The sequence below is a fragment of the Pelobates fuscus genome, chromosome 7 (genome assembly GCF_036172605.1).
Source record: "Pelobates fuscus isolate aPelFus1 chromosome 7, aPelFus1.pri, whole genome shotgun sequence".
NCBI classification, from domain to species: domain Eukaryota; kingdom Metazoa; phylum Chordata; class Amphibia; order Anura; family Pelobatidae; genus Pelobates; species Pelobates fuscus.
In genome coordinates this window covers 104,068,954-104,331,149 of record NC_086323.1, presented here as the reverse complement: position 1 = coordinate 104,331,149, position 262,196 = coordinate 104,068,954, and the positions used below count along the sequence as shown (strand labels likewise).

General features: G+C 42.8%; 4 protein-coding genes and 1 non-coding gene across 6 annotated transcripts; 3 read left to right on the top strand and 2 right to left on the bottom strand.

Moving 5' to 3' along the window:
- The first annotated feature begins 42,094 nt into the window (after positions 1-42,094).
- RRP7A (ribosomal RNA processing 7 homolog A) lies at positions 42,095-54,922 on the top strand. The gene is made up of 7 exons (XM_063426347.1): positions 42,095-42,166; positions 44,522-44,664; positions 48,294-48,416; positions 49,024-49,147; positions 51,034-51,131; positions 51,738-51,936; positions 54,636-54,922. The coding sequence occupies exons 1-7, from the start codon at positions 42,106-42,108 to the stop codon at positions 54,719-54,721; spliced, it is 834 nt and encodes a 277-aa protein (XP_063282417.1). The 5' UTR covers positions 42,095-42,105; the 3' UTR covers positions 54,722-54,922.
- Positions 54,923-55,976: 1,054 nt separating this feature from the next.
- SERHL2 (serine hydrolase like 2) lies at positions 55,977-109,765 on the bottom strand. The gene is made up of 13 exons (XM_063426340.1): positions 109,660-109,765; positions 93,561-93,611; positions 87,507-87,644; positions 87,094-87,207; positions 80,795-80,836; positions 70,181-70,200; positions 69,785-69,859; positions 66,814-66,914; positions 66,622-66,701; positions 64,754-64,788; positions 62,215-62,291; positions 59,085-59,178; positions 55,977-56,208 (listed from the first exon to the last, which is right to left on the bottom strand). Exons 2-13 carry the CDS (start codon positions 93,577-93,579, stop codon positions 56,089-56,091), a joined length of 915 nt encoding a protein of 304 aa, XP_063282410.1. The 5' UTR covers positions 93,580-93,611; positions 109,660-109,765; the 3' UTR covers positions 55,977-56,088.
- Positions 109,766-124,000: 14,235 nt separating this feature from the next.
- Positions 124,001-149,036, bottom strand: POLDIP3 (DNA polymerase delta interacting protein 3). Its single transcript, XM_063426339.1, has 9 exons — positions 148,867-149,036; positions 135,767-136,145; positions 133,907-133,996; positions 131,846-131,962; positions 131,260-131,460; positions 130,604-130,681; positions 128,172-128,301; positions 126,126-126,192; positions 124,001-124,511 (listed from the first exon to the last, which is right to left on the bottom strand). Exons 1-9 carry the CDS (start codon positions 148,935-148,937, stop codon positions 124,328-124,330), a joined length of 1,317 nt encoding a protein of 438 aa, XP_063282409.1. The 5' UTR covers positions 148,938-149,036; the 3' UTR covers positions 124,001-124,327.
- A 296-nt stretch (positions 149,037-149,332) lies between these two features.
- On the top strand, positions 149,333-149,481 carry LOC134570197 (U12 minor spliceosomal RNA). The gene has a single exon (XR_010084841.1). It is a non-coding gene; the product is annotated as a U12 minor spliceosomal RNA (small nuclear RNA).
- A 40,002-nt stretch (positions 149,482-189,483) lies between these two features.
- LUC7L2 (LUC7 like 2, pre-mRNA splicing factor) lies at positions 189,484-234,199 on the top strand. Of its 2 annotated transcripts, XM_063426346.1 has the most exons (10): positions 189,484-189,763; positions 199,197-199,267; positions 207,634-207,728; positions 212,464-212,562; positions 218,381-218,491; positions 220,327-220,470; positions 221,553-221,729; positions 222,514-222,608; positions 222,892-223,074; positions 233,919-234,199. In XM_063426346.1, the coding sequence occupies exons 2-10, from the start codon at positions 199,210-199,212 to the stop codon at positions 234,067-234,069; spliced, it is 1,113 nt and encodes a 370-aa protein (XP_063282416.1). In that variant the 5' UTR covers positions 189,484-189,763; positions 199,197-199,209; the 3' UTR covers positions 234,070-234,199. The 2 variants fall into 2 exon arrangements, with proteins under 2 accessions (XP_063282416.1, XP_063282415.1); XM_063426345.1 differs by lacking the exon at positions 199,197-199,267.
- The last annotated feature ends 27,997 nt before the right edge of the window (positions 234,200-262,196 follow it).

Here is a 262,196-nt window from a genome sequence, read left to right as displayed (position 1 = left end):
ATTGCAGAAGGAGATGCCAAGAGTCCCATGGCAATATCATACTATTTAAGCAGCTAAGTCACTTTTAAAATTGTATTTCTTTTTATTTACGATATTCAAGTCCCCCCTGTGCAGCCTGTTGTGTTATCAGTTGACTGTGTTGATTTTCGCAAGATCCCAAGAGTTGACACAGTTTCAAAGAAGCTGGAGGTCCTCACCAGGTACCAGTGGCCGTAATCTGAGAAACACTGGTGATAGAAAGATGGTGATACTGTGAATTAAGACCTTGCAGGACCCAGGTAAGTGTCAAACTACAAACACTGGAATGGTGCTACGGGATTCCTAGCATTATAATTAGCAGGCTATATATAGAGTCTCCCTTTAAGTAGCATCACTTTAAAAAATGACCCTTAACCTCTTATTTCAGAAAATGTAAAAATCTAAACTGAGCTTCTAATTTCACGAAAACAAGAGCTTATAATCTTATCCTGTGTTCCACACAACGTATGGGCAGTCTGCGTAAACCACCATGCCTTTTGTGTTGTGGAGTAACTCCTTAGTGTTTCAACATTTTGTAAATAATATCTTCCGGATATACTAGACAACTGTCAGCATTTGTCTTGACGACATTAATTTTCTCTAAAAATATTCAGCAACAACATCAACATGTCTCAACAGTGCTTAACAGATTACAACAGAATTCACTATATGCCAAAATATTTTTCAAGTCTTGGGTTTCTTAAATATATTCTTAATCCTGAGAAAATTGGCACTTTACCAAAAATGCTTCCAATTATTTTCCAGTGGGACTAACTGAAAGACCAAAAAAAAAATATCTCCAAATATTCATGGCTTTACACATTTGTACTGTAAAATATTATTGACCAGTAGCACAAGTTACAGAAGAATTAAAAGGAACACTCCAAATACCACAACTACTACAATGAGCTGTCCTGCTGCCAGGAATCCCCTACAGCCCCCTCCTCACATTAAAGGAACACTATAGTCACCTAAATTACTTTAGCTAAATAAAGCAGTTTTAGTGTATAGATCATCCCCCTTCAATTTCACTGCTCAATTCTCTGTCATTTAGGAGTTGAATCACTTTGTTTCTGTTTATGCAGCCCTAGCCACACCTCCCCTGGCTATGATTGACAGAGCCTGCATGAAAAAAAACTGGTTTCACTTTCAAACAGATATAATTGTATCTCAATCTCTAAATTGAACTTTAATCACATACAGGAGGCTCTTGCAGGGTCTAGCAAGCTATTAACATAGCAGGGGATAAGAAAATCTTAATTAAACAGAACTTGCAATAAAGAAAGCCTAAATAGGGCTCTCTTTGCAGGAAGTGTTTATGGAAGGCTGTGCAAGTCACATGCAGGGAGGTGTGACTAGGGTTCATAAACAAAGAGATTTAACTCCTAAATGGCAGAGGATTGAGCAGTGAGGCTGCAGGGGCATGTTCTAAACACCAAAACTGCTTCATTAAGCTAAAGTTGTTCAGGTGACTATAGTGTCTCTTTAAAGGGACACTCCGGGCACCCAGACCACTTCTGCCCATTGTAGTGGTCTGGGTGCCAATTCCCATCACCCTTAACCCTGCAAGTGTAATTATTGCAGTTTTGCAGTTTTAACAAACTGCAATAATTACCTTGCAGGGTTAAATCCTCCTCTAGTGGCTGTCTATCAGACAGCCACTAGAGGGAAATCCGGATTCTTAAAACACGAAAAGTGTTTTAAATGATGCTGGACGTCCTCACGCTATGCATGAGGACCTCCAGCGTCACCGGAATCCCCATAGGAAATCATTGTATAATGCTTTCCTATGGGGAGGTCTAACGTGCGCGCGGTCATTGCCGCACATGCGCATTAGGTCGCCCCCCGCCGGCTAACGTCAGCGGAGGAGGAGAGTGGGCGGAGCTTGATCCAGAGCCGAGGGAAATCGGAGCAGAATTCAGGTAAGTAATTGAAGGGGTTTTAACCCCTTCAGCTAACATGGGATGGGGTTTTAACCCCTTCAGCAACATGGGATGGGAGTCAAATGGAGCAGTTTAACTTCTTAACTGGTGTTTGTTGCGTGCTGCTCTCTGCCTCTACTATAGTTTAGTGAGAGCCTCCACTACATCTCAGCTGATGCTCTCAGCCAATGTGCTAGCCTTGCACTGCAGACCTTGCTCAGGAAAACTCATGGACAAGAGGTTCTGTCTCTCGCCGAGCTGTAGGGAGTGGTGCCAAATGAAACCATTCTAATAACAGATTGACTTTTCACAATGTGAGGTGGGGTGATGCTGAAGTGGTTATGGTGCTTGGTCTGATCCATTAAAGTGAACCTGTCAGGGTACAGCAACTTTAAGTTAAGAACATTACATGTCACACACATTACATTAGCAGTAATGCTAGCAAATATATTTTTATTAAATGCCATTTTAATGTTTTTGGTCCCTACCCACCTGTCAATAAAAATCGATAAAGGGTCCAATGCAAAGAAGTGAGTGATAGGGAAGCAATAGAATCCCACTAAGGAAATTATCTTGCTCCTGTCACTGTGCAATTCCTCCCAGCAGGCGAACTTCACACTTTCTAGAGGAGTATGGGATGCACTACAGACAGAAGCTACCATGTCAGTGTCGGCATGTAGGATTATCCGGCTTGGGGAATCATAGCCGGCTAGGGTGGGTGTTGCTCCACTGTAACAGCCATGGACCTCCCAGGATGTTGCAGTTGGAGCAAGAAGGTAACGATATAACATCCCCTCAAAACAACTAACTATATTATATATATTTATAATAAATGATATATTTAGTGCTTTGGTAGCAGTCCCAGGTTTAGTTTAAAGAGAAACATTTTCTTGCATTTGGTCTCCACAAGCTGGGGGAAAAAAAAGCATTTATTACATTTCATTTCTCACAAATCTATTCAAAATTAATCCTCCCTTATGTTCTGAAACCTGTATATTTAGTATGGCAATAAATGCAATTTTTTCACAAAAAACGTGATCTAAAATATTACTACCGGTTTTTGGAATATATATATATATATATATATATATATATATATATATATATATATATATATATATATATATATATATATATATACATATACACACAAACGTCAAAGATGTAGAGACTCAAAATAAAATTTACTAAAGATGAAATCACTCATAAGGTTGTATGCTGGCTAGGATGGCAAGAAGGTCATTTAAAAAAAATAAAAAAATTTAACCTAAAAAGTTTGTACAAACTGTCCACCAAACATCTAAAATCAGACTACCGCTTCAGGCAATCTTAAAATGACAAAAAAACGTATACATACCAACCACCACTGCAACATCAAAATTGAGGTTTTATCATTGTTTACAGTCACAAATACCTTAAAGTTTTCTAAAGCAGACAAACCCCCGTATTTTAATGACCATTTGCGTATTACTCCTCCCAATGTAGGCAATTTGATCAGATTTATCCATGACCCCCAACCCCTCCCAAATATCCTGCTGTTAAAAGGTTGTCTAACATGAATTAGTGGGGATATTGCCTGCTTGTGAAACCAAACTACAGTAATGGTTATTGTTGATTGATTATTCCATTCAGTTCCACAAAATACTAACTACTTGGAAAACCACAAATGTTTTGAAGAGAAATATGCAAAGTCCCCATAATAAAATGTCACCTATCTTAATTATTCATAATCGTACAGACAAATTGAAATAATAAACAGCACACTTGAGACTTCATTCCAACTATCAGGACAATTTTGTCCCAAAAGCTTTAATTAGCTGAATTCAGTTACAATAATGTAATTTGTTCATACTCCAACTATGGATATCATCAGGGCCGGCCTTAGGGGTGTGCGAGCTGTGCGGCCGCACAGGGCGCCATGTAGCAGGGGGCGCCGTGCGGCCGCACAGGGATTTAAAAAAAAAAAAAAAAAAAATTTTTTTTTTTTTTTTTTTAAATTTGCAGCGGGGGCGGAGCTAAAAGCGCCGGAAAACTGCTGCAGGGGAAGCAGGAAGGAGTCCCTGCTTCCCCACCAAACAGTCACCAGGAGCTGCACTGCCTCCACAATTAACTCCACAGGTAACTGTGTGATTGTCAGGTGAGTGTGCCTGTGTGTATTATTGTCTGTGTGTGTATAACTGTCTGCCTCTGTGTGTGTGTATGACTCTCTGCCTGTGTGTATTACTGTCTGTGTGTATGACTGTCTGCCTCTGTGTGTCTGTGTGTATGACTGTCTGCCTGTGTGTATGTATTACTGTCTGTGTGTGTGTGTATGACTGTCTGCCTCTGTGTGTCTGTGTGTATGACTGTCTGCCTGTGTGTGTGTATTACTGTCTGTGTGTATGACTGTCTGCCTCTGTGTGTCTGTGTGTATGACTGTCTGCCTGTGTGTGTGTATTACTGTCTGTGTGTGTGTGTATGACTGTCTGCCTCTGTGTGTCTGTGTGTATGACTGTCTGCCTGTGTGTGTGTATTACTGTCTGTGTGTATGACTGTCTGCCTCTGTGTGTCTGTGTGTATGACTGTCTGCCTGTGTGTGTGTATTACTGTCTGTGTGTGTGTGTATGACTGTCTGCCTGTGTGTGTGTATTACTGTCTGTGTGTGTGTGTATGACTGTCTGCCTCTGTGTGTCTGTGTGTATGACTGTCTGCCTGTGTGTGTGTATTACTGTCTGTGTGTATGACTGTCTGCCTCTGTGTGTCTGTGTGTATGACTGTCTGTGTGTGTGTGTATTACTGTCTGTGTGTATGACTGTCTGCCTCTGTGTGTCTGTGTGTGACTGTCTACCTCTGTGTGTCTGTGTGTATGACTGTCTGCCTCTGTGTGTGTATTACTGTCTGTGTGTGTGTGTATGACTGTCTGCCTGTGTGTGTGTATTACTGTCTGTGTGTGTGTGTATGACTGTCTGCCTCTGTGTGTCTGTGTGTATGACTGTCTGCCTGTGTGTATTACTGCCTCTGTGTGTCTGTGTGTATGACTGTCTGCCTCTGTGTGTGTATTACTGCCTCTGTGTGTGTGTGTGTATGACTGTCTGCCTCTGTGTGTGTCTGTGTGTATGACTGTGTGTGTCTGTGTATATTACTGTCTGCCTCTGTGTGTATTACTGTCTGTGTCTGTGTGTATGACTGACTGTCTGCCTGTGTGTGTCTGTGTGTGTGTGTATATGACTGTCTGCCACTGTGTGTATTACTGTCTGCCTCTGTGTGTGTGTCTGTGTGTATGACTGTCTGCCTCTGTGTGTATGACTATCTGCATGTGTGTGTCTGTGTGTGTGTATGACTGTCTGCCACTGTGTGTCTGTGTGTATTAGTGTCTGCCTCTGTGTGTGTGTCTGTGTGTATTACTGTCTGCCTCTGTGTGTGTGATTGTGTGTATGACTGCTTCTGTGTGTATGACTGCTTCTGTGTGTATGGCTGTCTGCCTCTGTGTGTATGGCTGTCTGCCTCTGTGTGTCTGTGTGTATTACTGTCTGTGTCTGTGTGTATGACTGTCTGCCTGTGTGTGTCTGTGTGTGTTTGTGAGACTGTCTGCCTTTGTGTGTCTGTGTGTGTGTGTGTGGATGTCTTCCTGTGTGTGTGTGTATGGCCGTCTGTGTGTGTGTGTGTGTGTGTGTCACATACAACCAATACACGCATATCACACACTGTTAATACACCCATTACAAATATCACACATAGCATACATATCACACACAGTCATCACACCTACTATCACATACACAGACAACACAAACATTAGAGCATACATGGATGACGGGGGGGGGGGGGGGGCGCTGTGAAGATTTTTCGCACAGGGCGTCTAAATGCCTAAGGCCGGCCCTGGATATCATCCAAAGTTAATCTCCTCTTCAACACACATTCCATATCTGGATAACCACCTAAAGTTACAAAGAAATAAAATAAAATAAATACTATTCTCAATGAAATTATAACTACAGCTCAAGAATGTTACAAGAGATACCATAATCCACATAGAAAAATTAGATCTCAATGTACATTTGGATGTACATTTTCTACAGGAAAGCATTGGATTGGGTAAGATTTCAGCCAAGGAGGCAGGAAGGGTGAAGAGCCAACGCAGGTGCAGGAATAAAGGTGAGTTTGTATCCTATGTAAGGGGGGCAAGAGTGGACGACCACCTAAAAAATTTTTTTTAACAATATAGGGTCAGGAATATACATTTGTATTCCGGACCCTATAGTTTTCCTTTAACTCCAAATGCCATGACCATTTCAGTGATTTAAAGTGGCCATTGTGCCAGAAATCTGTATGTGTGTTTCTGCTCAGTTCTCTTCCATTTAGGAGTTAAATTACTTTTGTTTACGTTTATGCAGCCCTAGTCACATCACCCCTGCATGAAAACAAAATGGTATCATTTATTTACTTGGTTTTAAAATGTTTATCTCCTGCTTTGTTAATTGAACTTTAACCCCTTAAGGACACACCTTCAGAAGCTGGACATACCCTTAAAGACACAAGCAATTTATGCATTTTTTTGCGGTTTGTGTTTAACTGCAATTTGCATCTCTCTCATTTATTGTACCTACACATATTATATACTGGTTTATAGACAATAAAAAGGGCTTTAATTTGATGTGACATATACATATATAAATTCTCATTTATTACAAAACAAATGCAAAATAATAATGGGGAGGGGGAGGAGGGAGGAGATTGTTTGGCAAGTTTTGTCAATAATAATGTGTGCATAATATGTCCAGCTTAAAAGTAATTTAAAATCAATTCATTTATGTGTCTTGATTTACAAAGTACATAATATGTGTAGGATTTCAGTTTATTTTGAAAGTTACAAGTCACAAACTACAAGGTCTAAAATGAAATTTCAATGTGAAACAATTTTAGAAGTAGGTATGTTTGTCTTGGAAGTTTAATACCCATCACAGAAAACAAAAGTACACACAAAAGTAAATATTTATATAACGTAGACATCACAGGCTATTTACCTAAGGTTATTTTGACACTTTTTTAAGTAGCCATTTCACTGCCAATCTCTGCTAAATATTGGGAGTAAAATTGTGGTTTTATTCTCTATTTTGGCATATACACATAAAACAAAGTTTTCGTAATGTGTATTTAGTAAAGCCCTGTACAGAAACCCATATTGTGTTTATCTACATCTGCTGAGTACAACGATACCCCCATTGTATACTTTTGACCCTATTCTGTGAAGCTAGAATGCCATATAGGAGACCATGCTATTTCAGTTTCTATAGTCGGAATTTTCATAGATGGTCATATGTCTGATTTTGTGGCATTATAGCCATTGGCTATTCAAATAACCCCACAAAGGCCTTCCATTTGAGAAAGCAGACACTCCAGGATATCTTATTAGGCATATATTATACCTTAACTTGCCACCATTTCTTCACAAATTTATTTCAAATGTTGTGGTCAGGAAACTAAATTATTTTTTTTTACATACATGTTGAATTTTGGCTGGGTATTTCATACATTTGCCACTGTCACTGCCACATACATTTATGCCACTGTCATAAATTCCCCCTAAGTATGCTCAGTTACCTCTTCTGAGTAAAACAATAAACCCAATAGACACTATTTTGTGAAGTTACAGTGCTGTAAAAGACGTGACAAGTTCAGGTTTTTAAGTGTGAATTTACATGGAGGGTTTCAATGGGTCCGTATTCTATTTTGAAATATGTTAGCAGGCTGGCTTTTCCAACTACCCCAAAAAAGGAAGCTATTTCTAAAAGAAGACACCGGAAGGTATTTCAAAAGGCAAATTTTGAACCTTAGTGTGGGATCATTTTTCCACTAGCTTGTATCAAGTGTAGTGGTAATAAGCATTCTTTATGCCTTTTTGACACACAATGAGTGTTTAATATATATTTTGCAAACCTTATGTGTGCTACAGCAGAATAATACATCTGGGTACAACAGTATGTACCTTTACCAGGTTTATGACAACGTTGAAGGGGCACATTTGAGACACAGCCATTTAAGTTAGAATGTTTACGCTGGGTCCATGCCCCACTTTGGTATTTTTTAATAGGTTTTGTTTTCCAATTACTTCACAAAGGCATACCATTTCCTAAAGAAGACACTCCAGGGTGTTTCAAAAGGCATATTTTAAACCTTAGCATGGTATAATTTTTTCGATAGCCTGTACCAGGTGTAGAGGTATTACGCATTAATTCCCTTTTTTAGACATTTTTAAAACTTTTTTTTAAAGTTTTTTTAACGTTTAAAAACTTTCTGTTTAGCTTTTAACAACTTTTTTACTTTTTAAAACTTTGTTTACACTTTTTTCAAAAGTTTCTTTTTTTGCTAGGTCTAGAGAAGGTTAATAACAGAGCAGAAGATAAGAAATTCTAAATTAAACAGACTGTGTCATAAATGAAGTTTAAACATTAGATGACTCATTACAGGAATTGTTTAGGAAGTCTGCACGTCACATACAGGGAGATGTTACTATATCTGTATAAACAAAGTGATTTAACTCCTAAATGGCAGAGAAGTGAGCAGTGATACTGCAGGGGCATGATCAATACAGCAAACTTAATAATTAATTAATTAATAAAGCTTCATTAAGTTCAAGTTGTCTTGGTGCTATAGTATCACTTTAAGGATTTTTTTTTTTTAGGGCTGATAATAAATCAAATTTGAGCCATGTTCACTAATCTCTACTCTCTACGAAGATGGCAACCATGACTTTTGCGACTTGCATTATTAGAACCGGGATGCTGGTGGGAGGGTAGGTAGAGGGGGCAGACCAATGTGAGACCTTGTCAGTGGCTCAGCCAAAAGGGGCAGACTTGTCCAGAAAGAGGGTGGGTTAACCTACTTTACTGGCAAGTCAGCCTGGCATGAATACAAGCTTGCCTATTATGCTACGTTAGCCCACTGAACCCTGCAGGCGCTCTATTTCCGTGCTCTCTGAAGTGTAGTGCAAGTGCGTCACTGTAGGGATTATGTTGCTTAGAATGCCCTTTTAAAGGGTGAGTCTAAATTTGGGATGTTACCACCAAACCTGAGACAGCTGGAAGTATGAACTAAATTAAGCCATACATTATATAGGAAGCTAACAATTGGTGCATGTTTAAATTTATGGTGGGCGATCCAATAAGGTTATTAACCCACGTGGGTTTCAAATTTAAGGCCAAAGTAGGAAAAATTCTCCCTGTCAGCTTTGTTTCCAGTTCAGCTACTTTAACCTTAAATTTGAAATTCACTTTGTATTCCAAACTATTCTAACTTTAGTAAAGAACCCTGTTAGTTGTTTTCTAGTTTCTACTCAAGTATAAATATTATAATAGTTTCCATAAGCTTACAGTATGTATTAATTATGACGTCCAATTATATACCAATTTTTAACTGATAAGAGAAAATACTTCATTTTGTTTCACATACCTCCACGGTAGAGTTGTTTCCTGTTCGGGGGATGTGCGATGCAATTGACCATTGTTCTTTGTCCATAGTTTTAACCTGTTGAATAGTCGAGCTGTGTTTGCAAACAAACTGCATTTACTGAAGTGCAAGTTCACTGCAATGAAACCTCAAGTCACTGCTCCCAAAAGACACTTTCCAGTCCAAGTACTCCATCATAAAGTGGGTGTCCCGATTCTCGAATGGACTACAATGGAGCTCTGTATAAAGAAGTAGAAAACTCTTTATGGCACAGTATATTGTATTAAGGCATCAAAAACACATTTTCCCAGAACAATGAGGCATGTCATTATGAAGATTGAAATAACAGTTGTAGCACAATGTCAGTGGGCGACCTCTTGGAAGAGCTATCAGGCATATTTCTGGTCGTTTTCTGCACTGCCAAATTCAACATGTTAACAACTGGAATGGTGCTTTACTATTATTCATTTGGTTTTTCCCCTTCCTTTTCATCCTACGCACTTGTGGCGATAATAAAGGCCAATATTATGAAAGAGATTTTACGTTTCGAGAAAGCTGACATCCTGTGGTAATATGACAAAACAACCTTACACCTGATGGCTGAGTTCAGGAACAGTCTCACAGCACCAATAATGTGACTTTGTTATTTACCCTCACACCTTCATCTCTGATGTGAGGGAATAGGATAGACCCAAATTACACACTCTTTCCTGGTTAATAAGGGGTCCACCAGCCCTTGTTTATTTTAATTTTAAAAAAGACACATTTAGGACAAACTGGACTGATTCAAATGGGTTACAAATTTGCAGGTACTTTAATAAATTGCGCAGTGGAGAAAATCTATCTTTAAATTCTACTTCAAAATGTTGGATATATGCTAAATGTCAGTTTCTCAATTTATCTTGGCAAATAATCCTGTGGGAGCTTGCTCAGCACTCATTAGCTATGGATTGCCATACAAATAGGACAGATAATCCAAATTGAAGCTTCTGCATTACGTATGTGGCGTAAGAGGGACGCGGCTTTAGTAAAAAAAAAATCACATTAAAAGGGCTTTACAAAACATAGGGGGAATGTACCTAAAGACTCTTTACCACATAACCACTAAAATGAGCTCTAGTACTTCTGGTACTTGAAGTGCCCAAAAAACAGTAAGTGTCCAATTAAAAGAAAGATCAAATTATTTTATTTACAAACTTTCTAAACACATTTACTATAATTTAAAGTGACTAGGCACCATAACCAGCACAGTGTACATAACATTACTACATTGTGGTATTAATAAAAAGGGCCTTTGGTGACCATCCACTTGGCTAGCGTCAAAACATTTTCAAGCAGGTATGACACACAAAATAAAGTTGCTTGACAGATAACTCTTTAACAATTTTAAGGGTGATCTATGCCATCCTACATAAAGTGGGCTAGAATACCTGTAGTGCGGCATAGAACACCATGCATATTTGGTGTGTGCAGGGTTAAATCCCATCTAACATCATGGAGCCCCAGAGTCACGTAGAATGAAATGATATGCATACAGTACAGTTGTATAACAACGAAAGCATTATGGATATATGTTTGTATTGCTAACACTATACTTTCAGGAATAGTTTGTGTTTTTGCTTGTATAACTGAATGTATGTGTATAAATGAAACAATATGACCGTGTTACAGATGTATGGACACTGTTGGAGATAGTCTCACTCTGCACCTGACTTCCTCCACTATAAATTTATGCTGCGCTCCTACACTCTGGCTCTTTCCACTGCAAAAGTAAACTACTTCAATACCCTCATAAGCACACTCTCCCGCGAACCCAAACGACTATTTCATACGTTTAATGCTCTCCTTTGCCCTGTTTTCCCCCCTCCTCCTATCCCCCTGTCTACCTCAAACTTTGCAACTCACTTCACTGAGAAGATTTCTACAATCAGGGAAGAGATCTCTAACCTCTCTCCCTCCCCTTCCAATACATCATCCAACACCATTTCCTCTGCTGTTCTATGCTCATTTTCACCTACTACAACGGAAGAGGTTTCTGCCCTGCTCCGCTCTTCCTGCCCCACCACCTGTTCCCTTGATCCTATTCCCTCATATCTCATTCGCACTCTGTCTCCCTCTCTTGCTCTTCTTCTCACAAAAATGTTAAATCTCTCCCTTTCCTCTGGCACATTTTCTTCACCATTCAAGCATGCAACCATAATGCCGATTCTGAAAAAGCCCAACCTTGACCCCAACTCCCCATCCAACTGCTGCCCTATATCGTTACTGCCATTTGCCTCCAAGATTCTTGAGAGAGTTTTGTATGGAAGATTGACAGACTTCTTCGAATCAAACTCTCCGCTTGACCCGCTTCAGTCTGGATTCCACGCTCTTACGTGTTCCCAAATTGCCCCGCTGCAACCTATAATGAATGCGGCGGCGATGCTCATTTTCATGTCCGCCCGCACCTCCTACGCCTCCCCACTCAATCCCTACATTGGCTTCCAGTTAGATATAAGGCTCAATTTAAGATTCTGGTGCTTGCTTACAAGTCCCTACATAATGCTGCTCCAACATACCTATTCTACCTAATACACAAATATGTCCCGTTGAGGCTCCTGCGCTCTGCCGAAGACCTACGCCTATCCTCTGTCCGTACTCCAACATCTGATACTTGCCTCCAAGACTTCTCCAGGGCTGCACCTTTTCTGTGGAACTCCCTTCCCTTTTCCGTTAGACTTTCACCCAGTCTCCACTCCTTCAAAAAAAATCTTTGAAAACACACTTCTTCAGGAAAGCATATAATTTCAACTGTTAGTGGGTTTTTATCCTCCCCATGACTCCTCTCCTGCAACTGTCAAAAATAACCTATTAAGTTCTCAGTGATTACTTTTCTAGCAACCTATTTCATTACCCCTACTTTTACCCTTTGTGTCACTATACCCCACTCCCTCTAGCAAGCAAGCTCATTGAGCAGGGCCCTCAACCCCTTTGTGCCTGTGCGTCCATTTGTCTGGTTACAATTATGTGTCTGTTAGTCCACCCATTGTACAGCGCTACGGAATTTCCTGGCGCTATATAAATAATAAAATAATAATGGGGACAAGGTAAGAAAAGCATGTGCATATTTTTGCTTAGAAATTCAAGAAAACATAGAGTAAATAATACATGTAGCACTTATTAGCAATGTGCAGTGGCACTAGACAGGGATGTCCGCTCTCCCTCCTACTTTTTGCTCTGACTTTGGAGACATATTTAGAAGCAATCAGTGAATGTGTCTTGGATCAGACAGGGTATTTTGGAACACAAGGTAGCTGCATCTGAGGAAGACATTCTGCAAATTTCACTTCTCTTGTCTGAATTCCATGGAAATGACAAACACTCTAATCTTAAGCTGAAGAAATCACATTTTACTTAATTCCATTGAATTGGACCTCAAACATTGGAACTACCATGGCTCGGGAGAATTTCAGTCCTTAAGATGAACATTTTACCTAGAGCTCTGTACCTATTCCAGACAATCCCAATTAACTTACCTTCTTTAAATATTTGACATCCCAGTGATTTCCTACATATGGAGGGAGGAGGAACCTTGCCTGAAGCATGACATTCTTTGTCTGCCGAAAGCTAAGGACAACTAAGCCCTGCCTGATTGATTTTTGTAAATATTTTTAAGTTGCTACTCTGCAGAGGATTTTGGAATGGCATGCTTTGATCTTGATAAAGCTTTAGCCTATATTAGATCAAGCATGTTCTTGAAATCCACTCCCCTCCTTGTTTTGGAATGTTTCCTCCGCTGTCCCTATGTATAGTCCTCACACTTTCCAAGTGGAGCAAACACTAAAAATGTGGTGTCATCTTAGCAGAACTACACACTTCATCTCTGGGCCTTTTGTTACCTTTGACGAACATTAGTCTTCTGTCTATGGGGTTATTATCAATAAGTTTGGCCTTTCTAGGACCTGACAACTGTATCCCCGTCCGACAGATTCTGAGCTCCAATGACTTTAAGTTAGTTGGGGTGCTAATCCCTATGTCATATCTGATGGCATTGCCCACTCCTTAGTCCATTCTAACAGATGAGCAGGGATACAATCCCTGAAATGTTTGAATCTCTATCCCTATGTGCATTTGAAAACATCCTGCTAAATGTTACTTCCATGCCCATGCCTAAGCATAAGAAATCAGTTTTGCATCATTTATTGAAAGCAGCAAAGTCAACAGGCTCTAAGAAATGTGAGTGTGATACTAACTATACATTTTATATTCTATTTTCCACATTATTGTATACTATTAGTTTGCCCTATGAGAGTTTGTATCTTTTTCATTTCCAGTGGCTCCTTTTAAACATATTTTATGGTACAGTATTTTATACCTCTTATCACTTGGTGCACACACACAAGTGGTGTATATTACACAGTGTGACACATTCTGGAGTGTATATATATTCACATGTTCCTTGTTTTTGCGCTGCTCACTACCTATTGTTTATAGCAAAGTCATTGGTGCCTGCACTCTGGAAATGCTATGAAGATCCCAGTAAGCAGCTGTGGATGTTAAACGGCACTGAACTTTTCTCCTAATGTTTACTCTTTTCTTACTCTCTCAGAATGTTATTTTCTTCATTTCTGATCTAGCTTTCTTTAAAACATAAGACAAAGTAGGGACTACTTTTTCCTATGTCTTTTTCCTATGCTTGACTTTCTTTGACCGAAAGTCAGGCGTAGGAAAAATACACTAGACAAAGTAATCCCTACTTTATCTTATGTTTTAAAGAGAACTAGATAGAAATACAGAAAAGAAGAACAGATTCTGAGAGAGGTAGATAAGAGGAAGCAATTAGGAAAAGATAACTTCGGGGAGATAGTGCCGCTTTAAGGGTGGAAAAAAATAAGCCTTAAAAGTTTTTGGATAGCATCCCTATTAAATAGTGGTATTTTCCGAACAGTATTTTCCAGGCATTTTCCGAACAGTGACACCCCTCAGAATACATATATGTCCAGGAGGGATGCTTAGCCATTTGGCTAAACTGCTTATCAGGGACATGCTGGTCTCATTGTGTGGGGGCACTTGTAGGGAAGTGTGTGTGAGCGGAGGCGCCGGCAAGTTTTGCCAACTCTTTTCTTATTCCTCACATTAAATAGTAAACATTATATTGCTATTATGTGATCTGCAACTAAGTTTTAAATCATTCTGACATTGTGATGAAGTACTTCTATATTTTTATGCTATGTGTCTATCTTTCTACTCTGTAAAGAACATTGGACAGTGAGTGTCAAAAGGTGTACAGGGGCAATAATAAAAGTAAGTGAATGTCTTGTACTTTTTTCCTTTAATTTTGTTTTCTGTTGAAAATGAAGCAAGCCTTTCTCTACAGTAGATGGCAAGAAATGGTTAGGTAAGAAGTTAAAGCATCACTAAAGTCACAAAAGCCACTTCACCTCAATGAAGGGGCCTGGGTGTTGTGGTCCTGTCATTTTAACCTTTCAAGGTAAAACATTGCCACTTTGCATAAACAGAAATATTTATTTTGAAGGGTATAAACACACCTCCAGAGCCAATGGACGCGCTTCCTAGACAATGACCAAGTAAAACGCAGTCACGTGACATTGCAGCCCCATAGGAAAGCATTCATTCAATTCTTTCATATAGTGAAACTTTCATGCAGCGCTCTTGCCACTGGAAAAAGGTGAGTAAAAAAAGCAGGTTTTTTTTATTATTTTTATTGCAAACACAGGGGGAGGGAACCTCTATAACTTGGGAGAGGGACACTAAAAACATGTATTCCTAACGCTTTAGTGTTCCCTTTAATAAAATAACTTCTCAAGTGGCTCACTGTAAACTATGAAAAATTAGCAAACGCCATTTGAGGGATCTAAGTATTGCAAAATACCATATAGGCTTATCCTTCTAGGGAGAGTCTTAATTAAGTGATTTTGAGACGTAAATGTTGCTCATGTAGCCTTGCAAGTGAAAACAGTATCATTTTTGAGAAATTCTTGTACAGTAGATGGCAATACAAACATAATGTTCCAGCTCTCACAAGACTTTGTCAAGCCTTAAAAAAAATGTCTGAAAAGTTCTTATGAGAGTCAAAACATTGTTGGGGTAATTCAATAAAGGAAGAATTGAAGGGGAATTTAAATGTTAAGGCCAAAGTAGGAAGCATAGGTGACTTGGAGAATGTTTCCAGTTCAGATAATTTTACCTTGAATTTGAAATTCATTTTGTGAATTACCCTGTGCATTCAATAAATACCCAGTTTATTTTACTGTGTGTGCTCAGTCCCTTTAGCAGTACGAGTGCTGCTGGAAGTGTGCCAACTCTGCGCCATACGGCACCTGCATTCTATTATTGGTTTGATGAGTGCGTTCTCTTATTTTGCTGTTTCCTGAGAAATGGCACTGTTTACATTTAGCAATGTCCACACATACTAGTGACTGCCAGACACAAGATGCTTCAGATTATTGAAGCAATTGTCATCCAACATCAGCATGCAAACTATGAGCACACAGGAAACTGGGTACATACAATGCTTGAGTGACTGATATAAATCTGATAAATCGCCACAATGCTTCTCTATAAAAGGTCATGGTAGGTGGATCGGGATGCAGTGAAGACCCTATCAGGGCACTAGATTACAGGTAAATGTAAATTGTTATATATATATATTATTTTTTTTTTGCAGTGCATATGGTGTAACAGTTTCGCACGGGGTACCCCAAAGGCAATCCTCGTGCTATTCAGACATTAGTTACAATGGGGTATTCATTGGTGCTTACACAATTTTTTGGTTAAGTGACATAACTGGACAAATGCACATTTTTATAGATATACAAGATAATACTGTGACAGAAGATAAATCAGTGTGATTAATGACTACAAGAGTGTGAACTGGCGTTTCTCTGAGACACACTGTAGAGATAAGAAGAAAAAAAAAAGGAAGAAAAAAAAACCAAACAAACAAAACAAAAAAACGCAATAAAAAAGAGCATATTCTTCGCTGGTACTATATGAGCTATGAACACATTAATGCGTAATGAAGTATACATGTAGCCCTTGTCTGGTTATGTATTCTTGTCTATATGTTGAACAGGACAGATGTAGCCTTTAGATAAAAGCTTTAAACATGTGCAGGTTTTTCCACCCCCGTTTAACCCCCCACCAGCCATATGGAAGTCAGTGGCTGTGTGCCATTAAGCTGGTCTGTGTAATATAGCGGAGTATAGAGGCAGCATAGGGATCAAAGCTTTGGTACTGTCCTGTTAGGTACTGTCCAGGCCAGTGGCGGATCAACAGACCCCTCGTGGTTTACTTGCGGTATAGTCCGGTGTCTGCCTCTGGTAGGGGCTGGATCCCCGCCGCTCGTGCTGTGTCCGAACATACTTCGCATCTGCAGGACGTCTGGTCTTGTGAGTCGGCGTCTTCGCGGTGCTTTGAGAATCATAGTGTGCAGGGTTTCGTCGCCGGGGCACTGTCTCTCCCCCCAGGGGTACATGCTGTAGGTGCACATTGCTGGTGTAGGCCTCCGCCGCTTGCTTGTGCTGCTGCTCGGCATGGTCCCGGCTTCTCCGCCGCCGCTTGACTTAAGCCGTAATGGGTCTCAGCAGATACTCGCCGGTTTCCTCTTGGCCCATGTCCGCTTGTCACCAGTGTGAGGTGTGTACCTCCAACTTCCCGCTTACTGTTTCCGCCATCTTGTTTTCTTCCTCAGAGTCTTGGTTCTCCATCCCAGCCTGGTGCAGGTGTTGCTGCTCGCTGGTGGGCCTAGGGTGGGGACCGGGATCACCCCCCCGGTCCAGAGGGGGGGGGGACCGGGACCGCAGATAGCAGCCTTGTGTCGGGCCCCTTCGGGCAGGAGAGTGTCGCGGCGGCCGTCCGCTCCACTCATCACCAGGCGAGGGCCCGCCTGGTACAGCGGCCCCTCTCCTCTGAGGGACTATAACTCCGGGAGCAAGTCTCTCCCCAGCTCAGGCAGCCGGTTACTTTGAGGGTCGCAGGTATTCTTCGGTTATTTCCATCATAATCACGATATACAAGCTTTATGTCTCTCTTTTTGCAGGAGCCGAGCTGTCCTGCGACCGCTCTGCTCGGCGGCCCGGCCCCGCCCCCCCTCCCCCAAATTTTTATATTTTAAGGGGTACAAAGACTAATATCACAGGTGCCTCAGGAAACGTCAGATTGTATCAAACACCTCGAAAATAGTTTTATACAGAAACAGGGGATAGTACCATAACTGTAACAGGTCCCAGCTCGCAGCCGCACCCGATTGGTGTGGTCACACAGGAGCTAATAGGCACTTACCAAAGTCTCGGAGGATCACCGCCAGATCTGTCGTTGAGTCCTTCACCAGCGAGCGCAGTGTTCCTATATGCTAATAGGCATATATGTAGCCCCGGGGTCACACAGACGTGCGTGTGCAGCCCCGTCGTGGTTATCCGAGAGCACGTTCCTGTATTTGGTATTCTGGTTTTTGATATTGGCTTGTCCTGACTATTCTTACTTCTGGCTTCCTGACCCTTTGGCTTTTGACTTTCCGTTTTGCTCCTGTCTGTACCCCTGACCTCGGCTAATCTCTGGTTATTCTATTTACATTAATTTCGGCTATTCTAAGGCCCGGAAATACATTTTTCCTAGTTTATTATTTTACTGTGTTTGACTTAATTCAGCGTTTTGGGCCACTGTACTGTCCTAACAATAACCACTAAATGGCTATATTAGTTATGGTGCAAAAAGTGGCCTTTTAAAAAGACACTATAGTCACCAGAACCACTACAGCTTATTGCTTATTCCCGCCCGTTTTTCGATGTAAATGCTGCCTTTTCAGAGAGCTGTGAGAATACACAGGCATGATAAATACACCGAAACCGCTTCATTAAGCTAAAGTTGTTTTGGTGCCTATAGTATCACTTTACAGAAAAATTACTGTGGGTCTCTTTTACATACTCTTACAAACCAACAATATGGAGCTCCTAGGAGAGGGACATTAGGGAGATATGAATAATTAGTAAGGATGTCCACATACTTCTGGCGATACAGTGTATATAGGATCCCAAGAACCTTCCTTTAACCCCTTAAGGACCAAACTTCTGGAATAAAAGGGAATCATGACGTGTCACACACGTCATGTGTCCTTAAGGGGTTAATACCTGTTCAGTATATTAGTGACATGGCTCCCTTGAACTTCATCTGCCAGGAGATGAAGTCAAGCATTGCAGTGTTGTGGATTTAGAGACACAGGTATCTGCATGCATGGTGGAAACAAGGAGTTCCACTAAATAGCCCTATTTAACCTTGCACAGCAGAGAGCCACAGGAGGAAGGATTTCCCAAGTAAGTGGGTTAATCTCATATGAACAGGCATTATGTTATTGTTATGATAGGAACAGCTAAACATTGGGTTCATTGGCATTGTGGCAGGCTTATGCAATGTATGATCATATACTGTAACTAAACCATCACCACACAACCAAAAAAAAAAAACAAAGCTCACAAATCATAAATTAATATAGTTTAAATGTATATGCTAGAGTGGGCCTAATATCTACTGTGAAATATAATACATATAGCTGGATAGTATATACCATTTTACATTCGTATTACAATGCACACCAAATTAAAACTAAAGCAAAAAAAAAAAAACATTCTGTGAAGAAACCAACCATCAAATATGAACATATTACATGGTCATAACTGGTATAATATACAGGGTGGGCCAAAATTCAGAGTAGGATTAGACAGGTAAATAACTTATTTGTCAGTAGTTACATTTTTTTGTTGCAGGTACATATTATAAGTAAGCCTTGAGAGATTCATCATGGGTAATTTCACAATGGAACAACAAGTAAAAATAGTGGAATTTTATTTTTAAAATGACAACTGTTCAGTGAGCAGATAGTTTCAAGGAAATTCACAGATTTGCCTGACCTTTCAGCTCCCAATTACATCCTGTGGGGATATCTGAAGGAGCGGGTATATGTAAACAAACGGCGTACACTTGAGAAGCTCCAGGAGAATATCCATGCACAAATTCGAGCGCTAGAACCTCAAACATTAACTATTGTTACGAAAAATGCAATTGAAAGAGACCAACTTTGTAAGGCGGCATATGGAACTCATTTACAAGATGTCACCTTCTGCACCTCATCAAACAAATCTCCATACATTACGCATTCATTGTATGTAATATCATTGAAATTGGTTCATTAATAAAAAAGTTATTGACTCCTCAAACCCTGAATTTTGGCCTACCCTGTGTATGCTTTGTCCATGTTAGATGAGTACTGTACGCATACACAAATATGTAAATTGAATGTGTACCAATAAGTATGGAACAAGTTTCATGAGTAGTTTATTCACTAAACACTGGGAAATTTAGTTTAAATAAATAAATAAAACCCGAGCTGGGGGATTATTCACTAAACTCTATATTCTAGCAAATGAAAATTAGAATGGTTAACTTTAAGACAACAACAGCTCTTTTGAAAGAAAAAAAAGACTGGTCCGGAATAGTCACTGCTTAGCTATTTTAAGTAAATATTGCCATTTACATTCCAGTTCTCTACACTAAGAGGTTTACCACATAAACCTCTGACGTGCCAACTGCCTACAATCAAATTCGTTATTCAAAATTTCAGGCCAAAATAACTAAACTGAAAAACAGTTAAGAACTTTGAATTCAAGACAATTCACACTTTAGTGAATTTCCCCTGTGGTACTTTCCAAATCAGCATTTAAAAAAAACAACAATCCGCAACTCAGTGTTTAGTGAATAAAACCTCAGCTATGCATATAAAGCACACACACACACAAAAAAAAAGTTCTGGAGACCTTAAAGATCCTACGTTACTCCACATTCCTATAGATTAATTTGAACCAGGCTCTCCTCCCCTTCCTACAGTAAAACCTTCCTAGAAGGGGGGCAGCATACTTGCTCTATGAAGTGTCCAGACCTAGAAAAAGAACCCATCATTCCAGCATGAAAACAAGTCACATACATGTAAAAAAAAATGAAAAAATCCGCAAACATATACTTCTATAGAAACGTATACATCATAAGTAGCTCAGCCTGGGCATAGAAGGTACAACTTATAGAGACATTAAAACTAGCTTATTCTTCCTCCCATTCCATTTCGAATCATGTAAAACCACCCTTCACCTTCTTTACCCAGTAAGAATCTTTGTGGAGGGTGTTGGATACTTGCCAAGTGCACGGTTTTTGTTCAGGCAGTCCTGCTCTTGGAGCTGTACTCGCGATGTGTCGGTGTTCCGGCGCTTGTCCCCTTGCAGCAGGGGGTAGCAGCAAGTCCCCATCCAGTGAAAGGATTTGTGAGTACATCACCAGGTCACGTGACTGCGGACCGGTCACGTGGTCACAGGGGAGCTGCAGGGAATGCAGGCAGGAAAGTCTATTGAATGGCATTAGCTGTAGGGTGTCTGGGCTTTTGAGCTGTCCCCTGTCTGGGTTCTGTTAGTGGGCAAAGGGAAGGGGGGTTGTGTGCATCTTATAATTTATTATTCAAAGTTACAGGGTAAGTTACAGATCTGCATCAACTCCCCTTCCCCCCACCCCCTTCCATAATGAGCAAGCCTACATTTGATAAACTACATTATGCATGGATGAATTAAATGATATCTACTTGGCATGAAATGGACTTTGTGTTGATGAATTGGTAATTAGTGGTTTGAACAAGTACTTCAACAAAGGTGTTTAAACAGGCAGTTTTGGCTACTTTGCTGTTTTTTTTAAATACAATTCTAACGATATTCAGTTAGCCATTTTCGATAAATGTACATGTGGAGAAATGTATCTCAGGAATAGTTGATTCCCAAGGATGGTAAGCACTGATGTATATATTTGTTACATATATGTTTTTCACAGTTTTCTGCCCTGGTTTCCAAGTATTACCTTGAGATTAATTCACTAAACTATGAATTATATGAAACTGAAATCTGCATGGCAAGTTGGCAACATTTCAGGTTTACTGGAAGCACCAGGACTACTTCAGTGATTTGAAGTGGTCATGGTACCTGGATTCTGTATGTGCAGTGTTATGATGGCTCTGTCTTTGGTCCCCCTTCTGTTTACTGTTTATACTGCCTCTCTTGCCAATCTTATTACCTCATTTGGATTTTACTACCACGTGTAAGCAGATGACACCCAGATTTATCTCTCCTCCATGGACCTCTCCACTGCCATCCTGCAATGTGTCACTGCTTGCCTTTCTTTCACCTCTGATTACATGTCCTACTGCTTTCTGAAACTCAATATCTCTAAAAAATGAGCTCCTTGTCTTTCATCCTACTAATACACTGATCCTCCTCCTCCGCTCTCCCTTTTAAGTTGGTGCTATAAACATCAGCAAGCTCGCTGTCTTGGTGTTATATTTTATACTTGGCCTCACCTTTGAGGCTCACGTCCAGTCTGTTACCAATTCCTGTTGATTCCACCTTAAAAACATTGCCTGAGACAGTCGCTTTCTTACGCAAGATACTGCTAAGGAGCTTGTCCATGCTCTAGTAATCTCTCACATTGATTATTGTAACTCTCTCCTAATTGGTCTTCCTAGAAGCTGTACTGCCCCGAACATCCTTCTCCTTCGGTGATGGGGAGTGACGTCAGCAGAGGAGGATCGAAAACTACAGGGAGAACTTGACTTTCGATGCTGGAATGCTGGAAAATGTTCTTTCTTTTATTGGGGGATAGTAGTATGGCAGGATAGTAAAGGTCATAGTTGTTTTGGTTGGAGTAGCCCTTTAAGGCTAAAATAGCTAAACTATGTTGGAGAATTATTCCAAATGATCACCATATACTTATTTTTGCTTGACTTTACAATTTGGATTATAATTCATTACATTTCAGAATTTAAATGGATCCTGTCACCCCTTATGTTCTTTTTAAAGAGCGTGAAATTCTATCTCTACATTGTGCTAGGAGTTTTGCTAGCAAATGTATAAATTGGGAAAACATCTATATGCTCTATTGGCATAAACTCTATTCCGATGAATTAATTGACAGGGAGAGCAGAAGGAACCTCTCAAACGCGCTGTGGTTGCTATGGTAATTTTCTAGTCGGAGCTGCTAACACTGGCTACGGACTATAGTGGCAGAGCGACTGACGTCACTCCGTATAGATGCTGGCTTATTGACGACGCCATTGTGTCTGCTTCACGGAGGAGATTTTCCCAACTTGGGGAAGCTTCCTCAAGCAGGGCAAATCAGTGATGAGTGAGGGTGGCCTGGAGCTGGGTGCTACTGAAGTGTTCCTTTAAACAAACTGATGGTTCGGTCAGTAGTACAGCCAAGGGAGGAAGCCAAGTAAAGACTTTTCAAGGCCTGTTGTGAAGGTCAGTGAAAGTTATCTGTTATGCTTGCTGAAATAATTTGAACAGGATTAAAACAAATACAGAACAATAAAGGGACACTACGTCACCAAAACAACTTTAGCTTAAAGGGACAATAAAGTTACCAGCACAACTACAGCTTAATGCAGTTGTGCTGGTGTCTTTATCATGTCCCTGCAGGCAATTTGCTGTAAACACTGCAGTAATGGTGTATGATCCCAAATGAGGAGTAGAACGTCTTTTGGGAATAAACAACTTATCCCTAAAACACATGCAACTGCAGGAAGACCATCTCACAAGTACAGTGAAAGAAAATGAAAAGTATCTTTTTTAAATTAATTTTTTACATTTTTGCAAATTTATATTTGCATTTTAATGCATTATCCACATTACTTTGATAGTAAAGGGTTGTTTTACCTCATAGTTTTCCTTTAAAGAAGCACTCTAAGCATTATAACCAGTACAGCTAATTGTGGTTTTGGTGCAAAGGATCTGTGGTCTACAGTTCCACCTACTGTGCAGTATAACAAACCCCCATTAAATGTGATGAATGGTGTTGCAACTCCAAAGCAGTCTGGGTCAGCAACACAATCACAATATATCTTTGAGGATAACACTTTTAAAGTTAAACACTGAAGAATATTTAGTTGGAGACTAAAGGGAAAACTAACATCATAGTTTGTTATTAATTAAAGGCTACCTGTCATGCCAGTTATAACTAATGCTCAGACTGCCACTAGAGGTGCTTCATTGTTTCCCAGGGAGTTTAACTCTGTGAAACAACACTGGATGTCCTCGCGCTTTGCATAAGGACGTCCAGCATATTGCAAATCCTCATAGGAGAGCAATGAGTCAATGCTTTCCTATGGGAGGCCTAATGTTCGCCACGCATGCGCATTAGGTACCCCCATCGCCATGACACTGGAGGAGGCAAGGAGTAATGCAGCGCCCCAAGGGACCTCAGCTCTGGAAACAGGTAAGTGAAAAAAAAGGTGTTTTTTTAGCCTTTTATCTACTGGGGGATGGGAGGGACACTATAGTATTAGGAATACAGTTTTGTATTCCTAACACTATAGTGTTTTTTAATGACAGCAGCATTGGTCGGTTGGTCGGTTGGTAGGTTGCAAAAATACCAGGGCTTCAGCCCATGACAATTATTATGGCTGCTATCTCACACATTGACTTAAACCCCTCTTAAATTCAGGCACTATATCCAAACCGAAACCCTTGTTTGTTCTTCAAATCACATTATGGAACACAATTATTTGAATACATTCAAAATCTTATGTAAACATTTACTTTAAAATGCTGCACCTACTATAATAGCCCTGTACCCGCAGTATTGAAGTAGTGTGGGTGCAGTGTCCCTGACCCTTTAGTAATGCAATGTAAAATACTGTAATGTTTATATTGCAGGGTTAAGACTGCCTCTAGTGGCTGTCTCTCTACATTTGCACAGAGTTTACACCCTGTTCCAAATTATTATGAAAATGTTATTTTTCTCATTTACCTAAAAAAATTATGTAAATAACAGTCAGCATAATTCTCATGTTATCAACTATTAAGAGTACAATTCAGATTTTATTGAACAAACCTCCTAATTATAACAGTATTTTTTTAACCCCTTAAGGACCAAACTTCTGGAATAAAAGGGGAATCATGACATGTCACACATGTCATGTGTCCTTAAGGGGTTAAACATAAAAAAAACTTACAATGCACTGTTCCAAATTATAACGCACAGTAAGTTTCAAAACACTTTATAGGTTGTAAAGAACTGAAAATTGTCATTTGTTGTGTTTGCAGCATATTTACTGAACTCAAAAGCTTTTTCAATCAAACTTTTAACAACTTTTTAAACATGTTAACAGGTCACGTTACATTTTAACATAGGACCCCTTATTTGATAGCAGCTTCACAAGTCTTGCATCCATTGAACTTGTGAGTTTTTGGACAGTTTCTGCTTGAATTTGTTTGCAAGATGTCAGAATAGCCTCCCAGAGCTGCGGTTTGGATGTAAACTGCCTCCCACCCTCTTAGATCTTTTGCTTGAGGATGCTCCAAAGGTTCTCAATAGGATTGAGGTCAGGGGAGGATGAGGCCACACCATGACTTTCTCTCCTTTTATCCCCATAGCAGCCATTGATGCAGAGGTATTCTTTGCAGCATGAGATGGTGCATTGTCATGCATGAAAATGATTTTATTACGGAAAGCATAGTTCTTCCTTCTGTACCAGAAAAGAAAGTGGTCAGTCAGAAACTCCACATACTTTGCGGAGGTCATCTTTACACCTTCGGGGACCCTAAAGGGGCCGACCAGCTCTCTTGCCATGATTCCGGCCCAAAACATGACTCCACCACCGCCTTGCTGACGTCGCAGCCTTGTTGGAACAGGCTGGACGTCCACCAACCATCCACTACTTCATCCCTCTGGACCATCCAGGGTTGCACGGCATTCATCAGTGAACAGGACTGTTTGAAAATTAGTCTTCACGTATTTTTCTGCCCAATGCAGCCGTTTCTGCTTGTGAGCATTGGTTAGTGGTGGCCGAATAGAAGGTTTATGCACAGTTGCAAGACTCTGGAGGACTCTACACCTTGATGTCCGTGGGACTCCAGAGGCACCAGCAGCTTCAAATATCTGTTTGCTGCTATGTAATGGTATTTTAGCAGCTGCTCTCTTGATCTGGCAGAAATCTTCCTCAAAGAGCCTTTATCTGCACGAACCCTTCTGTGCTCTGAATCAGGCACAAATCTCTTAATAGTGCGATGATCACGCTTAAGTTTTCGTGAAATATCTAATGTTTTCATACCTCGTCCATTGAACTATTTCACTCTTTTCGGCAGCAGAGAGATCCTTTTTCTTCCCCGTATTGCATGAAAATGGTGCTCTGCTTAATAATGTGGAACACCCTCCTTTAGTAGTTTTTCCTTAAATTGGGCTCACCTGGCAATCTTATTATCACAGGTGTCCAAGATTGTTTTCAGTGATCAAAAGAGCCCTGAGACACAATGCCATCCATGAGTTAAACTGAAAAACAAAATATTTAATCTTTGTGACACTTAAATAGAATTTGCAAAATAAATTGGAACAGGGTGTAAGTCCGTAAAGCGACGCTGGACGTCCTCATGCTTTGCATGAGAATGTTCAGCGTCTTCAAAATCTCCTTAGAAAGGATTTATTTAATGCTTTCCTATGAGAAGGCCTAATGCGTACGGGGCACTTGCTGCACATGTGCATTAGCTTCTTCCCCATTGCCTATGTCAGAGGTGACTGACAGGTAAGTATAAAAGCTTTTTTTTGAACCCTTTGCCTTGGGAGAGGGTGAGGGCAGACAATAGCCTTATGGCTGAGGGACTCTTTAGCGTCAGAAATACACTTTTGTGTTCCTTTAATACCAAATGTGCGTACGTAAGCTCCCAGCAATACCCACAAATTGCTTTTCTTATTACACAGAACAAATTAAACCACCCCAGCAGGAGAAGAGGACCTTACCATTTATTTTATCAATGCATCTCTATGAGGAAAATTCAGCGTCGCCATGCAGAGCGTGGGAACACTGAACGTCAATGCTGCTTTTTCAGCAGCACTGACCACTTGGAGGTGTCCCTAGAGGCAATGTAAACACTGCCTTTTCTCTTAAAAGGCAGTGTTTACATGAAAAAAGCCTGAAGGGAACTATTATACTCACCAGAACAACTACATTAAAGGACCACTATAGGCGCCCAGACCACTTCAGCTTAATGAAGTGGTCTGGGTGCCAGGTCCATCTAGGATGAACCCTTTTCTGCTGTAAACACAGCAGTTTCAGAGAAACGGAGAGTCCCCACCGCCGAGGGAGCCCGGCGCTGGAGAAAAGGTATGTGTTTAACCCCTTCCTCACCCTAGAGCCCGGCAGGAGGGGGACCTAGAGACCCTATAGTGCCAGGAAAACGATTATGTTTTCCTGGCACTATAGTGGTCCTTTAAGCTGTAGTTGTTCTGATGAATATAGTGTCCCTTTAACCATCCCAGGATTTGAAAGTAATTGGTCTGTGAAGAGATTAGCAATAAAACATAGGGTGCAGCGGTGGAGAGAACCACATATACTCCTGGTGAATATCATTCATTGCTATTTCTCCCAAAGAGACAGATTCAAAGCACTTTATCTTTCTCCCAAAAAATGTGGAGGTAAACTTGTGAAAACAAATATATAATCTTTTAAGGGGAGCTGTCACTTCTATGAAATTTATAACATTAAATAAACATTGCAAATCACAATAACTAGTGTTTGCCTGTTTTTTCCATGATATGTACCGTTTTCTTTCAAATCTATAGTAAAGATTTAGCACATTACACCATAATCCAGTTCAGACAAGTGGAATCCAGGACAAACATACTGAAGTATAGAAATTGAAACATTGTTTAATTTCTACTTTTCTCTGTAACCTTTGTCTATATGCTGACTGTCAGTTCAAAGGACAAAGCTTATGACAATAATTGACGGTAGCTAACGTGGAGGTTCTCAATTGCAGGATAAAGAGGTGTGGATTCTGCATTTAATTTTGAATTTTTACACCTTACAAATACATATTTGTTGAATTTAGGAATAAGTAAATATAATATTTAAAAATCCTGGTAAGAAATAGTTCCCCTTTAAAGCTTTATTCTACATTTAAGGATCCGTAAAGAACGTCTTCATATTACTGTCTGAGAGTTCTGTATTCCTACTCTCTGGAGTATTTTCTGCAGCAATGATAAAAGTTAATGTATATTATTATGCTAATCCACAGGAAAACAGTTCCAAGAAGAACTCTAAAGATTAATATCATTTGATGTACTTATCTTTTATTAAAATGCATTCAAAATTATGAATATATACATACATGGCACAGGATTTGCCGAGTATTTTCACGGTTTTATGAGATTGTGAGATATTGTAGAAGCTGTCCAGTCCAGAAATTTTGCAGCATATGGAGGTATTTAAATTGTGATTATCTGTTTGGAGCTTGCTTCCCATATGTCTCGCCACTCCTCCCCCTCTAGCTTCTCTCCCAGATCCGTTTCCCACCTGTCTGTGTAGGTTAATGTACCCCACTCTCCTGACTCCTCTCCTATATGGTTATACAGTGTTGTTATCATTTTCGTGGGCATGTGTTCCCTAAGGCACATGCCCTCGAAAAAGGTTTTGCGTTTGTGTATTGCTGTTCTGACCTCCGTTGTTTGTGCGAAATCTCGGATTTGAATGTATCTGAAGAAATCATGGTTTGTCAAGGGTGCTAGAGTCTTTAGTTGGTCAAAGGTGATCACCTGTTTGTCTTGGTACAGATGAGTATATCTGTGTGTCCCTGTGGCCTTTATTCTTTTAAAAGCCGTTGTGCATAGTCCTGGTGGGAACGCTCTATTGCGCAGTATCGGTGTCATGGGGGAGGGGTTGTTCATGAGCTGGTATTTTATGGCTGTTTTGTCCCATATGTCTATAGAGTTTAGGATTGCTGGGCAGGTGGTTTTGAGAAGCACCCTGTAGTTTTTGGGGGTCCATATGAATAGTTGTGGTGGGTCCTCGCCCATGAGGGTGTTTTCTATATCTACCCATTGATGTCGGCCCTCAGGGCTGTGCCAATGTGCTATTTGTGTTATCTGTGCTGCTAGATAGTAGTGGTATAAGTGTGGCAGTCCCAGGCCTCCCCTCCACTTTGGGTTGTATAATACCGCCCTGGCTATCCGGGGTCTTTTTCCCTTCCATATAAACTCTATTGCCTTTTGGATATCGGCTATATCCCTTTTTGTGACTTTAACGGGTAATGCTTGGAATAGGAAAAGGAGTCTGGGCAGGACATTCATCTTTATTGAGTGTAATCTTCCTATCCAAGTAATTGGTTTGTCCGACCAGTTCTCCAAATCTTTTTTCAATTTATGTATTAGTGTTGTGTAATTTAGCCTGTATAGCATGGAGTGGTTTTTTGTTAATTGTATCCCTAGGTACGTGAATTGTTCTTTGGCCATTTTAATTTTGTATGTGTTGGTTAGATGAGTGTTGTCCTCTTCTGTGTTGTGGAATGAGAGTGCCACCGATTTGGTGAGGTTCACTCTATATCCCGATACCTCGCCATACTCCTGTAGGAGCGTATGCAGGTGTGTCATTGATTGCTTTGGATCGGATAGCGTGAACAGAACATCATCTGCGTACGCCGCCACTTTGTATTGTTTTGTGCCTACCTGTATCCCTTTGATGTTAGGGTCTTTTCTGATGGCTTGCAGCATGGGTTCTAACACCATCGCGAAGAGGAGCGGGGATAAGGGGCAGCCCTGTCTCGTTCCATTACTTACACTGAAGGGCGTTTTTTGGGCACCGGTGATAAGTGTTTGGGCTTGTATGTCTGTGTAGAGTGCTTTGGTAGCTGTTATGTATCGTTCTGGGAATCCCTGCTTTTCCATGAGTCGGAACGTAAAGGGCCATTGTACCCTATCAAAGGCCTTCTCTGCGTCCAGCGACAGGGCCAGTGATGGGGAATAGGTCTGTTTCATGTGCCATAATAAGTCTACCCCTCTGCGGGTATTTTCGTATAACTGTCTGCCTGGTATAAAACCCACCTGGTCTGAGTGTATTAGTTTAGGCAGCAGTGAAGTGAGTCTCGTTGCCAGAATTTTAGCGAATATCTTTAGATCCGCGTTGATAAGGGAGATTGGTCTATAGTTGGCGGTCTGAGTGGCGTCTTTGTTGGGTTTTGGCAGCAGCACTATATTTGCTGTGGCCATGTCTCGGTCGGGGGTTCCCCCTGTCATAAAATGATTATAAAGTTTGGTCAGCTGTGGGATCAGTTCTGTTCTAAATGTTTTGTAGTATTGAATATCGTAGCCATCGGGGCCTGGGGCTTTATTGCCTTTGAGTATTGAGATCGCTGCTGCGATTTCCTCTGGCGTGATCGGTTCCTTTAAGAGGTCGGCTTCTCCCTCTGATACTGTGGGCAGATCAGAGTGGTTGAGGAAGTTCTCTATGTTTGTCAAGTGTTTGTTTAGTTCGCTGTCACTGCGGGGGGAGTGGTTATACAGTTTACTGAAGTAGCTAGTGAACTCCTCGTTGATGTCTTTAGGTGTGCTAGCTGTAGTGTTAATGTGTGTCTTTATGCTCTTGATTGGCCGGAATCCGGGCCTGGGTTTCAGGGTCCTAGCCAATAATGTGTCCATTTTGCCTGCTTTTTCATAGAAAAAGCGTTTGGACCATGTAAGGGCCTTGGTGATCTTGCCTATGGACATTTCCTTCAGGGCATGTCTAAGATCCTGGAGTGTTTGAAGGTTAACTGCGGTAGGGTCCTTTTTGTGTCTAGTTTCCGCTTTCCGTAGGTTAGTCTGTAATTCTAAGAGCTGTTTCGTTTTAGTTTTCTTTTTGTGGGTCGCTATTTTAATGAAGTGTCCTCGCAGTACTGCCTTATGTGCTGCCCATAGTGGTGTTGGGCCAATGTCTTCCCCCTCGTTAGTGGTGAAGTAGTCTGTTATAGCTTTTTTGGTGTCATTGAGTATGGTTTTGTCTTGCAGGAGGGACGTGTTTAATTTCCATGTCCAGCTACTTTGGTGCTGTATTTTGGTCAGGGTCGCTGTTACCGCTCCGTGGTCTGACCATGTGATGCTATGTATTTCTGTTTGGCTCAATTTGGACATTCCAGCCCCATTTAGGTATATGTTGTCTATCCTTGAGTATGTGTTGTGTGGTGCTGAGTAGTATGTGTAGTCTTTTGTGTGTGGATGTTGTATGCGCCAGGCGTCTAGTAGCCCTGTGTGTGTAAGAAAAGCGTTGAGCAGTTTGTCTTGTCTCCCCCCCCCTGTGAGCGAACCGTTCCTGGTTTGCCACTCCTGTCTATTGCCGGGCAGGGGACCGCATTGAAGTCCCCCCCCATCACCAAGATGCCACCTGTGAGGTTAAAACATTAACATCAATATCAAAAACATAACAATCAACATATTTGTATATATACAGTTGTACATTGTCCCTGGTCTTACAAGTCGCCAGAGTATATGGCGAGCGTACACCTGACTCACAGGTTTTTCGGTTAATACCCGGTTAGGTGCGGGTGCTCCTTGCATCCTTCGACCCTGGTGTCGTGAGCCCCGTGTCTGGTTGTTTGTCCCCCCCTCTGGTAGTTTTAACTTGTGGCCCTTCCCCCCCCCCTTTCACCCCTGATCATCATATGGGTGGGTACCCCTTCCCTCCTCCCCTCCCCCCTCCCCCCAATCCTTCTGTTGTATGGTCTGTGTGTTGTGCCTTCTATTGTCCGTTCCCGCTACCAACTGGTTATGAGCAGTAGTGGTTGTAGGATGATCCCCTCCCTCTACTTGTTCTTCTCTAGGGAGTGTTGTGTAACCTCCACTCGTAGTGAGTGATTTTTCGTCTCTTATACCAAATGGCCTATATTGCCTTTCACCTTGTAGGTCGGAGTAGGGAATGGCTCTCTGGTGTCTATATGTCCCTTACTCATTGCTCATCGTATTTACATAATTTGGTACATCCACATTACCTTTCCTTGTAGTTTTTTTTTTTGTTTTTTGTTTATGTTACATACCTTATTTTTTTTTTTTGGGTGTCAGGGTATAGGGTATCGGGTATCGGGTCTCGGGTATAGGGTCCCCCCCCGAGTCTCTAAGTCCTTCCCTTTAGGGAAATATGAGCGTTACTTAGCTGCTGTACGTAGCTGCGGTCTGTACCAAATCGGTCTCTGTGTCCCCAGCTGTAAGGTGATTGTGTCCGCCTTGCCGTCTTGTGACCTAGGCGTCGGTCCATTCTCTTTGAAGAGTTGTGAGTTCTGGCATCTGGTCCGTTTGCAGGTTGAGGGTTGGTGGGGGTTCAATGCGGAGGTTGCGGAGAAAGCGATGTGGGTCGTTCCCGGGTAAGAGGGTGTGTGTGGCTCCCTCCTTGAAGGCCACCAGCTTGAAGGGATGGCCCCACGTGTATTTTATTGTGTGTTGTTGTAGTATCGCCGTCAGTGGTTTCCATGCCTTTCTTCTCTGTAAAGTCGTCGGCGACAAGTCTTGGTACGCCGTGATGGTTGCGCCCTGGTATTGCAGAGTATTTTGGCGTGTGTATTGCATGACCGCCTCTTTTGAGGAGTAATAGTGGAACTTGATAATAATGTCCCTTGGCGGCATCCCCTCTGCTCTTCGGGCGCGCAGTGCCCTGTGCGCCCTGTCTATTGCCCATTTGTCTTTGAGGATATCGGGCATTAGTTGGCGAAAGAATTGCTCCATTTTCCCTACCAGGGGGCCTTCGTTTTGCTCCTCCGGTATGCCTCTCACTATGACGTTGTTCCGGCGGGAACGATTTGCCAAATCTTCTATTTCCAACTCTAGGTCGGTGATTCTTTTTTCTGTAGCTTGTGAGTGGGCCACTACTTGATTATGGGCCTGTGCTGCAGCGTCAGCTCTGGCTTCCAGGGTTGCCGTCCTGGTGCCCAGAGCGTGTATCTCCGCCGTCAGTGCTTGTGTGCTCTTGGAGATCTCCCCTGCCAGGTAGTGTCTGACCTCCGACAGCTTGCTTAGGACGCTAGCTATGTCCGACTGAGTGTGGCTGGGTGATTCCGGGTCTGTGGTAACTGCCGGTGAATGATGCGGGCTGCACCGGCGGCCATCTTGTGCGGCCTGTGAGCCTCGTGGAGAGGTAAGCATGTCGGCCACCGAAACAGCGGCTTCCCTCTGCTCACCTTTTTTTTTTCACTGTGCTTTGACTCCGGACTGTGCCCCTGACATTTTGGGGGTAATTTAGCTGAGTTTGGGGGCTCGATGCTGCTGATAGTGGGTAGATTGCTCTTGGATGCTGCAGAGCTCACAGACTACACGTCCATCTTAGTCTGCAGTCCGGCCACGCCCCCCCTTTGTTTTGTTTTTTAATTCATAGTTTGTATTTACATATTAATGCATTGAAATGTGTCATTTTCAACCAGGAATGTCCTTTCAACCATTTCACTTATAAACAGACAACAACGGATACCACCAAAACCACACTAAAGACTATAACACTACCCTGGTTCTCTGTCCCTCCTCTCCTCCACAGGGGAAACAGCAAGAGCCTCTTTCTGCCCGTACCCAACTCATCATTCCCGAGCCAGAGTATACTGAACGTGTCAGCGGGACTTATCTGTGATTGCCCTGGAACTCCGGCTCAACCACAAGTATCCCCTTGACCCAGTCAACATGCACCCTGGTTTTCAACACTTTCCCAATGCCTAATGGGAGCACGCTTTGGAGGGGAGCTACAATACCTCAGGAAGGACAATCAATATCTATAAGCCAGGGGGAGCCCCCCCTTCCTCAACTGGCCAGAGGCCCCGTTAAAGTACCGGCATATGACCGTAACCACCTGGAACTGATTTCGGCTAAGAGCATGATAGCGGTCAGTCAAAACTTTAACGGGGTGGCATTTCCGCAAACCTCCATGGATCAGGCTTTTTGGCCAGATTGAGTGCTCGATGTAGGGCTATCCGGGTACATATGACTTGTGGGGGTTCCTGACTGTTTTGTATGTGAATTTGGGGGTTTTCTGTATTTGGTTCTCTGTATCCAGGAGATAATTGATTTAGCGAGAGGTGATTCAATTATCTCCCAGACACAGAGGCGCCTGGGTGGGATCTGGATGTTCTGAATAGAGACCCCGTGCTAGAGGTCTAAACATAAAAGGGTGCATTCAGAACAATACAATCAGATATACTACCAGAACTAGGTGTCGTCTAGTTACTGGGGAACAGAGCTATATGCACTGAAGTTTCCATTTCTGTCTGAGAGGAGAGATTAGTGGAGATAACCAGTTGGGTTACTGGTAGTCCGCCACAATAATGAAACGTATAATTATTCTGATTCTCGCCTTGGCATTGTTCTCATACAGTCTTGTTAAGGCCCTGTATGCAGATCATTATTTCATGCATACAGCCATTTCCTCCTATCCTGACTAGACATTACTGTGTATGACTCTTGGCTACATTTCCTGGTTTTTGACCTCAGCTTTTGTTAATTTGAATTTGTTTCTATATTCCAGTTTTCCATTGTCTGTTTATGTTTTCAAAGTCGGTGGATCACAAGCCACAGTAGAAAAACTTGTAGTGTGTCTCTAGCATTGATCTCCTGGAAAAGCTGTATCTATACCTGTTTATGGCAATTAATGTCTTTGTTATCCCGTGGATGTGGCGTTCTGAATATTGGAAACACAATGGACTACTCTGTTTTGGGCAAGTTGGGTAACGGCAAAGGTCTGCCTCTGCCCAGCCTCTCGGTTATGCACCAGCACGTGGCATCTATGTTGTGAAGAGGGTGGGAGGGTAGGAAACAATTTAATGTCATATTCCCATTCTCTGTACACTCACACCACACCTCGCACTGAAAGCTCTTTACCTAAGTGTCAGGATCCCGCGGGCGGCTGCGAGGGGAGGCTGCAGTCCGCTCGCGGCACTCACCCTCCAGCCATCCGCGGGTCCTTTCCCGTCATACGCTCGCTGGGCGGCATCCTCCCAGCCTCGGATGCCGCCCGCGTCCTCCTCTCCGTCCCCCAGCGGCAGCATGCATGACGCTGAACGCTGGGGGATCGCCCACTCTTGTACACGCCGCGGTCAGCCACCTGACCCGGCGTTAAAGGCACAGTGCCTCAATCACAGTGGGAGGTATACATATCTCCCACGTGTGATTACTAATTCTGATTGGAAATTATCCAATCAGAATTAATCTAATGGTTTATATACTTACCTTTCCTGTTCCTCCCTGCCCTGTTGTGGTCTTTGCTTGCTAGTATTGTTACTGAACTTGTGTTTCTGGTTACGTACTCTCTGGCTTGTTAAACTGACTTTGTGACTTTCTCCTACCCTTTGACCTCGGCTTGTTTCTCGTTATTCTGTCTTCTGGTTCCCCTTACTCGGCTTGTCTCCTGACTATTCTTTGTGTGCTTAGCCCGGTACTGCACCTTTTCTGTGTGTGTGTTAGCGTGTTGGGTTCCCCGAATCGTGACACTAAGGAGACCAGGCAGTGAAGTGTGGATGGCTTCTGTCACAGCCATGTTTGGCACTGTTGCAAGACTCCAGGTATGAGGTGCGTGGGGAAATAGTGAAGACACACACAGTGGGATGAACTACCACTTATGGTCTGAACAGCTACCTGTATGCCTACCAGTTCCATTTTCATCTAAGTCTTGCTTTTCCACTATGTCTGTGTGTTACATTTCTCTTATAGTAAGCAGATTTTATACCTGGGCTCTCATATACTGTAATAATATTTATGTAAATATATTACTAACTATATATTGTTACAGTGTACCTTGCCCCATCATTCCTGGATATAAATACTCTCTGTCTTTACTGAATTCACATGTACTCTTTTCTGTAATAACAAACCCTCTCTGGATGACATTTCTACACATTTTTTTTATTTGCTTTTACTGACATCACTATTCCTCTGTCCGGTATTATAGATTTGTTTGTTTTTATTTAGTTTCCATAGTTTCCATGTATTTGCCTAACATCCTACAATGATTCAGTGCTAATTCTCAGTAAATTGAATTAGGATGGACTTTTTGTAGACAGATGAACCATGTCACACGTCATGTGTCCTTAAGGGGTTAAGTGCTTCTTTTTCAGCAGTGACTGTACAGTAAATTAAAGGGATACTATAGACATCAAAACAACTTAACTTAAAGGAACACTATAGACACCCAGATCACTGCATCTCATTGAAGTGGTCTGGGTGCCATGTGACTTCTGTTTTAACCCTGCAGCTGAAAACTTTGCTATTCTACAGAAACAGCACTGTTTTATTTATAGGATTGATCTGCTTCTGGTCCCTGTCACTAAATCAATAAGACAGGGTAAAACTCTGCAATTTTAATCAGATAGTCTCAGATAGACCATCTTGTTGGAGCAGTGTGGTATTGTGCTGTGCATGCGCTCTAGCCTTCCAATACTTTCCTATGGGAAAGCATGTGATTGACTGAGCCCATTAACACTGATCTCAGCCAAAGAAGTGGAGCTTCCCAGCGGAGACAAGCGCAACGAGGGCTGAAAGGTAAGTAGATAACTTTAGCAGCGCTGGCCCAGTCACCTAAATGTTGACATGGGCACCATAGCTTTAGGAACACATATTTGTATTCCTAACGCTATAGTATTCCTTTAATGAAGCAGTCTTGGTGTATAGATCATGCCACTGCAGTCTCATTGCTCGATTCTCTGCCATTTAGGAGTTAAATCACTTTTGTTTCTGTTTTAGCCACACCTCTCTTGGTTGTGACTCACACAGCCTGTATGAGAAAATGGTTTCCTTTTAAATTAGATGTCAACTTGTTTTAGAAGTTTTTATCTCCTGCTCTGTACATTAAAAATTAATAACACACAGGGGTCTCCTCCAGTGTATAGAAGGGTATTAACAAAGCAGGAGATAATACATTCTAAATTAAACAGAATGTGAAATAAAGGAAATGTAAACATTACATCTCTCTTTACAGGAATTATTTAGACAAGTGGTGCAACTTACTTGCAGTGAGGTGTGACTTGAGACTCCAGGGGCATAATCTATACACCAAAACTGCTTCATTAAGCTAAAGTTGTTTTGGTGCCTATAGTATCCCTTTAATATATTCATGTAATTAGACCCATCAAAACTTTCAACTCCAAGCCCATGAGACCCTTAATCCGGCACTAATTGGATAGGACACCAGAGCCAGCCTAGGCAGCAGGAAGGTAATAGCAAGTGTTGGCCCTGCTGCCCAGGATATAGTGATCTTGGGCACACAGATTTGTAGACCGTGCCCAACAAATTAGTTAACCTATGAGCACGTGTCATCTATCTCGTGTGTACGATCTACTAAATCATACAATTCAGATACTACAATGTGTCCCCCAGTGGCGGAACTAGAGCTGGTGCAGCTGCACCAAGGCCTGAACACCTTAGGGGCTTATTGCGTGGCCGATGCACCAAGGGCCACCCGATGGGTATTATGTTAAACAGGGGCCTAGTCAGGTGCCGTGGCCCTTTAAGAGCATGACCAGGCCCCTGCAGTATCGGTGATACCGGGAGGAATCTAGGCACGTTCCCTCCTCCCAGGCAAGTCTCGTCGGGGCCAGGTCGAATGCTGCGGCCGTTTGGCCCCTTTAATGTTTGCAGACAGTGCTAGGAGGAAGTGACTATGTGTCACTTCCTCACAGCTTAGACACCACATGGACTGGGCGGACATAGGAGGCACTGAGAAGGGAGGAGGGAGTTCTGCAGGCAGTCAGCTTTAGACTGCCATCAGTGGCCGTCAGCCCCAGAACGTCAACTCCCTGCAACCAAAAAGTATAGAAGCAGGAGGATGTTAAAAATATGTAAATTGCAATTTGTGTGTGCCAACATATCTATGTTTAGATATGTGTATCTATGTGTATGTTTGTATGTGCCAGTATGTGCGTTTGATACAGTTCCACACAATAGATTAGTGTTCAAACTCAAAGAAATCGCTCTAGATGAAAATCCTTGTACTTGGGTAGAACATTGGCTTAAAAAATAGAGTACAGAGAGTTGTCATTAATGGTCAATTTTCAAGCTGGACAGAGGTGGCAAGTGGTGTCCCTCAGGGTTCTGTTCTGGGATCCCTTCTATTTAACATTTTTATAAATAAACTTGAAAAATGCATTGAAAGTCATATTTCAGTGTTTGCAGATGACACAAAACTCTGTAAAGTAATACAATGTGAGCAAGATATTACTTTGTTACAGATGTATTTAGACTGGGGGACTGGGCACTCAAATGGCAGATTAAATTTAATGTAGAAAAATGCAAAGTTATGCACTTCGGCGTAAAAAATGCACAAGCAACTTTTACCCTTAATGGAAGCGAATTAGGAATAAGAATAACCGAGAAGGACTTGGGTATTGTTGTAGACCAGTGGTCTTCAACCGATGGTCGGCAGACCGGCGCCGGTCCGCAAGAATTTATTGCCGGTCCGTGAAAGTTTTCACCAGACTATACCGCTACAGTGCAGTGCACACCCTGCATCCCTCACACATACCATTAATTTTTATTTCTGGCTGACGCCGATCCGCAAAATATTTATCCTCTTTTCGATGGTGTTAAAAGGTTGCAGAACACTGTAGACAACATACTATGCAACAATGTGCAATGTCAATATAATTTTTCCTCTTTATAAATCACTGGTAAGACCACATCTTGAATATGCTGTGCAATTTTGGGCACCTGTTATAAAGAAGGATATTGTGGCACTAGAAAAAGTGCAGAGGAGGGTTACAAAATTAATGAAAGGAATGGAACATTTTAGCTATGAAAAAAGGTTAACGTCGCCTCAGAGGGGATGTGATAACATTATACAAATATATCCGGAGCCAGTACAAACCATTGTGTGGAAATCTATTCACAAACAGGATTATACATAGGACAAGAGGTCATGCGTTTAGACTGGAAAAAGAAGATTTAGTCTAAGGCAAAGGAAAAGTTTTTTTTAACCGTAAGAACAATAAGGATGTGGAATTGTCTGCCTGAAGAAGTGGTCTTATCAGAGTCTGTGCAGATGTTATAACAGCAACTAGAGGCATACTTGCAAAAGCATAATATTCAATTATATAATTTTTCAACTTTAGGGTAATAGCTTCTTGATCCAAGGATAAATTGGACTGTCATTCTGCGGTCAAGAGGGCCCACACACTAAGGAGGCCCACCGGGTGGCCCATGCACTTAGGGCCACCCGGTGGACTTGTGTCAGCAGGGGCCCAGTTGGGTACTGTGGGCCTTGTTTTTCGGCAGCCTGGGAGCAAGTGACGGCTGGTCACTCCCTCCCAGAGAACACTGAGCCACGTTAGAGGGAGGAGGACCACCTGTTCAGGAGGAGGCAGTGGGGAGGGGGCCAGGCCGGGAGTAAGCCAGAGTTAACTCCTAGCCACCCCACTGGACCACAGGGAAGCCACCCTCCAGGAAAAGGTAAGAAACTAGAGGGTGGCTATTAAATTGTTAATTTTGCATGTGTGTCTGAGTGTGTGTGTCAGTTTGTTTGTCAGTGTGTCTGTATGTATGTCTGTCAGCATGTCTGGCTGTGTGTGTGTCATTTAGTTTGTCAGTGTGTGTGTCTGTTTGCATGTGTGTCAGTATGGATGCATTTAATGTTTAATTCAGTATGTCTGGCTGTGTTTGTCAGTATGTCTGTCTGTTTGTATGTGTGTCAGTATGGATGCATGTCAGTATGTTTGTCTGTGTGTTTGTCAGTATGTCTGTCTGTGTATGTATGTCAGTGTCTGTGTGTTGTCACTTTGTGTATCTGTATGTTAGTGTGTGTATGTGTCAGTGTGTACATATGTGTGTGTATATGTATATAGTCAGTGTGTGTATCTGTGTATATCAGTGTGTCTTTGTATCTGCATGTGTGTCAGTGTGTGTATCTGTGTATCTGTGTGTGTCATAGTTTGTATCTGTCTGTGTATTTGTATGTGTGTCAGTTTGTGTATCAGTTCTCGTGTGTATCTGTGTATTTATGTGAAGTCATGTGTCAGTGTGTGTATTTGTGTGCCTGTGTATCTTCATGTGTGTCAGGTTGTGTATCTGTGTGTCTGTATGTGTGTCAGTGTGTGTATCTGTAAGTTCTCATTGTGTGTTTCTCTGTATCTATATGTAGTCAATGTGTGTATCTTTGTATCTGCATGTGTCAGTCTATGTGTGTCTGCATATGTTTCATTGCTTGCATATGTGTGTTTGTGTATCTGCATGTGTGTCAGTGTGTGTGTATGTCACAGTGTGTGTGGTAATGTATGTGTGTATTTTCATACATGTCAGCATTCAAACGCCAACACTATATACAAACACACTCCTACATTAAAACGTTAACACTATATACAAACACACTCCATACAAAAACATGCTTACATTCAAACACACAAACACTGCTCATTGCTAAATACAACCCTGCAAGCATGGAACAATGGTAAAGTCCCAGCTGTCAAAGCATCGTTGGCATTTTATGACAGATGGGATGTACTTTTTGGCAACCCTTGGGATAGCAGGTCCTAAAAGAAGCCTTGCAAAGGGTCCAATCAACATTAAAGACGGCCCTGGAAATACCTATAAATCAGTGAAGAAATGTAACAAATGTAACTAGAGTTGTTTAGAGCTTTCTAGGTAGGGTTAGTATTTTGAATTGACACCTACAGGATACAGGAAGCCAGTGTAAGGATCGACAAAGGTGCAAGGTATGGGAGGAGCAACAGGAGAGAAAGATCATCCTGGTAGCAGCATTCATCACAGATTAACACAAAAAGGGAAAGAATTCAGCGCTAATTAACACACAATTATTAGAGGTAGGCAGCAACCCAAATGAAGGAGAACCCCTCAGGCCCTTCAATAGATAAACACAGATAAAGAAAATGTGTATTTTAGAACAATAAACGTTTTTTGGCTACTTTACCGTACCAATCCTCTTTTTATTGCACTCTCTATGCACTTTAAACTTTTTTACTTCTTCCTGGCATTTTAACGTTCCTGGTTACTTTTACTTCCACTGGCAATTTTACTGTTCCAGTACTCCAAGAAATCCCAGGTGGGGATCATACCACCAGCGCCTATTTCATTGAGCAGTACCTCTGCTCTATCTTTGTGAGTATTATTTTATCTTCTATTTTACTCTCTTATTTCCATCACAATTGAGAGCACTATTGTTGCTTTTTGCCTTTCTCTCTTGGAGCTTTGGATTACCAGACGGTGTTGACAGACGTACTTCCGCTACATATCCCATAAGCGGGGATTATACTGCTGTACGCTATCCACACCAGAGCTGGCCATAGCTCTCCTGAATGTGAGTTCTCTACTTTTGTTATCTACTGCACCTTGAATTTTAGACATACTGCACCATTGGTCGCCTCTACCTCTCTTTTATTTTCATATACTGAACGGTCAACACCAGACGCACCTACCTCTACCAAGGAACCCTATCAAGCATTCCTGACTATCCATTGGTATCCTAGTGATAATTTTACTGGACTATCTTTCTCCACTTGGCGCAGCCCTATATATATCTTTTTATTCATCACAGATTGTAGTGGGGCAGTTTGGCTTCTGGGGAGACCAACTAGGAGAGAATTACAGTAATCCATGTGAGAGATTTCCAGAGCAGTATCTTGTGTAAGAAAGGGGCAGGTGTGGGCTTTTAAAGTGGGATCAACAGGTTTTAGCACCATACTGAATATGATAGTGCAAAGTGAGGCCAGGATCAATGATAACACCAAGACAGCGAGCTTGTAAGGACATACTGATGCAGGTACCATTACAATGCAGGGAAAGCAAAAGAGGAGGATCAGTATTATGAGGAAAAAGAAGAAGCTTAGTTTTAGAGAGATTGAGTTTCAGAAAGCGGAGAACATCAAGTCAGAGATTGAAGAAAGGCAAGTGGTGACATGCTGTAGGACAGCAGGGGAGAGATTAGTGGAGGAGAGATATATCTGGGTGTCATCAGCGTACAGGTGGTAGCAGAATCCAAAGGCATAAATGAGTTTGCCAGGCAGGGCAGTATAAAGAGGGAACAGAAGGGGACCAATAACCGATCTTTGAGGCATTCCAACCGAGACAGGACGAAAAGGAGACACTGAACAAACGTTGGGAGTGAGAGGAGGAGTACCACGAGAGGACAGTGTCACATAGACCGAGGGATTGAAGGGTTTGAAGATGGAGGACAAGATCAACAGTGTCAAAGGCAGCAAAGAGGTGAAGAAGAATTGGTATGGAGTAGGGGCCTTTTGATTTAGCTGTGATTAGGTAATTTGTAACTTTAGTCAAAGCAGTCTTATTAGAGTGGAGGGGGCGGAAGCCTGATTGAAGAGGGTCGAAGAGAGAGAGAATTAAATAAGCAATACAAAAGAGGTAAAGACAAGACACCTACTGTCCAGGTGCGGTTGAGAGGGAGACGAGCAAAAGGGGGAGAATTATTTCCTTTATTGTTTAATCTCACGTTGCATGCAAAGCTATCTGCTAAAAGGCATTAGTACAGCCAATATTGCCCACGATTTAAAAAAACAACTTTGACTATTTCACCTCTGGGGCATACTGACTGTGTACAATGTATACAACATAAACGGTATCAGCACCTATTGTAAGCTAGTAATATATATTTAGGGGTTAAATGGTTGTTATTTTTTTTTACATGGATTGCCCCTCTAAGCATTTCAATAAACCACTGTCAATGAAAAATAAAGCATTTTTTTTTTTTTTTATTATTGTCATTTAAAAGGGTTTGGAAGTGAGTGGTGCAGTTTATCTGTCTCTATAAATTACTGTGTATAAGATCTTACAGTATTATAATTATACAGTAATAGAATTGGTAAACGATAACACAACGGTGCACTTCCACCCCACGTTAATGTTTACACGTTTCAGTCGTGGGATGTCTAGTGTGTGACTTCCTGTGTGCCTCCTGCTGGTTACTGGTTTCCTCCAATCTGAAAACGTCATGAGCAAGATGGCGGCGTCCATAAAGGAGACCACGTTTGCTGCTCCAGCTGGCTACATAGGTAATAATCTCATTATTCTGAGGCTGTAATAATAATTATAATAATAGTATAATATATACCGGTAAGGAATTTAACGACGATATCACGTAGTAAAGAAATTCGTATGCATTCAGAAGCAGTGATGCAGTTTATGCTGTAAAAGCCCTGTTATTTATAAATAAGTGTTTATTTAGCACAAACAGGCAATCGATGGCATTACTCTGTAAACACAACGGTGGTAATCATATAGTGTTAACGATGAAATAAGTAATTATATTTTATTAGTGTACATGCCAACGGGACTTATAAAAATAATCGTCTGTTTGTGTATTTACTACAACAAACCCCACACTGCAACAGGTATTTGATTAAGTGGATTCTATCATTATTTATTTATGTTTTTGTTTGTTTTTTGAGAACCCAGTCATTGGTGTATGTCCCCAATGTTACATAAACATGCAAGGGGATTATTTACTAAACAGTGAATTTCAAAACCAATTTGCAAAATGTAGATCAAAAAACTAATATTTGTGTAGTGTGTATATAATGAATGCAGTGTGTTTGTGTAGTGTGTATAGTGAATGTGGTGTGTGTGTAGTGTACATAAAGTGAATGCAGTGTGTGTAGTGTACATAAAGTGAATGCAGTGTGTGTGTGTAGTGTACATAAAGTGAATGCAGTGTGTGTGTGTGTGTAGTGTACATAAAGTGAATGCAGTGTGTGTAGTGTACATAAAGTGAATGCAGTGTGTGTGTGTGTGTAGTGTACATAAAGTGAATGCAGTGTGTGTGTGTAGTGTACATAAAGTGAATGCAGTGTGTGTGTGTGTGTGTGTGTGTAGTGTACATAAAGTGAATGCAGTGTGTGTGTGTAGTGTACATAAAGTGAATGCAGTGTGTGTGTGTGTAGTGTACATAAAGTGAATGCAGTGTGTGTGTGTGTAGTGTACATAAAGTGAATGCAGTGTGTGTGTGTAGTGTACATAAAGTGAATGCAGTGTGTGTGTGTGTAGTGTACATAAAGTGAATGCAGTGTGTGTGTAGTGTACATAAAGTGAATGCAGTGTGTGTAGTGTACATAAAGTGAATGCAGTGTGTGTAGTGTACGTAAAGTGAATGCAGTGTGTGTGTAGTGTACGTAAAGTGAATGCAGTGTTTGTATAGTGTGTGTATGTAATGAATGCAGAGTGTGTGTGTATATAATGAATACAGTGTGTAGTGTGTGTGTATATAATGCTCACACTACACACTGCATTATATACACACACACTACATTATATACACACTACACACTCAGCATTATAAACAGTGTGTAGTGTGTGTATATAATGCAGAGTGTGTATGTGTTGCTGAAGGGATGTGTTTTGTGTAAAATGGGTGGGGAGAAAGGCATTTTTCTTTATTTAAATGTTTAATATTTATAGGTTTCATTTACATTTTTTATATTTATAGGTTTTATTTAAATTTTTAGTCCCCCCTCCCTGCTTGTTACCTGGCTAGAGAGGGGGCTATGGCATTCCCTGGTGGTCCAGTGGTATGGGGGGACCGGCAGCAAGCTGTTACTTACTTTTCCAGCAGCTCCTTCAGGTCCCCAGTGTAAATTTTGCGGTCTGCGTGCCGTGCGGAGCGTTGCCATGGTTTACACAGGGAGCTGCAGGAGCTGCTGGAAAGGTAAGTAACAACTTGCTGCCGGTCCCTTCAGGACCGCCAGGCTTGTAATGAGCCCGGCGGTTATGGTATGTATTATCGGCAATATCGGTATCTATATTGGCCGATACCGATATTGCCGAAAATACCTAATATCGGTATAATCGATAATCGGTCGATCCCTAATTAAGACCTTCCCTCCCTTCATGCAAAAAATATTTTTAAAAAAGCCCAAACTTACTTTTTTTCCACTGCCGAAGCCAAGTTCCCCCCTTAGCCTAATCTTCGTTGACTGATCTTATTCTCCCTCACGAGAGGTGTTGGAGGTTGGACTGCACATATAGACTCTAGGCACCATGACCACTTCAAATCACTGACGTGGTCATGGTGATTGCAGTAACTCTTTAAGTTCTCTCTCATTGGTGCTATTAATTTTTAAACCACCATGCTTTTTCAACTTCCGGTGGCTTCACCTGCCTGGAACTGTTGTCACAAATTTACTTTCATGCATATATAAATGGGTCTATCAAAGAGCCCATAAGACCAGAGTACATACAGCAGACAGTTATCTTTGATTTGTCTCACATATGTCTTGTGCTTTGGGTGAAATAAGTACAACCGAAGGCGTCACCACCTACCGTTTTATTATCCATAAGTAATTTTCCTATTTTTTTAAAGTAGTAAAGTAATATCTTAAAAATTTAAATACATTCTTTGTTTTTTTTGCTAGCCATTCCAGTAAAATTTTCAGAGGAGAGACGTGCATATCATTGCTTGTATGCTAAGGAGCATAAAGTGAGAGACCAATTGGACAAAACTCACCCTTTGAACCGGACCCTGTTTGTTATTAATGTCCCACCATATTGCACAGAGGTAAGAGCTAAAGGCTATATTTTCTTTGCTTGATCAGAAGCTGTTGTACTACATGCATCTTTTTAATGCTCTTAAAGCAGGACTTGACAAATGTTCTTGGTATCTGGGAGCTAAAAATGTTAGGAGCTATGTTTTTCAATGTCAAAAATATAATTCTTAAAGGGACACTATAGTCACGAGAATCACTACAGCTTAATTTGGTTGTTCTGAGGTCTAAAGCCTGTCTGTGCAGGCTTTTCAATGTAAACACTGTCTTTTTAGACAAAAGGCCATGATTACATTGCTGCCTAATAGCACCTCTCGTGGCAGTCACTCAGACAGCCTCTAGAGATGCTTCCTGGGTCAGTGCTGCATAATGTGCAGAATATACGTTCAATGTCTTTACACTCTGCATGGAGGCGCTTAATGCATCCTATAGGGATGCAATTGATTCAATGCATCACTATGAGGAGATGTTTATTTGCGCAGCGTGGCATTTTGCAACGCTTGCACAATAATCTCCCAGTGCTTTCCTATAAGGTGGAAGCATTGGAGTGGCTGAGATCATCAACATTGATGAACTCAGCCGTGGAGATGGTGCGAGACCAGCGCGGCGTGGGGGAAAAAAGCAGAGTGAAAACACCTTTCCCATGTGATTGGAGGGGGACAGGTTACCTAAACAGACACACACTCACTGATACACATTTTCACATACACTTACAAAGTATTTGTTTTATTTAAATGTGTCCACCCAGCCTCCCTAACTTTTGGGAAAGCTGGAGTGGATGCTGGGGGTCCAGTGGGGCTGCGCTGATCATCTTCCTGCTCAGCCCTTGCACGCTGTTTAGTATCTTGTAATACATTTTTTATTGGACTAACAGAATTTTTAATGACAAGCTTTCTGGAGAACCTCCCTTTCTCAAGTCTGGAGCATTTCTGAGCAAGAAGACACATAGAATTCAAAGTTGAGTTGTGATACTGGGGTTAAAGCGACATGCAGATAAGACACAGCACATGCAGATAAGATGAGTGCAGATAAGACACAGGTTTGATAAAAAAAAAGACAACATTCTTGCTGAGGGTCATAAATATCTTTCTGAAGATCAGAGTGAGGGGAGAGGGAGAAAAAACAAATAAACAAGCAGACAGTGCAGAGGATGGTACACTTTATACATAAACACACACAAATCTATGTATATGCAAACGCATAAACACATGAACATATACATACACGTAAACACCTATACATATATGCACATTAACTCATACTCAAATATAAATGCACAGTCACATATATAAGCATACATGCATACAAGTATGGCAAAGCATAGGTCTACGCATTGTACTTCTATATTGATAGAATAAACATATAGGAATGCGTTTTGAAGTGTTGATACATATGACAGAACAGTAAGATAATGTGTTCATGTAAAGGGAGTGTTCATGTAAAGTGTTGGTAGTGGGACAGGAAACCCAAATCAATATTTAGTCATCTATTCTTGCTGTTAAACAATTTGATCATTCTGGTTTCAAAAGTTTTTCTTTCTTGGGTATTTTTAAAACCCCACTTCAGTACTTTGATTTTTAGGTCCTACATTGAGTGGCCAGGCTGGGTAAAGTGGTGTCCCACTGGAGTAAAGAAGGATCCTTCTTTGCGGTGTTTAATGGAGTGTCTGCATATTCATTCTGCCATTTAATTGCTGGGAGGTTTCCCCAATGTAGCATCCTAGGTGGCATTTGGTGCATTGAATCATGTATACCACATTGCTGGATGTGCAGGAGTATGATCCTTTAATGCTGTAGGTTTTATTGTTATGTGTGGCTGTGTTGTCTGTGCATATGTGCCGACCCAGTTTGCAGCGAGGTTTTTTGCATTGACTGGTCCCGTTTTCTTTATTCTTACCATCAGTGGGCAGCTTCCTGTTGATTAATTTTTGTTGGAGGTTTGGTGGTTGTCTGAAGGCCAAAATGGGTGTTTCAGAGAAAATGTTTTTCAGAGTCTCGTCTTCTGTTAACATTGGTTGTAGGTCTTTGATGATTTTCCGTATTTCCTCGAGCTGGGTTGTAGGTGACCACAAGTGGCACTCGAGTAGATATATTTTTTTCTCTCTGTATGTGGAGTTTTTACAGAAGAGTTGATTTGTTTGGTAATAGTCTTTGGTTTGTAGCCTTTCTGTCTCATAGATTGGGAGAGTACATTTAGATGGGAATTATTGTCATTAGGATCAGAGCATATGTGATGGTACCTAGTGGCTTGGCTGTAGATGATGCCCTGTTTAGTATGGGAGGGGTGGAAGCTGGAGCTGTGAAGGTAACTGCACCTGTCTGTGGGTTTTCTGTAAACCGAGGTGTGGATTGTTACATGTCGCAGTGGTGTCCAGAAAATTCACATATCTAGTGGAATATTCCATTTTTAGTTTGATGGATGGAATGTGTTAAAAGAGTCATGGAACTGTATCAGTTTTTCTTTGCTTTCTGTCCAAATTATGAAGATATCATCGATATAGCGATAATATTTGTATGGTTTGGTGTGTTATATTTCTAGGAATCGCTGTTCATGATCTGCCATAAACAGATTAGCAAATTGGGGTGCCATCTTAGTGCCCATAGCAGTGCCCATGGTTTGTAGGTAAACCTCATTGTTAAAACTGAAATAGTTATGTGTGAGGTTGAATAGTGCCAGTTCTGTGATAATTCGGGGTCTTTTGGTTGTCGGCATAAGAGAAAAAATGGAAGCAAGCATTGATGCCATCTGTATGTGGAATTTTATAATTTTTTGTTTAGTTACTTTAGGATTTTTTGGCATCATAAGCTTTTTAGTGGTTATGGTGTTGGGAGTATTCCTTTAACCCCTTAAGGACCAAACTTCTGGAATAAAATGGAATCATGACATGTCACACATGTCATGTGTCCTTAAGGGGTTAAAGTAAATCTTTACTTGCAATTGCTCCTATATACAATGCATACACCATATATCACAAATATGCATGTTATATTCAGTGTAACAGATAAAAATGAGCTCACTTTTCCTCTGTTCCAGTGTAGCTTCATGGTTGTTACTCTCCAAGTAACACCCACCACCTAGCCATCCGCAGCTTTGCATGCGCTCCGCTCGTTGACTTCTTTGATCTGCCCTGCTTGGTGCGCAGCCCCAAGCAGGGCGAATCTTGTCTGTGATTCCAATAAGTGGGCTTTTTTTCCAGCATTGCAGCGTTGGAACTAACGAACATCATGTCACTCCATTCCTATATTCCATAGCCAGCACTAGAATCAGCTAAGGAGATTCCATCGCATCCACAGCACATGCAACCTCTGTGGGCGATTTTTCTGTTCTTCCTTGTCAATCAATGCCTTGGCACGCCAAGCAGCTGGGAGAAAAATCAATTTTTAAATAGGGTTTTCTCCTAATTTATACATTTGCTAGCACAATGTATAGATAAAATCTTCTGCTTAAGCTAGTGAGCATTAGTTGTTAGTTGAGGCTTGACGGTTTCCCATTAATTTTAAAAGTACTTGCAGCTCTTTTCAAGCAACTGATGCTTATTGACTATTATACGATATGTGTTTCTGCATTTTGGGGGATGGCATTATAGGTTAAACCTCTGCAGTGTGACATTATTCATACAATATTACAATCTGCATCCTTTTAGAAATGTTTAGCACAGATCTTCAGTTCCTGTGGTGCTGTGAATTCTGTAGAACTTCAGGAAAACCCAGGACCTTCCGAGAAGAAACATACGCAGTCTAGATATTTTGATCGTAAAATTCCAAAGGTAACAATGAAAGTTGGTTTTCTTTATCCCTCCTTTTTTTCTTATTTTTTTTTTTTGTGCTTTATAATTGATCTTTCAACTAATCCTGCTCTTCTGCCTGAAATAAACAATTTCCCTCTTCCTTTCCTCCCCAACTACACCTCAAACACATGTCCATATTTTCTCCTGTCTCAACTGCTAAAATGTCTTATTTGTGTTCCTCTCATCCAGCTGCCTCACTTGCATAATATCAGTTCCTTATGTGATGATCCATATTCTCCAAGCTTCGCATTTTCTTAAGAATATCAACCTTGGCGTGCAAATCCTTCCTTGTCAGGATTACTAAACTTTTGTTTTTGTCACTCACTACTTACTCATTTATCACACGCTTATTACTTTTTACTTCTTTCACTTGCATAATGTTTCCCCAGCTGCTCCTGAACCTTAGCACTCCCCTTTCCCCAATAATAATATAATATGAAAAAATTGTTAAGTGTATTCAGAAATGCTTCTGGAGTATTGTGGTATATTATTTATAACCCTTCTATGGCATTATTTTCACATAATACACAATTCACTGTGTGTGTGTATTTCTTGTATTAAAATCTTTTCCTTTTTTTAAATTTAGGGCTTTAAAGTTGCTTATGTTGTGTATAAAAATCAGATTGGACTTCGAGAGTTGAAATTGCTGAACTTTAAAAAGCCATACGTACTGTCAGGAAACCTTCGCACTGTAAAAACTGGAATACATAGTGAGTATAATCGTGCTTTTCTCCAAAGAATGACTTGGATACAACAAGATAAGCATTAGGAAGTAGAATACTGTTGTACTTGTGGATTATTGCCCAGTGCTTCTGAAAAATGTGGGAGTAGCAACAGCCTGTATAACTGCTGAATGCTATCACTGGAAGAGGAATGACCTTTTAAAAAATTATTTCAAAGTCATCTTTTAAGATAAATAATATGGGTTATTCACTTAGCAGTGACTTTGGATTTGCGGGCTGTCTTCAATTTATTTTTTTTCAATACAGCGTTAAACACCAAAAACGCTTCATGTTTTGTTTTTTGTCTCATTTTTGAAAAATAATTTTATATCAAAACAACTAGATGGCTTCACCATCCTGGGACCTTTTATTTAACTTCATGCCATACTGATAGGGATTTTTATTGCGGAGTAGGTAATTAACATCAATGCTAAAGTATATTAAAGGGTTTACTTCAACCTACCTTGACCAGCTATGCTTTTATAAGTGGTCGGAGTTTGTGTGTAAAGCGTTTCAAGCAGAAGATATACAGAGATGCTTGAACGTCTGTGCCGTGGTCCAGTTGCATCCCTGGTAGCCTGGGTGCCTAATATCAATTCTGTGCAAAAAAAATGTGTTTTTCGTTTGTGCACACAGCGTGCAGGCAACAGATGTAATAGGCAAGAGGTAGTGCATATCTCTCCCCCCTTCTTTTATTTAAATAAACTCTATGGCATTAGGAATAGATATCTGATTAAAATACACAAGTTTTACTCTGTGTTTTTGGAGGAAGCACGTCTAGTGGTTGTCAGAGGTCATTGAGGTGAAGTGGTTTTGTTGCTTATAGTCTGCTAAATTTACCCTCCCTCCCTTATCTTGGCTCGCTCTGAGCTCATGAATGGTTCAATCTAATACTTCTTTATGAGAAGCATTTGATTGGATCACGAGAGGGCACTGGTGACATTGGACAGAAGCGTAGAATCCAGCTAAGGCAGCATCGTCTACCACTAGATTCCAAACAAGTGTATTGCTCTTTTATAGGGTTTGTTAGGGGTGGATATACATAATAGGTCCCAAAACGGCCTTATGAAGAAAAAAAAAAAAAGTGGTTCACAGAAACCCTTTAATGTTTACTCTGACTTTGTGCCCTGGAGGATTTCCTTGTTGTGGTCACAGTCTAAAGTGAAGGGTGCTGAAGTCTTTCCTTTGGAATTTTCTCAAGTGAAGGGATTCTAATTGATGATTAGGAATAATGAGACATTAAAGTATGTATTTGTTTTACTCTGAACCAGAAAAAAATCAAAACCTGTGTCACTATATCAAACTGTAACATTCTCCCAAACATCACAATCAGAACAAGGTGACATATGTCCCCCATAAAGTGCAAGATACACTTGCTATAGGAATATATGTGATGGAGAACGAGAGAACCACAAGTAAAACCCCTTTACAACTGGCGCAAGTATACACAATTTCTTTTTACAAATTTGTCATTTTAAAAAACATTTTTTTTTATTCACAATAACATGTATGTTTTAAGCATTTTTAAAGCTGACACTTTTCCCCATATGATTTCTTTTCTCTTGTTCATTCAAATTTGACATCTGTATTGTATTTTGGGTTAATAACTTTTAAATGTTTAATAGTTTGATATACTTCTTTTTGGAGTACTTATACTGAGGTTTTACGGTCTCCTAATATTCACAAATAGTTTTTGGATTTTTATTTATTTTTTGTTTTTGTAGGGTGAGAGTAAATAGATTTCCTTTCATCTGCAATTGTACTTTTTGTTCAGTTAATATTGCACCAGGTTGTCATTGAAAGCATTTTCAATAACTTTAATGAACTCATCTTATTCACGTTTCACTACAATGTTTTTTTTTTTTTTTTCCCAGAGTGGATAGAGGATTATGAAGCATCACTTACTGATATTACTGATCTGCAAACTGAAATAGATGACTTTATGAAGGAATATGATAAGAGGATGGAAGAGGTAAGTCTCATATTTTTTATAGTTTTTATTGCAATGCATTTTCTTAGGCTCTCCCTATGCCAAAAGGGTAATCCAGGCATGGACCCTTTGCTTACTGTGCCTAGAGGGTATCAGCTACACCTTGCTGATGAGGCCCAGCGAAGGCAAAACAATTGTCCAGGGCAGCTGTTTCTCTCGTACAGAGACAACTTGCCAGCATTTCAGATGTGGACTGCCCTTATGGGTGGGACCAGTCTGAGATGCAAATGGTATAGGTTCTCTCTGTCATGGCACAAGTGAACAAAACACTTGTAAAACCTAAGCGGGGATTAACTGAAGGACAAGCTACTGCATTTTTCTAACCTCTTGCCTGTTCTCAGAATTTTTATATTTTCTTATTTTTGTTGCAAGTCAGAGTGGACAACCCAAAAACTGTTTTTTTCCTTTTTATTCCGACTGGTGGCTGAATTGAAAAACCTACCTTATTCATTCTTTTCATTCAGCAAATAAATATTACTGCATCAGGCTGAAGTTGTTTTGGTACTTATACTAACACTTTAGTTCATTGACATACCGGAATATGTGGCTAGACAAATAGCACAGGTTTGAATTGTATTTATTGCACAGGAAGAAAAAAAAGCAGAGGAAGAAGAGGGTGTTCCAGATGAGGATGGATGGGTGAAAGTGACAAGAAAAGGCCGTCGCCCTGGGTTGGCACGGACAGAGGCAGTAAATCTTCGGGTAATGGAGATGGAGAAGAAAAAACGGGCGCAGAAAGAGCTGTTGAACTTCTATTCTTGGCAACACCGTGACGGCAAAAGAGAGCGTGAGTGTCAATTAGTGAATGTAACATAATTTAGAACCATTCTGTAAAGTACATATCTTAATAGTTTAAATGTGAGGTGCCCTCTAAAAACATACTTCTGAAATGATAAAGTATTATTCAGAAAGGGGAGGAGGGGAAATAATTATTATTTTTTTTTTTTTAGAATTTCCATGGGTTTAGTTAAATTAAATTAAAGCTCCAAGTGAATATATCATTTTAGTGTAAAAATATTTTCTTGGTGTGGCTAGGACTCTCTTGTACTGTATTGAAGCTACTGAGTCCATGTGTAAAATTGATTTTTGTGTGTCCATTTATTTGACTTGAACTTTGATCAGGATTCTTCTGCTGTTCTCGCCAGTACTAGTGGACCATCCTCACCAGTGGATTCTATTAATCCTGCAATGCTTTGCAAAGATCCACTTAATCACTCCTACACAGATTTTCATGTTCGTTAGATATAAATGTATGTTTCCTTTTTTTGGCAGGACATTTTTTTCAGCCATTTTTCTCATACAGTCACTTGCACCTTTGTCACTCCTTTATTAGCCTGGGTAATCATATCCAAGGATCCCATTGTAGCCGGTCTCTACATAACTATGATAATCATTTTTACCCTTGCCAATTTTTTCCTGTAGTGACTGGCCATGGAACATCACCCTTTCTTTTCTATATATGCTAGTGTTTTTCCTCAACTGTTCTTTTTTCCTACTTTTTTGTGTGTGTCCTGTGCTGCTATGGAGTGGTTTTACCAGTGCAGTGCTAAAAGGTGGTTACTTTGGGCAAAAGCTTTTCTGTGATATTTGCCAGCAAACTAGGAGAGTGGTCTTGCATCCTTTGTATACTTAGCAGGGAGTTTGCAGACTATATGAATCCATAGATTGCTTAGGGGGTATAAAATCAAATAAGAAGCTAAGGTGTGGAAAGCAAGTTAAATAGTAGAGAGGGCAAATGTTTGGAGGAGATGAAGAAATATGCTGAAAGTGGATTCAAATAATGTTTTAGAGTGGTGGCAAGGACTGCTCCCTGCCCAGTCCTCAAGGAATACAAACAGTCCAGGATTTTACATATTTCCCAATTCTGTTTCTTGGGGATACTTCCAAAATCTGGACTGTTGGTGTAATTTAAACGATTACTCCACACATCAGAACCTGTTGTGGCTATAATGTTTGGTGCTCGGAGCACCCGGGGCAGTTCCTCTGTAATGGGGAAAACCATTTAGCAACATTTTGCCCTCTTACCTGGTTGTTACCTATTGTTATTTTGTTTGTTTTTATTGTGCATATAGAGGTATCAAAAACAGACATACATGATTGCATTATTGTCAATACCATGGTGAGACCATCGCATAGAATAATTACAAGTATACTTTTGCCAGACATGTATGTGTGAAAGATTAAAGGGACACTCTTGACTCCCTAAAACACCTTAGCTTAAAGGTACTCTCCCCAGTACCAGGAAAACATATTAGTTTTCCTGGCAGTGCAGGACCCTGCAGTGTCCCCCACCATCCCATGTTGCTGGGTCAGGTGCTGGGTCCTTCGGTGCTGGGTCAGGCTCTGCCTACTCTCCTCCCGGCAGGGGAGACCTAATGCGCATTATTCAGTGCTTTCCTATGGGGATTCCGGCAATGCTGGATGTCCTCATTCATAGTGTGAGGACGTCCAGCATCGTTTTAACCCTGCAAGGTAATTATTGCAGTTTATAAAAACTGCAATAATTACACTTGCAGAGTTAAGGGTGGTGGGAGTTGGCACCCAGATCTCTCCAATGGGCAAAAGTGGTCTGGGTGCCTGGAGTGTCTCTTTAAAGCTGAAAAGCTTTATGTTCGAAGAGTGTCCTTTTTTTCCATTTTGGAAATAGTGCCGATATCAATAGAAATGAACACTTTTATAAATTATACTGGTTACACCCACTGGGCTTTTCAAGCAGGCATGTCCTGTTATTTCCTGGTTTGAATAGCTTATTTGCACTGAACTCAAGAGGCAGCAATTGCCCCGAGCACCTGCCATGCAAAGACTTCTCATTGAGCTGCATTGGGAAGTCTGTGACTGTACAGTCAAAGTCTGGGCGGGGTTGGAAGGGGATGGTTTGCAAAGGTAGCAACCGATCTGTAGTTTTTGCAAGCTGTTTTAAGATATAACACCAATAAAAAAAATAATAATAATAATTTGAGGTATATGTACTAAACAATAATTGTGTATTTTGTATTTGGGCAGTGGAGTGTCTCTTTAGGATACAAAGCTATAGGTTGCTTGCATGCTGCAATGCCCAATTTAAAAACTCATTTTAAGAAATCAATAGATCTGTTATGTAGTGCTTAATCAGGGTCGTATAGTACATGTAAAATAAAATTGGGAAATAGCAATAGTGCTATAGATCTATATGCACTTATCCATCGGGAGTATAATTGCTATTTGAATTTTTTTCTGTGCATGTGGTATGGGGGTTTTCACCTAAACATCGCTCCACTGCTTGAAATTTGATCTGAGATGTGGTGAAGGGTGTCCATCCAATTGTGTAGCTGAATTATCATCAAAGCCTTTCAATTTTGATTATTATTCTTATGAGAGACACTAGGCTCTTTTTTCCTATTTAAAACCTAGTTGTCTCTTAGCGCTCTGATATCTCAAACTAGTAATGTATACTGCTTTAGAATTAACTAAATAATTAGATTTTATAATCTCACGTTTTGCTTTTAGACCTTGCTGAGCTCCGTAAGAAATTTGAGGAGGATAAACAGAAGATTGCACTGATGCGTGCACAGAGAAAATTTCGACCTTACTGACCTTACAACCAGTTGATGACATTCCTACAGTTTACGTTAAAGTAGCATGTTGCAGTCCTACTTCACCTGTACATAAAATATAGCCATTATCTCTATCTGGTGACTTGTATCCGTTTATACCCAACTGAAATGGTGAAGACTGTTTACCACTGGCATCTTTCAAATAATTGGTAATAAATGCATTATTTTTTTTATTTACAATATGTGTTTTAGTCCAGCAAGTATTTAAATGATCAGTAATGCCTAAATATCGGTTGCTTTTTACACCGAGGTACACTCAAATCATAGATATAGGCTCTAAGTTTAGCCTGTTAAACATTAACTGCTGAAGATTCACTTCATTTCAAACCAGGTTGCAGACCACCAATAGTCCATGATTTATTGACATCCCGACTGGAATACAAGTGAGTAATTTGCCAATCCTGGACCACTGCAGTTTGACTTGTTTGTGAACCACTATTTGTAAGAAAGTGGTTAATGAGGAGAAAAATCTTGGTTGGTTTCATAAATCTCTGTTCCAACTAGTTTTACAGGTTTATGTATATGTTTGGAATTCAAAGTGGATATCAAATTGTAGGTCAAATAACCCAACAGGAATCATTAGGCAGCCACTAAAGTGTGAAAGAAATATGAAGTAAATAGTAAACTTTATAACAATGGAAGTCAATTTAAAAGTTCATGTAGTTGTATCCCCATGTACAGTTTCATTATTATTTGGAATTTAAATGGTCTAATCTTAGCTTCGCCCAGTTTAAAGGGACACTGTAGGCACCCAGACCACTTCAGCTCCTTGAAGTGGTCTGTGTGCAGTGTCCCCTTTTCACTTATGTTTACATTGCAGCACTAAGTCAGCCTCTGGTGGCTGTCTACCAGACAGCCATTAGAGGACTTCCTGGATGGAAACGGACCTTATCTGAGGGTCCGGTATCAGACGCTGGCCAGCCTCAAGCTCTGCATGAGGACACCCAGCGTCCTATTTTATTTTTTTTGCCCCATAGGAAAGCACTGATTCAATGCTTTTCTCTGGGGAGGTCTAATGCGCTCACCGCAGGCGGCGGAGCGTTGTCCCAGCGCCGAGGTACATCGGCTCTGGGATAAGGTAAGTAAAGGATTTTTAACCCCTTATTTACTGGGGGAGCGATAGTGCCAGGAATACAGCTTTATATTCCTGGCACTTAAAAGTGTCCCTTTAATGTTTTATGTGCAATTTCTTTGATTGTGTGTTATGTACCCATACCGAACAAGAATGGTGTAGTAAGATTGCCATATTTAATTTATTTTACAAGTGCAAAAAAAAAAAAAAAACTAGGAAAGTTTGATACAATGCAATTAAAGATAAAAACATGTTTAAATATGTCTGATTCAGGTTAGAGGTTGGAGTAGAGATGTGATGTTTTTAGTAACTGGTGATTTATAATTTCGGCCACTTTCTCTGGTTCATTCATATGCACATGGTGGCTTCCATCCACGACAGATAGTTGAAAGCGCTAGGTAGAAATGTAAAACAAAATAGATTAACAATTTTTACAGAGCCTATAAAAATCAACCTATGCATTTTACATCCCAAAAAGTGTTTTTTGTGCATAGATGCGTTCTGCAGTGTGACGAGTGTATTCATTGCTATTTGTGAGAAACTACAATGTTTACATATTTTTCTGTGCCTCTGGTGGCTTTTTTTTTTTTTTTTAATTCTTTATTTTATTTGTGCAAAGGTGAAACACGTGGTTTAGCACTGCCACAACAGCAGGTGCAACTCGGTGATATACATAAGATAACATATGGCAGTAGAGATTAACATTGCACATTTTTTTTAAAAGGTAAATTAGCAAACAGGTTTATGTCTAAATCGTTAATAAATGAGAGATATGCATATATATTAATACAAGCTAGGCGCAAGCTGGGGGACTATAATTGTCAGTAGTTTAGTTAGGGCGCTTATACAGTCGCTTTTCTAAGCTTAGTAGTTTAGTTAGGGCGCTTATACAGTCGCTTTTCTGAGATTAGTAGTTTAGTTAGGGCGCTTAGACAGTTGTTTATCTGAGATTAGTAGTTTAGTTAGGGCGCTTATACAGTCGCTTATCTGAAATTAGTAATTTAGTTAGGGCGCTTATACAGTCGCTTGTCTGAGCTTAGTAGTTTAGGTAGGGCGCTTATACAGTCGCTTTTTTTGAGCTTAGTAGTTTAGTTAGATCGCTTATACAGTCGCATTGTTAGTAGCAAGTTACATTGCAGCATCATAAGTTAGCATAAAGGGGGTCAGCAAAAGTGTGAATCAAATTGCAGTTTTACAATGCTAGAGACATCTCTTACATGGCTGCGTCTAGCTAGTTGCATGGGAAGATACATGCTTTAACTGTTAACTTAAGTTGGACAAACAGGTATATACAGCGCTCAGCTATATCGATCAAGAGGGCAACTTAAAGAACAAGGGAAAGTTCTGTAGGTGAGTAAGTCCCAACTTGTAGGTGGTGGGCCTTCCCTGGTAGGTGAGTGTGTCATCAGCCCACTCCCAGTGCCGGAAAGCACAAGTCCAGTGCGTTTAAGGTCCTAATGTCCATGCCTGTCATAGTGTTATGCGGGGGTTCATTCCCAGCAGCATCGGCTCGATAAGCGCGATCATAGTCGGGCCTTCCCGGCTGGCCTTGTTGGATCTTTGTCGCTGCTTGTGTAAACCCGCGTAGGTAGGGACGGTGGTTCTTCAGGGTTCTCTCGTGGAGCTGTGGCTGTATACTGGACCGGGGTGTCGGTAGCTTCGGTCGGGTGACAGCCGCCTTTCTGTATGGACGCATGCGTTTTATGGGTGAGTGGTGGCGGCGTCTCCGGCGCCATTTATAGGGCTGCCTCGCCGGGTGTTGCGGCAATGTGGCGACTGGTACCTGGAGAGATCTTGGAGGGCGGGTGAGCCGTGAGATAAGTGGGGTTTCCTTTTGGTCCCGTGTCTTGTGTGGGGTCGGCCTCCTGATGCTAGGAACTCGGGTACCTGTTTTGCGAGTGTCCATTTTGTGAGTGGGGGTTTTCCCCTTCTTCTCCTTGCTCACATGTGTCGGTCTCCAAAGCGTTCCGCCAGGCGAGGTATCCTCTTGCGGAGACCACAGGAGAGCCTCCAGTTTTTCCCAGACTGCCCGGAACATGCGTTCATATCGGAGCTCAGTCTCCCTCCTGATCGAGTACATGGCAGTGGAGCGCGGGTCGACCGCCATTTTGCAGGCCTCCCTCACGATTGCTGGGCTTTCTGGCCCTGTCGCTTGAGCCTTGTGTGGCCGGTTGGTCTTGCTAGGCTGGACCGGGATATCCCCCGCCGGTCCTAGGGGGGGGGAACGGTGGCTCCGAGACTTGTTGTCCTCTGGTGTCGGCAGCAGGATAGCAGCCGCCTCTCCTGCGCCCATAAAGTCAGTAGGCCTCATCGGGGTGTGCGGTGTAGATCGGGTTGATTGTCGCTTGGGTTGCATCTTATTGTTTGTCCCGACTTCCCCCAGCACCCGGTGGCCCTTATCTGGCTTTTAGTCGCCGTTTCAGTAGGGTTTTGATGATTATTCAATCGCTGTGTGCAGGAGCTGCTAAGGGTTGCTGCCGCTCAGCTCAGCGGTTCGGCCCCGCCCCTCTGGTGGCTTTTAGATAGGCACTAGAGGCATTTCCTTGTGAAGAATGGAAAAAAAAAAAAAAAAGTCTCCCCTTAGAGAAGCATTGGAATGAGTCTCTATAGCAAAGCATTTGGTAAGGTTCATCCGTGCAGTTGATCTCATGTGAAGCATTGGCCACTGAAAGTGGGATGCCTTTGGATTGAAGGACCTTTATAGGCACCCAATCCACTTCAGCTCAGTGAAGTGGTCTGGGGGCCGTGACCCTGTTTTTTAAAGCCTGCAACTGAAAACACTATCATGCTGCAGGAACAGCAATGGTCAGGGCTAGCAGTAGGGGAGCAAACACAAAAAAATATATACACACACACAAAGTTATAGGTAACTGCCATATGTTATAATTTGCATAAAGGGTCCACAATCATTCAAAAGAAAAAAAAAAGTCAGTTACTTGTTTTCAACAAATATTTACAAATTTTACCTAAAGATGTATCTCTGAACATTTTTTTTTTTTTTTTTTTTTTTTGCACGATTTAATCTACAATAAGATCTAAATTAAATGAGGGCGGAAGGGACAGGTTGTGCTTCACCTTGAGTGTGCTTTTACAAAATGAACATGCTTCACACAATCAAGATTAAACCGCATACCTGTAAACTTAGAAGACTAGTTAATCAAAATTACTAATATCTGATCAATGGCAGTGCTATCGCAGTGCCTTATACCAAAATTATAACTGGCCCAACTTGAATACGAATGTAATTGTTAACACATTAGCCAATTCTACCTCCTTTAGACATTCTTGGTATCCATTCATTAGAATCCGCCCATATTCGGAGTAAACTCCTCGTGAAAGTTCTTCATCCAGTCCGTTCTTCGCCCTGTAAAATAACATTTTAGATAATTCAATTCTGAATGTGTGCCACTCCAATGAAATACTCCTAACCCCATGCTCACAATATTTATGCATTTAATTTTCGATTACGATATAAGATTGTCACCCGTGGTCTCTTTGGTTTTCTATCAAAGACTTCTCCATTTCAGTAAACTAATTGTATATTTCAAATGAAAGAGTACATGTATTATAACTTCTAGGAGTATCTAATGCATTCATATAAGTTTTTTTCCAGTGAATCTCCTGACATAGCCTTACTAGAATAGGTTAGTCATATTTGGTTGGAAGCATTGCCTAGACTACCAGGGAGCATGAAGTGTTGATTCAAAAAAATAAATACTAAAGCCAAATATAAGAAAAAACAAACATGCAAATGTGTATCCGGTGTTAAGTCTATTATATGCAAGTAACTTAGTGAAGTCTCTCCAAAAACACATAACGTAAATAGCAGTCAAGTTACATAGTTGGAAAGAGACATAGAGTTACATAGCTGGAAAGAGACGTGACCATCAAGTTCAGCCTCTCCTCACATGTATTTTTGCTGTTAATCCAAAAGGCGGCAAAAACAAAAAAAACCACACCCAGTTTGAAGCACTTTCCAGTTTTGCAACAAACTAGGAAATTATTTCTTCTTAACCCGAGGCAGTCAGATCTCTCCTTGGGTAAAGACACTATTAAACCCCACAAATTAAATTATCAAATATTATGTTTAAGTGAAGTCACACTGTAAAACTTATAATACTTGAGATAAATTCTGTATAAGTGATTTTACTTGGCACGTATTGGAAACAATTCAAATTTAATAGCACTACAATAAGCCTTACAGGACACCAAGCACGTCAAACTCAAAGGCTAACACAGGCCAAATAAACAAGGTTTAAGTTTATGTGGGCTGCAAAAAAAAAACAAACTTCAGTTTTGATAGAAACAGGTTTATTTTGAAAAGTGCAGAACTGACACTGGATGTCCTCACGCTTGTAGGGCTTCAACATGAACAAAAGAGCACATTTATTTTAAGGAGACGTGCATTTGCATGTAACCAACGTTTCAATCCAACTACCTTGACATATAGCAAAGTTTGGTAATGGGACTGAAATGGTGAATGTATGCTGTGGCACAGCTGTAAAAAATAAAATAAAAAATATCTTGTTGATTTTGAAGTCCTATGAGGGTGTTCTTCACCTTGGCTGAGATCATCAAACTTGATGATCTCAGCCAATCCAATGCTTTCCCATAGGAAAGCATTAGAAGGCTATTGTGCATGTGTGGCAAAAAGCTGCACGGCCAATCAGCATCTCAGGGAATCTTTATGGGGTTATATGAATCTCCCTTTTGAATGCAATACATAAACTGATCAGCCAGAACAATAAAATAGCTTGTCTAATATTGTGTGTCCCCCTCATGCTGCCAAAATAGCTCTGATGCGTTGAGGAATGGACACAGCAAGACCTCTGAACGTGTCCTGTGGTATTTAGCACCAATACATTAACAGCAGATCCTTCAAGTAGTAAGGTGGGCTCTCCATATATTGGATTTATTCTTCCAACACATCTCATAGATGCTCAGTTGGATTCAGATCTAGAGAACATGGAGGCCAAAGCAACACATTGTACTCTTTGTCAGGTTCTTCAAACCATTCCTAAACAATTTTTGCAGTGAGGCAGGATGCATTATCCTTTTAAGAGACCACTGCAATCCAGGAACAGCTTTTCCATTAAGGGGTGTACAGTATCTAGGTAGGTGGTACGTGTCAAAGTAACATCCACATGAATGCCAGGACACAAGGTTTCCCAGCAGAATATTGCCAAGAGCATAACACTGCCTCCACCGGCCTGCCTTCCCATAGCATTGCATCCTGCTGACATATCTTCCCCGGGTAAATGACACACGCATCAGGTCATTTTCCCGATCTAAAAGAAAATGTGATTCATCAAACCTGGCACCCTTCTTCCGTTGTCCATGGTCCAGATCTGGTGCTAATGTTCCCAATGAAGGACAGGGGTCATCGTGGACATGGACCGGTCTGTGTAGCTATGCAGCCCCATATGCAGCAAACTGTGATGCACTGTGTCTTCAGACACCTTTCTATCATGGCCAGTGTTAAGTTTTAGATCAATTTGACCTACAGTAGCTTTTCAGGCCAGACGAGCTAACCTTCGCTCCCCCTGTGCATCAATGAGCCTTAAACCCACATGACTGTGATGCTGCTTCACCTTCATTACACCAATTTTAGTAATTACTAACCAACACTTATCACTATTATTCACTTCACCTGTCAGTGGTTTAAATGTCGTGGCTGATCAGTGTAGGTTCAGACTGCTACATTTACAAATTTGGCCCAAAAAAAAAAAAAAGGCGAAGAGATAGCTCAATGATTAAGGTAAACGGCTATAACATCTCAGGTTCAAATCAGCAATTCATATTTTTGATGTATCAAATTGTGTACTATTCTATACCACAGAACATAGTAAGAACATAGCAACTATAATACACATAATAATATGAACGTATTTAACCATTAATAGCACTAGGAATCTAACCTTGGCTTGAACCACAACAGCAATATTAAAGGGGCACAATAGTCACCAAAAAATCTTTAGCTTAATGAAGCAGCTCTGGTGTATAGATCATGCCCATGCAGTCTCACGGCTCAATTCTCTGCCATTTAGGATTTACATTGGTTTGTTTATGCAGCCCTAGGCACAAAATTTCATATTGGAATTTTCACCATCTATTGGATCAACAGTAGAAAGACGCATGAAACTGATTGACAGATTTTTTTCTAAGATTTTTTAATCTAGTCTGTAGGAAAACAGTCACTACAGACAGTGTAAACATGACCGCTCCCAGTGTCATTCTATGTTCAACAGAATATGCCATGTTTTTCCTCAACATTTCACTTTGACTCCTATTTAAAAAGTTTAAAACAATTTGAATTAAAAAAAAAAAAACCTCTGCAATAAATACTTTCATGATTATATAGATAGGAAGATAGACAGGTTAGATTACTTCCAAAACTCACAAGATAACATGGACATTAGCCTGAATGCTCTTCATGATCATCAAGCAATTTGATATCGATAGAGGGAAAGCGTTATTCTGTTGAGATATAAAACAGCTCATCATATACAAATTAAGATTAATATAAACACACTTTTTCAAAAACAAATACATCAATAAAGGAATACCTAATTACTCTTAAATTAACCCACCACATACCAAAACCACTATAGCTAATTGTAGTAGTTATGGTGCATGGAGGCCATGGGTTCTGTCCTTCCAGTTTTTGTCAATTAATTTTGTGATCTTGTCAATAAAAATGCTTTCACTAGCACCCTAAGTCATCACTTAAGCATTACATACTCTAAAATGAGAAAGTTTCAACTTGCCAATATTTGTAGGTCTTAAATGGACACTATACCACCAGAATAACTAAAGCTTAAAAGGGCAATTCAGGCACCAAAACAACTTTATCTAAGTGAAGTTGTTATGGTGCCAGAAGGCCCCTGGAGAGAGTCTTACCATTCTCGAATGGTGCCTGGAGTGTTCCTTTCCTGTATTTGGTCTGGTGAGTATATAGTCAGTTCAAGTAGGCTTTCTGCCGTAAACACTGTCTTTTCAGAAAACAGGCAGTGTTTACATTACGGCTTAAGAACACTGCTTCCTATTTCAGGGCTGCAAAGTATGCAGCACTGATGTTCGTGTCCATGATGACGCTGAACACTACCTATAGAGATGCATTAATTGAATGCAACTCTATATGAGAAGCGGATTCAAGCACCGCAGTGTTCTATGGGAAAGCATAGATTGTCTGAGATTGTTAAATTTGATGAGCTCAGCTAAATAAGCGGAGGAGGCCGCTGCCAGCCCTGACAATACAGGCATGGCACTGCAAATAAGGTCAATAAATTACCCTTTTAAAGGCAGGCCAGCGGAGCTGGAACATAAACAGTACTTTTGCAACTATAGTGTCAGGAATACAAGTTTGTATTCCTGACACAATAGTGTTCTTTGCTTACACCATGCAATGTGAGGCAGTTTGTTCTGTGCGCTAAGAGTCCACTTTATCATGGCATGATTATTAGGCATGAAAAAGCAGAACTTTGCTATACAATGTAAGCATATATTTCAATGCATTTTGTATTTTTCCCATATGTGGATATTGATGTCTAGGTGTTGTCTGCATTACTTCTTTTTAAGGTTTGTTGAATAAAGAATTGTTTAAATGTATTCATACGCCCCCGCTAGAAGGGACTAAACGAGCAATCACCCGGAGGGTGATCCAAAGCTAATTCCTCCTCCCCCTTCCAACACCCTTACCAACCATCCACCCGCTATATTGGCCTCATCTTACAAAACACCTATAGACTACCACATTAGCTACGACTCCCACTATACACCTGACGACATACAATACATCAACTAACGCCTACTTTAACCGCCCGACACTAGAACGGGCACAAGACGACCGCTAACTAGACGAACACACCACCAAGTAAAAGGCTGATAACGCTTCTTTTCCATACTAGAAAAATCGCAGTTTAAAACGCATGTTTGATTTTTTTGATGTAACCAGTTACACGGGACCGGTGTGTCCTATTTTCAAAAATATGACATTATATGTTACGTATTACCATCTACTATGCTCAATAAAAGCTTTGTTGAAAAGTAAATGTATTCATACGCTTTCCTATGGGGATTTAACAGACACTGGATGTCCTCATGCAGAGCGTGAGGACTTCCAGTGTCAGTTAGGGAACCAAACCAGCGGCAACCAGCCACTAGAGGCAGTCTTAGTCCTGTAAAGTAAAGACACTGCACCTACACAACTTCAATAAGATGAAGTGGTATGGGTGGCTGTAGTGTCCCCTTAATTAGAGAGACACGTTCATGCAGCGGCCGAGCCCCTTCCCAACCCAGGATGAAGGTTTGCTTTGTTCTTTAGTAACAATTCCATTTCATGTCAAGTCTGCTTTAAACACTCAACATGTTCTTTACATGAGATCTTCAGAGTTATTTACTAAAGTTAGAATTCAAAGTGATTTTCATATTTAAGGCCAAAGTAGCTGAACAGAGAGCATTGCTGGCTTCAAGACATTTTTCAATTTGCCTATTTCAACGTTTTAAATTCACTTTGAATTCTCTGTTAGTAAATAACCCTGCTTGTGTTAGCCAGTCATTACATATGTGCTAAAGGTGTTCAATAAACTTCCCTTTTTACCCCACTTTGTCCGTGGGGAATAATCCCTAGTTATGATCTCCTAGGCCAATTCAATGCTTCTCATGGAGAAGCATGAAGATCATACAGCACATGGGTGTCAATCTCTGGACTCTGCCAACAGAATGCATCTCACACAGAAAACACAGATGCCATTTCTTCTATGCGAGAATCCATCACATTTGCTTTGAGTGAGCACTGAAAGAAAGGGAGAATGAAAACCCTCCTGGGTTTTGAAATTGACAAACTGGAATGTGTAATGTATTACAAATGTAAATGTATATTATGTTACAATTACACATTAAGTGTATACATTGTGTAGACTGTGCTTAGTGTTATATACCGCATTAACTCTGATGTCGCGATTGAAGATCACTCCTGCAACAGACAAGAGAAGACACATATGGTCAAGTAAATGTTTATTTAAATCCAATTAACAAAAAAATATCCATCTAATTACTATACATGTTTTCTAAAGATTAGATCTAGACAGCTCAATTGCTTTGAAATCTGCTGTGGTGGTGTTGATCTCAACATATAACTAAGTTTTTAAAATGGGAACAAAGTCCCAATACTACTACATCCTAATGTACTGATGATATTCAATGCCACTGATTCTTCTCATACAGAAGAAACTGATCCATTGGTGGAGCATGAAATGCCATACATGCACGGTATATCCCCAACACGTCCTTATGAGAGGCATTGGACTGGACAAAAATCACAAAAACTGACCGTATGCACCATAACCACTACATATTGTGTGTACTGGTTATGGAGGCAAGAGGCTATGATTGATGTCCTATATAAAACTGACTATTTTCAGCACTCACAGCCTGTCTGCTCTCCAGCTGCATTAAAATTAGGAATTTACTCTTCCTCATAGCCATCCAAATCTGCCCAGCTTGGATAGTGCTAATTGGCCATGAATACTGCGAGTGGGCTAGCCCAGCACTCTTAGCCTAAGACTCATCTATAAGAAATGGAATTGAGATTATATTCTGCATTACATCCATGAGCAACAGGCCTGGATTACCCTTTTGGCTCATATTCTACTTTCAAAATCTAACATCAATTTCTGTCTTTAGTTTTCGATGAACTTTTCCTTTTTTTTTTGTTAGTTCACTAGATGTACAAAATGGTTTCAGTGGGCAAAAGAGATAATCCTAATCTGTATAAACCAAAATCTTGGCCTTGAAAAACCACAAACAATAAGGTAAAACCTACAATTAAAACAATGTGTGCTTCAATTTAAAATTTAAAAGTTTCACACATCCACATCATTATCATAAGCCATACCTACATAGAAACATAGAATGTGACGGCAGATAAGAACCATTCGGCCCATCTGGTCTGCCCAATATTTCAAAATACTTTTAATTAGTTCCCGGCCTTATCTTAAATCTAGGATAGCCTTATGCCTATCCCACACATGCTTAAACTCCCTCACTATGTTAAAGGACCACTATAGTGCCAGGAAAGCAAACTCGTTTTAATGGCATTATAGTGTTAATAGGTCCCCCCCCCCCACCGTCTCCCTCCTGCCGAGCTCAAGGGGTTAATCACTTACCTTTCTCCAGCGCCGGGCTCCCACGGCTCTGTGGACTCTCCTCCCTCTTCCGCTGAATGCGCATGCTATGGACGGCAGCGTCTTCTCACTGTGAAAATCGGTGAGAAGCGCCTCTAGCGGCTGTCAGTGAGACAGCCACTAGAGGCTGGATTAACCCTAATGTAAAAATAGCAGTTTCTCTGAAACTGCTATGTTTACAGCTGCAGGGTTAACCCTAGATGGACCTGGCACCCAGACCACTTAATTGAGCTGAAGTGGTCTTGGTGCCTATAGTGGTCCTTTAACCTCTACCACTTCAGCTGGAAGGCTATTCCATGCATCCACTACCCTCTCAGTAAAAAAAATATACATGCCCTGTGTGAGGATCAAACTCACGACCTTCAGATTATGAGACTGACGCACTACCTACTGCGCTAACAAGGCAACGGACTTGCTTTTATCAAGTGCTGATGACTTGTGCTATTTTCAAAAGACCTATATTGTTTCTTAGTATGAAGAATACAAGATTGCTCATATCTGACACTTCTGAAGATGATAAATAATGGCTACTAGTGAGTGAGTGATTGCCAATAACTCTTTTCCTGATATGCCGTAGCAGGTGGGGTGAGCATGTAATCCCACACAAATTTGTGCATATATACCTCCTGGCACGGATGTGGTTCCCCTTTGCAAGAGCAATTTGGCACTAGCAGGTGTCAGTGAGAAACTGGCTTCTAATAACCTAGATTAAAATAAATAAATAAATAAATAAAGTTAATAGCCCTTAAAATCAGATTTAAAGGATTTTAATCATGCCTGTATATGCATACATACATACATACATTTGCTCTTACCTGTGCAGAGCACCCTCGTAGGTATAAACCTTTGGTTTTGATGTATCGTCTATATTAATAAAATTCTTGATGGTTTTTTTTAATTTACTCTGAATTAAGTCCTGTGGAAGAGGAAAGAAAAAATGTGAGAACCTGGAAGTACTAAGTAATAAAAAGTTAAGGTGGGGGAAATTTGTGATTGAGATCCCCTTCCACCTGACATCAGTGGATAGTCAATACAATGTTAAACAAAGATCTGCACACCAGTCAAGCCATAAGACTTGCTTTTCCCACAGAAATCACAAATCTGCAGTGATGTTACTACCGCAAAGGATTCTGGGTGGGCATATGCAAATTAGTTCAACAAGGAATCACATTTTTGCCTCATTCCATTTTAAACATGGATTTCTTGGAGCACGCCAGTAACCAACCTCATGCTGATGATTTGCATTAACAATGAAACAGCTGTCCATGAGTGGTTCACTGGCTTTGCATCTTTTCCTAAGTTATGTTTCAAAGCTGTTGTATACAGCAAACACAGACTCCAAGGAATCCATGTCTCAATTAAGATCCCACAGGCATAGCCCACAGCATTGGCGTCCCATGAAGTGGTACTGGTGAGCTGGGTAAAAGGCAACATGCCAGTGACCCAATTTGCAGAAAATGGCGGGTCCACAAAGAGACCTGGCCGGTCAGCCTGCTGTGAATGTACGCGAGGCTTCCTGCCAATCAATGCAGGAAGCACTGTTTCAGGGTCCTAGTGCCTTGAGCATAGTTCGGGAAAGCCAGACAGAACCCTGAAATCGGGACAGTCCTGCTGAAGTCATGAATGTCAGGAGTCATACACAGGGCCTTAGGCAGGATATCAGTTTGGGCAGATGCTTAGCCAAATATCTTCGTTATCCAAGGGCCACTGTGTAACCTCTGGGCCCTAGGCAACCGCACTGTGTCACCTTATGGTAAATCTGGCTATATTGGCTCAATTCACTTGTAGAATTAGTTATTACATAAATTTTAGTAGGAATTTGTAATAGAAATTGCACTAGAAAATGTAACTTGCAAACTGACTACTAAGATAAAAAGTAAATTAAAGATCTCATGTAATAAAACCCTATTGTTTATTATTTTGTAATGAATGCATGTAAGTGATTACCTCTTTGATCTGCTACCAGTACCTTCTTACCTTTCAAAACAACAACAATCTGAACAATCTGAGCACCACAACAGCACACTTTAGTGTTAATGGTGCCAGGAAAGCCCATCTCCACTACATCGGTCAGAGAGCCAGTAGTTCTATGCCTGAGCTAAGCCTGGCTAGAGAGCAGAACCCCAATCAAAAAGCCAATACCATACAAAAGCAGGAGTAGAGACAGGCAATGGAAGTACAGACTATAGACTGCTTCTAATACCATTACCAATACCATTAACAGCAGATTGCAGGTGGCCTTTGAACACATGACAGGTACAATAAATAAATAAATAAAGGTGTCTGGTGCCCTCTCTTGACCCACGCTCATCTTTGACCTGTAATCCTCCAACTATTGAACTTTAAAGATAAAAAAAAAACTCATCTCTCATCAGAAAACCAGATACATTTACATACCAAGACAAAAAACATGTTGATCTTTCAGGATCAATCAAATCTGGTAACATCAACATGCATTTAGTCAATGCCATTTTGCAAAGTTCTCAATGAAAACAAGATCTGCTTTAAACAGTGCTTTCCAGCCTGTTTGTAGTTAATTCACATTAATTGTCTCTATGTGTTAGAGAATCCACAAGGCTAAGTCAACCCTATCTAATCTTCTGCTAACATAAGCTTTTAGTAGATAATACTAAACCGCCTCTTGATGATGCTTGCCAAATTATTTTTTTCCCCTCCCTGGGAACCATGAACATTTATTTATTATTATTACTTTATTGTCAAGGACTTCCTTCTTTTCCATGAAACGTGTACATTATATTCTCTCCAAGACGGGTCGAACAACGTAAACACACACACAAAAAAAAAAAAAAACACAAAAAAGCTTATAATTTGGAATGTAGATGGCCATATTATTTCAGTTAAACAGAAAACTAGTGCTAAAAAAGTAATTAATTACTTTATCTCTACTTATTAGGGACACTGTACTAGAGATTATTTCTGCAAAGTTTGTCTAAATTACATTTACAGACTGGAGTATCTGAGCTGTGTCGGCAGAAATAAAGGTTCCTAACAAGAGCAAAGCCAATCTATAGGAAACCACAGAAATAGCAGCATAAATTTACTACCTGAAGAGGTTTTCATGGGTAAAAAACAAAAAAACAAACAAAAAAAAAATAGGAATTCGGGCAGAACTCCGACGCGGAGATTTGTCAAAATAATATGTTCCTTCTGGCCCTATGACATAACTCCCACCGTCCAACATTGGTGCTATGAAATCGGTATGTTTACAGGGCTGAGGGGAGCACAGCCAGTAACGCAACTAGCTTGACTGTCAAGGACCACAATGGGTGGGCTTGCCCTGAAAAAGGGCAGGTTTATCCACTGAAGGGGCTTTGACTGACTGACCCCCAACCCAAAAGGACTTTGCAGAGAGGGCCCACTTCACAGTTTGAGAGTCTAATGACATGCTGTGCCGTCTGAGAATAGTTCCCTGATGTCACTAGATATGGGAGGTACAGGCCACTGAAATTGGGATTGTTCGTGAATACTGTTGGGAGGCCTGTTGTGGATCTAAGGACCAGAGGACTGGGCATGCCCAATTAACACTCATACCCCAGTCATGATGCCATTAAATCATACCAGCAAGACAGGGAGAAGAAAAAGTAGAGTCATTCTCTGGGCACCTTAACAGTATATTATTATATACACATGGTATACAGAAGTAAATAAGAGATCGGTAGCAACTAGCTGCAGCAATTGTTAGAATTACTTTGATAAACTGTGAAAGTTTGAAAACAATGCTGTCTAACCAGAGGAAGAAATTCTAATTTTAAAGAGAGGCCTTACCGGGTGTATTGGAAAGAATCCATATGAATCCAGCAGGAAAAGGTGACTGACAGACTCCGGAAAACTTGAAGCAAACTAGGAAAGTAATCAACAAAAAAGCAATAATATTTATTTATAAAAAAAATAGATGGTTTTAATATACGGTTTGTGTGTGTGGGGGGGCAGTTTGTATTATGTGGGGTCCAATGGGGACCAGGCTGGCCAGGTGCAGCAGTTGCAATAGCTGTCACAGGCTGCTCTACTCCAGTGCAGATTCATTCAAGAAGCTCAAACATTGTTTTCCCATAATGCACCTTTTATAGTCATGTCACACTGGTCAATATAAGTAGTTAGCAAAGAAAATTGCCATTTTCTCAGGCACCTGAATCATATGTAACCAACTAAAATATTACTTACCAGACCACCAACAACACCACCTGAAAGCAGAGGAATAAAGAAAGGTATTAAATAAAACCAAACACATTTTTAATGAAAGACAGAGATACTAGTAAGTAAATTAGGATAAAAACTTGTTTTCCTGGCACTATACTGCTCTGAGGGTGCCCCCACCCTCAGGGTCCCCCTCCCGCCGGGCACTAGGGGGTGGAAGGGGTTAAATTTACCTCTTTCTCCAGCGCCGGGCAGGGGACTCTCCTCCTTCATGAGCCGCGCATTCAGCCAGTCTCATAGGAAAACATTCCCAATGAGAAGCACGAAAGTGCCTCTAGCGGCTGTCAATGAGACAGCCACTAGAGGCTGGATTAACCCATAGGTAAACATAGCAGTTTCTATGAAACTGCTATGTTTATAGAAAAAAGGGTTAAACCTAGCTGGGCCTGGCACCCAGACCACTTTTTTAAGCTGAAGTGGTCTGGGTGCCTTTAGTGGTCCTTTAACCATGATGGAAACTGATACTACGACAACAGCATGTATCAACATACAAATGTCTTTCATGTACTCTGTATTTCTGCTCTACTGCTAAAAGATAAAAATAAAAAATAAAGAGTGTCAAAAAAAGAAGTTTCTGTATATACACGAAGTAGCCACCCTGTAGCATTACGTACCCGATCCATGTGCTGGCCAGGGTCCTCCGCTCGTTCACTTCTCCTGAGTAGGCTGCGTGCCCCGACCGCAATGATCGGTTCCACGGCCTGCGTCGTATAGGGGCAATGGGAATCCCAAGAAAGTTTTGTCTCCCATTGGTCCATGTCCACATCCAACACCCCCATGCACGCACATTTTGGGGGCACAGGGATAACGTGGACCAATTAAATGTGTCCTAAAAAGGTATTTAAACCTCCCTAGCCCTGTACACTGTGCCCTATTGTGGTTTCTGTCAAAGTACCCTTTAGTGCGTTTCTTGTTCTCTTGTATATTTATTATGGTATTGACCTTGGTATTGTTACTCGCTCTGCATTTATCGTTAACCCTTTTCCTGTGTTTGCCTGTCTGACATAACCGTGTAGCTTACTCTGGCTTGTTCTCACGGTCTCTGTTACCCTGAGTACGGACTATGCTTTTTCTCTGCCCAACGTTAAGTCCGGCCATTCTAAGGCCCAGTTATACATGGTTTCCAAACGTTCTCAATAGTGTGCATAGTGAACAGACCCCACAGCCACAGTGGTATATGTGATAGGTAGCCCAACATTTGCCATGAATTTACTCGGCAAGGTGTCACAAGCCTGAACAGTTGTATCGAGTAGACAAGACAGACAGGGCAAGGAAGCTCCTCACCCTAAAAACTATGGACAATTGGTTTGCAGTTATAGTTACCTTTTAAAAGTGAAAATTAATGTGAGACTTAACACAAAATTCTATGTGAAATATGAGGTTTCCAACAATGGCTGACTTAACTATGCTTTTACATGTATATTTGTGTCTGAACAGTCAGGGATATTAACGGAAATACGAACATTGTGAACGCTATTTAAAAGGGACACTGTAGGCACCCAGACCACTTCAGCTAATTGAAGTAGTCTGGGTGCTGTGACCCTTTTGCTCTTAGTGCTGTTTACATTGCAGCTCTAAGTCTGTCCTCTGTGGCTGTCTGACAAACGTCGGCGGGGGAGAAGCGTGAGCAGAGCCTGACCCAGCGCCGAGGGATATCAGCACTGGGTTTCTGGTAAGTGGCCGAAGGGGTTTTAACCCCTTCAGCCGCGTGGGAATGGGGCCCCGAGGAAGGGGGTACTCCAGGAGCTTATAGTGCCAGGAAAATGGGTTTGTTTTCCTGACACTATAGGATCCTTTTAACAATGTCCAGATTTAGCTGTTGGGCTTCTGAAATCTGGACTTGAATGCTGCAATCCAACCCTGGATTTAAAAAAAAAAAAGAAAGAAAATCTGAACTAAATGTTAAAATCCCTTGGAGCTGCGAGGCTTAACCATGTAGTGGCTGGACAGTTTTTGCCAACCACCACATTGAAAGCTCTGATTTGAATCCAGACACCAAATGCATCCGGCAGTATGCTGCAAATCTGAATTCAGACAGTATTTTGCTTAAGTAAATATGAGAGCGTCATTCTGGTCAGAATTTGGCCATATTTACCAGATTTTGTCCATCCCAACAAAATCCTGTGTTTTGTGAATAACCAATTGTAAATCATTTAAATAAAAAATAATCAAGGCATGCTTATGCAGTCAATTGCATCGATCTAAACATTGTATTTGCATGTGGCAGTAATAAAATGGATTTCTGCTTTTTTTTTTTTTGTCAATCATTTTTTATTGATGTACAGAATCGCATGGGGTACAGAAAGAAGATTGGGATACAGTACAGATTATACATAGCAGGTGTAGTCTAGTACATTGCATATCAACCCCAGTCTCTCGTAGATCATATAATGCAATAAACATGTGGAGCTAAAACGCAGTAATATGTCTTAATATTGAGTTCGGCCGATCTCTCGGTTGAGGGATTATTTAGCTGTTCGTTATCCTAGGTTCTTTCTTTTTTCTTTTATGTTCTCCTATATTAGTGTCCTTCCTTCCCCTCTCCTCCCACTCTCACCCCTCCCCTCTCCCTCTCACTCCCCTCCCATATCCACTCCCCCCCTCAGCTCCCTCCTCCTCCATGCCCCCTCTCCCTTCCATAGAAAGTGCCATCCCTGTGGAGTAATGCGTTCATGTGTGGTAGTGACCGAGGCCGTGTGTGCAGGGGTAGATTTTTTTTCGTTCAGGTGATTAGTGAGCAGCTTGTGTGTAGGACTAGTGTTCCTCCCTGTGATCTAACCCCTCCCCTGCCCCCCCCCCTCTTGGGGGGGAGGGGGGGAGGGGATGCCGCTCCTCCGACCGTTCCGGCAAGAGTGCACCCATGATGAGAGATCTTGCCACGGCCCGAGCGTGCCACAGGTGAGGAGCGTCGTCAGGTGTATGTGGGTGACGACTGGGACGTGTCAAGGCCGTCCCCTGGTGCGTGTCACTACAGGGCTATGTGCGTGTTAGGTCCAGGGCGATTACCCGATAAGTTACTGTCGCTCGTCCCAGTCGTCCATCCCAGGTGTCCCCACCGGGTGCACCCTGTCCCCACCGCACGGATCACATTTTCACGTCTGCTCAGGTCATGAGCTCCCCTCTCGCTCCATATCTCCGTCTCGGCTCCACCGGGCCCCTATCCCTCCAATCGTGGGGGGGGGGGGGGGGCTGGGAAGCGGGGTGGGTGAGCGGGGCCACAGAGGAGGGAAAAAAAAAAAAGGGGGGGGGGGGGGAAAGGAGGAAAAAGAGGAAGGAAAATACGGTGTCTCCCTAGATCTTGACGTCTAGGCGGTAGCCGTCCCTGCGGCCATGTTCTGCCTCTGGGCCATGAAGGTACACCAGGGGAGCCACGTGATGGCGCATTTGTCTCCTGTTCCGTGTAGCAATGCCGTAAGGGATTCCATACTATATATATCTTCTACCCTGGTCATCCACTGTTCCACTGTCGGCGACTCCGTCGAGCGCCATTTAAGTGGGATGAGAGACTTGGCTGCATTAAGCAGATGTTTGGTGAGGGAGCGTTTATAGGTGGCAATGGGGCGTGTGGTGTGGTGGAGTAACATTGGCAGAGGCTGCAACGGGAGTTCCGGCTCTGCAATGTTCGTGATTTTGGAGTGGATTTGTTTCCAGTACTGCTGAATTTTGGGACACGACCACCAGATGTGGATGTCTGTCCCCCCTTCGGCTCCACATCGCCAGCAGGTGTCTGGGAGCTCGCTATTCATGCGGTGTAGTCTTGCAGGGGTCCTGTACCAGTTGACCATAATTTTATAATTAAGCTCCTGGAGTTTTGAGCATACTGTGCCTTGGTGTGCGAGGACATGAATCTTCTCCCACTGTTGCTCCGTTATCGACTGTTCCGTGACTCGCTCCCAGTGGGACATGTATTTCGGTGGCGCCCGTGGTGTGGTCGTGATCATCATGGTGTAGAGGAGGGTGATCCCCTTCAGCGGTCTCTCTCTGGCTGCGCACATATGTTCGAAAGTGGTGAGCTCTCTGTGAAACAGGTGTTTGCCTGCCGTGGTTCGGTAGTAATGTTGTATCTGGAGGTATCGGAATCTGTCCATTAATGAGGTGGTGCCTTCCGGTCCCAGCTCCCTGAGTGGCTTCAGCCCTGTCGCGGAGCATAGGTGCCTCATGTAAGTCCAGTCCATGCCCCTGAGACCCGTCACGTCTGCTGGTCGCAGGCCGTCAGCGATTTCCGGGTTATGGGTGATAGCCGTCAGGGGGCCCGGCGTCGTGGTAAGCCTGTCTGTCAGTCGGGTGGTGATCCATATCTGCATCGTGGCCCGGATAAACGGGTTTCGGGTCGTGGCGAGGCATTTTAGAGGGTATCTCGTCCACACCGCGGACGGTAGTTTATGGTTCGTTTGGTCGTCTTCTAGTTTCCGCCAAATTTTGTCAGATGTTGGGACGTGCCAGTCCACCAGACGTAGTAGATGGGTTGCTCTATAGTAGTGTATTATGGATGGGAGACCCAGTCCCCCCATTCGTTTGGGTAGGGACAGGAGCGTCCCGCTAACCCTGGGCCTACTCGTTTTCCATACAAATCGTATTATATCGGTGTTAAGCGTCCGAAAGAAGGCTCTGGGTATCATGATCGGGATCGCTTGAAATAGATAGAGGAGTCTCGGGAGCAGGTTTAACTTCAGTGCATTGATTCTCCCGAACCAGGAGATACATAGGCTACCCCAGGTCGCCATATCTTTTTGCAGTGTGCGGAGGATAGGTATGAAATTTTCTTGATAAAGGCGAGTCGTGTCTCTGGTGAGCCAGATCCCTAAATATTTGATCTTGTCCGCGCACCATCTAAAGGGGTACTGCGTTTGAATGTGGGCTGTGTCCGAGGTGGGTAGATGGAGTGGGCATGCTTCTGATTTATCAGTATTGAGCTTTAGATTGGACAGGGTTCCATACTCTCGGAACCTAGCGAGGAGGTTCGGGAGTGAGACGAGTGGGTTGGCCAGGAAAAAGAGGAGGTCGTCCGCGTAGGCCGCCACCCTCTGTTCCATGCCATGGCAGTTGAGGCCCGTCACTCCCCCATCCCGTCTGACCGCCCCCAGGAAGGGTTCCAGGGAGAGGGCAAACAGGAGGGGGGATAGAGGACACCCCTGCCTCGTGCCATTGCGGATGCTGAACGGTTGTGATAAGGCGCCGTTGATGCGCAAACGGGCCGTGGGAGTTGTATAGAGGGAGGCAATCCAAGTTAACATGTGCGGTCCGAATCCCACCGCACGGAGTGTCGCCAGCATGAATCGCCAGTCCACCCGATCAAACGCCTTTTCGGCGTCGGTCGAGAGGAGCAGGATCCCCCTCCGGTCGTCCCCTGCCATGTGGATCACATTGAGGGCTCGGATTGTATTATCACGCGCCTCTCTCCCAGGGACAAATCCCACCTGATCCGGGTGCACCAGATCCGGCAGCACCCGTCCAACCCTCAACGCCAATACCTTAGTGAACAGTTTCAGATCGGCATTGAGTAAGGAAATCGGCCTGTAGCTGGAACAATTCGTCAAGTCCTTTCCTTCCTTTGGGATTAGCGAGATGGTGGCTGCCAGTGTGTCCCGTGGGAGGGCGCCGCCCTCAAGCAGGTGATTGAGGCTACTTAGTAGATGTGGCAGCAGGATATCTTGAAATTTTTTATAGTAAGCTGCGGTGAGGCCATCCGGGCCTGGTGCTTTGTGGGCTTTGGTGATCTTGAGGGCGTGCTTGAGCTCTCCTAGGGAGATCGACTCCTCCAATGCCGACCTCTGATCTTCCGTTAAGGTCCGGGACACGTGTTGGTCCAAGTAGGATGCTATTTTGGTCTCGCGTCGTGCCTGCGCAGAGGCCCCCTGGGTCGTTGGTATATTATAGAGTTCCGTATAGTAGTGGTGGAAGGCCTTCGCAATCCCATCCGGCATTTGAACAAGTGTACCGGTTCGGTCCCGAATTTTAGTTATGTGTGAGAGTCTCCGCTCCCGTTGCAGTCTTCTGGCCAGGAGCCTCCCGCATTTGTCAGAGTATTCGTAGAAATGTCTACGCGATTTGAGGATGGTCCGGAGGAGGCCCTGTGAAAGCAGCTGCTTGAGGTTCCGTCGCGCCTCCAGGAGTTCTTTATAGGTGTCTTCCGACAGCGTGGTCTTATGGAGAGCTTCCAAGGATGCTACTTGCAGCGCCAGTTGCGTGGTCTCTTGTCGCATGGCCTTCTTACGGTGAGTGCCGTGACGCACCAGGAAGCCTCGGATCAGGCACTTGTGTGCCTCCCATACCGTCTGGGGTGCTACGTCTGGGGTGGTATTCTCCTCGAAGTACTTCTGCAGTGCGTCTCTCATCTCCATGGTCGTTGCTAGTTCTTCCAAGACTTGTTCATTGAGTCTCCACTGTCTCTCCCGGGGCTTATAGAGCGGAGAGGCGATGTTAGTCCGGACCGGCGCATGGTCGGACCAGGTGGCCGTCTGGATCTCGCTGGATAGCAGAAGCGAGAGGAACTCTACAGGAAGGAAAATGTAGTCCAATCTGCTATAACGGTTGTGGATAGTTGAGTAATACGAGTAGTCCCTTTCTGCTGGGTGGGCTACTCTCCACGAGTCCGCCAGTCCTGAGCTCCTGAGCGCCGCTAGGGCTTTACGTTGGTAAGATGCCGGGAGCGAGCTAGATCCTAGGGATGTGTCAAGTCGTGGATCTAGTGCTAGGTTAAGATCACCTGCTAGTATTAATATGCCCTCCCTAAAGCGTTCCAGGGTGCGCAGCGTGCGTACCAGGAATTTATGTTGCGCCGTGTTAGGTGCGTAAACGCATGCCAGGGTGTAAAGTTGTCCAGCGATCGTGCCCTTCACAAATATATATCGGCCTTCCGGGTCTGCCATCTCGGCCTGGCTCTGGAAGGGTATCGTGTGGGCAATGAGGACCGCCACCCCTGCCTTTTTCGCGTGTGGATGGTTAGCAAAGTACCCGGTAGGGAAGCGAGAGTCTCGCAATGCCGGAGCGTTATGTCCCTGGAAGTGTGTTTCCTGAATAAATGCTATTGACGTACGTGTGGACCAGAGCGTGCGTAAAAGATGAGAGCGCCTTTCCGGCATATTCAGACCTCTGGCATTGTGGGACCAGAGGCTGATCTCTGCCGGTGCGAAGTTGCCGGCCATGTTACCGGAAGTCCGAGGTGGGAAGGAGAAGAGACGGAGAGGAAGAGAAGAGAGAGGGAAGAGAGAGAGAGAGAGAGAGAGAAGGGGAAAAAAAAAAAATTTAAAAGGGGGGGGGGGGGGGGGGGGGAGCTTTAGGGGGAGGAAGGGAAGGGGAGCGAGAGGAGCCCGGCGAGGCGCCCGACCTGAGTAAAGTCTGGGTTACGCGGTCCGGCCTGTCCCGTAAGTCCTCCTACCTCTCACTACCCCTCCGGTCCGTGTGATTCTCCCGATTCGGGAGGTGTCGAGTGTAGAACTCAACGCACTGGGCAGACCTAGGGGCCGCGAATCCGGCGAGTGCCGGGCGCCCCTAGATCCTGCCGTGTGTACCTATGTAGGTGTGCGTCTGTTATTAGGGCGTGGTCACCGCCCAGAAACCGTCACACTGTGTACCTAGTGTGGTCTGGTGTGTTAGTGTATTCCAGTCGGTGTGTCGTCCGCATCCTTCAACCGTCACCATCTCTCGAGAGTGCTTACTACCCTCCTATGTAGCCTATTGTAGTGCGTTTAGCTTGTATGATCCAGAGAAAGATGCCAGTAGGTACTCTGTGTCCCGTGTGTACCTCCCGCCTCTATGCATTGCCATGGTGGTTGTTCTATGGGCCGGACTCATAGGGGGGGAAAAGGCCAGGCGGCCATGTATTCATGTGTCACGCCACCCAAGTGATATGCAGGTCCTCCATCTCCAGTACCCGGGGGGGGGGGGGGGGGTGTTGTTGTGCCTGCGGTAATAAGACATCGAGCCGTGCCACAGCGGCACATAAGAACTCAGGTCCCACACAACTTGAAATAGCTAAGACTTGTAGGTACCAGCACATTTTAAAGATATTGTGATCAAGATAGGCTAACCTGTCTATGTATGGTTCTCAGCCGGTTAAGTTGATTATGATGCTATTATTCCCGTATACAACATGACATGTAGGAGTTAAACACTTCAACATTGGCACAATCTCCGCTTTGCTGTCTAGGTATGACATTCTCCTGGTGGGTCAAGGGTTAGTGTGTGGGTGCGGACTAAGTGTAAGTATAAGGATAAGTTTGCGGTGTTTGCAGATATGCGTATATACCTAGATAAAGCCTGCAGGCTTGGGGTAAGTCATGCTACACATTTACTTAGATTCCAAACTGGCGATAGGTGCCTACATCCAATCCTGCCGGCTTGGCCGTATAGTAGCGACACAGCTCATCAACGTTTTAGGCTACATAAACCCGAGTGTAAACATGGAAACCTAACCCAAACTACCCCTCACAGTTCCAGAAGCAGACGGTGATAGTACCATGGAGGTTGACCAGACACAGGCGTTTAGCGGCGAGATAGGTTTGTGCCGCCATGGTGTCAGAACATCTAGCAAGTTATAGTTTTACCCATAGGCTATACATCGTGTCATATCAGTGCGTTTAAGCGGGTTCCTGACATTCAACCTAACGGTTATTCGTCGTAGTTAGCGTGTGTCTATAGTGCAGTTTGAAATAACTATGGCATGTAGGCAACACCCTGTTTTTAAAATATTATGATCTGGATAGGCAATCATGTCTATGAATGGTTCTCAGCTAGTTAATTTAGTGCGATTCCAGTTTTTGTTTTTTTGTTTTTTTTGTTTTTCTTTCGCCCCCATCTATAACATATTAAACATATAAACATATCAACATTGGTATAATCTACGTCTTGCTATCTAGGCATGCAATTCTCATGCTGAGGCAATGGTTAGTCCGTGGTTACTAGCTAAGTGTGAGTATATGGACTAGTTTGCAATGGTTGCAGAAACATGCAGATGGAGCCAGCAGGCTTGATATATATCGTGCTATACATTGGCTTAAAGTCCACATTAGCGATAGGTAGTTGCCTTCCTCCAATTAAACGATGTAGGCTATTGAAACATTAGTGTAAAAGTGTAAACAGGTGTCCTTTCACGGTCCCAAAATTAAACGATAACAGTACCTTGGAGGTGGACCAGATATAGGCGTTTAGGAGCTAGGCCTCAACATAGGCAGTCTTGTGTCTCCATGGTGTCAGAACTTGGGGGGGGGGGGTACCTTCAATCATGCGGTGAGGTCGTGGAGGCACCGGTCAGAGTCACTGTTTACTCCTCCGCCCCCGCTGGTCCTCCCCAGCGGCGCGGCGGCGACATGCGGCTCAGGCTGGTGGCGGAAGGCTGTAGGCCCACATCTTCGCCTCTTCTGTGGCCCACTGGTTCCTCCAGGAGCCAGTTGCGGATCCGTGTGTGCGGCAGGTGGAGTGCACGGAGAAATCGAGCGGTGTCATCCGGCATCTTAATCGTGTGCCACGTAGTTCCCTGACGGGCTTGGAGACTGAAGGGGAATCCCCATTTATATGGGATTCCCTTGTCGCGGAGGGCCGTGGTGATAGGCCGCAAAGCCCTTCTGGCATCAAGCGTGAGGCCGGATAGATCTTGAAAGAGCGCCAGCTCGGCCCCCCGGAACTTGATGGTTGTCAGCGTCCTAGCTGCCTGCATGATCTGCTCCTTCAGTGGGAAGGATTGAAGGCAACACACCACATCCCTGGGCCTGCCGTCCGGCCTGGCCTGCCCCAGTGCTCGATGGGCCCGGTCGAGGTTGATGTCGGATGGTGCATCTGGGCCCAGGATCTGGCGAAAGAGTATTACCAGGGAGTCCGCCAGGGGTTCGGTGTCCGGTTCTGGCAGGCCCCGGATCCTGATATTGTGTCTTCTGCTCCGGTTCTCCAAGTCCTCGACCTGGCGCCTTAGGGTGAGTAGCATGTTGCCTTGACGGGTGGCCGCTGTCTCTGCCGCTCGGTGCTGCTGGCAGCTGAGCCGCGCCTCTGCTTCAACCGCTTCTACTCTTGTTTCCAGCGCGGTGAGGTCTGAGCGGAGGCCCTGTAGGTCCTCCCGGACCGCCTCTCTTATTTCCTTCACGAGTGCCCCAGTGTCTGCCTTGGTCAGCATGTTGCTCCCGATTCGGGAGAGTTCCGCCCTGATAGAATGGAGGGCATCGTCTGGTCCACAGTCCGGAATGGAGTCTCCTCCGCTTGTTGCGCTGGGCGAGACTGCCGCCATGATGTCTGACGGCGGGCTGTTTCGGGATCCCGCTGGGGTGCTGATAAAGTCGTCCAGCGTGCCCGTGCATCTCCTTGGTGAGCCTGGTATTGTGCTCCCAGCTCCATTGTGCTTCTTTGTGAAATGAGGGTGTAGTGCTAATTATGGCGGTTCAGGCCTAGGAGCTCGCCTAGTGTGCGACCGTCTCCATGAACAGTTAGGCCACGCCCCCGATTTCTGCTTTTCACACACAAATTGCATCTTTAAGAAATGTATAATCGAAGTCTGATGTTTGCTACTGTAGTAAAAAAAAACTAGCATTTTTAGTCAGACGCATGAAAAGTACATCTGGATTCTCTCCCTACCCCCCAACAATGATCACTTACCCATGCTGTGTGACAAAATTGAGAATTTTTTCCATCCTAAAGCTGGAAAAGAAGAAAAGGACACATAGTGCATATCTGTGTAGTCAGTGCCCTGCCATACAAAACTTTAAATAGATTCTGTCACAAACTGTGTGCTCGTAAAGACTGCGTTGGAATTCCACTAAAATTCAAACAGTCAAAAGATAGCAGAAAACAAAGTAGGGACTACTTTGTCTTATGTATTTTTCCAAAGCTTGACAAAACGGCAGAACAACCGCTGTCAAGACCCCAGCCATCATAGTGACAGCAGAGAAAAAAATAAATAAGATTTGTCTCTTGGTTATTCCTACAATCCTGCAGGATCCTCCATAGACATCAGTACAGCACTGACTTCAGCTCTAAAAATAGATGAAGCACCAGGATATGAAGTAGATGCACAAGATCAAGATGGCCATGGGAGCAAGTAACAGGTTCAGGTAAATAATATCTACCTTATAGAACAATAAGGGCTCTGATTCAGAGGTCACAGCGTTGACCGGTGAATCAGTACCAGGGAGCCCTAAGATTACTCTCCCTAAATGAAACATAGAAACATAGAATGTGACGGCAGATAAGAACCATTCGGCCCATCTAGTCTGCCCAATATTTTGAAATACTTTTAATTAGTCCCTGGCCTTATCTTATATTTAGGATAGCTTAATGCCTATCCCACGCATGCTTAAACTCCCTCACTGTGTTAACCTCTACCACTTCAGCTGGAAGGCTATTCCATACATCCACTACCCTCTCAGTAAAGTAATACTTCCTGATATTATTTTTAAACCTTTGTCCCTCTAATTTAAGACTATGTCCTCTTGTTGTGGTAGTTTTTCTTCTTTTAAATATAGTCTCCTCCTTTACTGTGTTTATTCCCTTTATGTATTTAAATGTTTCTATCATATCCCCCCTGTCTCGTCTTTCCTCCAAGCTATACATGTTAAGATCCTTTAACCTTTCCTGGTAAGTTTTATCCTGCAATCCATGAACCAGTTTAGTAGCCCTTCTCTGCACTCTCTCTAAGGTATCAATATCCTTCTGAAGATACGGTCTCCAGTACTGTGTACAGTACTCCAAGTGAGGTCTCACCAGTGTTCTGTACAATGGCATGAGCACTTCCCTCTTTCTACTGCTAATACCTCTCCCTATACAACCAAGCATTCTGCTAGCATTTCCTGCTGCTCTATTACATTGTCTGCCTACCTTTAAATCATCAGAAATAATCACCCCTAAATCCCTTAAATCAGATGTTGAGGTTAGGACTCTATCAAATATTCTGTACTCTGCCCTTGGGTATTTACGTCCAAGATGCATTATCTTGCACTTATCCACATTAAATGTCAGTTGCCACAACTCTGACCATTTTTCTAGTTTACCTAAATCATTTGCCATTTGGCTTATCCCTCCTGGAACATCAACCCTGTTACATATCTTAGTATCATCCGCAAAAAGACACACCTTACCATCAAGACCTTCTGCAATATCACTAATAAAAATATTAAAGAGAATGGGTCCAAGTACAGATCCCTGAGGTACCCCACTGGTGACAAGCCCAAGCTTTGAATATACTCCATTGACTACAACCCTCTGTTGCCTGTCATTCAGCCACTGCCTTACCCATTCAACAATATTGGAATCCAAACTCAAAGATTGCAGTTTATTGATAAGCCTTCTTTGTGCAACAGTGTCAAAAGCCTTACTGAAATCTAGGTAAGCAATGTCTACTGCACCACCCTGATCTATTATTTTAGTTACCCAATCAAAAAAATCAATAAGATTAGTTTGATCTCCCTGAAGTAAACCCATGTTGTCTCTGATCTTGAAATCCATGTGTTTTTAGATGTTCAACAATCCTATCCTTTAACATGGTTTCCATCACTTTCCCCACTACTGAAGTAAGGCTTACTGGCCTATAGTGGGGAATAACCCACAAATATGATATAGGATAAGCAAGAAATAGGACTAAAAAAAAGTCCTCGGCAGGAGAGTAATCGGGGGGAGGGAGTCCCTACCTTTAATAATCCTAAGGGGAAACAAAATTAAAAAAGGACAGGAAAGGGTAAGGGAAAAGGTGAAAAGAGGAATGTGTAGTAGTAGTAGACCATCTAAAGGCAGACACAGAGACCAAATGCCAGCTTAAAAAAGAGACTGCCTGACAAGTACTATAACTGCAGGTTCAAACAACATACACTCTAAACCTCATAGATGAAACACCCAGGTAGATGGAGGTAGCTCAAAACTGGGCTACTGAGAAGAGGTTAAAAAATGCCTCTGTAGGGAGAAATGAACGCCCAGAATCTATGCCCAGACAGAAACCACTTTAAATAGTCAACTGTCCCTAATTACCTCGGCACTGTGAAAAGCCACTAGTGCCTACCCAAACCCTAGTCCCTACCTGTCCTAGTAGCTAAAAAAAGATTAAAAAAATCCATCAGTGCTACCAAAAGTGAATTAAATAAATAAGATAAGCTCAACGCGCGTTTCAGCACGCCGTCGTCAGGAGCAATAAACTTTTGAAGTTCCCTGTATCGATTTAAATACCTTTTGTAGCAATCAACTAAAGTGTTGGATGCTGTGTATATCACGTGTTGAATATTCTGCCGTGCTCGCTGGCTAAGCGTTCATTTCTCCCTACAGAGGCATTTTTTTTTTTTTTTTATATTCTTTATTTTTGTAGTGCAGATCAAGAGTAACATACCAGCCTGCGGTACCCCAAAGGCACTCCTCAGGCAAATTTATATCATGTATAACAATGGGGTAAACCAATATGCATGCACAATTTTTAAATGTTAGTGTTACAAGCTATCACATGAGGGTCATATATTGATGTAGATTAATTTAGAAATAAACAAATATGTTTAAATGTCTATCTGTTCCTGTCCAAATCTGAGATGATTAAATTGCGTATACGCAGAAGTAAATTCACACTGACACACGGAGTTCAGGTTAAAATAACTTCGAGAAAATTTAATGGCATCTGATTAAAAGCAGGCTCGCAGACCCTTATAACAGCAAAATTACATCATCATTGCATATCAAGATATCAGTAAATAAACATCATTAATTGGATTAAGTGTTAAGTGGCTATGTCAATGTCCACCCATCAATATTAGTTATTGGCTCAAGAACTAAGTGGTTAGCTAGGTGTCCTCCCACCGGGAGTTGGTATTGTTCTGGACACGGGTGTGGACAGATGGCTCAAGCGCCATCTTACCCAGCACGAGGCTTACTCGGTGGGAAGGGGGGCTTGAGCGTCATTTTGGGTAGTTAGTGATGTCAGACTCGTGGTCAGGTGCAGGGTTCTTTTTATGAATAGATCATTTCATTAGGCCAGCTTCTCATGGCCTTGGCTATGGCCTTGGCTATACTTTGTTGCATGTTACAGGAGATTCAATAATTCCGGGGTTAGTCATGTCTTTATAGAAAATACAGTCTCTATTCATTACACTAAATGCTGTTAGGAAATTCTGTCATGTAATGTAGTCTAAAATGGAGGATCTGTCAGGTAATGTGGTTTAAAATGGAGTTAGTGCAAAAATTCAACACAGGTTTTTAATAATTCTACATCAATATCATAACAAGGTGCCTGGTCCCGCAAATTTCATGATAAATATACCTGTTCTGGTAGGATTTATCAGTAATTAAAAATAAAAGAAAAAACCCTGAGTAGTTGTCAGAGCTGTAGATATGGACAGATAGTTTCGATGGGATAGGGTTATCATGTAAATTATGTTCAAGGCAGGCTTGTTATGCCCCGGCAGTAGCTCAATCCCAGACTACAAACTACATGTTAAAACAGTGTCATGGCTTAGCTTCCTTGCAATGTTTTTCAGTAAATACATTGGAATACATACTGGTCGGTTATGGCTATGGTAATTGGGCATAAAGAAGTGCTTAGTCTTGCGAGGTTGGCAATGCTAAAAGGTTAGTTGTTGGACTACGCTTTTCCATTCATGTAATAATTTAGTATATTTTTATTACTGCCGTTTTATATATTAATGATGGGGAGCATGCTATTAACATTTACTTGTGTTATGGCTGATGGAACATAGGAAACTAGAGTAAATAGAGGGAACAAATAAGGGAAAAAACCATATGGTCTGTGTGTTCCCGGCGTGTGCTGGGGTCATCCCGATCAGTGTTCTGTCGTGTGCGTCCATATTTAAAGTGGGGCGACAATTTCCCTGGTAGTAGCATTCCGCAGAGAGTCAATTAAACATTTAGAACCAAGAACTCAAGAGCAAAAAGGCAGGTAAAAGTTTGGGCAAAAGTACCTTTGGATTTGGGCAAGAACTCTGAGCTATGGGGTCTCCGGTCGTAGTTGGAGTTCAGGTAGTGGCTGCATCGGTCGGTACCTCAGCAGGCTGCCTGGGGACAAACTCCGGGGCGTTGGCAGTGGCCCAGTTTGGGGGGGGGGGCGCTCGCTGGAGTCTTAGACAAGTTAGGCATGTCCAGGGGGAGGCCAAGATGCCTCAGGGCCATCGTTGCCTCCTGTAGGGACCGAAGGGTGTTCGTGGTGTCGCCTTTGGTGACCTGCAAGGTGTGTGCAGGGCCCCAGCGGTACTTCAATTGGTGTATTCGCAGATGGGCGGTAAATGGCTGCAGAGCTCTCCTCCATGCCAGAGTGGCTCCAGAGAGATCCGAATAGAACTCAAGGGTCATTTCTTCAAAAAGGTAGGTTGGGTGTTCTCTGGCAGCAGTCTGGACTGCGGTCCTGTCCCTCTGGGTCTGAAATTGTAGGATCACGTCCCTTGTAGCCATGGCTGGGGCTGTTGCCGGCTTTGGAATGCGGAATATGCCCTCCAGCGTCACTGTCTTGGCAGACTTCGGGGTCAATAGTGCTGTGATGAGCCTACGTGCAAAGTGAGGCAATTCTGCATCAGGTATATCTTCCTTAATGCCCCTGATCTTTAGGTGTTTCCGGCGGCGTTTGTCTTCCATCGTGGCGAGTTTCAGCTCAGTCATTTCATTCTGTTGTTTGAGCTCTTTAATTGCATGCTGCAGCTCCTTTATTTGGCCGCCGTAGGTTTCTATGGTGGTCTCCACGACCCCGAGCCTGCCGCCTAGGCCCTGTAAGGCCTCCCGGATTGAGGCCACATCGGCCGAGATTGTTTTGTGGTGTTCTGCCATCAGGTCTCTTATTGCCTCCATGCTCACCGGCGTGGATTTTACCGCGGTTGGCTGGGGCTGTTTCCGATTCGGTGGCTGCTGTGGCTGGGCCGGAGGAGTCAGCTCCTCTGCTTCATCTGACTTATCCTCATGAAAGTCTGAGCATCCGCCATGTATGGACGCCATTTTGGAGCTAGTTGCGCTCTGGGCCTGACGCCAGAGTTCATCGATGTGTAAGTCCATTCTGGGTTTATCAGGTTTGAGTTTCTTAGTTTTTCGCCCCATGTTGGTGCTAGTGTGCTTTGGGGTCCCCACAGGGAGGGTTTAACCCGTTTGTACGGGCTGAGAATGTTGTTTTTGGGTAGTTGTGACCCGGAGCTCCTCTGGCATTTTTAACCTCTTCTCAGTAGCCCAGTTTTGAGCTACCTCCATCTACCTGGGTGTTTCATCTATGAGGTTTAGAGTGTATGTTGTTTGAACCTGCAGTTATAGTACTTGTCAGGCAGTCTCTTTTTTAAGCTGGCATTTGGTCTCTGTGTCTGCCTTTAGATGGTCTACTACTACACATTCCTCTTTTCACCTTTTCCCTTACCCTTTCCTGTCCTTTTTAGTTTTGTTTCCCCTTAGGATTATTAAAGGTAGGGACTCCCTCCCCCCGATTACTCTGCTGCCGAGGACTTTTTTAGTCCTATTTCTTGCTTTTCCTAAATAATATCTACCTTCCTATGCCCCTCTGGGCCAACACACTGCAAGCAGAGCAGTCAATATTGAGGGTCTTCGCAAAATATGTAAAGACCCCAGAAGGTAACAGAGGGACTTTAATGAAATCCACTTATTTAACAATTTAATTGCGTCAGTCTAATCACCATAACCCCTGCAAGCTGTGGACCCTGGTTCTGTGTCAAACTGTTTTTTAGCCTGCCCTGTCTTCAGTCAAAGTGATAATACAAAATTCCAGATTGTGGATCTGTCCCATCTAGATAACAATAATAGGATGATAGTGTGTTGGATGAGCAAGCGGCTAAAGAAATGGATCACTAGATTTTCACACAGATCTATGCATCATATTATTTGAATTACATTTTATATTTTGCCTTGCCTTCAATGTCACCACCACACTTGTTGATTGCTTCAAGTATGTTTTTCCCCCTGAGTCAAAGACATTTTTAGCTTACCGGTCACTACTCTGTATACATCTCGCACATAATCCAGATGTTGGTAGAGCATTCCCTTTGGTAGGTGGGAGGAGAACCCATGCCCAGAGAAATCCAGAGCCACATAGTAATTATCTATAGTAGAGGAAAATAAAAAGAACCATCAGTAAACAATGGCAGATGAGTTCATCCAAGGAATTATAGTATAAACCCCCCACCCCCCCACCCCCCACCCCCCAAAACAACCAGCCTAAAAAGGCTTTAACCGTTTTTTGGCACAAACAAATCAAAATTGGATTAGCAGGGGAATAGTATTTTCACTACAATACATGAAAAATTTATTAAGACATTATTTTTTATGCTTAAATTCATGATTAAATAAACCGCAAGTCTCAGTAACATTGCAAAGTATTAAAAAGGCATATATACCTCACCTTGTGGAAGTAAAGGGATGAGTCTATCAAAAGTGTTTGCATTGTCTAACCAGCCGTGCAGGCACAGAAAAGGACGTCCATCAGTTGAACCCCAAGCTTTTGCAGCCAAATGACCCCAGGGGACTGAAAATCGCAGTTCTGCCATGAAAAGGAACACATACAGAAAATGCAAGCAGAAGAAAGTTAATTTTATTGAAGCTAAAAATGGTTTCTGCAACTACATAATCTCATCAAAACTCAAGATTATACTCACCAGAAAATTGGAGCTAAACTGGTGGAAAAACAGATTTCTCAATTTTACTAGTATTAGTCAAATCTGCTGACGGCATTTGCTAATGGCACACAAGATAAAAATTGAAGACTTCCTGGTGTGCTAAAGGCATTTAACCAATTTTAATATTTTTTTTTTCCCCAATGTTTAGTTTTTATTGAGTTTTAGCGTGAAAAAATAAAACATAGGGGTTACAGAAAAGAAACAGGGGCGGGGGTGAATAGTTACATATATTCATAACACATTATCATATACATTCGGCTTTGGTCCGTTTATACAAGTTGTGAATTACATATAATATATTGTACATCACGATTCTGACCTTTTAACAGCGCTATATTTATTCTAGTGGTGCTGTCAACATTACCGCTCAGATAAACCTCTTGAGTAGTGAGTTGGTATTTGGTACGTTTGTCGAATGTGGTGGTTTTTATGTGAGCACCTTGCTTCTATTTGTAACATGGGGAGGGTAATAGGGGTTTAGTAGGCGAGGGGGGACATAGGGGTGTTATAACTTTTTGCTTAAGATGTACTCCTTTCAGGGTAACAAGAAAATTAGATACGTGAATGGTATAGATGTAGTTAGGTGGGCCTGTGTGTTCCTTGGTGAGTTTGTCTACTTAGGTGGTGCGTGTGTTGTGTGGAATTAAGCAACCTCGACTGGGTCGTGCCTATGAGGTGTTTCACCATTGTACGTGCTGTATGCCAGCTTGCCCAGTGTTAGGAATAGGTTTCTGTTTGGCCTTTTAGCTTGTATGCCATACGTTCATAATCAGCTATGGTTTCAATTCTATTCCAAACCTCAAGTGGTGTTGGAGTGTGTTTCTGTTTCCAATGGCTAGCTATACTAGTTTTAGCTGTGTAACGAGATTATACCTCAACACGCAGGATCCAGCTAAACAGAAGTCAACACAGAGGGAAGATACGTCTACCGGTCCTTAGAGTGGCCGGACTCGACGTATATAGGAGAAGTACAGAGTCAGGAACGATCCGAGGTCAAGGGCACAAAGAGACAGCGTAAACTAGGGACTAGCCGGGGTCTGGTACACAGTAAACAGCAAGCCGGCAAACAGAACAGATAAGGATAAAGAGAAAACAAAGTCAGAATACAAAGCCAAGGTCAAATACGAAGTAACACAACTGAACACCACAAGCGCTAAAGGGAACTGTAGCAGAAACCACGATAGGGCAAGGAACTAAGGGAAAGAGGTAAGTATAAATAGCTAAACATCCATTTTGATTGGTCCCTGTCATATCCACACCCCCAAAAGGTAATTGTATGGGGAGTGTGGCATGGACCTTTTCTAATTTAGGCTCCCACTGTCCCTTTAAGAGCGCGCCCGAGACTCGCGGCGCACTCTTAGAGTCAGACGGGACACGTGACCGCTTCTCGTGGTCACTGCCCGCCTTCCAGTTCCAGACGTCGGATGAGCCGCGCGCGGCTCGTGCAGCAGCTGAGCCGCACGCGGCTTGAATAGAGGACCCCGGCCGGCACCTGGAAGGGTAAGTACCGCTACAAGCTGCCGTTAATATGTGTATGAGGACATGGTTACTCTTATCCGACAACAATACCGGGGACAGATGTAGCAGGTAGCATTCTGGCGTGTGTGGGATTGTACGGTTCGCTATCAGCTCAATTGCTTTCCCTATGGTTAGCCAAAACCCTCTTAATAGGGGGCATTCCCAGAAGATATGCTTCATGTCACCCCTGTGGAGATCACATCTCCAACAGGTATGTGAGACTGACGTGTACATATTTGCCAGTCTGGTCGGCACCAAATACCACCGCATTAGCATCTTGCAATATGCCTCCCAATGTGATAGGTTATGGAATACTTTTTTGGTAATTAGCATCGCTTGTAACCATAATGGGATAGAGATGTTAATGTCATATATTTGTGTTTATGAAGCGGGTCTGTATCATTTATGGCTAAATAGCACAGGGATAGGGGTTTTGTTTGTGTTTTTTTCCCTACGCAGTGTAATCCAAAGCGTGTCAGTTGTGATTCTTCACATTGACGGGTTTATAGGGTATGGAGGATATGTTAAACTCTAATATAAGTGAACACGTCTTTGGAGGGGAGTGCAAACTCCTGCTGTAGGATTGGGAATGGCTTTAGTCCTCCCTCTGTATACAACTGTGAGATTGCTAGTATGCCTTTTTGTCGCCATGGTGTCATATTGATATTGTCAGAGAGATCCGAGATTGTTTGTATGGGGGCAAAGTTTGAAATGTTGTTTGTGCCTGTGAGTGAACCAGCCCATTTTCTCCAACTTTGTATTAAGAATCTTGTGCTCTGTAGTGGACAGGTTTTGTTTGTGTCCCATATCGTAAATGATTGTATGGTAGATTTTAAGGTGTGCGGGTGGATGCAAGCATTTTCTAGAGATGCCCATATTGGTTGTGTTGTGCGGGATAGAATCTCCAGCCCCTGAGCTTAGATTGCTGCCCTGTAATATGCCCTGATGTTTGGGATGCCCAGACCGCCCTTAAGTGGGGACAGCCACGTAAGACGTCTAGCAATTCTTGGTGGTTTCTTTTTCCAAATGTATGCATTGAATATGTTTTGGAATTTATGTAGTATTTTGTCGCTCAATGCTATAGGTATGGTACAGAATAAGTATAGAACATGGGGTAGTGCCATCATTTTAATGGTGTTCACTCTACCTAGCCATGATATTTCCAGATCTTGCCATTTGTGCTTGTAATTTGTGGGACATCGGGATGTGGTTTTCTCAAATCAATTGAGGGGTCGACTTGGTCAAATTTATTCCCAAGTACTTCAGGGAGATTTTCCTCCAATCAAAGGGGTGATGTAGTTTGAGTGTCTGCAATGAGTGAGTAGAAATGTTGCTAGGCAGTGCTTGCGTTTTTTTAAGGTTGTTCTTGTAATAAGAGACTCGCCCATATAGCAGGAGTAGATTCATCAGGTTCGGGATGGACTCTATTGGGTTTGAGACAAATACGAGCACATCATCTGCAAAGAGAGCTATTTTGTGGATCCCGTCTGGAGTGCTAAAGCCCTCTATCCCTGGATTTTGTTTGATGTGGTGTATAAGTGGCTCTAAGCAGAGGATGAATAGCAATGGGGACAGTGGGCATCCCTGGCGTGTACCATTACTAAATGTGGAATTTGTCCGATAGGAAGACAGAGTTGAAGACTCTTGCTGAGGGAGACTGGTATAGAGCCTTAATGCCCCTTAAAGTATGGTGTGTGAATCCCATTTTGAGCAGTGTAGCTTCCATATATGTCCAGCTTAAGCGATCAAACGCCTTCTCGGCGTCTAGCGCAAGAACTACACCTGTTTGATTGCTGGTTGTGGCCCAATTAATTAAATTAATAAAGTGTCTAGTGTTGTCCCCTGCTTGTCTGCCGGGAACAAATCCAGCTTGTTCACCAGACACCAATCCATTGAGGTGGATGTTCAGTCTCGATGCCCACAATTTTGCGTACAGTTTTTACAGGATATGGGTCGAAGATTTTCGCATTGTGTGGGTGACTTGACTGGCTTAGGTAAGGTGACAACGTGTGCTTCCAGCATCTCCGTTGGAAGTGTTCCTGATTGTTTTATTGCGTTGAATAGTTTGGTGAGGTGTGGTGTCAAGATTGGTTCTAATTTGTGGTAGTAATAATTAGATAGCTCGTCTGGGCCAGGCGCCTTATGTTTAGGCAGAGACAGAATGGCTTTATGAATTTCATCTGCTGTGAATGGGGCGTCTAATTTTTCGCATGTTTGTGGTGAGAGTTTAGGTAGGGATATGTCTTTCAGAAAGGCCTCTATGCCTTTAGTGTTGGGTTGTGGTATTATGGGGTCGTTTTTCAGATTATATAGCTTATTGTAATACTGCGCTAGTTCATTGACAATATGTAGGGGGTTGTACAATCTACCCTTCAATTTTAATATTAACGTGAACACATCTCATTTGCACATATGTTTCACTTAAACGACTCAAATTTAAATAATGTGTTAATGGGACAAAATGCATTTATATATTATGAATGATAGAAACCAAGAAATATATGTGTTTATTGGTTAGGATTTAGTAGTCATGTAAAGAAGCATTCAATAGTTTATTTTCTTAGCTTCTAGTAAAAATGAAAAAAATAGAACTAATTACACACATATTTACAGAAAATAGCTGGATGATTACTTTAAAACCTCTACTGGCAATTTTTCTTAATGCATGCACATAGGTAAACACTATTTTTAGAGCATCTTCTGGCTTACCAGTCATCTGAACAATTTTATCCTATTTGCTCGAAAGCATCACTTAACTGACCGACAACATGCAGGTAATTGACAGAGGACAATGTGTGAAAATGTGCTATGCTATGGTTCGCTAAGAGGTGACTGAAAAAGGGGACTTAAAAATGCAAAAGCAAGCCCGAACATGTGATGAAGAAAATACCAGGGTTAATCACTAAAGTGATTTTTTAACTAAAAAAGTGGTGGAAGCAACAGGTGAACTTGCCTACTGTGCTTGTTTATGCATTTCTTCCTCAGTGGGTTGAGGACCCTGTTGTCTATACACCAACCATACAAGATCTTCATTCAATCTAAAATCTTTTAAGAGATCTATGGCAATATACTTCAGCACAGAATGCACCTGTCATGGTTGAATATATTTATTACCGGTTGTATTAAATGTATATATGTGTGAGAGAGAAATATATATTTTTTTTTGTATATTGAATTTTTGTAATATTGTATCCTACTTTAACAATGCAATGTTTCGTGGACCCAGGACATACTTGAAAACGAGAGAAATCTCAATGTATCCATCCTGGTAAAATATTTTATAAATAAATATGATTCCTCACCATATTTTAGATGTGATTGGAATCAGCACCAATAGTGCACAGTTTCTTCAACATGGACTTGTGCTTTAAAGCTACGTGCCCCATGCTGTGGCCTGGATTATCCTTGCCCTGGTTTGGAGGGAGCCTGAATAAGCGCTCTTTCCAAGTGCCAATCCTGGGTGGTTAAGGTTGCCCGATGGGCCAGTGGTTGGTCATTTGGCACCTGTCTGGAATTGCTGAAAGGCCAGTGCAGAGGAGCTCCTGGCGAGGGCTCCAGAGGTGGATTGGATGCCCCTGTGGAGATGATGACTGTATAGTGGAGGGTACCCTGCTCCTGTTCCAGACCATCATGTTTCCAGCTATATACTCTGGAGGAATACCACTATTTACTCATATTTCCCTATTTCATTATTGTTATTTTTTAAGAAAATTAAATGTTGGGTGGGGGAGGGGGGAGGTGGAGGAACATGCATTTTTCTTTTATTTATGTTTAAAAGTCCTTTATTTGTAAAACATATAGGCAGTATTCACACAAAGATAGGTATTTTTATGAGATCTGCTTGAAAATAACAGATATTCATTTGGCTCAATTCAGTGAGCATTCAGTGGTTAGTGAACCAATTGGGTATTTTAAGAACCGAATGCAGGAAAATTGAACCAGATTACAATAAACTGAATTTTGCAAAAGCAAATTCAGCCTTTTAAAAGATAAGTCTATCAGTCTATTCAGCCTTTTAAAAGATAAGTCTATCAGTATAGGTCTATTGATTAAAATCATTTAGTTTCATATCCCCCTAATGTATAGCTGTCTGGAGAATATCTTCAGAGTATGTGAAGTATTTAGTGGTCAAATAAAAGCCTAGTCAGGGTAAAAATCTCAGATATGTTCACAGAATAGTCAAAAAAATTCTGGAATTCTCCAGAGATTAATCGGACAGTGACTAATTTATACAATATACATAAAAAGGAACAGAGACATACCTTTCAGCAGAGCGGTCATGGTTTGCCGTCCTAGTTCCTTCTTTTTAGAACCTAAAAATAGATATAACATGTTAAGTATTACTTTTATCATTGTGGTCCCTTAGTACTGCCTTCCTTTTTATGTAATGTAACAGAGATATATCAAGTAAAACAAATACAGTGGCAAAAGTGATATCGTGCGACAACGAAATTGTTGTAACCACCTGAGTGGGACCCCTCAAACAATAGCAAAATAAATACATACAAGTGGTGGATCACACTTCTTATAGCTTCCTAAAATAAAACAAACATATATAGTGTAATACAGTAGGTTATGTATAAAAAAGGAAGAAGGTAAAGCTCATGTACTCACAAGCCGGGAGCCAAATCAAATCATATGGCTCCCATGAGTGTAGCAGTGGGACACTTAGTAGGACGTCCCTGTCCTTTCTTGGGTCGTTCTGAAGATAACAGGAACAACGGATTATTTCTTGTAAATAAATTTATTGGTAAAAGAATATACACAGGACTGCTCTTAATGAAACATTTGAAAGAAGCAAAGTCCAATAGCCAGAAGGCTATCTGAGTCCATAAAAAGCACTACAATGTAGAGTGCAAGTAACGCAGGTATAAAAATCCTTACTGTTCTTGAGTAAAAAGGCACAAATGTCCTCCAAGGTCCTGATAGGCGTTTCGCCCCTAATGTGGGGCTTCCTCAGTCTGTAATAGCTTGTGTGTTGATTGCTGTTCTTTTATGCCGCTTTCTGCGGCCACTTCCGGGTTCCGGCAATTGGAACGCACGTTGCGTTCCATGCGTCCGCAACGTCACTTCCGGTTTCACATTTCGGCACTTTCGTGACGTCACTGGAGCGCGCAGTGGAACGCACGTGCGTTACACGTTCATATACATATGTAAAATAACAGAGATAATTATATAGATCATGTAAACATCTGAACAAGTGTTCTCAACATTTAAATCTATCTAAATGGATGGTTATCAGAACAGATAAGAGTCTTGTGCAAAAAAATTAGTACATTACCATAATGTCTTATTCTGAGGTGTAATATCTAGTCTCTAAGCATATGCCATGCTGCATATGAGACCAATATTTAGATCTTGTTTTAAAGTATATTACATAGGTTGTATCTACTTATGGAATCCTTATTTGAAAGCAGAATAATGTATCCTTAAATCTATGCAATAATATAGAATTTTTTGTTCACCAGACATCTGTGCAGTATTTAAAAGACTTAAAGTGCCATAATCTATTGCTTTAAAGAGCCATTACAGTGCTTTAACCCCTTAAGGACCAAATTTCTGGAATAAAAGGGAATCATGACATGTCACACATGTCATGTGTCCTTAAGGGGTTAAAGTGCAAAGAATGAAAAGATTATTAAAAAAGTTAATTTTAAAAAAAGTGATACAATTAAAAATCCGAATTTAGGCCGTATTAGAGTATTGAATTCAAATATAAATTTCATTTCTTCTGAAAACTAGATAGGTGGTGGCACTTATACAGAGGTCTAGATAAGGACCGGTGGATCAGTGTCACAATGCCCTGCAATAACTCTCCCGGAAGGGAATAACCCTTGTTGTAAGTAAATAGAAAGAAAAGGAAGGAACCAGAGAGAGTCCCTGAGGTGGAGAGTTATAATGAGAAAATGGGGAATCCCTACCTTTAATAATCCTAAGGGAAAAAACAAACAATGGGGAAGGTACAGGACAGGTTAACAGGAGTAAGAGGTAATGCCAACAGTCAAAGGACAATTAGTATGACAGGTCCCCCTTGGGGTCAGGAGGTGCCTAACTAAATCCTCAGTGGACTGGGCTCCCCTTAGCTCTTGTAGAGGGATCTAAGGTAGTAGGTGAAACTTGCTGCAAACGGAGGAGCAAAATAAGGGGAAAGTCCTCTATCAGGGGACACAAACAGGGTCCCAACGTGGACCTGAACAGGACTACTAAATACAGAGGACTAACCTTGAATACCTCGGCACCATATAAAGAGTACTAGTGCCTACTGTTACAAGAATACCCTAAGGCTCCCCCAGGCAGAACCCTTGTGATACAGAGCAACGAGAGACCCCTAAAAAGGGACACACAAGATCCCAAATTAATCTAAGCAGGAACGCTGAGAAAAGAGGTCTGACCTTAAGTACCTCGGCACTGTATGGGAGCAGCTAGTGCCTACTATAACCAAAAACCCCTGCCTGTCCTAATAAATGAAAACAAAATTAAATTAAATAATCGAATCCATAAGTGCTACCAAAACAGTGTGAACAAATTAAATAAAGTCTAGCTCGACGCGCGTTTCGGCGTGTCAGCACGCCGTCGTCAGGAGCAATGAACTGATTGGATTCCCCGTACTGGTTTAAATACCTCTTTGTGGAATCATTCTGTTAGTGTTACCAGCTGAGGGTACCACGTGGGCTACCGTACTTCCTCGGTACCCATTGGTCTGTCCGAGGTGCTGGTCCCTCCCCTCAGTAGTGATTGGTCTGTCCCGTTTGCCGTCCCTCCCCTTGCTAGCCGCGTCATCTGACGCGGTTCTAGTCACACGGGGGAAGGATGGGCTTCCAATCGTTGGTGCTCAGCCCGTCTGTCATCTTTTGGACCTGCCCCGTTACTGATCGCGTCATATGACGCGGTGCTCGGCTGAAGCCGTGGTTTAAAGGTAATGGAACAGTGGGTAGGACGAGCAGAACGAGCGAGTAATTTAACCCATGCAGCATCAATCAAAAAGCTGCTAAGGTGATCAGTAATATTGTGTATGGGAGGGATACAATGCATCCATAGCAGCACGGCCAGAGTGGGGATAAGTTCTATAAGCCCTCTCTGTGGGTGGGACAGAAGCAAGTCCCCTAATAGTGGTAACAGCGATATAACATCTTATGGAATGAACGTGGTCACAGGAATAAGTTTACCTAAAATGGTAACAAAGATGTAGACGAGGTATACCAGTAGGAGAAAGGAAACACACACACACACAAAGCATCCCTAAGTAAAAATATACACAAAATTTACGTGTAAAAAATATATACAGTGCCTGAATTAATATCCCACAATAGGACTGGTGGGAATCTCCATTATGAGGACATCCTGAAATGAGAGGAGGATTGAGAGAAATATTAGAGGAAAGCTGAGAAGGAAAACCCCTCATTCAGACCTGCCGGAGAGAGGGTTTTGAGTTTATAAATCCAATAGGATTCCCGTTGTCTTAATTTCGTGTCCCAATCCCCCTTCCGTTGAGTCTGTGGGATATGTTCAATCCCTATGAATTTTAGCTTGTTTGCTGAGTTTTGGTGGTGGATTTTCAGATGGCGTGAAATGGGAGTTTCAAGGTGTCTTCTGACTGAATTGACGTGTTCCCTAATTCTCAATTTAAAGGGTCTGAACGTTTTTCCCACGTATTTCATGCCACATGAGCAGGTTAGTAGGTAGATTACCCCTTCTGTCCTGCAGTTAAAAAATGAGCGTACAGGAAAGGTTTCCGTGTTGTTACTACCTGTAAAGTTCTTGGATTTTAAGTGAATGAATTGACATGCGCTGCAATGCCCACATCTGTACGTCCCCTTAGGTAGATAGTTGTTCCCTCCTTTCTTTAGGGGGGCAAGATGGCTCTGTACTAGGGTGTCCCGTAAATTTTTGCCCCTGCGTGCCGTCACAGAGGGAAAGGTGGTGACTACCTGTTTGATTTGGGGATCAGAGGTCAGAATGGGCCAGTACCGCTTAAGAGTGCTCATCATGAAATCCCATCCTGCATCGTAGGTGGCGATGCAGCGGATTAGTTTCTGATCTTGCCCTTGTATCTTGTTGTCAGTCAAGAGGGACTCACGTTCAGTGCTGATTGCTCGGCTATAGGCCTTGCGTAAGACCCTGTTGGGGTAACCCTTGTCCTTAAAGGCACGTCGGAGTTCCCATGCTTTCACCTTGAAGTCGTCCACAGAGGAACAGTTCCGCCTTAATCTTAGGTATTGCCCTATTGGTATGCCGGCTTTGAGGGGACGAGGGTGGTGACTGTGCCAATTCAGAAGGCTATTAGTAGCTGTTTGTTTTCTGAAGAGGGTTGTTGCAATGCCCCCTTCGCAGATGGATATGGTAATGTCCAAAAAGTTAAGCCGCTTGCCCCCCATCTCGCTGGTAAATTTGAGGTTAAGATCATTCCTATTTAAAAGGTTGACAAAGGTTAGAAAGTCTTGTGCAGTGCCAGTCCACACAATGAGCACGTCATCTATATAGCGTTTCCAACAGAAGACCATTGCCATAAAATGGCTCAAATGTGGGGCGGACCTGATGTAGTTTTCCCAGGTACCTAGATAGAGATTTGCATACGATGGAGCACAAGATGTGCCCATCGCAGTCCCCCTAATTTGTTGGTACATTGCACCATTGAACAAGAAGATGTTCCTAGTAAGGATTGTTCTGAGTATATTAGAGATAAATTCAATGTATGCAGGTGGGGATTGTAGCTCTTGTTCCAAGATGGTTCTTATGTTGCTAATTCCCTGTGTATGGGGTATAGAGCTATATAGTGACTCTACATCCAGACTGCATAGTAGTGCCTGGTCTGGGATGGAGATGTCCTTGAGGTAACTTAGCATTTGTTTTGTATCTCTTATATATGATGGCAGCTTGGAGACAATAGGTGACAAGATCTTATCCAGAAAGATACTAAGATTCTGGGTCAAATTGCCACAACCAGACACAATCGGTCTACCCGAAGGGTTGTCTAGGGACTTATGGACCTTAGGTAAACTGTAAAAAGTTGATAGTACTGGTTGTCTAACTAGCATGAACTCAAATTCATTTTTGGTGATCAGATTGTCAGTTAGGGCCTGATTCAACATAGTTTTAATTTCGGCAAGAAATTGAGTCGTAGGGTCGCATTTTAATACTTGATAGGTCTCCCTATCGTCTAATAATTTCTGTACCATCCGTTTGTAGTTAGAGTGATCCATCAGGACCACATTACCGCCCTTGTCTGACGGTTTGATCACCAGTTGATCATTGTCTTTGAGTTCTTTTAGTGCTGCTTGTTCTATCCTTGTGAGGTTGCTAAGAGATTCAATACGCATGGTCCCCAATTCAACTTCTTCAATTTCCCTGCACACCATTTCTAAGAAGACCGTAATGTTCTTATAGTCTTTTATGTGAGGTGTAAAACGACTCTTTGGTGTAAGGTGAGTGGTTGGGATGTCACTGGCATTGGGGTCATTGGAATCAAGAAGTTCGACCAAAGCATCCAGGCAGTCCATATCCTTTATTGTTAGGCCTAGGCTGGATGCTTTGAGTTCTTTTTTGTGCATATGATATTTATGTAGGGCCAATTTACGAGCGAATAAGTGCAAGTCTTTTGTCCAGATGAATTTGTTAAATGCAGGTGTAGGTACAAAAGACAGGCCTTTAGAGAGGGTTTTTCGTTGGGTGTCAGATAGTGTGAATGAGGACAAATTAATTATCCTTAGATCATTAGTTATTGGCGTCGTTGTCTCCACTGTCCCCTGCCTCTCGATGCCTGTCTTGTTCTGGGACGTTGGAGTTCGTCTGCCTGTCTTAGCCCTAAAAAATCAACCCCCTTTCTTAGTATGCTTTTTGGCTCAATTGGTGTTAGATTAGTGGTTATAGATTCCCCCTCAGTGTCAGTAGATTCATATTCAGAGGTACTGAAATGGTCTGAATCAATCCTTACTTTCCTTTTTGTCTGGCGATAGACTCTCCCTGTTTCAAAATCAGTGGTGTCTCTTACAAATTTGTGATGTTTCTTAATTTTGATTTGATATGAGAATCTATCTAGATTAGTTTTTAATTTTACCTCTAAACTTTGGAATTGGGGGTCTTCCTTAAATTTCTGAATATTCTCAATCTCAGTATCCAAAGTTTTTTGAATATTTGTCAGATTTATGGTCTCGTATTTACACACTATGGACATAAAGGTTGAGGAGCACGCTGCTGCTGCATCTTCCCATTCCCGTGTAAAGCCCTCTATCTCAATATGCCTTGATGGTGGCACCAGGACTCTAAGTCCTCTTGGGATAATCTTTTTGGAGATGTATGTCTCAAGGGTAGAGATCTCCCAACTTGTTTTAATTTGTTGTTTAAAGATTTTGGTTAATTTATTAAAACCACTTTGTATATCCGCAGGGGGTAGAGCTTGTAAGGAGGAATTAGTAGAGAAGATGCTATCAGCATCCGAGCACCATTGTTTATGGTCTATTTTGTTAGTGAGAAAACCAGCCATAGATATCAGTAGACTATCTCAAATCCTAAAAATAACGTCCTCTCGTGGATAGGATGAAGACAGGGCTAAATATGGTGCATAACACCTGTAAACAGAAAACTAGATAGGTGGTGGCACTTATACAGAGGTCTAGATAAGGACCGGTGGATCAGTGTCACAATGCCCTGCAATAACTCTCCCGGAAGGGAATAACCCTTGTTGTAAGTAAATAGAAAGAAAAGGAAGGAACCAGAGAGAGTCCCTGAGGTGGAGAGTTATAATGAGAAAATGGGGAATCCCTACCTTTAATAATCCTAAGGGAAAAAACAAACAATGGGGAAGGTACAGGACAGGTTAACAGGAGTAAGAGGTAATGCCAACAGTCAAAGGACAATTAGTATGACAGGTCCCCCTTGGGGTCAGGAGGTGCCTAACTAAATCCTCAGTGGACTGGGCTCCCCTTAGCTCTTGTAGAGGGATCTAAGGTAGTAGGTGAAACTTGCTGCAAACGGAGGAGCAAAATAAGGGGAAAGTCCTCTATCAGGGGACACAAACAGGGTCCCAACGTGGACCTGAACAGGACTACTAAATACAGAGGACTAACCTTGAATACCTCGGCACCATATAAAGAGTACTAGTGCCTACTGTTACAAGAATACCCTAAGGCTCCCCCAGGCAGAACCCTTGTGATACAGAGCAACGAGAGACCCCTAAAAAGGGACACACAAGATCCCAAATTAATCTAAGCAGGAACGCTGAGAAAAGAGGTCTGACCTTAAGTACCTCGGCACTGTATGGGAGCAGCTAGTGCCTACTATAACCAAAAACCCCTGCCTGTCCTAATAAATGAAAACAAAATTAAATTATCGAATCCATAAGTGCTACCAAAACAGTGTGAACAAATTAAATAAAGTCTAGCTCGACGCGCGTTTCGGCGTGTCAGCACGCCGTCGTCAGGAGCAATGAACTGATTGGATTCCCCGTACTGGTTTAAATACCTCTTTGTGGAATCATTCTGTTAGTGTTACCAGCTGAGGGTACCACGTGGGCTACCGTACTTCCTCGGTACCCATTGGTCTGTCCGAGGTGCTGGTCCCTCCCCTCAGTAGTGATTGGTCTGTCCCGTTTGCCGTCCCTCCCCTTGCTAGCCGCGTCATCTGACGCGGTTCTAGTCACACGGGGGAAGGATGGGCTTCCAATCGTTGGTGCTCAGCCCGTCTGTCATCTTTTGGACCTGCCCCGTTACTGATCGCGTCATATGACGCGGTGCTCGGCTGAAGCCGTGGTTTAAAGGTAATGGAACAGTGGGTAGGACGAGCAGAACGAGCGAGTAATTTAACCCATGCAGCATCAATCAAAAAGCTGCTAAGGTGATCAGTAATATTGTGTATGGGAGGGATACAATGCATCCATAGCAGCACGGCCAGAGTGGGGATAAGTTCTATAAGCCCTCTCTGTGGGTGGGACAGAAGCAAGTCCCCTAATAGTGGTAACAGCGATATAACATCTTATGGAATGAACGTGGTCACAGGAATAAGTTTACCTAAAATGGTAACAAAGATGTAGACGAGGTATACCAGTAGGAGAAAATTTAAATTGAGAATTAGGGAACACGTCAATTCAGTCAGAAGACACCTTGAAACTCCCATTTCACGCCATCTGAAAATCCACCACCAAAACTCAGCAAACAAGCTAAAATTCATAGGGATTGAACATATCCCACAGACTCAACGGAAGGGGGATTGGGACACGAAATTAAGACAACAGGAATCCTATTGGATTTATAAACTCAAAACCCTCTCTCCGGCAGGTCTGAATGAGGGGTTTTCCTTCTCAGCTTTCCTCTAATATTTCTCTCAATCCTCCTCTCATTTCAGGATGTCCTCATAATGGAGATTCCCACCAGTCCTATTGTGGGATATTAATTCAGGCACTGTATATATTTTTTACACGTAAATTTTGTGTATATTTTTACTTAGGGATGCTTTGTGTGTGTGTGTGTTTCCTTTCTCCTACTGGTATACCTCATCTACATCTTTGTTACCATTTTAGGTAAACTTATTCCTGTGACCACGTTCATTCCATAAGATGTTATATCGCTGTTACCACTATTAGGGGACTTGCTTCTGTCCCACCCACAGAGAGGGCTTATAGAACTTATCCCCACTCTGGCCGTGCTGCTATGGATGCATTGTATCCCTCCCATACACAATATTACTGATCACCTTAGCAGCTTTTTGATTGATGCTGCATGGGTTAAATTACTCGCTCGTTCTGCTCGTCCTACCCACTGTTCCATTACCTTTAAACCACGGCTTCAGCCGAGCACCGCGTCATATGACGCGATCAGTAACGGGGCAGGTCCAAAAGATGACAGACGGGCTGAGCACCAACGATTGGAAGCCCATCCTTCCCCCGTGTGACTAGAACCGCGTCAGATGACGCGGCTAGCAAGGGGAGGGACGGCAAACGGGACAGACCAATCACTACTGAGGGGAGGGACCAGCACCTCGGACAGACCAATGGGTACCGAGGAAGTACGGTAGCCCACGTGGTACCCTCAGCTGGTAACACTAACAGAATGATTCCACAAAGAGGTATTTAAACCAGTACGGGGAATCCAATCAGTTCATTGCTCCTGACGACGGCGTGCTGACACGCCGAAACGCGCGTCGAGCTAGACTTTATTTAATTTGTTCACACTGTTTTGGTAGCACTTATGGATTCGATTATTTAATTTAATTTTGTTTTCATTTATTAGGACAGGCAGGGGTTTTTGGTTATAGTAGGCACTAGCTGCTCCCATACAGTGCCGAGGTACTTAAGGTCAGACCTCTTTTCTCAGCGTTCCTGCTTAGATTAATTTGGGATCTTGTGTGTCCCTTTTTAGGGGTCTCTCGTTGCTCTGTATCACAAGGGTTCTGCCTGGGGGAGCCTTAGGGTATTCTTGTAACAGTAGGCACTAGTACTCTTTATATGGTGCCGAGGTATTCAAGGTTAGTCCTCTGTATTTAGTAGTCCTGTTCAGGTCCACGTTGGGACCCTGTTTGTGTCCCCTGATAGAGGACTTTCCCCTTATTTTGCTCCTCCGTTTGCAGCAAGTTTCACCTACTACCTTAGATCCCTCTACAAGAGCTAAGGGGAGCCCAGTCCACTGAGGATTTAGTTAGGCACCTCCTGACCCCAAGGGGGACCTGTCATACTAATTGTCCTTTGACTGTTGGCATTACCTCTTACTCCTGTTAACCTGTCCTGTACCTTCCCCATTGTTTGTTTTTTCCCTTAGGATTATTAAAGGTAGGGATTCCCCATTTTCTCATTATAACTCTCCACCTCAGGGACTCTCTCTGGTTCCTTCCTTTTCTTTCTATTCATTTCTTCTGACCCTATTTTTCTAGTATAGTTTCCTCCTCTCCAATCTTTTTTGACAAACGTAAGTGGGCAGAAAAAGAGGGTTTCTGAATTCTGGTCATGATATTTTTTGAAGTGGTTGGAAACACTGAGTTTCCAGCCCATTCCTTATATTTCGGATGTGTTCTGAAATCCGTACATTAATGCTTCTAATGGTACGGCCTATGTAAAGGAGGTTACATGGACATTTTAGAGGATGTATATCACGCCTTTTGAAAAACAACAGGTGAGTTGGTCTTTGATAGTGAATTCTTTATTGGTGTATTGTTGTATATTTGTAATGTGTCTTTTTTTTATTTTTTGTGGACCTGCACGCTAGGCAGGTGCCACAGCCATAGAAGCCTTTTCCTTGTGTGAAGATTTGTTTAGTGACTGTGGGGCCTTTACTGCTTGCTACTAGAGATCTTTTTAAATTTGGCTGCTCCTCTATATATGATTTGTGGTCGGGTTGGTAAAATTCCGTTTAAAATGGGGTCGTCCTGTAAAAGGTGCCAATACTTAATAATTTTTTTGATTTTTCCATTTTGGCCATTAAAATTACATACAAAAGGGATTTTGTTGATTTGTGTGTCCTGTGGGTTTTTTCTTTTATACGTCAGAAGTTCTGACCGTGATTTCTTTTGGACTTCTTCTAATTCTAGAATTAATTGTTCCTCCTTGTAACAGGTGTGAGGAAGGCTGAACTTGATGGACGCAAGTCTCTTTTCAGCTAACTATGTAACTATGTATCCTTTCTCGATGAATTGTTCTTTTATCTTAGTAGCCTGTTGTCTATAATCCTCATTATTTGTACAATTCCGTTTGATTCTTAAAAATTGACCCTTTGGTGCGTTTTGTAGCCATGGTTGGTGGTGGCAGCTGCTTTTTTCAATGTATCCATTGGCGTCCACTGTTTTAAAAAAAAAAAAATTGTATGGATCGAATTATTCTGTATAAAAATGTGAAGGTCTAAAAAGTGGATGTCTGGCTGGCTGTGTGTGGTGGTTAACACAATGCCCCAGTTATTATCGTTCAGGAAATATATAAACATGTCAAGAAGTGCGACCGAGCCATTCCAAACAAAGAGTATGTCGTCAATATAACGGCGATAGCACACCAAATTCGACACCCAGGGATGCTCTGAGAATATGAAATGTTCCTCCCAATATGCCATAAACAGATTCGCATAACTGGGTGCGAATTTGGTGCCCATCGCCGTGCCCTTGATTTTGAGGTAGAACGTGTCATTGTACCAAAAAAAGTTGTTGGTGAGGATAAGATAAATACCTTTCAGAATGAATTGAATTTGATCTTCGTGAAAGTTGGCTTTTTTAAAAAAAAATGTTCTACTGCTTTGATCCCCATTTCGTGGGGAATGATGGTATATAGGGATGTCACATCGCTGGTGACCATATGGGAGTTAATGTCCCATTGTGTGTTGTTAAGTACCTGTAGAGTGTGAATAGTATCTTTTAAATGTGATGGGTTTTGGATCACCAGGGGTTGCAATAAGGTGTCTATGTACTCTGAGACTCTTGAAGATATCGAGTCTATCCCTGATATGATGGGACGTCCTGGAGGGTGGGTAAGATTTTTATGGATTTTGGGGAGGTAGTAAAAAACCGGAATTTTCGGGTGTGAGATATATAGATATTTACTTTCTTTTTCAGTTAGAATTTCTTTATCTATCTAACAGAGATATGTTCTTAGATATGTTCTTATCCTCGTATTCATGGCTTGCCATTTATGAGAAATAAATGTTTTTCTATGTAATAGTAAACATGCACTTCCAAAGTGCCAAAACTTTACAGAAAGTGAAAATATAGAACAGGGGAGATTCAACATTAAAAATACAGACAGCCTAAAACAATAAAAGACAAACAACATCACAATCTGAGGCAAACAGTATGTATTTGGCAACCCTTCATTTCTCATATGTGAGCCATACAATTTATTGTGGAGTTTGCCCAGATCTTCCAATCTCTCATAAAAATGTCATATTATATTAATGATTATTATTATTATTTTTGCCGTTTATATAGCATCTAACTTATTCCGCAGCGCTTTACAAAATTATGGAAGGGGGTAATTTAACAATAAATTTGACAAATACTAAATATTACAGGAACGGTAGGTTTATGAGGACCCTGCTCAAACGAGCATACAGTCTAGAGGAGGTGGGGTATAAAACACAATAGGACAGGAGATAGCAATTAAACAAGATAAGAGTGAAGCAGAGCTAAAGCAGAGAGTAGAGTGCTGCCCTTAGGAGAGACAGGTATGCGAGATAGAGATTACTCTGGAAGGCCATAAGCTTTCCTGAAGAAATGGGTTTTGAGGCACTTCTTAAGCAGTTGAAGACTAGGGGAGAGTATGATGGTGGTATGCTGGCTATTCCATTGGAAGGGAGCCACCCGTGAGAAGTCTTGTCAGCATGAATTAGCAGTACAGGTAGTTCTCAGTTACTGACCAAGTTCCGTTTCTACGACCCGGTCGTAGAACCAATTGGTCGGTAAGTGAGGAATTACGGGATTCTCTGCTCTGGAGCACTTGTATATGTATGGGACCTAGAACAGAGCCTTGGGGACTCCAAACGAGACAGGATGAAGGGAGGAGGGATCATTAGAAAAGGAGATACTGAATGAACTGTGGGAGAGATAGGAGAACAACCAAAAGGACAGTGTAACGGAGGCAGAGGGATTTAAGAGTTTGCAGAAGAGGAATATAATCAATATCAATATGATGCCAATGGCAGCAGAGAGGTCAAAAAGAGGACCCTCCAAAGGTGATATGGGGGAGGGAGGGTGGTGGGTAAAGGTGAGATTTACTTACCTGAACCTGTCCCTCTTGATCATGTAGGTCGTCTTTGGAGCTAACGACTTTACTACAGCCATACCAGCTTTATATAGGGCCGGTGAAATAGCTCAGTGGGCTAATGCATCAGCAGAATCTGTTGGCTCAGCCCTTCATCCTTCCGAGGTAGATAAAATGAGTGATAGTAACAACCCCTGGATGTTGGGCTAAGGTAACATCCCCAGGACGTACTTAAATAACTATCCCTCAGCAACAAATTAAACTCCTAACAGTAACTAGCAAAGTACTATACATACCATTTCACAACAGTATATTATGTTATATTTTTGAGAGTTTCATGAGGTTAAATGTCAGCGGAAATGTTTCTTTTTTACTTTTTTACAGTCATGTTAGTAATACTGCGGCAAGCCGCAACAATACAGCACCATTCCTCACTGGAAATAGAGCAACCCAGATTAGACTCCCTCTTGGAAGTGGCAAGGGACGACTTAAGACATCCATTAGGACAGTAGAGTTCCTTCTACAGTTATGGCAGTAACTGATAAAAAAAATGCACAAAACAGGCATGTTTGCTACCCAGCCAGGGAGTCTATCATCCTTGCATGATGTGCCCTCTGTGGGTGGGACATTGTCCATGACGTTGATTCACACCCATACCCACTAGTTGACAAGTCACAGCCACCCAGTTTCAGGCATATTTAATTTGGCAGGTCTGGACTCACACGTCTTCCCTGTAGTGGTCACAGAGGTCAGATGAAACTAGGACAAGTCATTCCATGGACAACAGTGACACCTACAAGTAGTTGGTGCATTTGCTGGGTTTTGCATGCCTATGGGTGAATGGGCGCAATATCAATATTTGATTGGCTGGGACTATCGTCATTAAGGGGCAAAGTGGTTATATATGTATTGTTTAGGAAAAGACAATACAAAAGGTAGCAAGGTCCCTTACATATTTACCATTTACACATACAGTCACTAGAATAGTGTACATAGATTGAAATGGCTATGCACGTCAGATGCTTGTCTTATCACTCATGCACATGTGTTTTAATGTTTAATACATAGATTATATTCAAAACCACTGCTGTAATGGTTTATTGAATAGAAGAACTGGTATGATTCCTGAAAAATAATCTGATCTTGGCATTTGAAGTGTTATTATCTTTTTACAATGCCTTTGTCAGATTATGGATGCCTTTTTATTAACAGAATATTTAATGATGTTATAGTCAATTGGTGGGGCAACAGCTTGTTGATCCATGGAGAAATGTGACTGCCACATTGGAGTCAAGAAAAATATTTTCCTAATCTAGGCTGAAATTTGAAATCCCCTCAAATTGGGGGTTTTGCCTTCTTTTGGATCAACAGCAGTAACACAGATAAGGTTGAACTAGATGGACTTGAGACTTTTTTCAGCCTTTATTACTCAGCAACTAAAATAATTGAACGAAAATAGCATAACTCAAAGTCCATATTTAATCTATGTTCCAAGAATCCACCGCCCCCCTCTGTCCAAAAATAAATTAATTAATTTGTATTTCATAAAGATAGCTCTTTATTAAATGCTCATATTGACCGTTTTGGAATTTCACTAAAATCCAACTCAGTCAAGAGATATACGGACACAGTGAAATTCCAATATACTCATTATGACTATGATAAAGATACGGAATGCTGCAAAACATTTGCAAAAACGAAAAAAAAGTAAACAAACGAACAATTATTGGTGTTAAAAGCTATACAACGCATACATATACATGGTGCAAAATTGTAAGTCCTACCCTACCAGTAAGGCCTAGAAGATATTCTCCACTGGAAGCGTGCAGATCCATGGCACTCTGACCAGGCCTGAATTACTATTAATATGTATTAAAATATGTACATGAGTGTATATTAAATTGATTACATTGCATTGCAATTTAGACTAATGATTGTAATAAAAAAATACAAAATAAAAATAGTTTTTTTCAGATTTCCAGTTAGTTGATGTTTCAACTGAAGAATGAGTCACTAAAGGTAATTTTACATTACTCCCAATAGTCACAGATTCAGCAAGACAGTCCCAGTTCTGTTTGACTGTCCGCAGCTTGTTCTTCGTGTCCTGTATCTGGGCACAACAGGGAAATGTCCCCAGAAAGCTCAGCGAGAGTACATCTCTTGACATGCTCAGACTGCTTGTAGAAACCTCTGGGCTCGGAGTCCAAGGTGGAGTGCTCCAAGAGCCCTGTGCACATGCTCTGCCGGGAGTGGAGCTTTCTAAAGAGATTGTCATTCAACCTAGTGTTCCCTACATACCAGGCTGACAAAATACACCCATTTTCCACACCCACCATGTTCACGTTTACTTTTAGAAGTGGCCATGGTGGTAGGAATTTGTATGGGCTGTGTTCCTGCTTGAAACCCAGCACATACAGAGTAATTGCAGTTTTGTATCAGGGGCAAATTGCACCATCGCCACGCATGACTTAGGCAGCCCAGAATTCTGTTCCAGACTGCCTAAGGGGAGTTCTGTTTAAAAATTACACCTGTTGTCAGCGCGCACTGGCGACAATCGCAATTAGCTTCTACCCTTGGGGGCAGTGCTTGAGCGGGTCTGTAAGGGGAATCCTTAATGTCCCCTATTATATCCTTTTTGCACTCGATTTAGATAGATCAATAATATATAGATATAGTAAATACAATGTGAAACACAGACCTGCACACACCAAACAAACCAGACTCATTTGCACATGTCCACCCAGAATTCCTTGCAGTAGTAACAGCGCTGCAAATGTGAGATTTCTGTGGGAAAAGTAAATCTTATGGCTTGTTTTATGTGTTCAGATCTGTGTTTAACACTTTTTTACTATCCCCTATAATATATATATATATATATATATATATATATATATATATATTTTTTTTTTTTTTTTTTTTTTTTTTTTTATTTATTTTTTTTTTAAAGCAAGCCCTCACTTCTCCACTTTAGAGCACACACGCACTCTGAGTCAGGGGAAACAGAAGCATTTTACTGGACCTTGGATGATGTGACATGATGTTAGACAGGGCATGTAAACAAGCGTGAACACTGCCTGGTACTGGGTTCAAGATTATTTAAACTTTATTTTTTAGCTTACATAAATTGGGGAATGGAGGAAAGGGCTATAGTTTAGATCAAATAAAATGTGGGATGTGGGCACTGCGACTAATTTCACTAGAATACATACAGTAGCAGCAGATTACCAGAATGCATTTACACCTCTCAAATGAAAAATACAACATATGTTGAACATATGTTTCCCTGAATTGAAAACTAACACACAGTAGACTTTAACCCTGGAGATAAGTGTGCGTTACCAATTATGCTCAAATAACTTTAAGCTTATCAAACCGACAGCAGAAGGGTTTCCCTGATTACATTAATTAATTAATTGAGTGCAAAAGTAAATAATTCCCTCAGCAAGGCTTGCAGGGGTCATTATACTGACTTAAACTGCTATGTACACTTACACTATTTACAGAATCATTTACTAATGTGTGAAAGGCCGGTTCAATTTCAAATGCTAGACCAAACGAGCCGATTAGGAAACATTCTCTAAGCCAGTTATGTTTGCTTTTCAGCTATTTCGACCTGTAATTTCAAACTCACCTTGAATACCCTTGTCCTGTATAGTGACCCACCCTGACATATGTTGATGTCGAAGACCCTTACTCACCCTTGGAAGGATCTGAGTCTCTTCCCGGTTCTTGTCGGCAGATGAGCAGTTCCTTTAACCAACCTTCGAATCTTTCACTTGATACAGTTGCATGTGAAAGCTATTATCCAATCACAGGCAGCTTCACAGACCGTTCGTGTAGTATGTCTATGTGAAGCTACATGTGATAGGTCTTCGGGTGAATTCTATAAAGAGAACGTGGAAACACATCTATGGGTATACCTTCCCCCGGAGTATGCATCTAATGGCTCCAGGTGAATTGGGTTTTAACAGTTTTAAAGGGACACTGTAGGCACCCAGACCACTTCAGCTAATTAAAGTGGTCTGGGTGCAAACTCCCATCACCCTTAACCCTGCAGTGATAATTATTGCCGTTTTCAGAAACGGCAATAATTACCTCTGAGGGTTAACTCCTCCTCTAGTGGCTGTCTACCAGACAGGCACTCGAGGGACTTCCGGAATTGACACAGACTTTTGGTCTTTTATCTGACGCTGGACGTCCTTACCCACTGCATGAGGACTTCCAGTTCCAGATTCTCCCCATAGGAAAGCACTGAATAATGCTAATAATGCTTTCCTATGGGGAGATCCTAATGCGAGCGCAGCTGTTGCCGTGCATGCGCATTAGGTCTCTCTCGTCAGCAGTGGAGGAGCGTGGGTGGAGCTGAGCCAGCACTGAGGGACATCGGCGCTGGACCCAGGTAAGTGACTGAAGGGGTTATTAATTCCTTCAGTGCCACGGGACGGAAGCCTTGACAGAGGGCGAAGCTATAGTGTCAGGAAAACAGGTTTGTTTTCCTGGCACTTTAGTTTCCCTTTAAGAACTCATCTTGAATAGGGCAAGTCTCAGGTTTAAAGGTATGCAGTCTGGCTGTATAAATACATACCTCCCAACTCCAGCATCCAGAGATGCGAGACAATGGTAATGACAGTGGAACAGTGACACTAGGCCCCCTACTTTATTATTACTGCACCCACCCGTCACTCATGGGTGGACACTAGGTTGTCACCGATGACCCTCTGTTATTTCTTTCTCTAGTGACAGGGCAGCAATGGCTGACTAGTTGCTAGTTTTAAACATTTGGGAGACATGCTCCCACCTGCCTTTTTATTAACTTTTTTTTTTTTTATTATTATTATTATGTGGCTGTACTTGTGTTTAGTGTTCTGTTTGCTTATGTACTGTTGCCACTTGAAATCAGTAGTTTACTTGTATGTAGAATTCGCCTTTGAATGTACAGGTGTGTCTGTATGTAGTGCTGAATGTGAACACAGAGGTGTATTTGTGTGGTCTTGGATTTGAATGCTGAAATGTATGTACATATGCACAGACACACACCCAGGGACAGACCCAAGCAGATAGATATACACACACACACACACACACACACACATACTCAGATACTGTCAGGGTAGAGACTTAGCTGTTCCTCCATCCAGACGGTCTGATGGCTCCCTTCCCCGCGGTCTATCCGGTCATGCTAGGCCGGCCGCGAGGGAGTGACTGCCTTTTACAGCATCTAGGCAGGAAGTAGTCATCAGGACACTCCCCCGGAACGACCTGTCAGTCAATTGCTGCAGGACCAATCAGGACGCCTCGGAGGCGTGGTTACTGCTCTGAACAGGGTATTTAACAGAGCTTCTTTCATTAGCTCATTGCCCTGTCGTGGTTCTAGCTTGTTCTAGTCACTCAGTGCTTGTGTATTCTATTATCCCTTTTGGTTTTGACCCGGCTTGTTTACCTTACTCTGCTTATCTCTGTTACCCTTGATTCGGCTTGTCTCTCGCTTACCTGTCTTCTGTTACCCTCGACCTCGGCTTGTCTTTGACCATTCTATACTGTACTACTTACGTTAGTCTGGCCATTCTAAGGTCCGGTATACGTATCTGGCTACTGTTTGTACTCTGCGTGTTGGATCCCTGTCCTGATCCTGACATTACGACAGGGCCAATGGATCCTGCAAGTACAAACAGTCAGCTGGCTGCTCCTGATCCTAGGTTTGAAGCCATGGATCAAAGAATGGATCAGATGGCGCTTGCGCTACAGGCTCTATTAGCTTGTGCCAATAACCCACCAGAGGAGATACGTAATACCCCTGTTTCTCCTGTCGGTTCAGGTCTAGAGGTAGCCACAGTGGGTGCTTCTTCTCACATTACCCCCCCAGTACGCTATGGTGGGGCTCCTGAGAAGTGTCGTGTTTTTTTAAACCAAATTAGTATCCACTTTGAATTGCAACCTCGCTCTTATCCTACAGATAGGGCAAAAGTAGGATTTATTATCACCCTACTCATTGAGAAAGCTCTGAGATGGGCCAACCCACTATGGGAGAACGATAATCCATTAGTTTATATTTATAACTATAACGCATTTGTAGCTGCTTTTAGAAGAACATTTGACCCTCCAGGTAGAAAGGTTAATGCAGCCAGATTACTGTTGCGCCTGAGAAGGGAGAACCAAACACTGGTGGATTATGCACTAGAGTTCAGGTCTCTGGCGGCAGAAATCAAGTGGAATGAGCAGGCGTATATGGATGTATTTTTGAATGGTCTATCTGATGTAATCCTTGATGAGGTTGCTACCAGAGAACTCCCTGAGAATTTAGAGGATTTAATTTCGTTCATCTCTCGTATAGATGAACGTCTAAGAGAGAGACAGAACACTCGAGAGAGGAACCAGAGACCTTCTTTTAGGTTAGCTCCCGCTGTTTCAAGTCCTGACTCCACGATATCTTTGCTTACTGAACCTATGCAGATAGGGTATACCCGCCTCTCTGAGGAGGAAAGACAGCACAGGAGAAGAGAGGGTTTGTGTATGTATTGTGGAGCCAAGGGTCATTTACTCTCGAACTGTTCTAACCGCCCGGGAAACGCTCGCACCTAAGTCTTTCTAGAGGACAGGCCTTGGGTGTTTCTATTTTGTCCTCTACTCCTGATTATAAAGATCACAGGCTTCTGCTACCAGTTTCCTTAACTTGGGGGAAGGAAGTAGTAAGGGCTATGGCATTGATAGATTCCGGTGCTGCTGAGAATTTTATCGACCAAGCCTTTGCTAGTAAGAACAATTTCCCATCCCAGCTAAGGGAGACACCTTTGGCCGTTGAGGCCATAGATGGTAGACCACTACTAGACCCTGTTATCTTTCGTGAGACCATACCCATTAATTTAAATGTTGGTATCCTACACGTGGAGAATTTATCTCTTCTGCTCATTTCGTCTCCTTCCGTTCCCATAGTTCTGGGGTACCCATGGTTGAAAAAACATAACCCTATCGATTGGGAGTTAGGAGAGATACTCTCGTGGGGCCAGGGCTGCCAGGATCGGTGTTTGTGCAAGGTTTCTCCATTAACTAATATTAACATACCGGAGAATCCTACTCTGTCCACAGAAAGACAAATACCAGACCTTTACCTAGACTTAAGGGCAGTGTTTGACAAGAAGAATGCCGATTCTTTGCCTCCACACAGGTCATTTGACTGTAAGATTAAGCTTCTACCCGGCACTATGCCTCCGAGGGGCCATGTATATCCTTTGTCTGTTCGGGAAAACTCGGTTCTAGAGGAGTATATTCAGGAGAATTTAGAAAAGGGATTCATCAGGAGGTCTTCTTCTCCGGCCGGGGCTGGGTTCTTTTTCATTAAGAAGAAGGATGGCACGCTGAGACCTTGTATCGATTACCGAGGCTTGAATAAAATAACTGTCAGAAATGCCTATCCTATCCCACTGATTACCGAGTTATTTGATCGTCTTAAGGGCTCCAAAATCTTCACCAAGTTAGATCTCAGAGGGGCTTACAATTTGGTGAGAATCCAGCAAGGTCACGAGTGGATGACGGCATTCAATACCCGGTATGGCCATTACGAATACACTGTTATGCCATTTGGACTATGCAATGCTCCTGCAGTATTTCAAGATTTGATTAATGAAGTACTTAGGGAGTTTCAGCATGATTGTGTTATTGTTTACCTGGACGACATACTAATACACTCTAAGGAGATTGAGACTCACCATAGACAGGTCAGAAATGTATTACACAAGCTGCTGCAACATGGTCTATATTGCAAATTGGAGAAGTGCAGTTTTGATCAGTCTCAGGTAGACTTTCTTGGATACGTGATTTCTGGGGAAGGTTTTAAAATGGATCCTGTAAAACTTCAATCTATTTTAGACTGGCCCTTGCCCAAAGGACTCAAGGCTATCCAAAGGTTTATTGGTTTTTCCAACTACTATAGGCGCTTCATTAAAGGATACTCCTCTATCATTGCGCCTATTACCAATATGATCAAACAAGGGGCTGATACTAAGTTCTGGTCTAAGGAGGCTCTGGGTGCTTTCAAGACTCTCAAGGAACTTTTTGCCTTGGCTCCCATTCTAGTCCATCCTGATACGACTCTGCCTTTCTTGCTCGAGGTCGATGCCTCTGAGACAGCAGTTGGGGCTGTTCTGTCTCAAAGGTTAGGGGTGGATAAACCGTTACACCCTTGTGGTTTCTTCTCTAAGAAATTTTCTGGGCCTGAGAGCAGATATGACATCGGGGAAAGGGAACTGTTAGCAGTCATTAAAGCCTTAAAGGAGTGGAGACATTTGTTGGAGGGGACCCTACACCCTATTACGATTTTGACGGACCACAAAAACTTGTCCTATATTGGGGAGGCTAAGCGCTTATCCTCTAGACAAGCTCGTTGGTCCTTATTCCTGACTCACTTCAATTATGTACTGACTTACAGACCTGGTTCTAAAAACTCTAAAGCCGATGCATTATCTCGCCAATATGAACCTTCTACTGTACCTGAACCAGTTCTTTCTTCTATAGTTCCGAAATGCAATATCATTGCTAATACGAATCTCAGGATTCATTCTCCATTATTGGCCAAGATCATTAAGTTGCAACATCTAGCACCTAAACAGACTCCTGCGGGCCGTCATTTCGTTCCTCCTGCTCTTCAACTGGAACTTTTACAGTGTTTACATAATAGCAAGATGGCGGGACATCCTGGTATTCGCAAAACTTACGCGTTGATCTCTAAGGACTTCTGGTGGCCTGCTTTACGGAGGGATATTGAGGAGTTCATCGCTGCATGTGAAGTTTGTACTAAAACCAAACAACCCCATACGCTTCCATGTGGATTCCTGCAACCCTTGGAGGTTCCAGAAAAACCATGGTCCTGTTTGGCCATGGACTTTATTGTCGATCTACCTATCTCTAAAAGACAGACTGTTATCCTCACCGTGGTTGACAGGTTTACTAAGATGGCACACTTCATTCCCCTGCCTAAACTCCCGTCTTCTCCCGAATTGGCAGAGATATTCGCTAAGGAGATTTTTCGCCTACATGGGATACCCTCTCAAATTGTATCGGACAGAGGCTCCCAATTTGTTTCCCGCTTTTGGAGGTCCTTCTGCTCTCAACTTGGTATTAAATTAAACTTTTCTTCTGCCTATCATCCTCAGTCTAACGGAGCTGCTGAACGTACCAACCAGAAAATTGAACAATATTTACGATGCTTTGTTTCTGAACACCAGGATGATTGGGTCGGTTTGATTCCTTGGGCGGAGTTTGCACACAACAATCTCGTTTGCGATTCTACTCATTCAAGCCCCTTCTTCATGAATTATGGTTTTCATCCGTCTATTCTTCCTTCGGATTCTCCTTCCCAGGGGGTACCGTCGGTTGATGTTCATGTTGCCAATTTGAGGAAGTTGTGGGATCAAACTCGACAAATCCTTGTGCACAACTCTATGTTGGTCAAGAAACACGCTGATAAACGTAGAAGGGCGGCTCCGGTCTTTGTTCCTGGTGATAGGGTATGGCTGAGCACGAGGAACATCCGTTTAAAAGTGCCCTCCATGAAGTTCGCTCCTTGTTATATTGGACCCTACAGGGTGCTGACCCGTATCAATCCAGTTGCGTATCGTTTAGCTCTTCCTAATACCTTACGCATCCCGAACTCGTTTCACGTTTCATTGCTGAAACCACTCATATGTAACAGATTTTCCTCCACAATAGCCCCTCTTCGCTCCGTTCAGGTGGAGGGTCAGGAGGAGTATGAGGTCAACTCTATTATTGATTCTCGAATCTCCCGGGGGAGAGTACAATATCTGGTTGATTGGAAGGGATATGGTCCTGAGGAGAGGAGTTGGGTACCTCAGGAGGATGTTCATGCTCCCCGTCTCCGCAGGGCGTATCACTCTCGCTTCCCATCTCGTCCCGGTTCATTCCGCCCGGTGGGCGTATCTGAGAGGGGGGGTACTGTCAGGGTACCTGTGGTCTCTACCTCCGAAAGAGGTAGAGACTTAGCTGTTCCTCCATCCAGACGGTCTGATGGCTCCCTTCCTCGCGGTCTATCCGGTCATGCTAGGCCGGCCGCGAGGGAGTGACTGCCTTTTACAGCATCTAGGCAGGAAGTAGTCATCAGGACACTCCCCCGGAACGACCTGTCAGTCAATTGCTGCAGGACCAATCAGGACGCCTCGGAGGCGTGGTTACTGCTCTGAACAGGGTATTTAACAGAGCTTCTTTCATTAGCTCATTGCCCTGTCGTGGTTCTAGCTTGTTCTAGTCACTCAGTGCTTGTGTATTCTATTATCCCTTTTGGTTTTGACCCGGCTTGTTTACCTTACTCTGCTTATCTCTGTTACCCTTGATTCGGCTTGTCTCTCGCTTACCTGTCTTCTGTTACCCTCGACCTCGGCTTGTCTTTGACCATTCTATACTGTACTACTTACGTTAGTCCGGCCATTCTAAGGTCCGGTATACGTATCTGGCTACTGTTTGTACTCTGCGTGTTGGATCCCTGTCCCGATCCTGACAGATACACACATGCAGATACCAAGACAAACACTAACACACATATAGATAAACAGACTCACACTGACACTCATGCAGACAAACAGATACACAGGCACACATGCAGATAAACAGACGCACACAAACACAGATGCACAGCTATACACACCGACATCTATGCAAATAAACAGTCACACTAACACACATACCAATATACACATGCAGGCAATCAGATATACATAGAAACATGCCGATGGATATACAGATACATATACAGACAAAGAGATGGATGCACAGACACCCAGATACACACATACAGAATGTACATTTTATTTAATTTTTTTTACCCACACTCCTATGTTCCACCTTTTAGGTGCAGGAAGGTGGCCTCCCTGGGTCCTGTCTTCTGGTTGAAGCTGGTGGAAGAGCACTGTGCTCCCTCCACTCTGCCTCTCCCACGACTCTGTGTTAACTGGGAGGAAGTGACCAGCTGTCACTTCCTCCCAGCACTGCAATCATTAAAGGGCCCCAGCCGCGCTACTAAAGGCCCGCAGTCTTGACCGGGCCCCTGAAGACCTATTATTTTTGGGTGGCCATAAGTGCAGCTGCACCAGCAGTAGTTTCACTGCTACCTGACTGCATCTGGCTTTAGTAAATTTGTGAATTGCCAAGGCAAGGTCACATTTTCACAGGATTGTATAGTCCTGTTAGAAATTGATTCCTTAGGTTATGGCACCATCTAATGGTAATTATTAAGAATGTAATGTTTAAAACAATTCAACTTTTTTTTAAAGGAATTTTGTTTTGTTTTTTTAGAATAGATATGTGTTTTTTAAGTTTTGCTTACTGGACGGGGGCGCTAGCGCTTTCCCACACCATATATGCAAATGGCTACAACATAGCTGAGAACTCAATATTAGAAATAGGTCCTGCGTGTCTCACTGAACATTATCACCTGACAAACCCTTTCTTTTTTTCTGTAAACGCACACACGAAATAATAAATTCCTGGATTTTTTTTTTTTTAAAGTTTTGATTACTTCCTTTAAAAAAAAAAAGAACTAAATACACACACACAAAAAAAAGACAATTAAACACCTTTATTCCATGGCAAAGACAGAGACTCTTCACTGCAGTCCTATCCTCCTCCCATTCTTGATTACTTTTTGTACAGGCAGATACTTCTCATACAAAAGCAATGAAGAAACGGCACATGCAGAGTTATTGCTGCAGTTCCCAATAAAATGCTTCTCTATAAGAAGTTCTAAATTCAGTCACATGAACCATAGGTGTTAGCATACTTAGCATTCAGATTTTAGCGGTCAAAGATTCAATAACAATCTATTTGTGTCTCAAGCCCCTGTCTGTCTGGCAGCCACTAGTAGGTGTGGGCACTGCAAAATATAAACATTGCCATTTCTCAGAAACAACACAGTATTCAATCTCAAGACTGCAGGGGCAGCATGTATGGTTCCAAATCAATTCTATAAAGTGGTTTTAGTACTTATACTGTCCCTTTAACTAGTTGCCAAAATCAAATTTATGTGCAAACATTTTTGTTTTTTAAATTAACGTCAATGTACTTAAAAAAATTTGCGGTTCGTCTCATTTGCTAGTCATTTTTTATATTCTACTTTAATGCAAGCTACACAATTGAATTTTGGTATTTTACAAAATATAATGCTGGCTTTTCTGACCTATATTAAATGAAGTTTTCTCATTTGACTGTCCCTTCTGCTAAGCTGTCTTGTGTTTAATGTGTTTTGTAATTGAAAATATTTACAATTACTGCAATGGAACGCTCACTTAAAAGGTTGCATTTAATATGAGTTTTAAATTGTATATTATTTCATTTCTGTGTTTTTATAACATTATCAAAGTTACAACCCAACATTCTTTTCTTCTTTTTCCTGTTGTTACTTAAAAGTTTACTCTAACCCTTTTGGGAGGGGGAGCCAACCAAAATAACAAAAAACACACACACCGCAATGGAGGGAGGCAGGAAGGAGCACATAATAGGAGCAAGCAACTTCCCCTTGCAGGTGCTCTGTCTGCAAGGGAAAAGATGATCACATCTGTCATCAGCGCCCTGATGATTTACTCAAACTATGCGTTGCATTGATATTGGTAGCCCAGAACTGAGTTCAAGGCTGTCAATGTCCTAGGGGTGTAACTAGCTCCCAGCACACAATTACAAATATGTCCGTATGCGCAGTGTTCCAAGCCGAAACACTGCACATTCTTTCTTCTAACGCCATGATCGCTTCAATCACTGAAGTGGTTATGGTGTTTGGAGTAACCCTTTAATACTTAGAGCCTTAAAAAGAGTTTTCCTGCTGTATTGTTCATATACATTCTGTCTGTTGACTATCCTTACTTAAAGGGATACGATAGTCACAAAAACAACTTTAGCTTAATGTAGCAGTTTTGGTGTACAGATAATGTCTCTCAAGTCTTACTTCTCAATACTCTGCCATTTAGGAGTTAAATTATTATTGGTATTTATATAACTCCAACTGTTTCTGCAGCGCTTTACAATATTATGGAAGGGGGAATTTAACAATAAAAGGACCATTAGGTAAATGAGGATCCTGCTCAGATGAGCTTACAGTCTAGAGGAGTGGAGTATAAGGATACAATAGGAAGGGCATCAAGTGGGACAATAAGCAAACAAGGTGGGAATCACTTTTGTTTCTGTATGCAACCCTAGCCATAACTCCCTTGACTCTCACAACCTGCATGAAAAACAAAATGGTTTTATTTTCAGTCAGACATAATTTACTTTAAAAGTTTTTATCTCCTAGGGGGCAGGGCCTGACCGCTGAACTGAGCCTAATGGAGAGACACCTGCGGCCTGCAGCCCTCAACTGCTGAAAGCGGATACCTGAGCCTCCCCCCACCCCCATGGACTGGCGGGGGTTTTCCCGGTCCCAGGAGTGCCCACCCGGATCGCGGATCAGCTACCTCAGATGGAGCCCGCCGACCCCAAAATGGCGGTGAAAACCACTGACACACTTGACACAAAGGGAAATGACACTCTGGCAAGGCTAAACGCCATATTTGCAGCCTTCTGGAGCAAACTAGAAGAACGCCAAGCATTGACACAAGCCCCAGAAGTTTATACACCGCCAATGCCGCTCACACGCTCCTGCCGCCAAGGCACACCTTGTAGCAGGAAGAGACCAAGCAAAGGGCACCATCGCAAACGGCTACACCCGCCAACAGGCAAACTTAGACCAGCTATGCCCGCACCCAAGTACAAGCTGACCTCAACCAAGCCGCTAACCTCACAGCGGACAAGCATCCACCTACTCAAGCAGCTGCCTCCAATCCCGATGAACGCCATGCAGGCTCAGCTTACCAGTCAGGTCCCAACATGGCGACTCCGGCGAGAGGGGGTAATGGTCCAGGTGAGAAGCCACCGACGACACTCATGGCGGCAGAGAGCCGCGCTCCAGCGGAGACCTGCAGGCAACCTGCACCAGCAACAACCTCTGTGGACCTTACAAACCCGAACCTACAGTGCTCAGGCTCACATAGAGAGGACAGACCGCAGATACAGGGAGCCAGTCCCCACCGACGCAATGAGCCGAAGAGACATGCTGGACGACTCCCGCAACCCTGCAAAGAGGTCTGGACTGTGCCTGACAACTAAGTATAGTATAGCAATAGCCCGATGTTCCCTCACACACACGGCAGCGCAACACAGCTACCACATGTGATTTAATAACCTTGCTTGACACTTGTACTAATAGGTCTCCCAATCCACCCAAACCCACTAATACTCAGCACCCAGTAACTAAAACACATGGTGGCCTCCTTCCCCTAAGCACTGTCTAAGAGCCGTGACTAACCAGTCTGGGTGGCCTTAGTATACCATTTGCATGGTTATGCAGCTCCTACAGGGTCACTCAACGGTGAGATGACATGCCTAACCATGTTACCGATCATGGCTCCAGACATATAGACCTATCCCCTACTCCAGTCTTAAAAGCTTGTGTTTTACTATTACACTTTACAGGTCTTTCAAATGTTTAGGACAATTTTACTAACTTAACCAGTGAAAAGCTTCTACAAGCACACACGTTAGGACTTACACCACGATGTGTTAGTTTTTCTTAAATTAAAAAATGTGCGGTACACAAGTCACAGGCGCTCGTCCGGTCTGAGATAAAAGATACAATAGATACTGTTGGCAAGTTAGCATATTATAGTTCACTTTAGTTCAATTTCAGTTGACTCACAACCACAGAAGATAGTTCTAGAGCCCGAGAACATAACGTTGGATGCATAATGATGGTCCACAAAGCCAAGATATTCAGGAATAGAGAGCAATTTTGAATATCATACCACTGTATAACCTGTATATGTGATATCATATGTTTTCGGCATGCCATACTATGTACAAATCTTGTCATATGCATCAACCAAAAATAAAGTACAAAAAAAAAAATATGCACTGTTAATCCATGCCACACGATTGTTTTTCTATGTATACTTGTGGCATTGCCGGCGTAAATGTAATCTGTTTTATCTATGCACGACAAAATAAAGAATAAAAAAAAAAAGTTTTATCTCCTGTTCTGTAAATTGAACTTTAATTACATACAGGAGGCTCCTGCAGGATCAAACAAGCCCTTAACAGAGCAGTAAATAAAAAATTATAAATGAAACAATTTGCAAAAGAGGAAGTGTAAACATTAGATAACTCTACAGGAACTGCTTAGGAAAGCTGGGAGATGTGACTAAGGTTGTATAAACAAAATGATTTACCTCCTAAATAGCAGATAATTGAGCAATGAGACTGCAGAGGCACGATCTATACACTAAACTGCTTCATTAAGCTAAAGTTGTCTTGGGAACCATAGTTTCCCTTTAACCATGTAATTAAACCATTAATCGAACGTCTATAGCAAAGGTAATCTCTCTTTTCCTGTCAAACAAGTAAAGGTTGAAAATTTCCACAAGTTAGTTTACAATAGAAGAATGGAAGTTGAGCCAAGGTGAGCTGTGTGTGGAGGAAATAGCAGCTGCTTACTGTTTCCAACTATCAGTGTAGGGAAGCCAGAATAGGTCAGAACTTTTGCTAACTGCACATAGTTTGGTGCCATCATTTGAATTTGTTTTGACAAACTGTATTGATGTAACTACTGTGAGGCAACTGTGTTTACAACTACCCCAGGTGCCACTCCCCCACAGTTCCCTTGTGATAGTTGTCCCCAGGATTGAAGGTCTCTCTCCTCATAGGAAGCAAGCAGAAGGGGCCTCAACAAACTATTATCAGAGATAAATGTGGAGAGAAGGCATGGATTGGCAGAGGAAAGGTGGTATAGATGAGAAGAAAAAAAAAAAGTAGTATGGGGAGTAGAGATATAAATGGGAAGGGCATGGGGACATGTATAGGTACAGCAAGGGACACATGAAAAACGGGTAGTGTGTTGACGGGTAGGGGTAAAGGTGTGCTTTACACTTCTATATCCACACATGCTACATAAATACTATTAACAGTTACCAAATGCAGACAAATATTTATTCTAGTAGATGCCGCTACTAGTTTAAATGCCATTTAACAAGTTCAATAACTGATTTTTCACAACTGAACAATTTCAATCCATAACCGGATAATTAAAAGGTTCACTTTATACAAAGATTATGAGTTTGTGTCTTGTTTATGGAAGGGTGAGGAGGCTAGACATGTACGTGACGGTCAAGCACAGGTTGATGCAGCCCTCTGTTCCCTCCTTTGAGCTAGAGTTCAGGCGAGTGAGGCAAGAAAACGTCCACCAGACCACCAGGAAGGTGTGACAAGGGAGTCTTTATAAATGTTAATTTCAATGCTGCTATAGAAGCCTGCAGAGGCAGGAAGAAATCAGGCAATTTAGGGGGTACGATGTAGTACATAATCTGTCTTTGTTACATAAACACAGTAGTAGTGAAATTATGTTGGTACAAACATTTCCACATTATGATAGGCTATGACTATCATCACAACTATTTTGTAGCTTCAGATTTGCTGTTCCTGAACAGTGTCTCAGCCAAAGCATGAAGCAATATTTATCACGATACCCCAGCTTAAGACTATCACAATGATACATCCATAGGTCACCGGTCCAACAAAGATACACTGTAGGCATCAAAACAATCACAATTTGTATACATACCTAGCCACATCTCTCCTGGATGTTACTCAAACAGCCAGCATGATGGCAGATGGTTTCATTTTCAATCAGATGTTAACTTGGTTTAGATGCTTTTATCTCCTGCTCTGTAAAATGAATTTAATCACACACACTGGAGGCTCTAGAATGCAATGAACAGAACAGGAGATATGAAATGCTAGATTAAACAGGCTGTGCAAAATAGGAACCTAGACTATCTAGGAAGTGCTTAGGAAAGCTGTGCCAGTCACATGCAGGGGTGTGTGGCTTAGGCTGTATAAACAATGTGATTTTATGTCTAAATGACAGAGAATTGAACATTGATACTGCAGGGGCATGATCTATACACCCAAACTGCTTCATTAAGCTAAAAGTTGTTTTGCTGTCTAATGTATCCCTTTAAAAAATTGTGTGTGTGTTTCTTTCGTTCTTGTGATGCACCTTTACATTATAGCCTTAAGATAGTAAATAAGTATTTTCTTAATATAAAATGTTTTTCATATAAAATAGCACACATGAAAAATTCAATCATGTAAGTAGAGGTTTTCTATTATACAATTATTCTTAGAACAAGTACTACGGTTTAGAGGTATCAGGTAATAAGAAATGCAAATAAATAACTTTTTTTCTTTCTTTAAACTAGTTCTTGGTGGTTGTAGCTAGTGGAAATCCAGCTATCATTCAAATCCTGAATGTCCAGATGTAAAATAATGGCAGTCCCTTTTCTACGGAATGGAGTCCTTCCAGTGCAATAAAAAAAAAAAGATACGTTTTAACCTTACCAACATGTTTAAAGCTTTTAAATAACGTCAAGCTAAACTGGAGTATTACACTCTTTGAACATAGGATTATACAGTTCGAGTTTGCATGTGTCTAATTTCATTTTTCATTTAACAACACGCCTAGAGATTATCCAGATGGCAGTCTTCTCTCTCCACATCTTCTTAGCAGTGAAGATTACTTCTAATAAGTTATTACTGGAAAATGTAAAAAAAATGCATTTGCTCTTCACTTAGATAGCACTGAAAGTGTATCCCATCATAAATCAGGGTCAAATGAAACACTGATCACATGAGCCCAAAAACAAGGAATTCAGTCCACAGAATGCCAAAAAAAAAAAAAAAAATGTAAACTCACCAACAATATTAATAATAATAGCAAACACTAACTGGAATTTAGAAAAATGTACAAACATTTCTTGATACTGAGTTTAAGGTAACCGTCACAAATACATCATTTTTTTTATCATTACGGTCAACCAGGGAGTGTATGTCCATCTATTTGAAGCAGAAACCAATTAAACAAAAAAAAACACAAAAAAAACCTACAAAATAAAATACAAAAATGTTTTTTTTTTTTTGTATGAAACAATTACTAAATGAAAATGATTAAACATGGTGTAAGATTGAGCATACATTTACTTTTCCCTGGAAGGAAGCATAAAAATATTGTGCTGTGAAACAGTTCAACAAACAAAGCCTGAAAACATTATGCAGTTAACAAGGACAAATGGATGCTTATGTAGATAATGAACTTGTTTGTCCCATACAACATCTGCCATGTTTCGTCCAGTAAACTAATCTGCAGAAAAGCAGTTCTAAACAAAATTTCAGGAAGGAGAGGGAAAAATACGTCCTCATGTCTTAGTGTCTCTTGATTTATTGAGAATATGGTCAAAGTGGGAGATTGCTCAACATTTCCACTCATCCCAGGTCCTACTAGCCAAATCAGAGCTTGATCTTGAATGCAGTTGGTTGAACAATTGCTGAAGACCCTGAAGATTTAAATAGGGCTTTCAGAATGGTGTCTGGATCAACTTCTGCTGGCGGGTTGGGAACACTGGAGGATGAAGTGTTGGATCTTCGTGCATCCCCTTCTTTCCGTATTGTGGCCGGAGTGTCGCTCAACCTCCTATGGAAGCAAAGGAGAACAGAAAAGTTTATAATTGTGTTACAAAAGTGTTATGGAAGTATTCTGTTATATACAGCTTTCAAAGGATCTCAAGAGAAACGTCATACAATGTACTACCAATTGGAAAGAAAGAAAATATATCAATTAAAAAATATACATAATGTAAAAGACAGTCTTAAATTAGAGGGACAAAGGTTTAAAAATAATATCAGGAAGTATTACTTTACTGAGAGGGTAGTGGATGCATGGAATAGCCTTCCAGCTGAAGTGGTAGAGGTTAACACAGTAAAGGAGTTTAAGCATGCGTGGGATAGGCATAAGGCTATGCTAACTATAAGATAAGGCCAGGGACTAATAAAAGTATTTAGAAAACTGGGCAGACTAGATGGGCCGAATGGTTCTTATCTGCCGTCACATTCTATGTTTCTATATAAAAAAAACTAAAAGCATCAGACAAGAAAACACAAAGGGATTATTTGCTGAATATTTTATTGAAATCAAATCTGCAAAATTTAGGTTAAAAACGGATCTCTCACTTTTCAAAATTCTTTATTAAACATGGACGTTGACTGCGTTGGATATATACTGAAATTACTTTGTCTGCCAGTAAAGTCTGAGGTTGACAAAATATCCCTTTTGTCCAATCCGTGCAACTATAACAATAGACGCTGCACTAGAGCACGCACAAGAGTTCAGCACTGATGCAGCTTCTAGGAAATGAAGAGCCAGTAGCCAAAGAAGTCCTCCAGGAATAAGATGGCGGCAGACATGAGGGACCGCCTCATGTTTGTAAACCGGCCTTGCACACCATCGTCACTGGGCTCTAACCGGAAAGGTCACCTTCAGAGGTCTTTGCAAAATATGCAAAGACCCCTGAAAATAACAGATCCACTTTAAAATTGCTGAGCTGTGACTAAATCCAATTTGGAGATTTCAAAATCAACTATTAATGCTTACATGTTCCAATTTGGTTTTCAATTAACTCTCAACAGAGACCAGTCTAATCGTTAAAGAGAAACTCCAGTGCTTTTCCTGGCACTGGAGGTACCCTCTCCCACCCCCCAATCCCCGGTTACTGAAGGAGTGAAAACCCCTTCAGTCACTTACCTGAGGCAGCGACGATGTCCCTCATCACAGTCTCCTCCCCCACGCCACTCCTCCCTCTAATTCCGTCGGTCGGTGGGCGAGACTGATCCCGCCCACCGGGGAGACCTAATGCGCATGTGCGGCAATGCCGCGCATGCGCATTAGCGCTCCCCATAGGAAAGCATTGAAAAAGATTTTCAATGCTTTCCTATCGGGAAATGAGCGATGCTGGAGGTCCTCACACAGCGTGAGGACGTCCAGCGATGCTCTAGCAAAGAAAATCTTTGCTAGAAATCAGGAAGTGACCTTTAGTGGCTGTCTGGTAGACAGCCACTAAAGGAGGAGTTAACCCTGCAATGTAATTATTGCAGTTTATAAAAAAAAAAAACTGCAATAATTACACTTGCAGGGTTAGGAGTAGTGGGAGTTGGCACCCAGACTACTCCAATGGGCAGAAGTGGTCTGGGTGCCTGGAGTGTACCTTTAAGATTTATGTAAGTCAGGCTCCAGGAAGATAAATATACTTACAAAAGTATGGGTTGGTCTGATGTGATAACATTGCCATTCAAATGTAGGTTGCACTTCATGGGCTGCCCTGAAATAGAAGAAAACTGTATCAAATTACACTTATCTCATCAGTGGTCCAGTTGAGGTCTAAGTTTTGGGAGGCAGAAAAAAAAAAAGTCACAGTATTCCAGAGTCTTAAGGACGTAAGGGCTACATAGACTAGCAGTGTGTATTGCAGTCCCAATGCTGCTTTCTACTGTAGATGTAAAAAGTTATTGTAAGAGTGAGCAGAATGTGCATGCTCATGTAAGTCCACAAATAAATTGAGTTTGCTTTTAAGAATTTGGTTTAAATCCAAAATGTTATTAATCAAATACTTGCAGCAACTTATGGGTTACATGCACAAATAAACATATACGATTGTTGTTATCTAAATTGAGAATTCAAGGTGAATATCCAATATAAGTTCACAATAAACCTGATACAGTTATACACTAAAGAAAAATGTGTCTTCTATTAACTACTCCAGTTTTCTGATATATGTTTTGTGTAGGAACTTTGCTCAGGTGAGTTTCTGGTCTATGGAACCAGGAAAGTTGTACATGTTGTAAAATCTGCCTGCCATGTTTTCAGACCCCAAATAAAATAGAGCACAGTTTCCCAAACTGTGGGTCGTGCTGACCCATGCCAGGGACTTGAGAGACAGCCAGGCCCGACACACATAGCGTGGCCCCTCTGAAACAGGGAAAAAGACCTGCACATCCTCCAGTCTGCAGCTCCGCCTCCACCGCGGGTAGAACTGCATACCATGCAGAAATCGTCAGCGAACTCTGCCAATCACAGAGCATCTGAGACTTCACGTGGCAGAGCTCATGAGTATATGTCTGTATCCGGCGGAGGTGGAGCTGCAGACAGGACAGCAAGAGCGACCGGACCACCAGGGAGGAAGGAAGGAGAAGATCACCATTGACTTCTCAAAAAAGTATTTTAATGGATTTCACTTCCCACGTACTGTCCCCCCCTCACCTCCCTCCCACATACTGTAACTCACACCGTCACCCCCACTCTACCCCCTCTCCCCACAGGGTCACCCCCACTCTACCCCCTCTCCCCACAGGGTCACCCCCACTCTACCCCCTCTCCCCACAGGGTCACCCTCACTCTCCCCCTCTCCCCACAGGGTCACCCTCACTCTCCCCCTCTCCCCACAGGGTCACCCTCACCCCACAGGGTCACCCTCACTCTCCCCCTCTCCCCACAGGGTCACCCTCACTCTCCCCCTCTCCCCACAGGGTCACCCTCACTCCCCCTCTCCCCACAGGGTCACCCTCACTCTCCCCCTCTCCCCACAGGGTCACCCTCACTCTCCCCCTCTCCCCACAGGGTCACCCTCACTCTCCCCCTCTCCCCACAGGGTCACCCTCACTCTCCCCCTCTCCCCACAGGGTCACCCTCACTCTCCCCCTCTCCCCACAGGGTCACCCTCACTCTCCCCCTCTCCCCACAGGGTCACCCTCACTCTCCCCCTCTCCCCACAGGGTCACCCTCACTCTCCCCCCTACCCACAGTGTCATCCTCACTCTGCCCCCTACCCACAGTGTCATCCTCACTCTTCCCCCTACCCACAGTGTCACCCTCACAAAAGAACACCTGTATTTAAAATCGAACACTACATATAAACACCACTGCATTCAGACACAAACACTACAGACAAGCACACCACTACATTTCAATGGCAACAGTACACAAAAACATGCTTACATTAATACGCTCAAACACAGCTCACAAATACAACCCTGCAACGGTGGGCAAATGGTAGATCCCCAGCTGGCATAACATTGTTGGAGTTCTCCGACATATGAGGATCTACCACTGGGATACGCAATGTGAGAAAGAGAGGGACACAGCACTTTTGAGTCGGTGAGTAACTAGCCAATTTTTTGCCTCTAAAGCTGCCATGGTATGCCAAGTTTATTCATTTTGAAAATATGCATTAAAAGCGAGTGGATCTTGGCCTGTAAAAGTTTGGGAGGCTCTGGGATAGTTTTTCTCCGGCACACTACTTACCATCCAAGTATCTGTTGTTGTATTTTTTGTAGGCCCCAACTGCATCATCCTTTCTTACAAACACTACTTCTGCTATACCAGGACTAAGTAAACGGGCACGTTTCAGGGCACCGCAGACACAGAAAAGCTCCTGTAGCACAAGGAAACAAGCAAAGGTTAGCAGAAAGAGTGATGCTAAACCACAGCCTTACAAATAAATCAGCTTATTTAAATTTATTTATCTTATCCGATAAATTCACTGCTGAATGCTGAGACACGTCACATAAAAACACCTGCTAATCAAGTGTTGATGCTTTTAGAAAATGTTTTAGAAAATAAGAGGAGTGCTAGGAAATTCCAGATATAGGTAGCGTCAAACAAAGGAAAGAAGTCAAAGCATTTTTTTAACTACTGACACTGGACAGCAGAAAGTTCCTAGGCAGAGGGCTGGCTGGGAGCGACCAGCAGATGTTCTCAATCAATCAGCCGTGAACTATAGTATACATAAAAAAATTAGGAATCAACAGCCTGGCGTGTCCCTTTGAAACCAAATTTTTTTTTTATATCTTTGTTTATCATAAAGTACATAACCATTTACATAATACATTTAATGGGGAAAAATATTCTTCATGCATGCGAATACAATTCATGACAAACCATAAAAGGGTATATAGGTTTCGTGTGATCTTCAGCTATTTATACCTGTAAATACTGTGTTAACATGGGTGAGAAAGACAAAAATAAAATAAAATTCTAATTATATATAAATATATATACACCCTGATGTCCTTATCATTTACAGACATACAAATTGCTCTGCTGCAAAAAGCACAGTTCTTATGAACGCGTGTGCTTACAATCCTTAACATTAACTACCTAAAATGTCCACACCATTGTTAACGGTTTGTAAAATTAGTTACTTCAGTTTATATAATATTCCAACCAGAAAACACACTACTCACAATTTAACAGATAAATGGAAACCAAATAAAATCACTGAAGTGAACTTCTCATAAAGAGTGGACAGCAGGACTAGCAGTTGCACTTGAGGTCGCGGAGATGGCCGATCCTCAGCCTTGAAATTAAACTTGCTTGTTCAGCTCCCTGTCCCCCCTCCCCCTTTGGACCAATGGAGGGAGGGATATCCTGGTCGCCACTGGAAATCTTGGAACAATAATCACAGTCCACAACTTACTGGAGAGTTGTATCCTAGCACTCAAAATGGCCACCCCATTAGGGCCTACAGTAGTGGTCACCTCACCTACACTCGAGGAATCGCTACTCATGGAGTTTGACCGTATCTGTGCCCAGTTTTGGGCAAAGCTCGATGCAAAGGGGCTTACCTCCACTCCTGCTGAATGAATCAAGGCACCCCATAGCCGTCCTGCCAGTCGTAGACGCATATCCGAACATCCACCATGTGTACCCAGAGGGAAGCGGCGCAAGAGAAGTCGCAGAATACTGCCACGATGGCTATACCGCATCAAGTGCAATATAAGCACTTCTACTCAACCTGCCGGCGGAGGAACAAGCTCCATCTCCCCCAGTCTGTGCCGTAGGCTTTGCTCTCCTACTGCCGGAGTTGGAGAACTCCGGGTCCGTGCATGTGAGCTCTGGCCTACGTCCGTAATGACCTCCTCAGGATAATCAACTTAAACCCTCTGGGGGCCTGGGCTTCATGGGTTGGCCTCATTGAAGTAACCAACAGTGGGAGATGCTGGGACTCTCCATCCCTAGGTATCGGCTAGGTGGACTTGGAGCATTATTTGCAGCTAGACTGTTGTATTGAAATGATCACAGTTCACACTGCTTGCTCATCTTAAGTGGTTTAACCCTTTTGTTCGCTCCATTATAATAGTTCAGAATACCTAACATTTCAGTGGAAATCTAATAGGCAAATTCAGTTTCTGTAATGTCAGTATCATTGGTTCTGCATTGCCTATTTTACCTGTCGTTAACCATGTTTCTCATATTTTACTTGCTAGACAGACCTAAATCTTTCTTGTTGTTATAAAAAAAAAAAAAAAAACATTGCACCTGATCTCTAATGCCTTCTACTGTAAAGCTATGTATATTTGTTTACCTTGTCCTTGCTGTTGGGGCATTGCAAGGCTGTATGTTATTCTGTGCACAGCAAAAAAATAAAATAAAAAAAAGTGGACAATAGAGTCATACTGAGGTATGCATATGTTTTATACACACTTAGCAGCCCAAACAGCCAATAACTATATAAAATAACATTTACTGGAGGGAATTTAATAAAATAGTGTTTTCTCTGCCACAAAGATGGTCATAACAATGGATACATGTACAATCACCCTTGAACAAATATCAGATTCTCACACACCATTTTTTTACAAGGCCAGTGAAGATATTACATTTTGGGGTTGGGTTAATACACAGATTCATGAAGCAGTTAATTAGTACATAAAGTATAGTGTTGCTCTACTTACAACAATATCTTCTTCTGTGACCCTGGGGTGCAAATTATTGACCGTCATTTTAGTTCCTTCTAGAGGACTGAAGACCGGCTTAAAAAGAAAAAAGACACCTTACATTACATTTTCAAAACACATACATTCCAATAATAGAACACAATAGAAACTCAAGAAACAAGAATATTGCCAACGTACTCACTCCCAACACAAGTATCTACTCATTACAAGCAATGCACTGTTGGCCTGTTTGTTTTGAATCTCCACTCACATCCTTTTGTAGTATTTTAGTAAGTACTAAACTTGTATTACACAAGTACATTTCCACTGCTGTATAGTAACATTACATCTCTTGGTGATCCGCTGAAGGACAGCACATCTACTTAACAAATATGCAGGTGTATTTTAAACAGTAACACTTTAGTCTACACAATATCTATGTATTAAATCAGTCTTCAAAACTGGTTTATCAACTAAAAGACCTTGATCCATTACATCCAGTTAAATATGGTTTTTGAACGGACTACATTTCAGATGTAATAATCATACATGCCATCACTATACAGCAACAAAACTTAAATCTGTGACTTGATTTGAAAGAAGAATGTTTATTTTGTTATGCCATATGAAACCCATAGCTTATTATGTTCACTAAGCACACACAATTAACTAACCTCTGTTGACACTGCTGGCACAGCTGAGGTGTCCTCCTTCGTTACCAACGTCCGTGACATATTAGTCAAGGTTTTTGTGCGTATTGCGGGTGCTTTTGGGACCGGCTGTGGGTTAACAGGTAATGTGTATGTATCGTTTTGAACCACCTTTGTGAGAGGGACTGTCTGAGCAATGGAGAATTGACTTCTGGACATTCCAGGCTGCAATTTAAAGATATGGATGCGTCACTTATTTTTTTAGACATGTGTTTTTATTTTTATGTTTTTTAATGTCCAGGGTACCTTAAAAGTAAGAGTGGGTTAAGTAATTATCACAAGTAAATGCAATAAAGTTCAACAAGTTGTTTTTGGCTTTTCTCCTTTTAAAGTAATGGAGAAAAGCATCATTTTTTTAAAACAATATTTTCATTTGTAGATTTCTGGCAAATTATCAACGCGCACCAGCAACTTAGTTTTGTTTGTATTGCATGCTGCTCAGTTACACAGTGAAAAGATTATTACGTATATTTTATTTCTGAGGAGACAGGCTGATAATGTTTTTACACAAGATCATATTATTAGAAAACCAGTGGGATAGTTCCCTTACCTTTTTCAGGTTGGGATTTGGGGCTGTAATTTTCATCTGTTTGGTAGGAACATGAGAAAGCTCCATCTCTTCATCATCATCATCTTCTTCTTCTTCCTGGTCAAGCTGAGATATTGCCTGTGAGATGGGACATAGGTTAGAGGGATTTGCACATGAATGAAAAGTTAACATGCATTAAACTGTATGAAATGCTGTATACTGAATTAATTAATAGACAATATATAAAAAGTTATGAAAGTGAAAAGTTACTTGTGATCAACGAGCCTATAATATAGAAGTACGATAAAATTAGTTAAGTACAGTTGATCACAACTACACATTACAGAGTGACTAACCAGTGTTATTCAATGTTTACACTGCAGATATGGATTTTGAATATAGGCATGCAAATGAGGGTCAGCTCTGTAGATAATACATCATATGTACTTAACCTATAAATGATCAATGACTGAATTATTCCGTCAGGCATGCCCTTCCCTTAAGGAACCATAACAAAATAATTATGTTACATGGATGTCTACCAGAAAAGACTACTTCCCAGCTGGGAAAACCTGGGGCCAAAATTAGAGGACTCACACTGAACAATGAGCTGTAAAGAACGATATTAAAAGTGAGCAAGGCACACAGGAAATTAAAATAATGCCATTAACGTTGAAATAAATTGGTGAAAAATGGCTGTACAATAAACTGACATAACCCGTGGTGTCTAATTTTGCAAATTGTATGTGTTTATGGGGTAATTTGAACAGTCAGACAGCTACAATGCCCCCAAAATAATGCAACTACACCAAACTTTCAAATAAATTGGTGAAAAAAATGATGTCACTATAAAGCACAAGATACACCATGTGATATATCATGGAGTGTCCACAAATGGTAGGCCTTTGAAATATCAAATTGCTGTAAGGTCCCAGAAATAGACACCGATATACTTGGGAGACTTCACTGAACACAAACATTAGTTTTTCAAAATATACACGTAGAATTTTAATATATATGTTTTTAAATTCTATGTGTGTGTGTATATATATATATATATATATATATACACATACACATATATACACACACACAGAATTTAAAAACATTATATATATATATATATATATCAGAAAAATCGAGAGAGAGAGAGAGAGAGAGAGAGAGAGAGAGAGAGAGAATTTTTTTGGCGGTCATTTGTATTTTATTATTTTATATATAGATATATATAGTATGTCATTCAAAGTGTATTTTGTTACATACACATATATATATATATTATATATTAATAACAAAATACAGTTAGAATAAAAATTAAATTACATATGTATATATAATTTATTTTCTTTTTAGAAAAATATTTGATTTATTATTGTAATTATACATATATAATATATATCATATATATGTAATTTCATTCTAAGTGTATTTTAATACTAATATATGTACTTACTTATATTTTATACACACACACACACACACACACACACACCTCATTTATTTTAACATGTTTAATAATATTTGTTTTTACACTACCGACCAGCAGGGGGGACTGTCTGACACACCAGGCAGTTCCCCTGCTGGCACATCCACAGCCAACTATTACGGCCATGTGATCGCACCTTGAGGCCCTCCGGGGCCTGATTTGCTGGGGGAAGGCTGTCAGGCAGTCCTTCTGAAGCGGATCGCGGCGGAGATAAGTACTGCGGAGCTCCTGGGGTAGAAAGCCGTAACGGCGTTCTATGCTGCCGCAACGGCTTTAAAACCCATTATAATGGGGACGGCATAGAATGCCGTAACGGCGTTAAGATGTATACACAATTCAAAGAATCCACAGGTGTTTTTAATAATGTCAGTACTGGATGACCAGCATGTAAATAAGTTATTAAGGACCCTGAAGTTACAACATGAATTAAGGAATTAACTGTATATTTCCAGCCACCACGGAATCACACAATACATTGCACGTTCATCAGATGTTCATCAGATGCTCGTATTATAGTAGTCCCATAGCTTGTGCCAAACAATGTTTGAATGCATGTATCTGCTACTCAATGCAAATATAGAAATCCAGGTCATTACCTGTTTCAGAGGTTGGTGATTGACTACATTTATTCGCATCCCTTTAACAGAGTGAGTTACACCAGAAGGAAGGGTCTTGTTCTGGGGAATCTGCCAGAGAAATAGAGAAAAAAAGAAATCATTGTCACAATACACCTGGCTGACATTATGTTGAACAAGATGCATTGATAAAGGGCTGTGCCCAAAATGCTTGCCTGTAAACATGTTCATTCAATAAACCAGTGGTAAAATTTGTTATACATATAGGTCGTTGTGCTGCCCCTCCTTCTGTTTTGCTGCATTTATTGGTATATTCATGTCATACCTTCTTGCGGCCCATTCTGCTCCTGCCGTCCTTCCTGCACCGAGGGCGTGCACGTGTGGTTTCCGACAGGAGTGTGCGCGTCTTGTCCCGAAATACTTAAAGAATAAGTAACCAGGTATTGCACTCTATTTATATTCTACCATATTCTATCCCTAACCTATCAGATCTCACCTAGCCCTATTTATACCTCCTTCTTACATCACTTCCTTGCCCTATCGTGGTTTCTTGTAGCCCGAGAGTGCGCTCTGTTAACTTGTGTTTCTTTGGTATCGGACTTCGGCTTGTCTTCTGGTAATTCTTATCTCTGGCTTCCTTGACCTTTGGCTTTGTTTTTCCGCTTACGCTTCCTGCTCTAACCCTGACTTTGGCTCGTCTGACGTTCCTACATTGTAATTCATCTTCACGTTAAGTCCGGCCATTTAAAGGACCGGTAATGCGTTTATCTGGGGTTGCCTCTTGGGGTTGCGTGTTTGGGAGTTCAACCTTGACAATTCACTGTTGGAGCCACAGTGAGAAGGGTTGCAGCACCACTATACGATTTGATTATTTTACAGTGTTTATCTTCTGAATGGGACCGTGGTAACCCAGGCCTCTGCTCATTTTTTCGTGACTTTGTTGGTTTGGTGGAAACCAGCTTGAAAAAGACCTTTCCGGTCGAAACGTTGCGTTGCATTCTGTCATAATAAATCTGCCTGCGGCTTAAAGTTGGAGTGCCTGTGAGTTTTTTCTTCTTGGGTTTGGTGGAAACCAGCACAAAACATGAGGTTTTCTAAATAGAATCACATTCCAGCTTCAAAATTTGTATTGCTAAATTTGGCGAAGATCCTTGAATCTGATCCAAAATTGGAGGCCAAATTGTGTTAAGGAACTATATGTGCTCATCTGATTCAATGCAATTTGGACTTAATAAAGAATATTACCTGACCTCTGTGACTGGTGGGGGTAGCAAATGTATTTAGTTTGGTCTTGAAGGGACACTTCCGGCACCACAACCACTACAGCTCATTGGTGTTATTATGGTGTAAGGAGACTACGGGTGAAGCCACACTGTTTTATTATCCAACCTAATCTGCCTTTGCTGTCATAATGGGAGATATCCCTGCCACATAAGAAACTCACAATATATGGGACAGTGATATTACCGCTAATTCACCCATTTCCATATTTTTGTCAGTTGGCAAGAACTCTCTGTAGTCTAAAATAAACAAAGCTACCTGGGGTGTGTTGATCCAATGCAGATCACAGTTCCTGGTGACTCATGCTATAGTGAAGCTTGACATTAGATCCTCTTGTCATGCTTCACTAAAGAAAGAGCAGCTGCATTGTGAATGCTGGTAGAAGCACCATCCCAGCAGCCTTAGATTTATACTGTCAGTAGAAGACTATTGTTCAGAGTCAAGAAAGCATCTGTCAGTTCTTTTCTCTCATAATCTAAACTCCCTCAACTGACACTTTTAAGCTCCACTACCACAATTTTAAGCCCTACTTTTACATCTTTTATTTAACATGTTGTTTGAATTAGAAATGATAGAAGACAAAGAAAAATAAAAACTTGCCTGAATAGTCTTGGTCAACTTTATGGTTGAAGACCCTGATGAAATAGCAGAGCTTAAACGCATTGCTGGTGCGCTCCTTTTCAGGCGAAGCTTCTCGCGTGCATCCATCACCTTAGGCACACTGTCCACAGAGGATACATGTTTTCTTGAATTCAGCATCTCACGGGCATCTTGAACTTTACCCTTGATCCGGAAACGAGCATCTTTAGCTGCTAGTTTCTCTCGGGCATCCTTCACTCCTAACTTAAGCCGTGCATCTGTTACACCAATTTTTTGTCTGGCATCAAATGTCCTTTGAAAACCAGTAACAACTGGGCGACTTTGGGTTTGTGTCTGAAGTCTGGAACGAATACCTCCTGTGGATCCACGATTGTTGAGCCTGCATAATACAAATAAATTACATAAAAGGTGCATGTCAAACAAAAACAGGTTATAAAAATATTACACATTACAAATACACAGGAAAAAAAATAGTATATGAAAAAAATAGTCTGCAGCTGCACATTATTGAATGTAAAAACTGAATATATCTACCTACAGATAAAGGTTCCAGTTATTTAGGGGAAAAAAGTGATTAGCAATCGTTATAAGTTCATAATAGTATCTAGTGTGCATATAAGATAGTATGTATTGCTAGAAAGATCATACCTGAAACAGAAACGTTACACATGAGAAAAGTTCATAAATTTACATTTTACCACATGACAGGAGGCTTCGTATTTTGCATTAAACTCTCTTTACTAACTCACACAGCAGTAAAGAAAAGTGAAAACATTAACCAATCAAAATGCAATAGGAAGCATAGTATTCACAGAGATAAGGCTCCTCCCCCTCTTTCTTTACTGCTCCATCAGCAGACAGGTCAGAGTTTTTGGCTCTTCCCTTACTTATCTTATTTTATATTGAATTTCTCATTAAACTTTGATATTTGATATAATAGGAATTTTCCTATTTGTCTCCTAGGACTTTCTGTCCTTCTGCTTTGTTCTATCCCCTCTCAGGATTTTCCCCCTGCCCTCAGGGACTTATATTAGTATCCTATACTTTATATCCTTTTCTATGTATCTGGTTTCTATTTATTCATTTGTCTTTTCTATATTTATTAATTTATCAGTTTTTTTTTTTTTTTGTTATCTCTAATTGTGGATGTTTATTGCCTATTGTGGTTATTTATTTATATGTACTCTTTTCTGTGTGTATTGTCTTCCGTTTTCGGCGTTTCCGATCTCCCTTTATGGGAGATCGGATCATTGGTTTCGTCCTCGAGGGTAACGCTCATCCTCCTCCCTACCTGCCATCCTCGCGGCTTCTCAGCCGCACTCACTAGCCGACACGGCGGGAAACACCTTTCCCATTCTCTCCGGCGGCCATATTGGATCTCGTGTCTCGCAAGATTTACGGCCGCCATCTTGGGAGACCCGCGGTCTCCGTCTTTTCGGCTCCCGACCACGATATTTTGTACACCATTCAGGCAGGGGTCAGCAGATTAGTGTACTACATACCTAACCTCCCATAAGGACTGTCAGTCCCATACAGCGGTGGACCACTATAACTTCACTTATATTAGGTGGATTTTGTGCCACCTTCCTATACATATATAACTGGGTGAGGCCCTTTCAGTACTGCTGCTTTCAGGTGGATTTTGTGCCACCTATATATATGTGTATTATCAGTTTTAGCCCTGTAATAGGTGGATTTTGTGCCATCCTCATACATACACATACCTGGGTGTAGCCCAGTGCAAAAATCCCAATCTACCCTGCTGGGGAAGCTGGTATTCTCATACCACATACTTGATTTGTACACGTCCACCCTGCTGGGGTGCCTACAGCGTTAATTTATATACTCATACCCTGCTGGGGTGCCATTAGTATCACTGATACCATCATTTACGGTGTACAACACCGCAGACTGACCCCTAGCCAACGTATACCCTGTGCCACAAGATTCTACCAATACGGTCCTACTCCGAAAACACTATGGAATCTTCCCAAAACCCTGCAGATTTTCAGGCTATGATTTCTGAGACCATCTCCGCATCTATGGAGAAAGCACTTTCCAGGGTCATAACGGCATCAGCCGATCTAACCATGTCTTCCACTAGAGCCACACTCCATGACTATGATTCTGAGGCTTCAGAATCGCAGACCCAAGCCGACCCACGGCCTATTAAACGCCACTGGAAGGGCGAAAAGGGGACTGTTGTCCCGGGCAAAGGCAAGGCTCCAACCAAACGCCATAAGCCAACCCGACCTACCCCCGTCCCTCAACACGGTTACCCCTCGGATGAGGGGGAAGACCACTCGCACTCCTTGGCTATACTGGACGAGTGGAGGGCTGCGGATTCCGACTCACACGACGACGAGTGGGGCTCGGACACCGGGTCCCATGCCGGTTTCTTACGAGGCACGTTCCTGGATGACATCCAACTACCAGATGACCTCGCATCTGCCCAGGAAGAAGGGGAGGCCATCCTGGACCCCACTGGGCAACGACACACACGCTCGGCGGACTGGACTCCCTCCGATCACCTCTCCGAATTTATGCACCTGTGGCTCCGCAAACCACTGGACAAGACGGTATACAACCGCCTTCGCTCCACCGATCATGTGGCTCAGACACCCGAATTCGACCAGGTCATGACCACCTTCTTCATGTCTCGGGGTGGCCGTGACCCCCGAAGAGGCGTGGAAAAAGGATTCCACGGAGTCCAGGACAAGTTGCTGGACTCCATCGGCCCACTTGCCCGCATCATGTATTTGGCAGACAACGCTTTTCAACGAGCTGACCAGTTTGATACCAGCATGGTAAAAGAATGGGCTCATGATATAAGGGAATGGGCACTAAGGTGCTTCTGTTTTGTTGGTAACACCAACGTTGCCCTCTCCTCTGAGAGGCGTAAAGTAGCATTGCTCCGCATTGACGGTAAGCTGGTGGAATTGGGCACCAAGGAGTTAGGACCGCTGGCACAGGGCAAGTTGTTTGGTGAAGCTTTCTTGAAAGAACTAAACAAACACGTTAACATATTCACATCCCTGAATAAAGCTCAGTCTTCAATGAAGCGTGTCTTCAGGGGCTACCCCAGTCGGGGTGTTTTGGACGGGCTGACCGCCACAGGGGCCGTGCAGCCAGCCGCTTCTGGCCTACAGGCCCCCATTCCCACAGACCTCAGCCCTTCTACCCAGAGGTGGGCTTCAGACAACCCTTCTCCTATACCAGAGGCACCGACCGAGGCAGGGGACCACGTGGGCGTGGCCGAGCACGCTTCCCCACAAGTAAGCAGCCCTTTGACTCCCGTACTTCTTTCCCCACGTACTGCAGGTCGTATCAGACCTGGACCACCATCTCCGCGGATGCTTGGATCCATCAGACGGTGCAAGGCTACATCATCGATTTCGTGGACATCCCGCGCCAGACTATTCCCCCACACGCTACTCGATGCTCAGCGGAGGACCGCCGACTCATCGACGGCGAACTGCAGGACCTCCAGACGAAAGGGGCGATCGAATCCGCTCCTAACAAAGGGGGTTTCTTCAGCAATATCTTCCTGGTCAAAAAGAAAACGGGAGATTTCAGACCAGTCATAAATCTAAGGAGGCTAAACGCGTACGTGATGTACCGACATTTCAAAATGGAAGGCATCCACCTTCTAAGAGACCTCCTTCAAGACGGGGACTGGTTCACGAGATTGGACCTCAAGGACGCGTACTTGTCAGTTCCCGTCCACGTCTCATGCCGACAATTCCTCAGGTTCCACTGGAACGGCCTACCATGGCAGTTCACATGCCTTCCATTCGGCCTCAGCTCAGCCCCATGGTGTTTCACCAAGCTGCTGAAGCCAGTAGTTGCACATCTACGAACACAAGGCATTCGTTGCATTATCTACCTGGACGACCTACTACTGTTTTGCTCAAACAAGTCCAGACTGACTCAACACACGCAATATACCATCCGATTCCTGACGTCCCTAGGATTTGTAGTGAATCACCAGAAGTCGGCAATATCTCCAGCCCAGATCATATAATTCTTGGGCTTCGAGATAGACTCCACGTCCAGCACTCTGCGACTGCCAATTTCAAAAATCACGGCCATCAAGAAGGAACTACGTCGGGTCCTCCGTTGCCACTCCATTCCACTCCGCAACTTGGCGCGAATTGTAGGTCTACTTTCCGCCTCCATCCAGGCAATCTTCCCAGGACCGCTCCACTACAGAGCGATGCAGCGCCTGAAGACATCCTTCCTTCGCCGGAATCCTTCCTACGATCAGACCATCCCAATAACGGAGGAAGTCAAACGAGAACTCAGCTGGTGGTTGGACAGCATGGAAGCATGGAACGGCCGTGCCATTTTCGGGAGTTCACCCGACACAGTCCTGGAATCGGACGCAAGCCTCTGGGGCTGGGGCGCGACTTGCGAAGGCAGGTCGACAGGCGGTGCCTGGAGTTCCCAAGACCTCAACCTCCACATAAATTGTCTGGAACTCCTGGCCGGGTCGTTCGCGATCCGCAGCTTAGTAGGAAACAAGTCTGTTGCATCCTCCTCCGGATGGACAACATCTCTGCGGTCCGCTACATCAACCGCTTGGGAGGTGCACGATCCCGACTCCTCTCGGAAATAACGAAGCGGATCTTCGACTTCTGCCTACCACGCAAAATCTCCCTCATAGCAGAGTATCTCCCAGGAGAGACGAACCTGACTGCGGATTGGTTCTCACGCCACTGGCGAGACAGCAGCGACTGGAGACTGGACCCACAGATCTTCCAGCGTCTTTCGTGCAGGAGGGGTCCATTTCACCTGGACCTGTTTGCGTCACGCACCAACAAACAGACGACCAACTATTTCAGCTGGCTCCCGGACCCGGAGAGCATGGCAGTGGACGCATTCCTCCAACCTTGGCCAACCAGAGGAGCTTACGCCTTTCCCCCATTCGCCATGATAGCGAGGACGATTCAGTACCTGAAGACCCAACAAGTATCTCTTCTCCTCATCACTCCCCTATGGCAGAGCCAACCCTGGTTCCCGGACCTCCCGGCATCGTCCTTCATGGATCCGCTCCTCATACCAACCTATCCAACACTCCTCACGGATCCGAAAGGCAACCCTCATCCTCTCATTCTGGAAGACCGTCTCGCCTTAGTGGCTTGGACTCTTTCAGGGGTGCCTGGCAAACCAGCGAGTTATCGCAGGCAGCTAGAGATCTCTTATGGGACTCATGGGCTCCAGGTACCAGGCGTTGTTACCTATCAGCTTGGACTTCCTGGTCCTCTTGGTGCGGTGAACGGAACATCGACCCCTCTACTGCCCCTGTGACGGCAGTTTTGAATCTTCTTTCCTTTCTTTTTTCCGCGGGCCGTTCTTATCGCTCTCTAAACGTAGTCCACTCCGCGATTTCGGCGGCTCACGTCCCAGTCATGGGAATCCCCATAGGCATAGAACCCCTGGTCTGCAGACTCGGAGTCTCTTCCTCGGGGCAACTGTTAATATCTCACGTTAGGCCTCACGTGCCAGTCTCGGTTACTACCCTCGCCAGGTGGATAAGATGGATTCTATCATCGACGGGAGTGGACGAGACTTTCGGAGCCCACTCCGTTCGCGGAGCGGCGGCTTCTTCAGCCTTCTCGGCGGGTACTTCTCTGACAGATATCCTACGCTCCGCAGACTGGTCGCGAGAATCTACCTTTCGGACATTTTCTTCCGCCCGAACTCGGGAACAGCCTCATCTCTCCTACATCAGCGTTAAAAATGCAAACTACGAAGCCTCCTGTCATGTGGTAAAATTGAAGATTATGCTAGCTTTAGTGTACCTATAATCTTAATTTTAGTAATGACAGGAGGCGAGTATTTTCCCGCCCATCCCTCCCTTGGGAGATAAGGCTTACGTAAGTATATTTGACTCTGTATGCTTCAGTCTCCGTTTGTGTTTGCTCACTCGGGACATTTATTGGCAGTAGCCTTGATCGTTTACATATACTTGTTATTCTGTTATCGTTATATTCAGTTATATGTTATTCCTGTAACTAATCATGGGCTGTTACCTTTAATTCAACCAGTTTCCAGACCGGTTCCTAACCTATTTCACATTCTCTTTCAGTGTAATTCCGTGGCTTTACAGCTCATTAGCAGGACGGACTCCATTACAACTTCGCCTGCTCAACCTTCATTTTGGATTATCGCCCGTTGGCGCCTGTTATGGAACTTTGGACTCTTTGGACCTGTATTCATGATGTCGCTTTCGAAAGAGGGGAGGAGCCTTATCTCTGTGAATACTATGCTTCCTATTGCATTTTGATTGGTTAATGTTTTCACTTTTCTTTACTGCTGTGTGAGTTAGTAAAGAGAGTTTAATGCAAAATACTCGCCTCCTGTCATTACTAAAATTAAGATTATAGGTACACTAAAGCTAGCATAATCTTCAATTCTTCCAGATTAGTTCAGAGGTTTATGGACAGTAATCCCTTAGTGACCAGACCGCTTTTCAATTTTCTTACCGTTAAGGATCTGGGCTCTTTTAACATTTCTGCGGTGTTTATGTTTAGCTGTAATTTTCCTCTTACTCATTTACTGAACCCACACATTATATACCGTTTTTCTCGACATTAAATGTTCTTTCTAAAGATACCATAATTTACTATAAATTTTATTTTTATAAAATAGGATGAAAAAAAAATAAAATAAAACATACTTGTTCGAACTTTGACCACCAAAATCTGTTACACATCTACAACCGCCAAAAAACACCCGTGCTAAATAGTTTCTAGAATTTTGTCCTGAGTTTAGCAATACCTAATCTTAACATGTTCTTGGCTTTATTTGGAAAGTTATAGGGCAATAAGTACAAGTAGCACTTTGCTATTTCCAAACTATTTTTTTTCGAAAGTGTTCCTGATGAAAGTCCTAGAAGTGGACTGAAACGTCGAGCTGCCATTTTTAACCATGTTTAAATAAAGTCTATACTTTTTAACTACTCTACACAAACTGTGAGTGCTGGTCATACTGTACATCTTTGATATTTAAACCTGCCCTGGATTTCAAGCACCCGGATTTTAAATGACCGCTCTTACAGAGCAATGTTTTGCAGAGGGGGGACTGTCTGGGCTGTCAGGCCCTGACTGTGAGGGCGGCTAGACACATTTTTGGCTGAGCAGCTACACGAACGTTCTTCTAATATATCCATCATACTCAGCCGGACGGGATCATGGTACTCTTCCATTAGCTTCATACAACTGATTTTGGACGTTAACCTCTAGGGCCTTCTTGGGTGGTAGATCCCTCATGCATATTAGCCTTGTGCACTTTACTCTAACTTGTATCTAGCTGTGTTCCCTTAGCCAGTTTTAACTTTTACTATAAAATGATGCAGAATTTCCATATACCATGTACTTGTTGATTTTCTCATGTTGAAGCGCTTGTTGAAGCTGCTGTGGCACTGCAAGCATTCATTTGTCTAAACCATGCACAACAAAAAAAATACATTTTTTTTTTTATTTAAAAAATGTGTGTGGCACAATTATTGCCACAACTATTAATGCATATGAAAAAAAATATATACTTGAGGTAGTAGGAGGGCCTTTAGTTGCATCTAGCTGGAATTACCTGCTTAAAGTGCAGCCCTATTGGAGTCGGGTCTCATGCCTTATAGTGGCAGTGGTTTTCGATTAGTGGGCATAAGCAGAGTGCTTTTTATTCTTCCTTAACCTGGAGGGGTCAGAAAAGCTTACTTCTACCGTGCTCTAGTCTCTCAGTGTATGAGGTGTAATGTGTGTGTGTAGCTGCTTTGTTTTCCTAATTCAGTGGCATTTTCTCCTGTTTATTTTATAACATATGATCATTTACGTCCAGCTAGGGTATACCGCATTTCCCAGAAAATTAGACCAGGTCTTATATTTTTCCCCCGAAAAATGCACCAGGACCAATTTTCGGAAAAATAAAAAGTCTTATTTTGTAGGGAAACAGTAGCAAGCATATGCTAGAAAGCAGGTCTACATTCGGGGGAATAGACCAGTTCACTAGGGCATGGAATCCATGACAACTATAGTGCTGTTGCTCAGCTTACCACTTTCCTGTTACACTATAATCTGCTTGATGCATATCACACAGCGCTGGGTATACAGTAACTAGACAGCGCATCAACACTACCCAACAGTTAATTAAAAGGTTTCCCTGAAATGTGAAGATATTCTAAACCCAGTCAAATCCTCCAATCAAAGGCTTCTCTATGAGAAGTCTTTGATTGTACCTTTGCGCAGTTCCCGTGACATCAACAAGGGTGTGTTGAGCACCCGGTGCTGGATTAAGATAAGTAAAACTTTACTTTAAAAACAAACAAAAAAACAGTGTAGGGGTGACTGATATAAAAATGACAATAGGGCATTATTCTATAATCAGTAAAAAACAAAAAGGTTGGAGAAACCCTTTAACGGTGTTATTTATTATTGGGAAATGGAAAACACTTGCACTACAGCCACTATTGACTATAACTTCCCATTTTTCTCAGTTTTGATCTGGCTTGGATTGGTGTAACATGTGCCCCATGACTGTAAATCATGTTGCTCCCAGAAATCCAATCACATGCCTTGCATAATACTATTACCAAAGTTATAGTTATAGTCATATTACCATAACCACTGGTATCTATTTGTGCAGCAATAGCTGGCTGAGAGCATTGAGCTAACATGCTCAAATGATGAATGTTATTCAAAGTTGGCCAAAATGGTTACATCTACTTTGGAATTTTAGCAATAGAAATATGCATTAAAGGAACACTAGTCACCTAAATTACTTTAGCTAAATAGAGCAGTTTTAGTGTATAGATCATTCCCCTGCAATTTCACTGCTCAATTCACTGTCATTTAGGAGTTAAATCACTTTGTTTCTGTTTATGCAGCCCTAGCCACACCTCCCCTGGCTATGATTGACAGAGCCTGCATGAAAAAAAACTGGTTTCACTTTAAACAGATGTAATTTACATTAAATAATTGCAGAGGATTGAGCAGTGAGGCTGCAGGGGCATGTTCTATACACCAAAACTGCTTCATTAAGCTAAAGTTGTTCAGGTGACTATAGTGTCCCTTTAATTCTGCAATTGCACAATGCCGAGCAAAGTGTCAAACACAGGAGCCCAGGGACCACTCTGCTTGTGCTAAACCATTTTAAATTGGTTTGACACAAAACTGATGGACAGCACCAGCAGTATGTAGGCCCTGTAAACACTCTAGCAGGCTGTAATTGTTATGGTGCTTAAAGAAAGAAAAGAAAATGAATTGGATTCTATAACAGAGAAAAAAAATATTAATGAAATTGTTAAATGTATATTGGGACGGTGGCAGCAAGTAATATATGGCGAAGCAAAGGAAACGGATAATCTCTCATGGTTGATGCACGCCTATACCCAAACCCTACAAGCATATATTAACATTCCATTTCCTCTATCTGCCACCATCTGCTGATTGTCATACCCCGTACCCAAATTTCACCAACCTCAAAACTCTCCAATCTCGCAGAAATCTCCACTGCCTTGATCTCCAGCATTTCTCCACCAAACTTCAAACTCCTTTTACCCATCTTAAATCTCACCTGCCCTAACTCTGCAACCTCACTCTACTACTCCACTCTCCTCTCAACTTGACATCATGGCACCTCCTAAATTTAAATGCGACAAGCTCTCCCAATTACAACCCTGGCACACCAAGCTGACACGCTATCTCAAAAAAATGTTCCAGAACTGCTGAACGCTGTTGGAGAAAGTCTCACTCTGCACATGACTTCATCCACTATAAATTTATGCTGCACTCCTACACTCTGGCTCTTTCCTCTGCAAAATTAAATTACTTCAACACCCTCATAAGCACAGTCTCCCACGAACCCAAAAGACTATTTCACACTTTCAATGCTCTCCTTTGCCCTGTTGCTACCCCTCCTCCTAGCAAACTTTGCAACTCACGTCACTGAGAAAATTTCTACAATCAGGGAAGAGATTTCTAACCTCTCTCCCTCCTCTTCTATTACATCTTCCAATACATCACCCATCCCCACTCACTCCACTGTTCTATGCTCATTCTCACCTACAACAGAAGAGGTGTCTGCTCTGCTCCGGTCCTCCCGCCTCACCACCTGTTCCCATGATCCTATTCCCTCATATCTCATCCACACCCTGTCTCCCTCTCACTAAAATTTTCTATCTCTTCCAATCCTCCAGCACAATTCCTTAACCCTTCAAGCATGCAACCATAATGCCAATTCTGAAAAAGGCTAACCTTGACCCCAACTCCCCATCCAACTACCGCCCTATATTGCTACTGCCATTTGCCTCCAATATCCTTGAGAGAGTTGTATATGCGAGATTTACAGACTTCCTCGAATCCAACTCTCTGCTTGACCCGCTTCAGTCTGGATTCCACGCTTGTCACTCTGTTGAAACAGCTGTGACCAAAGTATCCAACGATTTAACTGCTGCTAAATCTCGCGACCATTACTCTATCCTAACTCTCCTTGATATTTTTGCTGCCTTTGACACTGTTGATCATCAACAGCTTTCTCTCAATCTCCGTAATCTCTGTCTACGGGATACTGCTCTCTCCAGGTGCCCCTCCTACCTCTCCCAGTGCTTTTTCAGTGTTTCTTTCTCTGGCTCTGCCTCTTCTCCCTAACCCCTCTGTCCTTGGTCCCCTACTGTATTCCATCTATACTGCCTCCCTTAGTAAACTCATTAGCTCCTTTGGCTTCCATTATCACTTATATGCAGATTACACGCAAATCTCCCTGTCCTCTCCTGATCTCTCTCCGTCCATCCTGACTTGTGTCTCTGACTGCCTCTCCGCAATTTCCAACTGGATGGCTGCTCACTTCCTTAAACTGAACCTGTCCAAAACAGAACTTCTGGTCTTTCCTCCCTCCAAGTCAACGGCGCCACCATCGCCTCTACCTTGCAGGCTCACTGCCTAGGTGTTCTCTTTGACTCCGACCTCTCCTTCACCCCTCATGTCCAGTCAATCGCCAAATCCTGCTGCTTCCATCTCAAAAACATTGCTCTCATCAGTCCCTATTTAACACCAGACACGACTAAGGTGCTGGTCCATGCCGTTGTTCTTTCTCACCTTGACTACGGCAATCTCCTTCTCAGTGGTCTTACGTGTTCCCAGATTGAACCGCTGCAAACTATAATGAATGCGGCAGCAAGGCTCATTTTCCTGTCCGCCTGCACCTCTCACACCTCCCCCCTCTGTCGGTCTCTACATTGGCTTCCAGTTAGATATAGAGCTTAATTTAAGATTCTGGTGTTTGCTTACAAGTTCCTATATAATGCTGCTCCCTTCCCCCATTACTCATCTCCTGCAACTGTCAAAAATAACCAAAGTTCTCAGTGAATACTTTTCTAGCATACCCATTTCATTACCCCTACGTATAAATTTTTTGTGTCACTATACCCCACTTCCTCTAGCATGTAAGCTCATTGAGCAGGGCCCTCGACCCCTCTGTTCCTGTGCATCCATTTATCTGGCTACAAATACGTGTGTTATTCCCCCCATTGTACAGCGCTACGGAATTTGCTGGCGCTATATAAACAAACACACCAATCCTGCAAGCAAATATACATACAGATCAAACACGCTAGTACGTACATTTAGCAAACTTTCAAGTAAATACACCCAAACATAGACTCAATAGGGTGCTTGAACTGCTCAACTAAGTTTGTTCACACCAACTAGATACAGTGCCGGCTGGTGAAGTTTTAAGATGGTGGGCTGCCAGACTCCTCTATCACAATTGTACTCCTCCCTATAAAGTACAGAGATACTCATACAATACAGAGCGCTGGGCATAATGCAGCTACCATATTGTGTTGGCTTACCACCCTCCCCTCCAGAAAAAGAATCTCAGTGTGTCTAAACTACTGAAAATATTTTTTCCCCTCATAAGTTCCCCTATAGAAGAGCCACCACTGACTAGCTTCTGCAAGTTAGGTGCAAGCCGTATCCAAAAGGCGATTTACAGGATAAATATGTTTATTCGTTAAACACTAACATGTGGTGAAATGAGATCCGAAGTAGCAAAATCAAGCCTAAAAGAGGATTGATGGCCCCTATGGAAGACATGCAACAGCTGCACTGGTAGTCCTTCAATGGTCAGCTTGAGACCAACATTTTGTTTTTCCATAGTATCCATGGTTCAAACTCAGCTCCTACAAAGACTGACACACACAACACCAGCAGATTCATAATGTCCACCTGAGACATACTTGTGCTGTACAAACATACATAATTAAGCCCTGCAATCAAACTCCAACCACAACGACCACAGTACACATCAGCGGCAATACATACAATAAAAAACAAAGGAAAAAAAGTTGCTTGCACACTATCCCAAATCGCCATACGTATTTAAATCAACTGGAGTTTTTTTTTTAGTATCACTCACAGTTTAAATTAAATGGCCAATGGAGTAATACTAAAAAACCTTCGGCTATTTAAAATGTGCATGGGTTTGGTATAGCGTGCAAGTAACTTACTCGTCCTTGGTTTTTATACTTGTGCTGTGTACCCATATCCACCTCAACCATGTTACCTTGCTGCACTCACATACCCCCTACTAGCCCACCGAGCGACCACCTGTCCACGACCATTTTAAGATTCACTACAAAGCAGTCTTTAGCAAACACTCCAGCACTGATTCCTCACATTTGGGCAATTGTGAAATACTGCCAGACAACAAATGGGATATCTTCCATCATAGAAACATATAGACATAGAAACTGATGGCAAGTTTAATTTATAATAAAATTGTAGCATTAACACGTGCAGGATTATTCAACAAACTCCAAAAATCCGAATAAGAAGATGAGGTATTCGCTGAACGTTCCCCCTGTAACCTATTGTAACCTGAATTTTGTTGCCTTTTGGATTTGAAGTCAACCCAATTGGGAGTTTAGTGCATAAAGCCAGATTCCTAGAATAATATAAATACAGATATCCACCTAGGCCCCATGCCATGCTATAGTACCCACACAGAGCCCAATACCAGCTCAGGAGAAGGCCCAGTGCAAAGCCTAATGTGTGAATACGGTATAAAATGAAATAATAATACAACGTGGATGTTAAACTGACCTGCTGTACATTCCTGTTCCCGTTGTTAGCGCCCGTTTCCTGATTAACTCATCCAGCGACACATCGGCCATGTTACAAAAGATTCCAAAGGAATACCTGCGAAGCAAATCTACCACAGTGGGCGTGGCAGCGCCATCTGTTGACGTCAAACGTTATAGCGTCTCGCAGAATGACACACTCAAACAGGCGGGGCCCAAGACGCACGTATTTTATTTTTTTTTATTTTTTTTTCTCGCGACCGTCATGCTTTGCGACACAATCATTAATTTGCATACGTCACAGACGCAAACATTTCCAAATGTATATTTTAAAAATAAAATCTTACGGTTTTATTTCTCCAAAAATTACATCGACAATCCAAGTTTGAAAATAAATGCACTAAGAATATACCATTTTTTAATTTTGTCACCACGAGCTGAGAAGGAGTCCGTGCAATCCTGGTCGCCGCTTCTGGTACGAGTAGGGTATGCCTTAAACTAATGAGTAAGGAAAATAACGAGCCGGGGTAACGCCTGGTTCCTCACTACTCATGTGAGAAGAATTTTTGAACGGGTACAGGTCGGCTGTTGGAGGATCCACCTACTTAGTGGGACCTTTATGTGGTTGATCTGCCCGATCCCTAAAATGGTTAAAAAAATAGAATAATCGTTGTCACCTTAATTCTCCATCTAGAAGGAATCAGATTCTAGATGATTATTTTTTTATGAACTAGAATGTTGAAGGAATGTTAACTTGTAAGATGCAAAGTTACTTTTGCGTTGAGGATAGCTGCGGCTTAGACGGTGTGTATTCATTCAGTTTGCTCTGTGTGTGGCCGCGCTATCTAGATCAAGCTAACGATACTATCTACAATGCCGGTAATGAATCCATTGTTGTCTAGTTTTGGTAATGTCTATGAACATATATCTCTTGCGCCCCCTATCAGCGAGATGCGTACAGTACTGACATGGTTTTTATAGCATCCAGGATCGCATCAAACATTCCTCTATATAACTAATTAGTGAAATAATCTGAGTGCTTTAAATACATGCTAGTCACAGGTATGGTGGGGACAATTAAAGGATCCATTTTTACTCAGTTCTACAGTCACGGATCCAATGTAAAGATAGCACCGAAATGCATCCTCCCGTGGTGTAATCGTAAGGATTACTGCCCCAAATGACTCATTTCATTGTGCTAGATTAGCAAATCCTCTCATTCATCGTTTGGGTTGTGTACTGAACATTATATTATTGATCAGTCTCTTGGTGTTTTTTTTTTGGTGGGGAGGAGGGTGTATTATGTCATTATATATATATATAAAGGAAGGAGGATCTTATTTATTAACTTTAGATAACCTGTCCAATAAAAGTTGGGGTAGGAAATAGTAGTGCTGCTGCCATCGATATGGCCTGGAAATAAATAAATATACACATATATATCGTCAATATCTCAAGCAGAACTTTTCATCCTTGGGCACAGAAATTCCAAGAAATCATGTTTGCACAATTATCCCAGAATTCCCGGCTCAGTATGCAAATGAGCAAAGGCAGGTATTACGATCCAGACTTCCAACTGCATATCTGCTAATGATATCTGCAGTAATGCAGGGCGGTCTAATGCCTGTTTGTGCTCATTTGCATGGTGAGTTGGGAATTCTGGGATTGATTATCTATCTACTGCACAGTATTTCCAAGAAATCATGCCTTCACAAATATCCCAGAATTCCTAGCACATGCAAATAAGCACATACAGACATTGAGATCTAGACTTCAAACTAGATCTGCTAATAATCTCTGCAGTAATGCAGGGCGGTCTAATGCCTGTTTGTGCTCATTTGCATGTTGAGTTGGGAATTCTGGGATTGATTATCTATCTCTGGCACAGTAATTCCAAGAAAGCATGTTTCCACAATTATCCCAGAATTCCCAGCTCAATATGCAAATGAGCAAAGGCAGGCATTGCGATCCAGACTTCCAACTGCATATCTGCTAATGATATCTGCAGTAATGCAGGGCGGTCTAATGCCTGCTTGTGCTCATTTGCATGTTGAGTTGGGAATTCTGGGATTGATTATCTATCTCTGGCACAGTAATTCCAAGAAATCATGTCTCCACATTTATCCCAGAATTCCTAGCTTGACATGCATATGAGCACAGACAGGCATTAGACTCAAGTCTGAATCACAATGCCTGTCTGTGCTCATTTGCATGTGGATCTGGGAATTATGAGATTATCTATTTATTCATCGATCCTTCCATCCATCCAGGGCCGTCTTTCCGCATGGGCTTGCTGGGCAGTTGCTGAGGGGCACTAAGAGCAAAGCGGCCCCACCCCAATGCACATGGGCCTGTGCAGACTGTGTCTCACTGTCTGCCTTCTTGGGCTGGGGGGGAGATCACAGATCTTCCTTACTGGCCCAAAGACACTTCCAAAAGAGGGACGGAGGCTGCAGGAGAGGAGACAGTAGAAAGGCTCGGAAGGCTGTGTGTTACTTCCGTGAGCAGGCAGGTGAGAGCGTTGCCGTATGTTAACATGGCAACGCTCCCACACAGTGCTCGGTTTGTGGGAGGAGTAAAGGGGGGGGTGTGTGTGTTTTTGTTTTTGTGTGTAATTTTTCCTCAGGGACCCCCTCCCGCCGGGCTCTGGGGAGAGGAAAGGGTTAAAACTTACCTTTATTCCAGCTCTCCGCCTCCGATCCTCCCTTTCGGCTGAATGCGCATGCGCGGCAAGAGCTGCGCGCGCATACAGCCGGTCTCATAGGAAAGCATTTACAATGCTTTCCTATGGACGCTTGCGTGCTCTCACTGTGATTTTCACAATGAGAATCACTCAAGCGCCTCTAGCGGCTGTCAGTGAAACAGCCACTAGAGGATTTGGAGGCTGGATTAATCCTATTATAAACATAGCAATTTCTCTGAAACTGCTATGTTTATAAAAAAAAAAGGGTTAATCCTAGAGGGACCTGGCACCCAAACCACTTCATTAAGCTGAAGTGGTCTGGCTGCCTAGAGTGGTCCTTTAACCCCTTAAGTCCGGAGGACGTAATATTACGTCCTGCAGGAATCGGCTCTAAACGCCGGCGGGCGTAATATTACGTCCTCGCTTTTATTGCCGCCCACGTGGCCGGCGGTATTCTCCCGCTGCAGATCGCGGTCGGGGGGGATGCCTGGCCCCCTGTGGCCGGTGACCGCGATCTGCAGTCTCTGATCGCAGTGACAGGCTGTCACTGCGACCAGTATTAAGCATGTGTCAGCCAATTTCAAATTGGCTGACACATGCGGCCGGCGGCTTTCCCCTTCTGCAGATCGCGGTCGGGGGACTTACCTGGCCCCCCAGGCAGTCCCCCTGGGGTCAGTGACCGCGATCTGCTAAGTCTGAGATCGCAGTGACAGGCTGTCACTGCGATCTCAGAGCTCTCTGATCGCAGTGACAGCCTGTCACTGCGATCAGTGTTACATGTGTCAGCCTATTGGCTGACACATGTAACTGGCACAGTGATCCCCCTGCAGATTGGAAGGGGGGAGTGCTTGTACCACCCAGGCACTCCCCCCTGTGGTCAATTACCCAATCTGCAGGAGGTGATCACAGTGACAGGCAGTCACTGTGATCACTGATCCTGTGTGTCAGCCAGTGATGTGAAATCACTGGCTGACACAGTCTCTGCCCCCTGTCCTGTAAAAAAAATAAAATATTAGTTCAAAAAATAAATTAAAAAAATTACAGTTACAAATAAAATATACTTAGATCATATGTATTATATATATATATGATCTAAGTATATATATATATATATACACACACACACACACACACACATTTACACATACACGACGTGTATTTAAATATTAATAAATATATATATATATATATATTAATATCAAATTACACGTAGACTGATACTGATTAAATATATATATAATTATTGTTATATATATATTTATATATAATATAAAAAAATATATATGTAAATACGTAAAAAAATAAAATTACAAAAATATTTAAAAATAAATAATTAAAAAATATATAGATGTGTTATTTCGTTCTAACTGTATTGTGATATTAATATATATATATTTATATCAAAATACACGTAGAACAAAATAATATATATATCATAATATATATATCTATATACATAAATATATACGTATATATCACTATATATATACCTATATATAAATAAAAATATTAAAAAAAAATTAGATATATATATACGTATATATACACATATGTATATATATACATATATTAATTCTACACATATATTTATGTAATAATTTTACATAATTAGGTATCCTAATTAATTACAATTAGCGGGACCTGCCTGACAACCCATGCCGAAAGTATAGGGAATTTAATTTGCTAGCACTATATTTAACCCTATAACTTTCCAAGACACCATAAAACCTGTACATGGGGGGTACTGTTTTACTCGGGAGACTTTGCTGAACACAAATATTAGTGTTTCAAAACAGTAAAATGTATTACAACGATGATATCGCCAGTAAAAGTGACGTTTTCTGCATTTTTCACGCACAAACAGCACTTACACGGACGATATTATTGCTGCAATACTTTTTACTGTTTTGAAATACAAATATTTGTGTTGAGCGAAGTCTCCCGAGTACAACAGTACCCCACATGTACAGGTTTTATGGTGTTTTCAAAAGTTACAGCGTCAAATATAAGGCTTGTGTTTCATTTTTTTCACATTAAAATTCGCCAGATTGCTTACGTTGCCTTTGTGACCCTATGGTAGCCCAAGAATGAAAATTACCCCTATGATGGCATACCATTTGCAATAGTAGACAACCCAAGGTATTGCAAATGGGGTTTGTCCAGACTTTTTTAGTAGCCACTTAGTCACAAACACTGGCCAAAATTGGCGTTTTTTGCATTTTTCACACACAAACAAATACTAACGCTAACTTTGGCCAGTGTTTGTGACCAAATGGCTACTAAAAAAGACTGGACATACCCCATTTGCAATACCTTGGGTTGTCTACTATTGCAAATGGTATGCCATTATGGGTGTAAATTTAATTCCTGGGCTACTATACAGTCTCAAAGGCAACGTAACCAATCTGGCGAATTTCAATTTCAAATGTAACGTGCTATATTTGACCCTGTAACTTCCCAAAACACCATAAAACCTGTACATAGGGGGTACTGTTTTACACATGAGACATCGCTGAATACAAATATGTGTATTGTATTGCAGTAAAAGCAAACAGTATTTTGACATCCACAGTTAAAATGTCACATAGAACAAAAAAAAATTAAAAAATTCATTTTTTCTCCCATTTTTTTATAAATTTTTTATATTAAATTATGTTCAATACCTAAATATTTGATGTTAAATGAAAGCCCTGTTTCCCCTGAATAAAATGATATATAATAAGGGGGGGTGCATTTAATATGAAAGAGGTGAATTACGGTTGGACAGACATATAGCGTAAATGCCAGGTTTTGTTTACGTTTTGTTCTGTTCACAACTTGTACATTTGGCTGCGGTGTTAAGGGGTTAACCCCTTAAGGACACATGACATGTGTGACACGTCATGATTCCCTTTTATTCCAGAAGTTTGGTCCTTAAGGGGTTAAAGGAACACTCCATAGCCCATATTGGAAACAAATATAAATCACTGTTTAATAGATGAAAATGCATGTATTGATTGGGGGTATATCCTAAAACAGTTTGGAAAATTTGCAAGCAATCCTCTGAAGGGCTCCGTCAATGCACGCACGCGTTTAATAATTTACTTATAAAAGTACTGATTTGTAATAGAAATTTACACTTTTATAAATGGTCATTGTTATGGGATACTCCCCACCCATAAATGCTGATAGCCACAAACCTGAAGTCCTTTTTGGATTTAAAGAAAATTTCCATATCCACAATTCTATCCCAGATTTTTTTTTTATACAGAGGGTTATTCACTAAAGTGAGAATTGTCTGGTATTCCAAGTAGCTGAAATGGAAACATAGCTGACTGAGATTTTTTTTTAGTTCCTCTGCTTTGGTCTTACAAGAACACTCCATGCTCCATAACAACTTAATTTTAAGTTGTAATGGTGCCAGGAGGTCTGCAGGCACACCCTTACCTTCAGGGCTTAAACCGACTGGAGAGTCACTGGTGGGCTGGGAGCGTCAACTGACCGTTCTCAGCCAATCAGCGGCGTCCCTGACTGGTGGCAGTCCGTGCTTCCTGAAACCAACATTTCATAAGTCAGATCCGGTCTGGGGGACAGCTGAGATCAGCATTCGAAGCAACTTGGGGGTTAAACCGTATGAGAACAGTTTAACCTCTTGAGGTAAGAGTGTTCCAAGGGTGCTCCTGGCACCATAACGTCATTTACATGAAGTTGTTATGGTGCCTAAACTGTCCCTTAGCATTTGAAATTCACTGTAGACTTCCCGCCAATTTTTGCTGGTGAGTTGCCTAGGGTTGCCACCTGGCCAGTATTTTACCGGCACAACCAGTATTTCAGGCCACCTGGCCGGTGCCGGTATTGCAAACATACCGGCAATTCAAATGCCGGTATTTTTCTCTGTGATTTTAGAATACACTGTAATACCGGCACTGGCCAGTAGGTGACGCTGTGTGGAGAGAGGCCAGGATAGTAAGTTACATATCCCTGCCTCAACTCACTGAATCCGCAAGGGAAGCAGATCAGAGAGTGCAGGTAGCAGCATGCAGCGATAACATACAGATCACGTAAGTGTGGGTGGATTTGGGGGGGGGGGGGGGTTCACAAGTGGGACGACATGCTCCTCTCAGAAAAAAAAGACTAAGGAACACTGAGCGACAGGGAGACACTGGGAGACTAAGGGACACTGAGACACAAGGAGACACTGGGAGACTAAGGGACACTGCGACATGGAGACACTGCGAAACAGGGAGACACTGGGACATTGAGAGACAGGGAGACTAAGGTACACTGCGAAAGAGGGAGACTAAGGGACACTGAGAGACAGTGAGACACTGGGAGACTAAGGGACACTGAGACATGGAGACACTGGGAGACTAAGGGACACTAGGAGACTAATGGACACAGAAACATAAAGACACTGCGAGACTAAGGGACACTAAAAGACAGGGAGACACTGGGAGACTAAGGGACACTGAGAGACATGGAGGCACAGAGACTAAGGGAGAGGGAGACACTGGGAGACTAAGGGACACTTAGACATAAAGACACTGCGAGACTAAGGGACACTAAAAGACAGGGAGACACTGGGAGACTGAGGGACACTGAGAGACATGGAGGCACAGAGACTAAGGGAGAGGGAGACACTGGGAGACTAAGGGACACAGACACTTGGAGACCAAGGGACACTGTGAAACAGGGAGACACTGAGAGACTGGAAGACTAAGGGACACTGAGAGACAGGGAGACTAAGTGACACTGAGAGACAGGGAGACTAAGTGACACTGAGAGACAGGGAGACTAAGGGACACTGCGAAACAGGGAGACACTGGGAGACTACAACTACAATAATTATCATACCAGATCATTCACCATTCCTATATCCATCCAATAAGAAAAATTCTAATCAGGTTTTAACTTTCCTAATCAATATTCATTATCCTTAATATCAGAACAAGTCAATACCTCTGGATAAAAATTTGGTATGCTAACATTTGGCAAATAATATAACGTTATCTTTATTCCACCTGCAGGAATGGAATTTTATTAAAGACACGGAGGCTCATATTATGCATAACTCTTTCTTTATTTCCTCAGCAGCAAAGATAGAGGAATAGAAATATTATCAAAATGAAAAGAAAAACTGTATAGGCACATAGGCAATCACTCACAAAATAGAGGAAGTAACTATATAAGTCCTGTGTCTCCCACAATCCCCCTCTTTCTTTGCTGCTTCCTCAGACAGCTAAGTATCTTGTTTGAGCTCTCTTACTCATTGCAATTTAATTGTGATATTTTCTTCTAGTTATTGTTATTTTGCTTATTTTACTTATTACTGCTCTTGTTGTATTGCTTTTATTATTGCATTTATTATTCAATTTATTTATTTCATCGATATTGCATCGTTTTGTGCTTGTTTCTTACACCTTGTGTGCCTTGGGGATCCCTGGGGGTTTTTCCCCATTACCGGGAGATTATCTCCCTGCCCTACCCTGCTCCCCGCGTCTCTCACAGGTGCCAGCGGTGTTTTTCTGCCGCGGCCGTTCCTTATTTCACGACCGCGGCTGCATGCACTCCCCTGCCCGCTCACGGGCTTCCCGCGCGGGCAGAGTGCACGCGCCCCTTCCCCCGACGGGTGCACGGCCGCAAGCACTTCCCTCGCGTGCGGCGGCCATTTTGGACAGACCTCCACGCGGTCTGCATTCTGGTTTGCCGTGCGGTCTGTCACCTCGCTCTCTCCTGGGCACACTAACGGTCAGATTCCTTTGTTTACTACTGTGCTGTGGGTTAATCAACCCTTCAGCTCTTTCCTGCTCTCCTTAATTGTTTTACATTTCTAGCCTTTATTGCTTTTGTGCCATTATGCAGGATAGGGATGATGGGCCTACAGGTCCCTCTGGGGACTTTAACATGGAGAATGCTGAGAGTGCTATGGCCTCTCAAGAATTTCAGGCCCTGCTAGAGGCCACTATTGCTTCTTCACTGCAGAAGGCTATTGCCTCAGCGATGGGGGCTGTCTCCTCCTCCTTTACCCACTCCCTACATTCTATGGTATTGCCTGCACTGGCCACCCCGGCTCCCCAGGGTGGGGGGTCCCCTTCCCCTGCTCAGACGGTGCCTGGAGCCCGTAAGGCAAAGGCCAAGTCTAAAAATGTTGTCTCCCACTCATCGATGCAGGTACTACCTGCCATGACTGACACGCTGGAGACGCACCCCACGCGCAAAAGAGCCCCTGGCCGGGCTATGGAAAAGGGCTAGAGCCCTGGATGATGGGTCGGATACCGACCGGAGTGTGGAGGATGAATCCGACTTTATGGGATATGATTCCTTTGATGAGGGTGACTCTGGCGAGGATTTGCCCCTTACGGGCGTGACCCCCTCAGGGTCCTCTGCCAAGGCCAGTGGCCAATTATTGGACACCTCTGGGGATACCAAAGCGATTCTTGACCCACAGGGTAACCCCCTGTTCGACCCAGACGACCTGCGGCACCCCCGGTCCGCTGAGTGGGTTCCCCCAGATCATATTGCCCAATATGTGGCTAAGCGTATTCGCACCCCGCTCTCTAAAGAAGGCCGCAATAAACTGCGCGCCGAATGCCTAAGGCCTTCCCTCCCGGGCGCTGCCGGTAGAACCCTGGATATTGACCCCCAGATCGCCCAGTTCCTCAATAAGTCGGGCTGGAAGCCCAAGAAGGGTCTTGACCACTCCCTGAAGGGATGCCAGGACAAGATCCTGGATACTCTGGGACCCCTATCGAAGCTATACGAGCTTCTCGATGCCGCCAGAACTGGGGGACACAGTTTTAGACGTGGACGTGGCCATTGGATGGGTCCAACGGGCTATATGCCTACTGGGAAATGCTAATACAGCTATGTCCTCCGAGAGGCATAAGGCGATCCTCCTAAAGATCGACCCTAAGTTGGCCGCTATGACAGTGGCAGAACCTGACCCGACTGAGGAGGGCTTACTGTTCGGCTCCTCCTTTGTAAAGGACATGGGCTCTTATGTAAAGACCTTTACGGCAATTGATAAGGCGCAGGCGAACATGAAACGCATGTTCACGCCCAAGGTTTTTGGAGGGGCCGGGCGTAGCAGGAACCGTCCACCTGGCCGCGGTTTCAGAGGCTTGTTCCCTGCGACCAGAGGTTCCTTTTTTCCCTCACGAGGATTTCAAGACCCGAGAGCCCCCACCTTCTTCCCAGCCAGGGGCAGAACTTGGGGTTCCAGATACTCCCGCAGTGGCGCTTCAAACAGACGTCCTTACGGTGAGTATCCTTTCTTCCCCTCTCGCTCAGGTTCGGGTAGCGGGGAGGCTGGCCTTGTTTTACCACAGGTGGGCAGCTCTAGCCTCAGATGCTTGGGTACTGCAATGTGTAAGGGGATATCGCCTAGAGTTCGTTTCTGTGCCTGTCCAGTTTTGTCCCCCCAGAGAGAACTGTCTCTTTCACCAGATCAGGACGAAATGATTTCCGCAGAAGTCGTGGAAATGTTGTCCAAGGGCGCAATAGAGGAATTGCCGTTCGCCGCAAGAGGCTTTACGAGCAATTTGTTCCTGGTACCGAAGAAAGGGGGCGGAGTTCGCCCTGTGATAAATCTTCGCCTCCTCAATGCTTTGCTTCGTTACCAACACTTCCAGATGGAGGGTATACACTGCCTCAGAGACCTTCTACGCCAGTCGGATTGGCTGGCCAAACTGGACCTGAAGGACGCTTACTTCACAGTCCCCATTGCTTCTGACTGCAGGGACTATCTCCATTTCACATGGCACGAACGGCGCTGGCGCTTCACCTGCCTGCCTTTCGGTCTCTCTTCGGCCCCTTGGTGCTTCACCAAGCTCTTGAAGCCGGTGGTGGCATTCCTCCGAACCCGAGGGGTCCGCCTCATTATTTACCTAGACGACATTCTGATTTTATCCCAGTCCTGCACCTGGAATGGACGACCAACCTTTTGCAAGGTTTGGGATTTCTGATCAACTGGGACAAATCGGTCCTGACCCCCGCCCAGTCCATAGAATTCCTGGGCTTCAAAGTGGATTACGTCCAACAGTTTCTGTTCCTGCCGGATTCCAAGATGAAAGCCATCCAAAAGGAAATCCGGAGGGCTCTTCGTGTCCCGGACTTGTCTGTCAGACAATTGGCGAGAATTATTGGCCTCCTCGCGGCCTCTATTCAGGTGATCTTCCCGGGTCCACTACATTACAGAGCGTGTGTGTGGTTGGCACACATGGAAGCGTGGAACGGGAGAGCCATTTTCGGTTCCGTCCCAGACGTGGTGATAGAGTCCGATGCCAGCTTGCACGGCTGGGGTGCTCGTTGTGGCGACGTTTCCACAGGCGGCAGATGGTCCGACACGGAGAAGTTGCTACACATCAACTGCTTAGAACTCCTGGCAGGGGCCTTCGCGATCCGCAGCCTTACCCCAGAACGGGCGAATTGCTGCGTTCTTCTCGTGTCGGCGGTCCGTTACATAAATCACCTGGGGGGTACCAAATCCAGGATGTTGGCGATTCTAGCAAAAGATTTCTGGCAGTTCTGCCTCTACAACAACGTTTCGGTGACACCGGAACACATCCCGGGTCTGGACAATTCGGGAGTGGATTGGAATTCCAGACAATTAAGAGACTCTGGGGATTGGCGTTTACACGCTTCTGTGTTCCAGAGCCTAGTCAGGTTATGGGGGAAATTCAGGATAGATCTGTTCGCTTCGCGACTGAACACTCAGCTATCGAAGTTCTACAGTTGGAGGCCGGATCCGGCTGCGGTAGCGACGGACGCCTTTCTCCAGGAATGGCCTCGGTGTCGCCTATACGCATTTCCCCCGTTCAACATGATCGCTCGCACGATCTCGAAGTTGGTTCGCCACGACTGCTGTCTGGCACTTGTCACCCCTCTATGGAGGTCTCGACCATGGTTCCCTCGATTGATGGAGTTGTCGATAGACTACCCTTGATTGATAGGTCTTCCTAGACCTACTTCTGGATCCGGATGGGAACTCACACGAGCTAGTGTTACAACACCAGTTACCCCTGATCGCGTGGTTCCTTTCAGGGGACCTTGGGTTGTCCCAGACGTTCCGCGAACTACTCTCATTCTCCTCGATAACGCCTGGGCTCCGGGTACACGAGCAGCTTACCGAGCTTCATGGAGATCGTGGTCTGGTTGGTGCCTGAAACGGGCAATGGATCCCGTATCTGCCCCTCTACATTTGATCCTGGAATTCCTCACCTTCCTATTCGACTCGGGCAAGGCTTATCGCACGATCAACCTTTTCCGATCAGCTATTTCGTCCGGTCATAAGGGTTTAGACGGTTCCCCTGTTGGCAGACATCCTTTTATGTGTCGCCTCCTCAAGGGTATTCGCCTTGCTCGTCCCCCTCGGCCTCGTTTTTCTGCCTTTTGGGATGTCAACGTTGTGTTGCAGTTCCTATCATCGTGGCATCCTAACCAGGATCTGACTCTCAAGCAGTTGTCATCTAAACTAGTGATGTTACTCTGTTTGATTTCTTGCAAGAGGGTCTCCAACGTCAGGGCCCTGGATTGGGACGCCATTGCCTTTACTCCGGAAGGCGTTACTTTTGACATATCCAGAAGGACTAAGTCGGCATCAAAGTCGTTTACATACCCTAGTTTTCAGATTGTCTGGCACTCTGTCCGGTAGATTGCCTTAAGGTTTACTTAGACGTTACACGACCCCTGCGTTCATCCGAACTACATGTCTTGTTCATATCCTTTAAATCGCCTCACCGACCGGTTTCAACACCTACCCTGGGACGCTGGTTGCGATGGCTATTATCTTCTGCGGGTATAGACACCTCAGTGTTTACGCCTCATTCTGTGAGAGGCGCGATGGCTTCGAAAGCATCTACGGTCGGTTGTCGTATGGAAGACATTATGCGAGCGCGGATTGGTCTCGACAATCGACCTTTCGAGAATTCTATTTCAGACCAATTGAACACATCGCATCTTGGTTGATAGCACAGCTTTGAACTTGCATAATATATGAGTCTTTAATAAAATTCCCAGATTTTACTAGTAACATGACATAAAGTCATGATTTTATTAAAGACACAGAGGCGAGTATTATTCCCTCCCACCCTCCCGGTTTGGATATGGGATATGAGATGCTTACCCTTCAGGTATGTTACAATTGGTCTATATTTCGATCAGCTTTTGTACGGTTTATACGTTTTATTCTAATTACTAATTATGTTGTATTTTCTATTTCAGAATTCAGTATAGGCTGTGACTCCCGACGGTTGTATTTGGTAAGTCTACAGTTTTGAGTTTGGAAATTACCATATTTCTCTGTCTTTTTTAGCTTGAAGTTATCGCATTGTTCACGTTTTCCTGTTCTGGTCAAGTGGGACATCGTTCATCTTACCTGGTCTTCGGTTTCGCAAGAAAGAGGGGGATTGTGGGAGACACAGGACTTATATAGTTACTTCCTCTATTTTGTGATTGGTTGCCTATGTGCCTATACAGTTTTTCTTTTCATTTTGATAATATTTATATTCCTCTATCTTTGCTGCTGAGGAAATAAAGAAAGAGTTATGCATAATACTTGCCTCCGTGTCTTTAATAAAATCATGACTTTACGTCATGTTACTAGTAAAATCTGGGAATTTTTATAACCATATATTCCTTAGCTAGTTATGATTTCTAATAATTGAAATCTGGACAATATTTATCCAGATATATATTCCTGCGATCAGGGCCGTCTTTAAGGAGGGGCAAACGGGGCAGCTGCCCTGGGCCCAGTTACTCGTGGGGGGCCCAAAGCAGCTGCCCCGTGGGCCCCACCACCTGCAATAAAAAAATGTTTTTAAAATATTTCCCTACCAAATGGGCCCGCGGTGCTAGTATTGCGGCTGCACCGGGGCCCGCACACTAAGGGATCCCACCGGGTGGCCCATACCCTTAGGGCCACCCAGTGAGCATGTTCCAGCAGGGGTCCGGTCGGCATTGTGGCGCTTTAACAGCGCGATCGGGCCCTTGCTTAATGGCTGCATGGGAGGAAGTGACGTCTGCAAATCACTTCCTCCCACACCACAGACATCGGGCCGCGTGGGAGGCTGCTGAGCCAGCATCCAGTGAGGAGGGGGAGCAAGGAGAGCCAGACCCCCAACTCCCAACTACCCCAGCCAGCACACTGGACCCCAGGGAAGGAAGCCTCTTTCAAAGGAAGGAAACTGAAGAGTGTCTGTCTGTGTGTGTCAGTATGTTTGTCTGTGTGTCAGTATGTCTGTGTGTGTCAGTATGTATGTCTGTGTGTGTGTCAGTATGTCTGTGTGTGTGTCAGTATGTATGTCTGTGTGTCAGTATGTCTGTGTGTGTGTCAGTATGTATGTCTGTGTGTGTATCAGTATGTCTGTGTGTGTGTCAGTATGTATGTCTGTGTGTGTATCAGTATGTATGTCTGTGTGTGTCAGTATGTATGTCTGTGTATGTGTCAGTATGTCTGTCTGTTTGTCAGTATGTCTGTCTGTGTCAGTATGTCTGTCTGTGTGTCAGTATGTACGTCTGTGTGTCAGTTTGTATGTCTGTGTGTGTGTGTGTCAGTATGTATGTCAGTATGTCTGTGTGTGTCAGTTTGTGTGCCTGTATGTATGTTGGTGTGCCAGTCAGTATGTCTGTGTATGTGTCAGTATGTCTGTGTATGTGTCAGTATGTATGTCTGTGTGTCAGTATGTCTGTCTGTGTCAGTATGTCTGTGTGTCAGTATGTCTGTCTATGTGTTAGTATTTATGTCTGTGTGTCAGTATGTATGTCTGTGTGTCAGTTTGTATGTCTGTGTGTGTGTGTGTGTCAGTATGTATGTCTGTGTGTATGTCAGTTACCTGGTTGTAAGTAGGCAATCTAGTATATTATTCATGGCACTAATCTCTAATTTACCTCACATTAAAGAAACACTATAGTCCCCAGAACCTCTGCAGCTTAATGTAGTGGTTCTGGTGTCTATTGCCTGTCCCTGCAGGCCTTTCAATGTAAACAAGACGGCACTGCAGCACTAGCGTTAGTTAACATGGCAGGTCATATGGGTGGGACATTGTGAAGTCACGGGGGGGTGGGGAGGGCGGCAAACTTTACTTTTGCCTAGGGCGGCAAAAATCCTTGCACCGGCCCTGCATCAGTATGCATACAATGGCAATACATTCCAATGGCTGACACAGTATAGAATCTACAACATTAGCTGTCAAGACAAGATTTATGATGGGCTTCACAGAGAACGAAAGTGAAACTTACACACACAGAAAAGCTTTCTTTCACACAGCTTGCAGCGTAAGGCCATAAAACTTTAGCTAACAGTTAGAATAACCCTTTTTTTTTTTTTTTGTCATTCTTTCTTTTATTGAGGCACATGTGTCAGGGTACCTGTAGTCTCTACCCCTGAGACGGGTAGAGACTTAGACGTTTTTCCATCCAGACGGCATGATTCTCCCGTTCCTCGCGGTCCCCTCGCGCATGTAAACGCCGGCCGCGAGAGAACTATGCCTTTTTGTAACGTGACGCTCAATAGTCGACGTCATGACGCTATTCTAGCCCGACCTGTCAGTCAAATCCCGGACACGAATCAGGTCTCGGCGGAGGCGTGATTAGTCTCTAGAACCAGGGTATTTAAGGGAGCTCTCAGCATTTGCTCATTGCCCTGTCGTGGTTCTAGGCAGCCTAGTCACACAGTGCTCTTGTATTCTCCTGTCTTTTGGTTCTGACCCGGCTTTGTTATTACTTACCTGTCTTCTCTGTTATCCTTGACCCGGCTTGTCTCTCGCTTACCTGTCTTCTCGTTCCCTCGACCTCGGCTTGTCCCTGACCATTCTATACGTAGTATTACGTTAAGTCCGGCCATTCTAAGGTCCGGTATACGTATCTGCTACTCTTTGTACTCTGCGTGTTGGATCCCTGTCCCGATCCTGACATTACGACAGGGCCAATGGATCCTGCAGGTACAAACTGTCAGCTTGGTTCTCCTGATCCTAGGTTTGACGCCATGGATCATAGAATGGATCAGATGGCACTAGCACTACAGGCGTTACTATCACGTCCTAATAATTCACCTGAGGAGATGCGTAACACTTCTATTCCTCCTGTGAGTTCAGGGCTAGAGGTAGCCACTGTAGGTGCTTCTTCCCGAGTTACCCCACCTGTACGTTATGCTGGTTCTCCTGAAAGGTGTCGTGGCTTTTTGAACCAGATCAGTATCCATTTCGAGCTACAACCCCGTTCCTACCCTACTGATAGGTGGGATTTATTATCACCTTACTCATTGAGAAGGCTCTGAGATGGGCTAATCCGTTGTGGGAGAATGATAATCCGTTAGTCTATAACTATAATGCCTTTGTAGCTGCTTTTAGAAGAACTTTTGACCCTCCTGGCAGAAAGGTCAATGCAGCTAGATTACTGTTGCGCCTTAGACAAGAGAACCAAACACTTGTGGATTACGCACTAGAGTTCAGGTCTTTGGCGGCAGAGGTTAAGTGGAATGAACAGGCTTATATAGACGTATTTTTAAACGGATTATCCGATGTAATACTTGACGAGGTAGCGACGAGAGAGCTTCCCGAGAATTTGGAGGACTTAATTTCCTTTATCTCTCGCATTGACGAACGTCTAAGAGAGAGGCAGAACACTCGAGATAGAACCGGTAGACCTTCCTTTAGACTAGCTCCATCATTTCAAAGTCCTGAAACCAAAACTCCACAGTTTCCAGAACCTATGCAGATAGGCCTTACTCGCCTCTCAACTGGAGCTCTTACAGTGTCTTCACAAGAGTAAGGTGGCTGGTCATCCGGGCGTTCGCAAAACATATTCCTTGATCTCTAAGGATTTCTGGTGGCCTTCTTTACGGAGGGATATTAAGGATTTTATCGGAGCCTGTGAGGTCTGTACTAAGACTAAACTACCTCATTCGCTTCCTTGTGGTCTCTTACATCCCCTGGAAGTTCCAGAAAAACCAGAAGAGGAGAGACAGTACAGGAGAAGGGAGGGACTGTGTATGTATTGTGGAGTCAGAGGTCACTTACGTTTGAATTGTCCCAATCGCCCGGGAAACGCTCGCACCTAAGTTTCTTTACGGAGGGATATTAAGGATTTTATTGGAGCCTGTGAGGTCTGTACTAAGACTAAACTACCTCATTCGCTTCCTTGTGGTCTCTTACTGTCAGGATCGGGACAGGGATCCAACACGCAGAGTACAAACAGTAGCCAGATACGTATACCGGACCTTAGAATGGCCGGACTAACGTAAGTAGTACAGTATAGAATGGTCAAAGACAAGCCGAGGTCGAGGGTAACAGAAGACAGGTAAGCGAGAGACAAGCCGAATCAAGGGTAACAGAGATAAGCAGAGTAAGGTAAACAAGCCGGGTCAAAACCAAAAGGGATAATAGAATACACAAGCACTGAGTGACTAGAACAAGCTAGAACCACGACAGGGCAATGAGCTAATGAAAGAAGCTCTGTTAAATACCCTGTTCAGAGCAGTAACCACGCCCCCAAGGCGTCCTGATTGGTCCTGCAGCCATTGACTGACAGGTTGTTCTGGGGGAGTGTCCTGATGACTACTTCCTGCCTAGATGCTGTAAAAGGCAGTCACTCCCTCGCGGCCGGCCTAGCATGACCGGATAGACCGCGGGGAAGGGAGCCATCAGACCGTCTGGATGGAGGAACAGCTAAGTCTCTACCTCTTTCGGAGGTAGAGACCACAGGTACCCTGACAGTACCCCCCCTCTCAGATACGCCCACCGGGCGGAATGAACCGGGACGAGATGGGAAGCGAGAGTGATACGCCCTGCGGAGACGGGGAGCATGAACATCCTCCTGAGGTACCCAACTCCTCTCCTCAGGACCATATCCCTCCCAATCAACCAGATATTGTACTCTCCCCCGGGAGATTCGAGAATCAATAATAGAGTTAACCTCATACTCCTCCTGACCCTCCACCTGAACGGGGCGAGGAGGGGCTATTGTGGAGGAAAATCTGTTACATATGAGTGGTTTCAGCAATGAAACGTGAAACGAGTTCGGGATGCGTAAGGTATTAGGAAGAGCTAAACGATATGCAACTGGATTGATACGGGTCAGCACCCTGTAGGGTCCAATATAACGAGGAGCGAACTTCATGGAGGGCACTTTTAAACGGATGTTCCTCGTGCTCAGCCATACCCTATCACCTGGAACAAAGACCGGAGCCGCCCTTCTACGTTTATCAGCGTGTTTCTTGACCAACATAGAGTTGTGCACAAGGATTTGTCGAGTTTGATCCCACAACTTCCTCAAATTGGCAACATGAACATCAACCGACGGCACCCCCTGGGAAGGGGAATCCGAAGGAAGAATAGACGGATGAAAACCATAATTCATGAAGAAGGGGCTTGAATGAGTAGAATCGCAAACGAGATTGTTGTGTGCAAACTCCGCCCAAGGAATCAAACCGACCCAATCATCCTGGTGTTCAGAAACAAAGCATCGTAAATATTGTTCAATTTTCTGGTTGGTACGTTCAGCAGCTCCGTTAGACTGAGGATGATAGGCAGAAGAAAAGTTTAATTTAATACCAAGTTGAGAGCAGAAGGACCTCCAAAAGCGGGAAACAAATTGGGAGCCTCTGTCCGATACAATTTGAGAGGGTATCCCATGTAGGCGAAAAATCTCCTTAGCGAATATCTCTGCCAATTCGGGAGAAGACGGGAGTTTAGGCAGGGGAATGAAGTGTGCCATCTTAGTAAACCTGTCAACCACGGTGAGGATAACAGTCTGTCTTTTAGAGATAGGTAGATCGACAATAAAGTCCATGGCCAAACAGGACCATGGTTTTTCTGGAACCTCCAAGGGTTGCAGGAATCCACATGGAAGCGTATGGGGTTGTTTGGTTTTAGTACAAACTTCACATGCAGCGATGAACTCCTCAATATCCCTCCGTAAAGCAGGCCACCAGAAGTCCTTAGAGATCAACGCGTAAGTTTTGCGAATACCAGGATGTCCCGCCATCTTGCTATTATGTAAACACTGTAAAAGTTCCAGTTGAAGAGCAGGAGGAACGAAATGACGGCCCGCAGGAGTCTGTTTAGGTGCTAGATGTTGCAACTTAATGATCTCGGCCAGTAATGGAGAATGAATCCTGAGATTCGTATTAGCAATGATATTGCATTTCGGAACTATAGAAGAAAGAACTGGTTCAGGTACAGTAGAAGGTTCATATTGGCGAGATAATGCATCGGCTTTAGAGTTTTTAGAACCAGGTCTGTAAGTCAGTACATAATTGAAGTGAGTCAGGAATAAGGACCAACGAGCTTGTCTAGAGGATAAGCGCTTAGCCTCCCCAATATAGGACAAGTTTTTGTGGTCCGTCAAAATCGTAATAGGGTGTAGGGTCCCCTCCAACAAATGTCTCCACTCCTTTAAGGCTTTAATGACTGCTAACAGTTCCCTTTCCCCGATGTCATATCTGCTCTCAGGCCCAGAAAATTTCTTAGAGAAGAAACCACAAGGGTGTAACGGTTTATCCACCCCTAACCTTTGAGACAGAACAGCCCCAACTGCTGTCTCAGAGGCATCGACCTCGAGCAAGAAAGGCAGAGTCGTATCAGGATGGACTAGAATGGGAGCCAAGGCAAAAAGTTCCTTGAGAGTCTTGAAAGCACCCAGAGCTTCCTTAGACCAGAACTTAGTATCAGCCCCTTGTTTGGTCATATTGGTAATAGGCGCAATGATAGAGGAGTATCCTTTAATGAAGCGCCTATAGTAGTTGGAAAAACCAATAAACCTTTGGATAGCCTTGAGTCCTTTGGGCAAGGGCCAGTCTAAAATAGATTGAAGTTTTACAGGATCCATTTTAAAACCCTCCCCAGAAATCACGTATCCAAGAAAGTCTACCTGAGACTGATCAAAACTGCACTTCTCCAATTTGCAATATAGACCATGTTGCAGCAGCTTGTGTAATACCTTTCTGACCTGTCTATGGTGAGTCTCAATCTCCTTAGAGTGTATTAGTATGTCGTCCAGGTAAACAATAACACAATCATGCTGAAACTCCCTAAGTACCTCATTAATCAAATCTTGAAATACTGCAGGAGCATTGCATAGTCCAAATGGCATAACAGTGTATTCGTAATGGCCATACCGGGTATTGAATGCCGTCATCCACTCGTGACCTTGCTGGATTCTCACCAAATTGTAAGCCCCTCTGAGATCTAACTTGGTGAAGATTTTGGAGCCCTTAAGACGATCAAATAACTCGGTAATCAGTGGGATAGGATAGGCATTTCTGACAGTTATTTTATTCAAGCCTCGGTAATCGATACAAGGTCTCAGCGTGCCATCCTTCTTCTTAATGAAAAAGAACCCAGCCCCGGCCGGAGAAGAAGACCTCCTGATGAATCCCTTTTCTAAATTCTCCCGAATATACTCCTCTAGAACCGAGTTTTCCTGAACAGACAAAGGATATACATGGCCCCTCGGAGGCATAGTGCCGGGTAGAAGCTTAATCTTACAGTCAAATGACCTGTGTGGAGGCAAAGAATCGGCATTCTTCTTGTCAAACACTGCCCTTAAGTCTAGGTAAAGGTCTGGTATTTGTCTTTCTGTGGACTGAGTAGGATTCTCCGGTATGTTAATATTAGCTAATGGAGAAACCTTGCACAAACACCGATCCTGGCAGCCCTGGCCCCACGAGAGTATCTCTCCTAACTCCCAATCGATAATAGGGTTATGTTTTTTCAACCATGGGTACCCCAGAACTATGGGAACGGAAGGAGACGAAATGAGCAGAAGAGATAAATTCTCCACGTGTAGGATACCCACATTTAAATTAATGGGTATGGTCTCACGAAAGATAACAGGGTCTAGTAGTGGTCTACCATCTATGGCCTCAACGGCCAAAGGTGTCTCCCTTAGCTGGGATGGGAAATTGTTCTTACTAGCAAAGGCTTGGTCGATAAAATTCTCAGCAGCACCGGAATCTATCAATGCCATAGCCCTTACTACTTCCTTCCCCCAAGTTAAGGAAACTGGTAGCAGAAGCCTGTGATCTTTATAATCAGGAGTAGAGGACAAAATAGAAACACCCAAGGCCTGTCCTCTAGAGAGACTTAGGTGCGAGCGTTTCCTGGGCGGTTAGAACAGTTCGAGAGTAAATGACCCTTGGCTCCACAATACATACACAAACCCTCTCTTCTCCTGTGCTGTCTTTCCTCCTCAGAGAGGCGGGTATACCCTTTCTGCATAGGTTCAGTAAGCAAAGATATCGTGGAGTCAGGACTTGGAACAGCGGGAGCTAACCTAAAAGAAGGTCTCTGGTTCCCCTCTCGAGTGTTCTGTCTCTCTCTTAGACGTTCATCTATACGAGAGATGAACGAAATTAAATCCTCTAAATTCTCAGGGAGTTCTCTGGTAGCAACCTCATCAAGGATTACATCAGATAGGCCATTCAAAAATACATCCATATACGCCTGCTCATTCCACTTGATTTCTGCCGCCAGAGACCTGAACTCTAGTGCATAATCCACCAGTGTTCGGTTCTCCTGTCTCAGGCGCAACAGTAATCTGGCTGCATTAACCTTTCTACCTGGAGGGTCAAATGTTCTTCTAAAAGCAGCTACAAATGCGTTATAGTTATAAACTAATGGATTATCGTTCTCCCATAGTGGGTTGGCCCATCTCAGAGCTTTCTCAATGAGTAGGGTGATAATAAATCCTACTTTTGCCCTATCTGTAGGATAAGAGCGAGGTTGCAATTCAAAGTGGATACTAATTTGGTTTAAAAAACCACGACACTTCTCAGGAGCCCCACCATAGCGTACTGGGGGGGTAATGTGAGAAGAAGCACCCACTGTGGCTACCTCTAGACCTGAACCGACAGGAGAAACAGGGGTATTACGTATCTCCTCTGGTGGTTTATTGGCACAAGCTAATAGAGCCTGTAGCGCAAGCGCCATCTGATCCATTCTGTGATCCATGGCTTCAAACCTAGGATCAGGAGCAGCCAGCTGACTGTTTGTACTTGCAGGATCCATTGGCCCTGTCGTAATGTCAGGATCGGGACAGGGATCCAACACGCAGAGTACAAACAGTAGCCAGATACGTATACCGGACCTTAGAATGGCCGGACTAACGTAAGTAGTACAGTATAGAATGGTCAAAGACAAGCCGAGGTCGAGGGTAACAGAAGACAGGTAAGCGAGAGACAAGCCGAATCAAGGGTAACAGAGATAAGCAGAGTAAGGTAAACAAGCCGGGTCAAAACCAAAAGGGATAATAGAATACACAAGCACTGAGTGACTAGAACAAGCTAGAACCACGACAGGGCAATGAGCTAATGAAAGAAGCTCTGTTAAATACCCTGTTCAGAGCAGTAACCACGCCCCCAAGGCGTCCTGATTGGTCCTGCAGCCATTGACTGACAGGTTGTTCTGGGGGAGTGTCCTGATGACTACTTCCTGCCTAGATGCTGTAAAAGGCAGTCACTCCCTCGCGGCCGGCCTAGCATGACCGGATAGACCGCGGGGAAGGGAGCCATCAGACCGTCTGGATGGAGGAACAGCTAAGTCTCTACCTCTTTCGGAGGTAGAGACCACAGGTACCCTGACACTTACATCCCCTGGAAGTTCCAGAAAAACCAGAAGAGGAGAGACAGTACAGGAGAAGGGAGGGACTGTGTATGTATTGTGGAGTCAGAGGTCACTTACGTTTGAATTGTCCCAATCGCCCGGGAAACGCTCGCACCTAAGTTTCTTTACGGAGGGATATTAAGGATTTTATCGGAGCCTGTGAGGTCTGTACTAAGACTAAACTACCTCATTCGCTTCCTTGTGGTCTCTTACATCCCCTGGAAGTTCCAGAAAAACCAGAAGAGGAGAGACAGTACAGGAGAAGGGAGGGACTGTGTATGTATTGTGGAGTCAGAGGTCACTTACGTTTGAATTGTCCCAATCGCCCGGGAAACGCTCGCACCTAAGTTTCTTTACGGAGGGATATTAAGGATTTTATTGGAGCCTGTGAGGTCTGTACTAAGACTAAACTACCTCATTCGCTTCCTTGTGGTCTCTTACATCCCCTGGAAGTTACAGAAAAACCAGAAGAGGAGAGACAGTACAGGAGAAGGGAGGGACTGTGTATGTATTGTGGAGTCAGAGGTCACTTACGTTTGAATTGTCCCAATCGCCCGGGAAACGCTCGCACCTAAGTTTCTCTAGAGGACAGGCCTTGGGTGTTTCTATCTTGTCCTCTACTCATAACTACAAAGAACACAGGCTTCTATTACCCGTCTCTTTAACTTGGGAGAGGGGAACTTTAGAGACTGTGGCATTGATAGACTCCGGAGCTGCTGAGAGCTTTATCGACCAAGTTTTTCTCACCAAACACGCTATCCCATCCCAGTTAAGGAAGACACCTTTGGCTGTTGAGGCCATAGATGGTAGACCTTTAGTTGAGCCTGTGATTTTCCGGGAGACTACACCTCTTAACTTAACTACTGGTATTCTACACAAGGAGGAGATATCTCTACTACTCATTTCATCTCCTTCTGTTCCCATAGTCCTGGGATACTCCTGGCTGAAGAGACATAACCCCATTATAGATTGGAAATCAGGGGAAATAGTCTCGTGGGGTCAGGGTTGTCAAGAGAGATGTTTAAAGAGAGTGTCACCCCTTTGTATTGTTAACACACTTAATAACTCTACCGACTCTACCAAAGTACAGATACCGTCCTTGTATCTAGATTTAAAGGCGGTATTTGACAAAGGTCTGATACCTTACCACCACACAGGCCTTTTGATTGCAAAATTAATTTACTTCCTGATACTATGTCTCCCAGGGGCCATGTATACCCTTTGTCTACGAATGAGAACTTAGTCTTAGAGGAGTATATTCGTGAAAACCTAGACAAAGGGTTCATTAGGAGATCCTCTTCCCCTGCTGGGGCTGGATTTTTTTTTGTTAAAAAGAAGGATGGTTCTTTAAGACCTTGCATTGACTACCGAGGTTTGAACAAGATAACCATTAGAAATGCCTATCCGATCCCCTTGATCACCGAGCTTTTTGATCGATTAAAGGGTTCCAAGATTTTCACTAAGTTAGACCTCAGAGGTGCTTATAACTTGGTGAGAATTCAGCAGGGACACGAGTGGAAGACTGCGTTCAATACTCGTTATGGGCACTATGAGTATACTGTAATGCCTTTTGGTCTCTGTAATGCCCCGGCGGTATTTCAGGATCTAATTAATGAAGTTCTTAGGGAGTTTCAACATGACTGTGTTATTGTATACCTCGATGATATACTTATACATTCCAGGGAGATTGAGACTCACCACGGACAGGTCAGAAGGGTTTTGCACAAACTTCTTCAACATGGCTTGTACTGCAAATTAGAGAAATGTAGCTTTGACCAATCCCAGACTACCTTTCTTGGTTACGTGATTTCTGGAGAGGGGTTTGAAATGGATCCGGAGAAACTCCAATCCATTTTAGATTGGCCTTTACCTAAGGGTCTCAAGGCCATTCAGAGATTTATTGGTTTCTCTAATTATTACAGACGTTTCATTAAGGGTTACTCCTCTATTATTGCTCCTATCACCAATATGACCAGACAAGGGGCTGACACTAAGAATTGGTCTACTGAAGCACTTCTGGCTTTTAAGACTCTCAAGGAGCTGTTTGCTTCCGCACCAATTTTAGTTCACCCTGATACTACTCTGCCTTTCCTACTCGAAGTTGACGCTTCTGAGACGGGTATAGGTGCCATCCTGTCCCAAAGGTTGGGTGTGGATAAACCATTACATCCATGTGGGTATTTTTCCAAAAGATTATCGGGTACTGAGAGCAGATATGACATTGGTGACAGGGAACTTCTAGCGGTTATCATGGCTTTAAAGGAGTGGAGACATCTATTGGAGGGGACTTTGCATCCTGTTACCATTTTGACGGATCATAAAAACTTATCCTTTATTGGGGAGGCTAAACGATTATCATCGAGACAGGCCCGTTGGTCTATATTCCTCACTCACTTCAATTACATACTCACATATGGGCCTGGTTCTAAGAATTCTAAAGCTGATGCCTTGTCTCGCAAACATGAACCTTCTGCCATATCTGAGCCGGTTTTATCCTCTATAGTACCTAAGTGTAACATCATCGCTAACACAACTCTCAAAATCCATTCTCCGCTTCTGGATCAGATCAGGAGCTTGCAGCATCTGGCACCTAGACTGACTCCTGCGTCTAGACACTTCGTTCCTCCTGAACTCCAACTGGAGCTCTTACAGTGTCTTCACAAGAGTAAGGTGGCTGGTCATCCGGGCGTTCGCAAAACATATTCCTTGATCTCTAAGGATTTCTGGTGGCCTTCTTTACGGAGGGATATTAAGGATTTTATCGGAGCCTGTGAGGTCTGTACTAAGACTAAACTACCTCATTCGCTTCCTTGTGGTCTCTTACATCCCCTGGAAGTTCCAGAAAAACCTTGGTCCTGTTTGGCGATGGATTTTATTGTGGATTTGCCTGTTTCGAAAAAGCACACTGTTATTCTCACAGTGGTGGATAGGTTTACCAAGATGGCTCATTTCGTGCCTTTACCTAAACTTCCGACTTCACCTGAATTAGCGGAGATTTTTGCTAAAGAGATCTTTCGCTTACATGGGATACCTTCCGAGATTACTTCTGATAGAGGTTCCCAGTTTGTTTCACGTTTCTGGAGATCATTCTGTTCTCAACTAGGCATTAAATTGAATTTTTCTTCTGCTTATCACCCTCAGTCTAACGGAGCCGCTGAACGTACCAATCAAAAGATTGAACAATATCTGCGTTGTTTTGTTTCTGAACACCAGGACGATTGGGTCGGTCTGATTCCTTGGGCAGAGTTCGCACACAATAATCTTGTTTGCGATTCAACTCGCTCTAGCCCCTTTTTCATGAATTATGGTTTTCATCCTTCCATTCTTCCGTCGGTTCCTTCTTCCCAGGGGGTACCGTCGGTTGATACTCACGTTGCCAATCTGAAGAAGTTGTGGGATCAGACTCGACAAATTCTCCTACATAATTCTATACTGTATAAAAAACACGCTGACAAACGCAGAAGGCCGGCTCCTAGTTTTGTCCCTGGTGATAGGGTATGGTTGAGTACTAGAAACATTCGTTTGAAAGTACCGTCTATGAAATTCGCTCCTCGCTACATTGGACCCTATAGGATCCTGAATCGAATTAATCCTGTTACGTATGGCCTAGCGCTTCCCTCTGCCTTACGTATTCCTAATTCCTTTCATGTTTCCTTGCTAAAACCCCTGATCTGTAACAGATTCTCCTCCAAGGTCTCCTCTCCTCACTCTGTTCAGGTTGAGGGTCAGGAGGAGTACGAAATCAACTCCATCATCGATTCTCGAATCTCCCGGGGGAAAATTCAATACCTGGTTGACTGGAAGGGATATGGTCCAGAAGAGAGGACCTGGGTACCACAGGAGGATGTCCATGCTCCTCGTCTTCGCAGGGCTTTTCATTCCCGCTTTCCATCTCGTTCCGGTTCCTTCCGCCCGGTGGGCGTTTCTGAGAGGGGGGGTACTGTCAGGGTACCTGTAGTCTCTACCCCTGAGACGGGTAGAGACTTAGACGTTTTTCCATCCAGACGGCATGATTCTCCCGTTCCTCGCGGTCCCCTCGCGCATGTAAACGCCGGCCGCGAGAGAACTATGCCTTTTTGTAACGTGACGCTCAATAGTCGACGTCATGACGCTATTCTAGCCCGACCTGTCAGTCAAATCCCGGACACGAATCAGGTCTCGGCGGAGGCGTGATTAGTCTCTAGAACCAGGGTATTTAAGGGAGCTCTCAGCATTTGCTCATTGCCCTGTCGTGGTTCTAGCCAGCCTAGTCACACAGTGCTCTTGTATTCTCCTGTCTTTTGGTTCTGACCCGGCTTTGTTATTACTTACCTGTCTTCTCTGTTATCCTTGACCCGGCTTGTCTCTCGCTTACCTGTCTTCTCGTTCCCTCGACCTCGGCTTGTCCCTGACCATTCTATACGTAGTATTACGTTAAGTCCGGCCATTCTAAGGTCCGGTATACGTATCTGCTACTCTTTGTACTCTGCGTGTTGGATCCCTGTCCCGATCCTGACAACATGTTAAATGGGATACAGAATAGAATGAAGGGAATGCACATTCTTCATACAGTTAGGGATCATGCTAACATAATGCAACCTCTCCTATGAGTGTCTGCCTCCTTTTATATTATTGTAACGTTCTAGAATATTACCAACAAGTTTAGCGTACTAACAGTAAAGTAGTTAAAAGTAAAGTAGTTAAACACAAACGATTCATCAGGTGGGTATAGCATTTAAGTAACATGAGAAGCAATGCACGTTTTTTATATAAGTGTGGCCGGACCGTCGCTATCAGTCAAGTGGGCGTTATTTGTATGGCCTAGCTTGTTGGGCGAGCTTTGCATATGGTAGAGCTAGTCGCTCTTAAGGTTACAGGAGTGTGGTTTGTATGTAGTATGCCATACTTAAGAGTATTCTAGTAGCGTAGAGTATGATACGGTAGAGTAGGGTACAGCACTGCCTATGGGCTTGGTACAGTATAGAAAACAAAAGTAAAAATGTACCGGCATTGTATTACCGTGGTGGCTGGAAATCAGGTGTATGGCTCGTTGGGGGCCTATGTGTCTGAGTGCGAGTAGTTAGGCTCGTGTTGTTCCCCTAACCATGGGGTAGGCGGGGGGGGGGAGGGAGGTAAAACCCCACTCTTGCGGTTCCTGGTTCATGACCACCCTGGTTTTAGGCTGGCCTAGGTAAGCAGAACAGATTGAAGTAATAACTCTTAACAGTAGTATTGGGGCTAAAGTAGTGTGGATGCGGCCCTTGGTTGTGTGTGTGGGCCTTGACTGGCAGTCTTTCAAGTCCCATTTCGTGGTTCCTGTTGGCGTCTCGGGGTGAAGGGGACTACAGTCGCCGGGTCCCAAGTGTGGCTGCTTGCTAGGTCGTCAGGCGGTGCGGATAGTCCCAGTTTCCTGAATAGAGCTGGAGCTTCTTCTGTTGAAGATAAGGTGTGTGCGTTCCCATTGTGGAGCACTCTGAGTAGTCTTGGTGACGTCCATTGGTACGCTATTCCGGCGTTTCTGAGTCGGCTTGTCACTGGAGTCATTGTGCGCCTCCACTGTAGGGTGTGCCATGATAAATCTTGGAAAAATGACAGGTCCGAGCCCTCAAACCGGTAGGGTGTGCGGTCTCGTAGTGCCGCTAGGAGTGTCCGCTTGTCTTGAGCGGATGTGCAGTGGATAAGGATGTCGCTGACAGCCTGAGATGGGGCCCTGGATGATTTCGGTAGGCGGAATATATTGTCGATTGTTACTTTTTTGGCTTGTGTCGATGATACTAGTGAAGTCACCAGGCGCCTCAGATAGTGGGGCAATTCCTCCTTTGAGATGGTCTCGGGCACCCCCCTGATCTTCAGTTTGTTTTGTCTGGAGCGATCATCCAGCATAGTAAGCTGTAAGGAAAGTGTTTGTTGGGCTTTCTGCACTTCTTGGAGCGTTTCACCCATAGTGGACACTGTTTGTTTTACATCTATGATGTCGACTTCTGTGGCGCGGACCCTGTCTGTCACCATCTGCAGATCTGTTTGTATCACAGCTATATCTGCTGCCTAGGTCTGTCTGAAGTCCGCTAGTAATGCCTTAATGTCTTGCTTGGTGGCTAAATTGGAGAAGTCAGGGTAAAGTGGGGCTGCTTGTTCACAGCTCTGTCGTTCAGATTGGGGCTGTGTTTCCTCCTGTGTGGGTGATTGTGGTGTGTTGGTGGCTGTACCTGCTTCTGGCGTCGCCATCTTACTTTGTGCCTGCTTCTGAAGCATGGAGCCGATGTCTCTGGAGTCTCCTGGCATCCCCTGTGGGGGTCTTTGCGACCTCCTCCCCATTTCAGGTAGGTGCCCCGGCGTGGTGGTTGTGGCTGTCTTTGTCCGTGCGTCCGGGATCTGGAACGGATACTGCCACTCCTCGAGGCCGAGGCCTGGGGGTAGGTGGTAGGCCGCAAGCCTCTTTTTCACCCGTTTCAGCCCGGATTTCTGGAAAAACGGCATGTACCGGCTCCTTGTGTCGTGCTGGTGTCGATCCACAGGTCGGATGGTCGGGTCTGCCCCTGATTTAAGGTGGATTGTGCCGTTTGTCTCGGGAGCTGCGAGTAATGGCGTCCGCTCCGACCCGCGGTTAAGCCCCGCCCCCTAGAATAACCCTTTTAATGCTGGCTAAACCTCCTAGGTAATTAAGACCTATTTCATGTAATTTTAATTAACACAACATCTAAACCAGCTCATTAGTCATTTCCTGGAACCATCCAATAAAAATAATCTACCAGATTCTACAAGCTGAAATTTTAACTTGCCTAAACAGATATTTTATCTGATTTTAGAGCAAATCAATACACCTGGATAAATACCACGATATGCTAACATGTGATATGTCACATTAATACATAATTATTCTAATTCCATCTGCAGAATGGAATGGTTATAACTATATATTTCTTAGTTAACTAAGATTTCTAAATATCGAAATCTGACCGTGATTTATCCAGTCATATATCATGCTATTAGAAAATGTTTAATTAATTTAGATTAATTAAATGAAACCAGTATAATTACCAGTTGAGTAGACATTCTCATCAGATGAGTAGGTAATCTCAGGAACTGAATGGATGTGTGGATGTGTGAAGAAATTCTGAGTGCCCTGGAGTGGATATCTGTCATGGATTTCTCTGCATGGCCGAATCTGAAACCCAAACTCCAACTCACTTCAACTCCGACTGCTCTCACTGCTTAGCCTGCTTCCGACTCTTTGACTTAGCCCTCTCTTCCCTTTGTCTTAACTTTTTAAAGGGAAAAATTATCTGTTCGTCACTAGGTGATAGACCAATAGGGAAACTGGAGGTGTGGTTACCTTCCAGATAGCAATTTAGGTATTTGGTCCATAGAGGGCAGTCTCGTCCAACTAAACATTCCTATCCAGGAAAGAGTTAACTTTTCCTGGTGGCTATTCTGACGTTATTTAGCTTATCTTTATGGCTGCCATAATTTTAAGGTTACTTGTCAGTTCAAAAAGTTTCTTTGGATTTTGCCCAGACAGTGTGTCTCCAATTCCTGCTGTAATTTCTAAAATGACAGTTAGAAACTTAGTCTCACCTTTCACTTACAATGGGAATCTTGTAAAATTTAGAAAGTAAAATTAATTACTAATCTTCTCTGTCACTAATGTCTGGGTTTAGAATTATTTATATTCCATTAACATCTAGGCAGAGCATCCATCCCCCTCTTTTACTGCATATCACTTGGTTTGTTTATACAATGCATTCTTTAGCTCCGGCTAGGTTAGTCACAGAAAGGATAGAAATTTGTGTCTTTGTTAGCTTGAAATCCAAATTGGAGTCTGCTCTGTTCTGAGTGATTCAGGTAGTATACACTTTTAATTTCTATCATAGCACAAAATATCTGCCGATATAAATATCCTGACAGAATGCAAGTATGATGTATAGAGAATTGTATGAAAATAGAAAAAATTCTTCAGAATTCTGAATTTTAGAGTTAAGTGTTAGTTGAAAAATTAGGTGTGTCCAGCTTTGGCTCCAGATGTCAGATCTTAGCTGTTACATGTGAGTCCATTCTCAGAGTGAGAGTGTCTAGAGAGTATGAGTCTGAGTGTTTGAGAGTGGGAGTCTTGAGACCAGTCCAAGAGTCAGAGTGTGTCCCTCTCTTCCCTTTGTCCTTACTTTTTAGAGGATAAATTCCCTGTATGTCACTAGTTAATAGTAACCAATAGCGAACTGTAGGCGTGTTTTCCCTACAGACTATCATCTCGATTTTTGTCAGTAGATGGCGCATTTACATCACTGAAAATTCTTGTCAGGGGGTCCATTTACCTTTTTGTATAATGGGTTAACTGTATTTCGTGATGCGTTTGTCGTCATCTGGTTATCTTTTTATGGCTACTATTTGTCAAAGAAGCTGTCATCTTCAAATGTTTACTTTGGTTTTAACCCAGACTTGGGGTCTATCGTATACCTTTAAATTTAGGTTTCTGACACGTCTTAAACTCTTCTACACCTCTCCTTACAATGCAACTTGTTTTTTTTAGAAAGTAAAATTAATTACTTAGTGTTATCTGTCATTTGATGTCTGGTTTTCTTACAGTGAAACTGTAGTTAAGTTTACATATATTCCACATACATTAGTAAATAATATGATATTTCTTCCTTGATATTATATCCATGAATATTCTATATTATTAACTTAGTACTATTTATATATGATGAATATAATATAGTAAGTTATATGAGGATAAAGTGTGTGTGTATATATATATATATATATATATACATATATATATATTTGTCTCTGGGTTGTAACATTCAACGTCCCTTTTGCTGCAAACATCATGCCTTATCTCTTGTTTTGTTTACATAAGTCGCATTCTTTAGCTCGGACGTTAAAGGGAAACTCCAGTGCCAGGAAAACAATCGCTCCCCATAGGAAAGCCTGAACAGCAAGGAACATCAGCCCCCACTCCGCACCACGCCACCCTCTAGACACACCAGGGTCCAGGTCCAGCGAGCCGGATGCCGCACATCACTCCGTGCTGCACCTGTCAACCAGCCCCGCAGCAGCCGCAACACAGGCAGACCACCGGACAACAGCGCGAACAAGCTGAATCCACAGAGGGCATGAATTAACCAGTCACAAGGGGACTTTCTAAATATGACCTAACTAGTCTTTACCTGCCCCAGTATAACTATGGAAATGTTGAAATATTACCTGTCTTAATGTTCTAGCCTTACTACTTGCATTCATATGTAGCTATAGGGGTCTAAGGGGTGATGCTATATCTCTCATATCTAAGCATGTACCTAGCTAAACTGAATATATTGCCTGCATGTAACCTTATCTTGCGCCTAATTTACCAAAAAATGTGCAATGCCTAGCAACTATTTGTTATACAAGCCAAGCAGCTCAAGGACTGCCGTTGGGGTACCTGGAACCAGTTTGTACTTTTTTTTTACCTGCACAGCAAAAATAAAGATTTAAAATAAAGGAAAAAAAAAGAAAATGCATTTCAATGCTTTCCTATGTGGAAATGAGCGACGCTGGTGGTCCTCACACAGGGAGACACTGGGTGACTAATGGACACTGAGAGGCAGGGAGACACTGGGAGACTAAGGGACACAGAGACAGGGAGACTAAGGGACACTGAGAGACACTGGGAGACTAAGGGACACTGAGAGACAGGGAGACACTGGGAGACTAAGGGACACAGAGACAGGGAGACTAAGGGACGCAGAGAAAGGCAGACACTGGGAGACTAAGGGACACTGAGAGACACTGGGAGACAAAGGGATACAAAGACAGGGAGACTAAGGGACACAGAGAAAGGGAGACACTGGGAGACTAAGGGACACAGAGACAGGGAGACTAAGGGACACATAGAAAGGGAGTGTCAGGATTACTGTATGCTCCAGCACGTAGAATTGTGTAACACAGGTGACTGATAGGTAACGTATACCGGACTTTAGAATGGCCGGACTAACGTACTAAAGAATAGTCAGGAATAGCCAAAGTCAGGGGACACAGAAAGGAACACAACGATAAAGGAATGCCAGAGGTCAGGGATGCCAGAAAACAGGGAAGTCAAAATCAATGCCAAAGTCAAATAACTAGAATAACCAGAATCAATAACACGCTCTCAGACAACCACTAAGGAAACCACGACAGGGCACGGAGTGTCAGGTATAATGAGGTTTAAATACCTGTTCAAATCCTCTGATTTGCCAAAATCGGTCTTTGACACCAAAACATGCGCGCAAGCCAACGTCGTCAATCACGTGAGCAAACGCGGGGATATATTTTGCCTTGGATCCGCATCGGCCGACGTCCATTAGCACGGCCGCTGCGTGCAGAGACCGCAAGGTGAGTTAGAATATGTTACACATACAGAGGCCCATATAAATCCGATTTTGACTCCACTGGGGGGAGTATGTGCTGATGCACTATACATCATAAGAAGACCAAGCCTCTGTGGCACTTCATACAATCAGACATAGCATCATAGGAAGGAGACGGGCAATCGAGAAGTAGGACTTCTAGGGGTTGACCTTTACTTCCCCCTCACCACTGTAGCCCTCAGCCAACTGGAGGGATGTTGACCTTATGATATTGGTTGGGGTGAGAATCAATAGCTCAAGATCCTACCAGTTCATAAAAAAGGAGTTTACACACTGTTCCATGTCCACTATACCCCGTTTGACTAGTTAGTACTTGAGGGGATCGCGGTATTCTAGGCATGGTCTTCACAAGGCATGTTTAGACACAGGGGCTCAGAATGTATACGTTTTGGTTAGAATCCTTGTTATTACCTATGTTGGGACAGCCGCGACTCAGATAAATACGGCTTCAAGGTCCAGGGCGGTGCACTGAAAATCTGATTTTTGACTTACGCAATATGGGGTATTCCCTAAGTCTCCCTGTTGTAGGGGGATCTAATGGAGTATAGTCTTGCTCGATAACTTCTCAAATCTTGTTGTACAATATATAGTCCTTATAGCAATCACATGGGCGCATAGGAGACGGGGTTCCACTGTTCCTTCCGACGTTGATCGTGGCTGGGAAGTGGGCTCATGCTCCACACAATATTCTGGCGGGCGGTAAGTCCAGAATATTTTGGCAATGGACTCTGTCCAGCTGCCACTACTCTTCTACTTTTATTTCTCCTCTTTCCACTTTCTCTCTTGTCCCTACTTTCTCCCATTCTCTACCTTCTCCTTTACTTTACTCGGAGGGGATGGGGGGGACGGGTTGAGGGTCTCGCCGAGACTACGGATATGCAGAGGCTAGGACACCTGACGCAACCACTATTGACATGAGCAGCGGATACCTTCCGCGATGGAGATTAAGATAGTGACACTGAATGTTAAGGGGCTCAACGCTCCCAAGAAGCGCCGCCTCATGTTTAAAGAACTGAAAAGAATGCAATCGGACATAGCGTTCATACAGGAGACACATATACCCAAACGGGCACGGTTTAAATTGAGAGACCAGACATATATTGGAACATACGAAGCTAGGGCACAACGCAAATGTAATGGGGTGGCAGTTCTCATCAGACGCAGTTGCCCCTTCCAAGTGACGTTCCATTAAGCCGATCCAGAGGGCCGCTACATTGTGGTCTCGGGCTCCCTGCATTCCCATACAGTTCACCTCTTGAACATCTAAGCTCCGAACAGACCAGATGCCGATTTCTGGAAAGTACTTCGGGAAAAGATATCGGGACTACCACATGGCCTGGTGTACCTGGGGGGCGACTTCAACGCAGCTCCAAGCCCAGCTGCAGACAAGAGCTCACGAGACGGAGGGCCACGGTCACAGGGCTGGGGCAGACAAGACCGGCTTCTCAAAGACTTCATAGATGACACTGGATTGATAGACATATGGCGAGCTCACCACCCGGCCGATAAAGACTACTCTTTCTATTCCGCTCCACACGGAACTTACTCCCGGATAGATTTTTTTCTGAGCAATGGGACGGGACTGACTCGCGTCGTAAAGTCGAGGGTGGGCAATATTTCCTGGTCTGACCACGCCGACGTATCCATCGTCCTAGGGAACTTCTGCGTAGCTTCGCCGTGGACGTGGAGACTGAACGTGTCCCTGTTACGGGACCCTCTAATCACAGAGCAGATAAGAAGGGAGATTACGGAATACTTTGTTACGAATGACACCCCAGATGTGGGTCCAGGCACGGTGTGGGCGGCGCATAAGGCGGTGATAAGAGGGACCCTAATTAAACTGGCCACAAGGAAGAAAAAGCTGAAACATCAACAACTAGAAAACTTATTGGGCCAGTTACGAGCCCTGGAACAGAAACACCAAGCTACACCTGGGGGAGACACATACGAACAGCTAAAGTCCATGACCTGGACCAGACGTACGTACTTTGAAACTGCAAACAAAATGGACACTTTACTGGCCAGAATGTTATGACCCAGGCAAAACAGGCCGCATATCACAGCAATTAAACACCCAGATGGCACGACCACATCCAAACCGGGCAAGATCGCCAGGGTCTTCGAGGATTTCTATAAAGACTCACCATCACACACCGGACGACAATGCAAACGAGTTAACTGAGGAACGGAACACCCTCACTTACCTCGATGGTCTGGAGATGAACAAGCTAAACGGTGAGGCAAGGTCTAGCCTGGCCGCGGACATCACTGAAGAAGAAGTGGACAAGGCCATCTCAAGCTTGAAAGGCAACAAGGCACCGGGGCCGGATGGCTTCGATGGTTCCTACTACAAATGCTTTAGAGAGGAGCTAACTCCACAATTGGTACGACTCTTCGCGGATCTGAGGAAGGGAGGACGCCTAGATCCTGACATGACCTTAGCAACCATAATATTATTGCCCAAGCCGAACAAGGACCCTCTATATCCAGAAAACTTCAGGCTCATCTCGCTGATCAATCACGATCTGAAGATCTTGGCGAGGATACAAGCAGATAGGTTAAATCATGAAATCATAAATCATGAACTCACTTATACATGCAGATCAGGTCGGCTTCATTCAGGGAAGGCAACTGTTCGAGAATTGTATTGTTCTGTATTGTAGATTGCCAATTGTTGGTGTTTTGTTGTTATTGCCTTGAGGATATAAGAGGAATCCTTTATCTACAATACAGCTAATTAAGGGTAATTTGTGTGTTTGTCTCACCTAATACCCACTAAGTGTGTTTGCTGTCTGCACACAGGAGAATTTATACCGTTTGCTGTTTATTGAACTGTTCGAGAACACCAGGAGGAATATCGACTTGATCTGGAAGCAAGTTACCATCGATATCCCAACATTAGTGGTCTCCATAGACGCGGAAAAGGCCTTCGATAGGGTCCGGTGGCAATTCCTGTTTACAGTCCTGAAACACATGGGGTTCCCAGACGAATACATTACAGTAACGAGAGCGATGTACCACAACGTGAGAGCCCAAATACAGATAACGGGAGCCCCACCGTCTCCTTTCAGACTCTTTGATGGGAGTAGACAGGGGTGCCCCCTCTCCCCCCTACTTTTTGTACTAGCACTGGAACCTCTACTGCAAGCTATACGCCGCCACCCCAGGATCTGCGGTGTTAGAGTTGGCGATGAGGAATTTACCGTATCGGCTTACGCGGATGATGTACTCCTGACGCTCATGAACCCGGAAGAATCAATGAAAGGCTTACAGTACGTGATAGCAGACTACGGGAAATCTTCAGGTTATAAAGCCAACATGCAGAAATCTAGCGCCCTACCGATAGGTCTTACGGAAGACGAGACGGGTAGGATAAGGGAGTCCCACAAGATCCGGATTGAGACAGACACCTTGACCTACTTAGGGATCCATCTGACGGCTGACCCGAGGCGCCTTTATAATGCCAATTACACCCCCATGATTCGATCTTTGATCAGTGACTTGGAAAAATGGAACGATAAACCTATATGTTGGATAGGTCGGATTACACCTTTAATTCTCTTCTTCGCCCTGCTGTGGCCACCCCCAAAACTAACCTAACTGCTGATAACTTTGCATGTTACTTCACTGACAAGATTGAACAGCTAAGGAAAGAATTCTCCCCTCCTTGCCTTTCTGTTTCTCAATCACACATAGATCATGCCTTTCCTACCCTTCAGACATTCTCCCCAGCTACTGACCAAGAGGTGGCTGCTCTTCTTTGCTCCTCTCGCCCCACCACTTGCCCGCTTGATCCTGTCCCATCTCACCTTATTAGATCTCTCTCCACTTGTCTCGTGCCTTCTCTAACACACATCTTCAACTGCTCGCTCTCTTCTGGCATCGTCCCTGCTGACCTTAAACATGCCACTGTAGTACCTATACTAAAAAAAACATCCCTCGACCCATCCACCCCCTCTAACTACCGTCCCATATCCCTGCTCCCTTTTTCCTCAAAGCTTCTGGAAAGACTTGTCTTTACCCGTGTGTCTCATTTCCTCAATTCCAACTCTCTCCTTGACCCCCTTCAATCTGGCTTCCGCCCTCTCCACTCTACAGAGACTGCCCTTATTAAAGTTACTAACGACCTAATCACAGCTAAATCCAAAGGCCACTACTCCATACTAATTCTTCTTGACCTCTCAGCGGCCTTTGACACCGTTGATCATGCTCTCCTTCTTCAAACTCTTCAATCGCTTGGTCTCTGTGACTCTGTCCTCTCATGGTTTTCCTCTTATCTCTCCCAACGCTCATTCAGTGTCTCCTTTTCTAATGATACCTCCTCCCCTTGCCCTGTCTCGGTTGGAGTTCCCCAAGGCTCCGTCCTTGGTCCCCTTCTATTTTCTCTTTATACTGCCTCTCTTGGCAAACTTATTACCTCTTTTGGATTTCACTACCACCTGTACGCTGATGACACCCAGCTATATCTCTCCTCCCCGGACCTCTCCCCTGCCGTCCTGCAACGTGTCACTGCCTGCCTTTCTTCCATCTCTGACTGGATGTCATCCCGCTTTCTGAAACTCAATCTCTCAAAAACTGAGCTCCTTGTCTTTCCTCCTCCTAATACTGATCCTCCTCTTTCGCTCTCCCTCCAAGTTTGTGGTACCAACATCAGTCCATCCTTGCAAGCGCGCTGTCTTGGCGTCATACTTGACTCTGGTCTCACCTTTGAGCCTCACATCCAGCATGTTGCCAAATCCTGTAGATTCCATCTTAAAAACATAGCCCGCATCCGCCCCTTTCTTGCACCAGATACTACCAAGGAGCTTGTCCATGCTCTAGTAATTTCCCGCATGGATTATTGTAACCCTCTCCTGATTGGTCTTCCCAAAAGCCGTACTGCACCCCTACAGTCCGTAATGAACGCTGCTGCTAGACTGATTTTCCTCTCTAGTCGTTTCTCTCACACCTCACCCCTCTGCCAGTCCTTACATTGGCTTCCTGTATGCTATAGGAGTCAATTCAAGGTACTAACTCACACCTATAAAGCACTGAACAACTCTAGCCCCTCTTATATCTCCTCACAGATCCATAGGTATGTCCCTTCTCGGTCTCTCCGTTCTGCCCATGACCACCTCCTGTCCGTTGTCCGCACTCGTACGGCCAACTCGCGCTTGCAGGACTTCTCACGGGCGGCTCCCTTCCTATGGAATAGCCTGCCTACCGCCATCAGACTCTCCCCTAGTCTTGCATCTTTTAAGAAGTGCCTTAAAACCCATCTCTTTAGGAAAGCTTATGGCCTCCAAGACTAACCCTTACCTCACATACCTGTCTCTTGCCCTCTCCTAAAGGGCAGCCCACCTTATTTGATTGTAAATTCCTGTCCTAATGTGTTTTACACCCCACCTCCTATAGAATGTAAGCTCGTTTGAGCAGGGTCCTCTTCAACCTATTGTTCCTGTAAGTTTATTTGTAATTGTCCTATTTATAGTTAAATCCCCCTCTCATAATATTGTAAAGCGCTACGGAATCTGTTGGCGCTATATAAATGGCAATAATAAATAAATAAATAATAAATAATTCGGTAAAAATGAATATCCTCCCACGTATACTGTTCTTGTTTCAGGCACTACCAATTCACATCGCTAAATCTCAACTGGTTCCGTTGCAAAAATCAATAGGAGACTTTATCTGGCAAAATAAGAGACATAGAATATCCAGGCAGGTGCTATATCGCCACAAGGACAGAGGCGGATTGGGATTACCGAGCTTGTACTTTTATTACCTGGCGGCCCAACTGATGCAGGTAGCGATGTGGCACTCCCCGCCCAATGAAAGAAGGTGGGTAGACATCGAGTCCATGATGGTCTGATCAGACGTTCCTCAATTCACCATGTGGGCCTCAAAGGATAGCAGTCCGATAATACGAGCGACCTGTCCAGCCATACTCAATTCCATACACATTTGGGATAGATGTAGGACCAGATACGGACTCGCTTCATCGCCCTCCCCCCTCACTCCAATATTACGAAACCGTGACTTCCCCCAAGGAATGACGCCTAGAGACTTTTGGCAAATCGAAAGGACCGGACTACAACGGATCCACCAGCTCTATCCAAACAGTAGAATAATCCAATTTGCAGATCTCCAACAAGGCAATCACTTGACCCCGGCGGATTTCTTTCGATACCTCCAAATCAGGGATTTTGCCGGACAACGGCACATCAAAGAAGCAGCTCTGAAACACATGACTTTTTACGAGTCTATGTGCGTACATGGAGTAACCCCCAAGGGATTGATAACGCTTTTATATTCCCACCTCAGCAAGGAGAACAAAGAATGGGGACGCCTGTCATACACAGAAAAATGGGAATCTGACTTGGGAGAGGTGCTAGAAGGGGTTGAATGGCAAGAGATATGGGAAGCAAACACCAAAGCTTCCATTTGTGTCACGTTTCAAGAACAGTCGTGGAAAACCATGCTACGCTGGTATACCACACCCATACAACTTTACCATATGCACAAAACAGACACTGACGTTTGCTGGAGAGGTTGCGGAACGCGCGGCACTTATCTACACATGTGGTGGGAATGCCCGAAAACCCAGGATTTTTGGAAATCGGTTAAAGACATTCTGACACAGATCTTCGGCAGTCCCCTGCCTCTGGACCCTTGGATATATCTACTTAATAGGTCTGTAGATGGATGGACCCGAAGAGAACAGACACTGATACATAAGGTGACCCAATGTGCACGCAGAGAAATTGCTACCGCATGGCTATAAACAAGGGGTTATACCCAGAATAAGGGACTGCAGAATAATGGACGATTTGACGGCAAGGATGAAAGGTTCGGTAGAGAAGTTCCAGAAAATGTGGGAACCTTGAGACAACTGTGTCCTGGGCTCGAATAGAGACAGAGGAGGCTAGGCTAGTGGCCGAGGAACCGACGCGACAGTGATGGAAACAGTAGCCCTGAGCAGTGACCCGAGGCCCCTCCCTCCCTCACTATATCTTCTTTCTCGCTTGCTACTCCTCTCTTCTTTTTTACTCATTTTCTCATCTGCGGGGGGCCACCCCCCTTTTCATAGAGTGGAGCTGTCTTTTATTTTTCTTTGTTTCCTTTTCTTCTCTCCTCTATCTGGCATGATTAAAGGGTTTGAAGGAACAGCGAAGCCCTTTGGCTGATCTATAAGGCTATCATGGATCATTGACAAACCTGATTCTTGTCTCATAAAGATAAAATTTCCTCGATAGGGGGCAAGACATAAGAAGCCCGGGACCGGGCGAGAGTCGTCACTCCTGTTCTGTATTGTTCAAAATACTTAATGTTATCTCATGACTCTGTACAATGAGTTGGCTTCTGCGTAAGCCCAACAGTTACAGTATACTTGCTCTGCCTAACGAGTACAAATAAAGAATTAAAAAAAATAATAATATGTTCCAAGGAGACACTGGGAGACAGTGGATGCAATCCCTCTATACAGCAGAATCAAACTATGAGTTTATTGGTGATTTCACAGAGTTTTCTCTTGTCATTTACAACCTGTGATGTCACACATACATAATTGTTTATGCAAATTAGTATGGGCAGTATTTTTTCCCCCAAGAAAGGTGGCAACCCTGGAGTAGCCCTGTCGGATTTGAGTGAATAATAAGCCTAATGTTATTTATGGCTGGTGAATTCCTGCAGTGCTGTCAAAAAGCCGGACTCAATCTCTGCTCACATTGCTTGATTCCACTTTATCATCTAGCGCTCAATGCATGGCAGCTAACATCCAGTCTGTGCTACCACGCAACTCCCACCGTTGTGACACGTCTAACTGGCGAACAATCATTTGACTGCCTTCCCGACCAACCAGCGCCTGGCCTCAGCCGAGATCGTTTTGTTTTGGGGTGTTTTTTTTTCTCGATCCAACCAATCACCGGCCGAGGAAAAGATGCGTGGACGGGCGCGAGGCCAATCCGCTGCCGCGTGGAGGCGACGGTTTGGACGCGAGCGACGCCGCCGCTGAGCGCAACTGCGCATGCGCCACTACCGCTCGCTCGCTTGCGCGCGTCTCCTCCAGCTGTGGGATCTCCATTCACCACCGGCCGCTGTGTGAGGAGCGGACCGGACATTTTTATTTTATATCTTCTTCTTCCTCTCTGTGTGTGAGGAGCAGACCGCCCGCCGTTCTTCGCCGAGATAGCGGCGGCCATTACCGAACAGCAAAACAACCTTGTGTCTACGTCCTCCCCCCTTTCCGCGTCAAAATGTCGGCGCAGGCCCAAATGCGAGCCATGCTCGACCAGCTCATGGGGACCTCTAGGGACGGTAAGCTGGCCGTGTGTTACCTCAGAGTGTGACCGTGTGGCTTCGTGTTAGTGTGTGTGTGTTTAGTCCTTTCCTCAGAGCTGTGTGTGGAGAAGTAGTTATGGTGTCTGGGACAGGTGTTACCAGTGGGAGGCTATTGACAGTGTTTTTTTCCGGTTGTTACTATACACCCCTGCAGGTCCTGTGCTCTGGGCATTGGGTGAATGCTTTTTTTTTAATTGAATTATAAATGATGTTTTTATATGCTGAAATTGGGAAAATATCACTGTTTTTTTTTTTTTTTTTTTTTTAATCAGACCAAACCATTGCAGAGAGAGTATTTTACTAAAGAGTGACTTGAATGGCACATTTTATAAACCAGTAGCTTTATCGGGCATCCGTCACCAACGCAACTATATACTTCAATTTATTTGCAAATCTTTTAGTTCTTTTGATGAGCAATAAAGGTAGTACATGCATCAAATGTAATCTGTGAGGAATACAAGACAAGATATGTGCAAAAGGTATCCACATAGGAATACAAAATAAGCATCAATTTTAACAATATCGTATGCTGCCTTTGATAACATGTGATGTCTCACAGTATCATATTGACAATACCAATTGCTCGTACTATTTATTTTATAGATTCTTTATTGCTACTTAAAACCTACAGAATTACAGTTGATATAGCAGCATAGTGTTTTTTTTGTTTGTTTAAGACAACAAACCAGGACTGAGCCCAAAACAAGAGTAACATAAATAAAAAAAAATAAAAAAAACTTTTAACTGTGTGTTTAGAGAGATATATTAAGGTGCCTCTCTCCAAAACACCGAGCATCTCGAAGAATACCAGCGAGGCACCCGTGACATTTGAGGTATAAACACGCATGTGCTCTGGGGGATGGAAGGGGTTAAACTTACCTCTTTCTCCAGCGCCGGGCGGGGGGGCGGGAACTCTCCTCAGTGACGTCATCGGCTGAATGCGCATGTGCGGCAGGAGCCGCGCGTGCATTCAGCCAGTTCATAGGAAAGCATTATCAATGCTTTCCCATGGACGCTGGCGTCTTCTCACTGTGAAAATCACAGTGAGAAGCGCCTCTAGGGGCTGTCAATGAGACAGCCACTAGAGGCTGGATTAACCCATAGATAAACATAGCAGTTTCTCTGAAACTGCTATGTTTATAGAAGAAAGGGTTAATCCTAGGTGGACCTGGCACCCAGACCACTTCATTAAGCTAAAGTGGTCTGGGTGCCTATAGTGGTCCTTTTATTCAGTCAGTCACTTCAGAGAAGCCCTGACCCATCATATTTGACTTTCACTTGGCAGCGTGGTTATTTAACCTTCAATTTTGCATTCCGTTTTTAACGCCTCATAATTCACTACTTAGTGAATGAAAATCTTAAGTGAGAATTCAAGGTAAATTTGAAGTGAATTTCAAATGAAAGGCCAGAATAGCGAATTGGAAAGCATAGTAGACTGAACACATTTTTCCAGTTTGATTATTTTGGCCTTATAAGCACTCAGACTACTTGAGCTCATTGAAGTGGTCTGCAATAATTATCTTTTGAGGGCTAATTACACCTTAATTGGCTGATGTTGGTGAGGGAGGAGCGGAGCCTGAACCAGCACCAAGGGACATTGGGTCTGGAAACGAATAAGGGACAGGAGTAGTTTTTGCAGGGCACAACTTTGTTTTTATGGCACTATAGCTTCTCTTTTAAGTCTTCATTTCACTTTAATGTCACCCTAAATTCTTACTTTAGTGAATGACACTGTATGTTTTAGTTGAAAACCAGTGAGTTGAAGATATTTGGTTGTTTAATTTATTCTCTTCAGATTAAACCAATGCGAATGTTTCCCAAAACCTGTTCATTGGACAAGAGTAGACCATGTCGTGTAAATTCAATTAATACCAACAGTGCCGTGCAGAGGCACTTTAAAAGGAATATTTTGTTGCGCTTATGGCATTTCTCTTTAGATCTGCAAGTGTGCGCATGACTGTCTGAGTTATCAGGGGGCAGCAGAGTTACCCTAAACATAGAAGGGAAGCAGAGGTAGATATGCATTGGCTAATATGATGGAACAATGAATTTTCACATCTTGGCAAGTAAAAGATCTGCTTTAAAGAGACTCCATGCACCATAACCATAGAAACACAGTGTAGTGGTTATTGTGACTGGCACCCTTCCAGTTTCTTGACTCTCCTGGAGGCTGACCACTAACACGGGGTCACCTTTCTCAAACTGTTCTTAAAGGTTTGAATAAATATAGTGGGGAGGTGCCAGGGCTCTCCTGATACCATAACCACTATTGTGTGCTGTAGTGGTTTTGGTGCTTGGGAGTGTTCTTTTAATGTTAAAAAAAAAAAAAAAATTCAGCTGCAAGTTTAGTTTTTTATTTTTGCACTTGTTTGCTGACTTGCAGCTTTGTGTTCATAAGCGACACCAGTAATACTACTAAGGGCAAGTAGTGAGGTATGGTCCTTGAAAATAATTTGTTCAACTTCATGTTATCGACTGCTTTAACCCCTTAAGGACCAAACTTCTGGAATAAAAGGGAGTCATGACATGTCACACATGTCATGTGTCCTTAAGGGGTTAAAGAGAAGGAACCCATAACCAGCGTGACTTTTTGTAGTGGTTATAGGGCTTGTATCAGTTTCTCAAAACTTCTCAAAGGGACACTATAGTCACCAGAACAACTCCAGCTTATTGTATTTGTTCTGGTAAGTAGAATCATTCCTTTCAGGCATTTTGCAATAAACAATGTATTTTCTGAGAAAATGAAATATTTACATTACAGCCTAGTGATAACTCAACTGGCCACTTCTCAGATGGCTACTAGAGGTACTTCTTGGTGCAGTGCAGCACTGACATTCAGTGTCTCCTCCCTCTGCATGGAGACACTGAACTTTCATAGAGATGCATTGCTTCAATGAATCTCTGAGGAGATGTTGATTGGCCAGGGCTGTGTTTGACTTCTGCTGGCTCTGCCCCTGATCTGCCTCCTTAACAGTATCAGCCAATCCTATGGGGAAGCATTGTGATTGGCTCGGAAAAACACTTATTCTCAGAAATGCATGTTTGTGTTCCTTTAAATTCACAGTTTTCTATATATAGAAAGTCCCTGCTCCTTGACAGCTTGGCATGTTTACGCTTGCAGCATGGCTCCTGCAATTAAAGGAGTATGCCTTAAAAAGTCTTTAAATCTGCACATTAGGCTAGTGTCCACCCATTCTTTAACTTAATGCATTGTACAGATGTCTTAAAATACAACCAGTCCAAAATATTAGTACTTTAATTGGCTTTTTTAAGACTAGAAATGTACTACACATGAGAGAAACTGAACTTAAATTCCCAGAAATGTTTGCTGTGTTTCCTGATTACCTATAGAACGGTGTTATTGGACAAATGCAAGTGACTACTGCCTATCCTATGACTTTGGTCTGTGCTTTGGCATTCATGTTTTTTATGTAAAAGTTTAGGTTCTTTCATGTTGCAAACAGCTTATACCTATGTAGTAGATAAGTAGTTGACATATGAGAAAATCAGTTGCCGTTCATAATGAAACTTTTAAAGGATCACTATAGGGTCAGGAACACAAACATGTATTCCTAACCCTATAGTGTTAAACCCACCATCTAGCTCCCCTGGGCCCCTCATGCCTCCATAAATATAGTAAAAATCTTACTGTATTCAAGCCTGAAGATGTAACTCTGCATGCTGTTAGACTCAGAAAATACAGTTTGCTGGCATCAGAAGTGGAAGCCTGATCCAATCACAATGCTTCCCCATAGGATTGGCTGAGACTGACAAGGAGGCAGATCAGGGGCAGAGCCAGCATGATTCAAACACATCCCTGGTCAAACACCATCTCCTCATAAAGATGAATTGAATCAATGAATCTCTATGAGGAAGGTTCAGTGTCTGCATGCAGAGGGAGGAGATACTGAATGTTTGGATGCATTTTAGGCAGCCATGACCCAGGAAGGGTCTCTAACAGCCATCTGAGGAGTGGCCAGTGAAGTTATCACTAGGCTGCAATGTAAACACTGCATTTTCTCTGAAAATACAGTTTTTACAGCAAAAAGCCTGAAGGGAATGATTCTACTCACCAGAACAAATCCAATAAGCTGTAGTTGTTCTGGTGACTATAGTGTCCCTTTAAAGGTACACTCCAGGCACCCAGACCACTTCTGCCCATTGGAGTGGTCTGGGTGCCAACTCCCACTACCCTTAACCCTGCAACTGTAAATATTGCAGTTTTCATAAACTGCAATAATTACATTGCAGGGTTAACTCCGCCTCTGGGAGGGATAGGGGACCTGCAGTGCCAGGAAAACTATTTGTTTTCCTGGCACCGGAGTGTCCCTTTAATCTGTTTTTTAAATATGAGGACGTACCTGAGAGGAAAAAAATATTAACTATGACTCAGTCATGCTGTTTTGCTATATTAGAGGTTTGTGTACTTTGGCTTGCAACTGACAAAAAAGTTTAAATATTTGATAACGTTTGCTAGAAAAAAGTGGTTATTAGAGAGTGCAGAGAAATTGCTTTTCAGTGGTAATATATCTTTCATGAGCTCTATGCAAGACACCTTTTATTTGTACTGATAAAATGCTGTTTTCAAATGCACATACATGAACTGATCGCCTATCATCTCTGGTTTAACAAACAAAAAAAAAAAACGAAGACCGATAAAGGATCTCTCAAAAAAGCCCAAAGACCCAAGATAGCAGCTACGAGCAACAACAATGCTTGTCTGCAGATACCTGGTCTCCCCTCTGTCAGCTGGAACCATTTTTAGTGCCGATAAACTTTTGATGAATGTCAGCACTGCATGTATCCCTTTAAATCCATAAAGAAAATTGCATTTGAGCCATCAAATTGAGCCACAGCGATTCTCTCACTGGATCATCGTGATTGGAAGACCCCCAGGGTCTCCCCCCATGCTCCAATGGCAGATCAGTGCTGGCTTTTTTTCAGTTGCCCTGCACCAATTTCAAGCATCTAAGCATTATTTGGGGAATCTGACCACAGTGGCACATATATTTGAAAAATGCCCTGTTAAAATGTAATGTGTATGTGGAAATGCAACAAAAAATATATATTTACCACACACTATGACATAAACTGACTGGTATAAAAAGAATGGCAACATATTAATGCACAGTATACACCAAATGAGAGATACACTGAAGTGTCCACTTTTGCAGTTGGTAGGACTTTGAGCGGTTTAAACAATCAAACCACTATTATGACACAATTAGCCATTTGCCCATCAAATCGGTCCTAAAAATTTGAACTGTAAAAACTGAAATGGTCAGGTCTCTTTAACATGTTAGTGGCAAAGGCATATTAGTGGTATAGTTGTTACCAGAAGATGTAGCTGAACAAATTATGGGGTTTTGTACAGTGGTAGCACACATCAGGTTTGCAACATACATATTCAAAAAATCATTTTATATGTGTGCTAAAAATCTGAAGGAAAAAAACCCTAACTTGTACTTGTACAATATTTAGCAGAGATTGACAGTTAAATGGCTACATAATAAGAGTTAAATTACCCTTGGGTAAATAGCCAACGGTGTCTACTTTGATAACTTATTTTTATTTTTTTTAACGTTAATCTTGCAAGACAAACCTCAAATTCTAAAATCACTCCTCATTAAAATTTTATTTTACTCTGTGTATTTTGTGATCTGTAATTACCAAAAATAAACTGAAATCCTAGACTTATTATGTACTCTGTAAATCAGGACAATGAATTAAGTTTGAATTACTTTTAATAAGCTGTACTTACAGACATTATTAATGGCAAAACTATGAAAAAAAAATTTTTGTGTAAATTTCTTTATTTTAAATGAGAAGTTATAAATGTTGATCTTTCTTTTGAGGCATCAAAAAGAACATTACAGAATAAAGAAAAGCGAGTCAGACTAGATACACGTCATATATGCAATAACAATGCAATATACAATAAACTTTAGCGTACTTCAGCCTCAATTTTAAAAAATAAAATGGAGAAACCAATCTGTCTAGACAGGACTGAGAGTAGTTTCTGAGCAGTAGAGAGGGCTAACTAAACAAGATTACTACTGCGGAAAAGTACAGCACATGTTAAAGGGACACTGTGGGCACCCAGACCACTTCAGCTCATTGAAGTTTTCTGGGTGCAAACTCCCATCACCCTTAACCCTGAGCATGTAATTATTGGAGCAGTGGGGCGGAGCTGAGCCAGTGTTGGAATCAGATAAGTGAAGAAGGGGGGTCTTGACAGAGGGGCAAGTTTAGTGCCAGACTATAGTTTCCCTTTAAATTATGTCACAATAGGGATCAGCTGTGTCCAAAATTGATACACTGCTTCCATCATAATTGAAACTAAAACGATAAATCTTGGTAAAAGGCGTAAGGCATCAGAAAATACAACTTAAGCACTGTTATGTGCAAATGAGTAATGTGGGTATCCTTAAGACATATAAAACGAAAAATTAGGCAGTATGTGTGAGAGGGTCCGAATTGCTGACACCCTTGTTGGGAGATGCAGGATAGAAGCTACTGGTTCGCTAGTGTCAACAACATGGTTGGGAGGCCAGGCAGCCTCAGGCCTGCCCGGAGGCCCACATCATTAAGTCACAGACCTGGATACATAGAAGGTCCAAGTCCTTCCCAGAAGGGATACAGCTGAGGATCGATGTGTTTGGATGTCACTGTCGGCGCCTCCTGTGCCAGCATGTCTATGCGATGGGGAGAAGCCCCTAGTGGCCTTCAGCCCAGACAAATACATGTGGAGGGTAGCAACTGCTTGTTGTCAAGTTGCTTCTTTGGGAGGTTCACTGCTGCTCGTTTCTTGGATTCCCCTCTCTGAGTTTTAGCTGGGAACACGCTGTTCGTGCCTCTAGTTTAGACCAGAAGATTTGGAAGATTGCTTTGTTTCTGTAGAGATCGTTCAAAGGGGTCCATATGAACCTGAGGGATTGGTGTCAGTGCATCGTCAAATTCAGGAGATCGCCTGCCATGTTGGGATCAAGATTTTAAGCCGACATGTAATGTAAGCGGTCAATGGAGATTGGGTACACAAGACCCGATTGCATAGGCCCCAAATCAGAAATTAAGAGCTCAGCCTTATTGAGGTGAGCTTACGCTATATCTTGACAGGCACAGCTGCAGAAACAACGGTGGGACAGACTGCATGCACGTGGGGTGTGTGTATAACCCCAGTTTGTGAGGTAAGTCTCTAGAGGGAAAGTGTCTCACTGGTTAGGTCGGCCAGTTCTCTCGCTAAACGTCGCCATCCAGTCTCGACGAAACCTGCACTTTCACAAAAAGTAGTCTGACTGATCAACTCAAGGCACCTCTACCGGCCATTGGAACCAGGGAGTCTTGGAAAGGATGTTGGGCAGAAAATCCACATAGAATAGAGATCGTGCTCTGAGCACTTACACAGCACATCCAGCTGCCTTGAGGCAGAGCACCCAGAAGTTATATATGTATATGTCAAATCAAATTAAAGTGCTTTCTTTTCTTTAACAAACGATATATAATACGTATGGGGCACTTGAAGAGAAACTCTTAAATTATGGTGGAACAAACCTATAGCTCAATTTCAAGGTTTGTTTTGGTTCAGAATGGTTAGTTACCTCTGTTCTTAAGGTTTGAGTTTGGAGGTAATTTGAACACAATAGATTCTTGTGTTCCTCAGATCACACATTGTCTCACTGAGTGTTTATTTTTTTTACTGGGGGGTGTAAAAATTGTCACCATTATAATAGTGTGAAGTATTTTATTTAACATCTGTTAAAGTTCTGCAGACCTTTTGTTTCTTTACAACTGCATTGTCATATTTATTTGTAGAAATGTCTTGATATAGAACACAAAGCCTACCAGAGTTGGTGAAGCTAATCCACACTATTTAAAAGAAGGTACCCTGTACATCGGGGGATCTTCACATTTTTATGACTGCAGTCCCCTAATGGTTTATCCAATCTGTCGCTATATAACCTCGACCAGATTGTTTAATGTACATGTACATGTACATTATCCCTACTATTGGCATTTTTAATACCAGAAAATAGCAAGATGTAGTCATTTGAACTTGTGTACAGTATTAACACACAAAGTGACTTGTGGCCAGCAATCACGATTTCTCAGAAATCTTAGAGTTCTCTAATTTGGTCCTGTAACTTTTTATAATCCTGCAAAAAGAAATGTACCGGTACTTGAATTACATTTGGTGTGCAAAACTTTAGTAGTATTCATCAGGCTTATAGAATACCTGTAAAAAGTATGTAAGGCAAGGAGAGACAAATATATAGACGCAAACAAGTTTACGATAATTAAATGCTATTGTTCTGCAATGGCTGGCACAAAGACCATTCAGGCTTATTTTAGTTTTGGTTTGTATTGGATTTTATTTCTCCCTATCTGCTATTGTTAGGTGTGAACTCTTGTGTTTTTTTTTTCTTTTCTTTTTCATATAATGGTTTGGCTTTGATTTAAAGACCTTTTTAAACTGTGAATTTTCCCAATTTCATTTATATCAAGGTGTTTATTAGTTATATTGGATCCAGACACTGTCAATCTCTGCATGAATCATTGTAATCCACACGATTTTGGAGGAGTGCTGTTTCACAGAGTGTGTGGATGTCTGCTTTTTTCCAGTGTTTTGATAAACTGGCAAATTCTTTACTTTTTTTTTGTCCATTACTGTATTGCTGCAGGTACTTTTTTTATAATTTAACCATACTCCTGATTCTGAGCGTATATAAAGGCACGTTAATCAAATACCCCCTGCATATTATTGTAGTGTTTTATTGCAAAGAGGCTGTTGGTGCAGTCCCTTCAGTTTTGTCAATCGTGCTTGAAAATAAAGCACTTTCATATCTTCGTTATCTAAACAAAATGTTTATTCAGGTAGTAGGATTTAGCTGTGTTAACACATACAGATATTTTGGCTGGATAATGAGATTACATGACACAGGAATCTGCTACAATTCGATATCACCAAAGCGATTAATAGTTGTTTGATGCAGTCAAGCCTTTTTTTTTACCATTTCATACTGGTGGTAGAGAAGGTTGGCTTTGGTTGCTGCAACCATTTCTCTCCTTCCACAATCTCTTGAAAATGGCTTGGTTGAAGCATGTGGTTGCACCTATAGTCTCCTTGCAAAATAACCATCACAATAAGGTCTGAGGGATACGGTGATTGGAGTGTCCCTTTTAATTGTTACAGCCAACCAACTCTTTTCAGCGTAACAGTGCATTCTGCAAGTCTCTGTGAAACTGTATTCCTAAATATCTAAAATATAAGGGGTGGGAATACTGTTGCTCATTTATGTTTTATGCATAAAGTCTGAATAAAAATGTTCTTATTGATGCTGTTGAAAAATGCTGGCAGAAGCTGTTTTTTATACAAACTGAACAATCTGGCCCCCTTGTTTTATTTATAAAGGTTCAATGTATCTATGCCTGCCTACTGCAATCCGCAAGGGAGTAACAGAAAGGCCCCGCATTCGCCGAGCCGTGAGTTATAACAAACTTTTCAGATGTGTTAATGAATGTGGACATACGCAGTTGTTTAACAAAAAAATTAAATAAATTGCAGCTGCTGGCCTAAGCAGAGCCAAATCAGTTGGGTACTGAATGGCTCTAAACAGTGTAACTAGGGACAGGCGTACTTGCTAAACACATCCACCAAATAAAGAAATCCTCTGGTATTCCAAAGAACATAGAAAGTTCAACCCTGGATGCTTAGTCTTCAGATTGGGTTTGTATGCCTAATCATGGACTAGATATTATCTGTATTCCTTAATAACCATATGCCTGTGTTTGTGTGTGTGTGTAGTATAACGTTCCTAATTTTTTATTTTTTTTGCCCCAATCTTATTTGCATGCCACTTCAGAGCAAATGGATTAGATCCTCCCTCCCCCCCTTAATAAAGTTGCATGACCTTTTTATGCTGTTTGAGATATATATATTTGTATTTCTAAAACTATATTCACCATCTAATGTAGGAAGTGCTTTTAATCCTCGGACATTAAAAATCTTTAAATATTTTATCTGCTTTTTCTTTATCTTGTTGTGCTATATTGTGGCATTACCACACCTAATCTCTTCTTCCTGTATCACTTTGTAATACAGGACAATATAGCCTTATACAATATAGCCTTATTTTTCTGACATGTGGTGGCAGTACGTATGGGTTGTGCTTCCTAATTGGGACAAGCATCTGCATTAAGAAATGTCCCTCCCCTTTAACCTATAAAGGGCTTCCCTCGGCAAACTCACCTCAGTTCTTCCTTGTCCCAGCATGGGACGGATCAAGCGGCTGTTGAAGTTGAGGCACACAGGTTGCTGTCTGGGGGAGGAAGCCTGATAGCCGCCCTGGTGGTAGGCTGAGCGGCATGGCTCCGTCCGTGGAGGTTCCAGAGCCCTTTCTGTTTAATTTTGCGCCAAGTATGTTCCGGCTTTGTGAGTATGGGCACGCCAGGGGACAGCTTCATTATGTTGCAGGCTGTGCGTGTGCGCACAGCAGTGGAACTCACGCCCGGGTGGTGTTGCATTCCACCGAAGTTCCGGGTGTGCTATTGTGCATGTGCGAACCGGAACTTCAGGGAAACCGCCGGGTGCGGATCGCTGTGCTATTCCCTCTGGCAGCAGGAAGCTTGTCAGAAGGGTTCCCCGTGTCACCAACCCCCCACACGGCTCAGAGGTTTTCAAGGTAAGATTAGCTGATCTCTGCGTTGAAAATCTGTTCTGATTTAAAATTGCAAGTTATGGATGGAAATGTTTTCAGAAAGTGGACTGTATGTGCAAAATGGACTGTTTGTACAACGTGGAATGCCTCAGCTATACAAGGCTTTTGCTTATTGTATCTGTGCTGCTCCCCTTAATATGGTTCTGGGGTTTATAAATATGACCAAGGTGCTGCAATTTCTTGGGTAAAATTAGGCAGAGAATATGCAATCATTCCTATGTTTGTTTGAATTCTTATAGAGAATTAAATAGTGTTTTAGCTGCTCTGCCTGAGATGTTCTGCAGAGACAGAAGAGAAGCGTTCTTCAATTGCTTCTAATGTCTGGCGAATGATTACTTCTTCTTAAGACATGTCTGGTTCATCATACTGTGTGGAGTTGGTTCCCACCTTATGTACTTAGAAGGTTAATTAATAATGAATCTGTCATGGGGCAGGATAAATCTGCTAAACTTTAATGAGGGTTATCTGTTCCTCAAACCCCATGTCCTCCTTATATGCAGAAATGGGAGCACTCTGTCTAACAAGCCTTTCTTGCCCGACGTTTAATATGTTTACCATCAAATGGGTAAATATTGCACACCCAGGTACACTGGGAATCCATAAAATTCTGCAGAAGTATCTGCTTTAATAACCCTGTCGTCAAGAAGGCTGAGACCTCTTGCAGACTCTTTTCAGACTGCTGGTTTTCGGTATGGGTCTTTGCTGGCAGGTGCTGCGGTGTCCAAAACTTATAACTTGGTTTACAATCATTAATGGAAGTTATTTAAGTCTCCTGATGAGCAGCTTGTCAGTTTCCGGTTTTATTTGTGATTGTCTCATACTTTATATGGATTTGACTAATAAAATTTGACAATGTCGGCCAAGATCATGGGTTGTTCTGCTGTTTGCCTTATATCCTGGTGGCTTAAGCTTGAACGGCAGATCAGCATCCTTTTCAGTCCACTCTTTACTCCCATTATAACCGAAAAAGTAAAAATGCTCCACCTCAAGACCAAGAACCAAGTCTGACTTGGGTAGGCATTTTGGACGCCAAGAAGCTTGGAGGCTTAATCCTGTTATTCTATACCAAGTGTGGATAGCTCAGTGGGTTTAGACCTTGTTCAACCCTTGGGGGTTCACAGGTTCATTTCCCCTGCAGGGCTGACTTAGCCTTTCATCCCTTTGAGGTAGATGACTGGAGTGCCATTCAGTGGAGTCACTTAACATTCCCAGGATGCATTTGGGAACCAGTATATATCTGAATGTCTCTTGCCTGACTTAAGTAGAACCTACTTGCAATCACTGGTTTCTTGATCTAGTTAAAGAGGGCACTGCTTGCTCTTTTCAGATCTGCTCAATCCATAATCTTCAGAACATCTGATACTCTATTTACAGAAACAGTGTTCCTGTTTGATTCAAGGAGTTTGAGATATGGTTTTGTGAACCACCAAGTTCATTGGGTTGTCAAACTCTGATCATTCCTTTAAACTATTGGTTTCTCTCCTGAGGTTCAGAATCGAAGCTTCTGTAACTCTGATTCTGCAGAAAGAAAGTTCATGGTGTATATAGATCAGAGATATAGTATCACATATCCCTATTGCGGCCCCTCTAGATGTTTTTTGAAAATACACCATAAGTGGATTGAAGAGATTTCATTGCTCTTCAAAACACTCTCATAAAAGCATATTTTAGGGAACAAGGCATTCCCTACTTGGGAGTTTGACTACTTATTGCTAATCGGGACAGTTGTCTTTTAAGTATGTTCCGGTAGCTAGCAGAGTGCTACAGCAACGCGGTTGGATACAGAGACTATAATGTATTTCCTTCTTCTCCAGAAACCGTTTTTTTCCTTTTGCAGGTTCGTGTTAACCTTAAAACGTTACCTTTGCATCTACTGCACTCATGGAGGAAAGGTCCAATTCCCAATAAAGCGAAAATTCCTCCGTAAGAACCAGAAATGAGATTGCTGGGATGTCTGACTTCTTCAATTCCTGCAGTCAACTGAGCAAAATCTGGATTTGGCCACTACAGTGGAAAATTCTCTCTTCTTGGTCAAAGTGTGGACATCTTGGATTTCTGTCTCCTAGGCTCTCTTAGAAAAAAGCTGAAGATCGGCTAAACTGGTGGGCAACATCAAGTTTTTCCTGACAATTCTGTCCTTTCAGCCTATAGAAGGAGTGATTTACTCCTCAGAATGCATCTCTCACAGGCTGGGTCACTTGTACAAATTCTTTGTGTCAGCGTTTTTTGTCCTAAAAAAATAGTCCACTAATTTCAGAGCTCTTAAGGTAGTTCTCCACTGCCCTCACCGATTCAGATCTTGGTTGACGTCAGCAGACATGGTGGTGCCAGAGGCAAGGTCTGTTTCAGCTATGTACTAAAACGGTTTACTGGGTTCAGGATTTCTGGGAGGTTCTCTCTCCTTTCCACTCATGATGTGTCGACAATGTCATCATCTACAACCTCAGCACAAGAAATTGGGATCAAGAGTAATGGTCTATATCCGATCCGATCATGTTCACAGTCTACAGTGAGATTTGGAGTGCCTGGATAGACCTTATGGCAAAGAGGGAGAACATGAAGATTCTCAGGTTTGCCTCTGTATACAGGACAGATGGTTCACGTCGAATAGTTGTGCTATCTATCTAAGGTTATTTCTTCAGGCTTGCATTTTTTTCTCCTATAGACTGTTCCCAAGACTTCTTCAAAGAAACGGACAGAGCAGTGGTTCTGCCAATCTTTCCGTACTGGCTAAACACGAGCTAGTTTTCGGCCTTGGTGGAGATGGCTTTGAAGTTTGGGGATATTTCGATCTCGAAAACACTTTTAGAAGACTGGATATCCTGCTGAAAGTGTTGAATAGGTTCTTATTGATGGTAGGACAATTGCATGGTGGATCTCTTGAGTCTTCATGAGTCAGAGCCCACTTGTTGAGTATAATCTTTTAGTCGTTCCGCCTCTAACTTTTACATGAGGATTTGGGTAGAGTTTTTTCATTGTTGTAAGGAACGTCTGTCTTCTAGTTAATTTGTCCGGTTGGTTCAAATTTACACATTTGCAGGAGATTTCCACAGGTTGGGCATTTCCACGTTAAGACCAAATTGTATTCCCAGAGTTCTTTCTGAGAAGGGATTGGTCTTCGTATATGCTGGTTAGAAGTTTCTTTAACCCCTTAAGGACACATGACATGTGTGACATGTCATGATTCCCTTTTATTCCAGACGTTTGGTCCTTAAGGGGTTAAAGCAATGGGCTTCTTAGGCCACCCAGAAAGCTCCTGTTTCCCCCCTGGGATCTTTCTTCAATCTGTCAGGCCCCCTTTTACTTTGGAGGTGGTACCTTTTTAATATGCTAAAGCTTAATTAGCATTCTTAGTGGCCATTACCTCTACCAAGAGAGTAGTGAGCTTCAGGATATATCTTCTTCAGTGGAATTTCTTATATTCAATCAGGGTGAAAGTTGTTTCATCCTAAAACTTCAATTTTTCCAGAGTTGAATTTTAGAGCCGTTAATCAGGTCATCCTTCTGTAATTTTGCCACCTCTCCGCTGGAACTAGATGGCATATTCTAGAGTTCAAATAAAGGGCATTTCAGATGTACCTATCAATATCAGCCGAATTCAGAAGATCAGATCACCTGTTGTCAGCTTCTAGGAGAGTTTAAGGGGAATCCAGCCTCTCGTAATTCTATTTCTTGTTTTTTCGTCAATCATAATGGCCTATGTTTCAGTAGTTTTGATTCGCCAGCATCTTTCTCAGCGCGTTCCACAAAGGCAATGGCTACTTCGTGGGCAGAGAAAGCTCTTGCTTCACCCGAAGTAACCAGCATGGCTGGTTCTTGGTCTGCTTTTAGCACCTTAAAAAATGTCAGGCATTTTCAGGCTAGATGTACTCTCTGAGTCTAAAATTGCGCTTGGGCATAGGTACTTCAAGCTGTTTAGGCATAAGGCCCACCCGCTTGGGCATCTTGCTATATCCGATACGTACTGCCACCATATGTCAGAAAAAAAAACAAAGTTTTACTCCCCGTAAATTCTTTTTTTCTTAATATGGTGGCAGTACAAATCTCCCCCCCTCCTCTAAATTACAATTTTGCTTTGTGTGTGGCTTAGATGTGTATTCTTGCTACGACTGAAGTGGGTTTGCCGGGGAGAGCCCTTTATAGGGTAAAGGGGAGGGACATTTCTTAATTACCTATCTTGCAGATGCTTGTCCCAATTAGGGGAAACAACCCATACGTACTGCCACCATATTAGGAAAAAAAGAATTTACGGTGAGTAATTTATTTTTTTTTTTTTTTTAATTTGTAAAAAAGTTAACACCTATTCTAATGACTTACGGATATTGTTCAGGTAGCAGTGCGTGATTACTAAAGAAAGATATAGCATGCTTCATTTTATTTAGTACTATTTCTGGCTCCCCCCCCCCCCTCAATCTGCTAGTACTGCACAAAATTACCCATCTTTAAAGGATTAGTGATAGTAGACATGCATTTGAATAATTTGTGAAATGCAGCACTTGGAAATAAGAGAAGAGTGCTCTTTTGTTAATAAACCACTGGCATCCAGTAAGAAGGTAAACACGGCTATACTGTGCAGGTTTCACTTCTACATGTTCATCATTGTTGTATCATGTGGTATATTTTAATGTACCTGTAGTGATATTTTTAAGAGGAAATGGAAATTGCATACACAGTGAAACCAAATCTCAGGTTGTGTGCTCGACCTTGGTTTATTTTTTTTTTTTTTTTTTAAACCTTTATTTTTAAGCCCCACACACAATCTGCCTCCCACGCTGAATAGTAAAAATGTATAAATACTGCTGATCAGAATAACCTTGTTGTAAAGCGGTTAGTGCCTTTCAGGTATTGGTGTTTATTAACTATTTGGCAGCTTAACCGCACAATGCGCATTGCCTACTTTTTATCAATAAGCATGACCCTCCCAAATTGTTAATTTTAAAGGCAATTTTTTTATGTTTTACGTGGAGTAAGACCAGTGTATCTTATAATAAAGTGGAAACTGAATTTGATTACATGGAAGCAAATATTGGTCAAATTTGATGGGTCTAAAGTACATTTGCCACATTATTTTTTTCGCCATGCATGGTGTTTCTTCAGAGTGCTCCCCCAATCATAAAAATGAAATTTCAGTCAGGATGTAATTGAGATCATCTTAATAGGCTTAGCATAGAGTGGTGCAAATAACTGCCATTATCCATATGGATAATTAGCCTCTTGGATCTTGTCCTTCTGCTTTTCAATTACCTGCATCAAAGGACGTAGAAAAACTAAAATATAGAAAACACTGTCTGGGCTCCGGCTGATCGCATCATGAAAAGTTTTGGCAATCTGCAGATTCATTGTTGGTAATTTGTTGCATACTAAGCAAAGTCTTGACTAGTGTAAGTACATTTCAGGTTTGTATATAAAATTATTCTTCAATGATTTTTCAATGTTCTCCTTTAGCATTCAGTGTTGAGGAAACCCATTTTGGCACATTACAAAGCAGATGTGTCTTAAATCATCATTGTGTTTGATTGTTTGAACATTTTCGAATTGTCCCATAGTTTGTAGAATGAATATGCAATGTTATAGTTTGAAAACTTGCTTATTTATATAATAGTGATTTTGTGAATTTCAGAAAAGATGGTCTTAAGCTATTGGTATTGAGGGCAATTTTAGTGTTTTTTCACAGCATTCCCAATTTACATTGGACATCAATGTAAATTGTGATGACCCTTATAATAAATTAAAGATAAAGTTTCAACTTAATGTGCTGAAAAGTAACTCTAATGTACCTGTTATGAGTAAACTAAATTGGGCTCTAGTGGAAGATCACACTCATCAAATATGCCTGCAAAAGTGCTACTAAACATATAGTTTAAAAAATATATATATATTTAAAGGGTCAGTCTAAGAACTACAGCAACTATAGACTGCACTGCAGGCTCATGAGAGTTGGAGAGAAGAGCTGCTGGAAACAGAGATAGCAAGTGCTGTGTCCCAGCCGCCCCCTCTACACTGTAAAACCTCCTGGCAGCCTGCACAAAGTCACTGGACCACCACAGAGGGAGTGTAATGTAAAAGGCGGGGGGGGGGGGGAGAGAATATCGGCACTTACAAATGAATATCAGTCATTGCCTACCTGGAACCATAACCACTATAAGTGTACTATATTGGTTACGGTGCTCAGTGCCCCTTTAAACATTGTTATCCCTTACTTATTTCATTCTCTCTATCCAGAGCTGAATGCATAAATTTCTATGACGAGTTGAGGTATAGGTTAAAGGAGAGCCTTTCCATGACAGGTTTTCCTATTTTGTCTACAGTTACAGTTAACGGTATGCTTTGTAGTTGCTCGAATTATTCCTTTAGCGAGTGAGTCACACTTTGCCAGACTATAAAAATGCCATAACAGACGGAAATGCACTGGCACTTAAGTGGTGGGAAAGGTTCATCCTGCTCGGTAAAATGTTCCCAAGCTCAAACAATTGCATAGCTTAGCAGAGTTGGGGTGTTTATGAGTGTAACACTCTGCACCCTTCATGATTAAGGTAGTTTCTGCGTGGGACAACAGGTGAATAGTTGCCTAATGACTGACAAAGCAAGAAATATGTTATAATTTAGGTCTATGGTCTATTCATTGCTTAAGGGGACATTAGCAGTTCAACCGAGCCTGTCATTACAGGTTAATTTTAATATAATGCTATTCAGAGTCTAACTTACTAAACAAATCCTTTATGGCATGGATATCATTAAGTGCAGACTTTTTTTTTTTTTGCCTTCCTAAAATCGCATTTTTGGTTGGTCTGCATATCTTGACAGATCTTTCAAATTAGATTAGTGTTTTTCTTTTCTTTTATAAATGTTGGTTAATTTTTCCTTTTGCTTATTGCTACACATCTGCCGTCCCAGTAAGTGCAGAAGCAAAACTTAAGATATTGTGTTTAAAATGGTAATGTAAGTTCTCAAGTTGTACATCCATTCAATGTATTTTGTTGTTTTTTTTGTTTTTTTTTAATAGGAGCAACTTATACTTTCTGCAGTTTCCACAAAACTAGGCATATTACGAAGTTAGAATGTTAGTGAACCTCAAGGACATTAGCCAGCATGATCTGATTTAATAACATCTTCCGCAATCTTCTCTTACAGGTGACACAACTCGCCAACGGATCAAGTTTAGTGATGATAGAGTGTGCAAAAGTCATCTGCTCAACTGCTGTCCTCATGATATTCTCTCTGGAACGGTATGTGCTATTTGCTATAGTTGTTCATGGTGGGTTCGACTGATTATCATTTTTACAGAGCTGATACAGTTACCAATCATTGGTCGCGTTTACAGATTGACAATAACTGGTACCAATATTTTGTACATTTAAAGGAACACTATAGTCACCTAAATTACTTTAGCTAAATAAAGCAGTTTTAGTGTATAGATCAGGGGTAGGCAACCTACGGCACTAGTGCCATGCACGGCACTCGAGGTGCCTTTGCACGGCACTCAAGGCTGCTAGAGCCAAACAGGCTCTGGCCTATCAGGAGTCCCAGTAAAACAGGCTCTGGCCTATCAGGAGTCCCAGTAAAACTTCAGATATCTGCTAATCCGAAAAGGTGGTGAAGGACAATCCTCAATTTATGCATTGCAGCACGCAACCCCACATGCAGCCTCTCACATGCAATACCCCAAACAGCCCCCACACACTACCAAACACACAATGTGACATATCCATCCACACACACAATTCCACAAGCAGCCCCCACACACAGCTTACATTCATATGTATTATACACAATACCATAAACTACTCATGAACATATACAATATAATAGCTCATATACGTAGGGCTGTCTTTAACACAGGGCAAACGGGGCAGCTGCACCGTGAGCCCCGCTGGCCTGAACTATTTCTCACCCCCCCGGCCGGTAATCCGCACACTAAGGAGGCCCACCGGCTGGCCCATGCACAAAGGGCCACCCGGTGGGCTTCTGTCAGCAGGGGTCTGGTCGCGCGCTGAGGCGCTTTAACAGCGCGAGTGGGCCCCTTGCTTTTCGGCAGCAGGCTGGGAGGAAGGGACGGCCGTGCATCACTTCCTCCCACAAAGAGAGGAGCGTGCGAGAAATAAGAGTAGGCAGAGTGGAGGGGTGCTTGACGAGAGAGCCAGACCCCAACTCCCAACACCTTCAGCCACCCGCAGGAAAGGTAGGAAACTGGAGGGTGGGTTTTTAAAGTGTAAATTTTGTGTGTGTTAGTATGCTTGTGTGTGTGTGTGTCAGTATTTGTGTGTCAGTATGTCTGTGTGTCTGTCTGTCAGTGTGTGTGTCAGTATATCTGTGTGTGTGTGTGTGTCAGCATGTCTGTGTGTGTCAGCGTTGGGGTGGAGGAGGTGATTGCACGCCTGGGGAGGGGGGACAAGGTCCAGGGGGCCCCAAGCAAATGCTATGCCCAGGTCCAGTCAATATTAAAGACGGCCCTGCATATACGCACATATACAAAGATACAAAGCAATTACAGTAAAAATAACACAAGCAGAATACGGCAGCACACGCACCTCAATTAAAAAAAAAATAGGACCGCACGCTTCGGGACATCACAATCCTATATCGGCACAGTGCTGCTAAAAGGTTGCCTACCCCTGGTATAGATCATTCCCCTGCAATTTCACTGCTCAATTCACTGTCATTTAGGAGTTAAATCACTTTGTTTTTGTTTATGCAGCCCTAGCCACACCTCCCCTGGCTATGATTGACAGAGCCTGCATGGAAAAAAAATGGTTTCACTTTCAAACAGATGTAATTTACCTTAAATAATTGTATCTCAATCTCTAAATTGAACTTTAATCACATACAGGAGGCTCTTGCAGGGTCTAGCAAGCTATTAACATAGCAGGGGATAAGAAAATCTTAATTAAACAGAACTTGCAATAAAGAAAGCCTAAATAGGGCTCTCTTTACAGGAAGTGTTTCTGGAAGGCTGTGCAAGTCACATGCAGGGAGGTGTAACTAGGGTTCATAAACAAAGGTATTTAACTCCTAAATGGCAGAGGATTGAGCAGTGAAGCTGCAGGGGCATGTTCTATACATCAAAACGGCTTCATTAAGCCAAAGTTGTTCAGGTGACTATAGTGTCCCTTTAAGGCTTTGAAAAAGTAACACGATTTCTAGACCATTCTGGCATTAACTGAACATGCTGACAGCAATCTCACTCATACATCCGTGCAGAGTGTGTAGATGCTGAACGTCGGTGCTACATGTTGTTCAGCACTGACCCAGTAAGCACCCCTGTGGCCGTCTGAGTGACTGCCACTGTAGGTTTACCTAGGCAGCAATGTAAACACTGCCTTTCTCTGGAGAGAAAAAAAAAGTGTTTACATTAAAAAGACTACAGGAACATACTATACACACCAAAACGACATTAAGCAGTAGGTGTTCTGGTGACTATAGTGTCCTTTTAGATCTCCGGTCATCTAGCCTAGGAGTCACCTCTGCTATTTACAGGTCCAAGATTATGCTAGACAGGCTCAATTTAAGCAAGCAGCTCTTCGAAATTCCACTTTTTAATTTTTTTTTATTTAAAGCTTTGCGCAAGCAGGTGCTGGTATTGTTGATATACAGACACTCCTCCCTTACCGAACGGGTTCCGTTCCTACGAAATTTCCCCGAACATAGATTAGAGGGATTCCCTGCTCTTGTGCGTTCATCTATGTTCGGGGAAGTTTCCCCGAACATAGACGTGTGCACCAGAGCAGGGGAATCCCCATGACGGCTCGCACTTGGTCATGAGTGCGACCCGTCGTAAAACTGGTAGGTCGCTAAATGAGGACCACCTGTGTACTGCTATTTTCTCTAATTCCTTATTTTAGAGAGAGTAAATTTGTTTCAAACAGTGGGAACAGGATTTGAAAGAGGTGTCTGATGGAGAAGGCTTGGGAAGATATGTGGCTAGTAAGGTCTCTAGCTGTGTGGGATTGAAAGAGCAAATCTTTGAGATCATCATGAGATCGCATATGACCACTAAAACTATGTAAAATGGAAAAAACATTCCAGAATTCTGCTGAAGACACTATAGCAGAGGTCCTCAAATCCGGCCCCCCAGATGTTGCTGAACTACAACTCCCATGATTCTTTCAATTACATTAACATTATTATTAACATAGCAGGGGATAAGAAAATCTTAATTAAACAGAACTTGCAATAAAGAAAGCCTAAATAGGGCTCTCTTTACAGGAAGTGTTTATGGAAGGCTGTGCAAGTCACATGCAGGGAGGTGTGACTAGGGTTCATTAACAAAGGGATTTAACTCCTAAATGGCAGAGGATTGATCAGTGAGGCTGCAGGGGCATGTTCTATACACCAAAACTGCTTCATTAAGCTAAAGTTGTTCAGGTGACTATAGTGTCCCTTTAATTTTTTTAATAGACTATTAAATATTAGACCCATGGGTTTCTCTCCTTTCCAAACCCATAGAAAATTTACCTGAACAATTAAAAAAATGACTTCGTAAAATTATGTTAACAACTTGGAGAGGCTTGCAGGCCGGGTTGCATAATACGCGATTTCCTTCAATAACTGATGTAAAACGCAGAATAGCGGATATCCACTGGATAACTTCAATGTTATGGTCGTATCTTTATGAAGTTGTTCTCCAAATTTTTTGGTTTTCGGCCAAGGGCATCCTGAATTTTCGGTTTCGGCCCAGAATTTTCATTTCTGTGCATCCCTAATTATTATTATTTTTTTTTTTTTAATTGGGATCTACTGATTGGCTTAGCAACCTGGTCAGCAACCTATGGCACTCGAGGTGTCTTTGCATGGCCGTGAAGGCTGCCAGAGTCAACAGAGCTCTGGCCTATCAGGAGTCCAAGTGGGATTTCAGATATTTGCTGGTGCAAACAGAATGGCATTGCAGCACTGGAAGAAGTAATCTGAGATCACTTCCTCCCAGCATCTGTGAGCGGGAATCCGCACTGGAGTAGAGCTTCTACCCTTAACTTGTACCTGGCCAGCCCGATCCCCTCTGGATACCAGGGAAACCACCCACACTGTTAGATATACATAGAGCTACAGAATAAGCCTCCCCCTCAGACAAATAATATAAACCGCTCACACACAATCATAAACACATCACCATTGACAACCAGCACACACACACACACACACCACCAAACACACATTGTGACAGATCACCTACACACACAATTCCACAAGCAGTCCACATTCATAGGTATATACAATACCGCAAACTACTCATGAATATATACAATATAACAGCCCAGATACACACAAATACAACACCACAAAGCGACAGACAAGAGCAACCAAAAAAATAACAAAAGCACAATACAGCAGCATACACACCTCAATTTAAAAAAAACAAATGGGACTGGCATGCCAAGGGACATCAAGATCTTGTTTTGGAACAGTACGACTAAAAGGTTGCCTTCCCCGACTTGGTGTCAGCTGACCGCTCTAGTCAATAAGCGGCGTCACTGCAAACTTTGGTTTTAAAGCTTTTGAGAATGGTTTATCCCCTTCAGGTAGTAAAGATCCAGGGACCTCTAGGCATCATAACAATTTAATTTCAATGAAGTTGTTACGATGCACATACAGGCCCTGCTTTCACTAGACATCAAGGATGAGACTCTACGGTTTGGCATCTGTAAGAGAATAGCAAGAGGAGTCTTAAATGTGGTAAAGGAGACCTGTAAAATGGAAATGGAATCACTGAGGAGGGAACAAGGGGAGACAGAGCCATGTCACTTGCTATGTGGAAAAAGGTGGCTGAAAGACATAGGAAAATGATCTGGATGGGACGCAAAACCTGAATAGATCTGTGGGGTTGTGGCATTAAAATGTAGAAATAACATTTGCTTCTAAAAGGCAAACCACTATATTATTTTAAAGCATTGTTTTGTATTTTATAATATATGATATTTGTCAACTTGTCTGTTAAATTTTTTTTAATTTTTTTTTTTTCCCTCTTAGAGAATGGATCTGGGGGAATGTCTGAAAGTTCATGACTTGGCTTTGAGAGCAGATTATGAGATTGCCTCCAAAAAACAAGATTTCTTCTATGAGCTTGATGTAAGTTACATTTTGTGTTAAATTCTTTGAATGTGTACAAGAAAAAAACAGCATTAACACCCAGCACTCCCAAGCAACCAAGTCCTGCTGAATCTTCAGAGCAGAGGTATCATCTCTGGAAGATTGCCCACCCACCCCTCCCCACACCATCCCACCCCATGGTCGACAACTTACTTATAGATAGTGCACATCAGCTGGTTTCCTTAATACACCAATCAAATCACTAAACCTCTCCTCACCTGAATTTATTTAACACACTGCATCCTTACATTGGTTTAATCACTCATTGATATTTGTGTGTTTGTATATATGATCTACATATCTATATAATACACTTTTTCTAATGTTCTCCCTTCTATTTTTCACTTTAACACTAACTTCTCTCATCACTAAAATATCCCTATCCTTTCACTCACCTGTCCCTAGCAACACCATAATTATTACTTCCACCTTACTCCCCTCCCCTCTCTATTCATCCCATGCACTCTACACATACCTTTCCAGCCTATCTCCACCAACTCCTCCCAAATCCTCTACATACATACCCTCCTACAAAACTTTCAAATCCTACTCCCACCTTCACTTCCTTTCTATCCTTCTGCTCCTAGCTGCTGGTGATGTCTCTCCTAACCCCGGCCCCCTCGCAACAAACTCGGCACATACTAACCCAAGGATCCACACTAATCTCATACCCATCTCATGTTCCTCTAAATCCTCCTTCAATACTGCCCTCTGGAACGCACGCTCTGTTTGCAATATAACTAAATCCACTGCTGTCCATGACTTCTTCATCTCTCGTTCTATAGATTTACTAGCCATAACAGAAACCTGGCTCTCCCCCTCTGACACTGCCACCCCTGCATCTTTGTCCTTCGGTGGTCTCCAACTTACCCACAACCCAAGAAACTCTGAATGTAAAGGTGGTGGTGTTGGGTTTCTCCTCTCCCCTCACTGCTCTTTTAAACCTCTTCCCACCCCCCCTTCTCTCTCTTTCCCATCATTTGAAATACACTCAATTCGCCTTTTCAAACCCTTCTCTGCTAACATTGCTGTTATTTACCGCCCCCCTGGTTCCCCTCTTCTCTTCCTTGACCACTTTGCTGCCTGGCTACCCTATTTCCTCTCTTCTAACATTCCATCCCTAATTCTCGGGGACTTCAATATTCCTATAAACCCACATTTGACCTCTGCAGCCACCAAACTACTTTCCATGACTTCCTCCCTCAGGCTATCGCAGTGGGCAGATTCTCCCACCCATGTAGCTGGCAATACCCTTGACCTAATCTTCACTTATGCATGTACAGTATCTAATATCTGCAACACTCCATATCCACTCTCTGATCACCACCTCTTATCATTTGCTCTCACATACCCCCTCACCCAAAAACCTCAGCCTAACCCCCCTCAACTCAGGAGGGACCTTAATTCTCTTGATCTCCAACAGTTGTCAGCTGACATTGATTCACAACTGCTGTCCATCCCTTCCCTCTCCTGTCCTTCACAGGCCATCTCCATATATAACTCTACTCTTACATCTGCCTTGAACACTGCAGCGCCACTCCAAACAAGCACCTCGAGGAGGACCCGCCCCCAACCATGGCATACTAAATCAACGCGCTACTTGCAAAGATGCTCCCGTTGTGCTGAACGCTCCTGGAGGAAGTCTCGTACACAATCAGACTTTCTCCATTATAGATTCATATTGTGTTCATACAGTGCAGCCCTTGCCCTTGCCAAACAGTCCTATTTTTCCACTCTCATTAGTTCATGTTCCCGCAACCCCAGGCGTCTCTTTCACACCTTTAATTCTCTTCTTCGCCCTGCTGTGGCCACCCCCAAAACTAACCTTACTGCTGATAACTTCGCATGTTACTTCACTGACAAGATTGAACAGCTAAGGAAAGAATTCTCCCCTCCTTGCCTTTCTGTTTCTCAATCACACATAGATCATGCCTTTCCTACCCTTCAGACATTCTCCCCAGCTACTGACCAAGAGGTGGCTGCTCTTCTTTGCTCCTCTCGCCCCACCACTTGCCCGCTCGATCCTGTCCCATCTCACCTTATTAGATCTCTCTCCACTTGTCTCGTGCCTTCTCTAACACACATCTTCAACTGCTCGCTCTCCTCTGGCATCGTCCCTGCTGACCTTAAACATGCCACTGTAGTACCTATACTAAAAAAAACATCCCTCGACCCATCCACCCCCTCTAACTACCGTCCCATATCCCTGCTCCCTTTTTCCTCAAAGCTTCTGGAAAGATACCTCCTCCCCTTGCCCTGTCTCGGTTGGAGTTCCCCAAGGCTCCGTCCTTGGTCCCCTTCTATTTTCTCTTTATACTGCCTCTCTTGGCAAACTTATTACCTCTTTTGGATTTCACTACCACCTGTACGCTGATGACACCCAGCTATATCTCTCCTCCCCGGACCTCTCCCCTGCCATCCTGCAACGTGTCACTGCTTGCCTTTCTTCCATCTCTGACTGGATGTCCTCCCGCTTTCTGAAACTCAATCTCTCAAAAACTGAGCTCCTTGTCTTTCCTCCTCCTAATACTGATCCTCCTCTTTCGCTCTCCCTCCAAGTTTGTGGTACCAACATCAGTCCATCCTTGCAAGCGCGCTGTCTTGGCGTCATACTTGACTCTGGTCTCACCTTTGAGCCTCACATCCAGCATGTTGCCAAATCCTGTAGATTCCATCTTAAAAACATAGCCTGCATCCGCCCCTTTCTTGCACCAGATACTACCAAGGAGCTTGTCCATGCTCTAGTAATTTCCCGCATGGATTATTGTAACCCTCTCCTGATTGGTCTCCCCAATAGCCGTACTGCACCCTTACAGTCCGTAATGAATGCTGCTGCTAGATTGATTTTCCTCTCTAGTCGTTTCTCTCACACCTCACCCCTCTGCCAGTCCTTACATTGGCTTCCTGTATGCTATAGGAGTCAATTCAAGGTACTAACTCACACCTATAAAGCACTGAACAACTCTAGCCCCTCTTATATCTCCTCACAGATCCATAGGTATGTCCCTTCTCGGTCTCTCCGTTCTGCCCGTGACCACCTCCTGTCCGTTGTCCGCACTCGTACGGCCAACTCGCGCTTGCAGGACTTCTCGCGGGCGGCTCCCTTCCTATGGAATAGCCTGCCTACCGCCATCAGACTCTCCCCTAGTCTTCAATCGTTTAAGAAGTGCCTTAAAACCCATCTCTTTAGGAAAGCTTATGGCCTCCAAGACTAACCCTTACCTCACATACCTGTCTCTTGCCCTCTCCTAAAGGGCAGCCCACCTTATTTGATTGTAAATTCCTGTCCTAATGTGTTTTACACCCCACCTCCTATAGAATGTAAGCTCGTTTGAGCAGGGTCCTCTTCAACCTATTGTTCCTGTAAGTTTATTTGTAATTGTCCTATTTATAGTTAAATCCCCCTCTCATAATATTGTAAAGCGCTACGGAATCTGTTGGCGCTATATAAATGGCAATAATAAATAAATAAATAAATAAGAACCTTTTTTGTTTTGTTATTGAGGCAATTGAGAGACACAATGCATACAAAAAGGAGTCAAAACAAGTGTACATATGTATAGCTGAGCTTGACATGAGCGAGAACTTGAAGGCTTCATTATTAAGCACCTCCTTTCTTAATTTTTTTTTTTATTTTTTATTTTTTTTATATCCTGAAAAAAAATACTGATTTTCTGTAGGAACTGAATATTCTGACTTGAAGACTCTTTGATTTCCTACTGTTTATAAACTAAATTAATACTATGCACTAACTACTACTATTATAATCTGCTTGGAGAGGGGCGAGTTCAGTGTCTGTGTACTTCTGGTTATTAAGCAATACTGGGGACTTTTTTGTATGGTTGTCTGAAAATGTCTGAATTGAATATAAAGAATATGAATTCCTATGTTTTGTCAAATTTCTTTCTTATTATATTTTACTTAAAAGCGGCACTGTCTTGGGACTTGCAGATTTTGTAAAGACTCTCAAAGATGATGTCGCCACTGGGGGTTTAATAGCCTTGCGCATGTGAGTTCAGTATTGACATCTTTTGAGTATCTCAAAGGACCAGTATCCTCTATAAACAGAGCCAATTCCCTGCAGCACACACACTGCTAGATATACACAGAGCTGCAGAATAAGCCTCCCACTTCTACAATTAATACAAACCGCTCACACATTCATAAACACATCACCACTGACAACCAACACACACCTTACAAGCTGCCTATCACATGCAATACTGCAAGCAGTCCCACACATACCCTACCAAACACAAAATGGGACATGTCTGCCACACACAATTCCACAAGCAGCTCACATTTATATGTATAATACACAATACCGCAAACTACTCATGAACATATACAATATAACAGCCCACATACAAATACAACACTGCAAAGCCACTGCAGCACCCATAAATAACACAAGCACAATACGGCAACATACACACCTTTTAATTAAAAAAAAAATAGGATCGGCATGCCAAGTGATGTCAAGATTATGTTTTGGCAAATTACTACTAAAGGATTGCCTACCCCTAGTGTTAGCTGAGTGCTCTAGCCTGGCTTAGGAGAAATATGTAAGACAAAGGAGTCTATTTGCTTTATGTTTTTATTTAGAAATAGATAAAAGAAAGATACAGTAGGAAAGAGGGCAAGAAGAGTAAGTGATTTTGAAAATGTAAGCACAGCGTTAGTGACACCTAAAAGATTCTGTTGCAAACCTGTGGTCATGTTCATGAATCTTTGCGTAATGTTTGATGGGCACAGTGCCTTTAACCCCTTAAGGACACGTGACATGTCATGATTCCCTTTTATTCCAGAAGTTTGGTCCTTAAGGGGTTAAAGTCCTTTTATTTATTTTACATGCTGTTTCAAAGGTAATGCACTTTTTGTCTGTGGAATCAAAGCTTTGATAAAAGTTAGATTTTTGTTTCACATACAAAAATATCAGACCTGTACTTCACATGATCTGTGGTGATAACTAAAATTTGTAAACATACCGTGTGCGTGTTTTATGAAATTGTAGTCAAGGCAAATCCAATGTGAGCAGATTTATTGACGCAGATGAAAGCAAAATTTCAGCCGCAACAGGGTCTTTGTCAAGCTTGAAAAAAAAGGCCCTGTTGCGGAAATAAACTTTGCTTTCATCTGCTCCAATAAACCTGCTCAATATGGATTTACCTTGAGTGCCTGGACCATCATTTATTTTCTGCAAATTACATTGAGGATTGGTCAACCTCAGACCCGGTTGCACCCTGGGATCCAGAAGAGTGCGGTACCCTTTACGGTAATTCTATCTATGAAATTGAAGTGGCATAAATGTTTCAACCTTATGTTTTTAGTTGTACTTAGGTAGTATTCATACTGTACGTTTCTTAGATCGTTTTTCATAATGTATAGTAATGTGTTTAGTGCTTAATATAAGAAAACAAATTGGATGCAAGCTATATTAATACAGGCCCTGTGTAGTCCTGTTTTTTTGGGGGGGGTTTATTTATGAAAATCTTTTGTTGTAGCATGATTCAAATGAGCCTTGTATTCCAAAAACCTTTTTCCTTTTGCCTCTCCTATCCTGCTAATTTATTGTATAATCTCGATTGCAGTAGTTAAAAATTTTTTATTCAAAATGTCCTTTCAAATTACTTACCAGTGATTTTTCACCTTGCTTATTGACCTTTTCTTCCTGTGTCTTTAGTCACTAAATTAAATTATCTGTTTTTAATACCGTTTAAATTGCGGAATGATGTGTTCCTTATAATTTTTTCTTAAAGACTGACAACATGAAGTACATAATTACATATGATTACAGGCAATGGACCACCTGCAATCTTTTATTTCGGATTGCGACAGGCGAACAGATATTGCTAAGAAGAGACTTGCTGATACTCAAGAAGAGATCAGTGCAGAAGTTGCTGCCAAAGTAAGCAACATAAAAGTTATTTTTATTTATATATATATATATATATATATATATACACTTTTTTTTTTATTGACTGGGGTGGGAAGTGCAGCAGCTACTGGTAAATTTCTAAATAAAATTAGATCCCAATAAAATAATGAATGCAGTGTGTGTTTGTGTAGTGTGTGTAGTTAATGAATTAGTAAGCTGTTACTTACCTTCCCAGCAGCTCCCTTCATCTCCCAGTGTAAATCTCGTGGTCTGCGTGCTGCGTGGAGCGTTGCCACGGTAACCCGTGGCAATGCTCTGACGGCCGCGGGACTCGCGAGATTTACACAGAGAGATGAAGGGAGCTGCTGGAAAGGTAAGTATCAGCTTGCTGCCCCCTCCCCCCACATGACCGCCCGGCTTGTAATGAGCCCGGCGGTCCTGGTTTGTATTATGGCAATGTAAGTTGCCATAATACAGTCCCTGACTCGAGTATAAGCCGAGGGTTTTTTTTTTTCCAGCATTAAAAAAAATGTGCTGAAAAACCTCTGCTTATACTAGAGTATATATGGTATATGTAATCTATCACCACCGATCCACTACCAGCACTTTATTTAGCATACTGCAATACAAAAATAAAGTGGCTCGATCCTTATTTTCCTACAGAGCACCGCAATTATGGAATAACCTCAGGGACACAGTCAAATCTTCATTCAATCTAAAATCTTTAAGAGATCTATGGCAATATACCTCAATACAGAATGCACCTGTCATGGTTGAATGTTTTATTACCGATTATGTGTTTAAATATATATATGTGTGTATGTGTATGTGTGTATAAATAGCAGAGGATATGAAATAGTTATTTTAATTATAATCAATTTACTACTCCGACCTAGATGGTACAGAGACTGCCTCATTAACCCTTCATTGCAAAGGATGTTCTCTACACTGATCTTAACATTACCTCAGTTTTTGGTGATTCAGGGGGACTAGGAGAGACATCTGGTCTCTTTTATGTTTCACTTATTATATGTATAACTATATGTATAGACAGCATATTCTGTGACCTAATAATCTGTCAGATATCTGAACTACTTGTGGAATTCCTAGTTGCTAAATTGGCAGGGGTTTTAGGACTTTTTTTGTATTGTGTAAGTTTGTATTCTAGCATTCTAGCATGCTAGCTGAAATAATGTTGCAGCTTTTCTGTAGAATTAACGGCTGTTTTGAGAAGAAAAAGAAAAAACTTTTACACATGAACTTATCCTCTCTGGCTGTTAGCCATAAGGAATCCTTCCCACTGGTATCAGTTTTGTATATATGTGACATTCACCGCCAACACGCAAAGTGTACTACTGACTGCTCTGTGCGAAGCATCATATTTGTCAATCTTATTGGATGCTGCACATGCTCAGTTTGTCTTAAATGCTGCTCTGAGAAGGATTTGATGATGCTCAGCACTAGCAGGGAAGTAGCACAAAAGGGATGGATTGTTATTCGGAGCACATTTTTATAGGATAGGAAGGCATTAAAAAAATAAAATAAAATAAATACTAGCATTGACTGTACCTGTAAGATTGCATAGAACCTATAAAAGCTCTAAATTAGATATTTAATCTGTTAGAAAGGAAAACTACATTAATACCAGTTAATATATGGGGAGTGTGGGATGGCAATTTGCTATTCCCTTTTCAGCATTGACTGATTTCCACAGCAGTTTCTTCAAAAGATGAGCCTGAGTCAGAGGTGTTCGTAAGATAGTAGTCCTTTTGATTAAGGGCAAATTAGATAAAAATCCATTGCAGGTCGATTTGCAACCAAAATTATATTTTTTGATTTATTTTAATAAATGTTTCTTTGCTTAGGCAGAAAGAGTGCATGAATTAAACGAAGAGATTGGAAAATTATTGGCTAAAGCAGAACAATTGGGAGCAGAGGGAAACGTTGAAGAATCTCAAATTGTTATGGATGAAGTTGAAAAGACTAGAATTCAAAAAAGAGAAGCTGAGGTTTGTAATCCTATACTAAATTAATTTTCTGCATTATATTATATTCATTGATATATGTAACAACAACATTTGCATAATTCTTTTAGTGAAACTTGCTAATTTGGTATGAGAATATCTATAGATTTTACTTAAAAGGGACACTATAAGCAGCAAAACAACAATAGCTTAATTGTTGTATAGACCATGTCCCTGCATTATAACTGCTCAATTCTCTGCCGTTTAGGAGTTAAATATTTTTGCTATGCAGTCCTTGAAACCCCTCCCCTGCATGTGACCTGCACATTTCCTTTATTGCACAGTCTGTTTAATTTAGAATGTATCTCCTGCTCGGTTAATAGCTTGTGAGAACCTTCAGGAACTTCCTGTGTCTGATTTTATATTTCAATTATCAGAACAGTAGATAATACCTTAACGGAAACTATAGTGCCAGGAAAACACTTGTTTACATGGCACTATAGCTCCCCCCTGTGGTGCAGAAGGGGTTACCTGTGCTCCGCTCCACCCATGCACGTCAATGGCTGCGCTTGCGTTAGGCTTTCCCCATAAGAAAGCGTTATTAAATGCTTTCCTAGAAGTCGCCTTTGAGCCTGAATGTTCCTCTAGTGGCTGTCTGGTAGACCGCCACTAGAGGAGTTGTTAACCCTAGCAGGTAATTATTGCTGTTTATAAAAGCTACAATAAATACATGCTCAGGGTTAAGGGTAATGGGAGTTTGCACCCAGACCACTTCAATGAGCTGAAGTGGTCTGGGTGCCTACAGTGTTCCTTTAAAATAAGCACACTGTACAGTCCATGTAATTGAAAATGAAACAATGTATTTTCTTGTAAGCTGTGTGAGTCACATGCAGGGTTGGTATGGCTATGGCTGCAGAAACAAGTGATTTAACTCCCTAATAGAGAATTGAACAGGACTGCAGATATGAGTTCTATACACTAAAACTGCTTTATTAAGTTGTTTTGTTGCTTAGAGAATCCCTTTTAAACGTGATTTAATTTAAGATGATTGTTTTGCAATAAAATGGCTTTTAAGCAACTAGATGTCATATTCTGTGCCCTTATTTATGCAATTTCCCTCCTTACAGGAAATCTACCGCAATTCTATGCCGGCTTCAAGCTTTCAGCAGCAAAAGCTGCGAGTATGTGAAGTTTGTTCGGCTTACCTGGGACTACATGATAATGACAGAAGGTTGGCTGACCACTTTGGGGGCAAGTTGCATTTGGGCTTCATTGAAATACGTGAGAAATTAGATGTATTAAAGGTAAGGATCTTCAATTTGATACTGAAAAGCTGTGCAGTTGTTTCCATTGCATGTGATAAATGAAATCATTCAGCAATGGATTTTATTGTATTGATGATAATCAAGGGAAATTTTAATACTTACAAAGTATTTGCATTATTAAAGAGCTAAATACTTTGCATTTGTTTGTATGTACTGAATTTGCCTTTCTTCATAGAGACAATCCCGTCAACATACCCACTTCATGTCATTGAAGTTGTTGTGGTGATTGGAATTCCTGGTCAGCTGCAACCTGGCTCCTCTGCTGCAATGGCTAAAGCTTCTGCATTGACTCAAACTGTGATGGCAGCATTGATAGATTGTGAAAAACTAAGCACAGTCAGCTGATGCACTCATATAACTCATCTTTGGTATGAATTGGTATGGCTAAGGCAGAGTGCAACTCTAATCTAGCCATACCCTCCTGTGGGATCAAGGCTGGAAGTGCCTGGGGACATTCAAAAAATGGTTTACCGCTTAACCAAGAGTCATTGCCAGGGGACTTCAGGCACCATAAGTACTTTAATAACATGATGTGGTTATGGTGACTAGAGTGTGTCTCATAGTGTGTACCATACAAAATAACTGATGAAGGGAAGAGAGCAAATCAAAACACAAATTTCATTACATGAAAAACCTTTATTTGAAATGAAATTTGCACATGAAACTAAAATTTGTGTTAATAAACCAGTTCTAATTTAATTGATTAAACAAGTGACTGTCCTTCCGCAAAATAACAAAACATTATATTCTCTTTTATTGTTAGAGGCTTGTGGCAGAAAAAAAGGAGAGGAGGAATCAAGACAGACTGAAACGTAGGGAGGAAAGGGACAGAGAGGAGCGAGACAAACTGAAAAAGAGGTAAGGTACTGTCCTCTAGTGTGATAATGTAGTGTACAATACTACAAAATCATTTAAAATTATCAAGGTCATGTGTGAGAACAGCTGGTTTCTCAGCTGATCTCTCTGGATTATTTTTTTAATTACCTAAAATTCAAGGTAACTTAAAATAGTAACTTACTACGCTAATCTACATTGTGTTGTTTTTTTGGATGTGCACATTAATTTCATGCTTCCAAGTGCCATTTTGTACATAACAGCAGTATTTGAATAAATTAATCACGATTGCCTTTTTGTCACTTAGGTCAAGATCCAGAGAACGTCGCAAACGCCAATCTCGTTCTTCTTCTCGAGATCGGAAAATAAAAACAAGGTCTAGATCTCGTGAAACACATCACAGACCCAAATCTCACTCAGGTAGCCGTAGCCGCAGTCGCAGTCACCACAGGAGTCGAGATAGGAGCAGGGACCGTAGTTCCAAAACAAAGTACGTTTATTTATTTTTTATTACTGGTGGAGCGGGGTGCTTTGTTTTTAATTTGGTGAATAGTCTTGACTATGGAAAAAAATCTGCATGAACGGAGCATACACTAAAATAAGGCCCTCGAAAGCATTGAATCAATGCTTTCCAATGGGAATTTCACTGACTCTGGATGTCCTCATGCAGAGCGTGAGTACATCCAGGTCACACCCTTGGCCTCTCTGCTCACCCATACTAGGACAACATCCTACTTAAAGCAGACTGACCAGCAAGTGGTCCTTCATACAGAATTATTCATCTTGCTCCTGAGAATCAACCTACCAAGTGTTTAGGTGTACCCGATACCAGGGACTTCGTCTTGATATGGCTTCTGTGAGGCTTCATCTATGTTTTTAAAAGCAAGAAAAGAAAGTTATTGTATTGTTTTGTATTTATTTTTTTACAATATCAACCAGTAAAGTGAAAAATGTTTTCAGCAATGTAATGTGTCTTAAATAATGTAAGGCTCTTAAGGGTTAAACACACAGCAGCTATTAGCAGTGCACAATATGTTACAATGAATGTTGTGTTAGTCATTTTCCTTTTCACATCCACTCCAAAATATGAAAAATAGGTCAGGCTTGTGGAATTTGTCTTAATATACAAAATATCTATCCAGATAAGCTCTTGTTTCTTCTCTGTGAACAATTTGAAATATTGGAGAGGGTGGCAAAAGTTCAAACGAAAGCATTTAAAAAAAAAAAAGGGGGGCGGGGGGGGGATCTAAATGATTAGTAGATTGCAATGCTATCAAAACATGTAGAGATCTGCAGCTATGAGAGAGTGCTTCAAGATTCTCTGGTAGGTGGTAAACCTGTAATGTGCTCCAGTCGGTGATTTCTATTCCTGGTGTAAAAAGTTTGGAAGCAGGCTACCTCATTCACCAGAGAAGTAGAGTCTCCATGGAGAGGTTGTCTTTCAGCTTGTTCAACCTGGAGATAGATATCATGCTCTCTCATTAAAATAGTATAATGCCCCCGAGACCGGCGCTCCTCCACTGTTGCCGAACCCTCCAGCACAGCCGACCACACAAAGCTCTTCCCTCTGCTGGGTATGAAATGAAGGGAAACCCAACAAAACGGGTTGATGATGATGTAATTTTCCATCTGGACCAGGACGATCCCAGCTTTTCTGGACAAGAGCAAGCTAGTTTCTGCTTTGATCCAAGATATGCTATGCAGAAGAAGTGCCCTCTATGCTCTTTGGTTTTTCCTCCTAATTTTGATCAAGTTCAGTTTGAAGCTCACGTTGAAAGTCACTGGAAGGTGTGCCCTATGTGTAACGAGCAATTTCCTCCAGACTGCGACCAACAGATCTTTGAGAAGCATGTTCAGACACACTTCGATGGCAATGTCTGGAATTTTGATTAAACGCCTTTGCTTTGTGTTTGAAAAGTGGCGGTGAGAAGTTCACCTTAAAAACTAAAAGTAAAACCTAGCTTAAAGCACCACGTATAGTGTGAGAAATGCTCTGCATTAGGGATCGACCGATTATCGGTTTTACCGATATAATCGGCCGATATTCGGTATTTTCGGCAATATCGGTATCGGCCAATAGGGATACCGATATTGCCGATAATACCTCCCAGGACCGCCAGGCTCATTACAAGCCCGGCGGTCCTGGGGGGGGGCGGGCAGCAAGCGTTTACTCACCTCCCAGCAGCTCCTCCAGCTCCCCAGTGTAAATCTCGCGAGACCCGCGGCCAGCTCTGACGGCCGCGGGTCTCGCGAGATTTACACTGGGGAGCTGGATGAGCTGCTGGGAGGTGAGTAAACGCTTGCTGCCCACCCCACTTCCCTCCCCTCCCCCAGCTAAGCCAAAGCCACTGGACCACCAGGGATTAACATATCCCCCCTCCCTGGCAAGGCAACAAGCAGGGAGGGGGGACAACAAAAAATAAATAATAATAATTAAATATATATAAAAAAAATAATAATTTAATATAAAAATGAAAACATTTTTTTTTATAAAAAATGCCCCCTCACACACACTATTATACACCTACACTACACAAACACACTGTGTATATAATTCAGTGTGTTTGTATAGTGTGTGTGTGTGTATATATATAATGCAGTGTTTGTATAGTGTGTGTATATATAATGCACACTACACAAACACACTGTATTATATACACACACTATACAAACACACACTGGCATTATATACACACACTGCATTATATACACACACACTATACACACACACACACACACACACACACACACACACACTGCATTATATACACACACTACACACACACACTGCATTATATACACACACACTATACACACACACACTGCATTATATACACACACACTATACAAACACACACTGCATTATATACACACACACTATACACACACACTGCGTTATATACACACACTATACAAACACACACTGCGTTATATACACACACACTATACAAACACACACTGCGTTATATACACACACACTATACAAACACACACTGCGTTATATCCACTACACACACACTGCATCCACTACACACGGCATGTATATTTTGTGCATTTACCTTTAGAAATAGTTTTTTATTTTCCAAAATGGTAAATGTACAGAATATCGGCAAATTATATCGGCTATCGGCCTGAAAGTTCACAGGATATCGGTATCGGCTCTAAAAAATCAATATCGGTCGATCCCTACTCTGCATTGTAATTTCAGTTAAAATCTGTTTTGGATATTCCTTTCTTTAAATTTTGTAATTTATCATGCTGGGACTTCATCTTTATAGATCCAACAGAAACCTTTAGTGTTCCATGTGTGTCCAAGTCTAATGCAACTAATCTCAATTTCTTGTTGTATTGGAATTACACAGAGCTGAACTAACTGTTGTGTTTATCCCACCAGCGGCAGTTTACAGCATGCCTTTAAATCCCACGACCCAGTTTTGTGTTACACTTTATTTTGGTGAAGGGGATTGTCTGAAATAATGGAAGTTACACACTGCTTTCCTCTTTTTATTTAGTTCTGGGTAGAAATAAACCGTTAACTGCTTGTAAAATGGAATTATATTATCACTAGCCTTATAAACAACTTGCATCTAAATTGTGTAAAACTGGAAGTCTGGTGATTAAATTGATTCAAATCCAATACACTATACTACTGATAAATCTGTAGGCTTCTAATGATCTAAAATAATTTTAAAATATTTAGTATTTTCTACATCTTATAGAGTTACATTGTTTAATTACTCAGCTCATGTCTTGAATAGCAGTCAGACCTGATAGTAACCACCTCACCTATTAATATAATCTTAGTCGATCATAAGCATTATCTAGTTTATTATAAAAAAGTGCCGCCTTATATGTCACGTAATGTCTAATCTACAACTGTTATCCATTAAGTGTTCTCACTTGTTTTATTTACTTTTACTCTAACAATATAATCGTCTAAGCTAGTTAAAATTATAAAAAATGTGTGAATTCTCATGCCACAAAAAAAAAAAAATGGTATAATACTGTATTCCTGGTGTGTTGTGCCAGGAGCTGGCACATGCATTGTTCTGCTTAATCTGCCGAATATCTCAAGCTAATCTACCAATAGGGCTGCAAATACATGAGAGGTTGCCCGGGGCAGTCTTCAAGTACCAGTACATGCCTTTCATTTTGAAATCTGGGCCGAAACGAGGGAGGAAGGGGCCCGCGGTCTACCATCTCCCTTCACACCTCGAACAGACGGTGCTGCTGGGGCCTCCCACGCCCTTTACCACACCGAAGACTGAGTACACTCACCGCTCCTTGCCGGATCAGCTCTCCACAATGGGTAGGCGCTCTCAGAAACTCCAACCAGGCACCCCACATGATGCACAAGATATAGGGGTCCCAATTCCAGCGACCGGCCCTGCACAATCTGGTAACTCAGGAGGGCCATGAGACCTCAGTTAATCCTCAGCACCCCATGCCAAATACAACTCAGCCCACACCACAGACCCCTGAGCAGCCAGGACTTGACTCTGGCCACGAAGCAGGATATTAAAGACCTCCTGGCTGACTTTCGACCGACGCTGACAGCAGACATTGCTGTAATTCAAGCTTAGATGCAGGTGGCCACTGACAAGGTCCGGGCCACGGAGGAGGACATCCTCAATGCAAGACGATCTACTGAACATAAGAGAATCCCTTAACTCCATGCAAAAGGCGCAGCAAGCACAATCCGTGCACCTCTGTGCCCTAGATGACCGCTCCCGACGCAACAATTAAAAAATACGCAGTATACTTTAGACCTTATCTACGGAAGAACTGCCACACTACTTGAGACGCATGGTGGCCTCGCTCTTGCCACCGGCACAGGCGAAAAAGTTAATGACTGATGGAGTATTCCGCCTACCAAAATCCCCTAGAGCTCCTAAATCAGGCGTGAGCGAGGTGCTAAACCGTTGCTCCCTCGCACAAGACAAGAAATCTTTACCAACAGCCCTGCGAACCAAGACGCCCTATCTGTTTGAGGTCACGGAACTGACATTCTACCAAGACCTCTTGAGGTCCACCCTGTAGTGGAGACGATCGCTCTTCTCCATCACAAGTCAGCTGAGAACAGCCAGAATCCCATACCATTGGGCAACTCCAAGACCCCTTGAGACGGAACATAATGGAACTGTACGTAGCCCATCTTCTACTGAGGACGCACCAGCCCTGTTTAGGACTGGGACTTCCTGTACCTGACAGGGAAGCAGGAGGCCAAAATGGTACTCACCATTGGGATCCAAGCACTGTGGTCCCCTTCGTCCCACATTTACAACAGACGATGAGAATGGGGACCTAACTAGGAAGCAAGCTAATACTACTTTGAGTAGACACAGGCTGCATCATCTGTTTATCGTTTAAGATAAATCCCCACCCCCTTGGTTAGGGGTAACAGAAATGAGTCAGTACATCCTCTTATAGCCTGGGCTTTACTAGGGCCACTGCACTTTAGCCAAACCAGATCAAACGCCGCTACAGGCTCGCTAAATTTTAGCCATTACTATGTAGCATAATTTACATAATCTCCAAACCTCACCCCTCATATAGCAAGGCCCTTCCCTGCTGGCACACAGATGACCCAAGCATACCACAAGCCCACCTCCTATGTCTCACTCCTGGTAGCCCCACAGACCACCTCATTCTGGCAAGTTAAAACCCGCCAGGTTATATCCCCACATGTCTAACCTACAATAAACACTGTAAAATGATATGTTAAGATGTGATTGTTTTGCTTATTTTTCAAAAAGTAAGAGTCTACTAAACCCCACGAAAGGGTTAAACTTTTTCAGTCGTTTAAATTTCTGCAGTGTTTGTGTTTAGCTTTTACTCTTACTCATTTACTGTACCCACACATATTGTATACCGTTTTTCCTTGACATAAAATGGTCTTTCTAAAGATACCATTATTTTCGTCATATCATATAATTTAAAAAGAAAATTATAAAATATGATGAAAAAAAACAAAACACTTTTTCTAACTTTGCCCCCCAAAATCAGTTGCGCATCTGCAACCGCCCCAAAACACCCGTGCTAAATAGTTTCTAAATTATGTCCTGAGTTTAGAAATGTTAACATGTTCTTAGCTTTTTTTTTTTTTGGCAAGTTTAGGGCAATAAGTACAAATAGCAATTTGCTATTTCCAAACCATTTTTTTTTTTTTTTTTTTAACATTGTAGTACTGATATCTGACAGGAATCCCTGAATAACCCGTCGTGTGTGTATAATTTTTTTTTTTTATTTTTTTTTTTTTAAAGAAGACAACATAAGGTCTTAAACTTGGGGTATTTTGGCTCTTTCCATGCAACCATTTTACCACCAATCTATGCCAAATTAAAAAATAAATAAACTGGGTGATTTTTATTTTGGCACACATATCAATTTAAGAATGTACTGAGAACTTTAAGGGTTACTGCCAAAGAACAACCCAATATGTGTTCAGTAACATCTCCTGAGTACAGTAATTCCACCCATGTATAGGTGTGTTGGATTCTCTGGGGGCTAAAAGACCTTATTTGGAGGGTGCACATTCCAGTTTTCCACCTTGGAATTTTCACAGCTGGTCATCATGCACACATGTCCTATTTGGGACATTTTTGAAGCTGGCCAATGTTATATACCCCCATCAAGCCATATATATATATTTATTTATTTTTTTAAGTAGACAACCCACAGTATTCAAAATGGGGTATGTCCACTCTGTTTTTTTTGTTTTTTAGGAGCCACTTAGTCACAAATCCTGGCCAAAATTAGTTTATATTTAGATATTTTTTGCATTATTTTTTTTACACACACTACGTGTGTGTGTGTGTGTGTATATATATATATAGAGATAGATATATCGATCTCTATCTTTGTAAATAGGTATCATCAGCACTCTCGGATTTTAAAAGTCCAACATTTATTTTGTTCAAAGTTAAAAAATGATCAACGTTTCAGTCCTACATAGAGGACTTTCATCGGGATCAAATATAATGTATTTTGATCCTGATGAAAGTCCTCTATGTAGGACTGAAACGGTGATTTATTTTTTTTTTTTTTTTTTTTTAATTCTTTATTTTGGTTGTGCAGGTGGGTACAAGGTGTCAACGAACGCCACAACAGCGTATAGCAAGATCAATACATGTTAGACAGTGGCAGGAGGATATGCACATTTTTTTTTGTTATTTATCCAGCTTATCTAGACATTTACAATAGCTCGAAGTAGAGGAGGCAAATCTTAATAAAAACAAACGTTTTTAGAGCTTAACGATGCTAAACTGGGCGTCTTATAGCAGCTAACACTTTATAGACGGTTACATATCATCTAAATCATTACAGTAGTCTCCAGGAGAGCTGCTTTATGGTTACAAGTGAGGTTTGTATCTTGGCTTGTTATGCCGTTTATCTTTGTTATATTCTTTGTCGTTTGTATGTTAAAAAGAAAGGAAAAGAGGAACATAATCAACGAAAAAGCATAATTAAACGTAGGATAAACGGTCCAGGTATCTGCTCCCAGAAGGTACAATATGTGTGGTTATATACGCCTGTCGTATGCTGTTCTGAACCTATGGTACTCAGCATTTTGTTAAATTAAGTACGAGTGAGAGATACCTGTCGTAGGTTAACCTTGGCAGGTTAGACACAGCTGGGTGTAGGTTAATTACTGCAGATCAAATCGAATTGCTCAAGGTATATTAGAACACAATTCGCTGAGGTTAACGCTTATATGCAGCAGTGTCTACTGAAGCTGGTCCGAGGACCGTACATGTATGGTAAAATAAACATTTAGAGACTGCTTGCACTAAAAAAAAAAAAAAAAAAATAATAATAAAAAATATTTATATTAGAACGATTTAACAAGGTTAGCATGGAACAGGTGTCTGTAGGGTGTTCTACTGCCGTATGGTCCAACTGTGCCAGCGAGCCGAGTCCATGTTCTAAGCTTCGGTCTATGCCACAGTCCTGGTTCCGCATGATACTAGCGGGATGTGGGTTTTTATGCCTTGCGTGGGTGTGGGTGTTTAGGCATAAGAGTCCCGGTCAGGGCCTGTAGGTGGCAGTCCCGTGCGGGGTCTGGTGTTATCTCGGGTGGGTGCACCATATGGTGCCTGTTTGGGCACGAATTCTGTGGATGTTCCTGGGTTCCAGCTGTGGGTCAATTTAGGTGCCGTGCTCTGGGGGGCCATGTTAAGAAATCGTTGGTGGATCCCTAGGTTTGGCAGGGCTGTGGCGGCTTCTTGGAGGTCTCGGACCACGTGGGTTGTATCCCCATGGGTGATGGATAGAGATCGAGAGGGGCGCCAGCGATAGCTTATCTTGTGCTGTTGGAGAAGTGAGGTGAGTGGTCTCAATTCTCGGCGCCATGCCAGTGTGCTGCCGCTGAGGTCTGCATAGAATGTTAGTGACATGTCCTCAAAAGTGTATGGTGAGTTGCCCCTAAGCGCATTCATGACAGCTGCCTTGTCCTTTCCATTTTGGAACTTGATTATCAGATCCCTGGAAGCCGTTGGCGGTGCTTTTGCTGACTTGGGCACTCTGAACATATCCTCTGCCACTATTGCTTTGGCTTGTTTGGGCGTTAGTATGGCTGTTAGCAGTCTTCTCACCACGTGTTGGAGCTCAGCGTCTGGTGTGTTTTCAGGAATTCCCCTTACTTTCAAGTTGTTTCGACGACGGGCATCTTCCAATGCGGCAAAGCGGCTTTCAAACGTCAGGTTTTGCTTTTTCAGATCACTGACCTCCTGTTGCAGTGTTGTGATCCGTTGCATGCTGGATTGTGAGGTGGTTTCTAACGCTCCGATGCGGCCTGTCAGGCCCTTCAGGTCCTGGCGTATCGTGGCCATGTCTGCCTGGAGGTTTTTTTGCAGATCCGCCAGCAGCTCTTTCAGTATAGTGGTAGTCACCGGAGCTGAGTCCTGCTTTGTCGAGGGAGGCGGCGGTGGTGGGAGCGCTGGAGCAGGCATGTAGCTTTCCTCTGTGCCGTAGGAGAAGTCCTCTGAGAGGTCAGAGCAGTCTCCTGAGATGGCCGCCATGTTGTGCCCGTGGGCGCCCTGGGCCTGTCTCCACATGTCCCCAATGCTCCTGCCTAGCCGGGGTGCCTCCTGCCGAGGCTTTTTCGCTTTTTTCCCCATGGGTCTTGGGTATGTTTAGGGGGTTGTTTGTGGCCGGTTTGCTCAGCTGGAGTGCCGAAAATCGGTAAGTTATGTACCTCGCGGTCCGGAGCTCCATAGACTGGTGATTGTTTTTTTAACTTTGAACTAAATAAATTTTGGACTTTTAAAATCCGAGTGCTGATACCTATTTACAAAGATGGATACTACTAGCCATGGTTTGCTTGCACCTGGTCATTAAGTGACTTTAAACGTGAGTGCAAGAGCTTCTTCTTTTTCTGTTTTTTATATATTCTATATAATATACATATATATGATTACATTATAAGTGTATTTTGAGATATATGTGTATCTCTCAAAGTACATTTATAATGCAATCATATATATGCATTATATGTATAATATATTATAAAATTATTTAATATTTTATAATATATTATACATATTTTGTTTTACATTTTAGGTTCCTGGGGTACTGCATGATTGCTTTAAGTCCCCCTGCTGGCAGCTCCATAGACTTCCATTGCGGCTGTGTGATCATGGTGATCACATGGCCCCGGAGGGGACGGAGCTGCAGCAGGGGGACTGCTGGGATATCGGGCAGTCCCCCTGGACCGGTATCGCCAGTCCAGGTGAGTTCTCTTGTCATTGTAGCCACGGACGTGCAGGGTACATCCGTGGTAATTAACTGCTGTTTTTTTGCCGGACGTACCCTGCACGTCAGAGGTCAGGAAGGGGTTAATGAGATTGTGCTTTGATTCTGGGAGAGGCCATTTTTGGGAGAAGATGAGTCCTAGGATACAAATGGTTAATTTCTGAAACTAAACTATAAATGATCTTGAAATAGGCATTGAAAGCCATGTATCAATGTTTGCAGATGGCACAAAACTTTGTAAAGTAATAAAATGCGAGCAGGATATTGCTTTGCTGCAGAGGGATTTGGATAGATTGGGTGACTGGGCACTAAAATGGCAGATGAAATTTAACGTAGAGAAATGCAAAGGTATGCACTTCGGGGTCAAGAATGCACAAGCAACTTACACCCTAAATGGTAGTGAATTAGGGATAACCACACATGAGAAGGATTTGGGAATTGTTATAGACAACAAATTAAGCGACAGTATGCAGTGTCAATCTGCCGTTGTTAAGGCCAGTAAGGTTTTGTCATGTATAACTAGGGGCATAAATTCTCTGGATGAAAATATAATTTTGCCTCTTTATAAATCGCTGGTAAGACCACACCTTAAATATGCTGTGCAATTTTGGGCACCTGTTCTAAAGAAGAATATCATGACACTAGAAAAAGTGCAGAGATGGGCTACAAAATTGATAAAAGGAATGGAGTATTTTAGTTAACGAAGAAAGGTTTAAAAATGTAAATCTCTTTAGTTTGGGAAAAACTGCGCCTCAGAGGGTATATGATAACATTATACAAATATATTCCAGGCCAGTACAAACCATTATCTGGAAATCTTTTCAGAAACAAAGCTATACATAGGACACGAGGTCACGCATTTAGGCTGGAAGAAAGGAAGGCAAAGTTACAGTAAGAGCAATAAGGATATGGAATTCTCTGCCTGAAGAGGTGGTTTTATCAGTCCATACAGATGTTTAAACTACAATTGGATAAATACTTGCAAAAAAATAACATACAGGGATATAATTTCTAATTAGTGGGGTAATAGCTGCTTGATCCAAGGAGAGATTTGACTGCTATTTTGGGGTCAAGAAGGAATTTTTTCCTACTTTGTTGCAAAATTGGAAGCGCTTCAAACTGTTTTTTTTTTTTTTTTTTTTTTTTTGCCTTCTTTTGGATCAACAGCAAAAACATATGTGAGGAAGGCTGAATTTGATGGACGCAAGTCTCTTTTCAGCTATGTAACTGGAACTGATGTAACCATTGCGCCATTGGTGTATGGGGTGCATCTAGCACAGGTTGAGTAACTGGTCAAGAACCACGTGGCAAAATTTGCCTCTTAGTTCAGAATTTACATTATATAGTTTGTGGAAAACTGGTTACATTGAGAATGTTTTAATTTGTTTATTTTGGCTTAAAATTTAAATTTCCTTTTTCAGTTTAAAACTTTCAATTCCCTATAAGTGTGTACCAATGAGAGATTTATTACTGAATATCTTTTTCCATAATGGTGATGTCTTGCAAATCAAAGGTAAATTTGTCTTTCTGTCACAGAGAATAGATTGCAGTTTGTTTTAATAATCTGATATTTTCACTCAGATCTTCAAGAGACAAAGAGCGGTCATCAAAAGATAGAGTATCCAGGGATCACTCAAGAGACCGGGAACGTAAACATAAGAGAAACAATGAAAGCACCAATGGAAAACCAGAGGGTCGTAGTTCGGAAGAGCTTGAAGCTGGAGAGATTTAAAAATAAAATAAAGTTTTTCTAAAGCTGCAACCTGTGACATAGTTTACAGATGCTTGTAAGGGACAAAATAACAGGGATGGTTTCACTTTTTTTTGCTAGAATAGCCATAAAGTCAAACCCTACTTGGATACATTTTTTTTTTTTTCCCCTTTCATAAATTTTTTTTTTTTTTTTTACTTTATTTGAAAACATATTGAATCTTGCTTGTGTTAATCTCGGATGCTGCATTGTAGAATGTTTTTGTCCTAATAAAGTCTATTTTATATCTGCATACACCCTTATGATTTTCAAACTAGGTGTTCATGACCTAAGGTTTCACTGGTATACTCTAGTTTCAGGCAGTTATTAAAAAAAAAAAATCACAACCTTCAATGCCTTCATATTTTTGTTAATACTTGTGGAGTAGATTTTTATTATATATTTTTTGCTGCTTGAACCTGATTTAAGCACACTTTTTGCCAGCTTTTGTAAAACCTCTACACTCCCTCTCCCCTTAAATCTTTTTTTTTTTTTTTTTTTTGCCATTTTTAATGTGAACATATAGTGTGTATTCCTAGTATCACATCTTCTGCAATATAGATACATAGTTACATAAGCTTGTCATTTTTTAAGCAAAAAATCTTGTTCTGTTTTCCATACAGTAACAAATTTAATAAACCATAATTCTTTGTGATGCAATACTGTTATTTATATATGCCTTGCTCAAGAATTCCTTGTATGCTTCATAATATAATACAGCACTTGCAAATAATTGTAATTAAAACCCAATAGTGGACAAAAGCATCTTTAGGGCTTGTATTTGTCTATTCCTTGCAAAGTCAATTCTGGCAAAAAAAAAAAAGTTTCTTTCTCTGTATTAAATGTGAAAATGTATTTATAAAATAGATGGAATCCTAGACTGGTATGTTTTTTTGGGTGTTTTTTTTTTTGTTTTTTTTTAAATCACTACTCGGCCAATGATGCAGCGAATTTTTTGTCTTTTCAAATGAGAACTTTATGTTCATAATATTTTTAGCAATTTAAATCTTTACTTTTGTCCCATGTAAGCAAGAATCTGAGTAACTTGTTTGTGTTGATTACCTTGTAAACCTGTCAGAAAATTTGCTGTTGAAATCCATAAATGATATCCAATATGCTGTAAATATTTTTGAAATCAGTATTTAAGTTTTGATTGTTTTATTCTGTATCTAAATAGTTTAGTTCATTAAAACTATATAGTTATGTCTAAATTTCTTCTCATCTGCAAAGCTCTTTCAGTCATTTGCAATAAAATATACCAGGTTTGATCTAATAAAACAGTTGAGTTGCATCCATAACAGTATTTGCCTATGTGAAAGTGATTGGCAGTAGAAGATATTTATTTGCAACTGCTACAAGTGTGTTTTTATATGGAGCTGCTGATTATTACATAAGCCTTAAAGGGACACTATAGTCACCCAGACCACTTCAGCTCAATTAAGTGGTCTGGGTGCCGGGTCCCTCAGGTTTTAACCCTTCACACCAGGTCCCTCAGGTTTTAACCCTTCACATGTAAACATAGCAGTTTTAGAGAAAATGCTATGTTTACATTTGGGGTTAATCCAGCCTCTAGTGCAGGCATCCGCAACCTTCGGCACTCCAGATGTTTTAGACTACACCTCCCATGGTGCTTTACCACCATTATGGGTGTAGTCCAAAACACCTGGTGTGCCAAAGGTTGCTTATCCCTGCTCTAGTGGCCGTCTTCCACTAGAGGCGCATCTGTGACGCTGGATGCGAATTTCGCATCCATTGTGCATAGCGTCCATAGGAAGGCATTGAGAAATGCTTTCCTATGGACACTGAGCGCGTGGCACTTGCCGCGCACGCACATTGGGCTCCACTGACGTCGGAGGGGGAGGAGAGGTCACCAGCGCTGGATTAAGGTAAGGTACTGAAGGGGTTTTAACCCCATCAGCGCCACGGGGTGGGGGCACCCTCAGGGCAGTATAGTGTCAGGAAAACCACTTTGTTTTCATGACACTATAGTGATCCTTTAAAACTCCTATCACCTTCACGGGCAGGGATGGGAAACCACATGTGGCGGTGTAGGTTGTTAGATTCAGCTTTTGACTGAATCCAAATTTTACAGAACAAATCGTTTTATTCCTATTAATACATTTTGAACGTATTTAGAATACTGAAGAATCAAGTAAATTTCAACAAAATAATCCTCCCAGATTGGCCAGCACATCTAGAACATTAGTGAGATATAAGGATTAAATTGTCAATTGCTACGCTCATGATTTAGTTCTAACTGCCACTGTCTGACCGCAGAAGGCTAGTTGGTGAGAAGTTATGGGGGGGATACCAGTCTGTTATCTGGTTTTGACAACCTGTGTTTCGAAGTGGAATTTGTGAATAGTTGCATAGCTCAAGTGTTTATTTTAATTCTGTCTGCTTAACAGCCCATCATGACAAAGAAGACCCAAGAGAATGCTGCAGGAAGAAAACTAATTCATTATTTATTTATTCCCTTTAACATATGGTGGCAGTAGAACAATCGGATTGTGCTTCTTATGTTGGGGACATCAATTAAAAAAAAAAAAAAAGTTTAAAATGCCCCTCCTACTTGCTTTTTACGAGACATGCCCAGCATGTCAGTTCTTCCTTGTTCCAGAATGGGACGGACAAGTGATTTTTTGGTGAGGCATGGGGACAGCTGAGAGGACAAGCTCAGGCACATTCAAGTTACAGTGCTTGTAAAAGCGACCTTTTATGCCAAGGATGTTCCTGGTGTAATCTGTAAAATTACATCAGGGTGTCGCACCCTTGACGTTGCAGGTCGTGTGTCTGCACACAGCAGTGTAACGCACACCTGCGAGGACTTGCGCTCCACCGAAGTTCTGATCACGCTACTGTGCATGTGCAGTTCTGAACTTCAAATTTGGCACTAAATTTAAATATCAAATGCCTATTTCAGCTACAGTGTTAATTTTGATGGCAATTACTTGTTTTAGTCGACTAACTCTCCAATGGTGAAATAAGTATGCTAAAATATATACCGAATAAAAAGGATATTGCACTCACATCTACCAGAGCAGAACCTGCTCCAGTGTGCACAGCGTTGATGCTATAACCCGACCCAGGGATATCCTGGTACTAGGAAGGGAAGTTTGGAAAAATGAAGTGTAAATATAGATATAAAACACACTATTTATTTATCAAACATAAAAAAATGATAACAATAAAAAATAAACTTCTTAACGTTATACGCCATACACATCAGAGCAAGCTCCGCTCCAATAAATGTGAGCACGATTTTTCATTCCATATACATTTTTTTTATTTATTTTTTTATTCTTTATTTTTGTTGTGCATAAGCTTTTTACAGTCGGTCGTGAGGTACCCCAACGGCAATCCTCCAACGCATCGTAGACAGTTTAACATAGAGGTACTTGCAATATCTAGCACAAATTTTATGTTGAAAGGTAGTAGAGTATAAACACGGTAGGGAACAAGCTTAGTGAACAGTAAACTGTGTGTCGCTATTGTATCCAGGCGTCTGAGTGCATATCTGCTAAGTGTATAAATTAAGTTAAGCTATTGAAATGCTATGCTGGGATGCACTATGTATATATATATGCTAGGTCTAAACAATTTTCTTCAAAAGTTATTAAAGTAAAGAGAAAAGAAAAAAAAACAAACAAGCAAAAAAACAAAACGATACAGGGTCACTTGGCTAATTGTGGCTCGGTGCAAATTAGTCTCGCTGTGCTGTCTAGCCTTAAGAGCGTACTGCTGCGTGGTATCTAACTAGGTAGTAGGGTAGGGACCACTGGGGGTTAATTTAAGCAAAAGTAGCATTCAAATGTTGACGATAGTAGGGGGGCTTAGTCTGCATGGTGTAAACCTGTGTGGGCTGCTATAAGGTATCCCATATCAAGTTAGAAACATATAGAAACATAGAATGTGACGGCAGATAAGAACCATTCGGCCCATCTAGTCTGCCCAGTTTTCTAAATACTTTCATTAGTCCCTGGGCTTATCTTATAGTTAGGATAGCCTTATGCCTATCCCATGCATGCTTAAACTCCTTTACTGTGTTAACCTCTACCACTTCAGCAGGAAGGCTATTCCATGCATCCACTACCCTCTCAGTTAAAGTTGTGGAAAGAAAAATAGTTGTGAATGCCAGCGGTTAGCTTGATAAATAATACGTCAGCTTATGAGAGACCTAAGGAAGGGGGGAACTTAGGCAGCAACATTGGGACATGTAATAAGTAGTCGTAGCTATAACAGTCTCTGCGTGTAAGGGGTAACTAGGCAGAATCAAAGTTCAAGTTCACCAGATTGCCTGCACCTCGGCTCCTGTCCTGAGCGGTCATCTCCCAGGCTTGTGATCTGCCGGTTTGCGGTGGGCTGTGCCCCGATCCCAGTCAGCCGATTCACATGTCCGGAAAACGGAATCCCCGGTAGTGGGGGTACATGCAGGTTTGCCAGGTGCAACAATGGTGAGGGGAGGGCCGGTGCCCCTTCAAAGCTCTGTCTCTGGTGATCCTTGTCGGGGTTCTCTGCGTGTCACGTTTGCTGGTGGCCCGCTTTGCGGCATCCCGGTCATTCGTGCGGTAGACACCCGGGTTTCTCCCGTGATGGGTTGCGCACTGTTGGTCCGAGGTCGTCGAGGCAGGCTGCAAGTTGGCTAGTCTCGTTCTTGTGTGTGTGAGCGCGGGTGCTGGCGCCCAAGGTTTCCCGCCCTTGTGGTTGCCGTTGTGTGTTTGGTCGGTTGGCCGCTCTGAATATTTGTTGTGGGAGTCCGTAATGGCGGCGACGGGTCTCTGGACGGATCCACGACGACACCATTCGAGCCGCCTGAAGGTAGGACACTCCCCTGGCACATAAGATTTTGTGGAAGCTCAGGCAGAGTAGGTCCAGAGCTTCCAGTTGGTGAGCATGTAGGCAGTCGCTAATGTTCCCTCTCTTAGGCCCTTGCTGGTCAGCCATCTTGGGTGTGCCCCGGCAGGCTGGTGCCTCTGCTGGCTGTGCGGCTGTGGTCCTTCGCTTTCTGCTTCGGTCCGCTTTTTTAGTGGGTACCGGGATAACCCCCACCGGTCCACAGGGGGGTGGGTGGGAGATCAGGAGCGCTTCTAGGGGGATCTGGATTCGAGGAGAGCGGCCGCCTCTCCTCGGCACCAACTCCTGTAGGCCGCAGGCAGTTTTTCGGGTTCTGGGCTCCGACAGGCTCCTGAAGGGTATCTGTCGATTCTGCGGTGCACCCCCAATGTGGGTAGCGCACCCCAGTGTGTCTTTGGGCTGAGTAGCCTTCGGTATTGCCGCTTGTTCTATCCGCCTGACAGGAGCTCAGTCCCCGCACGTCTGTTCGGCTTGACGGTCAGACTCCGCCCCCCTAGTCGACTAACTCTCCAGTACATTTTATTCGACTGTCTCTTTTGCCCCTCTGGAGGTTTCCCTCCTCCCCAAGCTCCTGTCTCTTTTGCCCCTTTGTGGCTCTTTGCCCCCCTCCCAGCACCATCTGTGTCTCTCTCCCCTAGCTCCTCCACATGTCATTTCCTACCCTCCCACATGTGTCCTACCCGGCAGTGTTAATTTTGGCAGCAAATCTCAATTTACTTTTAGTCAGTCTTTTTGACTACAAAGCCATTTTAGTTGTAGTTTAGTCTACTAAATCTGACAAAAATTGTAAGTCGATGCTGAATTATGGATCTGCCCTGTCACCAGCCCTCCCCACACAGCTCTGAGGTTTGTTTTTTTGAGGTGAGGTTGGTGATCTAATTAAATTTTACAAGTTTGTTTATTTTGGCACTTTTAAGATGTGTATCCTGCTTCTACAGATAGAGTAGATAAGGAAAAAATGACTACTCCTGCACCTAAGAAAGCAGTTTCTAAATCCAAGCACCCATCATGCAGTAATGGTGGTACTCCACTTCTAACAGGAAGATGCGCAACTTTTGTTCCTCTGAGGCACTTAAAAACACACAGAATACCCACTCCTTTCCTTTAAAAAAAAAAAAAAAAGTTGAGACAAAATTTTCCTGAAATAGACGGCATAGTCTAGGGTTCCAGTAGCAGCACAAGGACAGACTGTTAAGAGGCAAAAAAGATCTAAATCAAGGTTTAAATTATCTTCTAGATAATGTTCTGCTTCAGAAACATCAGATTCATCATGTACGTCATCTAGTGTAGAGATTGGATTTCCACCAGATGAATGGAGAAAGTTTGTTAGGTTTCTTTAGCTTTGAGCAGATTCGATCTACTCATAGGCACCACCAGAAAATCAACATCCAAAATATACTTGATGATTCTGCATTACTTATAGTTTCTTACAGGACTTTTTTTTAAATCAGGTCTTAGTGTTTTCCAATTCAATGTGCAATTGTCAGCTTTAAGTAAATTTCTCATCTGTGATTTTGCTTCTGATTAATTACAAGATTTTCCAAGCTATGTTAATTCTCGGGCCTCATCGGAAATCTTTTATTCCTTCATGGGTTTTATCTCTGGCATTAAGCGAACCACTATTTGAGCCAATGGAAGACATCCTGCTACAGTTTCCTTCACAGAAAACAGCGTTTTTAGTGGCAATTAGATCACCTGAAAGGGTTGGGGAAGCCGTTTTTTCATCAGAGGAATGTACCATCTTCCATTCAGATAAAGTTATTTTACATTTTAAGCCATTACATTTATAGCTATATTTAACAGCGTTATAAACCAGCCCAAGGAAATATGATTTTTTTTCCTTTATAAAATGGCAGTACAAATTCCCTCGTTATTTATCTCGTAATAAACTCTTTTTTGGCATTTAAGTAGAGTCTGTATAATTTCTTGATGTGAACTGACATGCTGGGCATGGAGAGATCTTTTATACAGTAAATAGGAGGGGCATTTTAAGTGACGCTTTGCAACACGTTATAAGTATTGTTAACTATAATAATGCAGATGCAACACGACCGTCCGTTTCATAACCTGCTAAAGTTGAACGATGAGGTATTCACTGTGTATTTGCTGTATCATTCTAAAGTGCGATGGCTCTCGCAGGTTCACTCACTTTGAGAATCATGACGTCAAACTCAAATTATAATTTCAGCCAAACTCCTAAATGTTTTCCTTAACTTCCTTTGGTTAAGTTGCACGTAAAGAATTACAGATGGAACTGATTGAGCTCTCAGTACATGGCATTTTAACCCCTTAACCCCTTAAGGACCAAAGTTCTGGAATAAAATGGAATCATGACGTGTCACACATGTCATGTGTCCTTAAGGGGTTAAGGACACATGACGTGTGTGGCATGTCATGATCCCATTTTATTCCAGAAGTTTGGTCCTTAAGGGGTTAAAGTCATTGTTTGAAGCAATTGATCCAATTGAAATACGAAAAATGCAGAAGAATACGCACGCCTTCGGCAACATGTCCAAAATTGCTTTCTTGCTTTTCAAATACTTATTGAGGCAAATTGACATTCTCCTACCTAACCCAAATCAACACGCCTTTAAGATCACAAATAACTGATACACATCTAGAGGATCAACTGAAACTGCCGACCTCCGTGCTGCAGCCAAATACTCAAATGCTTTCCAAATAAAAAACCACAACAAATTCATTAAGAGGTTAGTTAACTTGCAAATTAACAGTTTTACATAGTTATACAGTTACATAGCTGAAAAGAGACTTGCGTCCATCAAGTTCAGCCTTCCTCACATATGCTTTTGCTGTTGATCCAAAAGAAGGCAAAAAACCCAGTCTGAAGCGCTTCCAATTTTGCAACAAACTAGGAAAAAATTCCTTCTTGACCCCAAAATGGCAGTCAGATGTGTCCTTGGATCAAGCAGCTATTACCCCACTAATTAGAAATTATATCCCTGTATGTTATGTTTTTACAAGTATTTATCCAATTGCAGTTTAAACATCTGTATAGACTCTGACAAAACCACCATTCCATATCCTTATTGCTCTTACTGTAAAAAAAACTTTTCTTTGCCTTAGATGAAATCTCCTTTCTTCAAGCCTAAATGTGTGACCTCGTGTCCTATGTATAGCCCTGTTTATGAATAGATTTCCAGATAATGGTTTGTACTGGCCCGAATATATTTGTATAATGTTATCATATCCCCTCTGAGGCGCAGTTTTTCCCAAACTAAAGAGATTTACATTTTTAAACCTTTCTTCATAACTAAAATGCTCCATTCCATTTATCAATTTTGTAGCTCGTCTCTGCACTTTTTCTAGTGCCATGATATCTTTCTTTAGAACAGGTGCCCAAAATTGCACAGCATATTCAAGGTGTGGTCTTACCAGCGATTTATAAAGAGGCAAAATTATATTTTCATCTCGAGAATTTATGCCCCTATTTATACATGACAAAACCTTACTGGCCTTAACAACGGCAGATTGACATTGCATAATTGCAGTTTTCATTTAGTTTGAACTTATTAAGTACATAGTACCTAGATTTTTACAAAATAATGTACATTTCTAAGTATATCTAATTGATGGTTTCTTAAATGTGGACATATTTGATTACAACTAAATTAATGTGGCCTTCCAACATGAAAGGGTTCCTCACCCCTGATCTTGTGTCTCTGGAAATTTTGTAAACACCCATAATGGTGACATTGCTGCGTTGTGTGCATTGGCCTGGGGGTGCAGAGAAGGTGAAGAGATAATTGATGCAATGTCCTCCTCTCCCTGAAGAAGTCGCCATCTCTTCTTCCGTTTTTGGAACCTTGTGCGCCAGGAGCGCATCCGTATTGTACGATCGTGGATGCACAAGAGTACAAAACTGATGTCTATGGAGAGACAGGGTCTATGAGCGAGACCCTGCCTTTTTCCAACAGCTGTCACAAGTGAAGGCTGAGGAAATGAAAATACACAAGACAGCGTTTCCCAGTGTTATGGTTGTTAGGCAATCAATATAACATAAGAGGTTCCCATCTTTCCCTTCTATAATGTGTTTCCTGATAGGAGTGGGAGCTAGATGTGCTGGTTATTACTTGGGAAGATGAACTGTTTCTTTGTTTGTGTGAACAGGGTTTAACACCACAGTGACGAGAGGAGGGTTAGGAACTCCAGTATTGGAAGATGCTAATTTCACCAGTCTCTTGTATATGAAGTGAATTAATGACAGGATAGGTGACATGATTTAATAAGTTTCTGCTAGACTGTCTGTTGCCACCCTGACAGGGGTGCAGATTCTAGCTGGAGTGCTAGAGAGAGACAATTCATCTCCCTGTTCCAAAGCTTGAGACATATGAATAAATAAAGATACATCAATAATGACACTTTATTAAGATAAAATTAGAACCCTCCTCCCCCTTTCCCTTGTCAGAGTGAAACTGGCATTCTACCTATATGCCAGAGTGGCAAAATACTAACTAACCAGGGGATGGTGAAGCCCTGTTAGGTGACAAGCAGCTTATAGAGGCTCTATGATTTGAGCTGTAGGCAGAAGCCACCGAACGTTATGATGGGTTGTTGGCCTCTCAGTGACAGTACGAAGTTCAATACGATTGGCTTTGACAGGAAAGGCCCTTACTATAAAACCCAGCATGTGAGTGAGGTGAGGCTCTAAGTTTGTTTTGGGCCTATAGGCGATTTACCTCTGTGTTTAGGATGGGAGTTTGCCTCACGGGACTGTATTAATACATTAGACTATTAGACCGCTTTGTACCTTAACCAGTATTTTTTTAACCCCTTAAGGACCAAACTTCTGGAATAAAAGGGAATCATGACATGTCACACATGTCATGTATCCTTAAGGGGTTAAAGCCAGTTCCTCTATCCCTATTCACTGGTATAGGGCATAACGTACATACCTCATAACATATAGGCACTGCAAGAGTCTTACGTAAAGATCGTGCTGATCCTATGAATGGAATAGATGTATGTATGAGATCGTGGATAGTATTTTTTTATATTCTTTATTTTGTTGTGCAGAAGATTGGTAGACAGACTCTTTTTTTTTTTTTACTTCTTTTTCACTCTACACCCTTCTTATTGCGACCTACTGATACCGGAGAAACTGACGGAAGCCAAGCACAGAGAGATGGACACAGGTTTCTTCAGGAAGGAAGAGATTCTTTATTGGATCACCGATCGGGACTCAGAGGGACTAACGTCACCAAAATACAGCAAGTTCTGAGCCCCGGACAATAGTGCAGGCTCCTTATATAGGCATATAACTCCTCCCATATTAAGCTCCACCCGCACATTCTCTTAACCAATCAACACAAATAAGAATTAACTTCCTGTTTGACCGCATGGCTTGTCCAGCACAATGGAGGAGGGGGAATACTATATCCTGTATTCTTGCACATGCTCCGTACACTACTGATCGTATCTTGCCTCGTGCAACCAACTGATCGATACGTCAGCATATGCACGTACACATGCCACGTGGTAATCTCGGCCTACTAAATTTATTTTTACCGAGATTCCACCACATTCCCCCCTTTGATGCCTCTTGATATTTTACAATTACTTGAGGCATCACTTAACCTTGGTTTGCTTACACCGCAAGTTACCTTGAACCAGACCAGACTTATCTTATGATGTGAATCTTTTAACACTCATCTTCCTGCATTGGTTCTCCCTGATCTAAAGCCTTATACTTATAAATCGCCATTATCTGTGCAGCAGCCTTCCTCTCTGCTATACTTCCTATCAGGCTTTGCACAGACCTGACTACTAGGGGTATAAGACACAGCAGGAGTAGACACAACATTAAAATCAGTAGGACTCCACCTACCACTGCCTTAAGCCCTCCAAACCACTCATACCAGCTACCAAACCAACTACTTGGATTATACCCTTTCCATACCTGAGTAGGCACATGCGCTAGTTTAACCATATGGCTAGTAAGCTCAGCTATTGCTTGCCCTTCGTCATCTATTTGAAGACAGCAATTGCTCAGGTTAAACTTCCCACATACACCTCCCTCTACTGCCAAAAGGTAATCCAAGGCTAATCTATTTTGGTAGACTGCTGTCCTCATCCTGGTGTTATGCTTTGCTAGAAGATTGAGCGCTTGTGATGTCTCATTTGTGATAATCTCAACCACCGCCTGTAATCTTATAATACGGTTGAGCATATAAATAGGGGTTCTGTAACCAAAGGTACCATCCTCAGCCCACGTGGCTGGCCCATAATAATCTATGATACGCTGGGGAGGCCATTCATTATCTTCCCAGGTGCCTATCTCTATGGGTCCCCTTTTCTTCCTATGATTCACATCATACACTTTAACACCTAAAGTCTCACCTGTTTCAATCGGTAACAAGAAGAAGGATGGTTTGAGCATACCCAACACACATGCCCCTTCCCAGTCCTGTGGCAACTCCGAATAGGCTTTCTTACCACAGATCCAGTACAAATTTGCTGGGGCTCTCCAGGTAGATGTGATGGATAAATCAAACCACACATCCTTTAAATTGGCGTATCTAGCAAACGGGTTAGATGGTTCTGAGACATTTGAAGCCGACCACCAAGTTGTATTCTTTGTATCATCATCATAAGCTTTTTGCCCTAGACAAGTTAATTCTCCTACAGAAGTATTATACATTATTCCTTTCCTTGCTATGCAAACATAACCTATGATGGAGGTCTTTAATCTCCACTCAGATTTACCTCTAACACTCATATGATAATCGGCTTGTGTAGATATTAGTTGGTCAACTGCCTCAGAACCGGACATTACCTCCTTTGCTTCCCAAGGCCATTGGTCTCCCATGTTAGTACCTCCACACACATAGCAGTTGGTAACATTAAGACTACCGGCAATACTTTCGGCTAAATCGATGAACAGGTTTTTAGCATTATGGGGGATCTTATTATCTATACTCATCTCTTCATAAAAGGAATGGTATACTTGATGAGTCTGGGAGGATACCGTATCAGTCTCTATCCCTATAAACAATAATGTCCCAGGATCTAAACCCGTCCCGTATATTTGAAACCCAAATAAATTGCCATATTTGTCTAAGAACTTATCGGGGTTATTTATAAGTATATGGACTGGGTTACATTCCATAGACTTACAATATGGGCTAGTCGGCAACTTAGTCACTATCATGTCTTTATCTACTGTCTGTCCCCAAGTCGCCCACCCCACACAAGACCAATATGGGCAAAAGTTATAGTCTTTATTTGGGCATCTAGGACTTACATATTTATTTTTACTACTGGGACAAATATATTTATCATTAGACCCATACGTCCTCTCCCATCTAAGATCCCCACATACATTCCACGGCTTTCTACCACTCGATATCGCTTTACACGCATCAAATAGCAGAACACCCGAAGAATGTACGGATTCTAACACCGTCTTATTAATTAGGGTCCCCTGAGGATCTCCATTCCTGAGAGTCAACCAAATTGTACGAGGTTGATACTCCGGACTGAAGCACTTAGGTTCTCCTACTCCTAAATGGCACACACTATAGTCTATATTTAAGTATCTACATCTCGATACATCTCCTTTACACTCGTATTGTGAATGCCAAATTAGGGTTTGGGAAATATGGTTACCTGTTCTCGTAGTCTTAATGCATACCTCACAGCTAGGAGTGTCGGTACCTCTACCTTCCTGAATATAAAAACACATATAAATAAACAATATCAAAAGCACATCTTTCGCCGTCATCCTCAGTCTTCGTCCGTGCGATGGAGCCTCAGCTTCCAGGATGTGAGGGCTGCAGGGAATGGAGTTCTGCTCGTCTTCACAGGTGTCCCTTCGAGACTTTCCTGGCTTATACACTATGTGTTGGTAAGAGGACAGGCTTTATTATGGCCTTCTCACTCACTCCCTGTAACAATAAAATTTGTAATCCACACGATTCCTCGTTACTCCGACTGAGTAGTGCGTTTTAACCGGATCTTGCAGGGATTCTCTGGATCTGCTGTAACTTGCCAAGAATCGACTGCTGCTGGCTTAACCCTGGAGTGATGTATCCACGGAGTCACTTCGGCTACTTTTATCGCTGTAGGGGTAGACAAAAGAACAACATAAGGACCTCTCCACTTGGGCCCTAACGGTACATTATTCCACTCTTTAATCCACACTTGATCTCCTGGATGATAACTATGAACAGGGGGATAAATATTCACAGGTAATCTATCTTGTACCCATTTCTGTACCTCCTCCATAGTCTTACCCAACTCTACAACCTGCTGCCGGGTAATTCCTTCTCCCAACTGACTCAAATCCCCCCTTAAGTTACCAAGTACGGGAGGTGGTCGCCCATACATAATTTCAAAAGGAGAGAGGCCCATCCTTCTGGTAGGGGTACTGCGGATTCGCAATAGAGCTATGGGTAAGAGAACGTTCCACTTAAGTTGGGTTTCCTGACACATTTTAGCCAACTGGTTCTTAATAGTTCTATTCATTCTCTCTACCTTACCAGAACTCTGGGGTCTATATGCAGTATGAAGCCTCCACTTTATACCAAGCATATGAGTCAGTTGTTGTAGGCACTGATGAACAAAAGCTGGACCATTGTCCGATCCTATAGAACAGGGTAGTCCATATCGGGGTATTATTTCTCGTAGCAGGAATCTTACAACTTCTCCTGCTTTCTCTGTACGAGTAGGACATGCTTCTACCCAGCCTGAATAGGTGCACACAATTACCAGCAGGTAACGATGTCCACCCGATTTAGGCATCACTGTAAAGTCTATTTGTAAATCGGACATGGGGAGTCCCCCCATAAACTGGACTCCTGGTGGCTTTACTGGTCCTTGTCTTGCATTATTTTTAGCACACGTTACACATCTTCGTACAATGGCCTGAGTCAAGTTGGACAATCTTGGTATGTAGAAATGTTTTCTGAGAGATTCTTCAGTACTGTCTCTCCCAGAATGTGTCCCGTTGTGATAATTTTGGACAATTTCTACCGCTAGTGATGCTGGTATGACTATTCTTCCATCTTCTAGCTGATACCACTTGTTCTCCAAATACTTTCCCGGTTCAGTCTTTAACCACTCCTCTTCTTGAGCTGTATAAACTGGAGTCCATTGGGACAGTGGAGTTGGTATAAGAGCAGCTATATGCCCCACATACTCCTGTCTTCCTGATTCAGCAGCACGCTTAGCTGCACTATCTGCCATCCGATTTCCCTTGGTTACATCACCATCTCCTCTCAGATGCGCTCGACAATGTATGATACCGACTTCTTTCGGCTCCCACACTGCTTCCAATAGTTGTAGGATTTCAGCTGCGTACTTGATTTCTTTGCCTTCTGAATTCAGTAGTCCTCTTTCTTTATACAAAGCTCCGTGGGCATGAGTGGTTAAAAACGCATACTTAGAGTCCGTATAGATATTCACTCTTAAACCTTCAGCCAATTGTAACGCTCGTGTTAGTGCTATTAATTCTGCCTTTTGTGCTGATGTTCCTTTCGCCAGTGGCCGAGCTTCTATCACCTTGTCTATTGTTGTTACTGCATATCCTGCATAGCGGATCCCTTCTTTCACATAACTACTGCCGTCGGTATAATATTGAACATCGGGGTTCTGGATGGGAAAATCACGAAGATCTGGTCTACTTGAGAATACTTCATCCATTACTTCCAAACAATCATGTTGACTTTCAGTAGGTTGTGGCAAAAGGGTAGCTGGATTTAAAGTGTTTACAGTCTCTAAATGCACTCTTGGGTTTTCACACAACATTGCTTGATACTTGGTCATACGGCTGTTACTAAACCAATGATTTCCTTTGTAATCCAACAACGTCTGTACTGCATGTGGGACTCGTACATAAAGTTCTTGACCCAGAGTGAGTTTATCGGCTTCAGCTACTAGCAGGGCGGCTGCAGCTACGGCTCTTAGACAAGGCGGAAGTCCGCTGGCCACTGCATCCAATTGCTTAGACATGTAGGCAACAGGTCTTTGCCATGATCCCAAGTACTGTGTCAATACTCCCACAGCCATTCTTCTTTGCTCGTGTACATATAAGTAGAATGGTCGTGTGTGATCAGGTAGACCTAATGCTGGGGCACTCATCAAAGCCTTCTTCACATCTTCAAATGCCGTTTGCTGTTCTTGGGTCCATAAGAAGGGGTCGTGCTCTGTACCTTTGATAGCTGCGTACAGAGGTTTTGCTAGTATCGCATAGCTGGGGATCCATATCCTACAGAAGCCTGCTGCCCCCAAGAATTCTCGCACTTGTCTTCTATTCTTGGGTATTGGTATTTGGCAGACAGCTTCTTTTCTCTCTGGCCCCATAATTCTTTGACCTTCAGAGATATGGAATCCCAGATACTTGACAGTTGGCAAACACAACTGAGCCTTCTTTCTAGACACCTTGTATCCTGCCTTCCAGAGAATGTGCAGTAGATCGTGCGTTGCTTGCTGACAGATTTCTTTTGTAACTGCTGCTATCAACAAGTCATCTACATATTGTAACAAGACACACTCTCCTGGGATGGACTCAAAATCCAGTAGATCTTGACTTAAGGCTGAACCAAATAGGGTAGGTGAATTTTTAAACCCTTGGGGTAGTCTTGTCCAAGTCATTTGGCGTTTTGAGCCCATTACAGCGTTCTCCCATTGGAAAGCGAAAATACATTGACTTTCTGCGGCAATTCGGAGGCAAAAGAAGGCATCTTTGAGATCTAAGACTGTGAAGTAAGTAGCCCCGCCCGGAATTAAAGCAAGCAGGTTATATGGATTGGGTACAACTGGATGTATACTAACAACCGCATCATTGACTGCTCTCAAGTCCTGCACAGGTCGATACTCATCTGTACCGGGCTTTTGAACAGGCAGCAATGGGGTGTTCCAGGGGGAAGTACAGAATTTTAGGATACCATACCGTATGAACTTATCCAGATAGGATTGGATGTTCTTCTTAGCCTTCTGCGGGATGTGGTATTGTCTTAGGCTCACTGGATAAACCCCAAGTTTCAGTTCAATTTTTATAGGTGGAATATTGCGGGCCAGTCCTGGTGGGTTGTTCTCTGCCCAAACTCCTGGTATGTTAAATAATGTCTCATCACTCCTAGGGTTTTGGCTAGTCAACGCTGTATAAAGTCGCCACTCTTCTTCCTTTGGTACGGATAATGTCATGATACCTGAAGATCCATTAAACTTTAAAGATGTTGTTCCATTTGGTAGGAACGTAATCTGCGCTTGTAATTTTGACAGCATATCACGTCCCAGCAATTGGACTGGACATTCAGGCATATAAAGGAATTGATGTTTTATTACGTGGCCTCCCAATGTACAGAGTCGACTTTTAAGAACCGGTCTTTCAGCACTTCTTCCAGTTGCTCCTATCACAGTAATAGTCCTTCCAGATGGAGGAGCAACTAGATTAGTCACCACTGAATGTTCAGCACCAGTGTCGATCATGAACGCACTCCTTTTTCCCCCTATTGATACATCGACCATAGGCTCCGCTCGACCAAGGGGGATGGAGCCCGGTCGGTATCAATAGTCCTCCATGACCGTGTCAGCCAATCCTACGAAGTCCCTACCTTCTCTATCGCGGGACCTTTGCGCTGCTGGAATATACCTGTCTTCCCTAACACTTCCTCTGTTCCCATTACTCCCTCTATAACCATTACTCCCTCCGGGGCCTCCTCTACCTCTAAAGTTTCCGTAGCCTGCCCTGGGTTGGTCTCTCTCGTACTGCTCTCTTTGCGGACATTCGTTCCTCCAATGCCCTTCTTCCTTGCAATACGCGCACTGATTCCTACTCAAAGGCTCCCTACTCCATCTACTATCGCCTCTATCTGGGCCCCGTCTATCTACGCCTGCGATCGCTACCGCTAGCATATCAGCCTTTTTACGCATCTTGCGCTCTTCCTCCTTCTTGCTTTCTGTTTCCCTATTCATATAAACCTTATTCGCTACCTCCATTAGTTGGGTGATTGACATACCTGCAAACCCTTCTAACTTTTGTAGCTTGCGCTTAATATCTCCGTAAGCTTGGCTGACAAAGGCGGAGTTCACCATTCGGGAATTATCTGCGTCTTCCGGATTAAAGGGGGTATACAAGCGGTATGCCTCCAATAATCGGTCATAAAAGACACTGGGCGCTTCATCGCTTTTCTGAATCACCTCAACTGTCTTCGACATGTTAATAGCTTTCTTTCCTCCGGCTTTCATGCCAGCAATTATAGCGTCTCTATAGGCTCTGAGTTGAACCATATCAGCACCATTTACGTTCCAATCGGGATCGGTGTTGGGATAATGTGTTGCGGCCCATGCTGATGGATTAGCTTGGTTTAAAGTACGGGCTTTATCTTCTAATGCTTTAATGGCTGCTTGATTTATTCTTGTCCTTTCCTCATTGTTAAATAAAGTCATTAATAACTGCTGGCAATCAGCCCATGTCGGGTTATGTGTCTGTACTATTGAGATGAACAGATCAGTCATAGCTTGTGGTTTCTCGGTATACGAGGAATTGTGGGTCTTCCAGTTTAAAAGATCGGTTGTAGTAAATGGGACATATACGAAGACAGGGTCAGCGTGTGCCATTTGACCTGCGGCATCGATATAGGCTGACCCGGGATTCAGACGAAGAGGCATCTGATAGTGCTTTAATTGTTGGGCACCGGTCAACTGTCGGGTCTGTATGGGGCTACGTGGAGGGGCGTCAGTCATGGGTTCCAGTCGGGGAGAAATAGGGTATGGGGATGTGGGAGCTTGGTTTTGGGAAAAGGTGGTAAATAAAACACTTCGAGCCGAGCTAGATGAAGCTTGACCGGAAGTCTGAAGTGGCGCCAAATCAGGATATTCGTTTTTAATGGGGGTTGGTTCTGATTCCGGAAGGGGAGATTTAGTACGAGGGGGGGTGGATCCTGTACTGGAGGAGGAAGCGGAAGTGGATGGGGGTAATGAGGGGAGGGCTGCAGGTCTTCCTGCATTTGCGTCACTTCCTCTTAACGGAAAGTAAGGGGGCGGCATAGGGATCTCGGACTCAGGGGGCGTGTCCAAAATGGGCCTAACACCAGTCCTAGTGGACGAACAAGTCCTAGCTACCATGAGGCGACATTGCTCCTCGTGGCATGTCCGGAGCCATTTTGGCGAGTCATTTACGGCCTGTCTCCAACAATCAACATAAGGAAACTGGCCGTAAAGTTCAGGCCTACCTGATACAGCCACGTGTAAGCGCTGTACCAGAGTTGGATCCAAACTGCCACGTGGCGGCCATGCCGCAACCAAAGTAGGCCACTCCCTAGTACACAAAGTGACCAAACGTACAGGAGACATTTTAACCCCAAAATCACAAGTTTTGAATCCCTTTTTAAAATTCTTCACCATACAACCTAAGGGATCCGGGATCGTTGACTGCGACGCACCCATACTTAACAATGGAACGTCGTCGACAACGAATACTATACACGCGTACTTATTCAACAGTCACACCCGTTTCCTCTGGCAACAGCACCACGTGGTACGGTTATCAAGTGAAACGTACACAATAACAATAAACACTCAGGGAATTCCCGTACACACACAGCTGTTACACCAGTCACTAGATAATCAATATTATGCCCTTTGGCGTAACTATACAGTCACCCACGCTATAATTCTCTATATACGAATTACCCGTCTATAACACACCCCAGTAACATCGTCTTTTACAAATAGCGGTTACAGTACGGTTAGCATAGGTCAAAGCACAAGTTAAGGTCACAATACAATTATTAGTGGTTATGGTGTTAAACATGCAATGGACGACAATGATTAGTACTTATATACAGTGTCAGTAAATATACAGGGTTATGGTACCGTGCACTATAATACAGCAACACACTATTAACACTCTCGCTAGACGGCTGAGCTCGCGCTATCTAACAAGATATACACTTTACTAAACAATCGTTAACACATTTACAATTCCCAACTAAACTATTGGCCAGTACCTTGATGGACTACCTAAAACTATATACACCCGTTTTGGTTAGCCACACTGCCCAATCACCACATATATAGCGAGCTAGAGAACCGAATTTACACAGGCGCCTCTTAGTCGCACTATCAAAAGTCTAGTGGGTTCCAAATTTACACGCCTTCCCACTTAGCCCAGATAGGATGAGAACTAGCGAACCGAATTTACACAGGCGCCGCTTAGTCTCCCGGTCCCTCCGACCTAGCGAACGTAATATACACCCTAGAACGCTAGTCTAGACAAGACACCGGTGTCCGGCTAGGGCTATTTACACCAGGACCCCGCCTGACTAACAAAATCAAACGGTCTGACTAAAGAGCGTTCGATCGAGCGGTGCGCCTTCGCTCCTTCCCTCCGACAGAGGGGGCAGATACACAGATTCAAAACCCCTTTGGGCCTACCGCACAATCGGTATACCCCTAGTGGGTCCTGCCGTCTAAAACAGCAGTTGTCTTACCTCCTCGTTCCTGAACCTGAGTTCACACTCATCGACGGGGACACCCCAGCACTTCTCACGTAGAGGCCGATGATCTCCTGGACAACAGACCAGTGGCGCCGAGACGAAGGGAGGTCCACGCAGAAGTTCAGGGGTGCAGCCGTAGAGAACGTGGGCAAAGATAGACCGTCTCACGCCTCTGCCTCTCAGCTACCGTTGAACGATGAGCTTCCCGGCCAATGCACCAAATGATACCGGAGAAACTGACGGAAGCCAAGCACAGAGAGATGGACACAGGTTTCTTCAGGAAGGAAGAGATTCTTTATTGGATCACCGATCGGGACTCAGAGGGACTAACGTCACCAAAATACAGCAAGTTCTGAGCCCCGGACAATAGTGCAGGCTCCTTATATAGGCATATAACTCCTCCCATATTAAGCTCCACCCGCACATTCTCTTAACCAATCAACACAAATAAGAATTAACTTCCTGTTTGACCGCATGGCTTGTCCAGCACAATGGAGGAGGGGGAATACTATATCCTGTATTCTTGCACATGCTCCGTACACTACTGATCGTATCTTGCCTCGTGCAACCAACTGATCGATACGTCAGCATATGCACGTACACATGCCACGTGGTAATCTCGGCCTACTAAATTTATTTTTACCGAGATTCCACCACACTACCACGGTGCAAATCATGTCCTCCCCACATCTGAAAGTGACGTGCACCTAAATCAATACCAAAGGCTTGAATATACCAGCAAAAAGACAATGGCACTACCCCCTAGTGAACCGGCAGTTCAAAAGATGTTCTCTGGCTGAATCGCCTAAACCAAAGTCCAAAGATGTAGCCATACTATTGCGCAATAGCTGCCCTTTGATGGATCTCAACGTCACTGAAGTCCTCAAAACACAGATACCAAACACAGACACCATAGTGAAGGACAAATAAATATACAGTGATAGAGTCTGTGTGGTAACAGAAATGGCTACAAACCACCTGAGTGGAAACCCCTTATCAGGGCCGGATTAACATAGGGGCTGATGGAGCTGCAGCTCCAGGCCCAGGCGCATGGAATAGGCCCATTTAAAAAAAAATTTTTTTTTTTTTTTTTTTTTACACACTACTCTTAGGTTTGCCACCTGACTGGTATTTTACTGGCACAGCCGTTATTTGAGGCTGCCTGGCCGTGCCGGTATTGCAGTAATACCAGCAATACAAATGCAGGTATTTTTCTCAGAATAAATGGAGATTACTCTGCAATACCAGCACCGGCCAGTAGGGGTCACTGTGTGTGGAGAGAGGCAGGTATAGGAAGTTACAGCATATCCCTGTCTCTCTCTACTACTCACTGATCCATGAGGGAGGAGCAACACAGCACAGAGTCCATACAACAGCTCTATAGTAAGTGAGTGATGGGGGGAAAGATAGTAGGGACACATGGGGACACTGAGACACATGGGGACACTGAGACACTAGGGGACACTAAGGGACATATGGGGACACTCAGACACTAGGGGACACAGACACTAGGGGACACTGAGACACTGAGACACTAGGACATTTGGGGACACAGACACTGGGAGACCTGGGAACACAGACACTTGGGGACACTGGAAAACATGGGGACACTGAGACACTAGGGGACACTGAGACACTAGGGGACACATGGGAACGCTGTGAAACATAGGGTCATTGGAAGACACTGAGACATTGGGACACGGAGACACTATGTCCCCATTTCTCCCAGTGTCCCCATGTCCCCCAGCCAGTGTCCCTAGTGTCTCAGTGTCCACAAGTCTTCCAGTGTCTGTTTCCCATGTCTCTCAGTGTGCCTAGTGTCCCCATGTGTCCCTATATGTCCCAGTGTCCCCATGTCTATGTCCACAACTGTCCCCATGTCTCCCAGTGTCCCCAAGTGTCTGTCTCCCAGCCAGTGTCCCCTAGTCTCCCAGTGTCCCCTAGTCTCCCAGTGTCTATGTTCCCATGTCTCTGTGTCCCTAGTGTCTTAGTGTCCCCTAGTCTCCCAGTGTCTGTGTTCCCATGTCTCTGTGTCCCTAGTGTCTTAGTGTCCCCAAATGTTGCAGTGTCCCCATGTCTCCCAGTGTCTGTGTTCCTAGTGTCTCAGTGTGCCTAGTGTCCCAATGTCTCCCAGTGTCCCTAAATGTCCCAGTGTCCCCATGTCTATATCCAGAACTGTCCCCATGTCTCCCAGTGTCCCCAAGTGTCTGTCTCCCAGCCAGTGTCCCCTAGTCTCCCAGTGTCTGTGTTCCCATGTCTCTGTGTCCCTAGAGTCTTAGTGTCCCCAAATGTTTCAGTGTCCCCATGTCTCAGTGTCTGTGTCCCTAGTGTCTCAGTGTCCCCATTTCTCCCAGTTTCCCTAAATGTCTCAGTGTCCCCATGTCTCCCAGTGTCCCCATGTCTGTGTGTTCCCGGGTCTCTCAGTGTCCCCATGTCTCTCAGTGTCCCCGGGTCTCACTGTGTCCCCAGTATCCTAGTGACATGGGGACACACTGAGACATTGGAACACTGGGAGAAATGGGGACACTGAGACACTGGGAGACTAGGGGACTGGGCGACATGGGGACACTGACACTGTGATACATAGGGACACAGACACTGGGTGACTTGCGAGACTGAGACACTGGGAGACAGGGAGACATTGGGAGCAATCCATCTATACAGCAGAATCAAACTGTGAGTAGTTTGTTGGTGATTTTACTGAATTTTCTCTGATGTCACTCCTTGTGATTATACAAATGATTAAGGCTGGTATTTTTTCCCAAGAAAGGTGGCAACCCTAACTACTCTTCACATACTCTTGCTTAAAGGAGCTCTACAGGGTCAGGAAAACAATCATGTATTTCTTACCCTATTATGTTAAAACCACCACCCTGGCCCCTTCTTGCATCCCTAAGTATAGTAAAATATAACTTGTATTCAAGTCTGCAGCTGCTGGCTCTGCCTCTGAACTGACTGTCTGCGACATCATCAGAAGTGGTGGTCTGAGCAAATTACAATACTTGCCCATAGGATTGGCTGAGACTGTTAACTAGGCAGATCAGGGGCAGAGCCAGCACAAGTCCAACATAGCCCTGGCCAATCAGCATCTCCTCATAAAGATACATTTAATCAATGCATCTCTATGAGGAAAGTTCAGTGTCTGCATGCAGAGGGTGGAGACACTGAATGGCAGTGCTGCACACTAGGCAGTACTGCCCCAGGAAGCACCTCTATCAGCCATCTAAGGAGTGGCCAGTGGAGTTATTTTCTCTGAAAAGACAGTGTTTACTGCAAAAGGCCTGAATGGAACGATTCTACTTACCAGAACAAATACAATAAGCTGTAGTTGTTCTGGTGACTATAGTGTCCCTTTACGTTTGGAAGCTTAAGAGGGATGTATGGGAACAAAACCTGTGTGGACTGGCTGACAATAAAATTAGTTTAGGTAATGCTGTTGGTCTCTCTAACACTGTGGTATGTCCCCTCCTTTCTTCTACACTCACTACATACACCTTTTCTCTGTCTCAGACTGTATACCAGGAACTTCTGCCTGCTAGTAAGAAGATAAGGAGACAAGTGGACCAGCGAGTGCTAGGGGACAGTCCTTAGAAAGCATGGAGTGAGCGCATCATTAGACACATTTATGTCAAGCTCTGAATGCTGCCTGCATAGTATGCCCTTAGTTGGCCAGCCTGCAGGATTGGCGGGCACCCTGACATGCATTCATGCCAGGCTGTCCTTCAAATTCTTTGGACAGACATGCCCCCTTTTTGGGCATGTTCTCCCCTTTTGGCAGGTCTGGTGACGTGATTCGCACCAGTGGCCCACCCTTTTACCCCGCCCATTGACTTCCTGCTTCACTGGACACTGCTGTTAGGGGGTATGGATTTACTTGAAAGATGAAAGCATAAATTAGAGAGAGATTAGCATAGAGTATGTGTTTTCTTATAGTTGCATCCTATGAGTTTCCCTCCAACACCATCTCCATCAGATACATGACGCTTGGGAGGTATGACCGTTTTAGTGTTTTTGGTCGATAAGATTCTGTAAATAGGCCCATCATAATTGTCAGCACCAGGCCCACTGGGCTCTTAATCCGGCCCTGCCCCTTATACCACTCCAAGAAATACTTAAAATACATTCAATAGGTGGGACACACGTCTGATGGTTTATATAAAACAAAGCAAAATAACATAGTACAGTATTGTCAAATGTATAGATATAGTAATGTGGTGAATGTGAAGTACTCACAAGCCTGGAGCCAAATGAACATATGAATCTCATGGATAGCGCAGAGGGACTCTTAATATGATGTCCCCATCCTTCTTCTTGTTGATCTTTAGGTGATTTGGATTGGAGGTAAGATGTGCAAGCTTTTTTTCAAAGAAAGCTTTATTTAAACATCAATAAAGTGCTCTATGTGCTAAAAATACAATAGTATAAAAAAGTATAAAATAAAAAGTCCAAATATAACTTAGCAGTCCTTTGTAGATACTGCCCAATGGCCAGTCAGTTGATCGAAAACGCGTTTCGCCCTATGGTGGGGGCTTCCTCAGTTGGTGTATTCAGATGGACTCCTCTGCGTCTTTTAAATCTCTTCTTCTTTGTATTTCCAGGTTCGGTTGGTCACATGTGCGCATTTGGAACGCAAGGTGCGTCCCACTTCGTCCAGGCGCACAACAGACGTCACTAGAACGCATGCCTCGCCATATAAGATTTTGCATCAAAAATACAACTGTATGTCAGTGTGTCAAGCATTGTGCTTTTGTCTCTTCTACAGGTCATATAGTATAAGGTTCTGCGGCTCTTACATACAGCGTCACATAGTCTACGTTTATTGCGTCTCGTTATGGTCCGGTCTCGTGGGTTGTGATGGGTTGTCTAACCTGTTTGGTCTTGTGTGGCCCATTTTCTGTGGGTGCCAGTGTGCCTATGTTGTCAATGGTCTGCGTCTAATAATGTGTTTGAGGGGCCAAGTGTCGTTCGTTTGCCATCCTGTGTGTCGCAGTGTGGAGCTATATGTGTCGCTGGTCGGGTAAGCCGTGTGTAGTCTGTAGGTCGTGTAGCCTGAACGTGGGGTTAGGTAAGTAATGGTTGCGTCCATGGTATGGGCCGTTCTGCCCGCTGGTTCTCCGTTTATCTCTGTTAGTGTGTTCTATGTCAGGTTCCAGTGTTCTTAGGTTCCCTGCTCGGTATATTCATGGTCTGCCAGAATGCCGTGGGGTCCTCCCCAGACGACAGGGTAACTGTCTCACTCCCTCTTTGGATGTTCAGCGATCCATCTTCTCCCCATCAGTAGCCTCTCTTTTTTGGCCACAGGCGCCAGCTGTCTCCTCCATACTAGCGCTCCGAAGGGAATGTCCCCGTATATTGTCACACAGCAGACCTCCAGTTCTGACCGTCTTGAGCTCTCTGGATCTGTTGAGGATGGCGGTCCTCACCGCTATATCTCTCGTGATGACTATTGCATCTCTCGGTGCTCCAGGAGGTGCGGCCGCCGCCTTGCGTACTCTGAACGCTGAGACCACCATCTCCTTGGTGTCTTTATTTTTTAGGCCCATTGAGGCCACCAGTCTCTGGGTGAAGGGCAACAGGGCTTCATCACTCACTGTTTCAGGGATTCCCCACACGCGTATGTTTTTGAGCCTGTGGCGGGACTCCAGTGCAGTCACTGACCGGGCGAGTTTCTGCACTTGTGTGGTCAGGTCATATATTTGGTTGTGGGTGTCCTGCATCTGGCTCTCCCTGGACTGCTCCTTATTCTCCTTATTCTCCCTCTTGCTGAGGTCCCTTATATCTGTTTGGGCCTCTTTCAGGTCTGATTTCCAGACTTGCCTTATGTCCTGCAGGAGGTGTTTGATGTCCCCTTTAGTCACTGGGGAGGAGCCGGAGTCCGTTTCTGGTGCATCGTCTTCTGGTTCAGGGGAGGTGAGTATGTCTCCCTCCTCGTGGGATGTGTCCAAGGCCTCCTTTGCTTCCCGGGCCACGGGCGCCATTTTGGCAGCAGCTGGTTATTTCTATTTTTGCGCACCATGGTAGTCTCTGGTGGAGGGTGAGTGTCGCCTGTGGGGTCTCTATGTTGCTGATGTTCAATTATATTTAGCTTCTTTCTCGGAGCTCCAGCAGTGAGCGTCCGCTCTGCTGCTCGGCTAGCCACGCCCCCCGACATATAAATCTTTTATGTGAATCTCAATTCTAAGGTATTTCATTCTTGGGCATTGAGTGTTGGGTTATTTACGGCTTTGGTCGTACCTTGTCTGTTTAATTTGGTATGGGGGATGTGGTGAGGGTCGGGGTTAGTGTGTGTCGTCCTGAGTTTCCTTTTTGTTTTTTCCCCTTTGTCGTTGAGGTGGGTGTGTTGTTGGTGATGTTGGGTTCTCTTGTTGTCGTTGGTCTTAGGTGCGTACGTTTTTGGTTATTTTTGCGTGGTCCTAGTGTCGGGTGTCTGTGTGGATCTGGATGGGAGCAAGAGAAAGGAGAAGAAAAAAAAAGGGCAGTGGGGTGTTTTCGGATTGGTGGGGCACCCCGTTGGGGGGCTTCATGTGCCCCGGTTCGAGGCGTGATGGGTGTGTGGTTTGCTCAGTGTGCGCCGGTGGGGTTCGGGTATTCGTAGAACCATGGGTCCCAGATTTTGTGTGTTTGGTAGTATCGTGTAATAATGCGGGCAGTTCGTCCATTTAAATTGCGTCTGTTATTTTTCGTCTGATTGCCTCCATGGTCGGTGTTTCATTGCTACCCCATTTTTCGGCTATCGCCCGTCTGGCTGCTAGTGTTATTTTTGCTGTCAGTTTGTTTTAGGCTCTGGGTATATCAGCGTGTGGTTTCGATAGCAGCCAGATCCAGGGGTTTAGCGGGATGTCTGCGTGTAGGATTCTAGAGACCATGTTCGCTACTTGTTGCCAGATTTGTTTGATCGGGGGGCATTCCCACCATTGGTGGAGGTAGGTTCCTTTGTGGCCGCATCCCTTCCAGCACAGGTCTGTGTCTGACCTGCCCATCTGTTTAAGCTTGAGGGGGGTGATGTACCATCTCATGAGTGTTTTGTAGGCCTGTTCCTTATGATTTACGCAGATGAGATCGTTGCTGTGGCCTCCCATATGTCTGCCCAGTCTGTTGGGTCCTCTGCCGTACCTAGGTCACTCTCCCAAGCCGACACGTACGTGAGAGCTCCGTTTTTGACATTTTGGATGTTGCTAGGAAGCTTTTGATCTGTATGTGCCTGAATAGGTCGAATGTTTGGAATGGTGTTGTTTGCTGTAGTTTGGAGAATGGGGTAATGTGCTGGCCCTGGAAGAAGTGGTATAGGCGTGTGAGGTTGTTGTCTTCGTAGCGCGTGAAGTCTTTGGGTGTCATGCCTGGGGGGAATTTTGTGTTGCGGAGTATTGGGGTGAGGGGGGACAGGGGTGCGATTAGGCCACTTTTGTTTGTAACTTTGTCCCATATTTTGATTGTATTGGTCAGTGCTGGGGTAGTCTGTGGCATCGGGGGTCTGGATTGTTTTGGTAGCCAGATGTAGAGGGATGGGTGAGCTCTACCGAATATGTCGTGCTCGAGGTCTACCCATCGCTTGACTCCGTGAGGGGCGTGCAGATTTTGGGCTTGCGTTACTTGCGCTGCTTGGTAGTAATGGATGAGGTGAGGGAGGCCGAGGCCTCCTGCCCTATTCGGTACGTATAGGGTTTGCCTTTTTATACGTGTGCGCCGATTGGACCATATGAACTTGTCTATTTGTGACTGTAGCTGTTTGAAGTCTGGGGTGTGAAGTGGGATTGGGAGAGCTTGAAATAAGTATAGTAGTCTGGGTAGGAGATTCATTTTTACCGAGGCCAGTCTGCCTAGCCAGGATATCGACATGTTCTGCCATGTGGCGAGATCGTGTGTGATTTTTTGAATGATTGGGGTATAGTTCTTGGAGTAGATTTGGGTGAGGTCTGTTGTTAAGGTGATGCCCAAGTATTGTATTTGGTTGGAGTTTAGCTTAAAAGGGTATGTCTTCTGTAGGTGCTCTAACGTGGGGGGGTCTATGTGTATGGGTAGGGCTTCCATTTTATCAATATTAAGTTTGTATCTGGAAATTGTGGCATACTGCTCTAGGGCTTGAATAAGTGGTGGTAAAGAGGCTGTTGGGTCGGTGATGGTGACGAGCAAGTCGTCCGCGTACGCTGCGGTCTTGTATTCTTCTTCACGGATTTTGAGGCCTTTTATGGCTGCATTTCGTCTGAGGTTCTGTAGGAGCGGTTCTAAAGATAGGGCAAATAGTATTGGAGATAGGGGACATCCCTGGCGTGTTCCATTGTGTATAGTGAACATGGGTGGTTGTGTGAGGGGCAATAGGAGATTGGCCCTCGGCGAGGCGTATAGTGTTTGTAGAGTTTCTAGGAAGCCCGTGGGGAATCCGAATTTCTGGAGGGTTGCGAATAGATATGGCCAGAGCAGCCTATCGAAGGCCTTTTCTGCATCAAGTGATAGCATTAGGGTGGGGATCCGTTTTGTCGTTGCGGCCCAGATAAGGTCGTATGTTCTTCTGGTGTTGTCGCTGGCCTGTCTTGTGGGGATAAAACCTACTTGGTCAGGGTGGATGAGTTGAGGTAGGTAGGGGCATATCCGATCTGCCATGAGTTTGGTGAATAATTTTATGACTACGTTGTGGCGAAACCGACCTCGCCACGTGTCCTTGGAGGGGGCTGCTTGCCCGCCTCTTGCCTTTGGACTATGGACCAGACTTTATGTGAATGTGTTAACCCAGATAGCTATACCATGGAGCCTATTCATATAATGAAAAACTATGGGATAGACTTTAGCTCCATGGCAATT

Coding starts and splice junctions, on each gene's coding strand:
- SERHL2 (XM_063426340.1), bottom strand. Junction 69,860..70,180: donor GTGGTGTTGTTGGTGGTCTG/GTAAGTAATATT, acceptor TTACTTTCCTAG/TTTGCTTCAAGTTTTCCGGA. Junction 66,915..69,784: donor GATTCTTTCCAATACACCCG/GTAAGGCCTCTC, acceptor CCTCTTCCACAG/GACTTAATTCAGAGTAAATT.
- POLDIP3 (XM_063426339.1), bottom strand. CDS start 148,937: ATGGCCGATGTGTCGCTGGATGAGTTAATCAGGAAACGGGCGCTAACA. Junction 131,461..131,845: donor CAAATCCCAACCTGAAAAAG/GTAAGGGAACTA, acceptor TTTAAATTGCAG/CCTGGAATGTCCAGAAGTCA. Junction 128,302..130,603: donor TCACAGAAGAAGATATTGTT/GTAAGTAGAGCA, acceptor CTTGTGCTACAG/GAGCTTTTCTGTGTCTGCGG.
- RRP7A (XM_063426347.1), top strand. CDS start 42,106: ATGAGCAAGATGGCGGCGTCCATAAAGGAGACCACGTTTGCTGCTCCA. Junction 51,132..51,737: donor ATGATAAGAGGATGGAAGAG/GTAAGTCTCATA, acceptor TTTATTGCACAG/GAAGAAAAAAAAGCAGAGGA. Junction 51,937..54,635: donor CCGTGACGGCAAAAGAGAGC/GTGAGTGTCAAT, acceptor TTTTGCTTTTAG/ACCTTGCTGAGCTCCGTAAG.
- LUC7L2 (XM_063426345.1), top strand. CDS start 189,703: ATGTCGGCGCAGGCCCAAATGCGAGCCATGCTCGACCAGCTCATGGGG. Junction 189,764..207,633: donor CATGGGGACCTCTAGGGACG/GTAAGCTGGCCG, acceptor CTTCTCTTACAG/GTGACACAACTCGCCAACGG. Junction 220,471..221,552: donor TTCAAAAAAGAGAAGCTGAG/GTTTGTAATCCT, acceptor CCCTCCTTACAG/GAAATCTACCGCAATTCTAT.